This window comes from Ochotona curzoniae, unplaced genomic scaffold (genome assembly GCF_017591425.1).
Source record: "Ochotona curzoniae isolate NIBS_2020 unplaced genomic scaffold, NIBS_Ocur_1.0 contig_1014, whole genome shotgun sequence".
NCBI lineage: Eukaryota > Metazoa > Chordata > Mammalia > Lagomorpha > Ochotonidae > Ochotona > Ochotona curzoniae.
This window is the reverse complement of record NW_024464920.1, coordinates 50,008,581-50,281,300: the sequence shown is the minus strand read 5'-3', so window position 1 is coordinate 50,281,300 and position 272,720 is coordinate 50,008,581. Positions and strand designations below refer to the sequence as shown.

General features: G+C 57.0%; 3 protein-coding genes across 5 annotated transcripts; 2 read left to right on the top strand and 1 right to left on the bottom strand.

Annotated features, from left to right (window-relative positions):
• The first annotated feature begins 27,814 nt into the window (after window positions 1–27,814).
• SULT4A1 (sulfotransferase family 4A member 1) lies at window positions 27,815–45,922 on the top strand. The gene is made up of 7 exons (XM_040991504.1): window positions 27,815–28,003; window positions 36,736–36,866; window positions 37,497–37,577; window positions 37,960–38,086; window positions 39,773–39,867; window positions 42,819–42,957; window positions 45,222–45,922. The coding sequence occupies exons 1-7, from the start codon at window positions 27,835–27,837 to the stop codon at window positions 45,332–45,334; spliced, it is 855 nt and encodes a 284-aa protein (XP_040847438.1). The 5' UTR covers window positions 27,815–27,834; the 3' UTR covers window positions 45,335–45,922.
• Window positions 45,923–65,944: 20,022 nt separating this feature from the next.
• EFCAB6 (EF-hand calcium binding domain 6) lies at window positions 65,945–189,960 on the top strand. The gene is made up of 30 exons (XM_040987251.1): window positions 65,945–66,086; window positions 70,417–70,628; window positions 72,248–72,336; window positions 81,613–81,682; window positions 93,928–94,064; window positions 97,603–97,715; window positions 104,683–104,804; window positions 110,722–110,870; window positions 121,077–121,187; window positions 122,223–122,331; window positions 130,354–130,521; window positions 131,483–131,542; window positions 131,635–131,795; window positions 135,110–135,286; window positions 136,693–136,861; window positions 141,631–141,745; window positions 141,914–142,047; window positions 143,256–143,488; window positions 149,172–149,268; window positions 154,083–154,201; window positions 157,634–157,834; window positions 161,294–161,449; window positions 166,758–166,956; window positions 168,234–168,425; window positions 179,585–179,812; window positions 184,207–184,437; window positions 186,392–186,560; window positions 187,965–188,149; window positions 188,581–188,730; window positions 189,779–189,960. Exons 1-30 carry the CDS (start codon window positions 65,945–65,947, stop codon window positions 189,899–189,901), a joined length of 4,521 nt encoding a protein of 1,506 aa, XP_040843185.1. The 3' UTR covers window positions 189,902–189,960.
• A 3,546-nt stretch (window positions 189,961–193,506) lies between these two features.
• MPPED1 (metallophosphoesterase domain containing 1) lies at window positions 193,507–242,755 on the bottom strand. 3 transcript variants are annotated; one of them, XM_040991474.1, is made up of 7 exons: window positions 242,606–242,755; window positions 231,655–231,965; window positions 226,853–227,034; window positions 203,901–204,126; window positions 195,588–195,703; window positions 194,484–194,597; window positions 193,507–193,772 (listed from the first exon to the last, which is right to left on the bottom strand). In XM_040991474.1, exons 2-7 carry the CDS (start codon window positions 231,876–231,878, stop codon window positions 193,654–193,656), a joined length of 981 nt encoding a protein of 326 aa, XP_040847408.1. In that variant the 5' UTR covers window positions 231,879–231,965; window positions 242,606–242,755; the 3' UTR covers window positions 193,507–193,653. The 3 variants fall into 3 exon arrangements, with proteins under 3 accessions (XP_040847408.1, XP_040847415.1, XP_040847424.1); XM_040991481.1 differs by lacking the exon at window positions 231,655–231,965 and having other exon boundaries at window positions 242,606–242,749; XM_040991490.1 differs by lacking the exons at window positions 226,853–227,034; window positions 231,655–231,965 and having other exon boundaries at window positions 242,606–242,749.
• Window positions 242,756–272,720: the final 29,965 nt, after the last annotated feature.

The window sequence follows — 272,720 nt, the reverse complement described above, 5'->3', positions numbered from 1 at the left end:
TTAGCAGTTCCCCTACAGTCCCTGGGGGCGCATTAAACGTTTTCCCGGAGTTGTGCAGTAGAGGCCCCGGGGCAGCTGGGCCATCCTGCCTTTCTACAAGCCTTTAGCAAACCCCTGGGCTGTCACCTCACCACACAGATGCTTTGTGTGTGGACACCCAGAGCCAGGAGGGCGTGGGCCCAGGTCCCAGGGGTGGTTAGGACAGCTGGAGCCGGACAGTGGCTCTCTTTGGCTTGGCCACGCTGGCCTCGCTGGGGTGGGAGTGAGACATGGTGTGCAGCGCCCCCCTGGCTGCCCCCCACTCCTGCCATCCACTCGGGGCTGGGATGGAACTGAAGTGTTGGGTCAAAGAACTGAGACTGAATAGCGTCACTCTGGCTGCCTCCCCTGGCCCCCATGGGAGCTGAACGCCTTCATCCCGCACTCCCACCCCTCAGGAATGCCAAACTGGACCAGTGGCCCCAGAATCTGCCACAAGCCTCGGGCACTATATCTATCTTCTTCTGCTGGCTGCCGAATGGCGTTCATGGCCAACCACCCGGACATTTGGAACCCAAATGTGGGCTGCCTCTTCATTGCTGGCTGTGGCTGCAGGTGCGTCCCTGCCCCCACAAGCAGAGATAGAGAGCAGCGGGGACTGGGCTGGAGTCTCCCAGTGTGGGTCTTGTGGGATGGGCCTGTGATGGTGCGACCAAGACGGCTCCCTGGGGCCTCAGAGGCGTAGGGCCAGTGCCCGTGTTGCCAGACACCAGCTTGAACCCTGTGCACCTCCGTCACTTCTGAGAGCTTCCATCCCCTGGCCTGTCACCTCTGAGAGCTTCCGTCCCCTGGCCTGTCACCTCTGAGAGCCTCCGTCCCCTGGCCCGACCAGGCCAGAATCTGTGAAAAACCAGCCTGCCTCTTCCCCTGGCAGCCAGAGCGGGAGGAAGCAGGCATGCCAGTGGTTTTTCTAGCAAACATTTAAGAACATGATGATCTCAGCTACATTTCATAGTAGAGATGGAAGATTCGTCAACGTGCAGAGCAACCGTCATCTGTTCTCTCCGGACCCAAGCCCTCCTGGCTCTGGGTGGAGGGCAGTCCTGGGAATAGCTGCTCGATCCCAAATGCCAGAGGGCACCTCTGCCTGTCCCTCTACGTCGGCTGTAAATTCTAGCGGTCATTCATCTTGCTGGGCAGCAGAGGACCACGCCGCTGGCCCGGAGGAGACAGGATTAGCTCAGAGTGGAGACAAGCACGGCTAAGTGACTGTAGCTTCTGGTATTGACATATCTGCCTGCTTGTTTAGATCCCAAAGCAACTGTAAAACCAGTGCTGCCCGCTCTCTGGGGACGTGAGGGAACACTCACGGAGACGGGGGTCAGATTCTGCCCACCTTGCCCATTCCCAGCTGAGGCCAAACAGGGGGATGGTATCTCCCTCACCCGGCTGTCTCACTAACAAGTGTTGGTTTGTTTTATAGTCTATTTAGTGCCATGGATTTTGCACATTTGGGAGAATTTTGTTGGTGATTTTGCTGGGGGCTTTGTTTTGTTATTATTTTCATCCTGTTTCACTTATTTTTTAAAGATCCACTCATTTTTATTTGAAAGGCAGATTTTCCATAGAAGGGGAGACAGAGAGAGAAGGTCTCCCATCCGCTGATTCACTGCCCAAAAATGGCCGCAACAGCCACAATTGAGCCAACTTCGAAGCCAGGCGCCAGGACCTTCTTTCTGGGGGTTCTCACAGGAGTGTAGGGTCCTGAGGCTTTTGGCCGTCCTCTGCTGCTTTCCCAGGCCACAGTGGAGCAGCTGGGACTCGAACCAGTGCCTATATGAGTTGCTGGCACCATAGGTTAGAGGATTAGTTCGACGTACCATTTATTTTAATTTTTTTCCCCAGATACTTAAGAGACATAGAGAGAGAAAGAAACGGGGAGAGAAAGAGAGAGAATCTTCCTTCTGCTGGTTCGCTTCCCAGGTGTCCACAAAAACCCTTGTTGAGCCAAGCGAGAGCCAGGAACCCAGAAGTCTCTGTCCAAATCCGCAGACCCCACGTGGGTGTCAGAGGCCCGAACGCTGCAGCCGTCCTCTGCCCCTTGCCAGGGTGTACCGGCAGGAAGTGGACGGAAGCAGAGGACCTGCCTCTCCGGCATGGGATGTGGGGCTTCACCCTGATGAAAATGGCTAGCCTTGTGGCACAGTGTATTAAGCTTCAGCTTTCAGCATCCTGTGTGAGTGCTGGTTCAAGTCCTGGCTGCTCTACTCTTTTTTTTTTTAGGGGGTTGCTGCTCTGATCCAGTTTCTCGCTGATGTGCCTGGGAGGGCAATAGAGGATGGTCCAGTGCTTGGGCCACTGCTACTCATGTGGGAGACCCAGATGAAGCTCCTAGCTCCCAACTTCAGCCAGGTTGAGCCACTCTCTCTATATATAACTCTGCCGTTCAAATAAATAAATAAATCTTTTTTAAAAAGCGGTGCAAATGTGTGAGGCCAAAGTCTGTCTTGTATTGTTAGGTAGAGCATTCTGACTTTATGAACAAAACCCTTGTGTTCTATCAGCTTTGCCCTTCACAGCACGGTCACTGCTAAAGAACCAACACTACAGGAAGGTACTTCAAAAAGTACACGGAAGGTGCAATTGAAAGACAACTCTATTCTGGTGGAAAAATTTGTAATCCATGCAAGGTTTTGTCACAGCGTGCATTTCCCATAAGCACATTGAAGATTTCTTCATGTGCATGAATTTCAAACTGTCATGCACCGCAGAGGAAGTCTGAGCAGCGACTTGAGTGACTGGATCCCCCAGCCACATCGCTGTAACTGGGGATGTCCGTGCCGGCCCAGGCTTCCTGCTGAGGTGCCTAGCTCGCCGTCCACTGATGCCAGGCCACCTGGCAGCGAGCTCTGGGGTCTTACTGCCTAGGAACATCTACGGATAAGGCCACTGTACATGTAGCTGAGGAATGAATCTTGAGGGACACCTAACGACAAGGCAACTGTACTTGCAGGTAAGTGAGGAGACTGAGACCTGGTGGTCTGGAGGGGAGAGACCTGAAGATCTTTATGGGTCAGACTGGTGCATCAGCCCACCTGGGAGTCCTGGGTTAGGCTTGGTAGCATGGAACATGCCTGACCACCACACGCCGGTGCATATGCAGGCTATGGCTGGGGACCTGTCTGGGCTAGATACGAGTAACTGACAGTGAGTGTCAGATCAGGGCATGAGTCACATTAAACTGGGCCATGACATTAACCAGTACACAAGAGAACAACCAGGTACAGGGTTGAATTTTGTGGGGAACAGGTGGGTCCATCTCTATGAAACTACAAGTCATGCTGGTTAGCTTGAGAGTTGGGATGGTGATGGGCTGAGCTAGGCGTGATCATGGAACTCACCAATGCTCATCAGTGCTGGGGCTGGAAACAAGCGGGGCAGGTCAGGCTGCAGCACCCTCATGAGCACCCTAAAACAGTGTGTGGGGCAGGCCAGGCTGTACCAGCTCAAAGGCCGGGACAGATGGGGCAGGCCATGTCATGTACGGGCAAAGCATCCACTGGCATACATGAGATCCGAGTGTGGGAGTGGCCTGAACCTGGGAAACTCCCCTAGTGGGTCACAGCTTCCGTTGATGAGCACGTGGTTCAGGCCTGGGGTTGGCAGACTGGGCAAGGTAGCTCCATCCATCACCAAGTGTGTGAATTGGTTTTGGAAAGGGACAGACTGGGCAGGGCCAAGCAAACCATAGCCCACTGGCAAGTGCAGAAACCAGGAGGGAGTGCAGGTCATGCTGGGCTAGGCTGCCATAGCTAGTGGTTTGCATGAGCCAGGGATAAGAACAGACTGAGCAGGGCTAGGTTTTAGCACCTGCCAGTGAGAGCTGGGACTGGGGGCTGGCTGGTCTAGGCCAGGCTGCAGCTTCCAAAGGCAAGGGCCAAGATGGGTGAGGGGCTGTGCCAAGCTGAGTCAGAGCAACCACTGTCTGTGCAAGATTTGTGGCTGGGATCAGGCCTGGTTGGGGAGCTAAGGGATGTCCTGATTGGGCTATGGGTTCCACTGGTGAGCATGGGGGTTGGAGTGGGGGCTGCAGTCTGGTCTAGACATGGCTGCAGTCTCCCTTGACACAAGTATGGACTGGGCTGGGATCACCAGACTGGACTAGACTCCAGCACCCATTGGAGCTTGTGAAAACCAGGATGGGCATAGGATAGGCTGGGCTAAGACTCTGTCCCTGCTGAGCCATGCATGAGCTGTGTCTGGGTGTGGACCAGGCTTGGTTGGGCTATAGCACCCAACAGTGAGAATCGGAATGAACGAGGGCCAGTCAGGAAAGGCCATTGTTCCTGCTAGGACAGGAGGTGGACAAGTAGGGCTGGCCATGGACCCACCCATATATGCAAAGTTTGGCCCTTGGAGAGGTTCTGATAGAGGAGCTTGGGAAACTCCTTGGTTGGGACACAGACCCTGAAGGTGAGCACGAGAACCAAGAAACGGAGCAGCCAAGACCAGGCCAGGGTATCGTACCCACAGGCTTACCTTTGGCTCAGGTCAGAGGTTAGCCAGGCTGGGCCAATTCATATCGCCCATTGGCAAATCTGAGAGCCAGAATGGTGGGTGGATCTTGTCAAGTCAGGAAACAATGGCAGCCAGTTCACATTAGGGCAGGGACTGGGGGCTGGCCAGGCTGGGCCAAGCTACAGCACCCACTAACAAATGTTGAGGTGAGGCAGGCCATGCCAAACTGGGTCACAGCACCCAACCAGCACACATGGGGGAGACCTGGGGGAGAGGGAGTGAACCTGGTAGAGGGAATTTGGAGGGCTCCTCTGCTGGCCCACCATTCCCACTGATGACCATTGAAAGCTGGGGTTGGGGACAGACCAGACCAAGCAGGGCTACAATACCTGGTGGCCTGCATGTAAGCTGGATTGGAGACAAGCCAGGCTGGGCAGACTCTACCTACTTACTGGTACATGCATAAGCCAGAGGGGGTGTGGGTTGATGAGGCTTTACCACAGCATCAGCTGGCAGATGCTAGCACAGGGGAGAAACTGTCAAGCTCAACTATAGTACCACCTGGAGAGTGCAAGATCCAGGAGTGGGAGTGAGCCCAGTAGGGAAACTGTGAGCACCTCCCTCTTGGGTTGCCACTCCGACTGGTGAGCATGAGAACCAGGACTGGGGCAGGCAGGGCTAGACAGAGACTGGCACCCGCTGGCACATGTGTGGGCTAGACAGTAAGGTCGATTGGGTTGAACTAGGCTTCAATGCTCATTGACATACCAGAGAGCTGAATGGGATGTGGGACAGACTGGAATAGTCTGCTGTACACACTGGCAAGCACAGGGCAGGAGGCAGGCCTGGTGGGGGTTATTGCAGGTCTCTCTGACTAGGCTACAACTCCCACTTGTTTGCATGGGGCCGAGTGTGTGGTGGGCAGGATCAGACTGGACTGCAACACCCATTAGTTTGCATAGGAGACAGGGCTGGAGACAGAACTGACCCAGCAATTGCAACAGTGTATGTGCCAGACCCTTTATTGCAAGCACACACAAGAACCAGGTCTGGGATCACCTCAGATGAAGTTTCTTTGGGAATCCCCCACCCCTGTGACCTGCTGGACTCAGAACTCCAACCATGGAGAGAATTGCAGTTTCCATGGTCTGACCGTGGGATGCAGGTGTCAGAGCTGGGCCTCCTCAGTGGCTTAGAGCAGTGGACAGCATATTCAGATGCACATGGAGGATATGGCAGTACATCAGAGCCTCAAGAGGACTCCTGGTACCATAACAGAGGACGGAGGACAGGACAAATCGATCAACTACCCCAGCCAAGTGCTGGCAGTGAATCCCTGGAGTCTCCAAGGTGAACTATGTCAGCCAGTGGAGTCTGGAGAGATTTCACTGTGACTGGAGTGGCAAGATCGGCAGCAATATGGAACTGCTGAACTATCAAAACCCCTTGAGCAGGACCCTCGCAGCATGCCCCACGCCGGGGACCCTGGGATGGTTGCGATGCTGGGTGTGGCTTCTCCCCTTCTCTCTCCCCTCCCCTAGACACAGGAAGGAAAAAACACAATGTGAAAACAATGGTCTCACCCCCCCTTCCTCTATCCCTTGACCCTTCACACCCTAATCAAATATGTCACTTCATTTTCCACAAGCTTTTTGAAGTATCCTTGAATTTCCAATATGATGTCTTTAAAAAACACATTGATTTGTTTTCATGCTGTTTGAGGCATAGAGACAGAGATCTTTCATCCACTAGGTTCTTCCCCCAAATCACACCACAGCTGGGCCTAGACCAAACTGAATTCTGGGACCTCCAACTCTGTTCTCTTCCACTTGGGTGGCCGGGCCCAGTATTTGTGCACATTGCCTCCCTGTGTGTGCCTTAGTGAGAGGCTAGACTGGGAAGTGGACTTAAACCAGCACTCCCCTCCAGGGCGCAGGCGTTGCAAGCCTTGCCTTATCTGCTGCAGCAAACGAGGGATCCGAAGCAGAAAGCATGGACACAGTAAGGTGGTATTGGGACCAGATGTGGCAGGAGCCTAACGCATGCCTTCCCCAGACACAGGGACAGAGCGCAGGCCAGTTCTGGGGTGACATGATGCAGCTGATGGGAATCAACACTGTGTTTCTCAATGTCCCAGATGAGTGCTGGGAACTCCAGCATCTGTTTGCTGTGTGCACCATCAATCCAGAGGGCTGACAGCTCTAGCAGGGTGAGTTGGGGACACGGTGGCTCCTCTCCTCCCGGTTCTGCTTGGCCAAGGCAGGCTAACAGCCTTCCCACATCATCAAACCCCAGCACCCGGGGCTGGCCCACTCCGTAGGAGGCCTGGGCTGCTCTGCCAAGCTGCCAGATGTCCATGTCTGGCCATGGTGGGATGTCCAGGGACTCAGGCAGATGGCCCCGAGCAGGCTCCTGGGCTGCAGCGGTACCCTCCTGCTCCACACTTCGCACCCGGTATTTCCCAGCCTCATGACAGGCGCAGATAAAAGACTGGGTGGGTTCTGTTGAGTCAGCCTGAGCTAGCTCCTCAGTCCAGGCCCAGTGCGCTGTCTCAGATGTCACCCGCTTTTCTTTCTCCTTTAAATTGTAGCAAAAATACTTATAGCATTCAATTCATTTTTAAAAGAAATATTTACTAATTTATTTGAAAGAATTACAGAGAGAGGTAAGGACAGAAGGCAGAAGAGCTCTTCCGTTCACTGCCCGAATGGCTGTAACGGCTGCAGCTGGGCCAGTCGTTGGCCATTTTCGGCTGCTTCCTCAGGTGCCTGGGCTCTGAGCTACACTCTGATACAGGATACTTAACCCACTGCAGCACAATGCTGATTCCCCAATATTTTAAAACATTTTAAAATGGGGTCAGTGTTGTGGCACATTTAATTAAACCATCTGAAACACCAGCATTCCAAACGGATGCTGGTTCAAGTCCTGGCTGTTCTCCTTCCCATCCAGCTCCTTGCTAATGTACCTGGGAAAGAACCAGAGAAGGCTTAAGTCCCTGGGCCCGTCACCCACATGGGAAACATGCAGCACTGACCCCAACCTGTCCCCCAGCCCACCCTGTCTGTCCCAGCGGGTCAGCCCCTCTCATGCGGGTATAGGCAGTGCCCACCTTCCCACGGACCCCTCTGCACTCCTCTCAAGGTGGAGTACAAACCCTCGAAGCCGGCTGGTCCTGAGGCCCCAGTGCCCCCTGTTTTGGTGGCTGTCACTTGGCTGTGACCCAGGGGTGCTCACTGCACAGCAGGGTACGGACGGGAATGGGGGGAGGCTCCAGTCTGCTTTGGCCGACTCGCCTGACTGTAGCCCCGCCCATCAATCACCAGCCCTGTGAGTTGGGCTCCTTGTCTGGCTGCCAGCACTCAGTGTGCCCGGCCTGCATTTCTCAACAGGTCTTGAATGCAAACATGCTACAGCGATGCCCTTTGCCCAAGCCTGCCTCAGCCTCCGGCTCCCTGCCGTGGCATTGTTACAGGGTGCGAGCCAGAAAGCCTGTTTTATTAAGGAGCTTGGTGGTAGCAGGGCCCACTAGAAATAGCAAAGCACAGGTCCATATGGTGATCCAGTCAGTCGAAACCCCAAGAGGAACAAATGATCATTACCCTGAAGTCCACCCGTTAAACTGAAGACCTGTGTGCCAGCTTCCCCAGCAATGTAAGTTATCCTAAGAGACATGCAGCGAATAACCTGGGCACACTCACAAAGCTGCAGACATTCACCTTTCCCTGGCTTCTCTGCCCACACTCCACTGCTGCCAGGCCTCACCTCTCCTGGCACTCCCGACTGCACACGCATTAGAAATACAAAGCATCTTAGCATTGCTGTCTTCGCTGTCCCGCCCAAGCAGGGAACGGAGGGTGAGGAATACAGACACACAGGGCCATGCTCAGGGGACACCTGTCCTCAGAGGTGCTGGGGAGGCCAAGAGGTACTCAGTACTCAGTACTTAGAGGTACGGGGAGTGCCAGAGCAACAGAAGCACATGACCAAGAGAGCGAACCCCTCCTTATGGGCCTTTACCGGGGGTGGGAGTTGAGGGGAGTGGTTACACAACAAGGCAATCCCGCCCCCTCCCAGGTGATAGTGAGTCACAGGTGGGCAGGAGGGACCACCTAGGTGGTGGGGAGTGACTTCCAAGGTCATGACCCTGAACTACCTGCCTACCTCACTACACCACGTGGGCAGGGCAGGGAGGGAGCTAAGGACTTTCATGTGGCTGAGGACTTCCGCACACCTGGCCTTGTGGCAGACCCCAGGCGCTGGACACCTTCCTGGAGACCACCAGAACCAACAGCACCATGCCCACTCCTAGCCCGGAGCCTGAGCAGAGCCTCCACCCTCTGAAAACCTGAGTGGGGGCAGTCCTCCGGCTGGAGGCTGCCTGCGGTCACGCCCAAGGGTGCCTGCTTGCTTCTCCCGGCTGTACCGTGACCCACGGGGAGACAGGAACACAGGAGCGTGGACCTAGTCTAGCTGGGGTTCTCTCCAAGCCTGGCCAAGGGCTCTGGATCCCTACAGCGAAATGTGGGAGTCCCACTTCTGCCACAGACCTGTGAGTCTTCTCGACTAACTTGCCTGCCTTGGGCCCAGGACTTCATCCTGAAGATGCAGCCCAGGGGTTGCCTGAGGCTGGCTCCGCAAGATGCCAAGCCTGAGGTGGCTGTGGGTGCCAAGGGGAACCTGGAGGGGAGAACAGTGGGGAACAGTGGGGAACAGTGGGGATGGGGGAGGTGTCTGGGGGAGGAGCAAGTCCCCATAGTGAGGGATGGGGAGCAGGAGGCTCCATCTCCTCATCGAAACTCTTGGGGCGAAAGGACATGGCGGAGTCCGAGGAGGGGACTTGGCCACCCTTCCACTGACCGTTGGAAAGGGGCTGGCCTGGCCACCCCTCCTTGCAGTGTGAAGTCGGCTTGGAGCAAGCCGTGTGGGAAGGGCCCCAGGTGAGGTGGGGCACCCTGGGGTAAGGTGGGGCACCCCAGGGTGAGGTGGGGCACCCCGGGGTAAGGTGGGGCACCCTGGGGTGAGGTGGGGCACCCCGGGGTGAGGTGGGCACTCTGGGGTGAGGTGGGGCACCCCGGGGTAAGGTGGGGCACCCTGGAGTAAGGTGGGGCACCCTGGGGTGAGGTGGGACCCCAGGTACTCTGTGTGTTGAGTTGTGCACGTGGCACTGGCAGTGGTCCCCCCACGGGAGCTCGGAGCCCTGGAAGAGGGGAAGCTTTGGAGTTTGTATGGAAAAGGGATCGCTGCAGGAGAGGTACAGGAGGAGCTGGCCCGAGTGGGACCTGGCTTTCCTGCCTATGGCTCCAGGAAGGCTTGGAGAGTGTGACAGGTGGCCCCACTTCCCAGCTCACTGCCTGTGGCCTGGGAAAGCAGCCGGGTCGGCTCATTATCCTTGAGACCTTGCACCTGCACGAGAAACCCGGAAGAACTCCTGGCTTCCAATCAGCTCAGCCCCATTGTGGCCACTTGGGGAGTGAACCAGTGGATCCTCTCTTAACAAATAATGATGATGATGATAAGATATAACTAAACCAAATACTGTTGTCTCAATAAAAGCTTCTTCCCTTCTGCGGTGAGGACAGGAGATCACACAACAGAGAAGCTGCTGGCAGGTGATTTCAAGTTACCTTAGCTGCAGGAGGATCGAGGCAGGGCAAGGCCGACTGATACCCGAGCCGTCAGGGAGATGTGGCCAGTATCGCTCTGGCCCTGGCTACCCAGAAAGTCAGATCAGCAACCCAGCTTCAGCTCAGTGACCTAGAACTTGCATGTAAGTACTTCTTTTCTGATCTCCAGCCTGGTCTGTTGGGGCAGGTGCACGGGCTTAGTGCAAACCATGGCCTATTGTCATCGTCCCCAGACAATGTGGCCACCAGAAGCAAGACAGCAGCGTGGGGCAGATGCAGACCTGGACAGGCTGCCGCTGCACGGAGGGGCCTGGGGACCCACGTGGTGAGGTCGGGTGGGCAGTCTGGGTGCATGGGCCTGGAGAAGCCAGGGCAGACTCCGGAGGCTGCAGACCCTGTGGTGGATGTGGACAAAGGGAGCTGGAGCTTCAGCAGCCCCCTCCAGGAGGTGTGGAGTGAGCACCAGTGTGACTGTGGCTATGGGTCCCTGCCTGCTGGCTTTGTCACGGACTGGAGAATCACCGGGTGGGCGGAGACTCTGCATGGAACGGGCGTGAGGATGAAGCAGAGGCTGGCAGGAGAGGTGACCTCACAGGCAGAGGGGCAGCAGGCTTGTGTGTCGGGGAGGAGGGCTGTGGCTGGAGGAGGAGCGGGCAGGAAGGCGCTCAGGGTTACCTGCTGGTCTCAGTCAAGCAGACGACGGCCAGGATGTGCTCATCCGCAGCGCCAGAGACAGCCGGGATGGGCAAAGGGCACAGGCAGGTGCTGAGGTTGCCCCTGTCATCAATGATTCCAGAGGAGCTGTGCCACATCCTGGGAACCCATCAGAACCTTGACTGGGTCTCCCACCTGGGGTACCAGTCCCGCAGCTGCCCCTGAATCCACTCCTCCGCCCCCACCGTCCCATCCCTCTAACCCACAGTCCACGGAGGCTCTACTGCCCTTTGTCCCCACTGGCTCCCAACAAGAACTCTCTGGGCCACGGGCTCTGCAGGACTGGTCCAGCTGCAGCCATCTGCCCCCACACCTGGCCCTCCCAAGCTGCAGGTGTGAGGGCCCCACTCACTGCATCCTGGTGTAGGTGGGAGGAGCAGGTCACCGGCTGGGAGTGAAAGGAGCTGTGAAAGCAGGGAGGACGCAGACACGGGGAGGAGGCAGAGGTCCCGGGGAGATGGGTGGTTAGCCGTGCCCAAGGAGCCTGCATTGGGTGATCTCTCACCTGCTGGCACCTGCTCTGCAGGGAGGCATGCCAGAACTGCACTGTTTGTGGGCATCGTGTTGGAGGGTGAAAAATAGGTGTGACGGTGACCCAGGAAGGTGAACTGGGGAGGCCAGGGAGGCTGTGGGCTGTGGAGGGCCAGTGGGCTGGGAGCCGGAGGAACGGTGCAGGTGCAGGGGTCTTGGTTTGGGCGTGATGGTGGTGTGAAGGGAGACTGCCTGAAGTCCCACTCCGTGTCCGTCCTGCGTGCATCCGCCCACGCTGTCCCACGGAAGCTCTGAGCTGCCTCCTCCTCCAAGTTGGCCCCTCCTCATAGTGTGATCACAGTGAGCTCCCCCAGAAGGGGTCCTGCTCTCCTGTCTCTTGAGCAAGAAGAGGATTCCTGGCCAACCCCACAGGGTAGAGTGGCCAGCATGCCAAGGACAAGTGAGAGCTCTGGGGTGGGACTGTGACAGGGCAGCAGCCAGCGGTGGTGCCAAGTGAGGGATGACCTGGAGCAGGTAAAAGTACCTGGGTGGAGGTCAAGGCCGTGGTACTGGCTGACCAGACAGGCTGGGATGTCTGTGGATGGGACAAGAGAGGGGTGGAGGTGGAGGCAGGGATCCAGAGGAGAGGCCACTGGAGGGCAGGGACGGCAGCAGGTGTGGGAAAGAGAGCAGCTGGAGCAGAGGTGAGAAACAGGAGGACACGCCTCCTGGCTAGACTCCGGTGGACTGGGGCATCACAGAGTGGAAGGGCAGCGCAGTGAGCCAGCGGGCCAGGGGCAGGAGGGGCAGGAGGGTCAGCCCTGGTAGGAGCAGAGGGTGGGCAGGGAGGGAGTCTGTGTGGACACTGCAGGGAGTGTGCTGCTCCAGGCTCCATCCAGCTCAGCGAGGACCTGAGACAGGTGCAGCCATGGGTACAGCAGTGCTGCTCCCACCTAGTGTACCTTCCAAAGACCTATGTCCACCTCCATCAACAGGAGCCGGGAGGCTGCGGTTGGGATGTCAGAGCCCTGGGACACACTCCCCCACGCCCTCCTCACACAGGGTAGCTTGCTGTCCTCCTCAGTAGCCCCACCTTTTGCCCAAAAAGGAGGAAAAAACCCTCTGACCTCAGGTGTGTGACAGAGGGAGAAGGTGCAGGGTGGAGCCATGCGGGGAGAGCCACGGGTCCATCTCCCAGGACCCCAGTCATCCCCTCTAGTTTTTGCAAGGCGACGCCTGAGCCAAACAACTTGGCACTTCCTGCAGACCTGTGGTGGCCAGCAGCTGGGTGTCCTTGGACACAGGATCCATCTTCCAGATGCTGGCTCCAGCTGCGTTCAGGGGCACCCCATGCGTTGGTCACACCCAGGCCTCCCTTGCAGTAAAGCAATAAGGGGTCCTGGGAGGAAACCTCTAGGGGTGCCAGAGCCTCTGCCCTGCGGGGTCTGAGTGGCCTGCTTGTGTCCATGCTGGACAAGGAGCCCCTTCACAGGTGGCCGCAGCCCCAGCCCTCACTGGCACTGTGCTGTCACCCGATGCTCCCAGGCTTCTGCCCCTTCCCCAAGCTGGGCAGGGCCACAAGCAGACCCTCCCCTAATTGGGATCAATAGCTTGGACCTCGTCTGGCTTCTGTCTCCTCACAGTGAGGTTATGCTGCACCAAGGTACCAGGCTGCTTGGCATGGTTCTCAAGGCCAAGGGCGGCTGCCCGGGCCCCACCTGAAGCTGACTGACTCAGCAGAGAGTTCCTGAGGTCTGAACCCTTCAAGGCGTGTGACACCTGCTCTGTAGGCACGCAGGGTCCCTGAGGCGGCATTATGGGGCTCGGGGTGGATGGCCCTTGGGAGCCCCAGGGTGGTGAGCCTGGGCAGACACTCCCCTTTCAGCCCGGGCTGAGTGTTCCACTTCTCCAAGCGGTGGACACCACAGGCCTGTGTGGACAGGAGGCTGGCCCGGGGGCAGGAGGTCTCACGGCTCAGCTCTGAGCTCAGGGCCCAGGTGCAGCAGGGGGAGTCTGCACAGCGCAGGAGGGGCTGGTGTCTTTCCTGTCCCCGTGTGCTTTTGCTGTCAGCTGCAGAGCTGCCGGCCGCCCGGCGCAGGGCTGAGGACGGCTAGGGTTGGTGCAGAGTCCTGGCTCCTGGCTCCAGCCATGGCCCAGCCAGGTCACTGCAGGGTTTCACGTGGAGGATGAAATCTATTTTATTTTTCTTAAAGATTTATTTATTTGTATTGGAAATTCAGATTTACAGAAAAAGGAGAGATTTTTCATCCTTTGGTTCACTTTCCAAATGGCTGCAGCTGCAAGAACTGAGCTGATCCGAAGCCAGGAGCCAGCAGATTCTTCTAGGTCTCCCACATTGGTGTTGGGTCCCAAGGCTTAGGGACATCTTCTACTGCTTTCCCAGGACACAAGCAGGGAGCTGGAAGGAAAGTGGAGCAGCTGGGATTTGAACCGGCACTCATATGGGTTGCTGGCGCTTGCAAGGGGAGGATTAGCCAATTGGGCCATCATGCCAACCCCCACTGGGACCTATTTTCATGTCTGTCTGTCTCTGTGCGTGTTTATGTGCCTTTGTGTGTCTGTGTGTGCCCTCACAGCCACACCCACACGTGCCAAGGGGGTTGAGTGAAAAAGGAGTGGTGGCCCAAAAAGCCACTGCCAAGGCTCATCGATCAGTGGGTGGCACCAGGCCTCCCCTCGCACCGCTCCCAGGCCACAAGCAGGGAGCTGGATGGGAAGTGGAGCTTCTGGGATTAGAATCAGCACCCATATGAGATCCCAGCATGTTCAAGGCAAGGACTTTTAGCCACTAGGCCACCATGCTGGGCCCCAAGCATCTTTTGCTGACTACATTTTGTTTCACTTTGGCCAGTCCCACGATGATGGACACTCGGTGTGCCCCTAACCCCAAGCGGCTCTTAGTGTGGCTCCTGGGTCAGCGCAGACCCCAGTCTCCCCAGCAGCCAGCTTCTGTCTCACACCCCACCACGCTGGGCTAGCCACAACTGCCCTCCACATCCACTGCGGGTCAGGCCTCTGACCTACAGAGGCAGTTGCTGGCCTTGGGGACATGCTGGCCTGGAGGAGCTGCAGTCAGACTGGGCAATGCCCCAGAGCTGGCTGCCAGCACACCTGGGCCCATCAGAGGAGGAGACTGACATGGCTGGGCTTCAAAGGGGTCAGGGGTACTTCACACTTGGACACGGAGTGAGTGAGGCTGTGGGCTGTGGCTGAGGCACAAGGGCTATGCCAGCTCTGGTGGTGTCAGCTCACCCAGGCAGGGTGTCAGCTGGAAGGACACCTGCCAAGCCCTCTCCTGTGTTTACAACATCTCGGAATGCTCGCCTACCGTGAACTTGCTCCACTTGGTCCTGGGCCCTGGAGCCTCAGGGCAAACCGTGGAGCAGGCACAGGACAGTCCACCATGCCCTGGGGAAGGCAGGTAGCGGTGAGCCTGTGGGAGGCATAATCGGGTGAGGAGCCAGGCATGGCTCCAGGCTCCGTGCCTCAGGTTCCCCCTCTATTAATAGAGCCCAGGTCTGCTGAGGGAGCCTGGCCCAGCCCTCACTCTGTCCCTGGAGCCTCCAGCTCCCTCTGGGCCAGTGGCCTGCCACACCCTCCCCTCCAAGCCTGGAGCACAGCGACCCTGCCCGCTCCTGCAGGGCTGGGAGGAAGGCGGCTGCAGAGGCTCCGGGCCAGCTGACTCAGGGCAGCGGTCAGACTGGTTCTTAACCCCTTCTCCAGCTTGGATTCAGGCTGGGCCGGAATCCCTGAGGACCCATGACTCCCCGCAGTTTTCTGTATCTCGTGATGGGACTTCAGAAACATGAAGTGGAAAGCTTTGCATGTCAGAGATCCCGAAGGAGGAAGCCACCAAGCTGTGGTGGGGCTGGATTGGGGGCGGGGCTGCAGGCCAAGCTCCTGGCACTCTGTCTCCAGGACAGGAGCTGGGTCCTACTACCATGGCCATCACCATTACCGAGGCAGCTGTCCCCTTGGGCTCCAAGACAGCAAGGAGGATCCAGGAGTGGCTGGAGGCGCACAGGTGCAGGGAGAAGCTGCCTGTTTAAACTCTAAAAATCGTGAATGCCAAGATGCGGTCAAGGGCGCAGGCTCAAAATCTAGCCTGGGGAGCTCTCTGCAGGGGAACACCTCTGCAATGACACCACCCCCCACCTCCCCCTGCAGGGAGCACACAGAGAGCCAGGCTGTGGAGGGACCCGGCATGCAGCAGAGCGAGGAAGAGGCCTGGCCACGGCACTGCTGCTCCTTGCAGACTCCCCACCCCAGGCAGCCTGTGCCCTCCACAGTGCTCTGCGGAAGCCAGCCCACCTCCTCCTGGCCAGCATGTTTGGGCACAGGTTTTAAAGGTGTGTGTGCTTATCAGACTTCTCTGTCCCCCTCCCCGCTCCCCAGCGTGAGAAGCACAGGACGCAGGCAGGACCTGTAGGGAAAGGAGCAGGTGGGCTGGCGCTCACGTTCACACCCGCATGCCCTGTGTGGTCCTGTGGCTGCCCAAGTGAGATGGGACAGAGAAGGTGCTGGGCCTGTGGAGGGTCACACAGCCCACTCTCTGACCCTTCCCTGAACCCGTGGGACGAGCCCAGGAGGAGTCTGGCCTGGTGAAAATATTCCTGCCAGGGCTGACTCTGCTACAGTCACTTCACTCAGGTGATGTCCAACCAGGATTGAATTAATACCTGGAGTTTGCAGTATCCTCACCCCAAGCTCTGTGGGGCTCCCTGTCCCTAGGAGTTCATGGCCAGCTCACCCCAAAATTGCGTAACCTGATTCTGAAGCATGAAGTACACAGGATGTCAGGGTGGCCCTCTCACTCGCTGCCTCCTCCCTACACTCCCTGCCACCTTTGCTCGCCCTCCTCCCGCTGCCTGGTGAGTCCTTCTTGGCCTCCGAAGCCCAGCTGTGCCCAGGCGTCTCTGAACTTGGGCTGGCTGCTTTGCACTCAGCACTGTGGACATGTGTGCCTCTGTGGGCGGTGGGCTCCCGGGGACAAGCCTCTGCTGAATTTTGGGCCCAGTATGGTAGTCTAGCCATTAAAATCTTCACCTTGCGTGCTCTGGGATCCCATATGGACACTGGTTCTAATCCCAGCGGCCCGCTTCCCATCCAGCTCCCTACTTGTGGTCTGGGAAAGCAGTCGAGGATGGCCCAAAGCTTTGGGACCCTGCACCTGTGTGGGAGACCCAGAAGAGGCTCCTGCCTCCTGGCATCAGGTCAGCTCAGCTCCGGCCATTGTAGCCACTTATGGAGTGAATCATTTGATGGAAGATCTTCCTCTCTGTCTCTCCTTCTCTCTGTATATCTGACTTTCCAATAATAAAACACTATTTTTTTAAAAAAAGATACATTGTAGGGGTATATTTGCAGTTTCTGACACATGGGATACACACAGGTGGCAAGGTGGCTCTTGCAATGGGCACATGGCTGTTGTCTCACAGCTGAAGGGGGTGGACAATGAGGGAGAGATTTTCCATGTACAAGTTCTCTCGCCAAATGGTCACAACAGCCAGGGCAGCGTCCGCCCTGCTGACCTCCCAGGCCCCACAGAGGCACCCCAAGAAGCTCCTCCTTGGTCTCTGGGGTGATATTCAAGCCACTCCTCACAACGTGAGTGGCAATAAGCACGTACTGGGACCATTCCCTGCTGCCCCTCTGTGTCCTGGGCTCCTGCCTGCCTATCATTAAAAGACAAATAAGGAAATAAATACAAATCAAACATGGAAATGAAAACCTCCTGGGAAGGTAGGAGTTGGAGGAGGGGCGGGTACAGCCTTTTGACACAGTCCTGGGCACTCAGGTGCCTGATGAGGCTTTCTGCCAGGCTAATGCCATGCCCAATGCCACCACAGAACCTGGGGGCTCACAGTGCATGAGACTGCAGCCTTGGCATGCCTGGCACCTTTTTTTAAAAAAGATTTATTTTTGTTGCAAAGTCAAATATACAGAGAGGAAGCTCCTCTATCCGATGATTCACTCCCCAAGTGACTGCAACAGCTGGTGCTCAGCCAATCTGACTCCAGGAGCCTGGAGTCTCCTCTGGGTCTCTCACATGTGTGCAGGGTCCCAAGGCCTTGGGCCTCCTCGACTGCTTTCATAAGCCACAAGTGGGGAGCTGGATGGGAAGTGAGGCTGCCAAGATGAGAACTGGTGGCCATATGGGATCCCGGTGCACATTCAAGGTGAGGACTTCAGCTGCTAGGCCACTGCACCAGGCCCCCTCCCCTGGTACCTTAGGGTGACACTTGCAGGACACGGAGCTGGCTCAGACGATCCACACAGAGCGAGCTAGAGCATCGAGCTGGGCGGGTCTCCTCGGCTTTTCCAGGTGCAGGGCCCCGGAGGCTGCCAGGAAGCAGTAGTGGCAGGTGCAGAGGAAGGACCTTCTGGCCAGCCACGTTTGACAGGATTGGGTTCTGGGCCAGGGGCAGCATCCCGCTGGTGTTGGGGATGGATCGCCCAGCATTAACTGGCTCCAGGAGGCTGAGTCAGTGTCGGCTGACCATCTGTGGCAAGGAGGTTGCCCTGGGCATGGGACCAGCAGGCCATGTGGAAGACTGGCTTGGCCTGTCCAGCAGGTGCTGCTGCCTCCGCTGCCCGTGTGGACCAGCTGTCCTTGGCTCCCAGTCAGGGTGAAGGGGAATGGCCTTCTCTGCCTCCTCCTTCTGAATGTGGCCCATCGAGGCTGTAAGTGGAGCCTGCAGACAGAGCGGTGGGCCCTCACCACAAAGCGCTCACAGGACCAACTGTTCAATGCCTCGCCCATGACCGACTCATGCACTCCTCTGTGCAGACCCCTGGCCCAGGTGCTGTGAGTGTGCCCATTTGATGGGTGACTAAATCCCCCAAGGCCAGAGGATGGGGCGGGCTGATGCCAGCACTGGAGCCTTGGAGTGGCGGGCAAAGCCATCACTCATGGTGTTGGCATCCCATGTGAGTCCCAGCTATGTCCTGCTAATGGCCCGGTATTCCTCTCTTGAGCTCTCTCTCTCTCTTTTTTAAAGATTTATTTATATTTTATTAGAAAGCCAGATACACAGAGAGCAGGAGAGACAGAGAAGAAGATCTTCCATCCGATGATTCACTTCCCAAGTGGCTGCAACGGCCGGTGCTGCGCTGATCTGAAGCTAGGAGCCAGGAACTTCTTCCAGGTCTCTCACACAGGTGCAGGATCCCAAGGCTTTGGGCCGTCCTCGACTGCCTTCCCAGGCCACAAGCAGGGAACTGGATGGGAAGTGGGGCTGCCGGGACTAGAACTGGCGCCCATATGGGATCCTGGCGCGTTCAAGGTGAGGACTTTGGCCACTAGGCCGCCATGCCGGGCCCTTGATCTAACTCTTGAACCAGCACTTTTCCATCGGTCCCCACCTTTCATTTTAAAAGCAGAGAAAAAACTCAAAAATCAAACCCAGACAGGTGAAGGGTGTGTCTTATGACTACTTTGCTATCAAGCGGCAAAGGAAGGAGGGAGGATTTGGCCTCAGTGTTTCATTGGATTAAGAGGCAAGTGTCTTCCCAGAGCCCCAGCTCAGGTGTCCAAAGCCCCCCAAACCACAGCACTTTGTCCCGTCTTGGGTGGGGGCCTGGGTCAGCAGGCACGAGTCAGTGGGCAGTAGCTGCATCTGCCGCCAGCAGTCATCCCTGGCCCTCCCCAGTCTGCCCAGGTGCCTGGACAGCTCTGGGTCTCCCAGCTACACCCCTGCTGCAAGACCAAAAGGGTGCATGCACTGGACCCTCTTTGGAGCCCCAATGGATCAGGCCAGAACCGTCTGCTGTGGTGAGGCTCAGTTTTCTCCGCCCTTTTCCTTATAATTTCACATTTTCAGACACGTTGCAAAGCTGGCGTCCCCCAAGCCCCACTCACCTTCGCATTACCCCACTTGCCTGTCATCACCCTCTCACACATCTGCCCTCCCTGAAGGCACAAGGTCAGAGGTAGCCAGGTGAGGAGGCACAGATATTTTCGAGAAGCATTGGGGATTCGCATGCTGGCCCTGATGCCTAAATGCTGAATTTAACTGGTTAAAGATGTATTTCTTTTTATTGGGAAGACAGAGCTAGAGAGAGAGAGAAAGAAAGACAAAGATCTTCCATCCACTGGTTCACTCCTCAAACACACACAATGACTGGAGCTGGGCCAGTCCAAAGCCAGGAGCCTCCTCTGGGTCTCCCAAGTGGGTACAGAGGGCCCAAGCATGTGGGCCACTCTCCTCTGCTTTTCCAGGCCATAATCACGGAGTTGGATCGGAAGTGGGAGAGCTGGGACTCAAACCAGCGCCCATATGGGATGCTGGGTCTTCAGGTGGAGGCTTAGCCTTATCCGCTGCCACACTGGCCCTGCTGTGGTGTATTTCCTAAGAATAAAGACTTTGGCATCATCACAGCATTGATGTTTAAAACCAAGAACCCTGACAGTGATGCAGCACTGGGATTTGCCCTCCCGATTCAGGTGTAAATCTGACCGATTGTCCCAACACTGTCCTTGGGGTCAGTTCTGCCTCCCATATCTGCACCAGCGTGGGAGCAGGGGCCCGAGTGGCAGGTCTGCAACGCATCATTTCGATTTGGCAGCGGTGTGAACACTTTCCAGAGAACTTGCGAAAAGGGAGCCTCTCCTGACATGGGCAGCGCGTGGTTCCCAGCCGGCCCTGTGCACACCTGCAGAGCCACCAAGGGAGGCAGAGCCGTAGCCACAGCGTGAGCCGCGGAGCGAGCTATGCTGCCTGCAGCTGCCCTGCTCTCGGGGCTCTCATAACTAGTGTCCTCCATCTTTCCAGATTTTGTCTTCTGTCCTTGGGAGCGTCCGGTGCGTCGGTGATCTGAATGTCCTTCCCCCTGCAGCCCTGCTGTCCATCCTCGGATACCGGCTGGGCATTCGTCAGCATCTGCCGTGCTCCTGCAGCTGCTCTCACTCACTCAACAGCTTGTGTGGGGTGCACAGGAAAGGGGCCCTGATTGGCTGGGGCTTTGGGCGATGCATCCCTGGGGGCAGGACTAGTCTCCCACAGGAGCCTACCTCCAGGCCCTAAAGGCCCACACCTGTGCAGGTCCCTGCCATTGGGCGAAACCCCTACCCCAGTGCCTCGGGGGAGGAGGGCAGCTGGAGAGCGTCCTTCACGTCCTTTGTGGCTGCCGGCTACCTGGCTTTCTTACATGTGGGCCTGAGCCACCTGTGTGAAAGAGGACCGGAAGGCCATTTTCAAACCTTCCAAGAGGCGAGTTTTGGGGTTTTTGGGACGTGGGAAAGTCACGCCTTGCCACCCAACTCCCGGCAGGATGCACCCTGCAGTACTGGCAGTACATACGCGCGTGTGCTCCCGACCGCTAACAGGTGCAGGCCTGGCTGGGCCGGGCTCACATCCTACAGTGTGGAGAACAGAGAAGGCGCCACCCCCAATGTTAGCAGCATCAGGGCCCTGTCCTCACTGGTTGGGCTCCCACCAGACAGGCTGGGCTCCTGGGACCCTGTATGACCCTCCGGCTAGTCCCGGAATCAGAATCCACTTTTCCAGAGGTGGGAACTGAGGTGGGAACTGAGGCCAGAGAGGGGGAGGGCCGCGGCAAGGGCCGGCAGACCCTCCACGTCTTGGAGAGGAAGGGCTGCAGGGAGGGAACCTGCTCCCTCAGCTCTCGCATGCCTGTGGCCCTCTGTGCCCAGGACTGGGGCCCAGCTGGTAGTAGATGCCAGCTGCCGAGGTGGCTGCTGGAAGCCCCGAGGTCCCTGTAGAGATGTGGTGTGTGGCAGTCCCTGGGCTGGCTGGGGCTTGTGCACAGCTGGGCATCGGGTGGACCCAGGGAACTTGGCACCTTGTCTCTCTTCCTCTATGTCTGCTCTCTGCTTTGCCTGAGCTGGGTGCTGGAGATGCAGAGAGCCACCTGCTATGCTCCAGCTGCCCCATGCCCTGTGCAGAGGGAGGGACCAGGGACGTGGAGGCCTTCCCAGAGGTAGTGGTGGATAAGCCGGATTGGACTTGCTACGAAGATGGGGAGGGAGGAAAGGCAGAGGTACAGAGGCTGGTACTCTGGCCCTGGAACTCAACACCCACAGGCAGGAAGTACTCACTCCGTGGCCAGCCCTGGGTGTGACTTTGTACATGGAAGATGGCAGTGGTGGCAGGGGAAGGGCTTGGGTTGTACAGCTTGCTGGGGGTGGAGCCAGGGTGTAAGAGTTCAAGAAAATCTTGTGAAACTCCAAGTCTAGTAAAATGATTTTAATATCCAGTACAGGGACCACCTCTTACCATGAATAAGAAACGCATTGAACAAAGTAAATGTTTTTTTTGTTAAATAGCAATTATTTATGAGAAAATCAATATCTGTATGATATTGGGTAAATACATAATGAAGCATTATTTTGCGATACAGAGCAGAAAGCAGGTAAAAAATGTACAATGCTTAGGATTCAGATCCAATTACTTCAGTAAAGATTTATAGGCACAAGCGCAGGATTCCAATCGTATCACTTCAATCTGGAGAGTAAACAGCACCCCTCCAAGATCATGCCTGTCTCCTGCTGGCTTCCTGGTGTTCCAGAAGGCAGGCCCTTCCTCCACAACAGCAGAGTTCCAGGAATGCATTCACCTTGACAATTCACTCTATCTCCAGAGATACAGAGAGCCACCTGCTTCTTTTGTCTTTGGGGTGTGTGCTCTGGTGAAGCCATCTGCCCACCCAGGCCGGCAGGAAGCAGGGCCTGGGGCAATGCCAGAGGGGCCCGGCGGGGGAGCCACAGGAAGGCATGGAGAGGGAAGGCAGGAAGGGTGGCTGGTGCCAATGCCATTGTCGGCTGCCCTGTGCCCTAGCCTAGAACACGTCAAGGGACTGGTCTGGGGACACTGGTGTCCGAGTCGATGGGCCCCAAACCCTGGCATGAGGCAGGCCTGACCCTCAACCTGGGAGTGCCCAACGTGCTGTGCGGGGATGTGCCCCACTCTGAGCAGCTCTCGCCCACTGGGACTGCCCCTGCCTGCATTCGCTCTCCTCCCAGGGACCACCAACACCCCCCCACCCCCGCACACAGGCCCCACTCTCAGACACCCTGCACAGCGGGGAGGATGCTGCTCCCAGGCCAGAAGCTCCTCACTGAGCGCCTGCTAGGTGCCTGGGTGGTGCCCAAGAAGGCCAGGCCTTTGCCCACTGTCCAGGAAGGGACAGGAGGCGCTGGGGGGCACAGCAGAAGATTCTGGGCTCTCCAGAGGGGGTTGGGCCCATTTTATCCTCCCCCCTCCAGACACACTCTATGGGAGGTGCAGGAATGTTCCCACTGCACAGATGGGGAAGCCGGCCCAGAGATGCTGAGGGACTCACCCAGGTTTATACAGCCTGGACTCCTGCCCTGTGAATCCCTGTCACAATTGCAGGAACAGGTGCATGGCCACGTGTTAGGAGAGTATGATGTCAGCTGGCAAGGAGAGGGGGCGGTGAGAGTCTAGGCAGAGCACAAAGAATGTGCGAGGGTCCTTGGCGGGGGAGGTCCACGTGGCTGCTCGCAGTCTGAACGGGACAGGGGGCAGGCTGTGGCTGAAAGGGCTGGGTGGATGGCCCACAAGAGGAAGTGGGCACCGTGGGCGGGGGACAGGGATGAGAGCAGGGAGGGGGACGGGCTGGAGGCAGGAGGCTTGCAGAGGGTGTGTGCTCAGGGTCAGAGAGGATGGAGAGTGACGGCCCCACTGCTCCCGTGGGAGAGGGGAAAGGCAGGAGCTATGGAGCGGACCCTGAGTGAATGGGCCTGGGCCGCTCTGAACCCTCCAGGTCCAAGCTCAGGGTTCCGGAACCTGGCAGCATCCCCACAGCCACACGGGGGCACCAGGGAGCTGTCCCTGGAATGGCCACCTTCCTGTGGAGCAGGCTGCCCAGGAAGACCATGGTCACAGAGGCCCCTTAGTCCTCGCTGCTGCCCCATTTCACAGAGGAGACAGGCGAGGTCCAGGGCAGGGCCTTTAGACTGTATGAACTGTCAGGGTGGAGGTCACCTGTGGGAATCATGGCGCAAGCTGCGGTCTGGGCAGGATTTTAAAAGGGAGTGGAGGTTGGCCAAGGGCATGAACATGCAGGGCGCTTTCTACCTTCCCACTGCTGTCCAGGACCCTGGGGCCTTCTCCCTGGCTTGCTATCTCTGAGTGGGGACACGGGGACTGCCCCCTGTATCAGCCTCCCTTGCTGTCAGGGGATCCCAGCCCCCAAGTGCCATCTCTGATGCACAAAGTTAGAACACTCTGTGTCCTGTCCCCACACCCACGTGCTCGATTTGAGGTTTCTTCCTCCATGGGACAAGGCTGGCCTGGCCATTTGACTCTGCATGGTGAGGATCTGGAGTTCCAGGGGCCTTGGAAACAATGCTTGGGTCCTTCCTGTCCCTCGACCCTCATCGTGGATAATGGCTCCTGGAAAGGCACACAGCCTCGTGGAAAGGCACACAGCCTTTCCTCACCAGGTCTTCACTCATTAAGGGGGCTTGGCCTGTGACATCTAGGTCTCACTGCCTTAACCTGAGACATGGTAGGTGGCCACTCCCCCGCCCCCTCTCCCCACCCTCGTTGGCTGCAGCATGCCATTAGCTGTTTCTGGCTTGCTTGGTTTAATCACTCAGTGGCCTCTCACACTCTGTATGCGTCCCTTGGATCTTGAGCACTCCCAGCTCTTGGGTTGAGGCCACCTGTCACAACTTAGCCATCACAGAGATGACTCACAAGCACACTGCACAGGGCTTCACAGTTTTTGAGCATTATCCTGGGGGGGTGCAAAGAAAAGACCATTAAAAGTGCTTAGATAGGGCCTAATGCCATAGCCTAACTGGCTAAATCCTCGGCTTGCATGTCCAGGATCCCATATGGGTGCCAGTTTGTATCCCAGCTGCTCCACTTCCCATCCAGCTTCCTGCTTGTAGCCTGGGAAAGCAGTGAGGGATGGCCCAAAGGCTTAAGATCTTATAACCATGTGGGAGACTCAGAGGAGGCTCCTGGCTTCAGATCAGCTCAGCTCTGGCCCATGTGGCCACTTAAGAAGTGAACCAGCAGGTGGAAGACCGTTCTCTTTATAGCTCCTTCTCTCTGTAGATCTGCCTTTCCAATAAAAAAAAAAAACTCTTTGAGAAAAAATGTGATCATATAGAAAGCTTTTCTGGTTTCTGTTATTGAACTCTGATCTCTCCATCCTGTGTCTGAACAAGGGGCCCGTGGCAGTCACGATCTGAGTTCCACAAACGACGTAACTCATCCCTTACAGATGTAAGACGCCGAGCTCAATGTTCCAGCATTAAGTTCTGGCAGCGTCCCAAGCATCTCAACCCTTCTGTGCTTTGTGCTCCAATTCACCAATGGGCTCATGTACACATGTGGTATAGGTGGTGTCAAGCAGCTGTTGTTGCTTTCGAGGGGTGCTCATGTGTTGGGAATACGCTTTCAGACTTCTGACTTAGAGAGCCAAAGTCAAGTATTTATAAATGAAATGTGGAATACCTGGAATAAAGATTTATTAATTTGAAAGCTATAGAGAATGAAACACACACACACAGAGGAAAGAGGGAAAATTCCATCTACAAATTCACACTTTAAGTGTCTGCAACATTCAGGGCTGGGCCGGACCAAAGCCAGGATACAGAAACTGCATCCAGACCTTCCTCGTGGCTGGCCCAAGCACATGCATTTCACCTGTGTTAGCAGGGAGGTGGACTGGAGCTGATGGTATAAGAAGAGGTGTCAGCATTGCAGAGAGGGAGTAACCCACTGTGTTACAGCATGACCCCCAACCTGGAATCGTCTCTAAAGGAGGGAGAGAGTGTGTGTGTGGGGGGGTGTGGATGGGCTCTGATAAAACTGAGTCGTCATCATGGACACTGGGGGATGTGGACTGAGTCATCGTAGTGGACACTGGGGGATGTTGCACTTCACTAAACCAGATCAATTTGGACATTTTCACAGTCAGTAACCACTTAACCTTAAAATGTGGTAGGACAGGGCCCAGCGCCGTGGCGCAAGTGGTTAAGGTCCTCGCCTTGCACGCCCGGGATCCCATATGGGCGCCGGTTCTATCCCGGCAGCTCCGCTTCCCTTCCAGCTCCCTGCCTGTGGCCCGGGAAAGCAGTCGAGGACGGCCCAAAGCTTTGGGACCCTGCACCCGCGTGGGAGACCCGGAAGAGGCTCCTGGCTTCGGATTGGCATAGCATTGGCCATTGTGCTCACTTGGGGAGTGAATCATCGGACGGAAGATCTTCCTCCCTGTCTCTCCTCTCTGTATATCCGCCTTTCCAATAAAAATATTAAAAATAAATAAATGTGGTAGGACAGATGGAAAACTACGCTTCAAGACCAGGGGTATGGAGATCTGTGCCGAGCCAGCGCCAGGGGCAGGGCGCAGGAGCCGATGGTCAGCACCACGGACAGCGACCTGTGCAGCCCGGGAACAGCCACCTCAGTGTAAATACACACGATGCCCTGGACCGAGTGTTACAAATATTTTTTCTTTCTTTTGTGTGTAACCTGTTGAAGATGGCTACAGCCATGACGTGTACTATTCACTCCCAAATACTTCATCACGTATCTCTCCCTTGAGAAAATGAATATACTGTTATCTAGCATAGAGCTTGCCTTCCTATTACTGTACCAGTAATGTCCTTCATTGCTTTTTTAAAAACTCAGATTATTTCACTTGAAAGGCAGAGTTAGAGAGAAAGAGAGGTGGGGTGGATGTTCCATCCACTAGTTCACTCCCCATGTGGTCACAATGGCCAGAGCTGGGTTAATCCAAAGCTGAGAGCCACGGAGCCTCTTGTGAGTCTCCCACGTGAGTGCACCTGGGCCACCCTCTGCCGCCTCTGCAGACACTTTAGCAGGGAGCTGGAAAGGAAGTGGAGCAGTGGGACTCAAGTGGCCCCTATATGGAATGCTGGCACCACCATGTCGCCCCTCCCCCGGCAACCATGGCTTTTAAAAACTCATTCACAACGACAGTGTATTGAGTTATCAGCACTTACCTTTATTCCCTGTCTTAATTCCTAGATCTGGGATGAACTTTCTGCAGTAAAACCACTCGAGGTTGGCATCCCACGGGGAGGCGGATGCTGCCGCCTACCACTGGATTGGAGATGTTGATTCTGATCACGTGGTCGGCGTCGATTCTTAACCAATCAAGTCAAGGTTCTGCAGGGAAGCCCGCCCCTCCTGGGAGACAGCGGGATGGCCACCAAAAAGACTGTTCTGGAAGGCCCTCATTCCTGCCCAGCTCATTGAGTGTTCTACTGGGAAGAGGAGCCTTCTCCACCCTCCTCGGTTATTCATTTCACGATGTAACTTTTGTTCTCTCCTCGCCCTCCGGTGATTTTACAAACATGTTTATTCATGTGCAGATGCCTTCTCTGCCACTACACTGTTCATACGAGTGCCAGGTTCCCGTCCTGAGTCACCCCTGTCACCGAGGGCTTCCTTCGCACACGTGCTGTGGTCCGGATGCTCACAGCTTCTGTCTGTGGTCACCCTTGCTAATCCTGTCCTGTCCCCTCTGACCCACTCCCTTCCCCTCTCCGACTGCTTTGGTGGGGGGATTGTTGGTACACCAAGTTGTATTAGGCTCCCCCGGTACTTCTTGGAGTTGGCCTCTACCGCCAGGAAACCCCAGTTCCTCTGTGTGTGTGTGTGTGTCAAGCGCTTGGAGGCGAAGACTGCATATTGGCTGTGAAGACGGGCTTGTCACTGCCGAACTGCCCTGGCAAAGGACAGAAGACATGGATACTTATTTAAACATCATTAATTCAGGCCAACACTTCCAAAAACACGGGGCTGCTCTTTGCCACCTCCCATTTCCCATTGGGCATCTTCCTACACCCATAACGAGAACCGTGGCCTGGCCACCTTGTGCCACCGTCCTGGCAAGGCCTGTGCGCTTGACCCGCTCTGTTCCGGGGCCAGTCACCGGCCTCCACAGGCTTCGAACCGGCCCCCACAGGCTTCGCACCGGCCTCCACAGGCCTTGCACCCGCCCTGGCTCTGCCTCCTGTTTGCGTCTGAGCGCAGGAGACTCCCGGGAGGCCTGCAAGGCAGCAGGTGCGCGCAGATGCCCGCACAGGTGCTCCGCCCCTTCCCCCAGGCTCCTAGGGGCAGGAGGGAGGAGGATGCTGAGCTCCGGGCAATGCGACCCGGAATGCACCGCCTTCCTCTTCCTGCACTTGGGGGTCCTACCCCGGGATCTGCGAGTCGGCTTCCAGACGTCATAGCTCAGCGCCCCATCTCTTCCCGGGGGAGGACCCGCATCTGCTGAATCGACAGAGCCAGCGGTGCGGCGCGCCTCCGGGGGTCCCTCCGCTGCACCAGAGGCGGCCCCGGCCTTCGTCCCCTGGTCTGGTCCCCCGGCCGGGCGCGGCGGGCGGAGCCGTGACGTCACGCCCGCGGGAGCCGGCGTCGGGCGGCGCCGTGACGTCACGTCTGCGGAGCGGGGCGCCGCGCGCCGGCTGGAGCGGCAGGGCGCGGGCGCGTGCGGGGCGCGTGCGGGGCGCGGGTGGCGAGCGGGCGGCGGCATGGCGGAGAGCGAGGCCGAGACCCCCAGCACCCCGGGGGAGTTTGAGAGCAAGTACTTCGAGTTCCATGGCGTGCGGCTGCCGCCCTTCTGCCGCGGGAAGATGGAGGAGATCGCCAACTTCCCGGTGCGGCCCAGCGACGTGTGGATCGTCACCTACCCCAAGTCCGGTGAGCGCCGCGCCGGGCCTCGCCCCTCGGCCCTCGCCCGCGGCGGTGTGACCTCTCCGGGCCCCTGCGCAGGGGTCAGCCGGGGCGCGGGTGCGGGTGGGGGCGACGGCAGCCGCCCTGGCGCGCGCCCCGCAGCGCCCACCCCGGGCCGCCGCCAGCACCGCGGTCACCCCGCCGGGCCCGGCCTTTGGCTGACGTCATACCCACGGTGGCCGGACACGGTGGAGGTGACTGTCCCCGCCGGGCGCGCGGGGCTCAGAGAGGGAGGTGGCTTGGCCCAAGGTCACACAGCGGGCTGAGCCCGTGCTGGGGCTGTGTGGTGTCCCTTCCAAGGTGTGGGGAGCAGGGGTGGACTCCCCTGCTGTGGGAATAGCCCCAAGAAGGCCCTGGTTGCTGCTGTGTCCTGCGGGGATTCCCAGCATCCCCTCATGCCAGCCTCTGCCAACCCTGGCCTGCGGAGGGGGTCAGGAGGTGACTGGCTTTGGGGTCCCTGGGGCCAGCTTTGGGAAGGAGCTGTTAGCCTGGCCAGACTCCCTCCCTCTCCGAGGGAGGCTGGGGAAGGGGCTGTGGGTGGCAGGCTGGCGGGCTTGGCAAGCGGAAGTGGGGGTGGAGACAGCTGAACTGTGGCCGCAGGTCCCTGGGGAAAGCTGCGGCAGGCCGAGGTCTGCAGGCTGCCTGGGCCCCTCACCCAAGCCAAAGGCCCAAGAGTGAGGGGCTGGGAGGTGGTCAGATTAAACAGCGGGTTGGATGCGGGTCGCCAGCCGGCTTTGGGGTTGCCAAAGGGGTTGGAAGGAGGAAGTTGGGATGCTTTTGCCAGTGGGATGATTAAGAATTAAGAGTCAGCGGGGCACAGGTGTGCTCCCAGGTGAACTGTTAAGTTCTTGTCTTTGGGATGCCCAGTGTCAAGGGCTCCTGGCCTACATTGCACCGGGACTGGAGGGGTACAGGAGGAATTACGTTCTGAGGGGGGTGCTGGGAGGTGGCCAGCCCCAGGAGCAGTAGTAGGGGTGGAGACCTTGGGGTGCTGGGGTGCCTGCAGGAGCCAGGAGCCCCATCCAGGTCTCCTTTGGGGTGGCAAGAGCTTAGGCGCTCATCCACCGCCTCCCAGGCGCACTGACAGGAAGCTGGGTTGGAAGTGAGGAGGGACACAGTCCTGGGCCTCCTGGGATGGCATGTGGGCAGCCCAGGGCAGGGCTGAGCCCTGTATGTCCCCCTGTATGTCCACCATTGACCCTGCAGCGTGCATGCTAAAATGAGGAGAGTACACGGGCCGGCGATGCTTCCAGCCGTGGCCTCAGACTCCTTGTGAGATCCGTGTTCCCAGCAAGCCACAGAGCAGCTGGCATGATGGGCCTTGGGGTCTTGCTTGCAGTCTGCTGCTGCTTGCTCTTTGGGTTTCATGCCCAGGAGCTAGGTGGCCTGAGGACAGCCTTATTGGAATTGTGCGCAAGCCAAGAGCTGATGCGCTGGCAGCGGACAGCTGTCTGCCCGCGGGGCGCGTGCTCTGTGGTTCACAAGTGCACCATCCCAGCACCTGCTGCCAACGCGGGGTGAGGAACAGGCTAGAGGCTGGCCCCTTCCCTGGGTGCCCAAGCCTGTGTGGCCCCTGGAGGCTGGGATGCTTCCCTGCAATGAAGGAGCGGCAGGTGCATGGGCGTTTTGCAGGCTCCTTCTTTCTCTTCCTTAAAAGTGCTATTCGAAAGGCAGAGTTACAGAGAGAGATAGGGTGCACACACACACGCACACACACACACACGCACACACACACACACCTTCCATTCACTGGTTCACTTGCCAGATGGCTACAACCACTGGAGTTGGGCCAGTCTGAAACCATGAACCAGCAGCTTCATCTGGGTCTCCCATGTGGGTGCAGGGGCCCGAACTCTGCTTCTTTCCCAAGTGCATTAGCAGGGAGCTGTATTGGAAATGGAGCAGCTGGAACTTGAACCAACGCCTGTATGAGATGCTGACACTACAGCTGGAGGCTTAGTGGGTTATACCATTGTGCTGCCCCTCCCCCTACTTTTATTTTCTTTCCTGGTTCTCACCACTCCTGAACCTTCCCATGGGGTGGTGGGCGGATGCAGGGAAGATGTTTCTGTTGGAGAGGGGCTCCTGTGTCGGTAGCCTCCCAGCCCATTTGTACAGCCCAGGTTGTGAAATGAGGCAGGGCTGAAGTGCCTGCCAGAAAGATTTCTCTCAGCCGAGAAGCACCTGGGAGTGGCCTCCAAGGCAGCAGGTGGGACTTGGGCTCTGGTTAGCTGGTGGTCTTGGGAACAGACACCTGCTTCTGCCTGATGCCCAGTGAGAACCTGCTGTGGGCACCCACGACTGCTTGTCCAGAGCTGCATGCCGCGTGCTCTCCCGGCGTTGGTCCAGAGGGTGCAGGGAGGTAGGGGTTGGCTGGGGTCACCTGACTGTGGGGCGACAGAGGCCAGGGCTGGTCTCCTGATCCATGGGTGCCCTAGTGCTTCCTGTGCACCGCTGGCTCTGGCCAAGGAGGAGCCGGGTGGCCCTGCGAGTGCGGTCAGCAGTTTCTGTCTGCCGAGTATCTCCAGGAGGGCCCTGCACGGGTCGTGCCCTTTTCTTCTCCCTCCTGCTCTTCTTCATCCCTGCCCCATCAAGGGTGTCTGGGAGGCCCTAGTGCTCAGAGATAAAGAACCTGGCTGTGGGGCCAGCACCGTAGTGTAGCCGTTTAAACCTTTGCCGATGGTGCCGGCATACCACTTGGTTGCTGGTTCTAGTCCTGGCTGCTCCTACCTGACCAGTCAAGTGACCTTCTGAGTCTGTTCCCTGCTGATGTGCCTGGGAAAGCAGCAGAGGATCACCCAAGTGCTTGGGCCCCTGCACCCACATGGGAGACCTGGAAGGTGCTCCTGGCTTCTGATAAGCCCAGTTCTGGCCATTGCAGCCATTTGGGGAGTGAACTAGTGGGTGGAAAACCTCTCTTTGTCTCTTTTCTATAACAAACATCTGAAAAGAAGTGATGACATACAAGGTATTGAAGTATCAGGGCACTCAGCATGTCCCAGGTCTCTGGAGTGCCAGGGCCGGAGGCTGCTGGGACCCACAGCTCATGGTGGGGCCCTGCTGGAAGGCAGCATGTCCCAGGTCTCTGGAGTGCCAGGGCCTGAGGCTGCTGGGACCCACAGCTCATGGTGGGGCCCTGCTGGAAGGCCCGTAGAATAGCATGAGGCTGACCAGGGTGCAGATACAGAGAGCTCAGGCACCACTGGCCCATGGCCCTCCTGTTTGGCCTTGTTCATAGTTATAAATTCTTAAAAACAGTTTTTAAAATGTTTGTTTTCTTTTTTAAAAAGATTATTTATTTTAATTGGAAAGGCACATTTACAGAGAGAAGGAAAGAAATATCTTCCATCCACTGGTTCACTGCCCAAGTGGCTACAATGCTCAGAGCTGAGTTGATCTGAAGCCAGAACCAGGAGCTTCTTCCCTCTCCCAGGTGGGTGCAGGGTCCCAATGCTTTGGGCATCCTCTGCTGCTTTCCCAGGCCACAGGCAGTCAGCTGGATGGGAAGTGGAGCAGCTGGGATACGAACTGGTGTCCCAATGGGATCCCAGTGGTTGCAAGGCAAGGATTTTAAGCACCCGGCCATCACGCTGGGCCCTGATTTCATTTTTATATGAGAGAGAAAATTGATCTTGCAGCCACTGATTCGCTCCCCCACTGCCCTCAGGTTCTGGGGTTGGGCTGAGCTGAAGCCAGGAGCCCAAAGCTGTGTCTGGATCTCCCAGGTGAGTGGCCAGGAGCCAAGTGCTTGGGCTGTCACTGCTGCCCGCCAGGTGGCTCGTTAGCAGGGAGCTGGATGGGGCGTGGAGGAGCCGGCATCGAACCAGCCGCTGTGATGTGGCTTGCAGAGGCCCCAGGCCGGAGGCCCACCACTCTGTCCATCGTTGTCCGGCAGCTCAAGCCCAGGACAGCTGTGGGAAATACAGTTGTGTCGCTGGCTGAAGGTGGCCCTGCCTTCAGTTTTGCTGGCAGGTGGCTGTTAATGGCTTGCTGTTCCCCGGCGAGCCCAGGACCTTGTCCTGGCACTGGCTGTGGGGCCCTCCGCCAGGGCGCCCGCCTTGCCAGTTTTATCTTCCCTGGATTCCAGTCAGTCTGAGGGCAGGTGGTCCTCACCGAGTGTTCCCCGCCTGAGACCGAGTGCCACATGGCCTGTGCTGAGCGCGTGACAGGTGAGAGGAGTGGACACATGGAGCGTGGGCTCCCACAGACCGTGCTGGGGCAGGCAGCCCAGGCAGGAGTGTCGCAGTGCAGGCTGGCGGGTGTCCTGACTTCAGTGTCTGCGTGTCATTGTGTGACGAGACACTGACGTGTGTCACTGTGAGATGACGATGTCTTAGCGTGTGTGTCACCGTGTGAAGTGATGCGGTCTTAGTGTGTGTCACTGTGAGGTGACGCTGACTGGGTAGGTGTCACTTGGTGAGGTGATGCTGTGTTTGCTGTGTTGGGGGAGCGTGTCACCGTGTGAAGCGGTACTGTGTGTCTCTGTGAGTGGCGCTGACTGGATAGGTGTGTCATTGTATGAGGTGACAGTGACTTGGGGTGTTACTATGAGGTGACAGTGTGTGTGTCACTGTGAGGTGACGCTGACTGGATAGGTGTCACTTGGTGTGTGTATGTGTGTCACTAGGGCTTGTGACTGGAGAGGGTACCCCGGTGCCGGGGCGCTGAGCCCCAGGGCCCCCTCGCGGCCCACTCTCCCGGGCCATGTGCAGTTTTGCCGCCTGTTCTGGGAGACCCCTGCTGGGCACTGCGCCCTCCAGCCCTCGCCCGCCCCCATGTGCCTGGGCACCTCCCCTCCCTGTGAGCTGGGGTCTGCCCTAAACCTGCAGCTAATGGGGTCTGTCAGGAGCACAGGTCTGATGTGGGCACTCTCTTTTTGGGGGGTCTCCCTCTAGTCCAGATGTCTTTACCCCCTCTTCAGTTGAGGTTGCTCCAGGGAACCGCCCCCTCCCCTCATTCCTGGCGAGGCTGTCCGCTGCCCAGCTACACGGGCTGTGGGTTCGTGGGTCTCCCTCCGTGTGTCTTCAGTGCTCAGAGCTGGCTGACCAGAGTGCTGTGTTCCATATATACCAACACACACCCAACACAGCATCACCTCACTCACAAAGTGACACCTGTCCAGTCAGCATCACCTCACAGTGACACACACACTAAGACATACTGGTTTAGCTACGTGTATGTTAGGGTCAACGTGTATTTTCCATGTCTCTGCTGAAATACCCCTTTGATTTCTGCCTCTTGTCTGCCTTTTCCATGGCAGCCTTTAGCATATTGACCAGACTTTGAAGCTCTGTCTATTTACGTTATTTTTATTTGTTTGCAAGTCAGAGCAGGGGGTGGGGGTGCAGTGGGCTGGTGGGGAATGGCATCTTTCGTCCATGGTTCACTCCCCACATGCCTGCCATCATAGCCAAGGCAGGCCCAGCCCCAGCCATCATCTGTTGCCTGCCTGGGTGTGTGTGGGCGGGAGGCTGGGTCAGGACCTGTCCCTGCACCCTCGGACATGGGGCGTGAGCACCCCAACCATCATGTGCTGCCTACCCGGGTGTGTGTGGGCAGGAGGCTGGGTCAGGACCTGTCCCCGGGCGCTCGGACATGGGGCATGAGCACCCCAACCATCGTGTGCTGCCTACCCGTGTGTGTGTGGGCGGGGGGCTGGTCAGGACCTGTCCCCGGGCACCCCCAGACCTGCAGTCAGTGTTGGGTCTGAAGGCATTGCACACTTGGTCTCTCAACACTTGGGTTGCCTTGGCTCCCTTTTCTGTGGGTAACACCTGCTCACGCCTGGGGAGTGTGTTCCTGTGGGGAGACTGTGGCTGGAGAGAAGTCTGTCCTCCCTACCTGCCAGCTCACAGGGCTGGGCCGGATGGTCACTGCAGCATCCCGCTGCCCGCGGTGCACACTGCACGCAGCGGAGGGACTGAGTCCCCAGGGTTTTTGCTCAGCGTCCTCAAGCTGTTTGCTCCCACACATCCTGTCCCTCCCTGGGGAGATTCGGTGCTCTGATGTTCGGGCCAGGAGGTGGCCAACGCATCCGTGTGCTACGGGCAGCAGCCCAGTCCCCTGTCCCTGGCCTGCGGAAGGTCACCGTGGTGGGGAGCCCTTCTTGTCCACTTGTGTGGTCAGGCCTCAGGTGAGCCTGGGCCTGGCTTCCCTGGAAGGCTCCCACCGCCTTTCCCAGGTTTTCAGCTGTGGAGATGCCTGGCTTCCATGTTACCATGGCAGCAGCTCGCTGCAGCTGGTCCCTCCGGCCCCCTGAGTCCCGGTGACAGCCATGGGCCTGTTGGCCTGTGGCTCAGTGGCATGTGGGGGGTCCCTGGGGCAGGGACTCCCTGGCCCTGCCCGTGTCCTGGTGCTGGGGCAGCTCCACAGTGGCTCTAACAGCTTGTCTGCAGAGGGACCGTGGCGCTTTGGGGGACCACGTGCAGAGGGGCCGTGGCGCTTTGGGGGACCACGTGCAGAGGGACCGAGGCGCTTTGGGGGACCACGTGCAGAGGAACCGTGGCACTTTGGGGGACCATGTGCAGAGGGGCTGTGGCACTTTGGGGGACCACGTGGCAGAGCTCACTGAGGTGAGCGAGTCGGGCAGTGGGCGCTCAGCCACACCTGCAGGCCTGTGGCCCAGGGCTGAGCATGGCTCCAGAAGTGAGCAGACGCTTTCCCAGTTCTGGGCACAAGGTGGGCTCACCCCAAGAGTCTTCCCTTCCCTCCCAGATGTGGTACTGGAACCCTACACACTCACACACACACACACACACACACACTGTGCTGGGACCCTAGAGACACACACGCACACACACATACACACACACAGTGCTGGGAGGTCTCCAAGGTGGACAGCTCCCAGGAGCACAGGTAAGTGTCGTAGCCCCAAGCTGTGACCTTGGCTGTTGGGCAGGGTTGTCACAGTTCTGCGGGAGCGTCAGCAAGCGGGGATGGAAGGACACTGTTCCACGGGGGCTGTGCCCTCAGCCCACGTCACTCCTCACATGGACCACCGCACAGCACGGGCTTAGACCTCACAGGACTGTGAGAAAGTGGGGTGCAGATGTACAGTATGCTCCCCACCCTCAGCCATGAGCCTGGATGAGAACATGTCTGCAGCGGGATGCATGTCCTCCCAGTGCCAGCCAGCATGTGACCACCTGCGGTGTGTGCCGTGCCTCGGCAGCTGCAGCCGACCCGGGTGGGGCTTGTGCAGCCATAGTGGCCTCTGTGGGTGGTAGTGTCCCGGGCCTGGGGGTGTGCAGGTGGGGGTCACAGCAATGAGAGGCTCAGGAATGTTCCCAGGAGAGGCCCAGCTTGGGGAGCCGGGCAGTCCTGTTTCTGTGGGCGTGGACTGCAGGGAGGTTGCGCCACTTGCTGAGTGGCCGCTGTGCCTGGGGATCCGTAGGCAGCTGCAGCTTGGCTGTGTGTGCTGGCACGTTGTGGCCGTGGGGTCCTGTGTGTAGGCCAGGGTGGCACCTCCCTTCTGTGTGGGCTCATGGACTGAGAGATGCTGTGTGTGTGCTGTCGCCTCCTCCAGGAAGTCTTCCTCTGTCATCGCAGCCCCAATCAGCCCCTTTTGTCGCTCTGCGTATCTGCAGGGCATCCAGGCCTTGTTAGTTCCTTGAGGAAAGCTGGATTGGGTGTGGCCAATAGGGGTGGCTGTCCTGTGAGACAAAGAGCGAAATCAGGCAGGCAGCCCCTGGGCAGGGCTGTGCAGGCTGTTCCTGGGAATGGGCTGGCAGTGCCAGTGTGGACCTGGCCATGGGAGCCCTTACTGATTGGGTGCGGTTGATGTAGATACAGGAAGGAAGGCAGAGTAGGGGCAGGGAGCACAAATGCCCCCAGCCAAGACAGGGAGGTGTGGACAGGGGGCCACTCAGGAGCAGTATGAGGCTGCGCCCAGCCAGCCTGAGTGTGAAATTTCAGCTTATCCCTGTGGGGCAGTCCTGGATCCCAGGAGGGATTCAAGCCACGCTGCTGGCTGGCCAGGAGGGGGATGGGCGCTGCAGGGCCTTGCTTTCGGGGTGGGGGCCTCTCTACTATTAGTGCAGACTTGGGGCGCTGGGCCTCAGTTGGAGGGGGAAGCAGGCCGTGCTAACCAGGCTACACAGGCACATGTGGTTCGTCTTAATCCTGTTTCAGTGTGTAATCACTGCAGACTGAGTTTGTACCCCTTGGCCTAGGATCTCGTGTCTTCCCTGAGCTAGTAGCTTTCTTGTCTGCTGCTGTCCACCTGCCACCCCTGCCCGGTGTGGCCCTCTTTGGAACTGCGCGTGGTGGTAGCAGCGTGGTTGCTGAGAGCTGGCCGTGCCGGGGGTATCTGGGCCGTGACCTTGTCTGCTCCCTTCTTTCACCGTTGGGTGCTGCTGTAGCCAGGTGTTGGCCAAGGCAGTCCTAGAACTTGTCTGAGTCTCTGGGTCTCAGTGTCAGCTTGGGGTGTTGGCTTTCATCCCGGGCCCAGGTCAGTTTAACTCTAGTAGACAAGAAGCAGCCGCGAGCCAGCTCTCCCACTCACCCTGTGTGCTACTCGATTGAGAGAGAGCCACCCTGTGGCCTGCCGGGAACACAGAGCTGATTGCTCCCACGTTTGGGCTTGGACCTCGCCCCTCAGCTGGGGCTTTCCTGTCCACCTCAGCCCCATCCCGCCCCTTCCCTGGCCCCCGCCCTGGGGCCTGCTCTGAGCGTGCACCGCCATGGCTTCTCTCCCCCAGGCACAAGCCTGCTGCAGGAGGTGGTCTACCTGGTGAGTCAGGGGGCTGACCCCGACGAGATCGGCCTCATGAACATCGACGAGCAGCTTCCAGTCCTGGAGTACCCGCAGCCAGGCCTGGACATCATTAAGGTGGGGCCCCTTCAGGGTTCGGTCACCAGGGAGGGCTGCTTCCAAGGTGGAGGTGGGACCGGGTGGGATGGGGGCGGGGCCTGGAGTGCCCCTGTGACCACAGGCAACCTGCAGAAGAGCCAGGGACTGTGACCCCAGAGGCTGACCGGGGAGTGGGTGGGGACAAGCAAGTGCCTGGGCTGCAGGACCCCAGTGGGAGCTGGCCCTGGGCTGTCCTCTGTGTGGGAGCTGGGGGTGCTAGCAACAGATGTGGGGTGTAGGAGCGAGCAGTCTCCTCCTGTTTATTCTGTCTTCCAATGCAGTTCTTTCTCTGCTGCCTCCCTTTGTGGGGCTGGCTAAGCCAGGGTCACTGCTGAGGGGGGGGGCCCAGCTTCTTCCGAGCAGGGACATGGCCGTTCCTGGGGCTGCTGTATGGAGAAAGCCCCCATCTCCTGCCCCTGCACCTGCAAGGGTCCTGCTGGGACCATCCTTGGCCATTCCAGACTTGGGGAGTCTCCACTGAGCAGACCCCTGTGACTGGGGCAGGCTTGGGACAGGGCCTGGTTCTGTGTCCCAAGGTGGGTGTGTCTGCGGAGTCCAGGGAGCGAGGTGGGTTCTGGCTGCTTCCTGAGCCCCTCCCCAACCCTACAGGAGTTGACATCTCCCCGCCTCATCAAGAGCCACCTGCCCTACCGCTTCCTGCCCTCTGACCTCCACAACGGGGACTCCAAGGTAACTGCTGCCTGCCCACCTGTCTGGCCCAGGCCTTTGCCCGTTCACTGCTGGCCCAGGTCCTAGAGGCTGCCGAGGGCCATGTGTCCAGGCACTGCCCGTGTGTGGGGCCAGTTGCAGGGTGGCATGGAGCGCAGGCTGTGGAACACAGGGCCCTGTCCCGACGGCTGTGCCAGCCCGTTTGTCCCTGCCACATCAAGTGTGTGAAGCCACCGTGTCCTCTCTCCTGCTGATCGGAAGGTAGCACTGGAGGATGGAGCTACTGCAGGACACTGGCGTGGTCCTGAGGAAGGGTCTGCTCTGCTGGTGGGGTGGCCGTGCGGACGGTGTGCGGGGTGGGCCGTCCTGGCTGGGGCCACCCCGAGCATCCTGCTGCCCGCAGGTCATCTACATGGCGCGTAACCCCAAGGACCTGGTCGTGTCCTACTATCAGTTCCACCGCTCGCTGCGGACCATGAGCTACCGTGGGACCTTCCAGGAGTTCTGCCGGCGATTCATGAACGACAAACGTGAGTACCCCTGCCCGGGCGTGCTGTGGGCCACCCAACGCTTCCCCCAGGGCCCCCCAGGCCTGCCAGTCCCTTGTCCGTCCCCAGGACCCTGCTCTCCCACTGTGTTCTGGGGCGCCTGCCACGGCCCCCAGCTACATACTCTACCCCTTCCCTCAGAGCAAAACAGCAGTGGACACAGGAGGCCCAGAGGCCTGAGCTGCCACTCTCCCGGCAGCCGGGCTGATGGCTACGGCACAGCGTGTGGGCTGGGAAGCCGCTTCCTGCCAGGGGAGGTTGCCCTGGAGTGGGCGACCTGTGCCCAGAGGCCTGTGGGCCCCTGTGTTGGCTGGCCTGGGCAGAGGCTGTGCAGTTTCCTTTCCTGCGGTTCTGGGCCTGATCCTATGGGGCCTGCTTGCACTCCTGCCATGCGAGCTGGGGGAACGGGGCGAGCGCCACCCCAAGGGCAGGACCCAGCCACGCTCGGAGCACCGAGGTAATGTGGCTTCCGGCTCCCGAGTGAGTGGCTGTGGAGGACGTCCTGAGGGGAGAGGGACGCCCCTGGTAAAGGACCCCAGTAACAAAGGCGTCCTGGGTCACCCTGCCGGGGATGCTCACAGCACAGAGAACACGGTGTAGACAGGTCATGGTGAAAGAGCTCTGTGGGACGCTGTGTAGACAGGTCAGCCCTGTGGGACGCTGTGTGGACAGGTCAGCCCTGTGGGACGCTGTGTGGACAGGTCAGCCCTGTGTGATGCTGTGTAGACAGGTCAGCCCTGTGTGATGCTGTGTAGACAGGTCAGCCCTGTGGAATGCTGTGTGGACGGGGCAGCTCTTCAGGACATTGTGTAGACAGGTCAGCCCTGTGGGATGCTGTGTAGACAGGTCAGCCCTGTGCGATGCTGTGTAGACAGGTCAGCCCTGTGGGATGCTGTGTAGACAGGTCAGCCCTGTGCGATGCTGTGTAGACAGGTCAGCCCTGTGGGACGCTGTGTAGACAGGTCAGCCCTGTGCGATGCTGTGTAGACAGGTCAGCCCTGTGGGACGCTGTGTAGACAGGTCAGCCCTGTGGAATGCTGTGTAGACAGGTCAGCCCTGTGGGACGCTGTGTGGACAGGTCAGCCTTGTGGAATGCTGTGTGGACGGGGCAGCTCTTTGGAATGCTGTGTAGACGGGTCAGCTCTTCAGGACACTGTGTAGATGGGTCATGGAGACACTAGCCTTGTAGAGGACACGGTCTGCTGCTGAGAGCCTGGTGTGGACAGAGGTGCTGTGGTGGCGAGTTGGTGGCTTCTACAGAAAGCAGACCGGGCCCGCTGGGGGCTGCAGGTAGGGTGGTCAAGGGTGGGCAGCAGGCTCCTGGCCCTTCCACCGGCAGGGGCTTTTGTGAGAACTGTGGTTCAGCCACAGCCCTGCCTGTGACCTCTGGCCTGCCGGCCCGTGCACAGGGTCTGTTAGCGTCTCCTGTCGACCCTGGTGCTCTGCTTGCAGCTCTTCTGTCCAGGCCATACCTCGCTGGGAGGTGAGCTGGGCCCCGGGACTGTCTGCCGTGACTCCCTGCTCTCAGGGTCCTCCAAACAGTCATGGCTGTGGTCAGGGCTGAGGACTGAGGGGGTCTCTGGCGGCCTGCCCCTCCGCTTGTGTCCCTGGGCGGGCGCTGGGGGCCTCTCTGCTTCCTCGCTGAGGCCACCTGTGCTGTCTCCACAGTGGGCTATGGCTCCTGGTTCGAGCACGTGCAGGAGTTCTGGGAACATCGGATGGACGGAAACGTGCTGTTCCTCAAATACGAAGACATGCACCGGGTATGTTGCCACTGTCACAGCAGTGCTGCAAGAGCGCCCCCTTGCGGTGTGCAGGCGCTGGCGTCACTGTGACAGACGTGAACCCTGCACGCAGGCGGCCGCTGTGTCCACTGGCTGCTGTCCTCCCTCCTGCTTTTGGACATGTGGGTGGCAGGTGTCGTGCTGCCATCCTGGACAGCCAGGGCCAGCCCCTTTCCGTCCTCCTCTGCTGAGTTTGCTCCCCGTTTCCCCCCGGGGGTCCTTGTGTCACAGAAGCTGCTGTCCCCGGCCCACCTTTTCACTCATGACACTCCACAACTGCAGGAGTGTCAAGTCAGCTGTGGGGCCTCTGGGACACTCATGCCCACTTGGCCTGGAGGCCACTTTGTTCGTGTGGCCCTGCAGGAGCTGGTGGCACCACCCTGTCCTCTGGGACTCGAAGGCTGCAGTTGTCTGTACCTGCGTCACCTCCATTACACAAAGGCCTTGCTGTCCCTCCTCATCCTCCCCGTCCCCATGGGCCCAGCCCTGGGCTCTGGCCTGGGTCGTGGCTCCAGCCCCGAGCTGCCCCTCTGCACAGTGGCTGCTCCCGTGTGCACCAGGTACACTGGCATCCTCACTGCTGTGGCCCACAGCCTGTTCTGGGGTCTGTACCCGGCTCTGCCACATCCACACATTCTTCCCTAGCTGCCCCATGCCCCCATCCGGGGTCCTCACACCCGCAAGCTCTGGAGCCTGATGTTAGGATGTGAATTTTTTTTGTAAGCCTTCAACAGAAGAAGGTTACAGAGCCCTTCGTGGTTTTTCTGTGTTTGGGGACTTCCTGGTGACGAGGAAGAGGAAAATGGGCTGGCAGGGTGGCGGGAGGTACGTGCAGCCCCCACAGGCTCTCTGCTGTGAGGTGTTGCTGCACCTTCAGGTTGACCTAGGTCCAGCGTGCAGGTGCGTGTCCGGCTAGAGGAGGGGGCTGAGGGCCTCCCAGATGGCCCTGGGGTCCAGCTGCTGCGGGCCTCCCAGGTCTCCCAGGGTCCAGCTGCTGCGGGCCTCCCGGGTGGCCCTGGGGTCCAGCTGCTGAGGGCCTCCTGGGGGACCCTGGGGTCCAGCTGCTGAGGGCCTCCCAGGCCGCCCAGGGTCCAGCTGCTGCAGGCCTCCCGGGTGGCCCTGGGGTCCAGCTGCTGCAGGCCTCCCGGGGGACCCTGGGGTCCAGCTGCTGAGGGCCTCCCGGGTGGCCCTGGGGTCCAGCTGCTACGGGCCTCCCGGAGGACCCTGGGGTCCAGCTGCTGAGGGCCTCCCAGGTCGCCCAGGGTCCAGCTGCTGCGGGCCTCCCGGGTGGCCCTGGGGTCCAGCTGCTGAGGGCCTCCTGGGGGACCCTGGGGTCCAGCTGCTGAGGGCCTCCCGGGGGACCCTGGGGTCCAGCTGCTGAGGGCCTCCCAGGGGACCCTGGGGTCCAGCTGCTGAGGGCCTCCCAGGTCGCCCAGGGTCCAGCTGCTGCAGGCCTCCCGGGTGGCCCTGGGGTCCAGCTGCTGAGGCGCCTGGAGGCCAGGCTGTCCAGTCCCTGTTGCTCTGTGTACATGTCTCAGGACACTGTACTTCCGGCATGCAGATCTGTCCCAAGGTCCGGACCTCGTGTCTTCTGCCTCAGAATTCTCCATGGCAGCTGCTCTGGGTGCCGCTTGGAGATGAGTGCCCTGGGGTGCTTCTTTTTTTTTTTTAATATCTATCACAAAATGAGGGGGGTGCAGATCCTTGTGGGTTTCCGGTTAGGATGGAGAAGGTTGGAGGGTGGGGGTGAGGTAAGTTTTCCCTCCTGCGGGGGCGGGGAAAGGAGGAAGGAGAGCGCGCAGCGCGTTGCTGTCACACTGCACCAGCTGCGTCTCCTTAGAGACCCTGGTGAGGCAGGAATGTCCGGGGGTGCCCCTGGAGTGGTTTAGATTGTTCTGGGAGGTCGTCGGCTTTGTTTTGCCAGAGGTGAGGAGTTCCTTCTAAGGCCTGCTGGCTGTCCGTGTCTGCCTCTATGTGTCCACCTGCCTAGGTGCCTGTTGCAGACCCTGGCCTGGAGTGTTGTTCAGCCTGGCCTGCTTTCCAACTCGTGATGAGGTCCTTACAGTCTTCTGTTGGCTGAGATGAGCTGGCTTGTCTTTGGGGTTCTTCTGGGTTTGCTCTCAGTTTTTTTTAAAGGTTTATTTATTTTTATTCCAAAGTCAGATATACAGAGAGGAGGAGAGACAGGAAGGAAGATCTTCCGTCCGATGATTCATTCCCCAAGTGACCACAATGGCCGGTGCTGCACCCATCTGAAGCTGGGAGCCAGGAGATTCTTCCTGGTCTCCCACGTGGATGTGGGGTCCTAGGATTTTGGCCCATCCTCTATTGCTTCCCCAGGCCATGACAAGGAACTGGAAGGGAAGTGGGGCAGCCAGAACACGAACTGGTGCTCATATGGGATACTGGCACTTGGAGGAGGAGGATTAGCCAGTTGAGTCAACGTGCCAGCCCTTTTTCCATTCTTGCTGGGTTAGCAGCTGAGGTGGCCCAGTCCTGCAGCATAGGCCCTGAGGTTGGACCTGTGGTTTTCCCTGAGGTTGGGAATCAAGTGCAGTGGTCTAGTTGGGGAACCCCTTAAAAGGCCACCTTTCAGGTCCTCACACCTTGCTTGTGTATGCTGGCTGACATAGTAGCCTAGCCCCTAGCCCTGGTAGGTACTGGCCTGGTATTCACTGGTAGGTACTGGCCTGGTCAGGCAGAGCCCTAAGAACCCCCACCAGGTCAGCCCCCAGCCCTGTCTCTTATGCTGGTGGTGAGTGCGGCAGCCTAGCCCCACCCAGCCTGTAGGGTGGTTCTTAACCTCTCTGTTTTATTCTCAGATGGGACCAAAGCCAGCTTTGTCCTGAGCGCTGGGGTGGTGTGCCCAGCTGGGTCGTCAACCCATGGAAGGTCCTGGCCCTGACAGCTGCTCTCCCTCTGTCCTCCAGGACCTGGTGACGATGGTGGAGCAACTGGCCAGGTTCCTGGGGGTGGCCTGTGACAAGGCCCAGCTAGAGTCTCTCACGGAGCACTGCCACCAGCTGGTAGACCAGTGCTGCAATGCCGAGGCACTGCCTGTGGGCCGGGGTATGTGTCCCCATTCCTCCTTCCTCCCGGCTCACCTGCCCATGGACCGGGGTACATGTGCCCCCACCCCCTTCTCAACTCACCTGCCCCAGCTGGTCCCCGTCCCCATCCCCTCCCTTTCAATGCCCTGGGGCCCCCTGGCCTTTGCTCTCCACCCCTCCCAGCAGGGCTTGGCTGACCTGTGCACTGTGCTTTGCCAGGATGCGGTGGCAACGTGCAGGCTACTGACACTCGGTGGCCAGTGCCTGGGCAGCAGTGCAGTCCTTGCCCATAAGGGAGACTGCTGGGTGCCTGGCAGGCCTTGCCAGATGGCCTGGAGTCTAGAATAGGTTCTGTGCTGCCAGAGTTTCCTAGTATACTGGGAGTAGGTCCCCTCCAGCCTGTCACTGCCCTGGCACACTCCAGGCAGCTACTGGAAGACAGTTCTATGGGAGATCCTGCCCCCATGCATCTGGACCCGGTGGCCCAGACGAGGACAGCACAGGGGGCAGTGGAAGTAGGGGTGGGCATGAGGCAGTGGAGGTGGGGACATGTTCCAGGCAGGAGTTCTCCTGCTCTACTGGGCTGCTCCCCTCTTCCCTTGGGGTCCCCCACATCAGGCGCTACTTTGATGCTGGGAAGGCTTGACCTTGAAACCACCAGGGCAAGGCTTAGGCTGGTGCACCCTTGCCCCAGTAGTCGTGTATCTCTGTTGTCCAGGGAGACTGCCCCAGCCGGGTAGGCGTGGCAGGAATGCCTGAATGGGAGGAGAGGAGCTAGGGGCCCACGAGGCCCGGGGCTCAGCCTGCTGCTCCTCTGCGGGGGTCCCACAGGCTGGGGCACAGTGTTTACCACGCTGAGGAAAGTTCCCTCAACCCCAGCTTCTCGCCATTTATTTTCCAGCCACATCTTCACCAGTGTTTATGATTTGAAATTCCTTTGCTTGTTTTTTCAGTTTGGTTTTTCCTTGTGTTCCGCCATCCGTGATGTGAGCTCCAGGAGACCCCGCGTGGCTCCCGTGCACGGGTTGCTTTGTCATTGTCGCCTTGGTTTTGCTTTGTTTCAGTTCTTTGGTTTTGTTTCTTCGTAGCCCATTGCCTCTTTGCCCAGAAGACTTCCCCGAGGCGGTGAGCGCAGGGCTCCAGGAGCCAGCCACACCGCTCACACTGGGTTCATGTCACAGCATAAATTGTCTTGCTTGCAAACCCCGAACCAGGTGGGTGACTCCGTCAATGGGCCCTCAGCCGCTGCAGCTGAGGGAAATAACTGGACAAATGTGTGGTTAGCGTGGTCTGTCTGCAAGCTTCTGAGCTCGCCCCTGCGGCATCAGGAGAGAGCAGCTTCCTGTTTCCCCCTAGCCCGGGTGGATCACTGGACATCGCCAGAAGTATGGTGGTCCTGGCTGTGTCGGGCCTCTTAGCTCAGTGCCTGCGTGGGGCACTGCAGTCCTGTTCCCGGGGTCCTGCCAGGCCAAGGATGTCTCTGTCACAACAGGGCTGATGCAGGGAGTCTGGGGACGCTCGGTGCCCTGCCTGGAGCCCTGGGCTGCTCTGACCGTGCACAGAAGTGCAGGCGTGCAACTCAGCCCGCTGGGATTCCGCCCTGACGTCTTCATGCATGCTGCTGCCATGGGCCTGGCCGGCCGCAGCCCCTGTGGTGGGGGAAGACGGGCTCAGAGGCGCATGCTGACATTTCTTGTCTTTTCCCTCCCCAACCTTGGCTCACCAGTCTTCATAAAGTGACACAGTTCTGTGTGCGCATGGGACCTGCAGCCCGCAGTGTGCGTGGCTTTCTGACCAGGCCAGTGACAGCAGGAGGCTAAGGACTTCTGGCTGCAGTGTGCAGGCTACACCTGTGTCTCCGGCCAGCAGCGTCCCATGTGGCCACTGGGTCCTTGCCAGTCAGGCCCCGGGTACTTGCGGGAGGGAGTCCTCACTGAGTGTGGCATGGCTCCTGCCTGCCCTGGCACTGATGCCTGCAGGCCAAGACTGCCCCCGGGGAGCCCGCAGCCCGTGGCCGCTGGCCATATGATGGGGTCTGGGGAGTCGGCCAAAAGCTCGAGGTGACTCCCTCTACCCCTGTGGGCTCGGGGCTGGTTTTGTGGGGGGTCCCACTGAACAGGCAGTGGCATGTGGCTCCAGCCTTGGGGCTGTTGACCCTGGCCATGACTACCTGCTGCAGCTCCAGAAACAGGAGGGGACTGGTGGGTCTGTAGTGCACGTGGCTGAACCAGAAGCCCCTGACCCCATTGCCAAGGCTCCCCGGGGCCTCTGTTTGTGTTCCAGGCCGAGTTGGGCTGTGGAAAGACATCTTCACCGTCTCCATGAACGAGAAATTCGACCTTGTGTACAAACAGAAGATGGGCAAGTGCGACCTGAGCTTTGACTTCTATTTGTAAGCGCAGAACGGCCCGCCTGCATGCTCACAGCCCCCAGCCCCGTGTGTATCCATCTCTCCCTGGCTGGACGGACCCTGGAAGCGGCGTGTGGAAGAGCAGGGGAGGATGCGCGGCCCCCGGCCTGAGTCTCGGGTCTCTGCAGGCCTGGCAGCGCACGGTGTGACATGGCAGTGTGGATATGTTGCGAGCACGGCGTCTTGACGATACGCCCAGGGCAGCCACCTCTTACAGCCCCGTGTGATGCGTTGTATTTTACAAAGCTTTTCACTGGAAATGCAGAATGTCAGCAAACCAAATAAAAGTCTAGTTCTGAGGGAGAGCAAGAGCGAGTCCCGGCCGGACCGTGGAGTGAGCTCAGGGCCCGCACTCTACTTCTGTGGCCTCATTGCTGCAGTGAGGCCTGGCCTGTCCGCCTTTGCAGGGTCCTCAGAGCACGCGTGGTGGTGGTGGGGATTGTGTGTGCAGGGGGCTGCCCTGCTGGAGGTCAGTCCTCTGTTGCCTGAAATGGGGTCCTTTCAGCTGGGAGATCTCCTGTGCCCAGCCAGAGGACACCTTGGGCTGGTGTGTGAGAGCAGCCACCAGGCAGGCCGCGGCGAGGCCAGGGCGGGCTGGGGCGTTTGGATGCGCGTTTGGATGCGCGAGGGGAGCAGAGATGGGGTGTTTTCTCAGCGTGGCCCCAGTTCCATTCTGCATGCTCATTTCCGTGCCCTGGAGCAGTCACGCGCTTCGGCTTCACGTTTAGTTCCTGAAAGTCCTGGGTCTGTGTCATTTGGTTGGTTTCCTGTGTCCCCGATGCTCTGGGCTCTAGGTGAACCACCTTGCAGGTTCAGCATTCTGCTTGGCCCAGACAGGCTGGCACCTGCTCCCATCCCCTCGGCTCTGTGCCTGCGTTGAGGGAGGAGATGTGCTGCAGGCCCAGACCTGGCCAGTGGGTGTGCAGCTGGTGGGCCCTGGGCCTTGCCATCGCTGGGGAAGGGGCTGAGGGTGGCCACTGTCTCCATGTGGGTTCAGGTGTGACGTGTGTGCGTGTCTGTCCTGAGAGGCATAGCTGGGGCAGACGGGGTGGGATGTGGGCCATGTGTGACACCGTGTGTGTGTGTGTGTGTGTGTGTGTGTGTGTGTGTGTGTCTGTGTGTCTGTGTGTCTGTGTGTCTGTGTGTCTGTGTCTAGGAGGGAGGCTGCTCTCTGTGAACCCCATTCCTGATTTCTGGTTTGAGTGCTATATGGACACTGCTGGCCACTGCCTGCTCTGCTGTGCTTGCTCTTTAATAAACACGCATTCCCTGCACTGTCTCCTAAGTGTGTGCGGCCCATGGAGGAGGCCCCTGTTGACCGGCTGCCCTGGGGAACTGTAGAGGGGAGCAGGGACATGTGGGCTCTGCTGCCTGCTTGCTCATGCACATGTCCCAAGGGAAGGCAGGGGCACTGGGAGACGGGGCTGGGAGAGGCAGGCGCCCTGGCATCTCTGCTGGGGGCAGAGTCCAGGTCCTGATTTTCCCTGAAAACTGGTCTCTGCAGAATTGTGTGTCACCCTGGCTCTTGGGAGGAGAAATCCCTGCGGTCCCTGAGCAGCCAGCGCCCTGAAGCTGCCCTGCCCCAAGAACGCCATGGTTGGTCCGTGTGTTCATGCTGCCCTGCCCCCAGAACGCCATGGTTGGTCCGTGTGTTCATGCTGCCCTCCCCCAGAACGCCATGGTTGGTCCATGTGTTCATGCTGCCCTCCCCCAGAATGCCATGGTTGGTCCGTGTGTTCATGCTGCCCTGCCCCCAGAACGCCATGGTTGGTCCGTGTGTTCATGCTGCCCTGTCCCCAGAATGTCATGGTTGGTCCGTGTGTTCATGCTGCCCTCCCCCAGAACGTCATGGTTGGTCCATGTGTTCATGCGGCCCTCCCCTAGAACGTCATGGTTGGTCCATGTGTTCATGTTGACCCCCTGCCCCCCTGCACCCTGGGAGCTGCTTGTCCACTCTTGGTTAAGTGCGTGGACTCAGGGCGGCCAGTCTGAGGGAGCCCCGGCCCCATGGGGAGGAGGCATCGACAAGAGCTGGGTTCAGGTCAGGCCTGTGGTGCTATCCAGACCAGAGCAGGATGTGAGGAAGGGCTGCCAGGGCTGCAGGGGTCCCAGGCATGGAGCCCACAGTGGGGAGCCCCTGCCAGAGGACCCCAAGCCAGGAGAGCTGGAAGGCATGGGAAGGGGAGTTGACCCCGGATGGTGCACCTTGTCGTTCCTGGCCCAGGGGCTGGACAAGGGGCACCTTGTGGTGTCCCTGGTCTTCAGTGTGAGGTGGGGGACCTGGAATAGCGTCCCCGCCCTGATTCCTGAAGTCGTATCTGTAGTTGGTACACCGGGCTGCAGGGCTGAAGGGGGCAGGGAAGTTAGCAAGGTGTGGATGGGGTAGAGAAGCCCCCAGGCCCACCCACCTTGTAATGGCTGAAGGTCAACTTAACAGCACACTCTGGCACTGACAGCACCCCCAGGAGCCTCCCCAAGGCTACCTCCCATTCCAGCTCTGGTCACCTCGCTGCAGGTACCAGCCAACTCCCTACCTAGGGCCACAGCACACAGATATGGGCCCCCATGGGCCGTATGTATCCAGTGTACTACAAGCCCTGCCCTCTGTAGCCCATTGCTTTTGTGCAGTCTGTGTTTAGCCCTGGGCTGGCTCCTGGGCCAGGATGTCTAGCCTTACCTGGCCGAGGCATGACCCCCTGGCAGCCCTGGCTGCTGAGTGAGCCCAGTGAGTTGGGAGATATAGACAGCTCTCTGGCCAGCCTGGACCTGGTGCTGAGCCTCTGGGTCTGCCACCCCAACAGAACGTGGCCCTTGGTGCAGCTGGTCCCTGTGCTACCCTCCAGTGCATGCTCCCCTGCAGTGTGTACTTCCCCACAGTGCATGCTCCCCCGGAGTGCCTGCCCCTCCTGTCCTGCGATGGCTCCCTCTGTGGGCTCTTCCTGGGTTAGGAGTTGTGTGGTCAACACCCAGTGGTGGCTAGGTGCCCCTGCCTCTCCCTCTTGTTCTTGGTGTTCACTGAGCCCTGGGACCCCGGGCCATGAGTGAGGCTCCTGGGCCTCCTGCCACTTGCACGCTTGTCCAGACACCCAGTGGGGAGCAGAGACCTGGCACCCACAGCTTTTCTGGTGTCCCAGGCTAGTCACCTCCCGTGCCAGCCTTGGTCTCCCATCACACGAGTGTGCTGGCCAGGAGCCTCTGGGGTTCCTCTTGTTAGTTTCTATTCTGCAGCTTGGTGAGCCTCCCATGACCTTGCTCCATGACAGATGACAAAGGTATGGTGCAGTCACATGGGGTTTGAGGCAGGTGACTTCAGAGGTGGCAGGAAGACTGCCCAATGTGAGAGCAGGAGGCCAAACACATGCCCTTGGCAGCAGAAAGGAGTAGGAGCCATCAGAATGACTTGTTTGCCCGGAGTCAGGTGCCAGGTCTATTTCTGGCTCTGCCTATATTTGGGGATCCATGAGGGAGGATGCTAAGGTTGGCCATCCCAGAATTCCACCTGCCAAAGCACTTGGTAACTCCATTGTAGTCAGTGGCCACTGGCGCTAGAGAAGAACCAGAGACACGAGGGAGACCAAGCCTATGTCTGAGGGGAAACCTGGCCAGCAGAAGCAGTTGCCAGCCCATGGGGGCCTATGGCACCTGTCCTGCGGGCCCAGTACACACCACAGGAGACACCTGGACACTCATGCTTCCCCAAATGTCTGCTGCTGGGCACTTGGGCCACTGCTCCCTGCAGAGGGAGCTTGTGCCTGTGGAAAGCACTTCTAGAACCTAGAGAACGTTCTGCGTTTGCCCATGAAATACTGTCAAACAGAAATTGTGCTTGTCCTTCCTGAAGCCGTCTTCATGTATGCCCTCGGTGTTGGCCCCAGCTGGGAATGAAATCAGATGCCGCTGTCAGGGCCACCCCGGTAGATGGGGGCAAGGCCATGGGAGCCACAGGCTGCACTTCTCCCATCCTGGTGTCTTTGTGCTCCGCAAGTGGCTGCATCCTATCCCCTTGTGTCCCCCCCCCCAACTGTTCCTTTACATATGGCACTTCCTTGGGGGTAACTGTTCAACACAGGTGGCTGCTTGGGATTCCCACCTCTGGGTACCCACCTTACCCCACAGATATGCTGCCCTCTACCTGGCTTGCCATCCCCTGATACCATTGCCTCATGCTTTGTGTTGACCGAGGCTCTGGGCCTGGGGCTGGATGCTGCACACCAGGAAGCCCTTGCTCCTTCCCCTACACTGTTGGGGAAGCTTGGCCAGGGCTGGGCTGGCTCTGGGTGTCAGGAAGCTGATCACAGAAGCCTTGTCCAGTGGTGCCTTCACCCTGGGGTCCAGCCCTGGATGGTCAGAGCTGCCCGTGGGCTGCACAGGCCCACCCTCTGTTACTTTGCCTCCAGGGACCCTCCTGACCCAGTTTCCCTGATGGCCAGAGGCCATTTGCCCCTTGGGAGAGCCTTCCTGCTCTTTCTGAGCACCCAGGGTCTCTGCCTGCTGCTTGCTTCCCATTAGCATTAAACCAGTCCGTAGGAAGCCCCAGGGAGTGAACCCTGTCTACTGGCACCACCACCCGCCCCCCCGCCAGGCTGCAGCAGCTTCCAACTAGGCCCTTAGGAGGGAAGCCAGGCAAGGCAGGAGGTGGGTGTGCAGTGGTCAGCTCCCTGTCCCCTGGGGGACTATGCAGGAGACAGGGTGTCTCTCACCATCATCCTAGCACAAGAGCAGTGACTCGTGTCCATCTCCGTGTGAGCCTGCAGGCCCCGCAGCCTGGAGCTCTGATGCTAACGCAGTGCCCTGGGCATGTCCAGCTGGCTGCCCACAAGCTTGCTTTCCTAGGATAGCACTCCAGTCCAGAGAGCTGTGCAAGGAGCAGGTGCCACAGCCATGACCTGCCTGTGCCAATCAAGTCGTCAATAAAGACTCATTACCCAACTTGAGGCAGATTAAATGCTAAACAGCTTTAATTACAAGCTGTTGCAGGTTCCTGGCTGTGATGGCCAGAGGAGTGCTTGTCGCCCAGGTGGGTGCACGGTCAAGCTGTTCCTTTCCAGGGAGCAGGGGGTGGGGATGGGCCATTGTCCACTGCCATTGCTGTGCGCTGTGTGTGGTGGGGGGCTCTACATGCCAGCTCCCTGTCGGAACCCGAGCAGTGCCTGTTTTCACAGGAGGAGACAGAGAGCTTCCAGGTTGGTGAGTGCGTCCCTGGGGAATGAAAGCCCAGCCAGGTGTCCCCCAGCTCCCTAAAACAGACCCCGAAATGGCCCCAGGTTTATGAGTGACAGTTCCTGGTAGTGTCTGAGCGTACAGTGTGCTGTCTGGTTTCTGGCTGACGGAGCTAAAACTCCTCTGCAGACACCCGAGTGCAACCTCAGTGGCCTCTCCAGGCGAGCCGACTCCCTCTGTAAACATGACTGTGTCTCCTAAGGACACCAGCGTTGTCTTTCCTTATTAAGACTTACTTATTTTTATTGAAAATGCAAGTTTACAGAGAAGGAGAGATAGAAAGATCTCCCATCCCCTGGATCACTTCCCAAGTGGCTGAAATGGCCAGAGCTGACCTGATGCAAAGCCAGGAGCCATGAGCTGTTTCCGGGTCTCCCATGTGGGTATAGGATCCCAAGGCTTTAGGGCTATCCTTTACTGCTTTCTCAGGCTACAAGCAGGGAGCTGGATAGGAGTGGAGCATGAGGGACATGAACTGGTACCTATATGGGATGCTTGACGGAATATTAGCCAATAGAGCCATTGGACCGGGCCATATCAAAGTGTGTGTCTCTAGTTAGGCCATGAAAAGGACAGCGGGTTTCCACGAGCTGTTCCCGGCCTCTTATGTGATACCCACGCTGGTGCCTGCACCTCCCTGCCCCGTGCTGATAGGATGGGGTGAGCGGGGCTCCACTTTCCAGAGGCCTGCCACTTTGCGCTGTCCAGCTGTTGACACGAGCAGACAGAGAATGTGTAGTTATCCCAGGCTCAAGCAGCCTGCACAGCCCTGGCTCATGGAGCATGGCACTGGGATGCCGCCAGGCGTCCTGGGGACCTGTGAGATGGGCAGGGGCTCTAGCTCCGCCATCCCGGCTGCTTCCCGAGGCTGGTGTGAGCCGCCCCTGCTGGGGGCCTAGGTGTCAAAGGACTTTCCCCTGCTACTTCCTCATCCCGTGTGCAGTTGCTCTCCAGGGCTCTCCCTGCAGGTCCTGGCTGGGTGGCAGAACCCCAAATTTGGACTCAGCATGAAAGGTGGATCCAAGGTTGTCCTTAGACCACCGGCCTGTCACAACTGTCTTCGAGGACCAGGGTTGAGCTGCTGGGTTTTGTGGGCTTATCCAGGGGAAGCACCGTGAGGTGACACAGGAGCTTAGAGCAAACAAATGGGCTCTTCACAGGAAAGTGAAGGTTCCAGAAGTCCCATGGCAAACCCTGGGAACCAATGTGACTGGACAGTCCCATCCAGGGCCCTCTTGCCTGCCTCCCTACCCCCCAATCCCATGGTGTTGGACCCTGCTGAGTTTCCCCCACACCTATGGTGAAGTTCAACTTGTCAGGTGCAGGAGGAGGTGAGTGACTCTGATGCTAAAATGGAACCAGTGTAGAATGCAGTCCCTCTTTGATCTGCCCCTGCCCTGCTTGTCAGAGTGGAAGCTGACGGAGCCCACGTGAAGTGAGGCAACGCATCAGGGTCACTCAGATGCCTGCCCGGCAGCAGCCAAGACTCCCACTCCTCAGGACACTGAGCTGTGTCAATTACACGCTCCTGGGTTCCCAGGGTTTCTTCTTAGTGTGGACACCTTACTGTGGCAGCAGAGGGCCAGTCCTGCAGGGGTGGCATCCTTGGGCTTGTTCCCACTGTATCCCTGGCACCCACAGAAGATGCAAACAGAAAAGCACAGCCTGGCACATTTATAAAGATTGCCTGTGGAAGGAAAGACGTGGCTTCCCAGTGAGCAGATGTCACAAATAGCCTGAAACTAATCTTTGAAAAATGCTGAGCATAAATGGCCTCAGACCGAGCCACACTCAGCATTGCACTCAGTAGAAAGATGTGCCAACAGGGGCGGGAGCTGACAGAATTACAGACCCACAGGAACAGAATTCAGACCTACAGGAATGGGCTTCCTGAACTGCCTACCAGTCCACATGTGGGGGCATCTCTCAGAACTGAAAGAAAACCAAGAAGAAGCTCCACCATGACAAGGGGGAAGGGATGCGGGCAGCAGCTACCCTACACCTCAGCCTCATCGAAACGCTGAAATGCTGCAGCAGTCGGGGCTATACCAGCTGAAGCCAAGAACCTGCAGCTTCCCCGGGGCTCCCATGTGGATGCTTCTGAGTACAGCGGCCATCTGGCAAGGCCCCATCTGAGTCAATGGCGAGGGAAGGAGCCAGGAGCAGGGAACAAGGGGTGCGACTTGCTCCTGAAGACCAGAGATGCTAAGCCTATTTCTAGAGCTCGGGGACAGCACTGTGAAATGCAGTGATGGAGCCCTGCAGGTCCCAGGCCCACCCTCCCCAGGGTACCCTGGATTTTGTAAACAATTTAAACTCCATCTGCCCATATGAGACTCTCAGGGGTTTGCTGTCCAGTGGGCCCTGGGACCACCAAGGGGTGAGGGTATGGCGTTCCTCAGACGCAGAACCAACCACTGGAGACAAACTTGGAAGAAGTTACAAGCTTAGAGTAGGAAAAGGGGCAGTCAAAAGGGTGGAGGCTGGGGAGCAGTCCACTGATCAGGCTGCATGGCCAGTGAACAGGCCAGGTTGAGGTCTTGGTTAGCCAAGACCATTGTCAGGGGGCTTCCCCTGAGGACAGTGTGTGCCTGCCACAAGTGGCCGAGGAAAGGCCCGGGGCACACCGCGGCCGTGTTACTTTGGATCCCGTGGTCTCTCCGGGAGGCGCTCACAGGACACCCAGGAATTCTGAGAGGCAAGCCCTGCGTGGAGGAGGAAGGGCGGGATGGAGGACGCAGCCAGCAGCCCCCGGAGGTGGCTGGGAGCAAAGGGAGGAGGCGACTGGTGGCTCCCAGTCCCGCGGAGTGCGGGCGCTGCCTCCCCTCCGAGAAGCCCTGTCGGCCGGGCATCTCGGGCCCGAGCAGCTGCCGCGCACAGGCCGGGCCAGACCCTGGGCGAGGCGGGCGCGGGCTCCGCAGCTGCCTCACGCGAGGCCGTCATGCCGCCTGCCGAGGCCAGAGCTCCGCGCGAATCCCCATGGGGGGAACTCTGGCTACAACATCCCTTCGGGCCTGCACACGGAGCCCGTGGCGGGAAGCACGTCCCGCAAGGCTCCAGCCTCAGGATGCGCGGCTGGCGGCAGCGCGCGCGTCACACACGCCCAGCCGGGCCGGGACTTCCGCCCCCACGCTCTCGCTGGCCAATCGCAGCTCCGCTTCTTGTCAGGCGCGCACGCTTGGTTTCCAGTCAGCGAGGGCTGTCGTCGCTCGGGCAACAGCGTCCCTGAGACGCCGTCTGGCCTCGGCCTCGGCCGCTCTGCGGCTGGGTTTCCGCGTGCAGGTGTGGGCTCGGCGAGGCGGACCCCGAGAAAGGGCCGGGGCACGGCTCTGGGCGGCCCCTCACGCACGAGCCCCAGGGCCGAGAAGGGCTGGGCGGGCGGGCAGGCGTCTGGGAGGGTCCCCAGCGCCCCGGGACGGCCCTGCCCTCGCAGGTGACTGACGGGCTGTCTCCCCACCTCCATACCCTACTTCCAGGACAGTACAGGGGGAGCTCCCCGCGGGGGTCCGGCAGCTGGTGGGTTCCGGGGCTGTTGTGAATAGTGGGAGGTCCCGGTCCCGAGAAGCTGACAAACACGCAGCATGACGGGATGGAGGCTTGCTGAACCCCCTCCGGTTCACTGGACTTTCTCGCACTCCCTTTCTCACCTCCCAACCTGCTGGAGCCTGTGGGGTGACTGCCTCGCCCGGACCTGGGCTCTCTGCCCATCGGGAATCTGTTTATTAGAAGCACTTGGCAAAATGAGTTATAACCGGGCCCTGGTGTCCTGCCTTCACCTCTCTGCAGGCTTCCTTGCCCACACGGAAAGGACTTGTGACCACTCAGCGTGTGTGCGCGTGCCCAGAAGCCGGTGGGCTTCCCCAGGCAGCCCACAAATCCCATTTTCTTGCCCCGCAAGTCCTCCATTGCCTCCAACGTAGCAGATTCATCCTGGGGAACGGCCCGTGGATCAGGTGTGCCCCCCTTGGCATCCCGTCTTCTCTCCTCAGTAGTCAGCTGCAGGTGGATCTACCAAGTCTTTGATTCTTGCCACCTGCATCTCCCAGGGCTGTTGGTTCAGGCTTGTAGCTCGGGGCCACGACAGGCTTCCCTGAGACATTCTGCTCTCTGTCTTTCTCCCCTGCGCTTTTCCAGGCCTCTGGGGCATCTCCCAGACACAGAGATCCCTGGAGCAGCAGCCATGCCAGGAGCCTCATGGCTGAGTGGCGCCTGCACATAGAGCCGGCTCTTGGAGGATGTTGAGTAGCCAGGTGCCTGCTGGGAGGCTGCTGGCTGTTGGCAAGGCACCTGCCTTAGAGAGCGTCCACAGGTGTGTACTGAGGGAGAGCAGGGATAGAGTGGGAGTCCCCACCAAGGCCCCTAGAGGACAGGGCTCAGCCAGCCCGTGGTGGTTCACGAAGCAGGCGATGGGGGAGCTGCCTGCAAAGCAGCAGCAAAGGGAACAGGATGCATCTGTTGGGCTGGGCAGGGGAGGAGGAGGAGGGGCACGGAAGGCTTTTTTCTTTCCTTTGGGAAAATAGCCCTTTCCTGGCACTGCCAGCATCTAGTAGCTGGGGGATTCTCCCTGCCCAAGGAGCTCCCCAGGGAAGTCACCCTGCAGTTGTTTGGGGCTGTGGAAGCCCCCTCCTAGACTCAAGGCTCCCAGGATGCTCCTGAGCCTGCAGGTTGGCACAGTACGCAGCAGGGCCCTATGCCCCCTGAATGATGCCACCATGCCAGGGGGAGAGGGCTGAGAAGTGGTGAGGTGTGGAGGGACGCGAAGGGCCCCTGAGACTCGGTGTGTGTCCCGGAATACAGCCAAGAGACAAGACAGGAGGACATCCCTAGCATTTGGATTTAACTGCCAAAATCTTGCATGTTGCTTGCAACCCCCCTTCCTCGAATCTTGTGAGACGGGGGGGCCTGCCCCTCCTGCTCTGCCCCCAGCCCCAGATACCAGTCCCAGCAGTCTGGGTGTCTGCTGTCATCTCTGTTTGGCTGCATGCATTTTCCGCTCCTGTGTTGGGGTCTATTTTTGCTGAGTGCCAAGGCAGATGGATGGCACTTTTGTTATGCTTCTGATATAAATAGCATCTGCTAAAAACTGGACACGACACTCCCCTGGTAGATAAACAAAGGCAGCCGGGCGCAGTGCCCTCCCACTGCTGTTTTCCCTGCGTGGGGACATGTGCTCCGTGTCACCCCACTCGCGGTTCACCCAGCTGCATGACCCCTGCCCTGTCCTGCCCTTGCTGGCTCCTCTTTCAGCTGCATAGTTGAGCAGGGGCCTCGGTGTTCTGAAGTCCTGAAGTGTAGCTGGGCCAGGGCTGAGCGGGTGAGCTTGTCCCTGTGTCTGTGGGTCAGCTTTCATGGGTGGCTGGGGTGGAATCCATGTGGGTGTGGTGGTCATGGCTGTCAGACAGTGAAGGGACTGTTCCCTTCCCCCAAGTCACAAAAGGTTAATCAGGGGTGCTGGGGGAGCCCAGACGCGTGGTGTGGGGTGCCTGGAAGAGCCGCTCAGACCTGGCTGTTAACCACTCCCCCTTCAGTCTGTGCCCTGGAGTAGTGCACTTTTTGTTTTTGAACATTTAGGAGTAGTTTTTGATTCAAACAGAAGCTACATGGTTAGTGCAGAGTGTGGCCATGCTCTCACAGCTTCCTGCAGTGGCAGCACCTCACAGAGCTACAGAGCTGCCGCGGCTCGCTTGGGCCATGGAGGATGGAACAACGTGGGTTCCCCAACAGTCAGCACCTCACGGAGCCACTGTGGCTCACTTGTCCCCAGTGGGTCGTGGACAGTGGGACAATGTGGGTTCACCTTCAGTCAGCACCTCACGGAGCCACTGCGGCTCACTCGTCCCCACTGAGCTGTGGACAGCAGGGACTAATGTCCCCTCCAGTGACCGTTAGCTGCACCGAGAGCTGGGCTCCCATTTCTCTGGTTCCTACATGCCCTCGTCTACCGCCAGGTGCAGTGTTGCATGTGTTGTTAATGTGTAATTTAGCAGCATGTGCATTTTAAAATCAGGGAGCAGCATAATTCTGTATCTGCTTCGGAGAGATGAATCCTGGTACTGGAGGAGGATGAGGCTGACTCCTTATTCTGAGAGGTTTAGAGAGAGAGAGAGGCAGGGAGACAGAGAGAGCTTCCATTCATTGAGTTACTCCCCAGATGGTCACAGTGTGCAGCCCTGGGCTGGGCTGAGGTCGGGAGCTTCTTCAGGTCTCCCACATGGACTGTCCTCTGCTGCTTTCTTAGAGGTGTTAGCTGGGAGTCAGATTGGAACAGCCAAGACTCCAAATGACATCTGTATGGGATGCCAGCATTGTTGGTGGCAGCCTTATCCAGTACACCACACCGCTGGTCCCTTTCGGAGGTCACTTTGAACACCCCTGGGCACTGTCCACTCACCTGGGGTCCAGGGATGCATGGAGAGCACAAACAAACGGGGCCCTAGACCTTGCGGATTGTAGAGTTCAGCAGGAGATGAGCCCAATGGACTCCCAGCAGTCTGCACATCTGTGCAGGCTGGACACAAAGGACCGCAGGGTCACTGTGTGGGGTCCGGCCAGGCCACTGGAGGAAGTAACATTTGCACCAAAATATAGGGCCGTGGCCCCTGGGAACTTGTCAGCAATGCGCATGCTTAGGCTACCCCCAGAACTAGACCTGGAGTCTGTTTCTAACAAGGCTACCGGCAGGTGCGGGCTTGAGAACCCCAAGGCTAAAGCATGAGAGAGGGTCTGTTATAAGGCTGAAAAGTGAGTGCGGGATCTACAGTGTAAGACGGACAGATGTCTCTGCATGGGCAGGAGCACCTGCTGGGGCTCCAGAGGCCACTGGGGCGGAGGCTGCAGGCACCGTGGCTGCCTACTGTGTGAGCAGCAGGAAGCAGCTGCAGTGGGTTAAGGTCAGTGTTTGGTGTCTCAAGGGATAGGGGGCAGCAGCTGGTGCTTGCGAGCTGGGAAGGGGAGGGCGCCCCTGTTCACATGGAGCGGGGCATCTCTGGTAAATGTGAGGCTCCTGAAGCTGGCTGAGATCTCCAGTAGTTTGCAAGCCATCAGCTGTTTTTGAAGACCTAGAGGCCTCTGAGTGCTGCTGGGTCCCCCAAATGGGACGGGCCATGTTCCTTGTGGCCAGTATGTGCTAACTCCATTGTCCCCTCCGTGTGTTTCAGAATTCCAGAATTCAGAAATATATATATTTAATCTCAAAGGAAATGAAGCGAAATTGCACCAAGACCAACGGCGCCACGGTCAACAGCACCAAGTCATGCAGTACCAAAGCCAGGTGAGCCACAGGCCGGTCATGTCACCTGCTCGTGCCCATTATTCTCGTGCCCCGCATGTTCCGTTGACCAGTGCCAGCTGGCATGTGTTCGTTTGAAGGCCCAGGTGACTGCTGGTGTTCGGTGCCCAGGATGTTTGTGGAGGGTGCGGCAGGCAGGTTTGTGCCTCCTGCGCTAGGTGGCAGCAGACTCCCGCACTGAGCCTTGAAGCCAGACAGCCACCCAACTTCCTGTGCCTGCTCGGGGAGCCCGCCCAGGCTCCGTTGGAGTAGGACTGCCTGTGGACAGTCCGTGAGAAGAGGGGCCGCAGCCTCACTGTTGCCCACTGTTCTGTAGTATTTAAGATCTGTTCATTGGAAAGGTATTAATTTGAAATGGATTAATTTTCTGTCCTCTGATTTACTCTCCAAGTGGCCTCAATGGCCAGGGCTGGGTTGGTCTGAAACCAAGAGCTTCTTCTGGGTCTCCCATGTGGATGCAGGGGCCCAAGCACTGAAACCATCCTCTGCTACCTTCCCAGGTGCCTTAGCAGGGAGCTGGATTGGAAGTGGAGCATCAGGGTCTTGAACTGGAGCCCACATAGGATGCAGGCGCTGCATGCAGTGGCCCTGCCCACTGTGTGCCAGCTCCAGCCCCTGCTGCTCCACTCTCAAAGCTTGCGGGTGTGGCACCTGCCGGTTGTGCCCATGAGGCTTTTGACACTGCCTAGGAGGTGGTGAGTTTCCAGGTGGTTCTTGAGATTGGTGTGTGATGTCCATGACAGAGAAGACCTATTGGGTTGCTAACCATTACCTGGGTGACTTCAGCACACCGTTCACCTTAGTGGTCATGTGCCCGGGTGGCAGGCAGTCGAGTTCCCTGCTGTGCCCGCGTGATCGGTCCCAAGCGCCTGATGGTGAGCGGGGTCACCGCTTTCCACTGACAGGCAGAGACTGCAGCTTGGGTGGTAGGAGAGCAGTCACTCTTCAGTAAGAAATGGGAGGGGATGGATGTGTGTGTGTGTGAATGTGATGAGTGTGTGTGGATTTGGTGTGTATGTGTCTGGGGAAGGTGTGTGAGGTGTGTTTGGTGTGTGTGTGGTGTGTGAGGCGTGTGATATGTGGGTGGGAGAAGTGTGTGATGTGTGTGATAGGTGGGTGACGTGGGTGGTGTGTGGGTGGGAGATGTGTGGTGTGTGTGTGGTATCCTGTGTGCATATGTGCCAAACGTGTGCTGTGTGAGATGCATGACATGTGCCATGTCTGTCATGTGTGTCATGCATGTGGTGAGTGGCTTGCGAGGCCTGAGTTTTGTCATGTGTAGGTGAGTGGCGTGTGCTACCTGTGCCACGTGTGTCAGGCGTTGGTGTGCACATGTCAGGCGGGTGCCGTGAGGACCAGGTGTGCGGGATCTGCAGTCGGGGCTGGAGCCGCTGTTTGGTTCCTGGTGCTTCTGGGCTCCCAGAGAGCAGTGCAGTGGTTCCCGGGGTGAGTGTGGAGCAGGGGTGTCGCAGCATGCGACGGATGCCCCAGAGTGGGCAGGCGAGGGAGGAGGATGGGGGTGCATGTTGTATGATGTGCTGTGACCCTTAAGTAACGGGATCCGTGTCTTCCCTGGTTGTCATCACATGTGTCGCCATGCCTGCCAGACCCTGCCCCCTACAGTGCTGTGCTCATGGCGGACACCCCTCCTCACGCCGTCCCGGCACGTCTGCGTGTAGCCGCCTGTTGTTTCTGATGGGCACGCGGCGCGCTGCGGCAGCGTCTGCAGAACCGTGTGAGCCGAGTTGTACTCTGGGCATCCTGGAATGTGTGCAAGGGACAGGAAGATAGGCGCTCTGAGATGCATTGGCTGCAGTGAGGGTTGGGAGGAACAGGGTGACCCATGTGGGGCTTTGGGGAGCCCCTGCCTGGTCCCAGACCCAGGGTGCTGTGGCTATGGCAGTGGCATTGCCTAGCTGCAGAGGCAGGTCCCATTGTAAGCACAGATTTTTCTGCTAAATTGAATTCAGATGACTGGCTAAATTGTTTCTTACGATACCCTATCATTTGTTATATATTCGTAAATCAACTCACATTCTTGTAATTCCTGTGTTTAGAGCAGACCACGGGGGCTGCTGGTAGGGTCTGTCTGGGCTGTGAGACAGTGAGAGGATGAGACGGTGAGACGGGCTGCGGAGGCTGGCCTGGGCTTTGGATGTGGCCGGAGCCCCGAGACCCCCCCTGAGCCCCCTGAGCCTCCGAGCCCCCAGAACCCTCTTAGCCCCCAGAGCTCCCAGAGCCCTGAGAGCCCCCTGAGCCCCCTTAGCCCCCAGAGCCCCCAGAGCCCTGAGAGCCCCCTGAGCCCCCGAGCCCCGAGGTTTGATTAGACGTGCTTGCAGATGACCCACTCTGTTGCTGTGCATTTTCGCAGGCAGGGGGCCAGCTCTCGGATGGCTTTACAGCTACAAGGTGTTTGCTTGTGTGGGTCTGTGGACAGGACTCCTCTCATCCCCTCCTCTCTCCTTCCCTCCCCTCCCCTCCCCTCCCCACCCCTCCTCTTTCCTCTCCTGTCCTCCCGTTTCTTCCCCTTCCCTCCCTGTCTTCCTTTCTCCTTTCCTCCGCTTCCCTCCCCTCCTCCCTCTCCTCTCCTCTTCTTTTTATTAAAAGATTCATTTGTTTAACTTGAACGTGAAAGAGGAGTGAATGTGAGCATGAGGGTACTTCCATCCATTAGTTTACTCCCAAAGTGGGAGCTGCAGTCAGAGCTGAACCAATCTGAAGCCAGGAGCCAGGAACTCCTGGGTTTCCCGCATGAGTAGGAGAGTCCGAGGACTTGGGCCGTTCTCTGCTTTGCTTTCCCAACCATAAGCAGAGAGCTATGTGGTGAAGTGGAGTGGTTGGGACTTGAACCAGTGACCATATGGATGCCGGCATTGCAGGTGGAGAATTAGCATGCTATGCCACTGTGCTGGCCCCTGGACAGGTTTTCTTATCACCCTTGGAGTGGGAGCTGCCTTGTGCGTCACGTGTGAGGGTCTGTGACAGCAGCCAGGTCGCTGGGTTGCATCACCGCATCAGGCTTCAGAATGTTGACACCAGCTGGGTCCTGGGCTGAGTGGGGCCCAAGAATGTGCATTTGCAGAAGGGGCCCAGGTGACGATGACAGCAAACCTGGAGAATGACTGTTATTGTGCTACACACTGCTTGGAAATTCTGAGTTGGGTGATGAGCACCTGGCAGGCTGGGCTGGGCAGGGCAGGGCTGGGCAGGGCTGGACAGGGCTGGGCTGGGCAGTGCAGGGCAGGGCAGGGCTAGGCTGGGCAGTGCAGGGCTGGGCAGGGCAGGGCTGGACTGGGCAGTGCAGGGCTGGGCAGGGCTGGGCTGGGCTGGGCAGGGCTGGGCAGGGCTGGGCTGGGCTGGGCAGGGGCAGTCAGGTCAGGTCAGCTTTCATCTGTGTTGCTGGCTGTGGTAGGGAGTTCTCAGTGGTAGGGATAGAGGTTGCTTGGAAAATGCCATGGCGCGGAAGGCTTTGGCTTCGGCTGGACGTCCATCTAGCTGCGGCCTCAAACCTGCCCAGATGTGGCTCTGGAATAGACACGGAGGGACCTGGAGCCTGATCATGCTGACAGGGGACCAGCTCTGTCATGCCCTTGATGGCAGCAATGGGATTTAATTTTCACTTTTTTATGTGTGTATGTGTGGCTTTGTACTCAAGTGCCCAACAGGTGATCCATTGCTGCACTACTGTGTCAGCTCTTGGGCAGCATAACAGTGCTGGAGGCCAAGGCCCTGGCTTCCTGATGGTCAGGCACGGGCTGAGGGGGGATCAAACACGGGGCTGGTGGCTGCATGGGCAAGCAGGGACTGGGCTGTGGGAGAGCGCGGGGAGCACCAAACTGTGTATTCCTCACTGCCCATGCAGCTGCCCTCAGTCCCACAGACATGTGCGATTAACGGGGTACAGAGAAACAGGGGGCCATGGGCAGTGACAGCCATAGATGCCTGGTGTCCTGCAAGAGGGGGGCAAGGCTGGCAGCTGTGGGTGTGTCCCCGGCCTGCACCCAGCCTGTCGTCTCACCAGGCTGGGGGGGGAGGGTTTAACCGCTGGTTGACATCAGTCTCCTTGTTGGCTTCTGCAGAGACTGATTTGAAAGGTGGAGTGACACCTTTCCACTGCCTTCCCAGGAACGCTGGTCAGGAACTGGATTAGAAGCAGAGCAGCCAGGTCTTGGAGCACCCCTGGGTACAGAGGGCGCCGGCACTGCACGTGGCGTCTTTACTCGCCTCGTTGCATGCTGGCCTGGGTTGGCACCAGTCTCCTGCCCGTAGACCTGAATGCAGGCTGATTGGATCCAGGCATTGATTTTCCTTCTGAAAATATTTCATCTGCCGGGTTCCGTTCCTCTCAGTGTCTTGGCTCTCAGCCTCTTGTTTCACCGTCATGCCTGGTGCTCCTTGCCAGGTGAGAGGCCCACAGCGCATGGCTCTCCCGGCACGCCCTGGCACACCCCGGCACACCCCCTGGGCTTGTGGGCTGCTCTTGCCCCGGGAAGTGGCGCCCAGTGCTGCGGCAGAAGGTCAGGCGCGGCAGGTTGCTGCTTGGTGTACTTGCGTGTGACACTGAAGCCATGTAGGAAGTCCCTCCCTCACTGTCTTCGCTGCTCTCTCTTCCCCTCCTCCTCCCTTTCTCCTTCCTTTGAGATGTCAGCTGGAGTTGGGGCCTTCCTTCCGTACCTGGGGCTTGGCCTCTTGGAGTTCAGGGGGAGTTTCCCTTCTCACTCTGGCTGTGGGTGGCCAGAAAGAAACAACTCGGACCAAATTCCCCTTGATTTTCTGGAACACCAGTAGGATGGAGTCCTCTTTGGCACGGATGGGCAGTGCGAGTCAGAGGCCTTGGATGTCTGTGACAATGTGGTGACTGGGGTCGAGGGGGAGGGTACAGCCAGCTTAGCTCCTCCAGGCGGTGTGTGAGCCTGGGAGGGCCAGGGTATCTGAGGACCTTCCCTCTTCCCCCCATGACCCTCACTGGGGGTGTGTCTGGATGCCTTGCTTGGCCCAGTTCCCTCTAATCTAACAGCCGAGCAGACCTGTTAGCTTCCAGGTTGTCGTAAGGACCAGAGCACCTTCACCAAGGTGCCTGGGAAGGACACCCAAAGGCCCCTGCTGCTGTAGGCCCCCTCTCCCCGTCTCTCCCCTTCTCTCCCCTTCTCTCCCCGTCTCTCCCCTTCTCTCCCCGTCTCTCCCCATCTCTCCCCTTCTCTCCCCTTCTCTCCCCTTCTCTCCCCATCTCTCCCCTTCTCTCCCCTTCTCTCCCCGTCTCTCCCCGTCTCTCCCCTTCTCTCCCCTTCTCTCCCCTTCTCTCCCCTTCTCTCCCCGTCTCTCCCCTTCTCTCCCCGTCTCTCCCCGTCTCTCCCCGTCTCTCCCCTTCTCTCCCCGTCTCTCCCCGTCTCTCCCCGTCTCTCCCCTTCTCTCCCCTTCTCTCCCCGTCTCTCCCCGTCTCTCCCCGTCTCTCCCCTTCCCCTTCCTCCTGCTTTTTTTTTTTTTTTGCTGCTGTGTGTTCTTTCTCCTTTTTCAATTTTATTTTTAATATTGTTTACATAACTGAGAGGGAGGCATGCCCACGTGGGCCTCTGATCCGGGTGGGGAGGGTTGAGGGATAGAGGGAGGTGGGCGGGGCAAGGTTTAATTTTGTTCTCTGTCTGTAGGCCTAGGAGGGAAGACAGGGGACCGCTCCTCGCTGTTGAAGTGTATCAGCACCCAGGGGTGGGGGACTGATGACGCCTTAGGGACCCCAGTGCAGGGAAGCGGTTCCGAAGGTGTTACTTGAGTGGATTTGATAGTTCTGAGATGTCATCGGCTTCCTTGCACCAGGGTTAAGAAAATCCAAGATCTGTTGGCTGAAAAAGTCCACCATAGTGCACCCATAGCCCAGACACTTCCTGCAGAGCGTGGCCAGGAGAATGGACCAATCTGCTCTATTTTCCGTCCTCTGATGAGGCCCTCGATGTCCCCTGTTGGCCTAGATGAATCAGCTGGCTGGCATGTCCGTGCACATCTGGGCACGCTGTCCTCTGCATGGGCATCAGCAGCCGAGGAGGCGCAGACCCGATATGTGCACTCCAAGGTCGGACCACATATCCTGGATTGTCCTGGTGGCTGGGGATTGAGCCCAGTCCAAGAACCCCGCCTGTGGTAATGCTGGCCTCAGGCAGGGTTTCCTCTTTTTTTTTTTTTTTTTGTACTTTTTGGAATATAATGACTTGGTGCAGAATTGGCCTTGAGGATTCCTGAAAGTGTTTGTAGAATTCACTACATGCTCTGGAGTCCTGAACTTTGCAGGCAGGTTGTGGGTTCAGCCCCTGTTACTTGTCATAGCTCTGTGTGGATTTTCTGCTATGGCTTTAGTTGGCTTTAATATCTTGTGCCTTCCTTAGAATGTTTCATTTAGCTGACCTAACTGGTTGGCATGCTCTTGTTCACAATATTACCTTGCAATTTCTTTATTCCCATAAAGTGACTAATAATGTCCTCTTTAATTCCTGGCTATTGGAGGAGTGAGCCAGCAGGTGGAAGATCTCCCTCTCTTTCTGTAGCTTTGCCTTTTAAATGAATCTTGGGGTAGGGGAAGAGGGGTTGGAATAAAATATGTATGTGAAGGAGCAACAGAGAGAGGCAGAAATAGATCCATGGGCTGGTTCACCCCTCAAAACATTACATAGCAGATCTGCCTCAAGCTGGAGCTAGGAGCCAGGAGTGCTGTTGCTGCATCCCACGTGGGCGGCAGGTCCCGCCAGGCCATCTCCCACTGCCTGCCGGGTCAGGAGCACAGTGCATGGGCCTGAGAATGCCAGCAGTGTAAGCCACTGTGCCGTAACAGTGATCCAGTGAGAGCTCTGCAGGGGCCGTTGCCTCTGGCCTTTGTCTGCCCCTGGAAGAATCATTGAACCGAATGCAGAGTCCTAGCTCGGCGATTTCTTAGCTTTGTTACTTGTTATTTGTCACATCTAGCCGCTCAGGACCCTGAATGCTCAATTGACTGGTTAGTGAACAGGAGGGGGAAATTTCCTTGGAAAGAAGGTCTCTCGGTTCTAGCCAAAGGGCATGAGCCCCAGTTGGTTCGTTCTTGAACCTAAAGCCAGGTGCAGGCAGTTCACCACACTGCCTTAAGCCTTCACTTCCTGCCACTCAAGAGCCCCGTGGTCAGCGAAAGGTGAGGGCTGAGGGCTTCCTCTGGCCTTCCAGGAATGTGAGATGGGGACAGTTTCTGGTCGTGGGGTCACGTGTGATGGGGCAGCCTGGTGTGAGTGTGACTGAGGCTGCCAGGAGTCAGTGTGACCCAGTGTTGCTGTGTTTTTGGGTTAGCTTGGAGCATAGATTGAGTGCGGATGAATGGGTACTGGGCACCTTAGGTGGTGCCTAGCCTGCCTCGGGCAGAGGTCCGGCTGCCCTTGTTTCGCCTGTGGTCAATTTTCAGAGTTGCGTAGCAGCTGGTGCTGCTGGCAGTGTTCCTGCTGACTGTGGAGGGGTGGGGATCCTCTGGGGTTCCTGTCTCCGGCTCTGCCTGGGACGTGTGTTGGGTTGACAGGGAGCTGCCTGCCTCGCCTCACAGGGCTTCAGGTCCTACCCGCTACTGCCCACACAGGAAAGCAGTCAGCAGCCATCTGGGTGACCCAGGCACTTCCGGGATCTGCTGCAGAGCAGCAGTGAGAAGCGGGCTCCTGCTCCATCCTTGGGCGTTATCTCTGAGCCGCTGGTACATCAAGACCAGCCGTGATCTTGCCTTAGCCTCTCTGGCTGGTCTTTCTGCAAGGACATAGGATGGGGAGCACTTTTGTAATGCGTGCTTTTAGGCTGATTGATTTATTGCATTTGGAAAGGCAGCGTGGCAGACCCTCCATCCCAGGCGGGTCCAGGTTGACCCTGAGGGCCGAAGGCTCCATCCTGGCCTCCCGCATGGCGGGGAGAGAGGGGCAGGTTCCTGAGCACTTGGCTCTGACGCAGAGCAGTTGGGACTGGAACCAGTGCTCCAGTGTGGGGCACCAGCATTGTCCTGCAGTGACGTGGCATGCTTGGCCACCGGGCCAGCCCCCGTACCGCGTGCCTCACGATCGACATGGTGTCTGCTTTCTTCCCCATTACAGGGACTTAATGTGCAAAATGTCTGTTATACCAGACTGGCACCCGGTGCACTTTCACAAGCAGAAGCTGAGGAGTCTCCGGCCTTATTCCTCACCATGTGGTGTGTTCTCGAAGAGCGGTCTGCCAGCTGCCTTCAGGCCCTTTTCTTCAGGTGAGTATTGCGATGCAAGCAGGAAGCCTTGCAGGGACCGGCATTGACGGGCGTGGGGGGTAGGGGCCTCTTGTGATGATGCCTCCTCTTACTAACTGTGCATCATACTCTGTTATTACCCCACACGGGAACATGGGCACATGGTGGCGTAAAGCCCACGTGCCCAGAGCTACGTGATCTGTAAGCAGTAGGGTCAGAATTTGTACCTGGGCACTGTGGTTATAGGACCCATCAGTTGATCAATGGCTTAGTGTTTTAGAAAAGAAGGTGTTATGTTTTAGGTGGGCAGCAAGTGCTGAAGGTGTCTAGTGTCCACATGGCCCTCCTTGCTGCCCCTGTTGCCCCCTGGCATTAGCCCCCTGTGTGGGTGCAGTGCGTCTGTTAGAGTGGATATGTTATCATGGCCACCTGAAATGTGTCCCTGATGCATGTTAGGGGTCACTGTTCTTGCGGAGGCCTGGCATCCTACCGTGACGTCATATGAATAGTCCCAGTGTCCCAGAAAGTCCACTGTGCCCCCTGCCATGTCCACCCCCGTCCACCCCGACACTTGCCCGTTTGGCTCTGGCATTTGATCTTTTCTGTGATGTTATCCTGTTGGAATCATTCACTTATAGATGTGTGTATGTGTGTATATATGTGTGTGTATATGGCCTTTTTAGGTTTTTATTTAATAGTGTAGATACCCCGTGTCCTTTTGTGGCTTAGTGGTATATTCTTGAGTGCCACATGCTACCCCAGTGTCTGGCCCTCCTGTTTAGAACATCTGTCTGCTGGAGGGTTCCGGATGGCCCATTTTCACAGTGAACAGCTCATGTGTGCCTGTGTTTGTGTGTTGGGCTCTTTGGGTGAACGGAGAGAAGCTGCCCCATGCCAGGGTGGGAACTGGGTGTGGTTTGCTGAGAACCACCTCCCATAGCACCTGCCCCGTTGGGCGTTCCTGCTGCTGGTCGACCAGCCCTGCTGGCCTGCGTCCTCACCTGTTTGGGCTGTTGTCGCTGCTCCAGACTTTGTGGCTTCTCTGACAGGTGCATAGTGGGAACTCACTGTGTCATTTGAGTTCCTCCGGTGACCTACACAGCAGAACATGGATTTATGAGGTTATTTGCTGTTCTGCGTGTCTTCTTGATGGGGTGGCTGTTAAAGGATTTCGCCTAATTTTTAAATTGAATGCCCATTTTCTTATTGAATTTGAGTTCTGGCTTTCTTAAAAAAAATATTTGAGAGTCAGCTCTCATCTGCTGGGTTATCTCTGGTGACTTCTTTTTTTGTTTGTGTAAAAATTTATTTTTATTTGAAAGACAGAGTTCCAGAGAGAGAAGGAGAGACACAGAGAGATCTTCCATGTGCTGGTTCACTCCTTAGGTGGTCACAGTGAGTGGAGTTGGGCCAGTCTGAAGCCAGGAAGTTTCATCCTGGTCTCCCGCGTGGGTGCAGGGGTCCGAGGCCTTGGGCCATCCTCTGCTGCTTTGCCAGGTCATTAGCAGGAAGCTGGATGGGAAGTGGAGCAGCTGGGATTTGCTTGAATCGGTGCCCTTGGGATGCTGGCACTGCAGGCAGAGCCTTGGTGTACTGTGTCACAGCACTGTTCCTGGCGCTTTTCGTTACATCAGCTGTTCTTCATTTCTGTAGTTTTGCAAACAAGACAGAGCCAGATGTTTGTGGCCAAGCAGTAGGGGCGGAGGTAGCCGAGCAAGACCATCCTGGCTTCTCACATGCACCCTGGGACGGGTTGGCTCCATGGCTAAGTAAAGCCAAGCAGACTCGCAGAGTTCCTCAGGTGGGCATTAGCTCATGGCTGGCACCCTGAGGTGGCACCCAGGGGTCTGCGGGAGGAGCCCCCACCCTGCTCTGCCTTGCAGTCGCCCTGCCATCCACGAGTCCTCCTTGCTCTCCAGCACAGCTTCCCACCCCGTCTCCTGCTCTCCATCCTTCCATTGGCCCAAGGGCCACCAGTGGTCACTTGACAAGGGTCCCATGTGCTCTCTTGGATCAGCCCCTGGTAAACTGCCTTAGGCCCCAGTAACACCACAAGTACACCCTAAGTACCCCCGGTAACACCCCAGGCAGCTTTCGCTGCTGCCCATCCCCACCCCAGCCCTTGGGATGCTGCCCATGTTGACACAGCATAGGCCAGGGGAGGGGTGCAGCCGCACCCCATGACCGACGCTCCTGGGGCTCCGGCGCTGGGCAGGCCTCCTGTCTGTGTGTGTTTTCTTCTGCTGCTGCTGTGCAGGGCGAAGGAGCTAGGGGGCGCTCTCTCACTTGCTCGCTCTCTCTCGGGAGGGGTTTGTCCATGCCAGAATCTGGATCCTTTGCATCCCCAGGTGCTGGTGGCGTTTACAGCCATGTACATCTCAGCACCTCCTGCTTGTTCTCATTGTCAGGGTGAGATGACAGTCTGTTCGGGCTTTCCTGTATCCAAACAGATGTGGAAGGTTTTTGTCAAATTACCCTCCAGAAAGATTGCATCAGTTTGTGCGCCCAGCAGCCAGTCCTGCACGTGTGAAGCCACATCAGGCGCCTCGGAGAGCAAGCTCATTCCAGGTGGCCTCCAGTCAGTATTCCTGGTGTTGTAAAATTGCGATTCTTGATTGCAGAGACGGAGCCTCTTGGGAAGCAGCCAAAGATGGCATGTGGCGGGTCTGAGATGGACTTCCACAGAGTCCCCAGGAGCAAGGCCCATGCCCCATGGCACTGGGAGCCTGCGACAGGAGAACTGCCCTCCTGGTGGCAATGAGCTGGCGCCCCAAGTCGCTCCGCTGGCCCAGGCGTCCTGGACAGACTTTATTACTCTCCTTGTTCTGGAAGTGCTTGGCTGGGAGCCAGAGTCCCCTGGCTGGCAGCTGCCGCCTCGCGTCCTGTCATAGGTGACCAGGTGACAGCAGAGTCCTGTGTGCACGACTGGATTCCCTGAGAGAGAATGCACTACTACATGAACTGGTCACCAGAATAAACCCAGGAGGGAGGATCTCTGATGAACCACAGTCCCCGGCCCCTTCTCCCGGGTTGGATACGAGATGTCATGTGGTGGTGGCGTGTCTCCTTGTGTGGGATGCTGGTGGCTGCCTCACACTGCTTTGTGGTCACCGTGTTCACCTGAGTGATTTCCCGGCTGCTTCCTGCTGCAGGAACCTGTGTCCTGGGCATGGGGGCCAGGGGGCCCATTGTGTAGCTCATCTTCCTTGGTTGCGCTGGGAATTCTGGGACCTGAAATAAGTTGAGGCACTTGTCTCTGCCCTTCAAGCAAGATAAGGCCCCTGGACACTGATTTGTAACCTTCTGTGGGATGGATATTGGGGCCAGCAGTTAAGGTGCAGCTTGGGACATCACAGCCCAAGTGTGTGTCACAGTGCCTGGGTTGGGGCCACAGCTTCGTTCTCCATCCCAGCTTCATGCCGATGCACACCCCAGGAGGAGCAGGTGACAGCCCTAGTGGGTCCCTGTCACCCTGTGGGAGACTCAGATGGAATTGCAGTTTTCGTGCCAGCCTGGCCCAGCCCTGGCTGCTGTGGGACTTAGGGAGGGAACCAAAGAATGGGAGAGTCTCTTTGATGTGCGAACGAATGATGCATTTCACTGCCCTTTAGTGTCCAGGCTCTTCTCACCTATGGCCTGGGAGATGGTCTGCATTTTTAAAAAATACACTTATTTCGAATCACAGAATTTTCTTTTTAAGATTTATTTGTATTGGAAAGTCAGATATACAGAGAGGAGGAGAGACAGAGAAAAAGATTTTCATTCATCGATTCACTCCCCAAGTGGCTGCAACAGCCGGAGCTGAGCTGATCCAAAGCCAGGAACCAGGACCTGGAGCCTCTTCTGGGTCTCCCATGTGGTTGCAGGGTCCAAGGCTTTGGGCTGTCCTTGACTGCTTCCCAGGCCACTAGCAGGGAGCTGGATGGGAAGTTCGTATCCTGGTGCCGGTATGGGATCATGGTGCATGCAAGGGGAGGACTTGCTGCACTGGGCCCGAGATGGTCTGGATTTAAGTCCCATGTGTTTTGTCCTGAGATGTTGGTAAACGGGGTGAAAGATAAGGATGGCACGTGAAGTATTGATTGCGATGATATTGGCTGCTCTGTGAGTTTTGTTCTGTTAGCTGTGTTTTCCACCCCCAGGGTCTTGCATCTGGGGAAAGGACTTTTGTCTGATTCCCTTCCCTGACGTCACTGTTGTCACTCCCTGCTGACCAGAGGGGGGACATGTCTGGATTTGCCCTGCAAGCTGTCTGCTGATGAGCTGGGTAACTCTGGGTGCAGGAGAGACTGGCTTGCTTGGAGAGGTGTGGGTGAAGCGTGTCTAATTGCCCGTGCCTTGTCTTTTACAGGTACAGCAGTTGCAAACCCGGTACTCTCCACCCTAGACATCAGGCGGATTTTATTTCAAAAAATTACAGATAAGGGTGATGAGCTGAAGAAAGCCTTCCAGCTGCTGGATCCCAGCCAGAACCTGACGGTGTCGCGGAACGAGCTGAGGCGGGTCATCACCGACTTCTTGATGCCCCTCACCAGGGAGCAGTTCCAGGATGTGCTGATGCAGGTACGCTGGGCGGGAGGGGAGTCCACAGGGGCCAGCCTGGCCATCGCAGGCACACAAAGGCTGGGCTGCAGTATCAGGAGCATTGGCGGATGAGTGTGTGCACACACAGCGTGCAGGCAAACACACAATCAGTGTGGAAGAAGTTGTGGTTTTCTTGGAGCCGACTCTTCAGGCCTGGCTGTATTTTCTCCTCAGACACTGAGTCTGCATTGGAAACACTTGGTCTGTATTTAGGTTTCCTAAACCATGCAGTTAAAATCTGAGATTCACGTACTCAGCTGTTCTGGACATGCTTAAAAGTTTTCTAACCACTGAACCGTGTTATCTGTAAATTTAAATGAACACGAATCAGTATTATCTGTGACATGTTAGCTGGCATGAATCAGTATTATCTGTGACATGTTAGCTGGCATGAATCAGCATTATCTGTGACATGTGAGCTGGCATGAATCAGCATTATCTGTGACATGTAAGCTGGCATGAATCAGCGTTACCTAACATATAAGCGGGCATGAGCCAGCGTTATCTAACATGTAGGCGGGCATGGATCAGTTTTCTGTAGGTTTGAATCCATGTGGAAGAAGCACACTGTTCATCTCTTGTTTTGGTGGGCTGTTCTTCACATGCTGCGTAGCACCTGTGGCCTGGCTGCTCCTGGGGTCATCAGGGTTGTTGCTGTGTGTGGAGACAGGCTTCTAGTTCTTGGAAGCACTTTTACCCTTGGGAGCTGGTGCCCTGTTGGCCTGGGGAGCATCTAGCACTTGCTTCTCCCACGGCCTCCCCTCCTGCGTGCAGACAGCACGTGTGGCAGCACGCTATGTGTGCTAAGACCTCACTGAGAGGACCAGCTTCCGCCCACCTCCTGGCCACCGCCATGCCCCTGGGTGTCTCTCGGGCACAGGTGCCGCCCTGGGATCTGGTTATCAGCCCCTCTGTCCTGCACTGTGAGAACGTGTGTCTTTCATGTGCTGTTCCTCTTGACCCAGCAGTGTGCTTTACAGAACTCCAAATTGAGGAAATATTCTTTCTTACCTTCAACTAGTAGGGAACAGGTGCTGGACACAGCGGTTCAGATGCCACTGGGGACACGTCCGTCCCATGCCCGAGTCACAGAGTTTGAGTCCTGGCACTGCTCCTGTTGGGCGGTTGCTGGGCAGTTGGTGAGAGCTTGAGTAGCTGAGGATCTGCATGAAGTTCCCGGCTGCTGGCTTCCGCCTGGCTCAGCTCAGACTGTCGCGGGCATTTGAGGAGTGGACTGCTTTCTGTCAAACAGAGAGTGGAAATAGATGAAGTCTCTCCTGACTGAACCCCTCGAAAGTGAATGTGTAGAAAGCTGACATGATGCTCAGAGCGTGAGCTGTGCTGTGGCCTCAGCTCCTCATGGACGGCAGAAAGGACTTCTGCTTGTTTAGGGTTTTCAGTAGAGTTTTAGCCGGATTTGGGTTTTAGATACTTTTGTGAGCAGCTTGTTGACGTGTCCCCAAGCACACATTGGCATCCTGACATGCAGCTCATTGAGTGATAGCACGCACCGGGTTCGCAGCATCCTGCCCGGGGCCAGCGATGCCGGGCACACCCCTGCCTTCTCTCACCCTGTCACTCTTCTCGCCTGAATGCAGACCCCTCTCACGAGTTCCGGGGCCGTGCCGTACCTCGACTTCCTGGCCAAGTTTGGCGGAAATGACCTCAATATCAACGTCATAAAGAGGTGAGTGTTGTGCCGGTCCTGGGGTCAGCCGGGAGGAGTAGGTGCTGTGTCTGAGGCCGACACAGCTGTCACACCTGCCGGTGACAGGCCTTGTGCCGGTACAGAGAGTCTAAAACCCTGTGCGGCAGATCTCCTCGGGACAGGACAAGTGATGATGTACTGACACAAAAGTAGCACGTTAAAGCCAGATTAGAAAAATAGAGTGGATCTTAATGTTGCAGTGAACACACTTAGATGCTAAATTACAAGTGTGATGGTCTTTATACGTGTTGGATGTGACAAAGTGCTCACTTTTGGTGGGTAGAAACCAAGTGTTACCTGCAAGTGTGTGTGTGTGTTTCCTCAGTCTTACGTAGTTTTAGCATAAGCACAGGCTCATTGGCTTTGCAGAGTAAGGGCGTTGGCATGTGGCTTTTCTTGTTTCTGTCAGCAGGAAAGTTTTTGAATTCCAGTGTGTGATTTAGGAAATACTGCTTTGGTAGAACATGACTCCCTCACCCAACTCGAATGCGCCCCAGCCTGCAGGAATGTGTGCATGCTGGGAAGAAGAGTTCGATCCTGGGCTGTGAGCAAACTTCCAAGAGGCTGTGTGTCAGGGTTGCAGCCCGGAAGAAGTAATGAGGACGGTTAGGGGCAGCAGCCAGACGGGACCCGTGGCCAGTAGGTGTTGGGTTTTATTTGTGCGAAATGAGAAGTTAGAGTGATCTTGGCCCAGCAGTGTGAATGGGCTTAGCATTGCTGAGCCATGTGCTGGAAATGGTCAGGATGCTGAAGGCTGCACGGGGAGCTGAGTTAGAGCGACCCAGAGTTCCCAGAGTGAGAAACTGCTGCACGCTGTGCTCCAGGCACGTGTGTCTGGGAGGGTGTGTATGTGTGAGAAGGTGTGTGTGTTTGGGAGGCCATGTGTGTCTGGGAGGGTGTGAGTGTCTGAGAAGGTGTGTGTGGGAGGCTGTGTATGTGGAAGGGTGTGAGTGTGCAGGAGCTGTGTGCAGGAGGGTGTGCACACGTGTGTAGGAGGTGTGCACACGTGTGTAGGAGGTGTGCACACGTGTGTAGGAGGGTGTGCGCTGGGGTCCCTACCAGCCATGCTGGAAAGAGTGAGCAGGTGTTTTGCAGACTACATGTCTGTGCTTGTGGCCTTTGACCACTCCCTCTCGTGGAGCGGGGTGGGTGAGTGGACAGTAACCCGATGTGAAGATGCTTTGCCGGAAAAGCCAGATAGTTGAGAAGCCGACAGCAGGAGAGTTTCGTCTTGTGCAGCCTCAGGCTAATCATGAGCTCGAGATGAAGAGGTTTGCAGGTGACTCTGCAACAGAAAGGACTAAGCAGTTAAAGTGTGAACAAGCTCCCTGCTCATTCTGTGAGCCCTGCAGATTTTCCTGACAGCCTGGGGAGGACTGTGTGTCCGTGAGCACGGACTGTTCTTGTAACATGGCAGGCTGCGCACCACGGACAGCGCTGCCACGGAAAACAACAGGCTGGGGAAGGGAGAGCGCGTACACACACACACACACACACACACACACACACACACACACACACACATACACACACACACAGCCCGGCCTTCACACACACACACACACACACACACACACACACACACACTACACACACACTACACACTACACACACACACACACACACACACACACACACACACACACAGCCCGGCCTTCACACACACACACACACACACACACACACACACACACACACACACTACACACACACACACACACTACACACACACACTACACACACACACTACACACACATACACACACACACCACACACACACACACACTACACACACACACTACACACACACACACCACACACACACACACACTACACACACACACAGACACATACACACACTACACACACACCACACACACACTACACACACACACACTACACACACATACACACACATACTACACACACACACACCACACACACACACACACACACACATCGCTGTGTCATGCTGGCCGCCATGGGGGAACTCTTCTGAGGCCAAACACAAGTCAGGGATCAGCATCCAATGCTGAGGATCTTGGGGAATTGGTGTGTCTCCTGTGGCCTGAAGGGAACGAGAGGTGGTGCCCAGGGCCCACCCCAAGGTGGAGGAGCCCAGCAGAGGGCCATTGCGTCCTGGGTTGGGAGCCTGCCGTTGCACACCAGTGTGACAGGTGCAGACTGCACTGCAGATAGGCCCCACAAGGATGTGTGTCCATCCCGGAGCTTGCTGGGTGAGCGGGGAGGCCTGTACTGAGCAGCTGACTTCCATGCAGGCCTGTGCCTGTTCTGGTGCTTCCTGTGGGTGTGAAAAGGCTTGTGTGTCCTCCTGTGGGGGACCCTGTTCTCCATCCGGCCTGAAGTAGTGCCACAGGTCCAGTGCCACGTGGCATCTGATCACAGCCGTTGCCCTTGGAGTGGGGGACGCAGACCAGCGGATGCAGCAGCCAGTGGAACCGGATCTCTGAACGCTTGAAGTGTTGGAACTATCAGATCCATAACCTGTAATGAGCATTTTAATAGGTTTAAAGAAATAGTGAACTCAAAGTATGAATATAAAATAAGCAATGAAATGAAGATTCGAAGCTCAAAATGCAGTTTCTGGTAGTAAAAAGATAATGATTATATTTTAAAAAATGCAGTGGATAGGTGAAAATGATTCATTAACCTCACTAAAATATGGTTATGCTTGTGATATGGCTCTCAAGATGCCATAGCCCAGGGCCTGGTGCGATAGCCTCGTGGCTAAATCCTCCCCTTACATCCACCAGGTTCCCATATGAGTACCAGTTTGTGTCTCAGCTGCTCCACTTCCCATCCAGCTCCATGTTTGTGGCTAGGAAATCAGTGATGGGACCCTGCACCTGTGTGGCAGACCCAGAAGAAGCTCCTGGCTCCTGGCTTTGGATTGGCTCAGCTCTGGACATGTAGCCACTTGGGGAGTGAACTAGTGGATGGAAGATCTTTGTCTCTGTATCTCCTTCTTTCTGTAAATCTGCCTTTCCAATTAAAAAAAAAAGTCTTAAAAAAAAAAAGATGCCACAGGCCATGATCAGATTGCGCAGTTTCCTGCTGATGTGCGTTCCATAGGAGAGGCCCACATGGAGTTCCAGGCTTCTTGCTTGAGCCCGTCTCAGCCCTTGGAGTGAGCCAGCGGATAGATGTGTCTCCTGCTCTCCCCTCCTCCCCCCCTTCTACCTCCATTCTCTCTGTCTCTCGTTTTTTTCTGCCTGTCAAGTAAGCCAGCAATAGAGCACTTGTAGAAGAGACACGTAAGGCAGGAAGCGGCCAGTGGGATCCCGCAGTGTGCAGACAGGCGTCCTTGTCTGTGTCCTTCATGAGGACAGACGCTCACTGCCCCCAGGGTTGTCGGGGCGTCGGCAAATGGGCCTCACTGTATCCCCACAGGGTGGAGAAGGGCAACGGGACGGCCCCCTCCTCCCGTCCTGTTCACAAGAGGACCCCCATGATCCAGGCACCCCGTGAAGCCCAGTTCTTCTTCTTCTTCTTTTTTTTTTTTTTAAAGATTTATTTATTTTTATTGGAAAGTCAGATATACAAAGAGGAGGAGAGACAGAGAGGAGGATCTTCCGTCTGATGGTTTACTCCCCAAGTGAGCGCAACGGCCAAAGCTGAGTCGATCTGAAGCCAGGAGCTTCTTCCAGGTTTCTCCCACATGGGTGCAAGGCTTTAGGCCATCCTGGACTGCTTTCCTAGGTCACAAGCATGGAGCTGGATGGGAAGTGGAGCAGCCAGGATATGAACCAGCATCCATATGGGATCCCCGTGTGTACAAGGCGAGGACTTTAACCGCTAGGCTACCGCGCCCGGCCTGGTGGTGGCACTTCTTACTCTGCCTATAATACTTTGCTTCTGCAGATATGGCTCGGGGGTCACACTCTATGCTAATGAGACCTGGTGACACTGATGGCAAAGTAAACAGATGTCCTGGGCGTTGTCTTCTGCCCCGCCACTTCGTGCCTGCCAGAGTTGGTCATGTGTGAAGGTTGAGAAAATCCCCAAACATCTGATGATGGTTGATTACATGAGAAGCAACATGAGTATTTTGAAAGATATTTTGCTTCTAAAGATAGTCATGGCTTGGAATGATGTTTGTAATTTTAAAACATTATGTTTATTTGAAAGGCAGAGAAAGGTGGAGATGGGGAGAAAGAGGCAGGTCTGTCCACGGGATCACTCTGCCAAGGCTTGCAGCAGTGAGGGCCAGCAGGCCGCAGCTGGGCTCCTGGCCCTCAGTCTGGCTCTCAGCCATGGCGGACGCTGCCCCTGGAGCCCCTGTCTACCTTTCCCCAGGGCGCGCGTCAGCAGGAAGCTGGATCAGAAGTGGGGAAACTGACACTGCGCAGAAGCAGCTGGTCGGAGACGCGCACTCTAGGCGCTCAGGGTTTGTTGGCTTTCCACAGACTAGAGGCACAACACACAGAAGAAGCGTTTGAGAAACAAAGGCTGTGGGCCCCTGACGCGTCCCGGCGCCTGCGCCTTGAGCAGGGTGGCTCTCTTGCAGTTCCTGGCTTAGGCAGCAGGGGCCAGAGGAGCATGCCCTCCCATGGCGGGCCGAGGTTTCAGGAGTGACGTGCCAAGACCGTGACGAGATGCGCGTAAGCAGAGGTGGTCATTGGCTGCATGCATGGTCACAGAAGTTCCCGTGTCTGTTAAACAGAAGAGCTGCAGTGAGAGATCAGACAGCAGTGAGCCAAGAATGGATCACGTCTCAGGTCCTGGTTTGTCGCTGGCAGGAGCAGAGACGTCAGTCAGCCTTGCACACTGAAACGTTCTGTATGCACATGGTGATTTTTTTTTTTAGGATAACTCCCAAAGAAACAAAATGTTTAACTTTCAAGCAGAGGGAAAAAGGAGATTTTTTTTTTAAGTGCTCAAGCTGGGGCGGGTGTCGTGGCATGATGGGTAGCAGCTACTTGGCAGCACTAGCATTCCTAGAAGAAGTTGTGATGTGAGTTCTGCTTTCTCCACTTCTGAGCCAGCTTCCTATGGATGCATCTGGGAAGGCAGTGGAGTGACCCAAATGCCTGCTCATGTGGAAGACCTGGGTGGATTGCTCCTGACGGAGGCCTGCTTGGACCAGTGGATGGAAGATCTCTCCCTCCCCCTTCCATCCCTCCCGCCCTCTTTCCCTCTCTCCTCCTCCCCACCACCTTGCCTGTAACTCTTCCAAATCAAATCGGTCAGGAACAGGAAATACAAGTGAGGAATGCAAAATAAATACTTAGTGCCTGGCTTTGTGATGCTGCAGGTGAAGCTGCTGCCTGCCTTTGACACGGGCCTCCCGTGTGAGCACTAGTTGCAGTACCAGATGTTCCACTTAAAAAATTTTTTTTTTTGCAAATTTATTTATTTGAAAGGCAGAGAGACACATCATTGATCTGCTAATTTGCTCTCCAAATGGCTGCAATGGCTGACGTTAGGCCAACCCAGCCAGGAGCTTCCTCAGGTCTCGCCCATGGGGCAGGGGCCCAAGCTCCTGCATCGACTTCCGCTGCTCTCTCAAGCCACACAGACAAGGTCTGAGTCAGAAGCGAGGTGGCCAGGACTGTGATACTCGCGGAGAAATCAATAAGATTGCAGCACGCGATTGTATTTATTTATGTATTTGTTGTATACATTTTCTTTTTGATAATTTTTGTATATTTGATTAGGGTGTGAAGGGTCAAGGGATAGAGGAAAAGGGGTGAGACCATTGTTTTCACATTCTGTTGCTTCGGGAGGGGAGAGATGAGGGGAGAAGCCACACCCAACCTCCAACCATCCCAGGGTCCCCGGCGAGGGGCATGCTGCGAGAGTCCTGCTCAAGGGGTTTTGATAGTTCAGCAGTTCCATATTGCTGCCGATCTTGCCACTCCAGTCTCAGTGAAATCCCTCCAGACTCCACTGGCTGACATAGTTCACCTTGGAGACTCCAGGGATTCACTGCCAGCACTTGGCTGGGGTAGTTGATCGATTTGTCCTGTCCTCCGTCCTCTGTTATGGTACCAGGAGTCCTCTTGAGGCTCTGATGTACTGCCATATCCTCCATGTGCATCTGAATATGCTGTCCACTGCTCTAAGCCACTGAGGAGGCCCAGCTCTGACACCTGCATTCCACGGTCAGACCATGGAAACTGCAATTCTCTCCATGGTTGGAGTTCTGAGTCCAGCGGGTCACAGGGGGGGATTCCCAAAGAAACTTCATCTGAGGTGATCCCAGACCTGGTTCTTGTGTGTGCATGCAATAAAGGGTCTGGCACATACACTGTTGCAATTGCTGGGTCAGTTCTGTCTCCAGCCCTGTCTCCTATGCAAACTAATGGGTGTTGCAGTCCAGTCTGATCCTGCCCTCCACACACTCGGCCCCATGCAAAAGAGTGGGAGTTGTAGCCTAGTCAGAGAGACCTGCAATAACCCCCACCAGGCCTGCCTCCTGCCCTGTGCTTGCCAGTGTGTACAGCAGACTATTCCAGTCTGTCCCATATCCCATTCTCTCATATGTCAATGAGCATTGAAGCCTAGTTCAACCCAATCAACCTTACTGTCTAGCCCACACATGTGCCGGCAGGTGCCAGTCTCTGTCTAGCCCTGCCTGCCCCAGTCCTGGTTCTCATGCTCACCAGTCGGAGTGGCAACCCAAGAGGGAGGTGCTCACAGTTTCCCTACTGGGCTCACTCCCACTCCTGGATCTTGCACTCTCCAGGTGGTACTATAGTTGAGCTTGACAGTTTCTCCCCTGTGCTAGCATCTGCCAGCTGATGCTGTGGTAAAGCCTCATCAACCCACACCCCCTCTGGCTTATGCATGTACCAGTAGGTAGAGTCTGCTCAGCCTGGCTTGTCCCCAATCCAGCTTACATGCAGGCCACCAGGTATTGTAGCCCTGCCTGGTCTGGTCTGTCCCCAACCCCAGCTCTCATGCTTGCCAGTGAGAATAGTGGTCCAGGAGGGGAGCAGATATCCCTACTGGGTTCACTCACTCTCCCCCAGTTCTCATGTGTGCTGGTTAGGCACTATGACCCTGTTTGGCATGGCCCGCCTCACCTCAACATTTGTTAGTGGGTGCTGCAGCCTAGCCAGCCCCCAGTCCCTGCCCTAATGTGAACTGGCTGCCATTGTTTCCTGACTTGACAAGACCCACCCACCATTCTGGCTCTCAGATTTGCCAATGGGCGATATGAATTGGCCCAGCCTGGCTAACCTCTGACCTGAGCCAAAGGTAAGCCTGTGGGTACGATACCCTGGCCTGGTCTTGGCTGTTCTGTTTCTTGGTTCTTGTGCTCACCTTCAGGGTCTGTGTCCCAACCAAGGAGTTTCCCAAGCTCCTCTATCAGAACCTCTCCAAGGGCCAAACTTTGCACATATCGATGGGTCCATGGGCCAGCCCTACTTGTCCATCTCCTGTCCTAGTGTTCTCTGACTGGCCCTCACTCATTCCGATCCTCACTGTTGGGTGCTATAGCCCACCAAGCCTAGTCCACCCCCAGACACAGCTCATGCATGGCTCAGCAGGGACAGAGTCTTAGCCCAGCCCATCCTACACCAACTCTGGTTCTTACAATCACTAGTTGGTGCTGGAGTCTAGCTCAGTCTGGCACACCCCAGCCCCATTCCACTTTGTGCTGAGGGAAACTGCAGCCGTGTCCAGTCCAGACCACAGCCTCCACTCTGGCCCCCACCCTCACCAGGGGGGACCCATAACCCAATCAGGACATCCCAGCCACAAATCTTGCACAGACAGTGGTTGCTCTGACTCAGCTTGGCACAGCCCCTCACCCATCTTGGCCTTTGCCTTTGGAAGCTGCAGCCTGGCCTAGACCAGCCAGCCCCCAGTCCCAGCTCTCGCTGGCAGGTGCTGCAACCTGGCCCTGCTCTTATCCCTGGCTCATGCAAACCAGTAGCTATGGCAGCCTAGCCCAGCATGACCTGCACTCCCTCTTGGTTTTTGCACTTGCCAGTGGGCTATGGTTTGCTTGGCGCTGCCCAGTCTCCCTTTCCAAAACCAATTCACACACTTGGTGATGGATGGAGCTACCTTGTCCAGTCTGCCAACCCCAGGCCTGAACCACGTGCTCATCAACGGAAGCTGTGACCCACTAGGGGAGTTTCCCAGGTTCAGGCCACTCCCACACTCGGATCTCACGTATGCCAGTGGGTGCTTTGCCCGTACATGACGTTGTCTGCCCCATCCGTCCCGGCCTTTGAGCTGGTGCAGCCTGGCCTGCCCCACACACTGTTTTAGGGTGCTCATGAGGGTGCTGCAGCCTGACTTGCCTCATTTGCTCCTAGGCACAGCACTGATGAGCATTGGTGAGTTCCATGATCATGCCTAGCTCAGCCCATCACTATCCCAACTCTCAAGCTAACCGGTGGGACTGGTAGTTCCATGGGGTTGGGCCCACTTGGCCCACAGAATCCACCTACAGACCTGGTTCTTTTGCTTGCTAGTTGGTGGCTTCCTTCGTAGACCTATGAAGCTAACCTCTCTCTGCCCAAGGTATTCCAGGAAGTCTAGTTTCCGTACCATAGCCCCCAGTTTCTGCGAGGCTGGCATCGCCTCTTACTGTGCGCTCAGCCTGGGCACCTCAACCCTGCACTTCCTGCTGCTGACCCCAGAGTGTGCCCAGTTCCTGCTGCTTGACCCCACAACTTAGGGTAGGGGACAGTCTTTCTTCCTGTCACACCCAGTCTCTCTGTATTCCACCTTGTTTCCCATCCTCATGGCCTTTATTTACTCCTTGGCACCTGCTGTCATCTGAGCCATCTCCCTGTCCATTGACGTCATCAGCAGGGACAGTGTCTTGCCACCTGTCTGTTCCAGAGAGGGGTGCTGGGGTCACTTTCAATGCCCAGGTAATAGGAGGAAAACAAAGTGGATGATGTGGACAAGCAGCCGGAGCTGAGGGGATGGCGTATGTTGGTTCTAGGCTCCTCTAGGGAGCTGCTGCAGGTGCTCCCCAGGGTGGAGTTGAGCCCATGGAAGTAGGTTAGAGGCTGGCTCCGAAGCCAGAGGAGGCTTGATGCACAGTAAGTGCTCGGGAGTGATCTATTTCATGTGTCACCATGCTGGTTCCTCAAGCAGTGGCTGAGTGCTGGTCCCGGGTCACCCTGTGCTGGACAACAGCAAGTGAGAAGTCTCTCATAGGGTCAGGTGACCTAGAAACCGTCGTCTGGGCTGCCGAGAGTCCCATGGGAACACAGGTGTGGGTGCAACTCTCTAACAAGGACTTTTCTCTCTTTGCTCCTAAGGGGAGGAGGAGGGACAGAACCGACCTGCTGCCGAACCTTGAAAGAACTTGAGGCCCAAATAGGAGAGAAGGTAACAGAGGTTTAACGACAGTGTCTCCCCCGACCTCCTGCAGTGGAGCTGGCTCTTCGGGCATGAGTCACACCTGTCACCTTGCTTCTTGCGTCTCAGGCATCTGGCTAAGGGGTTGGGGGTCCTATGGTAGGCGTGCACGGGTGCTGCTGCTTGCTGCTGGGGTCGACTTGCCTGCCTTGTGCCAGCGTGCCATCGGTAGAAGGCTGGGGATGACAGTGAGCCTTGTGCATTTGTCACATCGTTGTTAGTAAGGCCAGCTTTTTTGGGTTTTGTCTAAGATGGAGCAGGTCTTTGTCTAGCAAGAGAAAAACAGCGGGAACGCTGCGGGACACATCATGAGACCCGCAGGGCTGGATCCTCCCGCCTGGGTTGCTCAGCAGCAAGAGGCACAGCGTGTGGAAAATGCTCTCGCGTGTGGAAAATGCTCCCACAGCTCTCTTGCGTTCACTGCCTGGGGTTGCGCCTCGTGGCGTCCCACCCTAGTGGGAAGGAGAGACAAGTGCCGCCCAGGGCTTGGAATGGAGCCTCTGTTTAAAATGCGCTCGGGTCTGTCAGTTCCCCAGAGCAGTTTGAGATTTGCAGTTTAATTTACGTGATACAATATGTTAGTTTGAAACATGACAAATTTCTTTTTGATCTCTTCTGAGACTCTTGCTACATGTCAAAATCCAAAATAGCCAGCGAGCCACGAAGTGTGTGTCTCCCTGGCTGAAACCAGGAGAAAACAACAACAACAACAACATTGTCATTTGATAATCCCTTTAGCATTATGCATTCCTAGCGACCTGTTTCAGTGTAGCTGGGATCCAGAGGAACCTGGAGCCAGAGGGGCTCCTTCTGTCAGAGTCTGTCACTTGGTGAGGGACTTGGGACGGGATGGGCGATCGTGCCGCAGTGGTCCTGCTTCTGCCTGCAAGGCTGCTTTCTCTGGTCTACAGGTCCCTGTGCCTGGCTGAACAGTTGAACTTGACCGACAGTGTGTATGCTCAGCAAAGGTGTGCATGCACAGGGACTCCAGAATGAAGTGACGAGGTGGATGTGTTGTGGACCAGTCTCTGAAGCCCACACATGGCCCCTTTCATCATAGGCCATGTGTTGGGGTGCAGGCTGGGCTGCAGGCTCCCCATGAAGACAAGGCCCTGATGAAGAAATCTGCCCAGACCTCTGTCACTGGCCACCCTTCCCTGGAATTCCCTTCCATTCAGCTCCCTCCCCAGAGAAAGCCTCTTACCAAGGCTTGTGTGGACAGGGGCATGCTAGGGTGGAAGGACGTGTGAGGAGCTGGTCATTGGGGTCTGGGGTCTTTCCTGCCAGCATGGGCTGTGGCCCACACCCCACCACATCCTCCATCCCCGATCCCCGACTAAGCACCCACGGTGGGGGCAGGGGAGGAGGGGACTACACCAACTTGCAAACCCTGGGCACCCAAATGTCTATCCATCTTGGGGCTCTGCCATCAGCCAGCAGGTGGTCCCAGACACCTCAGTGTCCTTGGGCTTCTTCAGCTGTCAGTGTGGAGAACAGGACAGGGGACAGCTCCTCTAAGCCCGCCCCACCAATGCCCACTCCCCAGCTGGGCCCCTGCAGTGTAGCAGGTGGCGGAAACCCCGGAGGGGGTGGCAGTCAGGGTCAGGTGCCATGTTCCTTTCAGTTGTCTGCCTGGAAGCATGGCCGGGTGCTCAAACGCAGCTCATGCCGTCCCACCCTCCCGCCACCAAGGCAGAGCAGCCATACCCTGTTGCAGGGTGCAGGAACCTCTAATCTGGCTGGGGGAGGAGGGGATGAGGAGGCGCTAGAACAAGCCCCTCTTTCTGCGATGTCCTTGCTGGACGTGAAGTCCAGAAGCTGCTGTGTTGTGACTGTGAGTCCAGGATGTGTGCAAAGGATGCTGAGATGGGAGGGGACAGACTGCACATGCGTGCAAGGGCCAGCCTTCCTGGACCTCGAGCAGTTGGCGCCCCATTTCCGGTCATCTCCAGTGCATAGTCACAGGTCCAGCGGGAGGCTCTCCAGGTCTCCCATGTCCCTCGTTGGTGACTATGTCCATGGCTTCATGTGCAGAGGTGCGGTGTGCTCTGTGGAGCCTGGTAGCTTTGATGGCCTGGGGGCTCTTGGGGGACCCTCTCCTGGCTCGCCCCAGGTCTGTGTCAGTCTGCACTGCCATTGTACCCCATGGTTGCCTGGGTGATCCTGTGGTGCCTTGTGAGTGTTCACACTCCTGGCCCTGCCTTCCCTTCCAGGCTGCAGATGGCTGCGTGCTCTCCTTGGGTTCCTGTCTGTGCCTTTGGGCACCTCTGGACTCTTCTGCAGGCTTGGGAATTCAGGTTCTATGCCTCATCCTCCTTCGGGAGGCAGGACGTGGCCAGAGCTGGGCACCTCTGGCTGCAGGGCTCCCTCTACGACTTCCTGGCTGTGGTGGAGTTCTTGGGGTAGGTTCCTGCTGTTCCAGTCTTCTTCATTGCTAGACTGGAGGAAGCAAGGCCTTCCATCAGGACTGTTACCCAGTTAGTGCTCCTCATGTCAAGCTGCTGGCGGGCAAGTGGGCCCTCAGTAAGGGCCTCTCCCTTTCCTCACGGGTCCTCTACCTGCCCCAGACACTGCCAGGCCCTATCAGTGGCTGGCTTCACCCGCCATCCCACCCCCAGACAGAAGATCTAACTATAATGAGTCTGAGCATGAGGAACATCTGAGCTGTAAAGTCTGTAGAGAGTGTGGCCCAGGTGCCCAGCCCCACCTCCTAGGTGCCAGGTGCAGCACTCCCATGGCCCACTGTCATTCCTGCTATGCTCCTGGGTGCCAGGTACAGCACTCCCATGGCCCACTGTCATTCCTGCTATGCTCCTGGGTGCCAGGTGCAGCACTCCCATGGCCCACTGTCATTCCTGCTATGCTCCTGGGTGCCAGGTGCAGCACTCCCATGGCCCACTGTCATTCCTGCTATGCTCCTGGGTGCCAGGTGCAGCACTCCCATGGCCCACTGTCAGGCCCTCTGTGCTCCGAGCTTCCTGTCCCATGGGGCCAGCTGTTCCCTGTGTCTGCTGGCCCGGAACTGGGCCCTCCACTCACACCTACTCCTGGCAGTGACACTGGTCCTTAGAAGCAGCCCTGCACCAACCCCATGGCATGGCAGTCTGTGCTTTCCTGCCAGGCTCATGGTGGCCACCCAGGGGACATGGCTCTGAGAGTGAAGTGGAGAGGGAGGGTCTTGTGAGAAAGGAGAAGGGGCAGAGACCAGGGGTCGGGGAAGTTGCTCTGTCAGGCTTGCTGCACCTTTGTGCCTGGGTGCTGATGTGATTACTGGATTGTGCCTGTTGTGGTAACAGCAATGGGTAATGCTGATGGAGTTCCCTCCTGAGGTGGGCACGGCTGTCATCGGGTCACTTGCCAGCTCCCACCTAGAGGAAAGGGAAGGATCCAGGAGCAGACAGGCAGGAGTGATGCTGAGGGTCAGCCGTGCAGGGGGAGTTGAAGGAGAGGGCATGGCCAGGCTGTGGGGGGCCAGCAGGGTGCTGCTCCTCCCCTCGCCACGGCCACACACAGGAAGCCTCTCCCACCAGATGAGAAAGGGCCGAGCACACAGACAATTCCCGAGGAGCAAAGCCCTGAGCTGCCAACTCCCACCCTGTGGCAGGGAGCTCTGGGAGGCAGAGGAGGTGCCGGGATGCCAGGCTGCCTGAGGAGCTCCGACAAGTGTGGCTGTGGGTGCTGAGGGGCCTGCCGTGGGTTTTTGGGGATCCCTGGTGACTCAGCACTGTGCAGACACAGCCTCAGTGGTTGCCGAAGCATCAGCCGAGCAGTCCACCTGCTTGCCAGCTGGCCACCCCGCACCCTCATGGACAAGAGCTCTTGAAAGAGTCAGTCGCAGGAATAAAGGGGTAGCTTGCTCTCGGGGTTGCCTGTGTCTCCTGGTTGTACCTCAGCCCCTCAGCCCCTCAGCCATGGCACCGTGTCAGCATGGAGGGACCTGGCTGAATACAGCCGCTGCCACTCCCACCGCAGCGTCCACCATGCTCCCCGCATCTGCCCCGCAGTCGTGAGCTGCCTGTTGTGCAGGTATCTGCACGCATCTCCTCTCTCACCTGAGGAAAGGATTAGCGTATGGAGGCGCTGTTGGGACAGATTGTCTTGGGGGCCTGTCAGTCACGGCTGGAGGCAGTGATCAGCCTGTGGCAGCTGAGGAGAGGAGTGTGGCGTTGCTGGTGTTGGCATCTGGAGGCCAGAGCAGTCCTGGCCGCTGCGTGACAGCACACCGACCGGAAACACTTCCACACAGAGCCTGTGTGTGGTCAGGGCCCTCTGTGAGTGATCCACGGTTACATCAGAATTTGTAGTTGTTTTACAACATGCTTCTCTTTTTTACAAAATCATCTTGGTACATATGGCAAACTAGTAGGACAAACACAGCATTCTAGGGGGTAAATGTTTTCTTAATCTATTTATTTCAAGATTTATTTGTTTTTATTGGGAAAGCATATTTACAGAGAGAAAGGGAGACAGACCAAGATCTTCCATCCACTGGTTCACTCCCCAAATAGCCACAACAGTGGGAACTGGGCCAATCCAAATCCAGGAGCCAGGAGCCTCTTCCGGGTCTCCCCCGTGGGTGTAGGGTCCCAAGGCTTTGGGCCATCCTCGACTGCGTTTCCAGGCCACAAGCAGGGAGCTGGATGGGAAGTGGAGCTACCGGGATTAGAACCGGCGCCCATATGGGATCCCAGCGCATTCAAGGCAAGGACTTTTAGCTGCTAGGCCATGCCGCCAGGCCCATAGTTATGTTTTTAAAACTGGAAATCAGGGCCTGTGTCGTGTTGTAGTAGGCTGAGCCTCCCTGCAGTGCTCACATCCCAGGTGGGTGCCAGTCCTAGTCCTGGCTGCTCTGCTTGTGATCTGCTCCCGGCTACGGCCTGGGAAAGCAGCAGAGGATCGATCAAGGCTTGGGCTCCTACACCCACGTGGAAGACCCAGAAGAAGCTCCCGGCTTCAGATCAGCCCAGTGCTGGCCATTGCAGATGTCTGGGGAGTGAACCAGAAGAGTGAAGACTTCTCTAACTGCCTTTCAAACAAAAGTACAATAACTTTTCTAAAGGGATCCTGAAAGTGCGATGCAGGGGGTGGGTGTAAATGGCCCAAGACGTGCGTCAGAGCACATTCTGCTCTTCGCCTTGGCCGCAGGGGAACCCACCCCCAGAGTTTTGCACCCTCATGGCGACGGAGCGTTTGGCGATTTTGTTGCTGTAGTTGTGAGCTGTCTTTTCTCCATTCACAGGGGTCTCATTTGGGTGTCTTTTTATGTAAGTCTGTTCGCTTTTTTTCTTCTTTGTAAAGCAGAGTGTGCATATGTTCAATGAATAAATGCATAGTCCTCGGCCTGTGGGGGCGAGTGCCAGAGCTGGCGTTGGCCCCAGGAGGCTGCGGCTCTGTGAGAGAGGTGGTGGTGCCCGATGCCACCCTGTCCCCCGTGTCCCTGACTGGGGGAGTTGATGTTGATGGCTTCCTGAATGCAGGCTAATTTTTCCCTATCTGGTTTGGCGCATCTCTACCAGCTGGTAAATAGGAAATGTTCGCGGTGGGAAGCCAGGACGCCGCAGAGTGTAAACAGATGGAATCAATATAAAGTGACAAGTTAGACTGCGCTGTGGAGAATATGGAGCCAAAAGTGAGAGCATAGCAGTCGGCGACTCGCTCGGTTCCAGTTCATTTAGCCTGAATAGCGCTGCTGATCTGCACAGCTGTGTGGTCTCCCCAACCCCCTCCCTCCTTGCTTCTGGGTTGATAATGAGAATTTCAAAGAAAAACTTTAATTAAAGATTTTATACAAAATAGCCAAAAGTAGAATAATAAGGAAAATGAGCACTGATGTGTTGATTGTAAGAAAAATCCTTCTTCGTGGCTCCGCATAAGGTTTTTCACGTCTTTCCCTTGAAAACCCGCATTGCGTGGTGAGGGATGGAAGGTACCAGGCTGGAGGCGGGCAGCTGAGCCAAGACGCAGAGGCTGTGGGGAGCCCCCTCTCCCCGCCTCCCACTCTGGGTGCCTACTCACTGCTTTCAGGTGCCCAGGGGCGGGAAGATGTGGCTACCCTTAGGAAAGCAGTTGAATGGGCAGGCGGCACCGTGCAGGCTGTACCAAGGCTGGCAGCTCCCCAGCCTCGGGGCAGGGCCAGGAGGAGCCAGGGCTGCCCAGGGCCCCTGGAAGGAGGCATGGGACTTTCTTCGCCTGGAGAGTTGAGGGTCAGGGTGGTTGGTCAGGTGGCTTCCCAGCCTCCCTTGCTGGAGTTCCAAATGCTATCAAAGGGGTTTTGAACAAAGAACAACAGTGGACTGCCAGGAGCTATGCGCCAAGCTTCCCAGGCTTGGTGGGCACAACCTGAGAAACGTGTGGCTTTCCCTTCCTCAACTGCTCCCAGCAGGTACCGGCAAATCTCCTCTCACGGTCCCTTCAGCATAGCCTGTGCAGAGCATGTCGCTACACTGTCCTGCGTGGGTGGCTTCTGGTGAAATCGTGAAATCAGGAGCAAGTGGGTCATCCCCTCTCCCGGTCTCTACCTTCTACCCAGCTCCCAAAGTCCCCCCAGCCCTGCCATATCCCCATCCACCGTCCCATCTGTCATCTCCCATCACTCATCCATCACTCACTTACCACCCATCCATCAGCAGTCACCCATCAAGTAACACATCCATCCCCCGTCAAATCACCCCTCCATCCCGCGTCAAATCTCCCTTCATCACCCATCCATCACTCAGGTATCATCCCATCCATCACTCCATCCATTACCCCTCCATCCATCTAATCCATGTATCCCCCCACCCATCATTCACCCACCTACTTATTCCTCTGTGTTTCATCCATCTGTTTAATGGTTACTCATGGATTTAGGCCCCCTTTGGATCTGGACTCCTGCCTGTTCAAGACCATCTTTTCTCATTAGGCTTCTGTTATCTCATGTTGGGCAGTGTGGGCAGTGGGGGGGGGGGATGAAACAGGGGCTAGGGTTGGAGCGTGTTGTGCCAGTTCATCTACTTCCTGTTTCCTGTCCTGGCTTGTGGTTGCTTGGAGCTCTGTCCTTAGATCTTTCTCACTGCACCCCTGTACACTAGGGTTTGCTACAGGTGGGGAGCACCTCCACTCAGAGGCCCAAGTGGGAGACGCCTGCACTCGGGGGCCCAAGGCATCTTGGCAGGTGTGGAATCAGGTTGGTGTCCCCAGGTTCCTTGAGTGACATGTGCAGGGGAGAATCTGGGATCTGCAGGCTCAGTCTGGAGCTGCCTGAGTGGGGCTCCCAGGCGGGGAGGAAGGAGGAGGCAGCACCCCACCCCTGGAGGCTGTCCAGGTGGCCACACCAGCCTGGGCCGTTTCCTGGGCTCTGCTTGGGGCACGTCACCATGCGTGGGGGAGGCCAGATAGTTGTTGCTTCCTGTGGAAACATTTGACTTTGCCCTGTGTACTTTCATCTAGATCTGTTTTTTGTGTGGGGGGATAGTTTAAGTTTGAGTGAAATGTAAATTACACTCCTATTGCATTTTCAGATGCGTTTACTTTGAGTGCACATGTCCTGCTCTGACCTCACTCCTGCAGGGACACAGCCCAAGTCCCTGTTGGCGGTGGAGCCGTCCCTCAGTCCTCTGTCCCTCCCTGTGCCCACTGCCCCGTGCTTCCCTTCCCTGAGCCCTGGGGCAGCCAAGGCCCCGTGGAGGGGCAGGTACTGCCTTATTGTCAGGCACCATGGATGTCCCTCCGGGAATGGTGAGGTGGTGGGAAATGGGCTGGGGTTTAGACCCAGCTAGGACGGCTTCTTTACAAGGCCTTGACCCATTTCCTGGCTTGTATGCCTTTAGTTTTTGTCCCAAACGCCTGTTGTTCCGCCTGCCATTCTGTGAAAATGTTTGGTGCTGCTGCCTGCTGTGTGCACTCACAACTTTCCCAGAACATCTCCATCCACTGGGATACAGGCGGGCGCTCTCTGCAAAGGGCCCGGTGTTCCTGCCCCGCTGTCCACGTCCAGCCCTGCCTCAAGAGGGGGAAACAGGCCTGCACGGTATGCAGATGAGCGAGTGGGGCTGTGTTCCAGTTAAGGCTATTTATGGCTGCTGAAATTTGAAACTAGCATAGCTTTCACTTGCCAGGCAATACCATTCTTCATTTGATTTTTTTCCCCCGTGCAACCCGTGCTCAGCATGCAGGTGCGCAGAGTTGGGCATCAGGCGGGAGGCTGCACCTGGCAGGAAGGGAGCTGGGTCAGCAGAGGTGAGACCTCGCTCAGAAGCATCACCCTGGGCCCTGGGGAGGGCTCCCCAGGGAGCAAGCAGGCTTCAGAGGGGGCTGTGGGCAGCAGGTCCTTCTCCTTATTTGTCAACAGCACTGCTCTCCCACTTCCCTGAAGAGAACAATGGGCTGGTAGAGGGGCCCAGTGCACCTGTCTGTGGATACTCTGCTGCACCATCACATTCGCTCCCACCGCTTTCAGGAGGAGCCGGGGCCTGCTCCTCAGAGCTCCCGTTTGGGTGGAGACACGCTGGCACGGACGTCTCCCGGGCCGTGGTGCGGGTACCAGTGAATGCTGAGGAGGACAGCTCGGTGGGGACCAGCACGGATGCGTGCACGCCCTGGCCCCGGAAGCAGGTGGCACACAGCCATTCCCACTCTGTTCCTGCCATGGGGTGGGGTGGGGCTGCTTTCTTGTTCTTCCTCACATCCAGTTGGCACACGCCTGGGCACTTAATCTTTGCCAGCTAGGGGACAGGGACCACAGTGGAGAGGAAACTGTGTTGTGCACATGGTTCTAAAATAGGGTGGCTGGAGCCCAGGCCTGTGGTGGCGGCGGGAGCTCGGGCAGGGTCGCAGTTGCTGGGAAGCCTTAGCTGTTAGATTCCTCTCTTCTGCTGTTCTGGATGGGGCAGGCTCTCCTGTGGCTCCTGCCTCATAGCGGGAGTAGGGCCTTGTGTGGTGCCAGCTCTGCTGCTCTCCTCCCTGATACAGTGGCCTTGGGGGTTGTAAACAGCGTGGCCCTGCGTCTCCCGTTGGGAGGGTGTTGAGATGGGACAGCAGACGAGGTGCCGTTTGTCTGGCCATGGGAGCAGACGAAGCACTGGTGCGGGCTGGCTGCAGCTCCTGCTGGACGTTCCTACGTGGGATGTCAATGCCGTGTCGTTGGGAGTGGGAGGTGTGTATGGGGAGTCTACCTGCAGCCAGGTGTGTACCTGGCGTCCCGCTGCCATCTGGTGGTGGGCGGGCGGATGGAGGGATGGGCCACGCTGGGGAAAGCCCCTGAGAGTGGGGTCTGGAGTCTGAGGAGGGATTTGGGCAGAGTGTGACTTTTCCCCAGGGGCATGGGAAGAGGCAGATCTACTTACTCATTTAAACTGGTTGTCCCAGACACTGCATTGGCCGTCGACCAAGCAGTGAGCAGTCCCTGTTCTTGGGTGGGGAGGGTCACACAGCAGGTAGAAACACCAGGAGGAAGGACCTCAGGGGTGGGGGAGGTGCTGGCAGAGAGTCTTTCTGGTTGATGGATGTTGCCTGGCTCAGACAAACATGGCTCCTGGGACCAGGAAGTGCAAATGCCTTACAGCCAGAGGAAAGGAGCCCCTGGGAGCACTAGCAAGGTGAGGGGCTGGCCCGAGAGCAGTCAGGATGGGCACAAGAGGCGGGAGGAGAACTGGGGGGATGCTGCGGCCGGTGGGTGGGGCCTGGTGGGATTGTGGGGGAGGCCCTGTGCGGAGGGGGCGTACCCCGCATCCCCTGCAGGCCAGGAAGCCCTGGCAGTCCAGCTGAGGCCGCTGTGAAGATGGGAAGGCTTGGTGGGGGACGCAGGAGGCTGGCAGGGATTATTTGGTGGGGTACCCTGGCAGATTGGAGATGGCTTGTGAAAGATAGGGACTCTGGGAGAATGGACTTGGGTATTAGCAGGGCAGGGGACAGCCCAGGTAGGAAAACCCAAGATGTCTGTCTGGGGCTCAGTGTGGATGGCCTGCAGCCACTGGAGGCCTGCGTGTGACAGGCTCAGGAGGAGCAGGGCTTGGGGTGGCTTGCAAGAGGCAGTTTGGTGATTGCAGCTGCTGGAGTACACAAAGCAGCAGAGACCTCAACCGAGGCCTCTAGTGCCCCACACTTGGCATAGTGGGCAAGGCTAAGGAACTGGCAGCAGGGATCAGGGCACATAGAGTGGCTGCCTGAGAGGCTGCTATGGGACTGGGAAGGGACCGCTGGGGATGGCAAGGTGGGCATCTTTGGTGCTAGCCTGGAAGGTTTTAAGAGGTGGAGACACCTTGAGTGGGGTGTCTGTCCAAGGATATGGAGTGCTGGGGGCTAGAGGCCAATCCAGGAGGCTACCAGGAGCTCTGAAGTGGCTCATGTGTTGGGGCTGGCCACAGAGCAGGGCGAGGTCCTGCACGCTAACTACCCACAGGTGGGGGACATGGGCTCTCAGAGCAGAGCACTCTGTTGTGTTGTACCTCTGTGGCAGGTGGACTGGGAGGCAGCGTAGAGGTGTGAGAGGGCGTCAGCATCTCTGTGTTTTCTGGAGAACCAGCAGCGAGGTCGCCAGGGGCTGGGGAGGAGGCGGGAGTAGCACCATGGGCTGTGGCTTAGGGCAGGAGTGCTGCAAGGGTGCCTGGGTTCCTGGCCGCAGTGGGGTCCCAGGCTTGTCATTGGCATGGCTGTGGCTCTGGGTCTCCCGTCAGGCCTTTTGGACCAGGGTTTGTAGGAGCCAGAGTCCTGGGAGTGGACATGCGGGAGGAGGATTGTGCATGCCGTGTGCTGGTGTCGGTGGAGGGTGAAGGAACAGGTGGAGTTGGTGAGTGGGGGCCTGCTAGGGTGGGGATCCCTGAGCAAGCTGGGGAGGTGGGGGGAGACAGGTGAAGGGCCTGGCTGTGTAGCTCAGCACAGTCGGGTGGGTGGGTGGGTGGGTGGGTGGGGGAGGGACAGCGCCCTCTGGAGGGGAGCAAGTGAGGGAGTCCCCAGGAGGCTGGCAGAGGACAGGTGCCCGGGCCAGTGCCTCCTGAACTGAGGGGTGTCAGAGTCCCAGAAGACTGCAGCAAGGAGGGGTGCACCTTGCAGAAACAGCAGCTATGAGAGAGGAACTCCACTCTGCCTGCCCAGAGATCTGTCCACTTTCGGGGTAGAGGCCGCCTCCCCTGAGGGACCCACAGTAGGCTTCCTGGAATGAGGCCGGGTCCAAGGCTAAGGCCACTTGGGCAGCACATGGCACCTCCACCAGTGCCACGTGGCCTTCAGTACCTGTATCTGCGTGGCCTCTTTCCTGGGCCCCCAGCAGCTGCACTTCAGGAAAGGGGGCATTTTGATCGACAAGTAGGAGGATAGATTTAGATGTACCTAAAATGAGATCGACTGCTTGCTCAGCAGTGCTAAACTCTGCTCCTGCTCATTGTCCCACCTCCACATGGGCCTGGAGGGCACCCAGCTGCCGCTTCCTGTTGGAAACCTCCCAAATTGTGGGCCCGGGTCCTTCGCACTGTTATGGGTGCCTGGTTCCCAGGGCCCACCTTCAGTGGCTCCATCCCTCCTTGTGGGGCTGGGGCATGGGCAGGGCTGCAGGAGAGCATGGGGGAAGGATCCATGGAATTTACGGGCCAGCACTGTGACCCTCGGCTGTGTACTGGTGGGCGACTCGAGCCCACCTCCTCGTGGAGAAAGGTGGGCATGGACGCCTGTCCGTCCTTTCTCCTGCTGCGTGATTTCGGTCCCTGCGATGGGTCTCGCCTTGAGCACAGCCCAGGGAGGCTCTCACGGAGGCCGTTTGCTGAATCCAGAGCTCCGCACGACTCCCATGCATCTTTTTAGAACCCGAAGGGTTGAAATAGACCGCCCTGCTTCCCAGCTCCCGATAAAGATACTCTGCATATGGCTGTGAAGGGGACTCAGACAAGTCCAGCCCCGCCAGACTGTCGTTTCAAAGCGTCAATTAACCAGAAAGTTTCCTTCTGCCGCCCTGGAAGGGACTGGCTGCGTCTGAGTCGTGTGTTTTACATCAGAAAAAAAAAAGTTTTTTTTTTTAAACTTCTAAGGCCATTTGTGGAGAAAATTGCCTTGCAAACATTCAATCAATGCAAAGTGTTCCTTTTTCCGGAGACGTGTCATTCCGCAATGCCTACCACAGCGAGTCTTCAAAAAACGTTTTATTTCGTGAGAGGCATCGAGAGGCGTCCGAGTTTTGTTTTTAAATCATCCCCCTGGTCTGGTACTCCAGCCCTTTTGACTTTTCCCCAATTGTCTTTTATACATAGGTGTTCAAAAACATTAAGAGCATCATCAAAGCCTTCAAGCTCATTGATGTGAACCACACTGGGCTGGTCCAGCCCCACGAGCTGAGAAGGGTGCTGGAGACCTTCTGCATGAAGATAGCAGACGGGGAGTACACCAAGTAAGTGTGCCAGCCGTGCCTGGACACGAGGTGGCCCAGACGTCCCCCGCCTCTCTCCCGCCTTCCTTCCTGAAGAGGTCCACGGTGGGGCTGGGGGAGCATTCCACTGTGTCCCTGAAGCACCCTCGGGCACGGGGTGTGTGGCCCACAGACCTGGGCCTCTGTCCCGTCACCTCCTGTTGCTTGGTACCGTGCAGCCCCAGTTGTGGTGCCTCCAGCTCACAGCTCATTTTCCCTGCAAGCCTGGGCTGGGAGAGGAGGGAGTGGCCTGGGGGTTCTCCTGGGGCACAGTAGGTGGCACTGGCAGCACCATTGCTGCGGCCTGGGGTCCCCAGGGCCTGTGCCCGCTCCCCCAGTGAGTCCCTTAACCTTTCAGAGGAAGCCACGGGTTTGGCTTCGGGGCCAATTGAGGTTCTGATGAAAAGGCAGGGCGGTGGGTGGCACGGGTTCATGAAGAGCTGACCAGGAGCAGGTTCCCTCTGCCTGGCTCCCCACCACCCCCAAAACCCTTCTACCCCACTCTGGGCCTGAACTCCGGCCCCAGGGTCTCTGGGGGCTTCAGGGCTCTGAGCTGCCATGGCTGTCGCCGTGGCCATGGCTGGCACCCAGGGCAGGGCTAACTCTGGGAGACCCAATGGCATGTAGCCTGCCACACGTTTTGAATCGTTGCTGGTGTTTTTTCCTCTTTACAGCCCACCTCAGCATATAAACGACATAATAGACGCTTTAATTTTTACATCTTTTCCGGCTGGGAACGTGTCCAGAGCAGGATCCAAACAAAACAAATTAAATAATTCCGCGCGTGATTACAGAACTGAGGCAGCGCTCTTATAAAAACAGGCAATCAAAAAACAAGGCAGCACTCTATTTGACAATAAACCCCACGTCTGGCAGTGCGGTCTGCAACCTAGTCTATTAAAAAAAAAAAGTTCCTGGATCCCCGTCTCCTAAGTATTGAATAATAAACTCCACACATTTTTATTGGAGATTCCCCCCGCCCTAAGCTTCAGAAACAATGCTGTTTCCAGGATCAGGGCCTGAGAAAGCAAGCATAATGCAACTGCTCTCTCCTTACCAAGAAACCTGGCAGATGTAAAGCAGCTCACTGCCTTGGACTGCTCTAAGGACCAGCTTGCTGAAGCCCAAGGAAGGACATTCCTTCTTCCAGGAGCCATGTCAGCATTCCTGGGGCCTTATCTGGTTCTGAGCCGGAAGCCCGAGGTGCATTGGGGTCCTGACCTTCACCTAGCAGCACCCCCTTCCACAGCCATGTTGTGTGGCTTGAGGTGGTGGGAACCAGCCTAGGCCTCGAGGTCTGGGTATGCCTGGCCACCTACCTGGCAGAGTAGGGGCAGATACCCCCAGAGCAGTGCATAGCATGCCTACCACCCCAGTCCCTGGTGCTCACTGTACCCTATATTATTACCATGGAAGTTCGTGGGTGCCCTCTGCCCTTATGTACAAGACCATCTAGGCCACATCAGAGGTCCACAGGTGATACAGTTAGTGCCCTGCTTCGTTGAATGAACAAGCAGTCTGCTGAGCCACAGACAGCTTTGTTTGTGCTTCCCTGCCTCACACTAGTCTCCCCTGCCCCACAGGTGGGTGGTTTGAGCACAGGTGAGATAGTGGGCAGCCTTGTGAGACAAGCAGAGCTGCAGGCTGGTCTGCTGCCCGAGAGGATCTGGGAAGCTCAGGGCCACGGGCCATGCTGCCTGGCGGGCTGACAGACTGGATGGGGTGATCACTTTCTGCCTGGAGTTGGTCCTGCCCCCGGGGAACTTGTGTGAGTCCTCTTGCCCAGAGACCAGGCCCTAGGGACGGTGGCTCTGTCGGCGTGAGGCACAGTTCTGTGTCCCGGCCTTTCTTCCCACAAAGAGCCATCTGAGATGCTGCCTTCCTGTGCAAACCCGAGCCTTCACTTTGAAGCCTCATCTGCAGATGGGAGGCTGTCTGACCTTGATGGCTGTGCAGCAGGTGCAGTGGGTGGGGCTGGGTGGGGTGGATGGCAGGCCAGGATGTCCCTGGGAGCAGATGCTAGGACAAGTGTGCTGAGCCCTCACAGGGAAGGCCACAGCTGATGGTGGCCCGTTAAAGCAGCAGGCAAGCTTGCTCTGTGCTTGCAGACTCGCCACCGCCCCCTGGGTCCTGGTTTTCCCAGGATCAAGCCGGTGGATAAAAGATGGAGCCGTGCACGCCTTTTAGTGTTCGCATCTGGCAGTTCTCATATCCCCAGATAATTTTTCCTATTAGAACAATAGGCAAGATTCAGCAAAGTGGAAAAAAAAAAAAAGGTAATGCACCGAGATGAATACACAGCACTACTCTTTGTCAAATTTGGAAAACAGAAAAATAGCAAATACTTTAGGTAATAATTACTCAATTTTTTTAAAGAAAGCAGCGTGAAATTGGATAATTATAGAAGCCAACGCATATGGAAATAATACAACCAAACATTTAAAAACTGTCAATTTTTTAGGAAATGTAATAACAGAAATTATCTAGAAAAACTGTTTATCAAGCAGTGGGTTTAAAGAAAAGTCTTTTATAAAAAAATCAAAATATTCTATTTATTTTAACTTTGAGGACAGACAGAGCCTCCCAGTGTGTACTGGGGGCAGGCAGTGGTAGAGATTCAATAAACACTTGCAGTTACCCGGAGGAAGAGGGGCCCCAGCTTGCCCCCGGAAAGATGCTACATGCTCTCCGCAGCCCAGCCCTAGATTTCTTTACTCCTGGGAATTCTCTGCTAACTGGCTCTTGGCCCAGGTCCACGTCCCTCTTGTGATTGAAGGCAGAAGCCAGGGCTGAGCAGCTTGCACTGGAGTGGAGCCATGGCGGCAGTGCGCTCAGAGCCCCGCTCCTGGCCCCACCCTCTGGCCCCAGAAGAGTGAAGCCTCCTTCCGGTCAGGAAGTGAGCCCAGTCGAGGCACCTGCGCTGTAATTCATCCATCGTTGCAAAGGCAGAGTGGCATAGGAAGAGCTTGCACCTTGGCATCACTCCTCCAATACCTGTAAGGAGAGCTGAGACTGCCCCCACTCCCGGCCCCAGCACCTCAGGGAGGTTTACAGGAGTGGCAGCCGATGCCTGCCCAGCATCTGCGTTCAAACAAACAAACTTTACAAGTCGCCTTTCCAGAAATTAATATAGGGCCAGCGTGGTGGTTCATCAGGCAAATCCTCTGCCTGGGAGTACCAGCATCCCAGCGTGGGCACCAGCTCTGGTCCCAGCTGCTCCACTGCCATCCAGCTCCCTGCTGTGGCCTGGGAAGATAGGAGAAGAGTAGCTCCAGTCCTTGGGCCCCTGCACCTTCGTGGGAGATCCACGCGGGGCTCTAGGCTCTCGGCTTTGCCCTGGCCATTGTGGTCATTTGGGGGAGTGAACCAGTGATAGGTGATATTCTCTCTTTCTCTATTTCCAAGTATTTTAAATGAATTTTACACCCTGTGGTGTAAAAGCTACCCTACTGACAAATCTGCTCTGTTCTAGACTGGCTGGGTCCTGATGGACAGCCTCTAAAGGACAGTGGGGTTTCAGATTTTCCAGGCACTACAACCTTGACCAAGATGCTCCCGTGGATTACAGTGGTTTCTTGAAGAATCTCAGGGTCAACAACGACCTGAACCTCAGATACCTCACGGGGAGCCCGGGTGAGTACCTCCCGGGGAGCCTGGGTGAGTACCTCCCGGGGCAAAGCCAGCCAACTCCCTGGCCTCGGTGTGCTTGTGCCTCTGCCAGGGATCGAGGTGGCTGCGGAGTCATGGGGTCGTGACTCTGGGGAACAGCACAGGTGCCTGACACAGAGCACTAGGTCAACAGCATGACCACATGTCCTGACACCTCGAATCTGAAATGGCAAAGGTCAAGTCAGGTTCACTTAACCACATGAAGGATCTTCAAAAAATTCATTCTAAGTGGGTCAGGTGCAGCTATGAGCGGTGTGGCTCGCTGGGCTCTTGCCTCTGCTGGGTACAGAAATAAGATGTCGGGGAACAATTGCAGATGCACCCCAAGTTTGAGCAGAAGGAGAGCAGTGGCAGGGCCAAGCACCTGCGTGGAGCACTGAGTGGCGCGCCTGTTCCTATGAGGGGCTGCCTGCCCCAGCAGGCCCTTGGTGTCGCTGGCTTGCAGATTGAGAGTTTGACGGGGACCTCCTGTTGGGGGAGCAGCCGTGCAAAGCAGCACTTGGGGAATCCACAGCAGCCAGGTACTCACCACCAGTTCTCGGGACTGTATGTTCCTCTGGAACCTTCCTTGGAGAGGTGGTCAGTGGAGAAACACTGCTATTCAGCTAAGAAGCACGTGGTCTGGCTGGGCAAGCCCTCTCCTCGTGAGGCCCTGCGGTGGGCCTCGGTGATGAAGCCAGTATGGAGTTCAGTTTTGGGGGCGTGAAAATAAAGCCAACATTTGAACTTATGTTTTCCACTAACTTTCTGAAGTGCCCTTGATGGCCTCGCTGTGTGAGATTGGCACTCAAGGCTGTCCACCTGCTGTGTTGGGGCAGAGGAAGGCTCCGGTTCCTTGAGGGTGAATGTGTGGGTAACACAGCCAGGGGCCAGCTCCCTTGCCCCACCGCAGGCTGTGCTCACAGAGCCGGGGTTTGTCCCTTAGCTGCTCTTCGCCTCCGGCTCTGTGGGCCCTCTGGGAACCTCCCCTGGGCTTTCTACGAGGCCAATGGGCTGGCTCCGGCCATGCAGTCGTAGGCCGGCCTGGTCTTGCGTGCTGCTGGTGCCGGGCTATCTTTGGCTGTCTGTCTGGACACTCCTCCACCCCGACCCCAAGCAGCAGGGCCGATGAGCTGGTCTCTGTGGCGTGCGCTCTCCAGAGCTCGGTGTGATTTCCTTCTGCAAATTCAGAGCTTCATTTTGAGGCTTCCAAAGTGCCACAGTCTTTCTCTCTCTGAGTATTCTTCCATTTCTGATGTTTTTCATATGTACCGTTCTTCCGTTGGGCCATCCCTGTGTCGCTGTGACCCTGTGTTGGTTGTAGGTGCAGTGTGCACAAGGCTAGCCCTGCGCCATCCCTGGCCCCTGGGTCTGTTGAGTCCCAGTGTCTGTGTTGCTTGTTGTGTCTGCCGGGTCGTTTTCATTTCATCTGGTTACCTGCCTCCATCAGCTCTGGGTGCTCGTGAAGGTGCTCCGGGGTCAGCTTTCCCCAGGGGTCTCCTTCCCATGTGGTCCTCGCCTCCCCCTCACTGCCCACACCCCCTGCTCTTCTCACACGGAGCTTGCCTGGCTATAAGACATGTGGGTGGATGGAGCAGATTCTGTTTGTTTTACTTGTTCCTTTGGCAATTTTTTATTATTAAATCTTTTGGTTAAAATTTGTGTGCCTGCTGTAGGGTCTGTGCTGTACATCTTTAATTGCTCAGAATCAGGCTTTAGTTAGTATTACCCTGACTCACACGCGAGTCCTGGGACTTTGCTGAGCGTTTCCGCTTCTCTGCCCCGTCCTTAGCTACTGTCCTGCGGTGTTCACACACGGTGAGGAGCACTGCACATTGCCGTCGCTTCTGCTGTTCGAGATGCCTCATCTGTTTCTGTTTTGTTTTTTATTTTTTTTAAAGATTTATTTATTTTTATTACAAAGTCAGATATGCAGAGAGGAGCAGAGACAGAAAGCAACATCTTCTGTCCGATGATTCACTCCACAAGTGGTCACAACAGCCAGAGCTGAGATGATTTGAAGCCGGGAGCCAGGAGTTTGTTCTGGGTCTCCCACGTGGGTGCAGGGTCTCAAGGCTTTGGGCCGTCCTTGACTGCCTTCCCAGGCCACAAGCAGGGAGCTGGATGGGAAGCGGGGCTGCCGGGATTAGAACCGGTGCCCATATGGGATCCTGGCACATTCAAGGTGAGGACTTTAGCCACTAGGCCACCACACAGGGTCCTATGCCCTATCTGTTCATTTGCCTTTATATTCTCAGAGTGTTTAAATTTTTTAGCACTTTTATTTCAATTTACTGCCACTGCCTCACTCCCTTTTGGGCTCTTGCTCCTCTTCCTCTTCTCTGTCCTCCCCACCCCTGCAGTAGTTCCAAAGGCTGTGTTAGGATTCAGGCGAACTGGCAAGAACCTGAGTTTGGATCCAAAGTGTAGCAGGTTAGCCTGGTTGCTGCTAGTGTCTGCCCTCAGACTGAAGCCAGATCCCCAGCAGCTCGGCAGTGCACTGCTTTGCTTTCTGCTAGCGTTGGCCCCGGGGTGTGCCTGCTCTGGATGCGCCTCCCCCCGCCCCCACAGCAGCCTCAGGTATCTTGGTGGCTGCTGTCTGCAGGCAGGCCGCTGTACACACAGGAACTGGTCCTCCATAACCGGAAGCAGAACTTGCTGACTGGCTGTGTTCTTTCTGATTGGTTTAATTTATGCTGACCAATTTTTTTCCTCTCTTTTACCTTGTTGATCAGGTATTGTAAGAGACTTACGTCCTGTAATGCAGTTCCATTCCACCGTGGAAAGCTGTCTCCCTCTCTCCTTCTCTCTCCATCAGTTACTGGCGGCAGGCTGTTTAAGGGGTGACACGTGAGGGAAATGGTGCCTTTCACACTGAAAGCCATCCTTGGGCTGACCACCATAAGGTGCCAAGCCTCTGGACAGGTGCAAGGGCTGGGAATGGTTGACCGATTTGGTACAGAATGTTTTGAAATTTGTGCACAGCCCCAGCATGGGCACAGCCTGTCTTTCCCGTGGGCACGGGGCCGCTCCCACATGCCCCGTCATGCCCGTGTGGTCCTGTCTTCTGGGCGTCACGTCCTGCTTACCTAGTCGGCAGTCCGAGTTTGTCTTCTGCGGCACAGAGATCTTCCGTTCAGAGATCTGCTGAAAACCCTGGGTTGTCTGCTTGTTTCTGCTAGCCAACCTTCCAGACCACGCCTTCCTCCCCTGTCTTCCCGTTATCCTCCCGCCCCTGCGCCTCGTCCCTGCTTCCTGCACCTCTGCTCTCCTCATCTGTCCCTCTCTCCTCCCCTCCTCTCTGTCCTCCTCTCCTCACCTCCTGCTCTCTGTCCTCCTCTCCTCACCTCCACTCTGTCCTCCTCTCCTCACCTCCTCTCTGTCCCTCTCTCCTCCCCTCCTCTCTGTCCTCCTCTCCTCACCTCCTCTCTGTCCTCCTCTCCTCACCTCCTCTCTGTCCTCCTCTCTGTCCTCCTCTCCTCCCCTCCTCATCTGTCCCTCTCTCCTCCCCTCCTCTCTGTCCTCCTCTCCTCACCTCCTGCTCTCTGTCCTCCTCTCCTCACCTCCTCTCTGTCCTCCTCTCCTCCCCTCCTGCTCTCTGTCCTCCTCTCTGACCTCCTCTCTGTCCTTCTCCTCTCCTCACCTCCTGCTCTCTGTCCTCTCCTCACCTCCTGCTGTCTGTTTTCCTCTCCTCACCTCCCCCTCCCACCCCCTGTCCTCACATGCCGTTCTTGTGCCTCCTCTTACGGTGGGGTCCTTGTTGCTTTTGCATTCCTTTCGTTCTTCCTGTCTGAACCGTGTCTCCTTTCTGAGGTAGGATTTAGTCGATGCACGGTCAGGGCCCAACAGAACGTGATGATTAGATACTTGTGGACACTGTGTGGATGACCACTACCAAGTGACTTCACACCTGTGTGTGCACGCACGTGTGTGCGTGGTAAGAGCGCTCACTCTCCCCATGAGGAAGCTTCCCTCAGCCGGGACAATGTCCCCATCTGCTGCCCTTGTCCCATCTTGTCTCCCAGACTTCATGGCTCGGGAGTGGCGGAGTTGGCAGTCACACCCAGGCAGCCATGTGCCCAGGGCACACTCTCACTTATGCGCCAACCCTGGGGTCCCGGATGCTGTGCCCCGGGAACCCCTTGTGAGCTTGAGCTGTGGATTCCTGGGGCGAGGCTCTGTGGCTGTGCCTCTAGCACCTGGCTTTGAACCCGTCAGGCACTCTTCTCCTGGCTGCTGGGACAGGGCGGGCCCCACGCCCTCCCAGACCTCCTCTGACTGGCACTTCACCTGCCTACCTCACACGTTCATCCCTCATTGCCCACTGGAGCTGTCACCTAGCTGCCCACTTCTTCCTGGGACATTGTCCTGCCGCTGTGTGTCCCCATTGTGGAACATGTGTTAAGCAAAAGCTAAGTGTCCAGTCCTTGTGTTGGCAGCAGCCCGCCATCTCTGGCCCATTGTCCACATGTTCTAGTACTTGCGTGTCGGCCACATGGATGTTCTTTGTGAGCTGTTGCCTCTGTCTGGCTTGCCCAAGTACTATGTCTGGGGGCACACATGTGGAGGAGTGGTGTTGGGAAAGGGGCACCCCCTGTGGAAGCCACCACTGAGAGGATCAAAAAGGGGCAGCAGTGGTTCCGGAGCCCTCAGGGGTAATGATGGGAGAGGAGCTGCAGGGTGTGTCATCACTGCTCCTACCAGCCTGCCTGGGGGCACTTGGGGGCTGCGTGTGAACTGCCATCAGTGCAGCAACCAGGGCCAGGTGTGATGACTGAACAACCCGTGCATGGGCTTCCCTGTGTGTGTGTTTGCACACACGTGTGGGGCAATGGGGCCTGCTGGGGGCCAGGCTGTGGCCCAGGGCAGTGGGAAAAGGACAGACCACCAGGAAGCAGAGTGGGAGGCCCTGGCTGTGCCACTCAAGGCCAACCCTGGCTGTGAAGCCAGGCAGCATCGGAGTCCTGGGGCCAGTGAGGCTGTGGACCGCCGCCTGGGGTGGAAGGCCCAGCTTGGCGATGGCTTCCATTAGCCAGGCGGATCTGCTCAGGGCGCGTGTCCTCCTCGGGTTTTGGAACTGGAAGATGGAATCGCAGATGCCTGGCAGTTTGCTCACTGCCCCTGGATCCAGTGTGTGTAACTGGGCCAAAGCTTATTTGCAGACATTTCAGGCAATAAATCTGGGGAGCCATTTGTGATTCTTGAAGTTGCCTTTGAGAAAGAAAATGATTCTGCTTTATATTTATTTTATTCCCTTTTTATTGTAAGAGGAACACATGCTTGTTTGAAGCCAGCCGGAAACGGCAGGGCTGCCCCTTCTCACCCCGTCACCTGGATCCCACCACTGCACGCTCTTTGGCTGTGATCCGCCCAGACATTTTCCCCCGTAATGCATAGATAGATGGCTGAGCAGCTAGGAAGGTATAAAATTCCGTGTTAAAATGGAAATGAATCAGTCACTAGCAAGGAGTCTCTGCGTCCAGTAACTGAGGCACGCGTTCTGTGCAGTGTCTGCGCCTCGTAGACTCGACAGACCGTTCATTTATAAAACCACTAATGGGCATTTACACTGTTTCTATCTTCTTCTCCGTAAACAGTGCATAAAATGTCCTCATCCACGTTTGTTGAGGATAAGGTTCCATGAGTGTAAAGTTCTAGAAGGAGCTTTTAATATTCCACTGCTGGATTTTTTTTTTAAAAGATCTATATACTTATTTCAAAGTCAGAGACAGACAGAGGGAGACTTTTTTTTTGTTTTTAGATTTAGATTTATTGGAAAGGCAAATACACAGAGAGAAAGAGAGACAGAGAGAGAGAAAGATCTTATGTTCGCTGTTTCATTCCCCAAGTGGCTGCAAAGGCCACAGCTAAGCTGATTCGAAGCCAGAGACTTCCTGCTGTGGGCCATCCTATACTGCTTTCCCAGGCCATGAGCAGGGTGCTGGATGGGAAGTGGAGCAGCTGGGACAAAAACCAGTGCTCACAAACCAGTGGGATCCTGGCGCATGCAAGGTGAGAATTTAGCCACTAGGCCATTGCGCTGGGCCCAAGGGAGATCTTCCATGTGACTGACTTCCAGATGGCTCCGGCTCAGGAGCCAGGGCTCCCACATGTGTGCCAGGGGCCCAGGGACTCTTCTCAGGTCATTTGCAGGGAGCTGATTCAGAAGTGGAACAGGCTGGTCTTGAACCAACGCCCATAATGGCTGAAGGTGTCACTGTTGGCAGCGTTGTCCGCTCTGCCATATAGTGCTGCTGTTGGTGCCAGGTTTTTCAATGCACAGGTGCAGCCAGCTGTGGTCCTGCCCTTTGCTCTTCCTTGCAAGTAGAAAAAAGCATTACCTTTTTTTAAAAAAAAAAATCATTTTAGAAATCACCAACAAGTTTGAGCAAGTTTCCATATTTGTTACACCTTTTTCTAGTCCATTCTGTGTGAACTTTCTGTTTACAGCCGAAATCTGTTGAATATTTTACATGTGTCCTATTGACTCCTGTGAGTATTCCTGTATTACGAAAATGGATCTGTATTTCCTCTGTGTGTGTGGACAATGGTGTGTCTCCATTCTTTTTTCTATTATTTGTATGAGAAATGAAATACTGCCAGCCTCAGACGTGCCATGAGTGGAGTGGTTCTTGGCTCAGATGTTTTAACTGGAAAGGCCTGCTCTATGGAGCCAGCTTAGTTTTCTTCTGCTGCTTTTCTGGTTTTGTTATTCTAGGCTGCATACATTCCACTCACCTGGGATTTATGCTGGAGTAAGGATAGCGTGTGGGGGACGACTGGTTTGGGCGTGTGTTTTGTTTGTTCGCTTTTGCCCATAAAATGTTCATCCAGATATTTGAACATCATTTGTTAGATTGGCAGGCACGTGATTCCCTCCGTTTGCTCAGTTCTTCTTCCCAGACAGGGTTCCTGGGCCGGTGTCGGCTCACTAACGGCCTGTTTTCTGCAGAGATTTTGGGGGAGAAGAAAAGCAGAAACCCCAAGACAGAGCACCCGCTCAGCCCCGTGTCCTCTGAAGCTGACTGGAGCAATTGCTCCTTGGAGGAGATCGAGAAGACATTTTGTCAAGAGGTAAGAGCATCCCCCGACGGCCCCCATGGTCTAAGTGAGCCGGGCCTGGCACAGTGGACGGTGGGAGGCCCCCCCAGCTGCCCCGGCACGTCCCCCTCTCCTCTGAACAGCAGCTCATGGGTGGTGGCAGTGGGGACAGGAAGCCGATGGTTCAGCGTGCTCTTCGTGTCGTCCCCACACTAACCGACAGCTGTGTTGGACTTGCAGAAAGGAGCCGTGCAGTGCCATGACGTGGAGGGAGCTTAGCACCTTCCCCTCTTTGTGAAACCAAGTTCTGTAGGCATCAGCTATCAGATTTTAAAATAACGTAGGATATAAAATCTTCACAGTTAGAAGTTTGTTTAAGAATAAAGTAAAGTTCCCCAAGTCATAAAGAAGCTGAAGAGTTTGACTGAAAATGTAAGATTCTTCACAGCAGAGCTTGATGGACATAAGGCGGACTTGGCAGAACAGGTGCAGCTCAAATGACGTGGAGCAGAGCTGTGCCCGTGGTGAGCGTGTGGTGCCGTTGCTTGGGGTGTTGGTCTCCTGGATGGAGGTGCAAGGGTGACAGACATAACCCCTGCCGGACCACAGGGACAGCTGCACCACGGGGCGGAGCTCCCAGTTTCTGGTCTGGGCCTGGCCCTGCCCCGGCTTCTGTGGGTTTCTGGAGAGTGAAAAAGTGGATAGACGATTTCTCTCTCTTGCTCTCACTGTGCCTTTCAAATACATGAAGTAGTTCCATATACATAGAATTTCTACAAACTACTAAAATATTCAGAAAACTGTGGATAAAAACCTCACAAAGCTGGTGTTGAGAAGGGGGATTAGAGACAGGAGCGCTTCCTATCTGTTGGCAATTGGTTAAAAGTTGCCTTCTTGAGTCCTAACCGTTCATGACTTTATTGTTTTCATAAAAATGCGACCTCCACAAAACCGCATGGCTGTTAAAAAGATGCAAGCAATTCTGAAAAATACAAAGACAAAGGCAATAAATTATTCATACCCCCACCCAATCAGAAGGCCACCCTGGGGAGCAAGATTCGGGGCCTTTCTTCATTCATCTGCAGCAGAATGGCTGTGCCCATGGTTGAGCGCACAGATGGGGGCGGTGTCACCACAGCAAGCAAGAAACCTTTGAAACGGCTACATACTGGGTTCCAATTGCCTTGAACTTGACCCTTTGCCACCCTAGTGCACCTTTGTGGGGGCTCCCAAGCTGCCAGGCAGCATGCCCTGGGGTGAGAACTTGGAGACTCAAATAGGGCCTGGGCTGCTACCTGCCTTGGCTGGGCCAAGCAAGCTCCCTGGGCCTTTGCGGTTACATGGCTGGAGCTGCCCCTCGGCTGGGGCTGAGCGAGCCCAGGCCCAGTGGCTCCCTGGACCTTCACTGTTAGGCCCGTGGTCCTGGGGCTGGAGTCAGAAGGCACCTCTGAAGCTCATGAATGCGTCTTTCCCGCAAGCTTGGGTGGAACCGTCCCCTTCCTCCCCCCACCACCCAGGCACTTTAAGACAGGGTGAGAACCGAGGGGTGCCATCGAGGAGCTGCAGCTTTGGGGTCCTCTCTGAGGATGCCTTGGCCACAGGCTCCCCTGGGTGGTGGCCTCCTCCCCACCCCCCATGGTTGTGCCTCCCAGGACTCCTTCTGGGAGTTGATCATGTTTACATGCTGGCTGTGTCCACAGTCCCCCTGCCCATGTTTGACATTCCTGTGGCTCTAGCTCACATCGCTGCGAAGTTCAGCGCTTCTCCTGGCCGCTCCTGCTCGGGCTCTGGCTCAGGCTGCGGCTTCTGCTCCCTTTGCCTGCCTTCCATCCCTAGTTTTCCCTGCTTCTCTGGCCTTGGGAGTCACTGGGGTAACCTGGCATCCTGCCCGCTGGAGTTGAGGAGTTGAGTCCCTTTTCCACCCAAATCCTGATCAAGATTCTTTTACTGGATCCTTGGAATTCACAATGAGAAACAGAACAGGAAGTGCTTGGGTCAAATTTCCCAGGTAAGTTCTTCTTCCGTCCTGGGAAGTTCTGTGTTGGAATCACTGAAGCTTCCCTGCCCCCACCTGCCTCCAGTTTTCCTCCTGTGGGGTCCTCCTGCCCCTTCCTCTCCCGGTCCCCCACTCAGGAGCTGCCCTCCTCTCTCGCTCCTCTGCCTCCTTGGAGGTTGCAGGAAGCCCGCCCCTTGAATAGGAATTCACGCTTCGTCCTTGCCTGTCGTTCTTGCTGTTTCTGCTTTATTGGTTCCTGCAGCGATGTTATCTTTGCCTTCTGTTTTCTTAGCTCTTAAAATCCCTTCTCATCTCTTTTGTTGCTTTATCAAATTTTTCAAGATCTTCTTTTTAGTGAATTCATATTTTGACTTAGTTATATTTTATCACATGCAATTTTTTTTCGGTAGAAAATGTATTTACATTTTTGTGTGTTTGCTTGCAGGCTGAATTCTTTACCTTTTGTTTCATGTGTTTTTTTTTTTTTTCCTGTGTCTCAAAAAAGATTTATATATTTGTTCATTCAAAAGGCAAAGTGGGAGAGAAAGAGAGAAAGAGAGAAACGCATCTTCCATTTGTTGATTCACTCTCCAAATGCCTTTAACTGCCACGGCTGGGCCAGGCCAGTGCCAGGAGCCGACCTCTCCATCTAGGGGTCGGGGTCTCGTGCACATGGGCCGTCAGCAGCTGCCTTCTCAGGCATGTTAGCAGTTCGCTGGATCAGAAGTGGAGCAGTGGGTACCGGAAAGCAGGCATCGCCAGGGGAGCCTAACCCCCTGCACCACAGCCCCAGGCCCTCTTTGTCCCGTGCCCGGCTTGCCCAGACGCAAAGCCCTTGTTTGCATCCTGTGCAGGCTGCAGAGGAGCCCTGCCCATAGCGTAGCCGCAGCTGTCCTAGCATTTCTGCTCCGATAGCTCTGTGCTTTTCTGCTGGCGGGCGACAGGCGTGCAGGTTACTTTTAGTCTTGAACTACCCCGGGTGATACCACCCTGAGTGGTTGTCCTTGTAGCTTCTGTGCCCAGCTGCCAGGGCTCCTCTAGGAATGAGCCTGACAAGTGGAACTGCCCCCGGCTCAGCCATACCTGGCAGTGCAGGTGGCGTTCCAAGGGGTCAGCTCACACTCCCACTGCAGGTGCGAAAGCGCTAGGCGCATGCTCACGCCAGCCCTGGGCACCACCAAGGTTTGGTGTTTCCCGCTTTCCTGATACAGAGCACGTGGAACTCAGCTGTGGCCGTCATGCTCTTTTCCCCACTGGCTGATGCACAAAGCAGCTTTTTATATTTTTGCAAGTGTTGCTTAAAACATTTTTGATAAAAAATAGATCCATGTTGGGCCTGGCACAGTAGCCTAGTGGCTAAAGTCCTTGTCCTGTTGGGGTCCCATATAGGCACCAGTTCTAATCCCGGCAGCCCCGCTTCCCTTCCAGCTCCCTGCTTGTGGCCTGGGAAAGCAGTCAAGGACAGTCCAAAGCCTTGGGATCCTGCTCCCACATGGGAGACCCAGAAGAGGCTCCTGGCTCCTAGCTTCGGATCAGCTCAGCTCCAGTTGTTGCAGCCACTTGGGGAGTGAACCAGCGGTTGGAAGAGTTTTCTCTCTGTCTCTCCTTCTCTCTATATATCTGATTTTCCAATAAAAATAAATGTTTAAAAAATAGATTCATGTTTAACAAAATTTTAGAAAAATTATTGGAAAGGTAGATTAACAGAGAGAAAGAGGTGGAAAGAATTTCCATGCACTGGTTCACTCCCCGGATGGCCACAATGGCTGGAGCTGTTGGCAATCCTTTGGACTTCACTGGGGCTGGAAATGCCAGCAGTGAGCTTGGCCCTGGATATAACTGATTTTGAGTAGTGTGATGGAAAAGGGCAGGGCACCATGAAAGGAAGTAGCACTAAGGACTCATTGAGCCTGGGGATTTAGAGACTCAGTGTACACAGATGGAAAATGGGTATACGCCTCTCCTGTCCATCAGCAGTATGATTTAACCTTAGAGGTGTGGCGTGGTGATGCAGCAGATGAAACCGCCGCTTGTGCCGCTCGTATCCAATGCCAGCATGCGGGCTGCTTTGCTCCCGGGCCAGCTCCCTGGTAGTGTGCCCGGGAGGCCACAGGTGCTGTCCCTGGTGCGTGGGAGACCCAGATGGGGATCCTGGCTCCTGGCTTTGTCCTGGCCGGGTTTGGCTGTCGCAGCCATTTGGTTGGCGAATCAGAGGACGAAAGACTTTTCCCTCTTTGTTGCTGTTTTTGAAACAAGTAAACTAGTATTTTCAATGTGAAGTAAAATGAAAGCTTTGCATATATACATACTAGTTCTTAGCAGAACGTTTCCAAGGCCTATTTTTAAATGGAGAGAACATTTGTCAAACCTGAAAATACAGCATGATTCAACTGGGATAAAATTGTGTTACATGATCATGTCGGAAGTTTTGGGGACACTAATTACAACACTGGGGTAGTGAGACTGCCTGGTGTCTTTAGCTCCTTGCACTTTGTGAAATTGCTCGCACCTACAAAAAAAGGTTTATAACCACCGGTCACAATGAAAATTCCCGAAAGCAAAAGCTCGCGTACATCACGGAGCCGCCGCTCGCCTGTTCTGTTCCTGCTCTCTTTCTGAAAGCACTCGAGGCTTCACGAATGCTGTCTTGGGGTGGGGTGGGGAGGAAGTAACTAGAGACTTGATGTCACGGAGATATTAACGATGGGACCCGTGAGCACGGTGAGCTTGTCGGACCCCTCTCCACGCCACGGCTTGCGTGCGGCGCACACGCAGCTGGATCCTGGCTTGCATCTGTGCAGCTCTCTAGGAAGCCCACGCCTCCAAAGATTTTTTACAGATTTTTGGAGCCTTTTTAGATTTCCAGTATTGCCGCACATGTTGCAGTGCGTGTCCTCGAAGTAGGAGGGTCTTTTGGGTCACTATAGGTCTTGTATGTTCTAGGGTTTTCCCTGCTTTGCAGGGTCTTATTTGCTTATATTCATCCATTGATTTCTGTTTATTTGAGAGTGGGTGAGTGAGTGCGTTTTCGTGCACTGGCCAGGTCACGTCCCGTGCACCTGCAGTGGCTGGCGAAGCCGCGGTCCGGGAAGCCCACCCGCAGTCCAGGCCTCCCACGTGGCTGGGAGCAGCCCCAGTGCCTGAAAACTGGGGTTCAGGAGCCGGAGCCAAGTGCCCCGACGTGTGGTTGAGTGGGACAGGAGTGTCTTCTGCCTGCTCTCTGGCAGTCGGTTTTTTTAAACGAACATCACCTTTCACATCAAGTGGTTGGTTATTTTATCCTCTCCCCTCCAATTAGTTGGAAAATTGAATTCAAAGTAGGAAGGGTGAAAATATTGGCGCATATCATTATGACTCAATAATAAACAGCAGGGAAGACTTTGGAAATAAAACCAACCTTCACGGTGTCTTCATGACTCGTAAAAATCCACAGTTAGCTTACTCTGCTGCGCTTAACTCCTGCAGGCAAGGCTCGGCCATACGGGGTTTGTTTTGTTTTGTTCTTTAAAGAACAAAAAGGACTGTCCAGTACATAAAATCTCGATGCAAACCTGCTGGTTCTGTCAGCAGCCTCTCTGTTGGATTGGCCTGACTTGGGCAGAAGCCGGGAAGCGTGGGCTCACAGCAGGGCCAGGCTGCGAAGTCGATTAAGAAAGATGGATCAAGCTGTCAGAGCCAGCAAGTGTTTTTAGCTCTGAAATTTGAGGTGGGTCTATTACACGCGCTGTTCGCCGGCTCCCTCCCCTGCCTTGTCAGCCGGTGGCTGGGCCGGGCGCTGTTCCTAGCGAGCTTATCAATTAAACATCTGAGCTTCCCCACATGCCACCGTCACCGTTTTGATCAGTTTTTCGAGCGGGAAATGTGAAGCGATTTGGGGAGAAATGAAACGACGGAGGCTTGGGCCGCGGGAAGGTGGGTTTCCCAGTGCCACACTCTGACTTGAATTCCTTGCAGCTTTCAAACTCCTATGAAAAGATTGAGAAAGCTCTCAGCGCGGGGGACCCCTCCAAAGGCGGCTACGTCTCTCTCAACTACCTCAAGATTGTCCTTGACACCTTCGTACACCAATTACCAAGAAGGATTTTTATCCAGTTAATGAAAAGGTAAGAATGCCATTGCTTCTCTGACGGCTGTTTTTTTCTTCCTGCCCCCCAATCCCAACCAACCCAACGTCAGCTGTGAGAATGTGGAACAGCCTCATTTATTTTTCATTATTGTTTTAGACTTTTTCTTACTGAGCACTTCAAACATGCACAAAGTGAGACTCATGGAGTGGATCCACGTGTGTGTGCCCAACGCACCCCACCCCCCCAGCTTCAACAGCTCCCTGGGACCAGCCCATCCTCTTGTGGCACCCCTGATCACCCTCCCCTGTTGCTGGCTAGCTTGGCACCCACCTGGACGCTGTGCTTCCGTGGTCTCTGGAGGGTCAGAGCTCGTCAGGAAGGCAAGGTGGCAATGCTTCCCCCGCCCCGCCCCCCCAGGCTGCACCGTAGGCAGGGCCCACACGCCCCTGCTCATCCTGTCTCCTGCAATGATTTCCCTGGAATGAGGAGCACTGGTTGGCCTACCATGGTCCCTTCTTTTTCCTTTTTTAAGATTTGTTCACCCTCTCAGAGACTGCAGTGGCCAAAGTTGAGCTGATCCGAAGCCAGGAGCCAGGAGCTTCTTCCAGGTCTCCCACGTATGTGCAGGGTCCCAAGGCGTTGGACCGTCCTTCACTGCTTCCCCAGGCGACAGGGCAGGGAGCTGGAAGAGAAGTGGAGCAGCTGGAATATGAACTGGTGCCCACATGGGATCTCGGTGCATGCAAGGACGATTTAGCCAATTGTTGGTTCTTCACCTGCAAACTTCTCCATTCATGAACCGTGGCGACGTGTCACACGCAGTTGCTGGCATTCTGGTTGTGACTGGCGCGTCCGTAGCCACTTCCTGGGCCTCTGGTCTCCCACCTTCACTTCAGCTCTTTTTGTTCCTTTCTGTTTTTGGTGAGAGTGCTCCAGCGGGGGTGGCGAGCACGGCTCCACATCTTGTCCGTCTGCGTGTCAGTGACCCCCGCAGGTTCCCTGGAGCCCGTCAGGTGCTCAGATTTTACAGTCTGTCGGTTTTTTTATGAATGAGTAACAGAAAACTGGCACATCTTCACGTGGTGTCCAGAGGACTGGCTACACATGGGCACACCAGGCAGTTTCCGCTTCCCCATCTGTCGCCATCATCTCTGCTGTCCATGGGAAAACTTGCAGAACTTGAGCCTCCTTCCCTGACTGTTTGGTGACAGTGAGGCACTGGCTGTGTGAGAGCTGCCTTTCTCCCCACTCCACAGCGAATTGCGTGCCCCGAAGGTGAGCAGTGAGCAGGCATGACCAGCTCACACGTTCAGGAGTGCTTGCTGGGCTTCGTGCCTCCTCGTCCCGCCGTGGCCCATGAAGCCTGTCCATGTCACTCTTCTGTGTCCTAGGAGGCGGCTCGCATAGTCTGTCGCAACTTTCTGGTGTGGCAGCTCATCTTGTCCGTCTCTCGCCTGAGACTTGGACTCAGCCGTTTCTGCAGGGCTCCGTGGTGGCTTTCTGATGGAATAGGTTTCTAGAAGCTGAATTGGGGTGGGGAGCCCTCTCTTGCTCACCTGTTCTCTGTCCTTTCTTGGGGAAGGCAGGTAGAAGCCGACAGACTGCCCCGTCCTCCTCTGGGGCATGCGGACTGAGAGGGAGACATGGGCTCTAGCTGCAGCCGTGGGTCCGTGCCTCCCTTTGCTGGGGTTGAACGTGTCCGTTGCCATGGGTGACTGGGACGGTGGGGCTGCTGTCACTCGCTCTAGCTGGGGGGCCTAGGGATTTGAGTCTCTCTTCTGCAATTACCCAGAATTCCTGCGCGATCCAGAGCCTGTACCTAGGAAGCAGCCGCTCAGCCTGCGTGTCCCTGTGTGCTGGCCCTGTGTCCCCAAGGGAGCTGCTCTTTGTCGTCACCTCACAGTCCCCGGGTCCTCCAGAACACTCTTTATGGTCTGCGCTGAAGCCAGAATCTTGACAGTTTGATTTACTAATGGTCAGGGCTCTGCTTTCCAACCTCTTATTCTTGTGATATTTTAGGTGTCTCTTGTAAAATAGCATTAGATATCTATATTTTAAAACTTGCAAAATGATAATCTTTGTGACCCAAGCTGGGATGCCTCATGTTGTCAGAAGCTAGGAACATTCCAGTGACACTGGCACTGAGCTGACCCTGGGGGATGTCCAGGAGCTTCCGACTTGCACAAGCTGGACAAAGCCCTTCATTTCAGGGGACGCCTTCCTCTGATTGTGTCAGGGGACGCCTTCCTCTGACTGTATTTCTGGAAGGAGTATAAGGCCAAAGCGTCTGTACATTTGTAAACATTATTTTCTATTAAAATGGTTTAATTATAAATCAACACTTTAAATTACATGTTAGAATAAAACCACACCAAAACAGCGAGACAACTGAGACCAGAAAGGTGGTAAAGCCATGCTTTATTGGGCCTGCATCCGGGCGAGGTTCACCGGTCCACAGTGGGGCCAGAGAAGTCGCGCTGGGCCTGAGGCGCACATCACTTAGTGGTGCTGATGGGGCATGAGGTAGAGGTGTATGTTGTCTTCTGATTGGCTCCCTTTGAGTCCTGGATGGTTATTTTCTGTGGGAACTTTTGGCGCCACCTAGGGGCTTTCTGCTGGCCCGGGGTCCTCCTGGGGTAACAAGTGCTGTTACGATTCATGAATAGAATGTAGGAATAATGAAGTCAGTCTGATTAGCAATCTGACATTTCCAAAGGTGCTTGCTCATTTGATTGGGTCATGATTAACGTGAGGGCCTTTGATCTTGTAGCCGAGATGCACCTGTGTCTCCACACGCTCGGTCAGCCGGTCAGTCAGGAATCCCTGAGTACTTAGTGCACACCGGGCACTGAGCTGGACGCTGGAGACACCTCAGGGTGATCCCTCCGAGCACTTCCCCTGTGGCCGGGAAGGCCTGCGGCAGACACGCAGCTGGGGGTGGTGGAAGCTGTGCCCGCTCCGTGCCCTGGAGGGAATCGCATGCAGGGCCACCCTCTTCAGGTGGAACACCCTGTTTCTAAATGCAGGAATGCAAGACGCTGCTCATGCTCTTCTGTGAAATATTTTTCTGTCATTTTTTTAGAAAAAATCTTTTAATTGTAAACAGACAAATTACAGTGTATTTATTTATGGGGTAAGGCATGATATGATTTATGGAAACAATGGGAAATCTACTTGATCTAATTAGCATATTCTTCTTTTCAAACACCTGGTTACTAGAATGTCTGAAGTGCCCCCTTTGTGACTCTGAAACACATGACTAGCCCGTGCGTGCTGTGTTCATGTGCCAGCTGTTAGCCCTCGTGGTTTTTGAAAAGATTTATTTATTTTTATTGGAAAGGCAGATATATAGAGGGAAGGAGAGACAGAGAAAAAGATCTTCCATCTGCCGATTCACTCCCCAAGTGGCTTTAATGGCTGGAATTGAGCTGAACTGAAGCCAGGAGCCAGGAGCCTCTTCTGGGTCTCCCATGTGGGAGCAGGATCCCAAGGCTTTGGGCCGTCCTTGACTGCTTTCCCAGGCCACAGGCAGGGAGCTGGGCGGGGAATGCAGCAGCTGGGATACAAACTAGTGCACATATGCAATCCTGGCACGTGCAAAGCAAGGATTTAGTCACTGAGCCACACACTGGGCTTTAAGTTTTTTTATCCTTTTGGACTTGATTTTGAATTTTTTGTTGTTGTTGCTGTGAGATCAGAGTCAGATCTCGTTTTCCTGCTTCACGGGCGTCTCCAGTCAGCCCAGAGAAGGTCCTCCTCCCGGCGTGTACAGACGGTGGCTTGGTTGAGAAGCAACAGCCTGGCCTGGTGTAAGGGCTCAGTGGCTAAATCCTTACTTTGCATCTACTGGGATCCCATATAGGCTCAGGTTCATGTCCCAGCTGCCCCACTTCCCATCCAGCTCCCTGCTTGTGGCCTGGGAAAGCAGTCAAGGACGGCCCAAAGCCTTTGAACCCTGCACCCGCGTGGGAGACGTGAAAGAAGCTTCTGGCTTCTGACTTTGGACTGGTTCAGATCCGGCTGATGCAGCCACTATGGGAGTGAACCAGTGGGTGGAAGATCTTTCTCTTTCTCCCTCTCTCTGTAAATCTGCCTTTCCAGTCTTTCCAATGAAAAAGCACCAAGCTGTGGTGAGGTATCCCTTATCTTTGCTGTTGGTCAACAGGCCTGTTTTTATGCTGCCTCAGCTTATATTAATATAGTTCAGCTATGCTGCTTTTTGCTTTTTTTTTTTTTTAGTTCTGTGAAAAAAATGACATTGGAATTTTGGCAAAGATTGCACTGCACCCATCAGATCTTGGGAGAGCACAGACATTCTGTCACTACTTATAATTCCAGTCCGTGAACATGGGATATCTTTCTATGTATCCGTCTCTCCTCCAGTTTTTCTCATTAATGTTGTAGAATTTTTAGTTTACAGGTGTTTCTTCTCTTTGGTTAAATTTGTTTGAGTGTTTTAATTGTAGGGTTGCTGTTCCTACATGGGATTATGGCCTTGATTTCTTTTTTGGAGAGTGTAGCATATAGGAATGCCAGTGAGTTTTGTGTGCTGATTTTGTATGCTGAGACTTTACGGTGTTTGTTTATCCTAACAGTTTCCAGTTTAATCTTTACCGCTTTCCACATGATGAAATGAGGGCGCCATGAGCAAAAGATGATCATTTCACAAACTTCCCTCCTCTCAGCTGTAGGTGCTGTTTGTTTCTCTCTTACCCCGTGCTCTGGCCCTGACACCCAGGTCTGTGTTGGATGCAAGTGGTGAGACTGGGCATCTCCGTCTTGTTTTGGGTCTGGGGAAGGAGTTTCCTTCTCTCCTCTGTGAGTAAAAGATTCCCAGTAGGCCTAGCGTACTTGGTCCTCAGGGATGTTCAGGTATGTTCCTTCTATGCCTGCCTTGCTGTGTGCTCTCTATTTAAGATTTACTTGAAAAGCAAAGAGACATAGAGCCAGCTGGACAGACAGAAAGAGCTACCATACACTGGTGTCTGCTGTGTCTGCTGGCTGCTCTCCAAAAGTCAAAAGACAACACATGCTGACAAGAATGCAGAGGACAGGGCACCCTAACTCACTGCTGGCAGAGATGCAATTAGCACAACCCTTATGGGAAACATGGTGGAGACTCCTCAAAAACACACAGTGGACCCACCCTGCAACACAGGTATCCGACTTCTAAGAACCCATCCAAAGGGAATACAGTGCGTGGCAGCACCACCTGCACTCCCATGTGGGCTATAGCCCACTTCACACCAGCAGACGTGGAAGCAGCACGGATGTCCCTCGGCGGACAGCTGGACGAAGGCAGCGTGGGACAGATCACGGTGGGGATCGCAAGGAAATCCTGACACCTGCAAGAGCGGTTGAAATGGAGATCACGCTAAGTGAAATAACGCAGACACAGCAGACACCGCCGAGTCCTAGCGTACTGTGCTATGGCGCCAGCCCCTCCGGGGCACTTTGGATGTGCCATGTTTCCTGGCCCATGGTTTCTGCTGGGAAATCTACAGGTGATCACAGCAGCACCTCTTGGCATGTGGCATTTCCTCTCTCCCTGCTCTCAGTTGGCCTTTGTCTCTGCCTGTTGATGGTTTGGCTCTTCTGTGAGTGGAATGTGGCTGGAGATCTTGGTGCATCCTGTTCCCGGGATGCTGGCCTGTTTCACTGTTCCTTCTTCATGCAGCTCAGCCCTTTCTGCTGCTCTGATTGGATGACTTCCTGTGTCATGCCTGCGCGTGCACTGATGGTTTTAGCTCCAGCAGGCCTGCTGCTGGCGCCTCGGGTGTTTCCACTTCAGTCATTGTATTCTTCATCTCTAGGATTTTATCTTTGTTGTTGTTAGACATCTCCTTTCACTCATGAATTTTTTCCAGATTCCACTTCGCTTTGTGTTCCCGTGTTCCTGGAGTTTGTTCATCTCCTCCGAGTGGATTCTCCCGAATCCTTTGTTGGGCTCTGGATTTCTGCAGGGTCACTGTCACAGCTGTGTTTCTCTTGGCGGTGGTGTGATTTTCTGAGTCTCTGTGGTCCTTGGATCCTATGCTGCTGCCTACGCACTTGTGCCTATGCACCTGTGCCAGTGTCTTGGTGTTTTCTGCCGGGGCTACACCTTCACTCTGCAGACAGGCGCTTGGGGGAGGTGCATGGGGACCTGCTGGTGGCAGGGTGGGCAGGCAGAGCTGGCTTCTGGGTTCTCTGTCTCTGCTCCAAGCTCAGGTGAGGGCAGGTGGCTGGGCTCTGCAAGAAGGCCAAGCAGTCACCCCAGGTGGGGCTGGAGGTGGGGACAAGGCTAACAGTTGCTGGTCAAGAGGACCAGGCCCTGCAGCTTTGTTCTGTAGAAAGTCACAGCTGAGGTTTGGCACGTGGCAGTGCAGTGCCTGGCTGAGCACTGTTTAAATTCCCAGGTGGGACGTGTTCTTTGTCATAATGTGCCACAGTGCTTGTTTATGCCCTCTGGGTAGGACCACACAGAAGGTCGAGGCTAGTCTCTGAGGCTGCCTGGGGACTTGGGGCAGGAAGATCTTCCCTCTGCTGGTGGGAGCAGCCACTGTGGCTGGAGGCATGCCAGCACTGCAGGTGGAGGCTTTGCAGGCTACACCATGGTTCTGTTCTCTCATCCTGCCAGGCCCTGCATGTCTTTTTTGTTTGGATAACAATTGAAGAGGCGACTGAGAAACCCGTCCATGACTAATCACAGAAGCTCTCTTCTTCATCCCTCCAAACTGGAGGCGACTCAGAGGAAACTCAGGAGGTGGGCGAGTGAACAGCCTGGTACGATCTCACACAGGTGCTGGCACACAGGAGAGATCTCTGTGACAGCATGCTGATTGAGGAAGCCGGCCTCCGTGGCAGCTGCTGCAGATCTGGTTTCTGCAGTCGGGGTGTCCTCAGAGGTCGGGGTGTCCTCAGAGGTCGGGGTGTCCTCAGAGGTCGGGGTGTCCTCAGAGGTCGGTGCGAGGGCAGTGGGCGGTTCTCCAGCAACACAGGCAGCTGTGTGGACCTGCACCTGTGCCAGGACTCAAGCTACTGTGTGCCAGGTGGAGCCTGGTTTACTGCCTCTTAGTCTTAAGTGATAAAATTTAAAAACACCTGCTTTGTTTTTCTCTGAAAGCAAACAATACAGAAAAGAATTAAGGAAGTAAAACAAAATTCAAGTTTGTATCTAACAAAATGATTAGAGAAATTATTCTTACCATACTATTTAAGGATAGGTAGTACAGAAAACCCACATGTGGGGAGATGTGTGTATCCCAGGCCTGTCAGGTTTTTCCCGACCAGCTGCTGCTCACCAGCGAGTGGGACTGCCAGGCTCCTGGATCTGAGCCCTCCCAGGCGCGTTGTGGGACGGGCCCTTGGTGTGACGCCTGGCGACCTGTGGGTCTGGTCACTTCTTCATGTGATTGTTGAGCCTTTGTTGTTCCTTCTTGGTGCAGTTTCCGGCGGGCTTTGTTTTCCTATTACCGATTTGCCAGAGTCTCGATACGCTTCTTGACGGGATCCATCGCGTTCTCGGGCATGATTCCCTCATAGTGGCTTGTTTTGTGTTTCTCCACCCTGTCTTGTGAAACGCGGAAGGCTTTAACTTTGAGGAAGCTCATTTATAAAACTGATGGGGACTTCCTTGGGCGGGGGGTTCTGTTTTCAGGCATCTTAGCCTAGGCCGGTTTCCCAAGGGTTTCATCCAGTTTCCCACGAGGAGTCGATAAACGTAGCTCTTCTGCAGAGGTCTATTTTTGGTTAGATTTTGGATGCAATAAGGCCAGGTTGGTTCTGCTTCTGCACAGATACCCAGCTGTGTACACCCCGTTTGTAGAGGGGCTGCCCCTCCGAGCAGTGTCTTCATCACAGATCGCCTGGCTGTGTCAGCGTGGGCATCGTTCTGGACCCTTGGTCCGTCAGCGATCTTCAGGTCCGTTCTGATGTCGGCGTCACACTGAGGAATACAGCTAAGTATTTAGGTCTTCAGATGAAATTGTGTCAGCCTTTCAAACTTACCCTTTTCTTTTGGAATTGACTGCTCTCTTTCTATATATTTTTTACTTTCTATGTATTTTACAATCAATTTGTCAATATATTTTTAAGCCCACTAGCGTTTTGATTATAAATAAACATGGAGGAGAATTGCCACTTAACTGACAGTGGGAAGTCTTTGCCTCCTGAGCACGATCAGGCTTTCTGGTGGTGTGGGTCCTTGGGCTGCCCTAGGCAGAATTCAGTTGTTCACAATGCTCATGTCTCAAGCATAGTAACCTTTAAAATGTTCTTTAAGAGATTTATTTATTTGAAAAAAAAAAAACCCAGAGCAACCAGAGTGGGAGGGGAGGGAGGGAAAGCAGGAAGAGGAGAGGGGAGAGAGAGAGGCAGACAGACAAGGGAGCGAGAGGTCCGGCCACTGGTTGGCTGGTTTACTCTCTAAACATCCTGAGCTGCAGGTCTGAGCCTGGCTGAAGCCGGGAGCCAGGAACGCCGCTCGTGGGTGGTGGTCCTTTCCCTCTGCCTCACCACACACAGTAGCAGACAGCTGGCTCAGAAATGTGCAGTAGCTGGGACTCGAACCAGCACTTTGAAATGGAATTCCAGCCTGGCGAGTGGTGGCTTAATCCGCCGTGCCATGACACATGCTCTGCGTTGTTTGTAGCATTTTGATGAAGTTATGGATGGAATTCTTAAAGATTTTATTTGCTGCTCATTTATGGCTAATGAAGTAGATCTATGGTTACGTTTTACTTACTGGGTTGGACTGTTGTAACCCTACAAAACTTACTGATGAGTCAGTTGTGTGTTCCTGTAGATTTCTGCTGTTTGCCACTCAGCCAGGCAATGGCCTCCTGGGAAGGTAGGCCTGTATTCGTTTTCTCCCACAGCTGGGATGGTTGTGCTGGCCACGGCACAGTACACAGTGCCAAACAGGGACAGTGGCCTTTGGCCCTCCCGCCTGACCCCTGACTCCTGTCTGATGCTGTCCAGTGTGATGCCGTGGGGTTTTAGGACCCAGCAAAATAGCCTAACGGTTAAATCCTTGCCTTTCATGTGCTGGGATCCCAACTGGACACCGGTTCTAATCCCTGCAGCCTGCTTCCCATCCAGCTCCCTGCGTGTGGCCTGGGAAAGCAGCCGAGGACAGCCCAAAGCTTTGGGACCCTGTACTCGTGTGGGAGCCCTGGAGGAAGTTCCTGGCTCTTGGCTTTGCATCGGCTTGGCTGCAGCCATTGCAGCCATTATGGGAGTGATCAAGCAGATGGAAGATCTTCGTCTCTCCTCTCTGTAAATCTGCCTTTCCAATAAAAATAAATAAATCTTAAAAAAAAAAAAAGTCATTCCCGGGCAGGAGCTAAGATGCCTCTGTGTGTCTCTGTGTGTGTTCCTGTGTTTATGTGTGCATGCACCTGTACGTGTGTGTGCCCGTCTGGGTAAGTGCATGCACCTGCCTCACTGCGTCCCCCCTACAGGAATGACTTTCCCTGGCCCAGCAGGCCTGCCTTGCCTCCCACCTGCCCCTGACCTCCCACTGTCTGCTGGGCGCTGGCTCAGCTGACATGGCAGCTTTGCCGGGTGGACGGCAGCCTGTGGTGCACCCTCCGCAGGGCCCTGGGCGCCCTCTTTGCACAGGCCTTTACGGAAGGGTGTAGCGTCTTTTGTGTTGCGATGGGACACATTGTCTTCCCCAGCTTCTCCGTGTTCTGGGTGTCCCTGAGGAGTCCGAGTTTGCCTCACTAGCTCTTGCACAGCTGCTCCTTGGTGGTCATCACCATGGGCCCGTTGGCCTAAGTTTTGCTTTGGACCTTCAACCATGACTGTTTGTGACCGCTTATTTTCATGGTATAAGACATTGAATCTGTGTTTTGGCTGCTTCCCTCGCAGTGTAGCCACACCTCCATGGCCCCACGTAGCACACGCTCACATCTTACTCCTGCCGAGGGTCCGGCCCTGCTCGTGCTGCCGCTGGCAGCTGAGCTCCTGAGGTCGTTTGTTGGACAGGGTTTTCTCAGCGGCCTTGAGGTTGGGCCTCGTCCCTGCCTGCTTCCTGCCTCGCTGCTGCCACTGGCGGAATGCGGACGCCTGACGTCACACACTCTCCTTGGGAGCCCCTGGCTTTTTGTAGTTCTCTTTCACTGGGTAACTTTGTCTGCTTCAGACTTGAAACTTTATACAAGTTCCTTGCTGCTGTTTTCAGTTCAATATTAAGTGTTGGATCCCTGCAGAATTATTGGAAAAACTGCTTAATGTCTTTTTCTGTTTTAAATCCAGGTTTGGACTTAAAACCACCAGTAAAATCAACTGGAAACAGTTTCTGACGTCCTTTAATGAGCCTCGGGGGTTAGAAGGCAACAACGTGGTACCTGTGGCCAAAAAAAATGGGTAAGTAAAAGGCAGAAATCAAGCCCAAACCCGCTATGTGTCAGTCACCCATTTCAGCTCATGCTGAGTCCAAGGTGAATGCCTTGAGTCCAGGGCTTAGACTGCACTGTTGAGGCAGCAAGGAGGGAAGCTCCTTGTGCCTTCAGCACAGACGCTTCCTTTTTTTCCCCAAATATTTTTGACTGGGGTTGGTTGAGCCCATGGGGGCAGAGGACACACTGCGTGTTCTCCTGCTTTCAGCTCTGAGAGCAGGACTCCGATATTCACGTCCATGTGACTGGCAGTGTGGGTTCCCCTAGTGATGGGGGAGGGTGCAGGCTGAGTCACGTGACAGCTTAGAATGTGGACTTTGCTCCGGGAAGTGCCTTGTTGATGGTGTGGACCTGTGGCCAACTGCTTAGCAGGAATGTTTAAAAACATCAGGTCCCGCAGCCCCACACGTGCGTGCCGTTGTGGACGGACTAGTCGGCTCCCGTTTCCAAGCCCTGCCCGCCCCTGGTTTGTGGGCAGTCAGTAAGCTGCCCCGTGGTCTGCCTTCCAGGTCTTCAGGACCCTGGGAGGTGACCATGTCTTCATTTTTTTTTCTCTCCTGAGAGTCTATTTATTTATTTGAAAGGCAGATAGAAAAAGGTCTTCCATCTGGTGGTTCACTCTCTGAATGGCCACCAACAGCCTGGTTAAAACCGGAAGCTTCATCCAGGCCTCCCATGTGGGTGTAGGGTCTTAAGTGTTTGGATCATCCTCTGCTGCCTCCCCAGGCCATTTGTAGGGAGATGATGGAAGTGGGGCAGCCTGGGCTCACCCTCTTGGCCTTTATTTGAGATCTGCATGTGGCTGGCTGGAGTTGGTGATGCCGAGACCTTTGGGAACAGCCTCCAGGCCCCTCTCACCTGAGCCGCCTGGCCTGGTGACCCAGGCACACGGGAAAGCTGTCCACAGAGAACACACCGGAGAGCTAGTGGGAGGGCATGGGTCTCGAGCGCGAGAACAGAGCCCACGAGCCTGATGCTGTTCCTGTTTCCCCGCCCGTGGCAGCGTCTGCCCCAGGAGCCAAGGCCACAAGGAGCCCAACATTGTGAAGCTGCTGAGGCTTGCCGAGGACCGCTGCGGGGTGCTGAGGAAGGTGCTGCAGGCCATTAAGAAGGTCAGGTTTCTGAAGCCCCCACCTGCACAGAACACCCTGTGTCTCGGTGAGCCTAGAGCATCCCTGCTGGGCCCAGGGCTTTCTCACACAGTACCCTGAGCCCTCATCACCCTGACCTCCAGTGGGGCACCGATGATGTCACCACAGTCACAGCTCGGTGGGGTGTGTGCCCACAGCCATGAGAGCACGGAACGTGGTGCCTTTTGTGGTTGCTCTCAGACCTCCTGGACCTTCTCCACCCCGGCCTGGAGTTCAGCAGCCTGTTCCTTATGCCAGGACTGTCTCCTTCATTCCCAAAGTGGTCCCTTTGGTTTTGCAAGCTGTCCTGCCCAGGAAGGCTAACTCACAGGCTTGCAGGCTACCTTCTCTTTCAGGGAACCTGTGCTGCTTGTCACCATGGTATTTGTGTTAGAAAGCAGCTTCACAGCACAGTGTGGAGCCGGAGGTGTCGGGGTCCCTGGGGACAGGTGCCTCTTTCACAACAGTAGCCTCCAGTATCCACTTCCTGTGGATGCCTGAATCCTGTGTGGGCCTCTATCCTCTATATGTGGTTACATGGTGTCACCATTGTGCCCACATCACAGTGTAGCCTCCATAGGCCCAGTGGAATAGTCATGTGGGGAATGCTGTCATGGCCGTGGCCTGGCCTGGGCAGCCTGGGCAGCCTGTCTGAGCTGCTTCTCCACAGGCATCCCGGTGGTGAAGTTTAGCCTAAAAGTTGAGGACAGCAAGAGGGCAGTGATAGGAACCAGGCATGCCACAGAGTGTCAGGATGGTGTGCGAGAGGCTGGGCCACGTGGACGTGGTCTCTCTCAGCCCCTGGCTGTACCAGCATGCTCACAGAGCCACAGATGAGGGACAGGGCATGGATGCTGGCTTCTCAGCTGTCTGCTGAGCACTACCTGTATCTGCCTTCAGTGTCAGGATCTGCACCTGTGTGGTACTCAGGGCCTCCAAATGGGGGACAGAACCCAGATGGGAAAGGGGGCTGCCCAGGGCCCAGCTAAAGGCGCCAGGAACTGGGTTGCCAACCGGGGCCAGCCCTGGGGCAGACACACTGTGACACCAGGTAGAGCTGAGGGCATTTACCAGCTGAGCTGTAAGAAGTAAGCCATGCCAGGTTCTACTAACTTATTAAAGAGGGACTGTAATGAAAAGCAGTGGCGTCTTCCTTGCCACTTGCCAAGGACTGTCGGAACGCCAGCCACTCCGGCATCAGATCTCCACATCCCTCGGTGCTGTTGGAGAAGAAGATTAAGGGCTGGCCCCTGGCCCAACATAGCTGCAGACACTTGGCAATGAAGGCCTGCCAGGGCTGTGCTCACTCCTGCGGTGTCGGGCAGCCATGTTGGGGGCCGTGAGTGCCTCCTGGCTGCCAGGGTGGGACTTCCCCTCTATTGGCCTCTGTGTAGATCTCCTGGGCCAGAGGAGAAACTAGATTGGAAGGACAGCGTAGGGAGGGTAGCAGAGTGGGTTGCCAAGGAGGGTGGCCGGGGCAGGGCAGTTAGGACAGAGGCTGCTTCAGCTGGGCCGCTGCCCGTGAGGGCCGCTCGTTCGCTCGCTGTGCAGGTGGTCCCAGCTCCCCGATGCAGTCAGTACCCTGGCACCCCACCTGCTGGTTCAAAGGAGATCCGGGAGACGCTCACCCCGACACGTCGGATTCAGTGTCAGAATCTAAAAGGCCAGGCGGAGAGGAGACTCACACTGATCCTGCAAAGTGTAGTAAGATTCAACAGTACCAAGCCTAATAACATCTTCTAAACATCTCTAACAAAAATGTGCACATTCTCTCTGTTGAAGACTGCAAAGGTTGTCATAAAGAATTCTACCAGTCCTTCATGAAATATTAGAAGCCACAGGAGGAGGAGATGCCCCCACGCTCACCCTCTGAAGTCGATATTACCCTGATCCCAAACGCAGGTGGAGGCGTCTCAAGAAAGCCAAGATCAGCGCGTTTTATAATTGTAGTCACAAAGCTACTGAACAAATATCAGTAAGCCAAATCCAGTACAATATGGTAAGGACTACATGTGAGAGCAGAAACGATAAAGCTCTTAGAAGAAAAATGCATGGGGCTGGCACTGTGGCAGAGCGAGCTAATCCTTCCCCTGTGGCACCTGCACCCCCTGTGGTTGCTGGTTCTGATCCATCTCCCTGCTGTCGGCTCAATTCCCTGCACCCGTGTGGGAGACCCAGACCAAGCTCCTGCCTCCCAGCTTCAGATCATCCCAGCTCTGGCCATTGTGACCATTTGGGCAGTCAACCAGCAAATGGAAGAGCTTTTTTTCTGTCGAAATATTACAAAGAAAGCGTAAACATTTTGGAACCTTGTGTTAGGCAGACTTCTTAGATATGACACCCAAAGAACCTGATATAAAAAATTGACTATATTGAACTTTATCAAAATAACTAAAAACACCTTTGTGCTTAACACAAGCCACAGACATGGAGAAAATGTTTGCAGATTGCGGAGAACCTGCTTCTACAGTGTTCATAAGCTCTTGGAACTCAGGGGAAGGTGGCTGATGTTAGAAGTGAAGATGGTACTGCAGTTTGTCCTAGGGGAGGAAGATGTGTAAACAGCAAGCTGACACCCGAAGCGATGCCTGCCATCGCGTTCCTCAGGGAGACATCAAGCCACCTCGAGATGCCAGCGCCCACCCAGTCTAGGGTCTAACCAAGAGGACAGATGGTAGCAAGTGCTGGTGGCAGCTGGGGAGGCACGGGCCTGTCAGTAGGAGCAGCTGTGGAACATTGCGTGACCATTTCTTTAAAAACCAACACACAGGGGCTGGTTGCAGTGGCTAACTCTTTACCTCCAAGTGCCAGCATCCCACGCCAGCATGTCCTGCTGCTCCACTTCCATCCAGCTCCCTGCCTGAGGTCTGGGAAAGCAGTCAAGGACGGCCCAAAGCCTTGGGACCCTGCACCCGCGTGGGAGACCCAGAAGAAACCCCTGGCTTCTGACTCTCATCTGTTGTGGCCATTTTGGGGAGTGAACCAACAGATGGAAGATATTTTTCTCTGTCTTTCCTTCTCTCTGTAAATGAGCCTTTCCAATGAAAATAAATAAGATCTTTTTTAAAAATAGAATGGTCTGACATGGTGGCCTAGTAGCTAAAGTCCTCGCCTTGAAAGTTCCGGGATCACATATGGGCATCGGTTCTCATCCCAGCAGCCCTGCTTCCCATCCTGCCTGTGGCCTGGGAAGGCAGTCAAGAATGGCCCAAAACCTTGGGACCCTGCACCCGCATGAGACTTGGTTCCAGATTGGATCAGCTCAGCTCTTGTCATGCGGTCACTTGGGGAATGAATCAGACAGAATATCTTCCTCTCTGTATATCTGACTTTGCAATAACAATAAATAAATCTTAAAAAAAAAAACACAAAACAAACACTGATGCACGGTTTGCCTAGATGATCCTGTGATTCACTCAATGAGAACCTGTGTCCACATGGAGCCTGGCTGCCTGGATGGTCTCAGCAAGCTGGTTTACCGGGTCCATGCCAGAGATGCTGCACTGCACATTCTGATCGGCGGAGCAGAAGGCGGCATGATGATGTAACCCAAGCCAGGGACCAGGAGGAGCAAGACCCTGATGGCGCCTGCCAAGGGGAGGCGCGTCAGACACACTGGCTGAGTGAGGAGCAGACACGGGAACCCACGTGTTAATACCTTCAGCACCGAATGGCCGGGGAAAAGGCAGCGATTGCCTGTGGGCCAAGGAGGGGATGCAAGCGAAACGCAGCTATGTAGGAAGTTGCTTGCAAGGGGGATGGATGCTCCTGGTGAAGTTAGACAGCAGTGAGGGTCATATGGGGCTGCTAACCGATCCACAGGTCAGTCTGAGTGACTCCAATGCCCATGTTAAAAACAGACCATTCTCTCAGAGCCCAGATGTCAGCCTGTGTGTGTCTCCTAGGGTACCCTGTGTCCCTCAGGAGAGAAGTCGGCCTGCCAGATTTGGGACCTGAGAGCGGCTGGCTGTGTGTGGGCTTTGTCACCTGCCACTCCCTCCATCCTGGCCTTTGGATTCCCAGCTAGAGAATCTGTCTAGGAGGTGGGAAGTTTGTCCTTCCATTGAAAACGGCATTGCCTAGCAGCTAAAAGTCCTCGCCTTGAACGCGCCAGGATCCCATATGGGCACCGGTTCTAATCCTGGCAACTCCACTTCCCATCCAGCTCCCTGCTTGTGGCCTAGGAAAGCAGCTGAGGACGGCCCAAAGCCTTAGGACCCTGCACCCGTGTGGGATACCCAGAAAAAGTTCCTGGATCCTGGCTTCGGATCGGCATAGCATCGGCCGTTGCGCTCACTTGAATCATCAAGATGGAAGATCTTCCTCTCTGTCTCTCCACCTCTCTGTATATCTGACTTTTCAATAAATAAATATATCTTTAAAAAAAAAGAAAAAGAAAACTCTGTCCATTTTGATATTTAATTTCCTTATTGATAACTTTTTAAAAATTTTGGAGTGAATTATAGTGGGCAAGTGTTGGTAGGGCTTTACCACATCATCAGATGGCAGAGACTGGCACCGGGGGCAAATTCTATTAAGTTAAATGCCAGAACCACCTGGAGAGTGCGCAACCTAGAAGTTGTAGTGACCTAGTAGGGAGATATTGGGCACCTCCCTCGGGGGTAACTGCTCCCACTGGAGAGCACAAAAACCTGGACAGGGGCAGGGTTGCTAAACAGAAGGGCACCTGCCAATATGTGTGTGGGCTGGATAGTGGGCTAGTTGGGTCGAGCTAAGCTTCGATGCCCACTGACAAGTACCAGAGCTTAATGGGAGGAGGGACAGACTGAACAAGCCTGCGGTACATACTCGTATACATGGGAACTAGGGAAAGGAGCAGGCCTGGAGGGGGTTATGGGGAGTCGCCCCAGCTGGGCTGCAGTTCCCACTGGTTTGCATGAGGACCGAGTATGAAGTGGGTAGGCTCGAGATGGACCACACTACCCATTGGTCCAAGTGGATGACAAGGCTGGAAAGAGAACTGACCCAGTGGGGACTGGTCACATTAAGCAGAGCCATGAGATTAACAAACACACTAGAGAACCATACCCGGGGGAAGATTCTGTAGGGGATGTGTGGGCCAAACCCTGTGGAAATTCTAGCCCCACATGTTACTTCAAAAGATGGAGTCATGGTGGACTAAGCCAGGTGTGACCGGGAGCCTGCCATTGACCACAGATTGGAGAACCAACGGCAGTCTGGACTGGTTGGGGCAGCGATGCTCAAGTGTGCATCCTGAGGGGGGTATAGGGTGGACCAGACTGCAATGTTCACCAGCTCATGCAAAGCCAAGGAGAGGGCTGGACTGTGCTGGGCACTGGCCTAAAGCCCAGTGGCATGTATGAGAACTGGGTCTGGAGGGGGATCAGGGGAAGAAATTTGGGAAGCTCCCCTGGTGAGTTTTAGCTCCCACTGGTGAATAGGTGCTCCGGACCTGGGGGTTGGACAGGTTGGGCAAAGTAGCACCAATGGCTCGTCAGTGTATGAAAAGGCGATGGAACAGGTGCACTGGGCGGTACTGAGCAAACCTTAGCCCACAAGTAAGATTGGAAACCAGAGTGGAGCACAGGACATGCCCAGCTAGGTTTTTGCACCAACTGGTATGCATGAGCCACAGATGCTGAACCACAGTGTTTAAGGCAGGGGTTGCAACAGGTGAGGGGCTGTGCCAAACAGAGAGCAACCACTGGCATGTGTGCAATCTATGGCTGGGAACAGGCCCAGTTGGGGGGCTAAGGGGACACCCTAGCTGGGTGGAGGTTCCCACCAAGGGGCACATGAGCTGGAATGGGGCTGCGTTCTAGTCAGGATACAGTTGTAGTCTCCCTTGGCATGAGTGTGGACTGGGACAAGATGTACCAGGCCGGGCCAGACTGCAACACCTTCTGGTGGTCTGGAGGACCAGGGTAGATGTGGAGCGGACTAGGCTAGGTCTCAACCCCAACTGAGCCATATATGAGCTATATGTGGGTATGAACGAGCTGTGGCTGGACTGAAACATCCTACAGCAAGAACCAGAGTGGGTTGAAGGCCAGTTAGGAAAATGCCACTGCTCCTGCTAGGACAGGAGGTGAGCTGAGTAGGGCTGGCTCATGGACCTACTGGTATGCACGAAAGCTGGCACTTGGAGGGGTTCTGATGGAGGAGCCCGGGCAACTCCTCTGGCAGGATACAGACCCTGCAGGTTAGCACAAGAAACATGGAAGGAAACAGCCAAGAGGTCATGGAAAGTGTCCCACTGGCATACATTTGGCATGGGTCTGGGACAGACCAGGCTGAATCAGTTTATGTCATCCCACTGGCAAATCCGAACTCCAGAACAGAGTGTGGGTCGAGCCAGGTTCGGTTGCGACAAAAGCAGTACACAACACAGAATGCCAAGGTGAGGTTGCCTGAGCCAGATGTGACCGTAGCACCCAACCAGCACACACGAGAACCGGGAAGGGAGGGGGCAGAACCGGCAGGGGAATAAGGGGTGGTTCCCTTGCTGAACAGCTACTCCCACTGGAGAGCGTGAGCTGGGATGGGGGTAGACCAGACTAGGCAGTGCTACAGCACCTGTGTGCTCATGTGGACCAGATCAGGGAAAAACCAGGCTGGGCTGATTATTCCTACTGGTGCAATCTACAATTAGAGTGGGTGAGGGTTGTTGGGGCTTAGCCACAATATCAGCTCGCAGAGGCTGGCACTAGGGGCTAGTTTTGTCAAGTTAAAGCACAGAACCACCTGGAGAGTGCATAATCTGGGAGTGGGAGTGGCCTGGGAGGGAAATAGTGGGCTCCTCCCTCTTGGGTTGCCACCCCCCATGGGAGGGCAGGAAAACTAGGACAGGGGCTGGGGTGGCTAGACAGACACCCAACAACATCCGTGAAGGCTGGACAGTTGAGCTGGTTAGATGGAACAAGGTTTGAATACCCATTGACATGTATGAGAGCAGAAGGGAATGTGGGACAGACTGGACTAGTCTGCCACACATACTGGCAAACCAGGGCAGGGGGCGGGCCTGGTGGGGGTTATTGTGGGTTGCTCCGGCTAGGCTGCAGCTCCCACTGGTCTGTCTGAGGGCCAAATATGCTCTGGGCAGAACCAGGCTGGACGGCAAACACCCATTGGTTCCAGAGGAAGACAGGGATGGAAACAGAACCAACCCAGCAACAGCAACCACCAGCTGATCCGGGGCAATGGACTGTACTGGGCCCTGTGCTTGCTAGCACATACAAGAGTCTGGTCTGAAAACACCTCAGACAAAGTGTCTTTGGGGATCCCCCCAATCGAGCTTTCCGACTCAGAACGCTAACCATCAAATGACAGAGGACAGAAAAAGTCAATCAACCACCTCAGCTATATATTGGCAATGAAAATACTGGGCAAACGGAGACGCTATGATGGACTATGTCGATCAGTGGAATCTCCAACAACTGCATCGTGTTTGGAGTGGTGAGAGTGGCAGCAATTCAGAACTGTTGAATTATCAGAACCACTTGAGCAAGACCCACATCTGGGACCTGGGGTGGGTGGGAGACTGGGTGGGGCTTCTCCCTTAAAATTTCCTTTTATATCAGATATATTAAGGAAACAATACGGAACTAATTGTCTTACCCATCTTCCTGTAGTGCTTGAACCTTTCTACCCTAATTATGTCAAGACTGTCAAAAATAATACTTAAAAAAAAATCTCAGCCTGTTGGCAACTTGTAACTGACCTGTTGGCGCGCCACACAAGGAAGGAGGTCGGGGGGCTGACCCCAGGGAAGGAGGTCGGCTGCAGGGGCTGCCCCCTGTTCCTGTGTCCTGGTAGAGAAGGGGCGGGCATCGCACGTGGACACTTTGGGCATTTTCCATGCTCTCTTGCTTTTGGCACGCGCGCCACGTGAGCATCTTTGCAGCTTCTCGTGTCCCGTCACGATTCCATTTGACCCGAGTTTGCTCTGTTAAATGGTGGTAAACATAATGTTTGTTCTTGCTTCCTTTCTTTTTCACTCCCTGGTTACACTCATGCACTCAGAAATCTGACGAACAGGTAACGAGGGAGGAGCTCCGACACATCCTCAACTGCACGGTGGTGAAGTTAAGTGACTCGGAGTTCAGGGAGCTGATGCAGATGCTCGACCCACGGGGCAGCGGCCTGGTCAGTGTCAGCAGGTTCACTGAACTGCTGGAGGAGAAGCCCACGGTGAGTTGCGGTCTCTCTCTCTCTCCGCTCCCACTCCCTGCCCCCCCGCCCCCGCCCACCCCGTGCCCCACACAGGTCCAAGAGGCTGATGGCGATTAGGTTGAAGGGAATGGTCATCTGTTTCCAACTGAATTGATGATCCTTTTCAGTGTAGAGTCGTAGAATCCCAGTTTCTCAGCCTCGCCAAAGGATGCTGCCTGCCCTCAGGTCCAGCTCACAGCCACGTTGGGACAGAGTGGTCATGGTCATGGCCAGACCTTAGAGACCTACCCATAGCTCTGGGAGCCATCAGCCCATGGCAGCCTTCAGGACCGTGCCTAGGCACATGGCCTTGGATAGGATGTGCAGGGCGCTTCAGGCCACTCTTGTTGAGATACTGTCAGATAGCTACACGTGAGCTTTGAATTCTAGATTTCTGCAGCTGACGTTCCCATAAATCTAAATCAAGCCGGAAACCTCTGGAGGCATGCTGTGTGCTTGCGAGGCAATGCCTCCACTGAAGGCACCTGAGAGACAGTGTCACTATAGCTGGGCCGCAGCCTGCTGTGTCCGTACTAGATGCTCCCTGTGCCAACTGCAGCTGGATTTTCCTCGGGAACCTCTGTGCCGGCTGGGGTTTTGCGCTGTGGGCTCCAGAGTTGCATTGCCTTTTGAAATGGAGCAGTTGGTTGGCACGGAAGCGTCCGATTACAGGGAGGTCATGTGGTCCAGCGGCTGAGACGCTAGTTGGGAGACCTGTGCATGACCATGGTCATCGTATTCTTCTAACGAGTTAGTGTTTTAGATGCTGTGCCGTTTGGGGGTGCGTGTTTGAGGGCCCACCCACTTCCCCTGAAGAGCCCAGAGCTATTGTCCTGTCGGGGCAGAGCTAGGATGCCGGGCGTGTCCGTTGGCCTCCAGAGCTTGCCACTATGAATGACGGTGTTTCTGTGCTTTCTCTCTCTCCCGGATCCCAACTCAGACGAAGAAAGTGTCCCCCCCTCCGGACATGAAGGCGCCTCCCCCGCTGGCCTGGGACTCAGTAAGTGGCAGCCGTCTCCCCGCGTGGCCCGAGGGTTGCCACCATAGCTTCCCAGTGTGCAGTTTGGTAAATCTGTTTGTTTCTCGTGTCAGGTGGAAGAGATTGTTCATGATGCGCTTGCTAGGAATCTGCCAGCTTTTTATAAAATGCTGCAGTCCTACGACCTTGCAGACACAGGGCTCATTGGGCGAAATAATTTCAAGAAAGTCATGCAAATATTCTGCCCATTTTTAACGAATGAACATATAATAAAGTAAGTTTTTTGGGTAACAAAATTAATTCATACCATGTATTTCCCCCAGGCCTGTTCCGTAGTCCCCAGCCTTTCTCCCTGCGTTACTAATAGGTCACATTGGCACTGCCAGCTGCTATTGATGGAACTGAGAAGCACTGGACACTGCCTGCGTGTGTCGCATGTGTGGCAAGACTCTGTCCTCACCACACCCGTGTGAAGCAGCTGGAGGGTATTCCCAGAGGGTCATGGGAAAGTGGAACTAAAAATCAGTGTTTCTTTGAGTACAAAAAAAAATTTTTTTTTTAATACATGGAAAATGTGCCTGAAGAAAGCTGTGCATGCATTTCAAAATATTTTAGTAGCAACTTTATTTTTTTCCCATGAATTTTTGAAGTGCCCTTGTATTCCTATTCCCGTGCCAGGGTAATGAAGCTGAGATCTGTAGGTGGGAGGTACCCAGACCCAGTCCCCGCTGGTGAGGGCTGGGCTGGCATCCATCCTGGCCTCGGGGTCTCCATCTGTCCCACTCTTGGTGGACTAGCATCTGCCTTGCTCTTTAGTGATATCTGATGAGGTGGTTCTCATGTAAACCTTCTGCCTTCGTGGCTGCTGGTTGGAGCTGCAGCGCCACACGTGGCCTGTGGGTATTGAATGGCACACGCTCGGTCATTGGGGCAGGGGGCTGGTGCCTTTCTGGGCCAGCTGCCCACCCTTCAGCATCTGTGAGCATGGTGGGGCGCAGCTGGCACGGGCGGTGCTATTCAGGCCTTCCAGCCAGCAGCAGCCCAAGTCAGGTTCTCACAGTGTCCTGTTTGCCGTCCTGAGCTGAGGGGGTGGACATGGGATGCAGTGTTTGCAAGGCTGTGTGGGAAGCCCACATTCCGTACCCGCATGTCTGGGTCCGCTTTCCATCTCAGACCCCAGGTGGTGATGTCTGGTGCCTGGGTCCCTGCCGGCCACGTGGGAGACTTGACCAGGCTCCAGGCTGCTGACTTCCATCCGTCATTGCCGTCTGGAGAGGGAACCAGCAGAAGGGAATTCTCTGGCTTTCAAATAAATTAAGTAAAAGAACATAACTCAAAAGCAAGAGAAGAAAGCCTCGTCAAGGCCCAGGGTTGGCCCGCTCTGGTCCCTTTCCCTCCGTGCTTCCTCCCTGGGCACATGGGGTCTGGCACGCTTCCTCCCTGGGCACATGGGGCCTGGTGGCTTCCGTTCCCTACAGATGGCTTTGTCTCCCCTGCTGCCTGCCACGTGCATAGACCAGCAGGTCCCATGACTCCCAGACAGCAGTTTGGGAGAGTGCTGCGGGTGAGGGTTCCACCCTGGATTGGGGGCATTACTGAATCCCAGAGAAGACGGGCTGTGGTCTGAACCCTTGTGACTGAAACACATGGAGCTCATTGGTTCCTGTGGGTCCCACGGCCTCGGGTGTGAGTGGTGGGAGACATGCGTGGCTGTGGCAGGCCTGGCCACCCGAGCTGCCCTCCCGGTGACACTGATACTCAGACCTGATCATGCCAGTGGTCGGCTTTGGAGGAGAAGCTGCCTTGAGGAGGAGGAGAGAGGAGAAGGTCTTTCCTGGTAGGCAGGGCTCGGTGTATGCCGGGCCTGGTCCATGGTAGTTCATCTGCATCTTTTGGGATGATTACGGGAAGAGAGTTTGCTCCGGTTGGGGAGCCGAGTGACAGGAGAAGGCCAGGGAACCAGGTGAGAGAAGCAAGGGGTGTGGACGCAGGGCTCTGTGCAGCAAAGGTATGAGGGGCTGCGGGGATAGGGGCTGGCTCTTGGGCCCAGAACTAAGTTCCTCCCTCTCCTATCCCTCTCTTCATGCCGACTACATCCGAACTGTGCTGGGACAGATCCCTGTATTTACAGGGCCAGCCCTGGTGGGGGTCAGAGCTCAGTGCTTGGGGCTGTTTAGGAGGTGGTAGGTGCTGGCATGCGGAAGGGCATGTGGATGGGAGATGTGGGCGCAGGGCTTGAGTCTTGCCAAGGAAGGAGGAATTTCAGGGCTGGGCCACAAAGCATAGCCCAGCGATGGGAGATGCAACTCACACAGGACCTGAGGCAAGCCACGAGGGCTGTTGGACCTGGTGGTGTTGCCTGGGAAGGTGAGTGCCAGAGGGGCCAGCAGGTCTAGCCAGGGGTGCTGTGATAATCATGTTCCTCACGATAGAGGTGGGACCCCCATGGCAGGTGCAGTTTGTCCACCAGCACCCTGGGACCCTCTGGAGAGCTGGGTGCCCAGCTGCACCCAGGCCTGTCCATGTGCAATGTCCCCATGATCCTGATATGCAGCTCCTGTGAGCAGTGCGAGGGGGTGAACCAGAGTGGTGAGCTGGGATCCCGTGGGGCTTGAAGCAGCGGAGCACGCAGGTAGGCTGCTTCCTCCCTGTCCCGCAACAAGGGCCCCCGACACCCACGAGCCTTGGTGGGCACAGCTCTCTCCTGTCTCTGGGTGTTTGCACTGAGTGGGCATAATGCAGGCATCTTCCTGGTGGGGCCGTGCTGGGTCCATCCCTGACCGTGACTGCCGTGCCCCCCAGGGCCGTGTGCGTGGGTGTGCTCGTGAGTCAAGTGCTGCTGTCACTGCAGTCATAGTTACTGAGCCGTACACGTGTGTGCTCACAGTGCCCAGCCCCAGTGTGGAGTCCCCGGGAGTTCTCTTGCACTGCCATGTCAGCATTGTCTCAGGCAGCTGCTGTCTTCGTGCGCGTTTGGTAGGCGAGGAAACTGAGGCACAGACAGAGGAGCCAATGCAGCCAGCCCAGTGGTTCCTCTCTCTCCTACCAGTGACTGCCAACTCCCCCAGGGACCCATCACCTCCCACTCCAGTGTGGGCTCTGAGAAGGAGCTCTTGCGCTGTAGAACAGTGGCTCGAGGAAACAGTCCAGGCAGCAAGTATTTCCATCTCTCCCCCGGAGCTCCTTGCCTCCACACGCTCTCGGATTCCTGAGGAATGGAAGCGTGCAGGGAGACTGTCGCTTGCATCTGGCTGCATTTGCTGAGCGTCATGATACATTTATGTCACACCTGTCGACAGTCGGTTCTCTGTCCTTGCCGAGCGTGGTTCTGGCATAGTTTATGTCGGTTTGTCCGACTGTTAGGAGACCCATGGCCTGTTCCGTGCTCTGAGATGCACTCCCTCATGGTTCTGCGGGGTAGTTGCCGTGCTCAGCGTCACTGGGCCCCGTGGAGTGGGTCTTCCCTGCCCCACTGCCTCTAGCAGCGAGTGTTTGAGCTGCTGTGACCCACAGCCCCCTCCTGGCAGGGCCTGCCTTCTGGCTTCTCACTGTTCTGAAGGGCGGCTTCTGCTTGCTTTGAAAACCCAGGCTCTCCAGTAGGTTCCAGGAGACCGGCTCCGGCAGGATCTTCTACAAGAAGCTGCTGCAAAACCTAGGCCTCCACAGCCCCCCAAGCGGCTCTCCGGCCCTCACGCCCCAGGCGCAGCCACTGAGCAGGGGACCCCCTGATGGAGAGGTGCAGAAGCCGCTGGATGCCCCCAAGAGGTAATGTCAGACAGGGAAGCACGTGCTGGGGTGGGCCTGTGGCCCAGGGGTGCCAGTGCCACTTAGGACACCTCTGTCTGCCCTGAGGGCCTGGGCTTCAGCTTCCTGCCGACACCGACCCTGCGAGGCAGCCGGTGAGCTCAGCCACTGGGGTTCCTGTCACCCACGCGCGAGATCAGGGTTGAGTTCCTGTCCCTGGCTTTCTTTGACTGTGGGTGGCGCGCATTCTCTCTCTGCCTTTTAAAGAAGTAAATAAAACTTTTAAAAAGCCCATCACAGTGCCTAGTGTAATGCAGACATTTAATAAATATTTGTTAGCCAAATGAGTATTTTAATATTTTATGATCAGACAAGGAGATGGCACTCTGTAAATGCAGGGGATGTTAGCAGAGGCTCACTTTGGCATTGGAAGCGCTGAGTCACGGAGCCCTGGGGACCAACCCTGGCTGGCATTGAGGACTCTCAGCACTCACTAGGACCCCGTGCCACTTGCCCACAGAGCACTTCGTTCACGGGTTGTTTGCCGGAAGCTAGACCATGAGCATCAGTCCACATTTATTACAAACTGCACCCTTGGTGTTTCCTGGAAGGAGTGACAGCATTACAAAAGATGACTGCAGTAGTGAGAAAACATGCTTAGTAAATCTTTTTTTTTTTAAGATGTTTTTAAATTGGAAAGTCAGATACACAGAGAGGAGGAGAGACAGAGAAGAGGGTCCTCTATCCATTGATTAACTCCCCAGTGGCCAGAGCTGAGCCGATCTGAAGCCAGGAGCCGAGGGCTTCTTCTGGGTCTCCCACATGGGTGCAGGGTCCCAAGTCTTGGGCCATCCTCCACTGCTTTCCCCGGCCACAAGGAGGGAGCTAAATGGAAATTGGGGCCACCAGGACACAAACAGCGCCATAGAGGATCCCAGTGTGTGCAAGCAGGGGACTTGAGCCACTAAGCTATTATGTTATGCTCACCACATGGAATCTGTGTGTGTGCACGCACTTGTATTCACACATCAGCTAGAATCAGCGTGGCCCTCGCCTTTGTCCCATGGGCCTCGAGTGACTTCCTCCGTGGTCTTCCTGGGTGACTCACACAGCAGCCTGCTTCTCCAACAGACACAAGGCTGCATCGGGGACTTTGACATCAGACATCCCTGCCCCCCAGCATCCCATCCCTCGTGTCCCTCATTCCCCCTCACCCCAATCACGTGGCAGCACTCAGGGGACAAGTGTGGGTGCCAGCCACCCCACCTACAGCCTAGCAGGGAGAGCAACAAGTCGGAACCACACCAGCATTCCTCCCTCTGACCTGGGGGACTGGAGGCTTCCTGGTGCTGGGTTGCATGGGAAGCAGGTGCCCCAGGGACGAGGCAAGTTGGGTTATGAATATCTGCTGGGGGCTGTGATTCCAGAACAAGGCCAGCCGAGGATGAGAGCGCCCGGAGCAGGTGCCTGACCAAGGAGGAGGCCATTGAGAAGCTCAGGCGCTGCATCCAGCAGCAGGACCCCGCCTTCCGGAGACACTTCTTGAACGTGAGCAAGGAACCCCACAGGAAAATCAGCCTGCGTGAGTTCAAGAAGGTAGGAAGGCGAGCTGCCCGCGACCTCCCCTGTGCAGAGAAGGAGCTCCACATACAGGCACGGGGCACAGGGTCCACCCAGGCACTGGCCAGCTGCTGGCACCGGCTCCTTCGACCAGGAGTGCCTTGTGGCACAGTTCTGGACAGAATGCCTCCCATGAGGCCGTGCAGATTCCAGCTTTTGGGATGATGCCTTCGCCTTGGCACTGCCCTGCTGCCTGCTGAGGCATGGGGGCCATGCTGTACTCAGGGAGAGAGAGAGATGAGCTGCTGGGAGAAGGAATGCTGGGCTCTGTTTCGGGCCCACAATCCCTCATTAGGATCCCGCCAGCGCACTGTCTCCTGCTGTCTTTAAGAGAAGCATTTCAGCAGTTTATATATGGGCAGATTCGGCAGACTGCCGTGACAAAAGCTGACGGCATGCATGGCCACGGCTGGTCCCATGCCTATCCCGTGCCAGGTCATGCACCAGGTATCTAAGCTCCTGGGGGCAGTGTTCCATGCTGAGCCTCCCAAGGATGCACTGGGAGGAGGAGTGCGGTTCACACGGGGGTCAGAATGCCTGGATGTGCAAGTCATAGGGTGAGGGAAGGAGCGAGGCTGGTTGCCTTGGGGGCTGGTGACTGCTGACAAGGCACTGGTGACCTGGATGCGAGCAGCGGGATGGGCAGGGGTGGGTGAATGTGGCCATGGGTGCTGATAAGCTGGCCTTCCCCAGCCTCCCTTCCTCCTCACCTGTGGGATTCCAGGTCCTAGATTTGGTGTCACCACAGGCTGCCCAGCCCTAGCCCTTGCCCTGGCCACATGGTGGTATTTTTTTTTTTAAGATTTACTTTATTTTTATTGAAAAGTCAGATATACAGAGAGGAGGAAAGACAGACAGGAAGATCTTCTGTCTGTTGATTCACTCTCCAAGTGGCCACAATGGCCAGAGCTGAGCTGATCTGAAGCCAGGAGCCTAGAGCTTCTTTTGGGTCTCCCATGTGGGTACAGGGTCCCAAGGTTTGGGGCCATGCTTGACTGCTTTCCCAGGCGACAAGCAGGGAGTTGGATGAGAAGCAGGCTGCTGGGATTAGAACTGGCACCCATATGGGATCCTGGTGCATGCAAGGCGAGAACTTCAACCACTAGATTACCACACTGGGCCTACATGGTGGTCTTGTGTGTTCTAGAGTCCCATGGTGGGCAGAGTCACAGGGAATTTGGGCTCACCACTCCGCCTCCAATGCTTCAGCGAGTTACAGCACCTCTGTCGGAGAAGGGGCAGAGTTGGGACTGGCTCCGTGTGTAACTGGCTCATCCCCTGCTCAGCAGAATGTACTGGGTCATTTGCTCAAGTGCAGGTCCCTCTGTCTCATGGCTTTACCCACTTATCCTGAGCCGGCCACCTGCTTGCTGCTGGTCCAGCCACTCTCCCGTTTCCACTGCTGCTGCTTTCCCAGCATTCTCTGCGCCTTTGGTTGGGCAGCCTGTTTTCCAGTTGCTTGGGGCTAAGATCGCACAGTCCTCACTTGATGTCTGTCTCGTCTTCCCACCCAGTGCATCCCCAAAGCCCGTGGGGCCCCTCAAGACTGTCCCAGAACATGATGGCCTCTCACTGGGTGACCACTCACTGGGTGGCCACTCAGCCTCCGCTCTGTCCTGCCCCCACCCAGCCCCGGTGCAGCAGCCAAGCAAACCTTCCACAGGCGTCTCCCATGCTCCCGCTCTGCTCTGACCACAGCTGCCCCGAATCCCCCTACCCTGCCAGCAGCCTTCCAGGCCGCCCTGGTGGAGACCAGAGAGCCTCAGCACAGCCGAGGCAGCCCTTGTCCTCAGCTGGCCCTCTCTTCCCTGAGTCCAGCCCCTTTTCTCTCCACGCCTGCCACACACCCTCACTCTCCCTCACCCTAGCCAACTAGAGGTTCCCTGTCTCCCTTTGGGGCCTCTGATGTCCACCTGCTCCCTGCCCCGAGGCCTTAGCCAGCTGCTCACCTTCCAGGGTGCCCCCATTGCACTTGTAGCCTGCCCTCCCCGCTGATACCCCCTCTGCCAGCCTTTGATTTCCACTGCCCTGCTGCCTTCTGCTGTGCACGGGGAACCCACAGCACTTTGTGTCATTCCTTTATTCCATTGGCTTTGTTGCCTTGCTACATCGCTGTCGTATTCAGTGGGGCATCCCGAGCCATGGCCACGTACCGGGGTTTAGTGGGCATCTGCTGGGGATGAGCTGAACAGGATCTAGAATCCTGAGGCTGCCTCCCAGGGTGCACCATGGCAGGAAGCTGGACTCGCCTGGGCATTGAACCCAAGCACTCCCGTGTGGGAGCTGAGCAGCCCAGGCAGTGTCTCAGCCGCTCTGCCGAATACGGAGCAGCGTCACAGAAAGATCGAGTTTTCGTTGCTAGCTGGTTCCTCAGATGGCCAGAGCTGAAAGCCCAAAGCCTGCAAACTCCGTCTAGTTCTTGACCCGCTCTCCACTACTCTCTCAGGCACATTCACAAGGAGCAAGTTTGGAAGCAGAGCGGCCGGAACTTAAACCAGCACTAGGAAATGGGATGCCAGTGCTGTAGATAGCCGCTTAGTGCACTGCACCACAGCGCTGGCCCCGGATAGCAATCTCTGTATCCATGCGGTGGGCCTGTTTATTCAGTGAAGTAGGTCTTTCTTTGGTTTTTGTCCTTTCTGTATTTTGGCTATCCTCTTTCCTGGTTTATGTGTTCCTGCAGGAACTTTATCTTACACCATCACTCCCTGGATGCAGTGTTAGGATCGCAGTGGGACTTGCATTAAACTCACGGGTTAGAAGCATTCCTGCTTTCAGGATGGAGCCGTGTGCCCTGGAGGGCATGTGGGAGTGGGGCAAGCCCTCCGTCTGCCTCCGTCCCACTCATGGAGGGCATGGCACACTGTGCATGGGGCTGAGCCTGGGCTGCCTGTGAGCTGTGTGGCTGCTGCTTCCAGGACCTGAGGACGACCCCTGCTGAAGGAGACCGTGGCTTCTGCCCCCGGGTTGCTTAGGGAGGGCCTGAGGCACCGGCACCAATTCCCGCAGCCCAAGTGGACGTGCCTAGGTTTGGGTTCCGGCCCCAGCTCCCTGGAGAGGCACCAACGACGGCTCAAGGAGCTGAACCTCTTCCACCTGCCCATGTGCGTGTGCTGGACCACTCGGTGTTCCCACATGTGTAGAGGGAGCCGGGGTGTGGACATGCCACATCTCGAGTTCCCTGGACCTTGAGAAGCTGTCGGATGGTCTCATCTCTCACTGGCAGCCAAGGCTGGCTCATTTTGTGGTTTCAGGTCAGGGTGTGCATCTTGTCATTTGGGGCCATCTAAACAGAGCTTGACTCTTGTCAGGTTCTGTGGGGTCAGTGTGTTTTTAAAAACAAAGCAAATCCGCATCCTCTTCCTCCACCTTCATTGTCCCTGCTGTCATCTTCAGTGTTGTCTTTGCCAGTACTGCCTCACCTTGTGTTTGCTACTGGGGGCCCTGGAGCCCGATCTGAAGGGCCCGAGTCAGGCTTGGGGTGGTCGGAGGAGGGGACGGGCTTTGGAAGTGGGGTACAGTCCCATGTGGTGGGCTAGGGGCGTGAGTCCAGGGGCCACACAGGTCTCAGGCATGAGGGCACCTCAGCACAGCAGGCTGACAGCCTTCCTGGGTTTTTGGCAGTAGTGAGCCCCTCTGCCCTCTTGACCTTGGCTTGACCTTCAGCTGTAGCCAAGCAGCTGGCATTACAACAGGATGAGTCTCCCACACTGTTCCTGCTCCTGGGCACCTGCTCAAGATACCATGCTTTCCCAGTCAGGCTGGCAGTGACAGTGGATAGCATCAGGGTCTCCCAAGTGAGGGTCCCCAGGATAGGAGATATGAGTTTGAACATCCAGGACCTGCCAACTGGGCTCCAAGGGGCTTCCGGAGGCCTCCCAGGAGCCAGCAAAGGCCGTGGCTCTGGCAGGGACACCTCCTAAGGTAGAATCTGTATCTGCTGCAGTTTAGCTTGGGGGCATTGTGGGAGTTGCCCGTGGGGCCGGGATGAAGCTCGTTGATTTGCGGCTACATTCTTCCCAGAGATGAAAGCGGTGCGAGAGGAGCTCGGGAGGCACGTTGGAGGCGGGAGTGTGCGTGGAGCGTCACGCGCCTCTGCCAGGAATGCCACCGCTGCGTCCCGTGTTCCTCATGGAGCTCCGGGCCCGCATGGAGGGGAATTACATGGGAACAGCTGATGAACGGGCCGACAGGCTGCCCACGGCTCGGCGCCTGCCTCTCCCCAGCACATCTCAACCCCCGGGGCTGGGAAACATTTGCCTACAGACATTTTCCTACCAGCCATTACATATGTTTTTATGAAAGGACCGAGCAGGAGGAATTTGCAATGAATAATTCATGGGTAATTGTTTTCAAAATATGAAGTTATTTTCCCAAGCAACCCATCCCTAGGTTTCAGAGGCACATCGCTTCCCTGGCTGTTCATGCGTGGGCCGGGCATGCTCTGAAGGCTGACACCATCCCACCCTGGGGCAGACTCCTCCACAGGGCTGGCAGGGCATCCCTGCAGGTGCCAGAGAATCCCCAGTCTTCACCACCAGCCCCCCAGGCAAGACCCCAAGACCCGCACCAGGCACAGGGGAGATTCCTTTACTGCCAGCCTTCTCTCACGAGCCCAACCCTGCCAGGTCCAGCTGGATGGGCAAGGCTACAAAGCAATTCCGTGTTTGGCATGGGCTGCCATGGGCTGTGGGCAGGGCTGTGTGAGATATCCTTACTCCACATCCTTGTCTCTGCCTCGCCAGGTGCTGGAGGACAGTGGCATGCCCATGACCGAAGAGCAGTATGAGCTGCTGGCTGCCAAAATCGGTTACAGGAAGGAAGGGATGAGCTATGTGGACTTCACAGCAGGGTTCGAAGGTAGTGGTGGGCCATGTGTGTGCCCCAGGGGCTGCTGGGCCATGGGTGGCAGCGGCAAAACTGTCGAATTGGATGTGATTCAGTCTGGCCTGGTCACAGAGATGGGGTCTCCCTGGAAGAAACTGTTTGAGCCCTGACTGTGGCCTTTGCTGCCCATGACCCTCACAGATGCTGCCATACCTGGGCCCGAATCACTTGTGGCTCAGATGCCCACACCTGCTCACATTCCCCTGAGCAACCATTTTGTCACCGCTGAGGAGTGCCTGCAGCTTTTCCCCAAGAGGCTGGCCGAGTCCTTCCAGGTAAGCTGTGACTGCAGGTCAAGCGGCTGCTCCCTGCCCGCTGTGGCATGTGGCCCACTGTGGCATTAGTGGCCCGCTGTGGGCATGTGTCCCAGTCAGCTCAGGGGACACAGACAGCCCTGGGCAGAGGCACGCGCTTGTCCCAGCAGACCCTCTGCCTTCACCAGGCTCCTGGCCATCCTGTACTGGGAGGAGCAGTGAGGGGGACTCCCCACAGGCATGGTTGAAGCCATCTGACCCTGCTATCCTCCGCATTCACTCCCCAAACAAGTGTCACATGCTTAGTGTGTGCTGGGTGATGGCCAGGCACCCCCCAAGAGCTGGGCTAACTGAAGACACTGTCTACTCCCATCTAACTGGCTGTTCAACTGGATCAAGTTCAAGTGGGTGATTAGCACCCAGGAAAAAGGCCCCTTCAGGGAGGATGCCCTGGAGGAGGTGGCCCCTGCATGGAACCTTGAGCCCTAAGCAGGTGCTGTGGCCTGGACACAGTTCTCCACCCACTGGGAGCATCTCCCTCCCACCCTGGCTACCTCATGCCTTCACATGAGCCTGGAAAGCCATGGCTGCCCATAGCACCTGGCCCAGGTACACTGTAACAGGTTCGATTCCTGCATCACCCACTGCCATGACTCCAGGCTGCCGTGGCACTTGCCACAGGGGAGGGACTGTGGGCATCACACACCTAGTCTTGTTTACTCGGCACTTCACCACTGCCCTGTGAAGTGGGCATCCAGGTGGCTTGGCACATATTGGCACATTGACTCACTATCGCACCCCACAGGCAGTATGGGCTCTGTGACTACCTGTCGGACAGGTGAGAAAACAGAAGCATAGCCAGGTGGGGTGTCTGGCTCAAGTTATTCTGTCCATGTGGCCTGGGCTCTGAATGCCAAGTTGTCTGTGAGCCACAGTCTTCATCTTATAAAATGGGAACCCCCGCCTTGCCCCCCAGTAGCAGACCCGTGAGCAAAGGGGTGGGGTCCTGGCCTTGAGTTCCCACCCATGCTGGACACTCCGATGTGGAGTGGTTATCAGCCTGCAGCCTGAGGTGGTCAGAAACGCCCGGACAGCGAAGTGTCCCTTTGCACCTACCTTGTTCAGTCTCTCCCTCAGTTCCAGTGCCAAGAGTGGACAGGAGGAGATGAGTCAGGTCGGTGTGCACAGTGGGCGGGGGTGGGGCCCTGACATGTGCGTCTCCTCTCCAGGACCCCTACTCCGCCTTCTTCAAGATGGACACGGACCGGGATGGCATCATCAGCATGCATGACCTGCAGAGGCTGCTCCTGCACCTGCTGTTCAACTTCGAAGACACCGAGTTCGAGCGCTTCCTGGGCCTCCTGGGCCTGAGGCTCGGCGTCACCTTAAATTTCCGGGAGTTCCGCGGCTTGTTTGAGCCGACCCCGCTCCAGACAGACGAGGCCCCGCAAAGGTTCACTAGGTAAGTGGTACTGCGTGCCAGGCCAGGCTGGGCCAGGGGATGACGGCCCAGGTCACGCACGCCGGCTCTGGGGAGCAGCCAGCTGGTGAAAGCTCCCTCCTGCACTGTCGTCATTTCCCATACATGTGGTGTGTACGTGGGGTCTCCCCACGGTCACGGAAATGCACATTCTGAGAAAACCTTCCCTGAGTTTTTGTTTATAATAATTGCATTGGAGCTGCATATTGAAATTCCGTGAGCTTCTTGAAGTGCCCTCATAGATTACTCTGGGTCCATATAAGGTAGGCTTTTGTCTTAGGCTTAAAAGGAAAAAAAAAAGGGTTCTTTTGTTTGTTTGTTTGTTTGGTTGGTTTTTTAGTGGAAAGGTAGAGTTACAGAGAGAGAAGGAGAGACAGAGAACTTCCATCTGCTGATTCAGTCTTCAAATGGCTGCAATGGCCAGAGCTGAGCCAATTCAAAGCCAGGAGCCAGGAGCTTCTTTCAGGTCTTCCACTTTGGAGTACCCGAGCTGTCTGCTGCATTCCTAGGCCATAGGCAGGAAGCTGGATCACAGACAGAAAAGCAAGGACTTGAACCAGTGCCCACATGGGGTGCCCCAGGTGGAGTCTTAGCTTGCTAGGCTGTGGTGTTAGCCCATTAACCTTAGCTCTTTGTGCTGTGTCCCGTCCAAGGCTTGCCAGGTAGAGACAAGTGACAAGGTTGTTGAAGCCCTGGGCACCAGCATTTGTACACTCTCAAAGGCAAGACTGTAAGGCAACTGTGGGAAGTGGGAGGAGGATGTTGAGGGCAGCCGGGGCCAGGGGAAGGGACCATGAACCCAGGCTCTCAGGTGCAGGATGTGTGCGTACATAGGTGTCCTACCTGCTGTGCCAAGCACTGCCCCTCCCCACTTATTTTCGGCTTTGAGTGTGTGTCGGTTGCCCCAGGGAGTGGCATCAGGCTCAGGCTCAGAGCTGCTGTTCTAGTGGAATCTGGGAGTGCCGGCTGTGTCTGTGCGTCTCTGGCCATCCACACACCCGTCAGCTCTCCTTGCCTGGCCACTTCAGCATCACTGTGGGAATATTGAGTTTCCGTGTTCAGGGACGCCTGTGTCCATGTGTCTCCATGCATCTCCAGGCGTCCAGCCCATCCCCGTGGGCTCTCCTTGCCTGGCCACTCCAGCGTCACAGAGGGAATGCTGAGCTTTAGCCTGGTTCAGAGCCATCTAACAGAGTTCTGCTAACGTGACATCCTGTGGTCTTCCCCCAGGCTAGGGCTCAGTTTCTTGTCTTTTTTTGTTTGTTTTAATACTGTTGACTCAGACTGAAAGAATTTTAACTCCTTAGGAAGGACTACACTATTGTAACGATGTGGGGAACATCAGTCGGGGTGGGATTTGGGGGCCGGGATCCCAGACTATGGAATTGTACCATAAAATTCAAAATTAAAAATAAAAAGATAAGAATGAATACTGTTGACTTTTGTTTTTTAAAGGTTTTATTTAATCATTTGAAAGGCAAAATTACAGAGAGAGAAAGATGGCTCTTCCATCTGCTAGGTTATTCCTCTGATGGCCCATACTGCCAGACCAGAGCCAGTGCTTGGGCCGTGTGCAGCTCCCTGGCTGTGTTGGCTGGGAGCTGGATCGGAAGTGGAGCAGTGGGTGGGCCACCCCTGCAGGATGTCATAGCAGCGCGCCCCTGTTCTCTCACATTCCTGAGAGAGGCTGCAACGAGAAAACTGCAAGGTGGCCCTTAGGCGCTCCTCCTTGGTGGCTCACTTTAGATATTTTGGTTTTTCTTATTTTTTAGCATACTTGGGAGCAGATATAAGTAATGACTAAATACACCATACTATATCAAAATGAATCTAATAAAATGAAAACCAGTATTGATAGAGCCCCATTGGTATCATAGACATTCTCTAACTGTGCCTTTCAAATAAATACCTTTTTTAAAAAGGAGGTTCAACAGACCCATATGTCAATTGCAAGATAGAATGAGCTGTCACTTATAAATAAGTAAAAGATGCCCTATTTTGTTGCTGTTATTTAAGATTTATTTTAATTGGTAAGGTGACAGATTATTACATAGAGAAGGAGATACAGGGAGAAAGATCTTCCATCTGCTGGTTCACTCCCCAAGTGGCCTCAACGGCATGAGCTGAGCCAATCCAAATCCAGGAGCCAGGAGCTTCTTCTGGGGTCTCCCATGCAGGTGGGTGCAGGGTCCCAAGGTTTTGGGCTGTCCTCTACTGCTTTGCCAGGCCAGAAGCGGGAGCTAGATGGGAAGTGGAGCAGCTGGGGCACACATCAGTGCCCATGCAAGATCTTGGTACATGTAAGGCAAGGACTTTAGCCACTAGGCTGCCACACCAGGTCCAGATGCCCAGTTCTTTGGTAGGGTCCTAGCAGAGCATAAGAGCCCTGAATACCAGTTCTGTCTTGGGTGTTGTGGTATTGCTGGTGCTGGCCGTGTGCAGTGAGTCAGAGAGCCGTCCTTTGTCTTCTGTTTGCTGGACAGAGGGCACCTGTTGTAGCCTCTTTCCTCGGTGTCGATGGATGTCACCAACGAGACCAGTCAGTCCCAGGAAGTCTTGCTGCAAGTCTGTCACTGCAAAGCAGCTCCCCGGCCGCTCCAGGGCCGCTCAGCATTTCCATTTCTTCTTGGGTAGGCTGTGGTCACTTGGGTCTTTGGAGACATTGTGCCATTTCATCTCAGTTGTCAGATGGATTGGAATGAGACGGAGTATTCCTTGATGATCCTTTTAATGTCGGCGGGATATTTAGAGATTTCTTCATGTCAACTTAAAGTTTATCAGTTTCACGGATGTTTTTAACAAAACAGATTTTTGTTTGATTTTTCTTGCCTTTATACATTTAATTGCAGTGATTTCTAATCTTTGTTATTTCCTTCTTTCTAGAATGTTTGGAGGTGGGGAAGCTTAGGTTTTTTTTTTTTTAATTTCTGTAGCTGAGAAACTAATATTTTTGTTCATTCGTTTCTCATGTTATAGTACACATTCCCGTGTAGGCACTGGTGTGGCTGCATGCTCACATTTTGGTATGTCACGGTTATTATCTTCTCCCACTTCAAAATGTCCTCCAGTTTCCCCCATGATGTCCCTGTGGACACACGGATTGGCTCAAGCTGCATTGTTGGCTTTCCAACTACTTGCATAGTGTCCAAACATCTTGTTCTTGATTGGTGTTTTTGTTAAGTGGGTCGACCATACCTTGTGTGATTTGAATTCTTTCAGATTTGTGAAGTGTTTTTCTTAAGAACCCTGGGTGTGGTCTGACCCGATCAACACTCTTCATTTACCGACAGCGTGTGCTTTGCTGCTGTGAGTCACGGTGCCCTGTCCATGCCAGCTTGGCCAAGCTGACCACTGGCGTGGCTCAGGGCTCCTGTCTCGCTGCTGCTCTTCTGTCTTCCTGTTTGGTCATTCGGAAAGTAGTCATGACTTCTCCTAGTGGTAGTTGCAGCCTTGCCAGAAGTTTCCTTGTCTTTCGATTTACTGCTTTGTGATTCATGAAGCTCTGAGGACAATGCCACAGCGTAGCCGTGCAAGTAGCTACATGCTTGCTTGCTCCTCCACCGTGTCTGGAAAGTTCAGGCATCCTGTGCCTGAGTCTCCTGTCCCAAGAACTCCCTCCCGGCCTGTTACAGATCACGAGTCCTCTCCTGCCTCGGGTGGTCTCAGGAGACCACAGCACTGGGGAATCCTGCGCTTGCCCCAATCCCCGGGGCCTTGTATGTCCCCAGTGCCACTGAGCTGTTCTGGGTCCATTCCACCAGGTGCAGACCTGAGGGGACCTGGAACTTCTAACACAGGTGTGGGAGGCTGTCTCCCCCCCCCCCCCAAGCCCCAGGTGTGGGTCTTCTGGCTAGAAAATCCTGAATTTCAAAACATTTGTTTGTACTGCTTGTGATGGGGTGTAGGCCCCAAAACCAGAGAATGAGACAAAAAAAAAAAAAAAGATGTGAAAAATAATGCAGATTTCCTCATGTTCCTTGGCTGCCCTTCTTCTATACACCCTGGGAGGACAGAGTTCCTGGGCCCCTTGTGCCTACTTGGCCACCACTGTTGCTGTCACCAGAACAGAGGCACAGCCTCATGGACTGGGGGAGCAAAAGGAGAATCAAATGGGGGTCGGGCTCCTCTCAAGCCGGGGGTCCTCTCCCTGGTGGGTCAGTCACTGGAGCATCTTCCATCAGCATCTGCTCTTGGGCCCAAGCTGGGGTGCAGCAGGAGGAGCCTCCCAGGCAGGTCCTTCCTTGGTCAGACAGCACTGTCCCTGCTCATTGGCTCCCTTAGGCTTCCCTGGTGATCTTGGTGCTCCCCGCGCACACACGCATACACATTGCCCCCTGAGGCTGTGGGCTCTGTCCCTGAGGCAGGTGACCGAGCCTGCAGGACCCACAACAGTGTCCTGTCCATTAACCCTTGGCTGCAGTTGACAGGAGGTGGGGTCTGAACCTCGAAGACGCTGTGAGGCAGATGGTGTCCTAATAGAGAAGAAATAAGTAGTGACTGGAAAAGGCCGTAGGAAATCTCTCTGAGGGACAAGTGTATCAAGCCTGGGGACCAAAACAGTGACCGGGGGGCTGGGCCAGGGGCCGCAGGGGTGGGGAGACCAGTGTCCATGTGATGAGACAGCGTGTGGGGGAACTCCTGGCAGGCCTCTGGTTACAGGTAGGACTTACATCATGCAAGCTTAAATTCCTTTAAGAAAAGAGTCATGACAACACAGTGTAATCCCATTGCCCGCCCCCTTCCTCAAGGTCAGGTTGTGTGAGGGTTGGACTGGCCGGCTGGCCCTGGATCCCTTGCCACTCGGGACATTCCGGGATTCTGTGGAGTCCAGTAGGCAGTTGGAGAGGATGACCCAGAAAAGCAGGTGGGGCAGGGCAGCCTCGAGGCTGTAATGAGGATGCGTGGGGGCCAGCCCGCGGAGGGGAGCCAAGGAGTGTGGACTAATGGCTCTCATTAAAGGCCAGGAGCCGCACATTAGGGGTCAGGCCACATGGAGTGAGGCTGGCACCTGCCTGCCCCTGGGGCAGATATCCCAAGAGCTCCCCTATTTTTTAGGGGTGGGCATATCTTGGGCATCCCCAGTTTCTTCAGATGGTCTTCGGAGGCCGGAGGGCTGCAAGCGCAGGCCCTGATAATGGTGTCTTTGGTGTTTATTGTCTCCTGAACAGATAGGCTGGACTTTGTTTCTGCTTCAAAGCAGATCAATCCCACCAGCCTTCCCTTGGGGAATCGGCTGCGGCTGCGTGATCTCAGCCCGACCCCGGCCCTACTCCCTGTTCCTCTGCCATTTCCTTGCTGCATGTTCACTCCAGCTTGCAAATTCAGAAATAAAAGTTTTTCAGGTTTCTTCCTGAGACATTTGGTGCTATGTTGTGTGTCTTTTTTTTTTTTTTTTCTTTCCTTCCCCACTGAGACTAAATGAACCTTGCTTGTTTCATGTGCTTGAGGAAAAGGTTGAATAGCATTTATCTGGAAATAAACAAGGGCTTACCTGCATGGGAGGATACTGCCTTAACAAGGCAGCCTGGAAGTGTGACCACGTGTTTAAGGAGCTAGCTTGGATTGGATGTGGAGGAGCAGGGAGAGGGTGCAGGAACCCCTGGGGAGATCAATGAGCCCAGGAAATACAAACACCGTGACTGACTTAGTTATTTTTTCTTTTAAGGCTCAAACAAAGGTTGGCTGACTCAGAACTAGCCTGCGAACAGGCGCATCAGTACCTGGTTACCAAAGCCAAGAACAGATGGGCTGACTTGTCCAGGGTAAGAAAGCAGGGAAAACTCGTCTTCCCGTGTTGGGGGCCGCGGGATGGCCCGACTTTACACTGAACTGCTGAGACCGGAAACACCTCGCAGACTCAGCAGGGCCACAGGCTTGGGCTCCTGGAAGGCTTTCCCACACCCGGCTCCAGGCCACATCCAAGGTCGGCTCCAGGCCACATCCAAGGTCAGCAGGTGGCTAGAGAAGAAGCAACAACAGGTGTCACGTAGACAGAAATTTCTGGTGTCCTTGCAGGCACGGTGTGCTTCCAGAATATCTGGGAAAAAATAGAAGCTGCTGTTGTGCTTGGTTTGACACAGTTACACGCACGCCTTGCACTGTCTTGGCAAGCGTTAGGGCGGCACGTCTGGCAGCAGGCCCCGTGCAGTGCCATGGTGCTGACTGCGGTTTCAGGAGGCTTGTAACGTGACTGTGGCAGCTCTCCCTGCCCATGATAGAACCAGTCGGGTCTGGAACCTGGGGTTCAGATCCCATTCTGCAGCATGGAAGACCTCACCCCCCACACACTGTCCCAAGCACATTTCAAAACCATGTTGTAGGTGTGTCCCCGCCCCATTTCCTTCCAGCATGTTGTCTCACTGGCTGCCCCTTCTGGGCCTGTGTGTGCATGCCAGGTGAAGTGCTTGGGCTCTTGCTGTCTGGCTCTCCCTCTCACGGTCCTGACGAGTCCCCAGGGCCACCTGTGCTAGCCCTCTGGTCTTGGTGGAGTGACCATGCTGGCCAGGCTGGGCAGTCTTACAGGCCGGAAGCCTGGCATGACCACCAAGGCCTGCCTGCCTGCCTTTCATGGAGGCTCTTGGATAGGGCAGCCCACTCCAAGCACCCACCCAAGCTGGGGGCCAGAGCAGGACACCTGTGGGCACCATCTTTCCCACCCCCTCTGGCTTTTCTTCCCCCCTCAATCCACTCAGCTTGGACCTTTGGAGGAAAAAGAGGCCCCTCTTTCTCCAGGCAGCCCCTCCTCTTGCCGGCCCTGCCTTTACCCTCTACTTGGGGGTGCCACAGCCCATCTGTCTGCTGCTTGGGTACTGCCTCCTTGCCCTTCCACCCCTATCTGCTGGTGCTGCTGTCTGTGGACTCCAGCAGCTCGCAGGGGTCACTCCCCAGACCTCTCGCCCATCTAGGACACGGCTACTACCCACAAGCTATGTGCTGGGACCCAGTGGTCAACAGGTCAGCCTGAGCCCCACTGTGTGGAGCCCAGCGGTCACAGTGTGGCAGCTGAGGAGCAGCGAACAGACCACTAGCAAAGCAGACCGGGCAATGGGAGAGGGGCTTCGTGCTGCCATGGAGTGAGAAAGAACCGCTGTTGTCCCCCGCTGAGGGACGTGGGCTTCACAGCTGATCAGTTCTTTCTCAAAGGCCCTTGCCCTAAACCTTTGTTTTCTGTGGTGTATTAGATGCTGCAATCACTTTTATGGAAGATCCGTATAGATGATTTCTTTTCTCAGTGGATATCAAATGGTTCTAGCTCCACGGTTAAAGCCGTGACATGTAGCCTTTACTCCTTTGTCCAGAAAAGATGAGTTGATTGTTCTTTTGATGTTTCTTCTAGTCCAGTGATGTGCTTGCCTGTCCTTTGGCCAGTACCACACTGTCATGACCACTCGCCACTTTCTTGTGAATCTCAAGGTCGGGCAGTATCTGTCCTCCTCCTGCTGACCCTGTCCCGTGGAGTTTGGCTGCCAGGGAGCTTCTTTCTGCTGTCCTGTGTCCACCTTAGGGTCACCGTGTTGCTGCCCACAGAACACGACGCTGATGTTCTGACACCTGGTGGTGTTGGGTCTTCCTGTCCATGAACATGGGCCTTCTCTGCTTTGTTGCTTCCTTCAGGGTGCTGTGTCTTCCCTCATCTCTGTGCGTGTAATTGTATTAGATTGGCTGCTAAGCATGTCATCTCTTTTGGTGCCAATGAAAATGGGGTTGTGTTTTTCATCTCAAATTCCACCTGCCCCATTGCTACTGTATAGGAAGTGATATTTAGTTTATTAGCCATGTACCCTGCTGCCTTGGTGTCAGTGCTTATTAACTGTATGAAGGCGTGTGTGTGTGTGTGTGTCTGTGTTAATTCCTTTGTATTTTCTGCAGGAACAAACATATCATCTGTGGGAGGAAAAAAGAGACATTTTGTTTCTTCTTACCAACTTGTCTGCCTCTGATTTGCTTTTTCTGTCTTTTTGCACTGACCAGGATTTCCAGTGTGGTGTCAAGAAGCCGAGGTGAGAGGGACACCCTTGCCATGTTCCCACTCCTAGTGAGAGGCTTCTGGCTTCCCTTCACCAATCTGGGAGTTCCCTGTTGGGGTTCACGGATCCCCCTTGTTAAGTTGAGGGAGTTTTGTCCTACCGCTTGCTTCGAGAGAACTATTGAACTGCCTGGTCTGTTTGCTCCGTTAATGCAGGAACTCATTTCTGACCTTGGAGCCGGCCGGGATAAATGTGCCTGGGACAGGTCCCACAGGGCGGATGTGTATAACTCTTCTTACTTGTCATGAGCTCGAACTTGCTAACATCTGGTTGGGGATCTTTGCATCCATGTTCCTGGGGCATCCTGACCTGCAGCTTCCTTTGCTTGCAGTGTCTTAGCTTCAGGAATTAGGGTGACCCTGGTCCCATGGAACGCCTTCCCTCTCCCTGGCGCTGGTCCCTCTTCGCTCAGGGCCGTGTGCTCCAGGGAACTGGTGTTTACTTGACTGGCTATGGTTTGGGGGGGAACTGGCTTTCCCTGTAACTTTGCTTCCTCTACAGTGTAAGAAGAGAAATTGGTTCTTCCAAGTTGGTTTGGATTTCTGCTTGTTCTTGAGAGAGTCATGACTTCCAAGCTTGTGACAGTTTAGGCCTGAAACACATTTTTAAAGCAACTTGCAAATCCTCCAGACTTCATTTTTTTTTTTTAAATCTTGTCAAGTGGTGCCTCTACTGTGGTCAACAAGGTGACTGCCAGCTGCGTGAAGAGAACATGGCCAGCATGGTTGGGGGTTCTCTTCCAGCGAAGAGGTGAACAGACTACGTTTCTGGCTTTGTGGGATCGCAGGCCACTGTCATCCATGCTAGCAGATGCGAAGTGGCATCTCGCCCTGACCTGATTGCACTCGGTCAGCATTTGGCCCAGTCAAGCTGTGTTTTCTTGTCTGCCTGGAGTGTCCTACAGTTTGCATGCTGGACTGTCCATCTTTTCCTTGGGGGCAGTGGGAATTCGCACTGTTGTGTGGAATCCGAAAGCAGCAGGTGCTACACAGCCTTCTCTGTTGACACTCCATTTCTCCCTTCCGATGCCGTGTCTTCTGAGAGAGAGAGGTCTTTTCTGCGTGGTCAGAGTCAGTCACATCTCTCTGGCCTTCACCTGAGGGGTCTAGCCCCCCTGAGTTCATAAACACTATTTCCCCAATCCCTTTCCCTGAGCTTCCCAGCACTGCTGTCCAGGTCCCGCAGAATGGGCGTCTCTGGTGCTGCCCCCATTGCTGTGTCTCCCATGCAGGCCTCCAGGCCTCTTTGTATGTTTGCCATGAACCCCTCACCTCCATCGCCCGCCCCCCCAGAAGGCCTCTAGCTGGACCCACGTACATCCCTCAGCTCCTGTTCCTCTATGCTGGTCCATGGGTCTGTCCCAGACCTGGACCCCATCTCCATGGCTGTGGAAACACACAGAGATGTCCCGGGTGGCTGGCAGGTGAGGCCTTCCATCTGGCTTACCAGAGTCTTCATCAGCCCTGGGCAAGTGTGTGGGTGAGGAACTGCTGGCCTGACCTCATGAGCTTCCAGCTGCAAACCTCTCGATGGTTTCCGGCCACTTGTCTCCATGCGGCGAGGTGCTCTGCCGGGGAGAGGGCACACCTGTGGCATTGGGCTCCACGGGGCAGAAGACACACCTGTGGCATCGGGCTCCTCTAGGCAGAGGGCGCACCTGCGGCATCGGGCTCCGCCATGAAGAGGGCACACCTGCGGCATCGGGCTCCGTGGGGCAGAGGGCACACCTGTGGCATCGGGCTCCCTGCAGCATTGGGCTACACCAGACAGAGGCCTCCAGTGTCAGCTCCTGCTTCCTTCCCAGGACCTCTCTCGTGGCTGTTGCTGCAGATGTCTTTTAGAATGCGTCATTCTCCAAAATTGGTGCATCAAATGTGATAGGCTTTGCCTACCGAACTAGAATCCAGCCCCCTCGCCATATCCACCTCTTAGTGAGCTGTGCTTGTGGCACCCCTGCTCTCCCAAGCGCCCGACGCTGTCCTCGGTGTGTGCTGCTGGCCATGTTCCCTCTGCCCCACTGGGAAGGCCTGCGTTTCCGGCCGAGACCTGGTGCAGTCGTTGAGTGGCAGTGGCCTGATGTATGCTTGGTCTTCTCCCAGGTTCCCCGACTGCTGCCTTTCAGTTGAGTGCCACCCATGTGACAGCAGTCTGCAGTCCCTCGTGCCTGATGGAAGCTGTCCCAACATCTTGGGGACTTGGCAGTGGCCATACCAACCTTGACATGCCAACTGGCATATGTGTCCTGCATCTGCCCTTTGCCACCCCAGGCCACTGTGCAGCCCAGTCGGGGTGCTCATTCTCATATTCATTTCCCCTGGAGCTAGCAGGCCCTGATGGGATTCTGTGAACCCCAAGTTGGGGTGAGGATGAGACTCCACAGGGCACACAAGGCCTCTCAGTGGCCCAGCTGGCACCTCTGGTGCTCACCTCACTACCACTCTCCCTGCTGTCACCTTTGCATGCACAGGGAGCTCAGCGGCGGCTGGAGGTTGTCCTGAGACCCGCCCGCTGAGAACCTTGGTCACTGAGTTCCGTCCTCTCCTGTGCAGAACTTCATTGAGACCGACAGTGAGGGCAATGGCATCCTCCGGCGGCGGGACATCAAGAACGCGCTGTACGGCTTCGACATTCCCCTGACGCCGCGAGAGTTCGAGAAGCTGTGGCAGAGGTGAGTGGCGGCTGGTGACTGGTGGAGGGCGCCTGGCACCTGACAGCTCCTGGTCAGTAGGGCCTCCAGGTGCGATCCCGACCTGGGTGCTGGGCCTCGTTCCTTGATCCTCGTGGCATGGAGCCGAGGTGGGCAGGCTGGCCCCCAGAAGTGTTGCGACCTCGTGTGAACACCTGTCACCCTTCCTGTACCAGAGGACTTTGCGTGTCTGAGGAGGCAGAGGCCAGGCCCATGCTTCTGCTGTTGGGGAGGGAGAGGCTTGCCTCCCATCTGACCTGCTCAGCAGACAGATGTGCAGTGGGATCTGCCTAAAGATGGCACTCAGTGTTGCCTGTTTTATAGCGAAGTCATTTGCAAGCAGCCAAGCTTTGGGTACCTTGGAGCCATCTCCCAAGGGTCCCTGCAGCCGGAATTGGGGCGAGGATGTTGGCATGATGTTTCACGACCTATCCAGATCGAGCTGCTCTTGTCCCAGGCTTCCGCGGGTGTTGTGTCTGGCAATGCGGCCCTTCCACCCTGTGCCCTTTGGTGAGGCTCCTGGCGGTCCCGGCAGGGTGGTTGGGAAGAACTGGAGGCACACACAGCATTCTCATGGATCACCAGGGCCTACACTGCCTGTGTACAGGGAGTAAGCCTGGCAACCACAAGTCAATCACAGGAACCCTGGGGACCACGGTGGGCTGGAAGCTGCAGGGGCAGCAGTGGTGACAAAATGGGATTCCAGGGGTCCTGGGCACTCAACAGGGAGTGTGTGGGCAGCTGGCAGGGCATCTGGGCCTAGGCACTGGAGGACAATGGGAGTTGAGTTGGCAGGAGGGGTGGGGCTGTGACGTGAACCAACCAGCCAGGCCAGGGGAGGCTCAGTGGATGTGGCTGGGGAGAGCTTCACCTTGGTGATGGAGTTGCTGGAGTCACGTAGCCCACGATGGTCTCTGCGTTGAAGGAGAGGATGGGAAAGGAGGAGGAAGACCCTCGCTTGCTGTGGCAACAAGCATCCGTCCACGTCTGTGGGCGTGGGTCAAATGTGCCTCCTTTTGCCGTGTGTGCTCAGCAACCTACCAGCTATAGTCCCATCAGTCTCAGGTCTCCCGTTGGGTGGGGAGCAGCACTGTGCCAGGGGACAGGGTAGGAGTCCTGCCCCCTTCCAGCCAGCTGTGGGGCCTCTACCACGAGACTCCACGCTCCGCACCTCATTGTCCCTGTCTGTCTGTTGGCGGGTAGTGGGGAGAGGCTGTGCTAAGGGAAAGGCCTCAGGTGGGACCCAGTCCCTGGCCGGCTTGTGTGGGGCTGCTGGCTATGCATCCTGTGTGACAACTGGGGGGGGGGGGTCCTTGCATGCGGAAGCCATGGGTGGCACCCCAAGGGCTCTCTACTGATACAGCCGTGAAGACCCGCTGTGCTTGGCAGTGGGCTGGGAGGCTGTGGGGATGCCCACCCTGTGTGCCTGTCTCTACTGCCCCTCCATGTACTAGTCTTACTCTAACCACAACTTCACCACCTTGGGCTCCTTGTGGGTCCCTCAAGGTCCTCCTGGGACCTCTCAGCAGCATGAAGCAGCTCCCAGCACACCCTGCGCCCCAGAAATCCAACCGTGTGGATGTCATCAGCTCACATGGCCTGCTTCCTGCTCCATCTGCATGCTGAAAACCAAATCAGTATTGATTGGGGATTTTGTTAGTTGCCGTTTGTTTCTCAAGTGTTTAAATGTTTAAATTGTGCTAGAATACACACAGCGTGAAATTCACCACCAACGTGTGTTTAAGCACACCACTCAGCGCTGTGACGTGTAGTCCTGGTGGGTTGTTTTGAAAAAATGGATTTGTTTGTTTGAAAGACAGAATGACCAAGAGAGAGGGAGGAGAGAGATTCCATACGTTGCTTTACTCTCCAAAAATGGCCACTCGGGGACCTGGCCAGGTTCACGTCCACTGTCAGAGCCCCCCACCCAGCGATCTAGTGAGGCAGAGGTGACAACAACTGCAATCTGCTCTAAGGAAAATGCAAATCCAGGAAACAGGACCCAGTGCAGAGGCACCCTGCTCTGGCCTGGGTTCAGTGCATCGCCCCAAGTCCTGGGGCCTCAGCCCCTCCGACTGTGTCTCCTTTTCACCCCGCTCCTTGGCAGCAGTGCTCAGGCACAGTTTGGCTGCACCCAGTGGTTTGAGAACGTGGTGGCTTTATGGTCATCTCAGGGGATTCCAGCAATGAGGCAGGAATCCCCAAAGGAGCCACACAACTGTGGGCCACTGCCGAGGGGCTTACAGGCTTGGGAGCGTGGGGATGCTGAGTAGTCGAGCAGGCATGCGCTAGCTCTGAGAGGGTAAAGGAATAAGGCCCTCCAGCCGACGGCAGAAAGGGGATTTGGGGAGCAGTAAGTTTGATTTTCAGCTGTGGAGCTGCGAGTCCAGGCAGCAGCCCGTGTGGCTTGTCAGCTTCCAGGCCCATTGCTGACATGGCTCACTCACTCCCCCCTCGTCCTCCATGCTCTATGACACAAACATGTGCAGCTTCTGCCCAACCCGAAGACGCCCCCCTCTTGTGCACACCACCCCGGCAGGGACACACGGCTGCCGCCTCCACCCTTCTGTAGCTGTGGCTGCCCGGCAGAGAACAGCCCAGCCTCGCACCTGTCAGACCAGCACCCAGCGTCACCCGGGGGAGGGGTCGCACTGGCCGAGCTGTGCGGACAGTCTCACTGGTGCCCTGGGAGCCGCGGTGGATGCAGCGATGGTTGCGTCCAGAAATGCCATTTTATCAATTCGATGGGGACCGAAATCTTCCTGCAAAGATTATGCTCTTCTTTTTTTTTTCCCCCTTTAGAGAAAATTGGCAATTTGCCTTAAAAATTTTTATTGAAGTAATTCTATTCTATGTGAATAATGTTGGGAGATAAAAATCCCTCCATTATGGCTTTTTAAATGAATTATAATTCAGGAAAAATCTCCATAATAGAAAACGACATAAAAGGCACGGAGCGTAATTCTTATCTTGTTTTTGCTTGCCTGTCTCTCGCTGGCTGGGTGTGATTGGTGGCTCTTCAAAGAGGAAGACGGAGACTCGCAGCGTCCTTGAATCAAGGGGTAGCCTCGTTTCCAGGCTCTCAGACTGAATGTGTCTTTGCGAAGGTTCCCTCCTGGCACATGGGTGCCCAGGTGTGGCCTGTCCTGGAGGGCACGTCTCCGGCGTGTGCGAGTGGCTGCGGGGGAGCTGCCCACGGCCGCTGCCTCCCACGCAGGCTGTCCTCGAGGTGGTCGTTTGGAGATCTGGAGATCGTTTGGTAAAGTGCAGAGGCAGGGCAGCCGTGGGGGAGGCCCGAGACGCTGCATGTCCGCCCCTCCCCTTTAGCACAGGTGCCTTCCAAACCCCTGTGATCCCACGTGCCCCGCTGGTTCCTGGTGCCATTGTTATGTTCTGTCCTGTCTCGTCTGTAAGCTATGACACAGAAGGAAGAGGACACATCACCTACCAGGAATTCCTGCAGAAGTTGGGGGTTGCCTATTCACCCGCCATCCATCGGCCCTTCGCGGAGGATTATTTCAACTTCATGGGCCATTTCACCAAGCCCCAGCAGGTGCAGGAGGAGATGCGGGAGCTGCAGCAGACCCGCGAAGCTGAGAAGCCCAGGGCGGCCAGGTGAGTGGCCGTCCCGTGAGACCGTCCCCTTCTGCATACACCCTGCAGCAAAGGTACCCCGAGATACCTCTGCCATCCCCAACCCCCACAGCAACCTGTGCAAAGTTCCCCTCGCTTACTCACTGCCCTGGAGCCGAGAAATCGGTGCCATGTGAGAGCGTCAGAGTGGCAAGATAGGCGCAAGCTTGTCCTGCCTTGCCCACATCCCACCCTGTCACATGTAACAGGTGACCCTGTACTAACGGGCAGCCATGCCTGGTTCCTCCCTTGGCCCGATTGGAACTCCCCGCTCGGGGTTCAGAGGCCATTCTGCACACAGTGGGAATGTCCACGTGTCAAGCCAGCCAAGAGCTTATGCTGGGACATGATTTGTGGTCTCCACCCTTGGTAGCCCAGCAGTTCATGGCTTGCACGTGATCCTGTCTGCCGTGGCCTGCCATGATCATTCCAAAGAGCCTGTTAGACTGTCCAGCCTGCCCAGCCCTGACTGAAGGAGTGAGTTGTTGCCCAGGACCCAGGCGATGAATCATAATAATCAAATGAGGCTGAAGAGGGAGGCAATGGAACGCCACGTCACAGGTGATGTCCACAGAGCCCGAAGGCCTGGGCTAACAGCGCTGGGGAGACCGTGCGATGCCTGTGCAGGATGCTCAGATACGCCACAGGGCCCAGGGCTGGCCTCGTTACCCACTGCTCTCTCCGCTTCTCTCCTGCTCACGAGTCCTAAAGCTCCCTGTGGGCTTTGCGAGGAGAGCCACGTGCCACGAGGCGCCGCCGGGACCCTGCTCCCGCCCCCTCAGTGCGTGCCACGCCCGGCTCTCCCCTGCGGAGGCGGGGGGCTTGGCCCACGTCTGCTTTCTCAGAAGCCACAGGCTGACGATGCCTGTGGAGGACCTTGGCCCTCGGGACACCCAGATTTGCGGTTCTGCAGTTGCGGGTGTTTCAGGGGGAGCCCCAAAAGAGTCCATGTTTCTAGAATATTCTGTATTCCCTTGTTTATGCTGAAACTTAAAAGTGGAAAGAAAGGAGTCTTGTGCACCTAACGTTTTATTTGCTAAAAAATCATTTCTTAAACTTAGGTTTGTTTTCCATGCCAGGTTCTTCTCCTCCTCCTTTTTTAACATCAGTCTGAAATTTAGATTTAGAGAGAGAACAGCAGAGGTGTGGGAGTCAGTGACCTTGTGGGCCCAGCACAGCCCTGGAGCTCCGTGCTGGAGCCGGGCCTGAGCAGGCAGGCTGGGTGAGGGGCCAAGGGACCCCGCCAGTGCCCTCATGGGATCTGTCTCATGGGGACTAGGCATGGCCCTGGAGCAGCTCTGCGTCGGCTAGCCAGCTTCCCACTGGGCGGCGTGCCGTGCACTGTGCTGCCAGCCCCTCACTTACTCTGCATGCACATGTGCTCTGCAAGGGAAATTATTGTTGCCCAGGAGCCAGTGGGAGCCACAATGAGTGCCTCACATGATTAAAAATCCATCTCTTGGGCCTGGCACCATAGCAAGACCAGGAGCTGCACTGTCCTTAAGCTCCGACTTCCCCACAGAGCATGGGCAGCCCCGCCTGGTGGTGCTAGTTCTAATTCTGGCAGCACCACCTCCCATCCAGCCCCCTGCTTGTGGCCTGGGAAGGAAGCTGAGGACAGCCCAAAGCCTTGGGACCCTGTACCCCCATGGGAGACCTGGAAGAGGCTCCTGGTTCCTGGCTCCTGGCTTCAGATCAGCACAGCTCCAGCCATTGAGGCTACTTGGGAAATGAATCATCGGACGGAAGATCTTCTCTGTCTCTCCTTCTCTCTGTATGTCTGACTTTCCAATTTAAAATAATAATAAAAATAAAATAAATCTAAAAAAATACCACCTCCCCTCAGACTGCTGTGACGTGTCCATGGCCTGTGTAGTGAGGGCGGAGTGGATAGTGACAGGCGACCATGCGGGGACACATGTGTCAGCCAGCAGGGCCTCGCTGCACACACGCATGGGTGGTTCTTGCACTTGTGTGTGCAGCGCTCTGCTGTTGTGTGAGGCATTCCTGATGGGGGGACGGCAAGAGAAGGGGCTGGGACCCTCCCTCTCGCCTCTCCGGGGTTTCTGGCTTTTCTGTTCTGGGAGAGACTTTGCCAGGCACTGCCCAGAGCTGGCTCCTCCGTGAGGGCCTATCTGAGGTGGTAGTGACCACCTTGAAGGATTCCTTCTCAGTCACTGTGGTACGCTCTCTTCCCATGCTGCCAGCTTCAAGCCCTGTGCTGGACAAGCATGCCGCCAGGGGGCTGTGATGGTGCCTGGCTGAGCTGGGGGGTCCCAGGCCACCACAGGTCCCATGCAGGCCAAGGCGAGACAGTTTGTTCTTGAATTGCTGTGCACTCTTTCTGAAGTCAGAATTTTCTAGAAGTGAAAAGCTGATCTGTGGAGACCGTCGAGTGCATCCTGGGAGTAGGAGCCGCGGCAAGGCTAGGGGCTCTGCGGACTGTGCCACACAGCGCCATCCTGACCTGTGGCCACCAGGAGGGGCTGCCCACGCCCCATGGGGAGGCGAGGACAGTGCAGCTCCTGGTCTGCCAGTCACAACAACGGGACAATGGCCTGTTTCCTAACAGGCGCTCCTCCTGCCATGCTGGCGGGATCTCACGGCCATTGCTTGCCGCCTCCCTCAGCCCCGACTCATGGCCTTGGAGCCAGCTGCTCCCGAGGCCTCCGGGTTAGCTCTGCTCACCCTGCGCTGCTGGTGCCCATCTGTACCTCCCACGTGGAATTGAGCCATCGCTGTCACGCTGGGTGTGCCCTGTCCCCCGAGAGCAGGTGCTCAGCAAGTGCTGACACAGAGAGGGTACATTTTCCCTGTGTATTTGTCACTGTGGTTAAATTTCTGCTTTGTTGAAGTGCCAACCCTAGTACAAAGCCAGAGCTGTGGTGATGCTGGTAATAAAATAATAATGAGATATGTTTTTTTTTTCTGGGATCCCTTTTTTTTTTAAGATTTATTTTATTTTTATTGGAAAGGTGGATCTACAGAGAGGAGAGACAGAGAGGAAGATCCTCTGTCTGATGATTCACTCCCCAAGTGAGCGCAATGGCCGACGCTATGACGGTCCAAAGCCAGGAGCCTCTTCCAAGTCTCCCACACGGGTACAGGGTCCCAAAGCCTTGGGCCATCCTCCACTGCTTTCCCAGGCCACAGGCAGGGAGCTGGAAGGGAAGCGGGACTGCCGGGATTAGAACCAGCGCCCATATGGGATCCCGGGCGTGCAAGGCGAGGACCTTAACCACTGCACCACCGCGCCGGGCCCTGGGATCCGTTTTAATGTCAGCGTTACACCAAAGCTGAAAACCATCTTGAGCATTAGTTCTCCTGTCAGCTGCCACTCATTGTGTCATTGTGGTCACCCAGTCTCTTGCTTCAGAGGATCTCTTGTCTCACCTCCCTGACGTGCAGCTGTTGAGCAGCCTGCACTGGTTCTCTCCCCAGGGAGAAGCTCCTGGCTCACTACGAAGACATCAGCAAAGCTCTCGCCCAAGAGCACAAGTCGAAAAGCGGCTCCATCCCCATGTGCAGGCTGCAGAAGCTGCTGCGGGAGTGTGGCTGCCCGCTCAAGGAGGAGGAGCTGGCCGGTCTCCTCGACAGGTGGGCCCCACACACCTCACTGCACACGCACAGGGGGAGGTGAGAGGGCGGGTCAGGTACCTGAGGGTGAGTCCCGGCTCCAGCTCCTGACATCAGCTCCTGCTGGTGCGTACTCTCGGTGTTGGCTCCAGGGGGCATCCCTGCTGCCCGTGGGGGAGACCTGTGCTGCTGTCCTGGCTCCGGGTTCTGACCCAGGCCTGGCTTTTATGGGCATTTAGGGAGACAACCAGATGAAAGATCTGGCTTGCTCTTCCTTTCTCCCTCCCTCTCAAATAACAAAGATGTTTTTTAAAAAATTATTTTTAGTTGAAAAGCAGAGGGACAGAGAAAAGGAGGCCCAAGAGATATCATCCACTCTGCTGGCTCATCCCCCAAACGGCCGCAGTGGAGCTGAGCTGATCCGAAGCCAGGATCCAGGAGCTGCCTCCAGGTCTCCCACGCGGGTGCACTGGAGCCATCTGCTGCTGCTGTCCCAGGCCAGAAGCAGGGAGCTGGTTTCAAAGTGGAGCAGCCAGGACGTGAGCCAGTGTCCACGTGGGCTGCTCGCATTGCAGGCAAGGCTTAGGTTCCTACACTATGGTGTGTTTTCATGTAACATTTTTTTAAGTCCAGTATATATTTTTTTTAAAATAATCTGCACCAGGAGCATTTTGAAGATGCTCTCTGTGTTTCTCGCAGAGCAGGTTACCTGGTTCCAGCGTCTGTCTGCCACCAGCCTTCTGACACTGGCACAGCCTCTCCAGGTCCCCTCCCAGTGGCCTGCCTGGCAGCGGGTTTGTCCGAAGCGGGAGGCAAGCTGAGAAGTGCCTGTGCTTCCACTGTGTGCCTAAGCAGCAGAGTCCTTCTCAAGGCTGGCTTTCTCTCCCACGTTACTCATGCATTTGGGGGGCTGCAATAACAGTGAGGCTTCTTAGAAAAACACAACCAACACCTCCCCTACTCCTTCCACCCTGTTCCCCTTCCAAGGCCCACAACCTCCACCGACTCTCATTGCCTCCAGGGAGCCCCAGGGGACAGGTGCCCAGTTCCTCCCTTAGAGGTAGCGGCGTCTGAGAGGATGTGGGTTTAAGGCGTTTCCTCCCATCCCTGCCCTGTGCCAGCTCAGTGTGCAGCTGTGACCTGCCCTGGGTCCCATGCACGCTCACCCTGGACTCCCCCAAAAACTCACTTCTCCATGTGCTGGCTAGACACAAAGGCCGAAGGCTGGTGAAGTCGCATCTCGCCTCTCCAGTGTCTAGCCAGCAGCTTGTAGGCCCTGCCTTTCCCGCGTGCTCTGATCTCCATCTCCGTGATTTTCTTGACTCTGCACAAAGGTGCTCCCTCCCCACCTGCTCCCTACCCCCAGCTCTTATTTCTGATGGTTGTCACATGTCCTGCCACCTTGGCCTGTGTGTATATTTTAACCTTTGCCGTTTAATCTTGTTTTTCTGCACCTGGAAGTTGCCCTTCGTTTTAGCTGCAGTCCTTTTCTTGTCACACTTAGCACTTTTCTGACAGCCAGTGCTCACTTTGGCTTTCTGAAGGTGCTGTGTGTGTATGTGTATGTGTGTGTTTGACATCTTGTTCTCATTTCAGAGATACACAAGCCCTTGACTCTGAACATATTAGCAGTAGACATTGTAGAAAAGTATTTTTTTTTAAATTCATGTTGCTCTTTAGCAATGCCTCATATGAGATGCTTTCCTTGCAAAGGAACAGATTAGAAGTCCTGCACAGCCAGGCACAACTGGGTGATAACTGGGATGAGCTCTTAGGGCGTTTCCTTGGTCTGGTCAGATGGACCAGGGATGGAGTTACAAACAAAGCACAGGGTTCCCAGTGGAGTTCAAACTTGGGGTAAATAATAACTTCTTGTGTAAGTATGTCCCATGCAGAACTTGAGATATACTTGTATTTTTATTTATTTATTTTATTGGAAAGGCAGAGTTAGAGAGAAGGAGCAAGGGAGAGATCTTCCATCCGTTGGTTGACTCCCCAAATGATTGCAACGACCATAATTGAGCTTATTCAAAGCCAGGATCCAGGAGTTTCTCTTGGGTCTCCCATTTGGGGACATGATCCCCAGCACTTGGGCCATCCTTTGCTGCTTTCCTGGGCCACTGGAGAGTTGGACAGGAAGTGGAGCAGCTAGGACATCAACTCTGGTGCCTATATGCAATGCTGGTGTCACAGGCAGAGGCTTAGCCTGCCAGCCCACAATGCCAGTCCCTGAATATATTTGTAGTTTTTAAAAGCATTAACTTAGGGACTGGCATGGTGGCATCATCTGCCTACTGTGCTGGCATCCCATGTGGGCACTGCTCTTTGACTCCTGGCTGCTCCACTTTGATCCAGTTCCATGTTAATACACCTAGGAAAGTAGCAGAGGATGGCTCAAGTTCTTGGCTCCATGTTCTCACATAGGCAGCCCAGAAGAAGCTCCTGGCTTTTAACCAACCCAGCTCAGGCTGTTGCAGCTCTCTGGGGAGTAAACCAGCAGGTGGAAGATTTCTCTTCCTCCCTCTCTCTCAAATCTTTTTAAAAACCATTACTTACTGAGGTTCTGGTTGTACTGTATATCCCTTGAGTGTTCTGTTCTTGCCTATTTACTGAATCTGGCAACCCGACCAGATAAGCCCGCTTGGTCTCAAGTGCTGGTACGGGCGTTGGGGACGGCTGCCCTGACAGTCGCCACCACATCAGGGTTCCTGCTGCAGGCAGGCAGACACAGGTGCCATCTGGATGTGCCCATCTGTGTGGATTCCGGGGTGACAGTTGGCCCCGGAATGACTTCTGTTTAACGAGCCGTCGGTGTTCAGCTCACGTAGCCTCTTCCTTGCTGTACATCCGGGAGTCACATGTCTGAGTGCCAAGTGTGCCAGGGTCTCCTGCACCCTCTCCCCATTCCCCCTCACGTCCCACTTTCCATAGCCATGTACATTCCTATTTCTACTTCTGAAAAGACACTTGCTCTTTTATAGATGCAACCAGTGGCTGAGAAATCGCTCCATGTCAGTGTCAGACCCCTCGGGCTGCCCTGGCCGAGTGCCATGAACCAGCTCACTCCTCAACAACGGGTTTTGTTTTTGTTTCTGTTTTTGTTTTCCTCACAGTTTCAGATACCAAGACACCCAGCAGCGAGGGGTGTGAGCAGGTTCAGGGCTGGGGAGCGATAACCTCGGGTCCCATCTTTGGTGTGTCACCTCACAGAGCCTCCTTTGTGAAGACATGGACCCCACTCACCAGGGTTCTGCCCTTAGGTCCTAATCACCCTGACCCCATCACAAGGCCCCCCCTTGCCCAGCGTCCGTTAGGGGCTAGGGTCCTAACCGCCGGCGTGCATGACCCTGCCCGTGTCTTGAGGCTGCCCAGCCTTCGTTTGACATTGTGCTTGGTCCATTTCATCCTGGACTTCTGCATTTCTTGCATCGCTTGCTTTACTTTATCCTGTCAAACAAAGAAGCCCATGGTCAGGTGAGGGACGCAAATGGAACAGACCCTGGCAGCTGGGAGCCACAAGCTCTGTGTGCGCCACCAAGGGCTGGCCCAAAAGGGGACTCTCCCTCGCGGACAAGAGTGAATGAAGCCAGGAAGAAGGGAGTCCGGAGGGGCCGGGTGAGCAGGGAGCATGATCCGACAAGCAGAGGGAGCAGTGGCAGTTCCAGCTGTGTCAGTTGATGCTCAGGCAGGCCAGGGAGAAGCCTTAGACCTCTGCCCAGGCTGGCAGGTGCTTCCTTCAGGTTGGTCAGGGAATATAGGTGCTCAGCCCGTTATTGGAGCCTGGCCAGGGAAGGGCTGCTGAGTGCCCCCGAAAGGGGAAGGCAGTCCTTGGTGGTAGCTGTGGCCAGGAGGACAGGCTGAGGTGGGTCTCATGGGCCTTCAGGTGGCCTCAGCTACCAGCCCCATTTCCTGTCATTGCCCTGCCCCCTGCCCCCCTGCCTCCTGGAAGCCCCTGAGCCCACCCTACTCTCCTGGTCTGGCTGCCCTGCCTCCTGCAGCCCACACCACTCTGCCCTGCGGCGCACGGGGGTGCAGGGACAGGAAAGGAGAAGGTGTCTGCTCTGCTCTCCCCGCCCCGCCCCTGGAGCCTGCTCTTGTCACCTCATTCCAGCTGAGTGAGAGTCCCCACACACGGTGAACAAGCCAGGGAGTATGGATGGCGAGTGCTCAGCCGAGTGCTGCTGCCCAGGAGCCATGGCACGCGTCCGTGTGCTCTTGCCGTCCAGCCTTTGTGGGCTGAGCTGCTTTTCACGGCATCCGGACCTCAGAACGGCCCTGCTGCTGGCTGCTTCTCCTCCAAGCCATCTCGCTGGCAAGCGTCGCTGTCAGTTGTAATTATATGTAGATTATTCTTTCTCCAGCTCCAAAATAGACATTTCTAAATACCACCAAGATTAGCATATGCATCTGATTCCGTCACGGTGGGTTAGTGCCACGTTGGCAGCCAGGCAGTGGGGGAAGTGTGTGCACTGTCCCCTTCCCTCCGTGTCCCTTGGTAGGGCCATGCTGATGCCCAACACTAAATTTGGGCTGAGCAGTCCCCGAGTGTTTGAGTCCCAGAAACGTGAGCTTGTGCCATGACCATGGCCTCACCTGTGTTCTGGCCCTGGCTGGTCAAGTTCCCGAAGAAGGGCCTTGTGGCCACCCCTTCCACACCTCTTCTGCTTCACCCTCCCAGGGCCCATGGGACCAGGCACCAGACCAGATTTGTTAGCCAGGCCTCCCCTCCCTGTCTCCTGCACAATCGGAGTTGTGAGTCAGTGGTCTGTCCATACACCCACCGGGCTTCAGGGCAGGGTGGCGGCCTGACGCCCCACCAGCGCACGCTGACCCTGTCACCCCTCGCAGCCCTGGCCTTGACCTCAAGGACTTGCAGTACTTGTATGGGCTCGTCCAGTATCGGAGCTCGTTGGCCCAGACACACCAACAGCACGGGGGATGATTCCTTGACATTATTCATCCTCCTGCACTACTTCTGTGCTCAACAGATCTGTTTGTTGAATGGCTAAGTGATTTTTCAAAATAAGAGTTAATACTGTAGGGGGTGGCGTTACAGCCTAATGGCTCAAGTCAGTGCCTGCAATGCTGGCATCCCACAAAGAGTGCTGGTTCATGCCTGCTCCTGCCAAGGATGCACCTGTCAGAGCAGCAGAAGGTGGCTGAGGTGCTGGGGCCCTACTCCCAACGTGGGAGACCGGGCTGGAGTGGCAGGCTCCTGGCTTCAGCCTGGCCCAGCCCAGCCATCTGGGGACTGAAGCACTGGGTGGGAAGACTTCGTGTGTCTGCCTTTCAAATAAAATGAGATGCTGTTCCTCTCCCCTGGGACAAGCTGGGGAGTGAGCTGGCAGGACCATTCTATCAACCATGCCGACTTCCTGGGAGCGTTGGAGAGCAGCAAGCTGAGGCCAGAGCTGCCACCCATGGAGAAAGGCCACGGTGAGCCACTGGACTTCTCCACAGTGGCCCTCTCGGAGGTGGTGAGGAACATCCAGGAAGTAGTGGGTGCCTCCCAGGCAGCCCTGTCACAGGTAAGGGAAATGTCCCAGCCCTTGTGTCTTCCTCGGGCTCCCGCAGCCGCCAGCTGATACGTGCACAGCGCTCTGCAGGTGTGCGTGTAAGTGACGCCATGCATGTGGGGGTCTGTGGAGGCAGGACTCTCCGTGGGAGAGGGTCGTGGTGTGCCCTGGGGGCCGTGTGCCAGGGGAAGGCTCAGTGTGCCCTGGGCACCATGTGCCAGGGGAAGGGCTCGAGGTGTACTCTGGGGACTGTGTGCGTCTCAGCTCTCCGTGGGAGAGGGTCGTGGTGTGCCCTGGGGGCCAGGTGTGCTGCAGCCTGCCATGCACAGAGGGTTAAGGCACCGCCTGTGCTCAATCTGGGTGTCAGTTCAAGTCCTGCCAGCTCCACTCACGATCCACCTGCCTGCTGATGTACCTGGTAAAGGGGCAGAGGACAGTCCACATGCTTGAGCCACTGCCCTCCGCATGTCCAGCCCCAGCAGCTGCAGCCATCTGTGGAGTGAATCAATTGATGGGAGATCTCTTTGTCTCTCCCTCTCTTGCTCTTTCTCTCTGTAAAATTGCTTTTGCCTTTCAAATAAAATCTTAAAAAAAAAATAGCAGAGCCCCATATTTGAAGAGGCCAGCTTCTGCAGCACCCCTCCACACACACACACTTTTCCTGCAAGCCACCAAGAGCTCAGAGCTGCCCAGGGCCAATGCACGGCCAATGCCACCACCTCAGTGGGCCCAGGGTGGGCCCAATTAACCCTGAATGAAAATTAACCACGAGCTAACTTGGTTTGGAGTCTGCAGGCATGTTAAATTCTTATTTTTTTTTTTAAAAAAAAGATCTTAATCTACCACTTGATACGAATCTAGTGCAATAAAAATGAATGGTTTTGTTCTGACAGATGGGGGGAAATGTGCTTGCTTTTTATAGCACATTTTGCACTTTTTCAGTTTGACTGCAAGCTGCTGGTTCTGCACTGGGTACCCCGGCCCCTCCAGCGTTGAGTTCTGGGGAGGAGGAGTCTTCCAGGGCTGGGAGTGTAGGGTGAGACCAGCAGGGGTCTGTCCCCGAGTCAGGGCAGGACGGCAGCCTGTGGTCTGGCCACTGCCAGGTGCCCAGGCTCTCGGACCCTGCCCGGAGCCAGCTGGGTGGGTCCCTCGGTGACAGTAGCTTTGGTCAGCGACGCGGCCATCCCTACATGGGTCTCATGTGAGCAGAAATACGGTGTATGGAAAATGCGCCAGGTGCATGGGCCAGGCAGCACCTGCTGTCTTGTCATTACTTGTCTGTTGTCTAGGCCTTTGCTGCGCTGGATGCAGAGGACACAGGGTTTGTGAAAGCCATGGAGTTCGGGGACGTCCTCAAGGGGTTCTGCTCCAAGCTGACGGACAGCCAGTACCACTACTTGCTGAGGAAGCTGAGGCTCCACCTGACGCCCCACATCCACTGGAAGTACTTCCTCGAGCACTTTGGCTCCTTCCTGGAGGAGGTAAGGAGTGGTCGTGCAAGGGCGTCGCTCTGGGAGAAATTCAGCTCCTGCCTGGAGGGGGTACGGAGTAACCTGCAGCGGGCATTGCTCTGGTAGAACCAAGCCGAGACCCCGCATTTCCAAATGACCAGTGCGTTGGGACCACATCAGACACCCTGGCAGTCACCTCCCGCCATCTGCTCGCTCTGGAGGAGAGATGGAAGTTCATCTCCACATGGGATGCTGGAAGATGTGCCCTTGACTTTGTTGGAAGGATTTTGTTTTATTGGAGATTATTTTATTTATTTGAAAGAGTCTGAGAGAGATGGAAAGACAGAGAGGTCTTCTACCCGCTGGCTCACTCCCCAAATAGCCACAATGATCAGTAGTGTGCTAGACCAACACCAGGAGCCAGGAGCCTCCTCCAGGTCTCCAACGCAGGTGCAGGGCCCCAAGCACTTGGGCCATCTTCTGCTGCTTTCCCAGACATTAGCACGGATCTGGATGGGAAGTAGAGCAGCTGGAATGCAAACAGGCACTCAACAGGATACCATCATCGCAGGCGGAGGCCTTACCCTCCCTACCACCATGCTAGCCCCTTGCCTCATTTTTCAAAGACATGGGCACTCACTCTTGTCTGGTTGCTATGAGTTGTAAGCAGCCTTGGCTCCCGGAAGAGCATACGGCATCTGGGGACATGAGCCACTTAGTGGGGAGGCCTGGGCTGTGGGTCGGTGGGGCCCGGAGCAGGTGCACCTGTTCCCAGGGTTCTATCAGGAGGCTGTGCAGAGGGAACGGCCGTGAGGGCAGTGAGGGCGGCCTGGAGGAGGCTGGCCTGCAGATGTCCAGCCCAGGGCACCTTCCTCCCAGGATGATCGAGCCACTTGCTCCTGGGCCGTCCCTCGCTGCTGAATGCAAATACCTGGTGTCTTAGCAACAGTGACGGTCACGGTGCAACCATCCCTGGAGCCTCCAGTCGGCACCGTGTACAGGGTGCCGTGCTGAGTGACAAAGTTCCCGCCTGTACAGGAAGGGCCACAGTGTGGGGCTGACACACGAGGATGGGCCGGCATGCGGTCAGCCTCACTGCCGCTGGACCCTCCTGCAGCTCCCGGTGCTCTGACAGAGTGACCGGTGACCAGTGGCCATCACAGTCACAGGGCCTCTGTGACTTGTCGCAGGGATTCTGGGAGGTGAGTGCAGGGCAGGATGTGCAGTGCTCATGGAGGGCCAGCCCCTGCCTGAGGCCCGGGCGTCTGTTCGCCGTGTGATAGGTGAGGACCCCACATGCAGACCCTGTGTAGGTGCACCCTGGGAGTCCAGCGCCCGCGTCAGGGCATCTAGACCCTGTGCCTTTTTGGCCTCTGTCAGATCACCATTCGTGTTCCGGAATGTCGCATCTCTGTGGACTTCATACAAACGGCACCGTCTTGAACACTGCCTTCAGCACTCTGCTGTCCATGTCACTTGCCGTGAGCACTTCAGGCCTGTCCCTCTGCGGGCCTCGCTGCATCTGTCTAAGCCATCGTGAAGCCCGTCTCTTGGGTGGCGATCTGCAGACAGGACCCATGCCAGTGTGGCCAGTGGCGTGACCACTGGCCTCCTGTTCCCGGCAGGCATGCCCTCCTCCCAGGCGCCCACTTGGCTTGCTTTCCACCCAGAGTTTCCGCCAGCTCACTCTTGTCAACAACTGCACTTTGGGATGATTTTTTAAAGAAAACATCTTCATTGCAGTCCAGCTAGAAAATAAGGCGAGGGAGGCGGTCATCTTGAACACACCCGGACGATGGGCACGGCCTCGGCTGCTCTTAGTGCACACCCGCCACGCCCCGGCCCGCACGCAGCTTATCACTGCTAACCTCAGGGAGCGGGTGGGCTAGGAGCCGGGCAACCGGGCCGGGCCGAGGGCCAGGGGCTGTGTGTGCACAGGTGCCACATTGCAAGTCACGCTTTCTGGTCACAGTAAGCAAGCTGGAATGACACCGTGTGTGTGTGTGTGTGTGTACCTTGTCACCTGTCTATTGCTCAGGGTTTCCCAAGCATGAGTTACAACAGCTTCAAGGTCCCGGTGATGCTGGTCATTGAAGTGGCCAGGTTCTGCCCTGCCCGGCTTTTGCCTGTTTGTATGTAAATCTGTACCCACATTTGGGATTTTTTTTTTCTTAAAGAAATAAACCAAGAAATAAAATAACTGGTGGGGGAGACTCCAGAGTAAGGAGTATGTTTTATTAGCTTTGAAAGCTTCCCTTTGGCATGTTTTTTCAGATAATTGCTTTCCTGTTGGGCTGAATGACATGAAGTCACCATTCTTAGTCTTCATGAACTTAGTGGGGCAGGGTTTGAGCTGGTGTTTGCAGAAGTCATCCCTGCCCAGTGTTTGGGAGGCACTGGTCGGAGGGGCGGGAAGGAAAAGCTGACCCCAGCAAAGTGGTGCACATATCCCTGGTCTTGCCCGGGGGTGGCCCCTGGGGATCGGGCCCAGAACACACGAGGGGTGTTTCCAGCCAGGGCTTGCCAGGGCCTCACAGGCCCCTGCGGTCTCTTTCCTAGCAAAGTGAACCACATGTGGGCTGTTGGGCAAGAGTTGGAGACTGCAGCTGTTCAGCCCTCGTGCTGCTTGCCAGCACAGCCTGAGTGACTGTGCGTGGCCCCCGCACCAGGTGCGTCCTCAGTGCTGCTCACTGCCCCGTGGCCGAGGAGGGTTTAGCTGTGTCCTGCAGTAGACCCGGGTACCCCCCTCTCTGGAGCATAGGTCTCATTTGTTGTGCATCACGTGATCCTTCCCTTTCTTCTCTCCATTGTGCCGTGTGGACCCGCTCTGATCAGACCCTGAGTGGATGCCTCCCAGGAGCCTCGTTTCTAGCCAGGAAGATGGAGAGGCCATAGGGAGCTGGAGTGGTGGGGAGCTGGATTGTAGGTTCAAGGCCATTTGATTGTTGTCTTCCTCGCCACTTGGCATTCTTGGCCCAGCCTCCCTGGATTGATTGACTGCAGGCTGAGCCATGGACCAACAAAAGCTTAGGCCCCCAAGTAGCCGTGGAGAGGGCGTGGCCCATCCCCTAAGACTGTGGAGCCGACTCTCAGCCTGGGACAGGTCTCCAGGGCTTCCATGTGGGCTTATTGGCCCCAATTTTTTAATATTTGTTTTTATTGGAAAGGCAGATTTTACAGAGGGAAGGAGAGTCAGAGAGAAAGCTCTTGCATCTGCTAGTTCACTCCCCAAGTGGCCACAATGGCCAGAGCTGAGCCGAGCTAAAGCCGGGAGCCAGGAGCCTCATCTGGCTCTCCACACAGCTACAGGGTCACAAGGACTCAGGGCATCCCCCACTTCTTTCTCAGGCCATAAATTGGGAACTGGATAGGAAGTGGAGCAGTGAGGACACGAATCAGCACCCTTACAGGATGCTGCCACTGCAAGGTGGAGAATTAGCTGGTTGAGACAGCCCCTGAAGGCCTGAACTCTTGAGCCACTTCCACTTCCTTTCCAGTCACATTAGTGGGGAGCTTGGGAACGGAGCAGCTGGGCCTGCGCCCTGTCACAATGTGGCTTCGTCCGCTCATTGTGTCCCAGCACCAGCCCCTCGTGGTGTAGACATCTGCACTCTGTTTTTTGGTGGAGTCTCTCTATTGGAAAAGAAGTGACAAACAACTGGAACATTTGTGCATCACCTTAACACTCAATGGGAAACTACCATGGTGTCATTCAGATGGCCAGGCCTCTCCGGGCACAGGAGGCGTGCCGGGCCCCATCCCTGGCCAAACCGGCTGTGTTCTTGGGCAGGGAGGATTGTGGCCCAGGCCAGGTCCAAGTCCCTGACTGGACTGGAAGGACACAGAGGGCAGAGGACTGTCCCTTCCGAGTCTGTGCTCACCAACGTCTCCTGCTTCTGCGTCCCAGATGGCCACGCCCCATCGTGAGAAAGTGATGGAGCTCAGCTCACAGCAGGTGCTGCAGGCTGGGCACTGCGGGCTGGGCACTGCGTTCTGACTCTCGCTTGCTGTCTTCAGGCATGGGGATTCCTCTCTGTGGGGAGGCTCCAGAGCTTCCCTGAGCCTCAGGAGATCCCTGGGTGCACCACACTGGGGTCTGAGGACTGGTCTTGGGGGCACAGAGAGTTAAGAGCCGTTGGGGAAGTCAGTGTGACCATGGTCTTCTAGGGAGTGGGGCGTTTGCCCACAGCACCTGCAACCCATCACACACCCCTGGTCCCAGGTGAGAAACACCTGTACAGCAGAAAGGGAGGAACGAGACTGAGACAGAAGTGCTGCCTGGCAGATGGAGGAAGGAGAGCACCACTCCCGAGCGGTGGGGTCCCCTGCCCACGGGCAGAGGCAGTGTCCACGCTCGTGTCCTCAGCAAACCGTGCTGCACTTGGAAGCAATGTTGTGCATGCAGGGCACTCTGCTGGTACAGAGAATATCGCCACATGTTGAGACAGTCACTCCCGTTTCCGCGTGTCTGACATCTTGAAGCACAAATCTCCGTGTCCTCCCTGAATGGAAAGAGACCGCTCCGAGCGAGAGGAGGTTTTTGAGAAAACAGAGCAGAAACGGGCCTGGAGAATCCCTGCACTTCATCGCCATAGAGATGATGGTGTTCTGCAAGGAGACATCTTCTTCAAGGCACAGCGATTCCTTTATCGCGCTCTGCAGGCCGAGGACCAGCAAAACATGCGTGTGCTGGGTGTGCGTGATGCACGCGTGGCCCATGGAGCCACTGAGCTCAGCGTTAAGGGACTCGCAGGGGGCTTCTCTGCTGAGAGAACCAAAGAACATCGTTTCTCGGGCACACCTCGTGTCTGTCATCGCTCACCAGCGCCATGTGTATGTTGGTGGCCACCGGCGTTTCCATTTTTCTTCTCTCCTGTGGTGGGTACAACAGCGCGCATGTGTGTGTTCTTAATACCCATGGTGGAGAAAGGGGGAGACCAGGGCTCCAAGATCATGGGCAGTCCACGGGGTACATCACCCCAAGATTGTCGCCACTGCTATTTACTCCCACTCCTAATGGCCACAAAAGCCACATCCGCTCCCTGTGGTTTCCAGGGTCCTAGATCCCGGTCACCCCTTGCCAACCTGCTTATGGCAGTGCTTGCCGCCTGCTGTTCTGTGGGCCTTTGGGACTGGGCGAGGCCTGAGGGACACCTCGAGCTCTGCTGGGCACTCAAGACAGCCCTGGTGACTGTTTAGAGCAAGGGGATTGCACCTCTGCCAGCGCCAAAGCCCAGGTTTGAGTGGTCCAAGCCAATGTGCTAAAAGGAAGGAGCCAGCCGCCTCTGCTTGTCCTTTATGGCCAGGCAGATGTTGGCCGCAGAGAGGCCGCCACAAGCTGCGCCTAGCTCCAGGCACTTTGCAGCTAGGAGGCTGCTGAGCTTCCTAGCAGCCCCTTCAGACGTGGCTGCCACACCTGGAGCCAGGCACGGGGCCTTCCATGGCACATACGGCGTCTGCGCTCCCCGCTCCAGCCCACTGCCCTAGCTGCGAGTCGGGGGCTCAGTAGTGCTGTGATTTGTGGTGTAGTTATCGAAGCAGTCCCTTGGGTCATTTTACAGACGGCATCACCTGGCAGTAAAGGGGTGAAAGGGCGGCTGGGTGCTCTCCTTTTATTTCTCTGCTTCTGGAGGATTTGGGAATCGGATGTTTCCTGGACTCTTGCCCAGAGCCCTGGTGAATGCTGCGATGCGTCTGGAGGAAGGTGGTAGAGTGGCAGCCCAGGCAGGTGCCGGGCAAGGGGCTTCCTGGGGCACTGGGCCTGCACCCTACCTCAGGCAGGACCAGAGCCCATGTCAGGGCGGGGATGGCGTCTGGCAGGCAACTGGGCTTCTCTCTCCTCGCCTCCACCCTGTAGGCGTCCCAGACCAGCAGCTTCTCCAGGGTGGAAGCTGGGGGTGATTGCTGTGCTGTTGCTGCCGCCTGGGACAGCACCTTGAGCACAGGGGGCCGCAGTCAGGAGCCCTCGTGTGGTTGTAAGCAGGTGTCCTCCGCGCTCCCCAGAGAGCTAGCTGCACCTCTGGGGTCTTGGAGCAGCTGCCTCCCCGGGCAAGCCACATGCCAGATTCTCCATACCAACCCAGAGACTGTGCCCACAGCTGGGTGCGTGGCAGCGTGAGCCCTCAGAGCCCGCCATGGAGGCCTGGCACACTTAGCACCCCCTTCCCACACACACACATTCAGGGCCTCCGCTTTAATTTCCTCAGGGTTTTTAGATGTATCTTTTTTGACAGGCAGTTTTACTACTGTTGTTATTTTTAGCATTCATTTATTCACTGTAAATACAAATGGAGATACAGTACAATTAATTTCTTTGCTAATCATAATATTTGATCCAGGGAAGCAGTTTTTCAATTCCTCATGGTAATTGCCCAATGGGTTCACTGAGGGGAGGGCGCTCGGGCGTCCTGCAGGCTGTCCAGGGGGTTCACTGAGGGGAGGGCACTCAGGCATCCTGCAGGCTGCCCAAGGGGTTCGCTGAGGGGAGGGCGTTCCGGCATCCTGCAGGCTGTCCAGGGGGTTCACTGAGGGGAGGGCGTTCGGGCATCCTGCAGGCTGCCCAGGGGGTTCACTGAGGGGAGGGCACTCAGGCATCCTGCAGGCTCTCCAGAGGGTTCACTGAGGGGAGGGCACTCAGGCATCCTGCGGGCTGTCCAGGGGGTTCACTGAGGGGAGGGCGCTCGGACGTTGGGTATCCTGCCACCTGCTCAGCAGCGTCTGTCCTGGTCTCCCAGGGACTATCAACACAGAATTTGGGGGTGACTCACACCATGTGCCCACTGGTTGTGCTGCGTTCACACACAGGTGCGTCTGAGTGATCCGCAGGTGGACAGGACCTCGTCCCCCAAGGAGGAACTCAGTGACTCCTCCCCTTCCGCTGCTCACGGGTCAGAGAAGCAGCTGGTACCCCTCGGCGCAGCACAGCACAGCATGCGGTAGTGACTGCTGCTGTGTAACATGCAAGCCTGGATCCACAGGGGCGAGGACAGAAGCAGGTAGCCAGCTCTCTACCCATGGGACAGCCGGGCAGCTCTGGTGGCCTGGCCGGCACCTCTCCACTCCACACCTCTCTGCTTTCCTCCCCAGACCTGTCTCATGGCCACTGCGGCGGGAGGGCTAGCCCAGATGTGCAGGCATATCCAGCTTCCTGGGCACGTCCTGTAGACAGCTCAGGATGCTTTCACGCAATGGTGTTTGAGCCTGACGCTACCATGGGGGGTCAGGGGCTTTGGAGCCAGGGTTTGGATTTTGAGATTGGCTTTCCTCACAGGCCAGGTCATGTGGTGCAACCTGGCCTCATGACACCCAGCAGTCGCCAGGGCAGCCCCTCAGAAGAGGCCCGACCAACTGAGGTGCTCATTGCATGAGAGTTTTGGGGCACTATGTGTCAGGGCATGTGTGTACTTTGACAGCAGACATTGACCAAATCCAAGGTCAAGGGTAGGGAAAGGCCCTGGGTCTCTCACATATAGGGGACCTCTAGAGCTGAGGGCGTGAGGGCTTGGGTGCCTTCACTGGCAGGGCAGTGTGTGTGTGGTACCCGCCTGCCTGCCTCTCTCCACCACTGCCTCCGCTCACACACGCCCTCCCCTCTCGACTGCAGAAGTTGTCTAGGATGTGATGTGTGACATGGTGGCAAAGCGCTGCTGTCCACCAGCCGGCTGAAAAGAACTGCGTGGGTGCAACCATCCGTGGGCCACTTTCAGTGGGCAGGGACGGACCTCACCCCACCCCAGCCTGGCGTAGCTGGCTTAGCTCTCCCTTTGTGTGCAAGCTGCAGCCTGGGCTTAGGCTAGGCAGGAAAGCCTGTGGTTCTGAGCCTCGTCCCTACATTCCCATCCGTGGAGCCACACACATCCTATACTGCTCGCTCTTCTGCATCTCAGCAGGGGGCTAGGTAACCTCCAAGGGCCACCACGAGGCTGTCTCCAATGCTGCGGGTCCCAGACAGCCTCAGGGGAGCTTCGTCTGCATCTCATCAGAGAGACTGCCTGGGGTGGGAGCTGGGAGAGCTGGGAGAGCTGTAAAGAGGTGGCGGTGAAAGAGAAGGTGAGGACAGAGCCCCCTCCCCAGTATTGGGGGGGTCAGAAAGTGTGGAGCAGGAGGACGGCTCTTGGCATGCAGGCACCACCCAGGTGTGGTGGTGTTTATATCGAACATGGCGCCCCTTTACACCTCCTTGGTGCTGTGGCATGCAGATCCGATGATGTCACAGGGCAGGCCCAATGATGTCGCAGCTTGGCCACAATGGCCCTCATGCTTCCATGACACAGGCCCCATGGCATCATGGCCTGGCCATGGGAGAGGCCACGTAGCCACCTCCCTGGGCTCGTGTCTGCTTCCGACCCCAGCTCCACAACCTCGACCGTGCCACATCTTGGGCTATGTCTCTGGCAAGTTTTAGCATCTGGGGGTGGGGCGGGTCAGAGCCCTTCTCTCACTTGGATTTTCAGTGTCAGTGTTAATATCGCTGCACCTAGCAATCCCCCTGAATATCTACTGAGGTTTTCTTTATTGGAGTTTTATTATAACCGGAGAGAGGTTTAATCTTTTGAAATTAAGTCTTTGTATCCTAGAACATACCCTGTGTCTCCAGTTCATCCCAGCCTTGTTTTAATAACTGTAATAAGATATATATAGATTTCTGTGTATAGATGTACCGTGCGTATGGGCCGTATCCCCTGGCGTCTGGTAGAGTCATCGTTCCTGTGGGTGGGTGTATTTCACAGCATCTGGCTCGGGTGGAAGGTTTGTGCTGCTCTCTTAGATTTTGATGCTGGACCTGGGTGCCGTCTGGAAGCAGCTCCCCAAGATGTGCTGGTTATACAGTCGTACCCTCGAGTGAGAGCAAATGTTTGCTTTCAGCAGTGGGATTGTTCCAATTTCTGGCTTTATTTTTTAAAATCAGATTCTGTAGCAACGTGGCCAACAGGGGTGGCAGCCCATTTTGTACCTGCTTTCAGTATTTTAATAGTTTCCCTGTTTCACTTGAGGTTTTCAGAGTCTCTGGTTGAGACTCAGGCTTAGGGTGTTTTATCTCTATATGGTTTATACGTTCCACACCATTCCGTTCCATTCCGTTCTGTTCTGTTCCGTTCCATTCTGTTCTGTTCTATTGTTCCGTTCCATTCCGTTCTGTTCTGTTCCGTTCTGTTCTGTTCTATTGTCAGTCAAAATGGCTGCATTACTCTGCCCAGTGTCATCCTAAGACCTAATAAACAATCCTCGGATTGTAGTGTGGAATTTTTGCACCAAAGACCATAAATTATTTCAGTTTTTCTTTTTCTTAATGAAAGGTGTATTTATTCCAAAGGCAGAGTTAGAGACAGAAACAGAGATCTTCTGTCTGCAGTTTCACTCCCTAAATGGATATAATGGCTCAGGATGGCCAGACTAGTGCCAGGAGCTTCTTCCAGGTCTCCTGCGTGGGTGCAGAGTTCCAAGCATTTGGGACATAATGCCAGTGCCTTCCCAGACACATTGGCAGGGAGCTGGATCAGAAGTGGAGCAGACTGGACACCAGCTCAAGCCCACATGGGGTGCTGGCATCACTGGCACAAGTTTAGCGTGCTATGACACATCACTGCCCTCTATTTTTCTTCCAGTATATTTTCTTCATCATAATACACAGTGGATTTGGGACCTGATGATTCTCTTTCTGGAATATTCTGCTCTATTCCTCTATCCCTTAAGGACTGCTTGATGGCGGCCCAGGCCCGGGGGCGGGTGGGAGGGACTTGGTCCTGCCAAGCGCATTTCCAGCTGTTTGGATTCTAGAAAAATGCATGACACATCTCAGGAACATCACCTTTCTATCCACCTTGCAGATGGTCCCTTTAAGCTGGGTGTGGCCGCTGCGATGGTGGGCTGATGTCTGGTCTGGGGTCGGTGTATCCCTAGGGTGCTCCCAGCAGCATCCAGTGTCTGCCGCAGACTCATAGAGTACACAGACTGCACTGCCCGTCCATTGTGGTCCAGCGGGAAGTTGAGGGCTGGAGGGAGAGATGTGGCAGAACAGGAAGTGAGGTGACCAGAGCCACCAGCACATTCCAGAAGTTCTGAGAGATACAGGGCATCTCTGGAACACCGTCACTCCTGAATGCCCATGTTGCCTGTCCCCTGAGGCTGTCACAGAGTCCCTCGTCCCTTCTCACGTGCCAGGAGGTGACCTGAAGATGTGGGGACCTCAGACCCGGCTTTAGCTGCAGCCCCACCCTCTCCCCCGGCTTTGCAGGGGTCTCGGGACTCAGCTACCTCCCACCAACTTCATCCCTTGAGCCCCCAGTCTCACAGGCCTGGATTTCAGTCTCCCCTGCACCCCCTGCCTGCCTAGCCCCAGGATAAACTCGGAACCCTTCATTATTTTCAGAACGACTTTTCCTTGCTTTCTGTTCCTGGTGTGCTGGTCTGATCACCAGCAGGCACTGAAGCTGGAGTGTGGTTGCCTTGGGTCCCTCCCAGCTCTGCTTTTCACAAGCATCCCACCTGAAGGACCCCTGTTTATGCAGGCCACTTCCTCCTTACCCCAGGAAGCCCCTAAGCCCCAGCCGAGGTGCTGGTCCCTCACTGGACGTTTCAGCACCATGGACAACACCATAGGGCCTGGAATCAGCTAGTTTGTGTTGGGAGAGGTTAGAGGATACCTGTCTAAACTCGCCAGAATTCAGCCCTGTCGGTCTCAGAAAATGCCAGGCTCAGGACTGCTGAACCAGCAGCAGGACCCCCATCAAAAAACCCCTTCCATACCCCATCTGCTGCAAGCAACCTGGCTTAACTGGTGCTGGAACTCTGTCAGCAGGCCCAGGCACCATGCCATTGGGGGATACACAGAGGAGAGTCCACAGCACGCCCTCCTCAGGACCTGGCTCCTGTTGAGCAGCCCCACCCCTCAGAGGCACTGCCCTGCCCCAGTAAGACCAGCCCTGTGGCCAGGGACAGCTTCTGTCAGCCCTGTTTGACCTGCTGGTGGCTCCTGTAGATTTTATCGTGTGTGTGTGCATCTGCAATTTGGGATCCCGTTGGTTCTGTCAGTGTATGTTACTTGGGATCCTTTAGGTTTGCTGCTGTGTGTCATGGCACGTTTGTCTCCTGGTCTCATCAAGTGGGGCTCTCTGTACAATGGTCCTGGGGCCAAAAGGAATCCATGTTGGTCACGTCTTCGATGGATTGATCCATTGTGTTTCATGCAGACGGCTGATGAGTGGGCAGAGAAGATGCCCAAAGGCCCACCACCACCCGTCCCAAAGGACCCGGCCATCAGAGAGACCCTGGTGCGGCTCCACAAAGCGGTGGCTGCCCACGTCCATGCCATCACCCAGGAGTTTGAGAACTTTGACACCATGAAGACCAGCACCGTCTCCAGGGATGAGTTCCGGGCTGTGTGCACTCGTCACATCCAGATCCTGACGGACGAGCAGGTGAGGTGCACGATGGGTCCCCGGGCCCAGGTGGAACCCACGGGTGAGGCGCACAATGGGCCGGTCCCTGGGTCCAGGCAGGACCTGAGGGCAGCCCCCACCCACTGCTCCCCAAGCAGGAGAGGCTTACGATAGCTCTCTACTGCAAACTGCTGGCAGTTTTATCTGTTTTGTGGTATGGAAATCTTGACTGTTGAGGCAGAAACTTGGAATTGCCTGCCTATCCGAGTACAAATGGTGTCACTTGTACTTTGAAAATCCACTTAAACTCAACTCCAGCTGTCCCTCTGCCTCTGCTTCTCTTGGGCGGGGCTTGTATGACCCAGCCGGGTGGCCAGCCTCTCCCCACCCCCGGGCAGGGAAGGTGACCACTGGAAGGTGCTGGCCGGGCTCCGTCCCCTTCTCCTTGCACTTTCTGGGATTCTCGTGGCACCTTCCTGTGCCCTGGGCCATTGCTCCAAGCCAGGGTCATGCCCTCGCCGAGACCTCTTAACACAGCCCCTCCTGAGACCCTCCCCATTAAAGGTCCTTCTCCCTCCCAAGCTGGAGCTCCCTGAGTCTCCTTCCCCACCCTCCCTCTGCTGAAAAGAACTTGACTCTTTCTTAGCCTGAAAGCCCTGACAACCTGCTGGCCTAGGCCTCTGTGGCCTCAGGGGACCTTCCATGATGGGATTCTGATCATTCCCACCATACCCCACCCCCTCCAACCTCCCACCACTTAGTGACTCATTTCTGGGCAATAGGAGTTCAGAAAAAATAATAGTAGTACTAGTAGTAATTCAAGAAAACATCCGAATCCTACCAAAGTAGCCCCATCTACTTCCTCTAGTCCTGGGCAGGCCTGGTCCCAGGGGCTCCCTGCACATGCCGGGGTGGCTGTGTCGCCCTTTCCCCTCCAAAGCTGGCCTCACTCCGCTGGAGCTGGCCACTGAAGCCCAGCACCGGTGGAGCCGGAGCCAGCTGGCAGGCACAGGCACAGGCGTGCCACTGTCTCGGGAACCTCAGGGTTCCCCTTCCAGAAGCACTGGGCAGTCAGGCCATGGACCTATGGCACCAGCATGTAGCTAATTCCTGCTCTCCACCCCGTCCCTCCTGCCGTGGTTTAAGGTGACCACAGGCGCTTCACTTCAGCTTTTCTTCCTTTTCCATTATGAGCATCCGAAGCAGCGTGATGTGATCATAGTTAAGTCGTGCCAGTTCTTGGGAACATTTGCCATCCGGTGTGTTGTTTTTATATCCATGTCGTCTCTGGCGTGTGGAATGTGCACACCCTGTGGTTGTGGCTGTCAGGTGAGGAGCTCCATGTGCAGTGATTAGAATCAGTGTGACAGGGCCGTCCCCAGAGACTGTCTTCTTGTCTGCCTGGTCTGCCAGTTGCCAAGAGGCTGCAATTTCCCACTCTGATGGTAGATTCCACGTTGTTTGGAAATCTTGTCCATTTTCATTGCCCATTTTTTTCAAGATCTTAAAGTGCATGCATATTTAACCTCTTATATTCTCCTAGTAAATTGAGCCTTTTAAAACTTTGTAATTTCCTTCTTTATGCATGCAATATAGTTTTTGGCTCAATGTCTGTACTTAAGGTTAGTTTAACAATTCCCAGATTTCTAATTTATTCTGTTTACTGCCAACTTAAAAAAAAAATCTTTGGCCTTTCTGTAACATGTTTTTGAATGAATTGTTCTAAACAGCCATGTAATGAGATTTTTACAAATCCAACCTAATGCTACTTGCCTTTGATGTGGATATTTGGCTCATTTATATTTATTGTTATTGCTCATGTGCATTAATTCTGTGAGGCACTATTGTGTTTTCTCCCTAACAACTTTTTGCATTTTAAAATCCCTTTTTTGGATTTCTTGAGCATCCGTCTCAGACCCTGGACTGGTTTGCCATGTATGAGTGGTGTCATTCCTTACCCTTTGGGTTTGTCTCCTAGAATCTCTTTCTCCGTGAAGGATATTCCTCAGCCGCAGTCTATTAGTGATAAACCACCTAAGCTTTTCCCTCTCAGAAAGCCCTGGTTCTTGTTCTGTGATGGTTTAAGAAAGGTATTTTTCTGCATGGGACTGTAAGTTGGCAGCGGTTTCTTCCTGGCACATTAGCAGTGCCATCCTAACATCCTCTGGCTTCCACGGACAGTGCTTGCAGGGCCATGTCTTTCCTTGGCGTCCCATGAGATGCCCCAGGTGCCCCAGGCATGTATGCCCACAGCCTCTCCTGGGAGCAGGGACCATCTTCAGGTTCACCATCTCGCTCAGCTGTGTGTAGGGCTTTGTTTAATCTATATATCGATTGTTTTAGTCTTTTGAGTGTTCAGGTGGGTTTATTTTAATTTCAAGGAATTCTGTTCACCTGCCATTTCAGATCTGCTGATTCTGACCTTTGCTGCATGTTTATTAATATCCACTACTGTATTTTATACATTGCTTTTTGTTCTTTATTTTTAAGATTCATTTATTTGTTTGAAAGGCAGTTACAGAGAGAGAGAGACAAAGGGAGACAGATCTTCCATCATTAGCCCATTCCCCAGATGCTCACAGTGGCTGGTACTGAGAACAAAACCAGGGCCAGGAGCCAGGACCCTCCTACCCCATCCAGTTCTCCCATGTGGGGTGCAGGGCACCAGGTACCTGAGCCAGCACCTGCAGCCTCCCAGGACACGTAAGCAGCAGGGTGGAATCGTTAGCTGGAGTGGGGCAGACACCCGGCCCCAGTGTGCGACACTGGTGTATTTACTGTACCCTCGCTGCCAGGTCCAGTGGCCACCCCCTGGGCGGGCCTCCATGAGTGTGTCCCCCGCCTGCTAAAGTTAATAGCTTGTCTGGCCTGTGATGGTCTCCTGTACTTCTGGTGGACTCTACAAAGCATTTTAAAGGTGTGAGTGTGTGTGTGTACACAAGTGTGCGTTTAAGACTCATTTTAATCGAAAGGATTACATAGGGAAGCAAAGACAGAGAGATCCTCCATCTGCCAGTTCACTTCCCAAGTGGCTGCTCTGGTCAGAGCTGGGTCAGCCTAACACTAGAAACCAGGAGCTTCCTCCAGGTCTGCCCCGCGGGTGCAGGGCCAAGGACTTGGGCCGTCCTCCACTGCTCTCCAGGGCCATAAGCAGGGATCTGGACTGAAAGTACATGCAGCACCCATATGGGTTGCCAGTACCACAGTCAGGTTATTAGCCTATTATACGCTACCACACCAGCCCCTAAAAGTATGTTTTAAAGGGCACTTATTGGGACTGGCATTTGATGCAGGGGAGTGCATGTGTACCAGTCCTGACCCTACTTCCAACCCAGCTTCCAGCTGGGAGTGAGCCGCAGATGGTCCCAGGGTGTGGCTCGCTGCTACTCTTGTGGGAGACTCAGATGCAGTCTCAGCCCCGGTGGCTGAGATGGGGCTGAGGCCCTGAGGAGGAGGAGTTTGGGAGGTCAGTCACCCCGCTTGCCAAGAGTGACCACAGAGATGGTGACAGATGGGTGCACAGGAGCCTGCGGGATGTGGTGTTCCAGGTCAAGGGGTCCCAGCACTCCTTCCCTGAGTTGCCTGGCCTGTGGGTGACCCAGCAGCTTCATGGGGGATCTTCAAGGAACAGCACACTTCACTGAGAGCCCAGAATTTCCAAGGAAGCTTGGCAGATGTGGGGTTTGCCACTCAGGAGGGGTCCCAGAGGGCCCCATGGAAAGATACGGTTGAGGGTAGGTCCTCTGTCTGCCCCACCCCCATCATCCTGGCAGCAGGGCCTGGGACTGGACCCCATTTTGTCAAAGAACTACATGGAGTCAAAGGGGAAGCCAGTCCCCATTCTCCTGGACTTGCGATGGCCCAGAGCAGCCCACCAGGGACACCCCAAGTCCCCAGCCCCATCCATGCCACAGTTCTGGCCTCACAGCCACCATGCCGAGCCCATAGACACCTCCTGGGCTTGCCTTCTCATCTAGCAACATAGATGTGTTTTTGTTTTTTGTTTTGCCTGAGGGTGAAATAAACAATCACATGGCTGTGGGCTGTGTGAGCTGGAGAGCCACTGGCAGGGTGTAGGTGCACCCCAGGGATGAGAGGCGCGGATCTGGGAACCCCCACCCCACCCCACGCAGGGCAAATGTGGGCCAGGGTAGGTTCTCATCTCCTCCTGCAGTGTCCACGTTGCGGCTCCTGAGCCCTCGCTGTGGCTAATGACATGATTTCCTGTCCTGAAACAGCTCACACAGGACCCAATCCAATCAAGAAGTGTCAGGCGGAAGCCATGAATAATCCTCTCGCTTTGCCTTCCCAGTCTTCCAGAGGCTTCTGCCCCATGGGGAGCCCCGCGGGGTGTGTGTGTGTCTGACACCTTGGGCCCCATCCCTGGGTCCCACCTCCCCTCCTGGCCACTCACGTACCTGCTTCCCCTCCAGTTTGACAGGCTCTGGGGCGAGATGCCCGTCAATGCCAAGGGCAGGCTCAAGTACCTGGACTTCCTGAACCGGTTCAGCTCGGAGCTGGTGTCCACCCCAGCCGCCACGGGTGACTCAACCGGGGCCCAGAGAGGCAGCAGCGTCCCCGAGAGCTGGGAAGGAACCAAAGTGGCCGCATCTTCGCCCACGCGGGACCTGAGAACGGGACTGCGGTCACAGTGCCACTCAGGCGTGAGTCCTCACCCCCGCCCAGACCCACAGACCACCTACCTCTAGTTCCCGGGGTACAGATGAGGAGGCTGGGGTGAGATGCAGGCAGGGACCACTGCAGGTCCTGGGTGCCTGTTGCCCCGTGGGGGTAGACAGGAAGGGAGGGGTGTTGGGGAGCGAGAAAGGAGGTAGAGGGAGGGATAAAAGGGGTGGAGGGCTGGAGGGGGTAGAAGGCTTGGTGGGCGGTGCAGTGGGCAGATGCGACATGCAGTGGTAGTGCAGGTAGAATGCAGCAGGCGTGGGCAGTGCCGTGGACAGAAGGCAGCAGGCATGGGTAGTACTGTGGACAGAAGGCAGCAGGCGTGGGCAGTGCCGTGGACAGAAGGCAGCAGGCGTGGGCAGTGCCGTGGACAGAAGGCAGCAGGCGTGGGCAGTGCCGTGGACAGAAGGCAGCAGGCGTGGGCAGTGCCGTGGACAGAAGGCAGCAGGCGTGGGCAGTGCCGTGGACAGAAGGCAGCAGGCGTGGGCAGTACTGTGGACAGAAGGCAGCAGGCGTGGGCAGTACTGTGGCCAGGAGGCAGCAGACGTGGGCTGTGGCATGGGCAGAAATTGGCCACTCTGGGTGGTGCCTTGCGTCTTTGGAAGCCTCGTGCCTGGGACAAACAGCTGTGAGTAATGGCGATGCACCCATTTCACTGTGGAGTGGACGAGGCTCCTGGAGGTGAACCCAAGGCCCCTCTGACCACAAGCGCCCGGGCCTGGAGCTGGCATAGAGGGAGTCAGCCAGGTTTGCTGAAGCCCTGGGCAGTGTCCCCAGGACAGGGTGCCACACGTACACACGGGGCCACTCAGAGCTCAGCATGACCCCTGCCCAGCACGCACAGCCCTTGCCCACCTGCCATGCCCTGGGTGTTTCCTGCTGGGTCCCTGCTCCCGTGCAGTGAATGTCCTGGGGCAATGTGGGCTGGCACCTTGGTTTTCAGTCCAGGGTCTTGCCCCTCACAGAGGTGGTAATTGTAGGCAGGGATACAGCCCTGTGCCCAGGTAGGAAGAGGTTTATTTCATAGACTGGCATGCCCCACATGCGGTGTTCCTTCCTGAGTGGGCCAGCAGGTTGCTCAGCAAGAGAGAGTTGGGGTGACAAAGGGCTCTCCCCTACCCTCAGCCTCTTCTCTAAGACGGGTTGGACCTTAGCATGCACGAAGCTTTAGCGGTACCTCCATGGGTGGTCCCAGAAGAGACGTAGGTGCGAACTGGGAAGGTGGACCTTTTAGACCGACAGGTACTTGACTGGCTCAGCACTGTTAAGACTCCACCTCGCACAGGCCTGCTCCTCCGCCTCCCGGGGCAGGCAAGCCCAGCAAACACAAGGAGGATGCAGCAAGTTGAAAGGTGGGTCGGGGGCACCCCAAGGCAGCTGCAGGCCAGTCCTTGGAAACTGGGTCTTTGTCCCCTGCTGCAGGACGCAGAAGGACCAGTGTCCCTCGACAGGTGGCTAGGAACACCTGGGCAGGCTTGGAGGGGCCCCGAAGTGGGGGAGCCAGAGGCAGAAGGGGCAGTGTCAGTGGAAGCCGTAGAAGCTGCTGCCACAGAGCGCTGAGAGAGAAGTCCGGCCGACTCAATGACCCTCCGTGGCATGCGGGGGGCAAATACAGTCCAGCCGGAACTGGCTTGTCCCTGGTGTCTGTGTCGGCCCCTTTTGATGACAAGACTTTGTCCAGTGAGAATTACATCATTATTCCATATACACAGAGACACAGGCACGCACACATGAACACGTACATGTGTGGACACACATGCAGATAGCCGCAGAGCAGTCACCTGGCTGTTGGCGTTGCTGCCAGGACAGCCACCAGGGGAGACTGGAGCCACCAGCTCTTTCACGTTGGTTCTAAGCTGCCGCCTCAAGGCCTGGCCATCCGTGGAAGGTGCTGGCTTTAGGCAGCTGACGGCCATGCCCTTGTCCTGCCCACAGGCGGCCCCGAGTGCAGCGGCCACGCCGGACTCCCCGCCGCTACAGAACTGCGAGCCCATTGAGAGCAGACTGCGGAAGAAGCTGCGTGGCTGCTGGCGGGAGCTGCTGCGGGAGTGCAAGGAGCGGGACGTGAACAGGCGTGGCGAGATCACCGCAGCTGACTTCCTGGGTGTGTAGGTGCACCCACCCTCCAGCTGCAGCAAGGGCGTTGGAAACGAGGGAGCCAGCTGGGAACTGGGGCTCAGATGGTGGGCAGAGGGCACGGAGTCCCACCCCCACGAGAGAAGTCTCCTGCCTGCACACCCGTCACCAGAAGGCAGAGCTGGTGGTGGTCGCCGAGCAGGGTGGCAAGAGGTGGTAGCAAAGGGCAGCCACCCTCCACGTGACCCCTGCTCTGTGTTGGGGATTCACTTGGCGCCCCCGTGCTGCTCTGATGAGCTTCAGCCGGTTCAGCCCCTGCTCTCTAGCATGTAGCCCCATGCAGACCCCTCTGAAGGGAAGGGGTCTTCCCGAGAGCCCCCCACCAGCATCAGTCACCTGCCGCACAGCCAGGGTTGAACACGCCTAAGGAGAGACCTCAGGGGTACCAGGCAGAGAACACGGGAGCCAGGGTGACCCAAGCATATCGCAGACTGCTGAGCTCCTGGGAGCCGCCAGCCTGGCAGGGTCTGCAGGGCAAAGTTCCGCACAGTGGAGACCACGCACCAGGAAGCCACCCTGTATGTCCACCCGCTGCCTACGGCCCCAGGTCATCCTCAGAGCCCGGGCTGCTCCCAGCTGTGGCTTCCCCTGCAGTTCTCCCTGCCAGTTTGGTTTGCAGGTGCTACCTTGAGCAGTCAGCCTCCCCACTCCCACCCCGGCCCTTGGCCTCGATGGGCAGGGTGGTGCGCCCCCCAAGCCCCACGCTTTGCTGTATGAAATATGCGCTTGGGGTTGTGCACGCACAGGCCATCACTTCAAGGGTTGTGATGGAGAGGAGTCTGCACGAGGCCCGAGCTGGGGTGAGAGTCGGGGGCAGACAGGCTTGGGCCTCATGGCTGCCTGGACACCAGCCCCTACTCAGAGTGGCCAGCCTGTGATCCTCAGTGGACAGCCGGACGGCCCGCAGCTTGCGTGCACACCTCGCAGAGGGATTCCCAGGCCCCCACAGCACGTGCTATGTGTGTGTGTTGCCGTCTCTGCAGATGGCCATGCCTTGGGGCTCAGGACCAGATGGCCACCAGCTGGGCAGAGGGCCCATCAGAGCCCCCTTTGCAGGGTCACCCCTAAGCGTGTGGCCCCTCCCCCTGCTGCCTCACACCAGCCAGTGTCCGCCCTGTCTGTGGGTCTGCCCCGTGTTTGACCAGGGTGGTGCAGGTTGCCCGCGCCAGGGCCTGTCCCAGAGACACTTGATGGGAAGCAGGGACACGGCCAAGGCACAGCAGAGCCAGCGTCTCAGCAAGTGCAAGATGAACAAAGTGAACACGCTAGTGAATGAGTGCAGGGTGGGAGTGACTGAACGAAGTGAGTGAGCGAGTGAGCGAGTGGCCAGCCCTCCGCCCGCCGCCACCCTGAGCTTCCCCTCCCACCGCAGCGCTGGCTGACAGCTTCGGCCTGGACCTCAGCAAGGAGGAGAGCCACCAGCTGCTGCTCAAATACGACCTGCACGGCCACGGCCGCTTCGCCTACTGTGCCTTCCTGCAGAGCTGCGTGCTGCTGCTGCAGGACAAGGAGACCTCGCTGCTGCAGCGCCTCAGGATCCAGAACGCACACAAGATGGTGAGTGTGCCCGCTGCCCACCACTGCACACTCCACTGCATGCCCAGCCCGCTGCACACCTGCTGCCTGCCCTGCCCACTGCGCACCCGGCTGCCTGCCCTGCCCGCTGCGCACCCAGCTGCCTGCCCTGCCTGCTGCACACCTGCTGCCTGCCCTGCCCACTGTGCACCCAGCTGCCTGCCCTGCCCACTGCGCACCCAGCTGCCTGCCCTGCCTGCTGCACACCTGCTGCCTGCCCTGCCCACTGTGCACCCAGCTGCATGCCCTGCCCACTGCGCACCCAGCTGCATGCCCTGCCCACTGCGCACTCTGCTGCCTTGCCTGCCCTGCTCACTGCATACCCACCTTGGCTTGGTGTGCCCTGGTCCCTTGTGGCCAGGGGTTGTAGGGGACAGGGCCAGGCACTCATCCTCCCCCTCGGTGGGTTGCAGAAAGAAGTGGGTGCGGAGACAGCCTCCTTCTACTCAGCCCTGCTGCGCATCCAGCCCCAGATCCTGCACTGCTGGCGGCCGATGAGGCGCACGTTCAAGGCCTACGACGAGGGCGGCTCAGGGCTCCTCAGCGTGGCCGACTTCAGGAAGGTAAGCACTGCTCTGCCGGAGCCCCCTCCTCCCTGGGACCCCTGAGTGGGCAAAGCCTACAGAGCTTCCAGAAGCCCCCTGGCCACTCCCCAGAGCCACAGGGCTCAGCCTGCCAGCAGCCCAGAGGGTACCCGCTCCCGAGCGCTGCACGGTGTGGCTGTGCAGTGGCCTGGGTCCCTGCCACACACAGTGGGCCTGTAGCCTGGGGCCTGGCCGCCATGTCACGTACACACAGCTTTCCTGTCTCCATGGTTTGCCCTGGGTCTTTGGCGTCGGGCATCCCAGCCAAGGTTCTCTACCCTCTAGGTGGCCTCCCCAGAGCTCAGAGGGGTCCAATGGGCATAGCCACAGGCAGCCTCAGCTCTCTCTGATGTTTTTCTCCCACCGGGCTGGCAGCAGGGGTCCTCCTGACCCTCTTAGAAGCCAAGTGTAATACGTAGCCTAGACATGAGACTGTCGTTTTGTCACTAGGCTGAGCTGCAAGTTTGGGCAGAATAACAGCAGCTCGCTCAGGAGGCAGGATGGCCAGAGCTGACCTCACACCTGGACCAAGGCCCCCTCACAGTACAAGGTGGCTGCTGGAACTCCAGCAGCTGTACCGTATCCTGGCACAGCAGAGGGCTTGGAGAGCAGGTGTTCTGGAAAGTGCACGTAGCATTCCCATTTGGAATCCACTGGCCAGGGATCCTGGGGGCGGTCCCGGTAGTAGGGATCCCTGTAGGGATCCCGGGTAGTCAGGCCTGTGGCGGCGCTGGAGGACAGCCAGGGCTGTGTCACAGAGGAGGAAGGGCAGGCCCTACTGGTAAGTGTCCAACGGGCCATGCCACTGCCCTGTCCCAGCAGCTCTGCGTCCCGTCCCAGCTGCCCTGGCGGGTCCACCTCAGGCACCCCACCAGGCCGAGACCCCACAGCTAGGTCTCCCTCGTGGCCCTGTCCATCTGCTCTCAGGTGCACTCGGGGGCTGCGGGGTCCTCCACTCTGGGAGGACAGGGTTGGGGTCCCCTTGCCTGGCAGCAGGCCCAGTGCCCCCAGCCCCTCCCACACACAGGTGCTGCGGCAGTACGGCATCAACCTGTCGGAGGAGGAGTTCTTCCACATCCTGGAGTACTACGACAAGGCGCTCTCCTCCAAGATCTCTTACAACGACTTCCTGCGTGCCTTCCTGCAGTAGCCCACTCCCTCAGCCCTGCTGGGACACCCCTGCGAGGGGTTTCAGAGACCTGTGGCAATGAGCCCAGAGACCAGGAGACCCAGGAGCACCTGCAAGTCCCACCTTGGCAGGCTCCGGCATCGGCTTCCCCCAACTCCTGCAGGTGGCTCTGGGCAGCCCCTGCCTGCCATGCAGGTCCCTCACTCGTTCTGAGCAAATAAAATGGTCTTTGTAGCAGTTGCCCCTGAGGAAGGGGGTTGCTTGTGGCACAGAGCCCCTGGAGTCTGGGGGTGTCTGCCACGGCTGCTGGCTGGGCATGGCCCTGCAAGGCCACAGTGCCCAGGCAGTGCCTCCTTCCCCACCGCCAGTTTGGAAGGCACCTGCTCCCTGCCACACTGCTCCACAAGGCAAGGTTTTGGCTCCTGGGCATCGGCTCTGCCCACGTGGCCCTATCCCTGACCTCCCACATCCAGCCAGGCCCTGAGTAGCAGGCCAGCAACGGGGACCCGTGACAGTGGCCCAAGAGCAGTCTCTTCCTTGGAAACAGCTGGTCTGAAGGCTTCAAGAAGTCAGGGATGGCCATTGTCCCTGCCAGCAGCCATGGGGCAGTGGTTGGTCACGTCCTGGTGAGTCCCCAGAAGGGCTTGGAACCAGCTGGAGGATGCAGGTCTAGAAGGAGGTGATAGCACAGCCTGGTCAAGGCAGGCAGCGTGGCCGTGCAGCAGGTGCATGGCCCAGAGATGGCCCCTTCCCTGGGGCCATCTCCACATGTGTCAGAGTCATAGAGCTCCAGCTGCCCAGCCAGGATGTGAGCTCCAGGTAGGGGTTTGCCCGGCCACCTGCAGGGCAGCAGGGTGCTCATGGATAGACCAGGGTGACCCCAATGAGGCAGGAGCCTGGCCCTGTGAACCCACCCAGGCCCTGCACAACAATCCAGGCTTCATGGGATGAGGAAATGGGGCCCCTGTCCACTCATAGATCAGTTGCGCAGGTCCCAGAGATGTCACCCCGCCACCCCGCAGGAATCTCACTATACGTCCAGCCGCCACCCACCAACCCAGACACCTCGAGCCAGACAGTAGGCCAGGGCACCCACGTGGCTGAGGTGCCTGGCTTCTGGCCGCTGCTGGTGGGGCCGTGAGCCACTGCAACCGTCAGGAAGGGATGGGAGCCAGGGGCTGTACCCCCAGAACGAAGGAGCCCCACCCCCAGTCAGGAGAGCCCTGGGTTGGCTGAGCCTAGGACAGGCCAGGCAGGCAGGTGAGGCGCAGGCCAGCTGCCCTGCCGCACAGGACCCCTGCAGGTTGGGTTCTCCTCAGGAGTTCTGGTGAGCCCAGAGTCACAGCCCTGAGGGCGCAGGACAGCCCTGGGGGCACAGGCCCAGGCAGCTCTAACTGGCCACCTCCTGTGGCAGCGCAAAGGGACCTCACGACTGGGGACAGCCAGTCGGGGAGGGCGACGTGGACCCGCCACATGCACCCACCCCGCGCCCACTCCCTGAACACTGCACGCCCATCCATCATGCACACTGTACTCTCCATTTGGGATCTGCTCCCCAGAGGCGCCCCCCACCTCCCCCGCATCCTTCCTCTCCCCGCAGGGCAATCCTGAGTCCAGCAGTCCACATGCAGCGTGTGGGTGCAGGTGCTTCTCTGCAGGGCATGCACCCTGCTGTGTGGCCAGCCCTCCCTGCACCACCCCCGTGTTGAGTCTTCGAGACAAGCCGGGTGTTTAATGCACGGAAGCAGGTGCCACCATATCACTGCAACTTCAGGCCCGGCCTGTGCCTCTCCGAAGCCCTCCCTGACCACCTCGTATGCTGTACTTGTTCCCCCAGGGACCCCAGGTCCGAGCCGGTCTACCCCCATGGCTGGGTAAGGCCTGCAGGCTCCAGGAACCTTCTAAAGTGCATTATGAGTTTGCAGAAGACAGGGTCTGCACCCCGTGTCCTGAGGAACCACCAAGGCACCTACGGCCCTCGTGTAGCCAGGCCCTAGCTGCCAGGCAGGTGCAGGCAACACTAGGGGAGCTGCCCACTGAGCCTGTCCATCAGGGGCCAGAGGCCTCCCCCGGAGGTCCCAGCCCCTCGAGGTCCCAGCCCCCCGAGGTCCCAGCCCCCGGAGGTCCCAGCCCCCCGAGGTCCCAGCCCCCGGAGGTCCCAGCCCCCCGAGGTCCCAGCCCCCCGAAGGTCCCAGCCCCCTGGAGGTCCCAGCCCCCTGAGGCGGGGGCCTGTGACTGCGAGCATCCAGGGGCTGGAGTCGGGTTGTGGGGAAAAGGTGGCAACGTGCTCACCTCCCCTTTCTTCCCCCCATGGGTGCACAGCATCATTAGGGCCACCCATGCTGTGCTCCTCTGGGGAGACGCCATGGGAGTGACCCCAGGTGCTAACTAAGCCCTCACACACGTCCTGGGGACCATCCCAACCCATCACAGCCTCCCCAAGGCTCCTTCAGGCCTCCTGTGCACCCCCGCTCGCTGGTTCCCCACAGGACTCACAGCCCTGTCTCAAACCCGTTCTTCCTGCCCCATCGCTGTCCCCGTGACGTGCAGCCTGTGTACCCCGTCATCCTCAGCTCACTCCTGCCCTGCTTCCCTCCACACCCCTCCCCTGTCTGCCTCTTAAACCTGTCCTAGCCACCACTTCCCAGTCCAGGGCACACCCATGAGGGTGTCCAGGGACCGTGCAGCAGGAGGATGGATGCGTGGCTGCTGAACAGGTGGGTGGAGAGGTGGTGGGTGAACAGGTGGAGGATGGGTGAATGGAACGATGCCTGCCCCTGCCCAGCGAGAGGCTGCCCAGCCCCACCCACAGCACCCAAGACCCAGGGAGGTGCCTCTGGTTCTTTGTACAAAGACTTTATTGTCTGACATGCTGGACAAAAACCTCACAGCCAAGGCCGGAGCAGGCCGCCGCCGCTGTGATGTGGCCCACGCCTCCCGGGGAGTTTGGCCATTTCTCTTTGCCACATAAAAATACACCGTCTCCTGGAGCTCCCTTAGGAAAACAGTTTGTAAAGTCTGCAGTCTGTGGATTGCGTGGAAACCAACAGAAGGGCCGTGCATCTTCCAGGCCATTACCCCCCCACCCCAGCCCACACCCCGCGTGGTCCCAGCTGGAGTCAGGCACCCCGGAAGCAGCCCATCCTGCACCAGCCCCTGCCTGTGGGGCCAGCACCCTTAGTCAGGCTCCTCCCTCTTCTGGCCTCAAGCAGGGACTGCAGCACCCCCATGGCTGGGGTCCCAGAAATGAGATCATGTTTGCAAAAGCGTGCAGAAGGCTGGGTCCCTAGCAGGTGCACAGTGAGTAGGGGACGTAAACCTGGTGATGGGGGCCCATAACGGGGTTTAGGGGTCCCACTCTTGAAAAGCAAACTCCGGGGTGGGGAGAGGCCACAAGGTCAAGGCTGTAACTATAGAGTGGGTCTCTGCCTCTCCCTGTGCCTCCCTCAGGACACCCTACCAAGGGCACGTGACTGCTCAGTCCTGGGCACCCCCAGCAGGTGTGGCCCCCATTCCTGAGACGCCCCTAAGGGAGATCCCAAGACCCAGCGGTCCAGGCCAGGAAGGCGTCGGGTGCAGAAGTCAGTCACTGCCCAAGTAAGATGGGGCCGCTTTAGCAAGGACACGCAGCATGGAGCAGTGCCGGGGTACACGGGGTCTGGGGGCACTGCCAGACCATCCTGGGGCCTCACCGTGGGGGCCAGCCGGGCAGGTGGTGGTGGGGCTCCGTGCTCATGGCCACGCAGGTGCAGCTGAGGTGGACGGGCAGGCAGTCAGGAGCTACGGGGCGTAGGCAGGTCGATGACGATGGGCGGGTTCACGGGCTGGTAGTTGACGGTGCACACAGACGCGTTCACGTAGGTGGTGCTCCCATCCGCCATGACACCATATCCTGGAGCGGAAGCGTGCACCTGTCAGGCCGGGACCCGCCCAGCACTAGGATGCCACGGGCTGGAACCCTGCAGCTCGGCCTCCTGTGTGGTACCACTGCCAAGCCTGCTGCAGAGACCATGTGCACGGCCTGCCACATGGAAGGCACATGCCCTCAGCATCGTCTTCCTCACTGCCCGTCTTCATCACCACCATCATCCTCTCCACATGCTGCTACATCGCTATCACCCTGGCCATCGCTGCCACCACACTGGTCGTCATTAGCATCGTCGCTCTTAACTGCTGTCCCTGTGTCTCCCTCAGGGAACCATCCCAAAGGAGGAAAAGCAGGCTTGGCTGTGGCCGCATGGGGCCTCGCAGGGAAAGCCTGCAGGGTTGAAGGGCCCGGCAGGACAGGGTGGCCTTCCCCACGACGGCCACTCAGCCCAGGGTGCACATCATCTAATCCACCACCAAAGCATCTCAGGCAGGCCTGCTGTATTTATTAAGCACCTACTGTGTGCCAAGCCCTGGAGATAAAGGCAACGAGATGGGGCCGCCAGCCTCAAGGGCCCAGTGTCGCCGCTGCTCAGAGCTCTTGCCCGTCCCCCATGACTTCCTGGAGCTGCCAAGGTCTCAGAAATGGCCTTCGTCTTGCTCACATTGCAGCCGCAGCTGACGCACAGCCCGGGTGCAGGTCAGAATCAGGCCCCGCCCACCCCTGGACACTGACCTTCGTGGATGTGGCCGAAGACGTGCAGCCGCGGCTGGACGCGCCTCTGCACCGTGTTCAACAGCTCCACACAGCCTACACGCTGCATCTTCTTAGGAACCCAGTCCAGGAAGCCTGTGTGGGAGACGACATGGGCACTGATGGTGCCCAGAGGACCAGGCCAGGGCACAGGTCCCTCCAGCCCTGCCCTGCCTCCCCCCGCAAGTGCCAGGCACCGATGTGCACTGGAACCCAGCCTGCAGCCCAGGAGCTGGACTTGTGCCCAGGTGGCTCAGGATGGACACAGCATCACACCCTTGGCATGCACCTGCACTGGCCATCTGGCAGCCACCCATGAGCACCAACAGGCTCCAGGCACTTGGTCCTGCTCTGCCTGGCTGGGTTGGACAGGGGACCTGGACTTCTGAAGATCAGGGGCTGCGATGCCAACATACAGCTGAGAGGCACGAGGAAGAGGAGCAGGCCCGGGGCCACCTCTGCTGCCCAGCTGGCACTCGACCTGCCTGTGGCCCCTCTGCATCCAGCAGAGAGAGAGGCTAGGCGAGGCCCCTGGCCAGTTTCCAGAGTGTGCTGGGCTGTGAGGAGACCCTGGGGTAATGCGGCACACGGGGCTCCCCACACAGAGCCAGGCTGGGGATGGGCAGTGATGAGAGGTGGGAGTACCAGGACTACAGGGGTAGGAGGCAGGGGAATGAAGGAACAGACATGCAGGGCAGGGAATCCTCTCCCAGCTGGCGGGCACTGGGGGGGACATGGTCCTCCTGAGGTGATGGGGACCCCCTGCTGGCCCCGTGTGCTGCCGGGCCAAGAGCCTGGGTGACACAGGCTTGGGGTGGGCAGCTCCAGCAGGGGTCAAGAGCTACGGCTCACTCCCCAGGTGCCTGCAAAGCTGGGACATGGCCAGGCCACAGCCTGAAACTCAGGACAGATCCCCCACGTGGGCAGCCGCAGGAGCCTGACCATTCGAGCCATCACTGCGGCTCCAGGCTGCTGGCACGGGGAGCCGAGCTGGACTCCTCACAGGGGCTGCCTCCCCACACAGCGTCCCCTCCCTCGGCGGGCAGGGCCCCCAGAATGTGAGAGGCTGGGCCATGCCTTCCTTACCCAGCGGCGGTCCGTGCGTGACCAGGACATCCACGCCTTCGGGGATGAGGTTCCACTTGTCCAGCAGGGCCTGGCCCCGAGGCAGGTTGAAGCCCCAGCCATAAAACCAGGGCTGCCTGTGAAGGGGACAGCAGCTGATTCAGAAGGGGGCGCCCTGGAGACAGCCCTCTGGGGAAGGGGCCAGCCAGGCCAGGGACCCTGCTGCTCCCCATGCCCTCCTCTGCCCAGCTCAGCCCTGAACAGCCACAGCACATGTGTGCCACACATGCCTCTTGTCGGCTCCCTGGCTGGAGAGGAGCTGCTGGGATTCCCTGAGGTCACACCTGTGACCCTGGCATCCCCTGAGCGGGGGTCTCCGTCCCTTGCCACCAGAACCTCAGACTCCTCCATGCATGTGCAACGCCCATAGCAATGGTGCCTTCGGCACCTGCACTGCCCATGTCCACCAGCACGCCCTTCCCTCAGCCCCACGTGGGCATGGAAGCTGCCACCATTGCGCCCATGGCAATGATACCAGGAGCTGGGGCCTTGGGGTGAGGGAGGAAAGTGGTTTTCAGGGAGGAGCTTCGCAGCTTCCTGAAGCAGTCCCTCCTCCATGGGGGCCATGGCGCTGTGTGAGCAGGAAGACCCAGCCAGGCTCCCGACTCATCAACATGTGGGGTCTCAGACGCCATCCCTCCCAGCCTCCCTCCCAGGCTGAGATCAGCACAGCTGCCGCCAGGACCGTGGGAGTCACTGTCCCCGCAAAGCAGCCCCTTTATCCCGAGGACCTGCAACCCTGACCTTACTCCGGAACGGGGTCTTTGTGCTGAGCTCAGGTAAGGCAAGGTCACGGCCCTCCTGGTGTCCACCTGAGCACAGACGCAGACAGGAGCAGGGACCGAACCAGGCGCCCCATGGCCACCGCCAGTGACCCCCAAGGGCTGTGCACTGTGATGGTGCTGCCCAGTGCCTTAACGCAGCCATGGCCTCCCCTTCCAGCCCCCAGGCCCAGGCTGGCCCCTAAGGGTGTCCTCTGTCCTGGGGCTGGGGAAATTGAGGCCAGGGAGGTGCCACCAGCCCATTCTCGTCGCCACTCCCCTGCACTGTCCTTACACGCACCCCTGCACCCTTCTGAGACGTCCCTTGGAGCCCGAGAGTTAAACCTGGGACCCAGGCAGCTTAGTGGGTGCAAGCCCAAGGAGGAAGGGGACCTGTGTGGTTCCCGCCCAAGCCACCTGCGTCAGCTGCTGCTGTGCTTTTCAAACATCTAACCAAGCACTTCACGGCAGGCGAGCCCTCGCGGGTATGGGGAGGAGGCGCGTGCCTGCGAGCGGCCGCAGAGAGAGATGCATTCCCTGTCCCCAGATCCCTAGACCCAGCCCCAGGGGAGGCTTCCTCCAGCGCTGCTGGTCTGCAGACTTCAGGGAAGCACAGCGCTGGATTGCCCAGAGAGGGTGGTTCACTTCTCAGAGTCACACAGCAGTCCCTGGGGGTGGAGGGAGGAAGTGGGGGATGGGGAACTGAGCCCCACCAGGCAGCTGGTGGGAGCAGCTCCCACAGCCCAGCCCCTCCCTGGTCCCCATCACCCGCTGTGTCTAGCTGCCTCCGGGCAGGATGGCAAAGGGCAGTGAAGGTGGCAGCAGATATGGCCCTGGGTGCATCACTTCACATCTCCAATCCTCAGGCCCCTCCCCTGTGACATGGGGTGATGAGGTCGCGGCCCCCAGCACTTGGCCCGTGGGGGTAAGGGGCCTGGCCTGACGTGGGGTGAGAGGACAGCCCCCCAGGAATCCCGGCCACCCCCGGAGGAGCAGATAGGGGCATGTTTCCTAAGCTGCCCCCCAGTGGAGGTTGGGGGCAGCAGTCCCCAGGCTTGGGGTAGCCCAGCAGGTGGCTGCACCCTTTGTTTCCAAAGGGGGAGGAGAGGAGGGTCCTTCCCCAGGGGAGCCCACCACACCCAAGGCTGGTGACCGTGTGAACCCCTCCCATCGGGCGAGATCCAGCACTGTGGGATTGTCCTGGGGTTCAGAGCTCGGCTCTGCAGAGCAGCCTTGGCCCAGCCATCTCCCCGCACGCGGAGGGCTCCCCGGCTGTCCTGAGAGCTGTCCCGTTCCAGCCTGGCCTGCCCGCCTGCCCTGGGAGGCGGCTCTGCAGCCGCGTCCCGTCTTCCCGCTCTGAAGGAACCATCGAAATAATTTCCTTACAGGATGATGGTTACCGTGGCAACCGGAGCAAATTTTCCTTTTCTGAAGCAGATGTCTCATTTAGCTGAAAATTAGAATGTGAACAAACCCCTGGGAAAAATTAATTCAAACTTTAACAGAGCGCTGAATGCAATGCGAGCGCAGCGGTTAACCCCTTAACAGCTTCCCATGCGCCCGGGGCAGCCCTCGGACCCAGCCCATTAAAGCCCTCCCCAAGGCCCACCGGAAGCTCATGCAGGCTCCCCGACAGCACCTGCGGAACACGCCGGAAGCAGGGCCTCCCCCAGGCCAGAGGAATCCGTCTGAGGTACACTCCTCCCCCCACGGCACCTCATTTCAAGGGCTGCTAGGATCTGGGGTGAGGCAGCCTTGAGGGTGCCCCAGGTGGGATGGAGGGTCCAGTGATGTGGCCAGGCCAGAGTGGGGAGAGAAGGCAGAAGGGGCACCCTCAGACAGATGCAGTTCGCCCCCAGCCACACCAGGGGCCAACAGCCAGCACAACCCCATAGTACAGGCATGGAGAGTGAGGGGCACATGGGCCACAGCTGCCTCAGGATACCCTGCTGGTCTCCCCAAACCCACTGCAACATTGGGGTCCCATCTCAGGGGGCAGGGCTCAGCAGCAGAGAGGCCAGAGGCCAGCAGTGTGTCCAAGGACATTCATGGGCGGTCCAGCCAGCGGCCGTCAAACAACCACTCGGGTGCCATGCTCCCCCACCTCCCATCCTTCGGAGTCTGACTAGACAGAGCTGGCATCTCTCACGAGCCCGACTCCGCCATCATCCATGGTGCGGAACCGGCTCAGTGGGGCTCGTTCAAGGTGTTCAGGAATGAATGGAAAAAAGCCGCAGACGCCCCGCCCCGCCCCGCCCCCACAGCAGGCAGGGGAAGAAGATACGTGTCAGCCCCTCCCCTCCTCACCCTCTTGGCACAACCCTCACCCCAAAAGCCCTGACGGTCCCTTGTTCCCAGACAACGACACCAACCCTGACCATCGGCTGAGCCTCCCACCAGCATGCCAGCCAGGGTTCACATGCCCATTTCACAGATGTGACCTCAGAGCCAAACCTCCATCTTGGATTGGGCCTGGGACAGGGAGCAGGGGAGTGGGGCTCAGTGGTGCCACCTCCAATACCCACTTGCTCACAGCCTTGCGGGAGCCCCTGGCGAGACCTGCCTGGGCCAGGAGCTCTCACACCACCGCTCAGCACAGCACTGGGACCTCCACCTTGTACACCGCAGGTTGGGGCAGAGACACCGTCCAGCCTGGGCTGTCAGGTGGTCTGGCCTGGGGCCCCCAGTGCTGGTCAGATGCTCTCAACCCCAACCCCACAGAGCCGGGGTTTCCAGGAAGCACTGCCAGGGTTTTGGGTAAGGACCCACTGCAGGCCCCAGGCCCAGCAGCAGGGGAAACTCAAGCGTTACTCAAGCAGGCACCCGGCCGTGCCAAGACCAGGCCCTGCCTCCAGGGCCACCCCAGCCTCCGCTGCTACCTGTCCGCTCTGCCTGCACCCTCCTAGCGGCTGGGAACGGGCATGGGGCAGGGCGCAGGGGTGTACGGGGGAGGGCAGGTCCACCTGCAGCCACAAGGCACAAGGTTGCCCGCTGTCCGCCGTCAGCACAGGCCACACTGCAGCAGCAGCAAGGAGTGGAGCCACGGAGCAGGGTCCCCGTCGCTCCCGTGTAATCCCCCAGACACGCAGAACAGCTCATCTTTTGTTTGCTGGGATCGTGCGGCGGGGCGGGGCAGGGGAGGCCGCTGACGCTCTCAGACATCCATCCCATGTAGCATGTGTGTGTGCCAGGGCCCTCCATATGGAATGTCCCCGAGACCGGGGGACAGAAGGCCAGGCTGGGAGAGGGCAGAAGTGCGTGCAGTGTGTACATGTGTGGGGCGTGCTGTGTGAATGTGCACATGAGCAGCTGTACTTATGTGCAAACGCATGGATCCGTGTGCTGTGAGGATGTGTGTGTGCTCTGAGTGTGCTGGGCACTGCACGCTGGTGTATACTGTGTGTGTGCTGGAGTACACACCGTGTGTGCTGGACAATGTGAAGGTGTGCCACAGCGGTGCCCAGGGCTAGGAGCCCAGTGGCCCGAGTCTGTCCCCTTCCGGGGTCTGCAGCCCAACTGGGGCCACCAGGCGCCAGGCCCAGGATGCCAGCCAGGACACCCCAGCTGCAGAATACCACCGCCTCTCCCTGGGCACATGATGCCCAGGTCTTGCCATCTGTCCTGGACAGGTGATATGGAACAGTCCCTCTGGGCACCAGGCCGTGATCCCTGGGAACCTGTAAGGAACAGGGAGCCTCTGCCACCGGGGACAGAACCCAGCGGCTGTGACACAAGAGGAGGCTGCGAGAAGAACCTAGATGCTAATCACAGGGCCAGGCTCCTCCACCAGGGGGCACAAGACCCTGAGTGCCAGCCTCGAGTCACAGGCGTCCTCCTATCTGACCCTGGACTGGCCAAGAGCTACCAAGCCAGGGACCCCACCTCCGCAGCCTGAAGCACACGCCAAAGGGCACCCCTCAAAACTGGCCTAGCCCTAACACCCCAGAAACGCCAAGGAAGCCGGGGTGGCTTAACTGAGGCAAAGCCAGGCCCTGGGGACCAGGTCGGGAAGGACAGGCAGGAATCCCCCGAGCCAGGGGCCACTCTAGGGACCTCGCCCATAGCTGGGGAGTCTCCCATTTCCAGAGCAGGAGTTCAGCCTGCCTCCCACCACTCGCCAGGTCCGCTGGGGGCAGCCAAAGCCCGGAGGCAGCCATCAGGACAGAGCCCACACGCCCGGCCCCAGGCCCGGCCCCAAGCCCGGCCGCCCTGTATCCAAGTTCACTGTCTCAGCAGGTTTCAATTCCTCCTTTCAAAATACCAGGAGCGATGGGGCCAGATGGACTAGCTGCATGCCAATTTCACCCTCTCCCTCACTTTTTTTTTCCTCCAAATCAAGGCCGTTCTCAGTTAAATGAGAACAAAAAATGCATCCAGAACCCATAAATGCACGCGGTATGGATGTGGGTTTGTTAACTCTTGGGATGCTGCCACAGCTCCGCTCTCCCTCTCTCCCACGGCGGCCTCGGGGCTGCTTGCAGCGAAGGCCCCACGCTGCGGCTGCACCACGAGGGAGCAGCAAGGGCTGACCGAGCTCTTCACAGCCCACAGTGCCCTGCGAGTGGGGGCAGACAGGAGGGCTGATAGCACCAGCCTTGCTGAGGGTTTCTGCCCTCCTGGCATGCCAGGACCGGGCTGGGGCCAGCAGACCATACAGGGAGCCCGGTACGGAGGAGCAGCGGGAGCCGGGATCAACGGCCTGCTGGCAGCCCAGGACAAGGCCACAGGAAGAACAGCAGCTTCAGGGCCTTCCCACTGCCCAGCACACAGCGGATCACTTATTCATTCAACAAACATCTGTGCTGAACCAGACACTGGTGCTAGGTACCGGAGTGAAGGGCCCTAGCCTCGGGGACCTCCAATGTCCTGGAGGGACAAAGGGAAGAAGCAGATTTCTGGCTGGCTGGGGACACAGGTGGCAGTGCAGAGCCACGAGGTAGCATCTACACACCGTGCCGTGCAGAAGAATAAGCCCACAGTGGGACCCCTGCCTCACACCATAACTCAGCCACTGGACCCAACACGGTGACAATGAAGGCGCGACACAGAAGCCCCGTCCCCCTGCCCCGGCCTCAGGAGGGCAGTGGACACTGGACAGACCCACAGCCAGGCCAGAGAGTGCGGTATGCTCACCCAGGGGCCAGGCCAGTGCATGGGACTGCTGCAGGGACACGAGTTGGAAAAGGGCTTACGGTGTGTAATGCCGTGTGACCTAACACACGGCACACCACTGCTGGCGTGTGCGCGTACCAGTGTGACGTGTGTGGACATGCAGGTACACACACTCTGTGTGTGCAGGGAAGCATGTATGTGGTATGAACACGAATGTGAGTGTGCATGCGAGTATCTGACAGCGTGTGTAGACTTGTATGCATGGTATGAACACGTATGTGGGCTGTGGGGGGGGGGCAGCAGTACGCACCTCAGTGCTCCATGCCAGAACGTTTGTGGCCCTGGTGGTTAGCTCAGCCAGCTGCGTGCCCAGCTCCGCCCCACCCCAGCAGAGCTGACCAGGGCCGCATTCCTGCATTTGGAGAGGCCCAGCCAGGGGGGAGCTCTCTCATCCCTTTCTCTCTGCCTCTCGCCAGCTCCTACAGTCCGTGGTGGATAACACACACTGCTCTCGGGAGCCGCTGCGGGGACTGAACGACAGCACACACCAAAACCTCACACTGGCACTGACCTCGTGGTCCGGGGCGTCCTGGACAGTGGAGCCAGACCCTCCCCCTGGGGTGCAGGTACGTGACCTCCACTGCAGCCTCGGGGCATGGAGGCTGAGGGACAGGCCTCTAGGGCATGGCAACACTCAGCAAAGCCAGGCTCCTGTCACTTGCCCACCACGGCCTACAGGGTGCTGTGCACGGGCAGCCCCCGGGACTGTGCCCATGTGTCCCCATGCACAGGTGAGCTCCAGCTGTGGGCAGAGGCACCATGCCTGCTGACATGGGGGGGAGGGGAGCGAGAAGACACCAGCCCAGCAAGCCTGTGCCTGCTCAGTGCTCCTGCCTGGCAGACCCACCATGGCTAAGGTCACCCATGGGCTCCCGCTGCCCTTGTCACAGCCTGGCTTGTCACATCTAAAGCCACAAGGACCAGACCTGTGCTCGGCCAGGTACCCTGAGCTTGCCCGGAGCTGCAGCTCCTGCTGTCCCTGACCTCGGCCCGCAGGTGCAGCTTTGCCCGAACCCCACAGATGGCACCGCAGCACCCCACGTGCCAGCCAATATGCCGGGGGCAGGGGGCAGGAAGAGGGAAATCCCATCCATCTGAGCTTCAGCACGATCCTCGTCAGCTGTGCCACCTGCACCCTGCCACACACGCCACATGCCAGGGCAGCTGGTGCCGCGGAGCTGCGTGCCTCGTCCGGACTTGGCAGACGGTTGGGGGGCACAGCCCCTAAACCCTTCTCCTCTCCCCCGGCTCAGCCCTCACCCCGTGTCAGAACCGGCAGCCACGTTGGGAAGGCCTGTGACCGCGAGTGGCTTCCTGTAGCAGCTCCTGGGGGAAGACCGCCACCGAGGCGCCCTGTCCACCAAGGGGATCCCCACGGGGCAGCGTCCCCCTGCTCCAAACACAAACTCAGCTGCCCACCCCTCGGCTTGTCGAGGGTCCGCAGCCTCTCGCTGAGGATGCGGGCCTGACAGCCGTTCAGGCTGAGCTCCACAGCACTGCTCAGGTCCATTTCCTGGCCCCGTGGAAGCAGGCCATCAGCTTGCACAGTAGGAAGCTCAGTGAAAGCCATGCAGCCCACAGCCCGGCTCCCCGAGGCGCCCGAGGCACTCCACAGCCTGCATGGAGGAGGGAACGCGGCTGCTGGTGAGCAGTGGGCACTGGGGCGGCTGACCGGCCCAGGCATAAGTCGCTGGGTCCTCTCCTGCTCCTCTCCTCCTCCTGTGGAGACCACGCCCCCTCCAACAGGGAGCCCTCCTGGATCTCCCCAAGCCCTCTGGGCTCAGCTCTCCGTCCTGCAGCCACTCACTCTAATGCGCATGCCCCTTGTGGCCCAGCCCACCCACCTGCTGGCTGTCCAGGCCCACCAGAGCCGGCTGCTCGGGGGGAGGCCCCTGTCAGCCTCGTCCCCGCACCCACGATCCTCTGTTCCACATCCTGGGCTCCTAGCCAGGCCACATGGGAAGGACAGACGGGAAACTGAGAGAGCTGACACCTCAGCCTGGGGCCGCCTCCCCACCCCACGGACGCCCACTGGCACGGACCTGACCCCTTCCCTACACCCAGTGCCCTGTGGTCCTGCAAGGGCCAGTCAACATGTCCACCTGTATAATGGGATGAAACCAACCCTGAGCAAGGATTAGCAGTGACATTGTTGGAGCCTTTAGTTCATGGGGAATTGTCCAGAAATAATTCGCTGCCGTGGCCGCTATCACAACGAGCATCAATCATCGTCGCGGTATCCACCACTGTCACCATCAGGCCAACGCCACTCCCACCGACCCCATCCATCCTCACCACTGCCCTCCGAGGGCCCCCGCCATGCAGACCCCCGGACACTCACCAGGGAGCGCCGTAGACCCGGAAGCCGCGCACCGTGACCTCTGAGTCCTGCAGGTAGACGCAGTTGGTGAGCAGCGACTGCACGTTCTCGTAGTTCTCCGGCTTCAGCTTGGACACGGACGGGAAGTAGTAGAAGTCCTGCTTGATGAGGTCGGCCATGAACTCCTGGTCGAAGGTCAGCTCGTGGTTGCCCGCGATCACGATCTTGTACTCGTAGGGCAGGCTGCCTGCAGGGACAACACACGCACACACGCGCACACGCACACACACACGCACACACACACACACACACACGTTGGCACGGGGCTCCATCGCACCTGCCTCAGAGCCCTCTGTGGGGACAGAATTCCAGAAGCCCCACAGCTCCCCACCCCGAGGCGGGCCTGTCTCCTGGACACTGAGGCTCCCACACGGGAGCAGGCCAGGGCAAGGCAATGACGCCGCTGGCCGCATGGCACATGCCCTTCAGCGTCGGCCACTCACCCCCACTTTCCAATTTAATCACAATCAAGAACCCGTCCAGGCACTCCTGCTCACACCCCTTCCGGCTATGACCTGCACAAGCCACCCAGCCACGTGTCCAGCAGCCCACCCACACAACATCCTGGGATCTCACAACACCGGCGGGCTGCAGGTGTGAGAGGACGTACTGGCCAGGGGCTCTCGGCCCCGATGGGAAACGAAGCACAAGCACCTGCCCTGCCAGCGTCTCCCACGTGACAGAGGACACAACGCGGGGACACACAGCGACTTTTACGTTAGCACGGAGGTTACCCCACCGCTGCAGTTCCAGCATCCACACAAGCACCGTGCCAGTCTGGCTGCTCTGACAGTTCCCTGCAAATGCCCCTGGCAAAGCAGGGGCTGCCTGCGTGTGGAGCCCCTGTGCCCACACGGGAGGGCCAGAGCAAGCTCCAGGCTCCTGGCTTTGTCCTGGCCCGGCCAGCTTTTGTGGCCATCTGGGAGTGAGCAGACACTGCCGCTCTGAAACTCTTGCCTTTCAAATAAATGTTTTTTGAAAAGTCAGCTTCTCTGGGCCAACCTGCCCACAGTCATACTGTGTTTGGCACATTTTTATTTATTTATTGTTGCTAGTGTTAAAAATTTGAGAGATGCCCAATCAAACTTCATCCTTTCTGCTTCTAAACGCAGCATTTGGCCATCCTGGCCCGGGCAGGAAAAGCTGAGTGATGTGTCATCTGTGGGCGGGATAAGCAGGTCCTCTTTGCCACAAGCTCCGCTGGCCTCTGCTGCCTCACACCTGTCCACTTCACTGCCTGCGGTACTGCCCACCCCTGGGCAGTGTCAGCAGTGAGTCTCACACTTGTGCCAGCGACAGAAAGAAAGGGCCAAGTTCCTGGCACGTGGTGCTCCCTGCTGGTCCGGGGGGATGGGATCGCCGTGCCCATCCCCGGCACTCCCCCTCACCACAGCCATCCTACTGGGCCAGACTCAGGGGTTCCTACTCTCTGCTTGGGGTGTGTGAGCTGGCACAACTGGGAGACCCACTGGGCCTAAGCCGCCTCCGTGACCCACAGAGTCCACGCGCGGGCCTGAGCCGCTTCTGCGACCCGCAAGGACTGCTATCCTTGTTTCATGCCTGGCAATGGGTCGCCCTGGTTACACAGGTCAACAACACAGCCATCAACAGCCTTAGTGCCCGAGGGATGCCAGGCAGGTGGGTAGGGCACAAGCATACCCAGACAGAGCATGCCAGCAGGGGTGGGGAGGGGGGCTGCATAGGGGTGGAGGGACAGACAGGTGCACATGTATGCGTACCCACCGATGCAGTGAAATATCCCAGTGCCCAGCAGGAAGCAGGCTCACCCTCTCCTCGGAAGCTGGTCCCTGTTCTAACTCGCCTGCTCAGGTCAGCTCTCCAAGGCCTGGCTGGGCCTGCGCTGTGACCCAGCCCCTGGCTGAGGCTCTGTGGGGCATCCAAAGGTCGAGTGCCAAGTCAGTCAGAGACAGAGAGGGGACGGACTTGCCCAAGGCCACACAGCCAACAGGGGATACCAGGCCTGGAACCCCAGACTCCCACCAGGCTCTGGCAACAGGCTGATCTACAGCCATGGTGTGGCCGGGTAAGAGCAGTCCGGATGGCTGGGCCAGGGATCCACGCTCCCAACCTCAGACGGGGTACCAGCTCTTCAACCACAGACCCCTGCCTTGCAGGACCGGTCGGCAGACACTACTTCGTGTGGGATTCTGTGTGAGAAGGCCTGGCTGCCTTCCCGGCTGGGATCCTCGCAGATTCTCAGTGACTCAGAGCTCAGGGAGGGGGAGGATGGGGGTCTGCTCTGTGCTTTGATCCCTCGCTTGCCCAGGCAACCCAAGCTGCAGGAAGCCCGTGCAAACCTGGCAGAGCAAGATGGACCCAGCTGGGGCCAGCTGCTGCACGCACCTCACTGCCCAGCCCCAGCAGGTGCCTCCCAAGCATGTCCCTCCCGCACATACCCCAAGCCTGCACGCTCCCTCCGCACAGCGCCATCCATTAAACCCAACCAGCTCTGCGCCTGTGCAGTCCGGCAGGGCACCCACACTCTCCAAACACAGGAGCTGCAATCAGACAAATGCCCACTTAACGGCTCCTTCCGCCCAGAACGCAGCCAAGCGGGAGGGAATAAGAAGCCGGTGGAAACGCGTCTGATGGCGTGTCTAGAACATCCTTGATCGGTCTGTGTTCCGAGCCGTGGAAGATCTCTCTCCTACTGACCCAAAGGGGTGCAGGTGGCATCTGGGGTGGGGGTGCAGGGTGGCCAGCCACCTCTGGGAAGTGCCTGGCATCTTCCAGGGACCACATAGAAGGGGCAGGGGAAGAGTCAGCCTGCTGCCCACTTGGCGAGTCCCATCAGGACACAGGTTTCGCCCAAGGGAGCCAGGCATCCTCCCTGCGGAGGGACAGGGAAACAGCGGGAGACAGTCAGCAGGAGGCCCACTCGGCGGACGCTGGCCACTCGCGCTGCACATCGGAGCTGTTGCAGGGATGAATCCCACAAGCACGGCTCAGCCAGAGGCTGGGGAGGGAGCTGAGGCCCAAGGGGACAGGGTCGCCTGCCTGGGAACACATGGTGCCTCCCGGGAGTTGGACTCTGCCCACCCAGTGCCCAGGGACCACACCACGCAGGCCCAGGCTAGCAGACCCTGCCCCCGTCATGGCAGCTCTGCGCGTCCGATGTGGGAGGCTTCTGGATGCTGGCCACCCACATCTAAAAGGCAAATGCGATTCCTCTTCTGCTCAGTCCTAATAGCCCAAATGTTTAACTCGGGAACATTTGCTTTTCCTGGGCAATGTTTGAGCAACAGGCACACCCAGTCCCGACCGTCTGCAACTGCTGGTCTCTGCCACCTCCGCAGGGCACACGGGCCTAGGACTGGACATGCCAAGATCTTCCCCCTCTAAGAAACAAGGCTGCCGGGAGTCACAAGCGATTGGGGACCTACTACCTGGGAAGCCACCGCAGGCCCCTTAGTATCCCTCGGAGAGACCCCAGCTGGCAGCCATCCCCTGGGAAACCCGCACGGAGTTCCAGGCTTCTGTGCTGGCTCAGCCCAGCCCAAGCCCGGCACCCGCTGTGGCCATTTGGGGAGAGAACAAGGAAACGGAAGATCTCCCTCCAACTTTTTACTCTGCCTTTCAAATACATTTTAAAAATCAATCTTAAAAAAAAAAAAGAGGCCAGGTGAGGCTCAGGTCACTCCCAGCTCACTGTGCATTGGGGCCAGACCCCTCAGGCCTCCTTGTACCCCTCTTCAACACAAGGAGGTGAGGACCACACCCAGCACCCCTGGCAGGTGTGTGCGAGGCTGTGAACAGGACTCCCTGGCAGGACCCACAAGCACTGCTTGCTGGAATCGGCCCAGGCAAGCAAGGGGAGGGGAATGGGCAGGACAGGCCCACAACCCAAGGGTTGGAAGCTGGGGAGAGGCCCAGCTTGAGGCTGCAGGGAATGGCAGGCCCAGGAGCCAGTCGGGGGCAGGAAGGACCCAGGCCTCCCCTTGTACCTGCCCCATTCTCCCAAGAGGGAGGGGCTCTCCACAAAGCCTCAGCAGGAGGGGAGGCGAGAGGCAGACCACTGGAGCCACGGAACAGCAGCACAGCCCCGGTCCCCCACCCGGCAGTCAGCTCCGTGGGCCAGGCTGGGACAGACAGCAGGGAAGTGGGTGAAGATGGGTCTCGGAGGAGAGCCAAGAGGCCAGCATCAGAGCTCACCACCTAAATGGGCGGCTCCCGGGACTGCGGCCAAACCCACACGGCACACTGATACCATATACACACACTACACAGGTGTCCCACACACCATACACTACACACATGTGCCACATACCACACACTACACACTGTGTATAGTACACACATACAGTGCACAGGTGTCCCAGGCACTGCACACATGTCCTACACACCACATCCTGCACACACAGTACTCACAGAGAGGGCTCAGAAACACCCAGATGCCTGGGTCCTCCACACACAGACACACACACACACACACACACACACGTGTCTCAGAGAAAAAACAACGCAAACTGGAAGAGGTAGAGGCCAAAGAGGAAAAGAATGGAACCAGAGAAAGGGGGGCTGAGGCAGGAAAAAGAAATCGGGCCCTCAGTGAGATGAGAGACCACTGCCCCCATGTTTCCCAGAGCACCACTACCTAACACTACCTAACACTAACAGGCGCTCTGGGAACAGGCAAGCACGGAGCAGGCTTTAAGGCCAGAGCTATGAAGCCACCCCAGGGGACACACGGGAGAAACCAAGAGGACCCAAGGAAGTCCAACCTCTCGCTTGCTCTGCCAACTGGGTCACGGTCAAGGCAGATGTCAAGGCAGGAAACCCAGCTGGGCCACTCCTCCGCGGTTGCAAGAGCTGTGGTCACTCACTCAAGCACTGGCCTGGGCAGCCATGGAGGCCATCCCAGCTGCCAGGAGTCCCGGAGACACCTCTTGTGTCACTGGCAGGTGAAGACAGGCAAGTGCCTGCCAAGACAGGTGGGAATTTGCACAGAGAGGTGGGGATTCGAACTCAGGTCCACCAAGGCCTGTGGCTTCTCCCTCTCTGCCTCTAACCCAATACTCCATAATGGTCCAAATTCGAAACTTTCTGAGAACTGACACAAAGCTACAAATGGAAAGATCCGCATCACGACACACTGATGCGTGGAATCGCTGAGAACAGGAGGACGTTTGGAGAAACTTGTGAGATAATAGTATCAAAAAATAATCTGGATATAGAAAAATTGGAAGCCATACACAGCTTTTCGCCATGCACAATTTTTACAAATTCCTGAAGCACCCTTGTTCGTGTGGCATTTCCAAAAGGGTTTGCCCCAGGATCAATATATGTTTGAGCCTCATTTTTGAAAGGAAAATGTTTAGCTGTGCGAGGTACCCTCCAGTCCTAAAATCTCTTCAGGCTACATGCGCAAGATACACACGAACAAACATGAATTCGTGTTTGGATTTGGGTCTCCTTTCCTGTATAGCTCACATATGTTCAAATGCTCCAAGACGATGTTACAACTGCTTCCAGTCCCAAGCATCGCGAGTCGCTGGGAGCGCCAGCACGTCGGGAGAGTCACAGGTTTGAGACACACAGGAAATCTCTTCCCAAGCAGCAGCAGACAGCCAAGCTGATGCAACAGAAACATGAGTGACCACACAGGACCAAGAGCACAGACTTCCAACCTGGCCTGGAAATGTCACCAAGAGCAAGAGCTAGGGGGAAGGAGCTGATTTCCTTAGCTGGAAAATTGCTTTAAAATATCTAATTCCAGGCCTGGCATGATGGCTCAGTGACTAAATCCTGGCTTTGCAATCACCAGGATCCCATATGGGTGCCAGTCGATGTCCTGGGTGTTCCATTTCCCATCCAGCTCCTGGCTTGTGGCCTGGGAGAGCAGCGGAGGACGGCCCAGAACCTTGGGACCCTGCACGCATCTGCAAGATGTCGGGAAGCTCCTGGCTTTGGATCAGTTCAGCTCTGTCCATTGCAGCTTGGGGAGTGAACCAGTACATGGAAGGTTTTTCTCTCTGTCTCTTCTTCTGTATATAAATCTATACACATCCAATAAAAATAAATAAATCTCTCTTCAAAAATCCAGTCTCAGGGACAGCATTGTGGGATGGAAGGTGAAGCCTCCCCTAGGAGCACCCGTGTGAGTCCCAGCCCTCCACTTCTGATCCATCTCCCTGTCAATGCACCGGGAAGGGAGAGGAAGGTGGCCCATGTGCTCAGGCCCCAGTCACTTCTGTAGGGAACCTAGAAGAAGCTCCTGGCTTTGGCCTGGACCCAGTCCCAGCCATCGCAGTCATTAGAGCAATGAACGAGTGGAAGATCTCTCTCTTACTTACTCACCCTCTCTGTAACTCTTTCAAATAATCTTTTTAAAAGCTCAGTTTCAGGGGCCAGCACTATGACATGGTAGGCTAAGCCTTCACCTGTGACACTGGCATCCCAGTTGAGCAGCAGTTCAAGTCCCGGCTGCACCACTTCTCGTCTAGCTCGCTGCTCATGGCCCGGGAAAGAAGCAGAGGATGGCCCAGGTTCTTGGGCACTTACACCCTCAGGGGAGACCCAGAAGCTGCTCCTGGGTCCTAGATTCAGGCTGGCCCACCTCCGGCCATTGCAGTCATTTGGGGAAGTAAACCAGTAGATGAAAGACTCCTCTGACTCTGCTTCTCTCTGTAACCCTTCTTCTCAAATAAACATGTAAAGACTTGGCTTTATTTGATAAAATGACAATTTGGAACAAGGAGGCATGGTTGATTAAGGGGAAAAAAAAGTTGCTATGTACTCTTCCCGAGGAAACTCATATAGTGAACTCACTAAGCTACGTCTTTAGATCACTAGAAATACATTCAAAGGACTGAAGGAAGCTACATATAAAGAAGTCAGGGAGATTATGACGATGCTCTGATAGTCTCACAAACAGACTATAAGGAGACTGTTGTAAAAAAAAAAAAAGAAGCAAGTTCTTCCATTTGTATCATGCAAAGTGTAACCAACTGACAATTCCATCACAGTCTCAACAGCGGCAGGTACCTTGCAGGAGGAATAAGTTCAGAATATCCAGTCTCAAAGGAATGAGAGAGAGAGACCAGCTTCAGACCAGCTTCAGGGATCCAAGGAAACCACAAAGTCAACCCCACGCACAACAGGCATCCCAGAAGGAGAAGAGCAGAGGGGTGCAAATAATACAAATGAAATCCACACATCCACGAAACTGGACTAACTCGAAGCAGGATCAATCCAAGAAGACCCACAGTTACACTAATCCTAACCCAACTGCTAAGAAGCAGGAAGAAACAATTTACTCATCACACGCTACAAATCCTCAGGGTAGACTGATGGTTGACTTCTCCCCAGCCACCATGGAAGCCAGCAAGCAGTGGCACAGCGATGGGAACCTTCCGGTAAGACACATGTAGGCATTCTACGTCTAGCCAGACTGTCACTCAAGCAAAGGAGAAAGCAAGCCTTTCTCGGCCCCAGACCAACAAGATCCATTGCCAGCAGGCACTCATTCTGAGAAATATGAGGGGCATTTCGAGCTGAAATGAGTGGGCACCAGATGGACCCTCAAATCCACAGGAAGCAGCAAGCAGAACTCTCCAGAGAAATGTAAAAGGCTGCATGAATGTATGACTGCCTTACTCGGAGAGAAAATCCCAGACACACTCGTGGAAACAGAACTATGTGACTTTCAGGATGACAGTGTGAGCGAGAGGAGAGACCATGCAATCCGTTACAGCACAATTCCCTGTGATAATAAACTAAACTGCTATTAATGCAAAATAGATCATTACAAAGTAAAAGGTACATTACAACCCATAGTTAGGGAAATGGCTAAGGAAACAAAAGTGTGAAAGAATTCTCTTCTATTACTATATAAACAGAAAGGAGATTTGTTCCCAGACTGAGAGTGAAGCCTAGGACAGTACCCAGCTCTGTATAAATCAGGCTACTCCCACACCTATTCCCGGTACAGTCGAATCTCTAAATCAGGCAATACTAAGACATGAACAGTAACAACAAGTAGTGAAATAGAACCGTTTTAATAATACCCCATAATAGAAGTCACACGTACAGAATCTCTCTCTAGTTCGCTCTCCTTGTGATGTCCATGGGATAAGATTCGGGATGGTGGTGAGCCCCGTGATAAGGCTGTTACAGTGTCACTGACTGAGACGGCGAGCCACGGCGGTGCTAGCTACCCACAGGTCACCCTTCTCGCTGACACCATAAGAAGGTGCCAGAGAGGACCACAGTGAAACTAAGCTGCAGGAACTCGCTAGGAGGCAACAAGAGAAGCCTGGAGGAACAAAAAGACAAAACCACCCATTCAGGCCTTATGGGAAACATCTAGTCTTGCCATGGAAAGGCAGAAATGAGAGTCCAACTGCAGGCTGCTTATAGGAGATATACGAGACAGCCAAAGACAGAAAAGTAAGCGGAGAGGTGACATGCCCCAGGCCACCACCCAAGACAGCTAGGTGATGGTGCCAGCATCCAGCAGGATTGCGACTAAAGAAGAGGCAGTGTATTCTATCAAGGCAAAAATCCAAGTCCCCGGATGGCTGCCCTGGTCGTTGATACCAAAGAGCTTGAGAAATGAACACCAGCCTTGTCAAACCCTTGTCCAAATACCAGAGGTGGCAGGACTTCCCAACTTGCTCCATCAGACCCTGACACCAGATGCCTCCCCAGAAACCGGAAACCCAACAGTCACATTCCTCTTGAGTACAAGCGCAGAACCCTGAGCCTGAGACCAGAGACCCGAACACAGCCACCTGCACGGCCACACTGCGGTGTGAGCCTGAGACCAGCGACCCAAGCGTGGCACCTGCACGGCCACACTGTGGTGCAGCAGGGACAAAGCCCTCTTCCTGCAACCTGCAGAAAAGGACCCCTCCCTCCCTACCCCACCATCAGCTTCCACGCACTGAGGAGGCAGCCTCAGAAGTAACATCCCTGCAACACCCACATGGTGGGCTCCAGGCCTACAGCACTCCGGGACAAACTGCTTTTTCTTGAGTCACCCCCCACCCCGTGGTAATCCCAGCAACAAATACAATCTCCACATGGAAGACAGTGCACTCCAGGAACCTGAACACAGATTTCCTGGAAGGAACCAGTGCTATGCTGGAGCCAACGTGCTGCTGTCTGCAATGGTGGCATCCCATGTGGACACGGATTCAAGTCCCTGCTGCTCCACTTTCAATCCAGCTCCCTAAGGAGCCTGGGGAAGCAGTGGAGGATGGCCCAAGGACTTGAACCCTACACCCACGTGACTGCCTGGATGGGTCCCTGGCTTCTGGCTTCGGATCAACACAGCTCTGGCAGCCACTTAGGGGAGTGAACCTGAGGACAGAAAACCTCTCTGTCTCATGCCCCCTTCTCTGTAATTTCACATAAGTAAGAAAATCTCCAAAAAGTTTTTTTCATAAAATGTGGAAATAGAAGACTTTATAAACGATTTTAAAATACATGAATACAGTTAGATTTAATATTATAATCATCTTGATTATGAAAAGCAGAGTTTACAGAGAGAAATCTTCTGTCTACTGGTTCACTCTACAAAGAGTCCCAACAGCAGGGGCTAGTCCTGAACTCCATCCAGGTCTCTCATTGGCTGGTCCTGAACTCCATCCAGGTCTCTCACTGGCTGGCCCTGAACTCCATCCAGGTCTCTCACTGGCTGGCCCTGAACTCCATCCAGGTCTCTCACTGGCTGGTCCTGAACTCCATCCAGGTCTCTCACTGGCTGGCCCTGAACTCCATCCAGGTCTCTCACTGGCTGGCCCTGAACTCCATCCAGGTCTCTCATTGGCTGGCCCTGAACTCCATCCAGGTCTCTCACTGGCTGGCCCTGAACTCCATCCAGGTCTCTCATTGGCTGGTCCTGAACTCCATCCAGGTCCCTCACTGGGTGGCCCATGCACTTGGGTCATCTTGTACTGCCTTCACGGGTGCTCAGCGGACAGCTAGATTGGAAGTGGGGCAGTGAGGACTTGGACTGGTGCTCCTAAGGTGCCAGCACTGCAGGTGGCAACCTATCCTTCTCTACCACCGTGCCAGCCCCTGACATCATTATTTTAATCCTGAACAGTTCCATGGTCAAGTTCGGTCTGACATGGTATTGTTTCTCAGTCACATCACCTTAAAGCAGAAGTGGGAATGTCCCCCCCACTGCCCACGTGAGGCCCATGAAATCACACAGTCTGGCCCTGCCAAGGCCACTGCAGGTAGGACTACAAGTTCAATACATGCACAGCAGACTGGTTTTTGAGCCAATCATTCCGCGTGGCTATGAATAATGCTCTAAAGACCCAAATGGCCCCTGGCAGAAAAAAAAAAAAAAAAGAAAAGAAAATCTCCCAGGCCTGCCGCAGGCAAGGTCCGTGTCCAACATGTCTTAGATGTGAGCAGATGTGTGTGCACACAGGCCAGCACTCCTCCAGCAGTCCCGCTGACAAAGGAACAGGTGGACACACAGCAGCTGGGGTCGGGGCTATCCTGGCCTGCATGAGGAAATCCTGGCACCTGCTATGGCACAGGTGACCCTGGAGGGCACACTCAGGGAAGCTTGGCACAGGACAAATGTTGTATGACTCTACTTCCAGGAGGAAATTGGGATGATCCAAGGAGCAGCCAGTGCCCAGTGGGGTCGCAACCCCGGCCTGGGAAGACAAGAAGCTCTGGAGGTGGACGGCAGCGGCAGCTGCACAGCTTGAGTGTACTCAGTGCCACAGCACCCTTCACACAGGTGAAAACGGCGTGGGTATTGTGGGGCAGGGGGAGCCACCACCTGCCAAGCTGACATTGCCATGTCATGTGCCCACCGTGCTTCTGACCCAGCTCCATGTTAATCATCCCGGTGACGGCCCAAGTGCTTGGGCCCCTGCCACCCAGGATCGAGTTCCTGGCTTCTGGCTTCAGCCCAGGTTGGCTGTTACATGCATCTGGGGAGTGAGCCAGCTGATGGAAGAACTCTCTCACTGCCATTCTGCCTTTAGGTGCATAATAAATAGGTTAAAATGGTAATAGCATGGCTGGTACTGTGGCCGGCTGGTTAAGCAGCATCTACAACACTGGCCTCCCATGTGGGCACCAGTTCAAGTCCCAGCTGCTGCACTTTTGAGCCTGCTCCTTGCTAATGCATCTGGGAGAGCAGCAGAAGACGGCCTGAGCATCTGGACCCCTGCCACCTTGTGGGAGACCTGGATGAGGCTCCTGGCTCCTGGCTTCAGCCTGGCCCAGCCATGGCTATTACAGCCATCTGGGAAATGAACCAGCAGATGGAAAATTTCTCTCTCTCTCTCTAATTCTATCAAATAAATAAATATTTTATTAAACAAAAAAAATGGTGGTGGTGTGTGATGTAGCTAATTTAAATGTGTGATTTGAGCTGACCCAGTGGGGCCTGAGACCCTGAGAGCCATGCCCAGCACTGAGACCCCTGACAGTTCCCGGGGCAGCCTCCGGAGCTGATGCCGCCCAGCACGTGCAGATGGCGAACGGAATCGAGTCCTTCGCAAATACCTGCAGTGCTTCCTCCTTCCACCCCCACCCTGGCCCAGGGAGTGGTGATGGGGCTGGGGTCCCAGTGGACAGCCTTTCAACAGTGGTGCAGGTCAGGGAAAGCACACCCAGCCCCTGCCCACCCTGGGCAGACAAAGGAGAGGAGGAGAGACGGATGGGGCAGCGGAGCAGAGGCCCTGTCCGGCACGTGGGAGGGTCTGGGCCACACAGGATGTAGCAGGGACCCTTGGACAGCTCCCCAAGAGGTGGGGGGAGGGGATGGCAGTGACAGCTGCGTCAATGAACAGACCAGCCCTCACGAACACCCATGTGACAAACGTTCGTTTGCAAAGCGACTATTTTGAGAGGCTGGGATGTTCCCAAAGAAAGCCCGGCTTTGTCAGCTTCCCCTTCGTGTCGGCGCTGTCAAACCAGCCGGAATTAGCGGCAAGGCCTCTGCCAGCTCAGATCTTCATTTGCATGGAGCACCCTGGGAAAGGTGTGAAATTCCTCTTCTTAAGAAAAATCAAAGTAACAAACCTATACGCTTTAGAAAAGCTGCCTTTCTTTGAAAACACATCTCAAAGAACTACATCCTAACTTTTAAATGTGCAATTAAAAAAATAGTAAAAACTAAAGAGACAGGCATCCTTGGGCAACATTAATAACGGTAATTAAAGCTACATGCACTGAGCCAACGTGAGCACCTGCCTTGTGCGGGGCCTTGGGTGGGCTCAGGACATCAGCAGCCCAGCAACAGCCATGATGACGACGGCTCCATCTCCGGGCCGTGCACTGAGTCCAAACAGCCTGTTTTCTCGCACAGCTCACTTGCTCGGGGTCAGCTCCCTTTACTTAAGAACCAAGACTTGGTGAGGGAGCCACGAGCATGAAGCCAGGGTCCCACCTGCACCATCTCTGACCTCACAGGAGCCCCAGCAACCAAGGGCATTGCCCCCAGCTTGCAGAAGACAAGAACAAGGGTGCTGCAGGACTGCGAGGGGTCTGACCTCTCCTTCCCACTGGCCCAGCACCACAGTCATGGCCACCTCACAGCTCCCTCAGAAACCCAGACAAGCCCTGTGATGACACAGACACTGAAGGGACCACAGGGCCCATGGCACACAGAACGGAAGAGAGGGCTCCGTCTTCCCAGGACCTGTCTTCAGACCAGCTCTGTCTTTGTAAACTGCAGCCGCCTGGCCAGCCCTTCCTGACCAGCAGCTTCGTGCCTCCTGCCTCCTTCCCTCCTCTCAACCCATAGAGCTCACGGTAATCCCTGCTACACTAAGACCCCCTACCCAAGGTCACACATGGAGAAAGCAAAGGGACCCGGGTCAAGTGCAGTACCAAGTCCAAGCTATCTGTGTGCCCCTCGCCTGTTCACTCCCTCACCTGCTAACAGGTGGCTGCAGGAGGTCCAGGGTCAGGATTAAGACAGGCAGAGGCACAGCACACCCACAAGGACACCCACAGGTGATCACCTTCAACCGACCAGTAATAGCTGGCACAGGATGAAGTGGATGCTCTCCGTGGTGCTGAATTTCTCATCTCTGCCAAGTCACTCAAGATCCCTGCGCTCCAGACCTGGGCAGCCTAGGGAAGCTGTGTCTGCCACTCTGGACCTGGCATGCTCCCCTGTAAAGTGGGGGCCACATTACACAGGACATAGCCATTTGCCACAAAGAAGGAATGAGAAGACAACGTGGTTGAGAAGTGTGACATGCTAAATGTCCCGTCAACTTGCTAACCCCCATGTGATCTCTGTACAAGGCTTGGAGCAAAATGTATTTTCCAAAAATGGAGTTCAGGATGTTGGGAACTCTCATATCTGATCAGCCATGGAGCATGACTTGGGTTTTGCTCCTTCATGCCAAGTAGTGTACCTTGGACCATGGATTTCAGAACTGTCTGGGAGAGAAATGGGCAGGGCTTTCCAGACATACAAAGGGGCAGTTCCACGTGGAGAAGGTGGCTTTGGGCTTTAAGCCAAATCCTAACAGCTTCAAAGACAACATAGACCATGAGTTAGAATCCAATTCCCCTTGGCTGCAAGAACTCCCATCAGCTGGCTCACTCCCAAACACTTACAATGAATGGCCAGGGTGGGCAAGGACAAAAGCTGGGAGTCGAGACCCCAACCCCGGTCCCCCACCTGGGTGACAGGGACCCAGTGACTCGAGTCATTACTGCTGCGTCCCAGGGTCTGGCAGGGAGAAATCAACCCAGGCACTCCAATTTGGGCTTCTAGCACCTTCCCCACCAGGCCAAATGCCTGCTCCCCTCTGGCTATTTAATTTCAAATGGGTTACAATGATCTCAAGCACAGAGGCCAGCTTCTGAGCGACACTCCTACACTCAACAGGAGGGGCAGACGTGTCAGCCACAGGGCTGGGTAGCCATGGCCACAGCGTAGCCAGTCTGTGCCATGGCCGCCTCTGCCACCACCCTGGAGCTGCATAAAATCTTGCACGGACTCCAAGAAAACCTGCAAGGTATGCCTGGGAGGCTGCTGGGGACAGGGCCAAGGAGAAGTCGGCCAAAGACTTTGATGAAAAGCCACCAGAAGTGAATGAAACACAGGCAGAGATGGGCAGGAGCTACACTGTGCTTCCTTCAAAACCAACACAAGGACCTTGCCAGACGCCATCAGGACGTGGGAAACATACCTCTGACAGAGGCTTGGCACGCACGCCACGGAGAAGCAGCAAGTGAGCCAACTGCAGTGTCAGTGTGGGCATCACTCCAGCCAGGCACCACAGGGCTGAACTGGGCCACCCTGAGCACTGAGCGTTCTCATTGGATGACCAGAGACTGACCAGAATGGCTCAGAAATCACACGTAAGAGACTGGCACTGTGGCAGAGCATGTGAAACCTCTATCTGCAGCACTGGCATCCCATAATGGACCAATCACATCCTGGCTGCCCCACTTCCGATCCAGCTCCCTGCTCATGAGCTGAGAAAGCAGCAGAGGACGGGCCAAGTGCTTGGGTCCCTGCACCCACATGGGCAGCTAGAGAGAAGGCCTAGCACCTGGCTTCATCCCGACGCGGCTCCAGCCACTGCAGCCATCTGGGGAGTGAGCCAATGCATGGAAGACCTCCACCTCTCCTTCTAGTGCTTTCTCTAACTCTGCCTTTCAAATCAAAGAAGCAGCAGAAAAGCTAGGGTAGCCATGAGACCAGCTGGAATGTCCCCAGGGCAGCCTGGCACACCCAAGTGAAAACTTGAGCAGAAGTTGAAAGCTTCTCTATTCAATGCCCGGAAAAGTGACAGCTCACAGGCTGCCGCTCTTCAGCGTCATCCTGCTGAAGCTGGCGTCCCGGGAGGCCCGGTCTATTATAAATTCTTGTACACGCATCCGGCTTCCCAGGGGGCAAGAGCTCTGACCCAGAGATAAAAGCTGACCGTGCAGCCACAGTGTGGGACAGAGGGGGAGACGCAGGGCCACAAGACCACTGACACACCAAGGTCCAGGTGTCATCCAGGACTGCTTGAAACAGTGGACAGCATTCAGCCATCAGCATGTCGGACAAGAGGGCCATGCCCCAGGAGCCTGGCAGAAGTGCAGTCTTAGTCCCTGGACAATGGCCCAAGGTTCTCCCTCCCTCCCCAGTGGTCTCAGCAGGACTGGCGGTGAGGACCTCTAGGCGGGAGATGCCCCGGGGAAGGGACAGCCTGTAGGGACAGTGGTGACGCCGACCGACTCTGCCCCCTACATGGCCACCACAGAACTCCTGATGAAACCCAGGAGCGGGAGGCTGGCAGGGGAAGCGGGCACGGGCAGGGAGAGGCTGGGGAAGATAACGTGCATAGAGGGACAGAATATTTTAGCTCCGTGCTGGCCAGGATTTCCTGGCTGGCTGAGTGTTCCTATGCCGGAAGAAAATCCAGGATGAGGATGACATTTTACAAGCCCACAGGCTCCTCACACACGCAACTCCATCTCTCGGTGTTTGCGAAGAAAGGGAAGAATGGCGCCAGCCAGATCTCGCTATCCTCCTTGCCTCTTGAACAGCCAGCCAGCTACTTCTCCAACGGCCCCACAGCCTTGAACTTGAAGGAACACAGGCACCCTTGAGCTCCAGACTCCCCAGGGAAGCCCAGACGATCCTCAGACCACCCATGTGGCACTCCCAACCACCTGCCTGGGAGAAGGCGCCTTCTGAACCCTACCACAAGAGAAAGATACCTGCACTCAGTCCCACACTTGTGGGGGCCGGGCAATGAGGCACAAGATAATTGGATGCTCGGGTGGCCCTCGGCAGCCATGTCCCCCTGCTCCGTCTCCATCACAGCTTCGTGTCCATCTCTCAAGGCAAGTCCTGGAGATCACACTCCCACCCGCTGCATCCGGGTACCTGGCTCGGGACATTGAATCAAGGAGGAGTCCCTCCCTCACAATTTACTGCGGAAAGGGTCCATTACAGGCAACAGAAAGGGGCCCCTATCCCTGAGCCCTGGCTGGCCGGTGCTGCCGCTGCCCCTGCCCTGGCCAAGCTTCGCTACATGCTCTGGCCACTTCAAGAGCTACTTCCTGCAGGAGGCAGACCGTCTTCACATTCAGCCCCAGACCCCACCAGGCCTCATTTAGTCCACTCGCTCCTGCAGACACTGCACACGACTCCAGCTCCTGTCCTCACACCTGCCTCCACCTGGCCCCACCCGCACCCCAGTCACAGAGCCCTTCTTGGGGAGCAATGGAAACACTGATTAACTTTAGACTGTGTGAAGTCTGCATTAAAAATTCATGAGTAACCAGTAAACAAATCAAGAACAAATGCAGAATTTCCAAACCAATAGAGGGGAAACAAAGAAACTTCTATCAATGTACAAGGCGGCAGTGTGGGGGTGGGGAACGGCAGCGGCAGAGGACCAGCAGGAGGGACGCGCTCACCTACCTGGAAACACGGAGCAGCCTCCCACACCGCCATCCGATGCCAGAGCCCCCAGCAAGGGCCTCCTGTGCAGCAGTGAGGCAGCGAAAGCTGGACTTCGGGGGTCCTCGCAGCTGAGTGAGGACGTGGGGGGCGGCTGGGGGTAACAGCGCTCAGCGGGGGACAGCACATTCGTGGCCATCAGAGCCATCAGCCCTGCACTTCTACTCTTTTCACTTTGACTGCCAGGGAGCTCAGACCCCCCACCTCCACCACCAGACCCAAGATGAAATGAAAAACTCCACATGAAGAGCAAGATGCAGAAAAGGAAACCATGCAGGAATTCCCAGAGCCCAGGCTCCCAGAGATGCACCCGACCTGGTTCAAACAGCTTAAAAATTGTCTTTCATTAAATTAAAAGATTTAGAATAACAGATATGTAGAATGATGAAAATGCCCCTGCAGAACATGTGTAAAATAGATACATACACACACTCACATATAAACACATGAACACAGGCACAAATGTGTACATGACACGTGTGTATGTCTGTGTGTGCACACATGCTTACACGCACGGGCACATGAAAACATTGCACAATACACTCACGCGTGTGTGCACATGAACGCGGAAACACGTTACACACGCTTTACATCCATGCACATGACCTGTACACGACCATGTGGGCTCACTCATGTGCACACGGCTCACAACCGTGTGCACACACATGTGAACACACACCAACCATGTGCACACACACGTGAACACACACCAACCGTGTGCACACACACGAGGACATACACACACCACCAGTGCACAGGTCCAAGCCAGAGGTCTCATTTCATTTCCCAACCTCTTCCGTCGTAAACAGATAATTAGCACTTAAGCACACCTTTCAAGGGGCTTTACATTAACATGAAAATGCTGTAATTACAGCTGGCCAAAACCACTTGACTACCACTTAGAATTGGATTCTTCATCTTTATTAGAAGTTAATTTTCTCCCTTTTAGCCCCTAAAACATGGCCTGGGCTTGTGGGGGATTTGTTCGAGGAAGGATGTGGAAAATTAGTTTCTTGCACGGCCTGCAGCTCTCAGCAGCCCGTTCATTGCCCTGGATCCAAGCCCCACCTCACGCGCTCTTGGCGACCACTCTGCTGCTCAGCACCCAGCCCTCTGGCCATTGTGAGACTTCATGTCACCCAAGTCCCGCCACACTGGCCAATCCCATGGGTGCCAGAAAGAACACAAGTGCTCACAACCAGCGTGGGTAAATGGCTCATCCTGCGTCCACTCCAGCACAGTGACAGGACCACCCAGACTGAATGTGGCTGTTGGGTCTGCTGGTGAGCAAGCAAGCCAGCCCTTCCAGGCCCATCACACCCACCCATGGGGCCTCAAACAGGGGTGCTATGATGGTTTGGATCAAGCGGTCATGCCCCAAAGTGCATGTTTTCTTAACCAGCACCCAGCCTGTGCCAGGCTGGGGGACACGGGGGATATGGCGGCAGCAAGCCCCTCCCCTCTGCAAACCTTGGGAGCTTCTCCAGCCCTGCAGTTCCCCACCCCCACCTTGGCCACCTCCAGTTCAATCACAGCTTCTCAGCCCTTGTGACACCCACTCCAGACCCAGGTCGGGCTCCAGCTCTGCCCGGCCCTGGCCCCGGCTCTGCCAGCCCAGACTGCAAGCCGCGCTCAGCTGTGAACCCTTGGCTCAACCCCTCTCCAAGGTGCCTGCCCAGCCACATTTCATCAACAAGTGCCCCACCCCACCTCTGCATTCACTATCATTGCCCCCTGCACAAAGCTGACTCAGTGACCCCAGCCCTAACACAACCCTGCCAGAGCCCCAGGCCCACTGGGTATCCCTCTGTGCTCACCTACAAGCCACCCCAGCAAGCTACAGCCCCGTCTCACCCCCACCCCCCGGCCTCAGAGGCACAGCTTGCCACAGGCGGCAGACAAGGTCCTGATGGCCGAGGCCAGGGGTCAAGAAAATGACACAGCGCTGGGCAGGGAGAAGGAGGCTTGTCAGAGGAGAGGAAGGCCACAGGTGGCTGCTATGCTAAGTGCCAGAACCAGAAGTAGCCTCAGGGCCCAGTCTGGTGGACCAAGCTGTAAGGCGCCCCAGTGCAGTGTGGAGGTGGGAGGCTCAGAGATTAAACTGTAAGTAAAGAAATGAGAGCCAAGCAGGGCCCTGTACCCGTCGGGGTCACCGAGAGCCAGGGATTGCAGCACCTGAGCTGGAATTGCCATGTCAGAGGGCAGCAGCCGAAGGCAGCAGCCAGAGCCAGGGCTGCATGGGGGCGGAGGATCCCAGCTGTATCTGAAATCATTTCCCCCACAAACCCTCATGGTTTCTGTGCCTGCTGCCGCCACCAGGGAAAAGCGAGGCCCTTGCCCGCTGCTCACTTCCCCGTGGCATACTCCAGGCCCCCTACCAGGACCACCCCCAGTGGCTCCCAGTCCTTCGAGAAGCCCAGAGGCAGAGAACCTGTGGGGATTGCATCCTCCCTCCCCTCCTCCCCTCCTTCCTCACAGACTTTAATTAAGGGTTTCCTTGCAAAAGATCTCGCTCTACTTAACGAAATCCTTGGCCCCCTTTTACATTGTCTCTTACACCGTTTTGCGCTACGGCGCCAGCAAAAAGTTAATTATAACTTCAGAACACTCCACTGCAGGCCCTCGGCTTCCTCTCTGCCGGATTCTGCCAGGGGAGGTGCCGCAGAGGTAACTGGTTCACCTGCGGCTTCCTGCACCATGACACACGTTCTGCTACACCCGCCTGGCACCTCCGGGCCGGCTGAGGACTGGGTTCATGGAACCCCGGCAGGTTGGCCAGCCTGGGTACCCACAGGCCTCGGCAGGTGCAGAAAAGGGGAGTGTAGCAGACAGCAGGCAGGATGACAGAGCCACGGGGGCAGTCAATACCAGCCTTGGGGGTTACAAAGCAGGCACAGGAGCTTGGCAGGGAGAGTCCCAAACACCACCACGCAGGCTGGCGTCAAGGCCTCACAGTCAGAGGCTGCCCTGTAGCCAGCAGCATCCTGGGCAGTGGGTTGCTAGTGGGAGCCCAGCCTCTCCCCTGGCCCCTCGTGTCCTCCTCCAGGAATGCCCCCACAGCCACTGGCACATCTGGCCTCTCTGACAGCAGCCAGATCACCTGCTCCACTCAGCTCTGGCCTGCAGCTCAGGACTCCTCCTGTACCCCCCCGAAGGTCCCTGGCGGCCATAGCGAGGGCTCACAGCAGCCTGCCTCACAGCCTTCCCCTCCGCAAGTCCCCAGGCCCTGCCCTGCACCACTGAGGTGGGCAACGCCAATGCCTGGAGGAAGAACTGTGGGTGCCCATGGGGAAAAGGCATCATAGGGCTGGACAGGATGCTGCTTGGGACAGAATTCCCTATGACGTGGATGACAAGTGTGGCCACCAGTGTGGCAGGGACAGTATGGCGGGGACCGAGCAACCTTGGTAACCAATCAGCCGGCTGTCGCCAGTGGCACACCCAGCCAACCCTTGCCAATGGCACGTCCAGCCTGCTCTCACCAGGAAGGCAGACCCAAGTGGGCCCAAGTGAGCAAAACAGCGGTAGTGCACACAGCCCTTGGGGGGTGGGCAGCAAACGGCATGGGGCCGAGCCCCCAGTCACCTGCCCATTCCTGTGGAATTGCCATGCCCTTATACATGTGTTCCATCTCCTCCTCCCTGTCTAGAATGGTCTTAAAGGATTTTCCACGAGATGAATAACCTGGAAGCAGATGCTGCCAATTTCCAATCTGCCAATTGAGGGGAGAAGGCTAGGCCCAGGGAGCTCTGGGTGGATGGGGCCCCTCAGGCTGGGGAGAGGCTCCCAGGCACCCTCGGCTCAGAGCTGGATGGCACTGGGGTGGCCCTGAGGTCAGTGCTGCTCCGAGTCCACTCCTGCAGGCCACACCTACTGCAGACACCCCTGAGCCCAACTTCCCTTTAAAAATGCTACCGTGGTGTTTACCAGGACATAAACTTGCCCTTTAAAAACCAGGCTCTCGGGCCCAGCACGGTGGCGCAAGTGGTTAAGGTCCTCGCCTTGCACGCCCAGGATCCCATATGGGCGCCGGTTCTATCCCGGCAGCCCCGCTTCCCTTCCAGCTCCCTGCCTGTGGCCTGGGAAAGCAGTCAAGGACAGCCCAAACCTTTGGGACCCTGCACCCGTGTGGGAGACCCGGAAGAGGCTCCTGGCTTTGGATCGGCATAGTATTGGCCCGTTGCGCTCACTTGGGGAGTGAATCATCGGACAGAAGATCTTCCTCTCTGTCTCTCCTCTCTGTATATCCGCCTTTCCAATAAAACATAATAAAAAAATAAATCTTCAAAAAAAAAAAAAAAAAACCAGGCTCTCTCTGGCTGTATGCCTAATTCATTTGTTTTAAAAAAAAAAAACATATGTGGTGGGCATCCTGCCTCATGGTTCCAAAGGCTGCGATCCATATGCAAGGGCTGGGGTTCCATCCCCGGCTCCAGCTCCAGCAATAGTCCAGGCTCTGGGCTTCAGCCTGGCCCCGGCCCCAGGCATCAGAGGCAGCTGGAGGGTGAACCAGCAGAGGGTAGATGTCTGTCTGCCTCTTAGCTAAAATTCTTTAAAAGTCAGAGAGAGCCATACACTAGAAAGTAAGCGTCCATGATCCAGATGACAGCTCTGGAGCAAGGCGGATCACGTGTGCCTGCTGCCCTCTGACGAGCTTTCTAAGAACTCCCTGAGACCCCGTCCCGGAGCCTCCTTCCTGGTCCACGAGGCCGCGGGCACTGCTCCGCCCCATCCAACACCTGGGCTCCTCGCTCCCAATCTGGGCTTTGCAGTCGCTTCAGGACAAACCGCCTGCTCCTTCTCAGCCTCAGCCCTACCCAAGGACACCTCCTCAAGGAGGCCCTCCGAGTGGCCTCTGCCACTCCACCTGGTAGGCCCCTGTGAACGCCTCCTGCTCCTCCAGTGTCCACATGGCCTCATGTGTACCTGCGCACCCCCACTCTCACTTTGGGCTTGCTTCCTGTTGTGCTGCGAGTAGACTGCAGGTGGTCATCCCTCAGCATGTTGCTTTCCAGCAGACTCAACCTCAAGGCCTTGGGTCCCCTCCTGCGGGAGCAGCCATCACCCTGTCCCCTCCTGCGGGAACAGCCATCACCCTCTCCCCTCCTGCAAGATCAGCCATCACCCCGTCCCCTCCTGGAGGACCAGCCATCACCCCGTCCCCTCCTGTGGGACCAGCCATCACCCCGTCCCCTCCTGCGGGAACAGCCATCACCCCGTCCTCTCCTGTGGGACCAGTCATCACCCCGTCCCCTCCTGCAGGAACAGCCATCACCCCGTCCCCTCCCTGGAAGCCCCGATCTGCCTCATGGGAGCAGTGATGATGATTGACACAGCACTCTACAAAACTCTCCCAGAACAACTGCTGGGGCAGGCAGGGCCTGTGGGAGCTCCTGCACAGTCCCTCGAATGCCCAGCTCCCCACTGATTTGCAGGAAAGCAGCAGAGGATGGCCCGAGGGCTTCAACCCCTGTACCCACATGGGAGACTCGATGGAGCTCCAGGCACCTGCCACTGGCTTGGCCCAGCCTTGGCTGCTCAGCGGCTACTTGGGGACTGAACCAGTGGGTGATATTTCTCCTGACCCTCTTTCTGTGTCACTTTGCCTTCTGAATACACAAAAAAGTCTTCTTTAAGATTTATGTATTTTTATGGCAAAGTCAGATATACAGAGAGGAGGAGAGACAGAGAGCAAGATCTTCCATCCATACCGTCCACACACAGCATCACGTGGTCAGTCAGTCAGAAACCCGAATTCTCCTCCATCCAATGGGACAGCCCCAAGACTCAATGGACAAGCCACACTGCACCCCCAGAGCTTATCCTGGCGATGCTGCTGCCTGCCTCGGGAACGCACCACGCAGAGCCCCACAGCTCACATCCGGGGCCCCGCAGAGCAAGGACAGGAAGGCACCTCCTCCTGCCCCAGCCTCCACGTGAGGCAACCAAGCCCAGCACTGCCTCGTCTGAAAACTCCATGTTTGAAGTTCTGAGCCTGTTGAGCTCTGCCCCCACGGGCAACGCCAGCCTCCACCAGCCCTCTGCTTGCACAGGGAGAGCAGCCACACGGGCACCCACGCACCCCAGCATGACAGCTGGCCTGCCCCCTCCTTGGCAAAGCCAGCTCGGCAGCGGCGGTGGGTAGCCAAGCTCGCTCATGCAGCAGAGCACCCACCCTGACTCTGCCATCTGCAGAGTCATTCATTCTATCATGTCACTCATTCATTCATCAGCTGTCATGCGCAGACAGGACAGCCCCCAGCTGAGTCCCTCTGAGAGGGTCTCCCAGGTTCCCCAGCTCCCACAAACAAGAAGTCACAGCTTCAGCAGGCGTAGAGGGGAGTATAAGGAGGTGGGGCGGGGAGGGCCCAGGGAAGGCTCCCCTCTGGAACTGCGGAGAAACGCCCGAGGGGGGATGTGGCAAGGAGAGGGGAAGGACCACTGGGCCAAGGCACACCATTGAGGCCCCGGGTGGGCGGGGACCTACCGAGCCACTCGTTGAACTTCTTCACCTCGCTCGGCAGCCCCAGCTCCGTGAAGTCTCCCGCGTGGATGAGCACGTCTCCGTAGGGCATCTGGATGGGGTCCGTCCTCGAGTGGGTGTCAGACACGCAGACAAAGCGGGTGTAGCCAGGCGGCTTTGGAGCATCATGAGGCACGGGGTCCACCCTGTAGGGAGTGAGGCCCCTGTGGGTCACGGGGTCATAGAGCCAGGGGAAGCAGCCACCATGTGAGCCCCAATTGGATCCAACCACGGGGACAGCTCCCTGCCTCACCAGCCTCTGGGAGGCTCCCCCTCCGTCACACAGGAGCCTTGGTGGGTTGCTGTGAAAGCAGCCCTCCAGGAGATAGTGAGGGAAGGGGCAGGTGCAGGATCCAGGCAGCATGTGCTGGGAACATGGGGTACAGGGCATCCCTGGGGCACAACCACTCACAGCACCCCGGGTATTTGCAACCACTTGCTAAGCACAAGGATTCAGAGACTTCTGGGGGCACTGATGCAGGTCCTGGCGCACAGGAGCCCTTCACAGCCCACAGGGGCCCCCGCCCCACTCCTGCTGGGACCCCCCTGGTGACATTTCCCCAAGACGCCCCTCCAGACAAGCGTGTGCTGGAGGAGTTTTCATGTTTAAATCTAATTATGCGGCAAACCGAGAACCGTGGCGCATTGGTTACATAAATACTTTTAAAGACATCTTTCTAATTATCCCTTTTTTTTTTCAGACAATATACTTCGAAGAAATTTAATTAACACCTTCTGAGAGCCATGGGTTCGGCATGCTAATGTTCAGGAAGTATTAGGGCACAGCGTCCGCCTGCCTCACCCCAGGCCACGAGAAGAGGGGCACCTGAGCCCTTGCTCGGGGTGGCTAAGCCGGTGGAGCCCACCAGGTGGATCCTGGGCGCAGCGGAGGCAAGGACCACCCAGGCAGGTGCCCAGAGCACCTCCCCATCTCAGGGATTCCTCACAACTGAATCCCCACCGGGCCCCAACTCTGAGCTCAGACCTGCCCTGCCCTAGGCCTGCAGAAAGCCTCGGACAGGGTGGAAGCTGGACTCTTCCTCCCAGCCATTCTCCTCTTCCCTGGACCCCCAGACCCCTTCTCCCCGACACTCTCACAGGCAGCGGGCTGGGGCTCCACCCACACACCTTGCTCACTCCCATACAACGGACTGGACCAAGGGCCGCTAGTCGAGCCCGGGCTATTGGCTGGCACAGGCCCCAGAGAGCCAATCACATTCATTCATTAACTCCCTCCCCCCCTACACACACACACACACACACACACTTGTTTTGAAGATGGCACCAGGTAGCAAAGACCCAGGCAGAGACAGAAGGAGGGACGGAGGGACGGGGCCAGCAGACCAGCCCTGGAGCCCAAAGGCCCCAGCCTCTCTACTGAGCTGGCCACAGGTGCCCCTGCAGCCGCCACCCACCAGCTCCCAACAGCACACCTGGTGAGGGTGTTGGGCCAACTGGGCCAACCTGCTGCTGGAGCCAGGGCTCTTGAATTAAGTGTTCTCTGGTTACCTGCAGTCTGAGGCTTTGGAGCCTGCAGAAGATGCAAACCCAGCAATCCCGGAGGAAGAATCAACTCGCCTCTCCAGGCAGGGCCCTCTGGCTGCGTGGATTCTGACAAACGCTCAACCTTGAAATCCCACGGGGCGGCCATGAGGCCTCCCGGGAGCAGGAGCTCGGCATGTGTGAGGTTCCTCCAGGCACCTGCTCACGACACCCATGCAGGCTAGGGACCCGCCCTTTTGTACAGGCGGGCACACCAAGATGCAGAGATGACCCAACTGCTGTGGAGGAGTGTGGCTCAAGTTTGTAGCCAGGCTTAGGTTCTGGAATCCACACCGGCTGGCCTCTTGGCAGGCCCCACTTGGTGCCCATCCAAGGGCTGTACCCCATGCTGGGCATCTGCCTGGTGTGAGGGGCTCACCTGGGGTGGCAACACCCACTGGGGTATGGCTCCCGGAAACCCCACCTGCACTTGGAAGCCAGAAAACCAGTACCAGGAGGCCTGATCTGGAGGCTTCCAACCCCTCAGGCAGCAACAACTGAAGCCACACCCACACCTCCGGGGCCAGCCACACAGGCACCATTGAACCATCTCAAAGATACTTGAAGCCATGCTTCTAACATCCGTGGCGACCACACCACAGCTCTGTGCCCCAAATCACTCAAGTGGGGAGCCCCATGTTGGGACACAGTCAGTAAAGCCACCTGCAGCACCAGCACTCCAGGGTTCAAGTCCTGGCTGCTTCCAGTTCAGCTCCCAGCTGATGGCCCGGGAACCGCAAAGGAGGCCTAGGTGTCTGGGTCCCTATTTCCCACTTTCTGTATGTGGGAAAACCTGGGGAGGTCCTTGGTTCCTGGTTTCACCTTGACCAGCACTGGACATTGTGCTCATCTGGGGAGTGAGCCAGCAATTGAAATATGTCTAGCTGTATGTAACTCTTTCAAATAAGTAAAAGGCGGCTAAAGTCCTCGCCTTGCACACCCGGGGTTCCCAGATGGATGCTGGTTCTAATCCCAGCACCCCACTTCCCATCCAGCTCCCTGCTTGTGGCCTGGGAGAGCAGCCAAGGACGGTCCAAAGCCTTGGGACCCTGCACCCGCATGGGAGACCTGAAGAGCCTCCTGGCTTCGGATCGACTCAGCTCCAGCCATTGTGTCCACTTGGGGAGTGAACCAGCAGACAGAAAATCTTCCTCTCTGTCTTTCTGTCTCTGTCTCTCTCTCTCTCTCTCTCTCTCTCTATATATATATATGTATATGTATATATATATATGACTTTGCAATAAAAATAAATACATCTTTAAAAAGTAAAATAAAATTAGTCCCCTGGCTCAAGGACCTGGCTGAAGAGTGAACTTGAACCCAAGTCTTCATAAACTTGGGCACGTGACCTCAGTATCTTAGGTTGAGCAGTGTGGCTGTTTCCCAGAGAGTCTGCAAGGACCAGAGATGGGGCACAGACACCAAAACTCCCTGTTTCCTGGAGGAAGATCTCATCCACCTGAAGCCTCCACCTGCTAAGGTGGCTTGGCCTGAACCCCATCAGCAGCCCTCCCAGGCCAGCCTATCACTGGGTCCCCTGACAGGCAGCGCGGTGGCAGGAATGGTGCAGGATTGAGGACATAGCCCCCAGGTCCCAGACCCTGACTGGCATCTGGGCTGGCACCTGGGCTGGGTGACCTCCCTCTCCTCCTGTTCCTTGACCCTCCCAGGCTCCAGGTCAGCTGTGCAGTGAGGGATGGGGCAGGGTAGTCCCTCTTTGCGGATGTGACAGGAACCTAACCAATCTTCATAGCTCCAAGACCCTACAGTGTCCCCCCATCTCTGCTCACTTCTCTCTACCCTTCTGCCCCTTCACCTCCATCCTGACAAGCCTCAACTTCCTGCAAGTATACACAGGCATCGCAGGCAAACCGCGCGACCCAGTTCACAATGACTCGGGTACCTGGGAGTCACCTCTTCCATTCGCTGGGAGATGAGGGCCAGGCAGGGAGAGCATCCTCCCTGTAGACTCCCTACTGCACTCCTGCACCCCTGACCCTGCCGCTCCTTTTGCTGGTCCCCTCATTTAGCTCGAGGCATTGCTGGTTCCCTGAATGTAAGACGACACCCCCAGGAAGCCCTCCCTGATCTTCTGCAACCTTCCTGACCTCTGTCCTTACCACATCCTTGACCCCGGTCTTCCCTTCTTCCCATTCGCTGGGCTAGGCCCCAGAGACAAAGCCCTGTGCTGGTGAAGGGCAGGGACTCCCAGGGCACCACTGAGGCGGCAAGCCACAAGCGCGATAGTGCGGAGCGGCCTGAGAAAGGCAAGGGGCCGACTGGGTACAGAGTCAGCTACCCAGCTGGATGAGAGAGCTGCTAGGCAGACACCTTCCACCCCCACCCCCGGCACTGCCGTAGGCCCCATGCGCTAGCTGAGTGCCCACAGGCCAGCAGGCAGGTGGACAGGCGGCCCTGCTCGCACCAGCCTTGGCCGCGGCCTGGCACAAGTTCACAACACAGACTGCCCACTGCCCAGCCGGCCTGTAGTACACCAGCCCAGGCCCGAAGCAGCTGGTCGACAGCCTGGACTCAAAGCACGTGCTGGTCGTGTACACCTGACGGGGTCCTGGGACCCGCCCGGGGCCTTGCCCTTCCTCTGGTAAGGCTGAAGGGGGCACCGGGAGAGCGAGGAGGTGGGGTCCTCCCACAGCGCAGGTCCAGCACTCTGCTCTCCTCCACCCTGTACCTGGGGGCCAGAGCAGAGCCAGGGAGGAGCAGGAGTAGGGGCCTGCTCTTGGCGCTGCTCCAAGAGGGTGCCCAGCCCATGTATGTGCCCCTCCCAGTTGCTGCCAGTACAGCCCCAAGGGGCACGTGATCTCCGAAGGCTCTGGGAAAGCATGCTTCCCCACTGGCTGGCACACAGAGCCTGGCACGCCCAGAGAGAAGGCGAGACCATCAGACCCAGACTGTGGTCCCAGCCAGGCAAGGACAGAGGGGCCTGCAGTATCTCCTTTCCTCTCTCTGGGACTCTCCCTCCACCCTCCAACCCTGAGTTAAGGCCATCATGCTGGGGTCACCACCCCAAACAGCCCAGGGTCAGGGGGAGGGGCAACTGAACCCCACCCCACAAAGTTACAACATGGCAGAGCAGACCCAGGGCCTCCACATCTGGCCTTCCCCTAGCCAGTCAGCACCCAGTCCTCGGGTTGCCCACCCGGCTGTCCCGGCCCCCACCCCAGCTGTCCCAGCAACCGCCCCCCGGCTGTCCCGCCCCCACTTACATCTGCACGTGCGGCGGCTGGAAGCGGCCCTGGTTGATGTTGTAGAAGGTGAAGGCCTGGGTGGGGTTGGAGCTGTACTCGTCCACCTCGACCAGGAGCCGGCTGTGCTGGTGTCTCCGGGCGCTCATCACGTGCGACTGCGAGAAGGCCATGCCCAGGCCGCAGGGCAGGAGGGCCAGGGCCTCGGCCTTCAGGACGCCGGCATCCCACCTAGGGTGCCACATGGGCCTGGGCGGGCTTCCCGGGCATCGCCCACCGCCGCCTTCTCCACCACTGCTGCCGCCCGGCCCCCCGCCAGACCTGCAAACAGCCTGGGGAGACGGAGCAGAACTGTGCGACAGTTAATCTGTTTGGGATTTGCTTTATTTAATGTCAGATGAAGATTTAGAAAGAGGGAGAGGGCTGGGAGGGGTGGGGGCGGGGGGGGCGGAACGGGGGGGGGGGTGGGGAAGGAAAAGAAAAAAAAACATAGTCGTACAGCTCAAAAACTCATTACAAATCTTTCCAACTCAGCAGTTTGATGAATATACTTCGATGAAAGAAAAGGGAAGGGAGAGAGGGGGCAGGGAGCAGAAATAAATAAATAAATAAGAACCCATCCACCCCAGTGCAGTTGGTCGGTGGCAGTGGTGGCACGCAGCAACCAGCATGCCAAAAGATTTCAAACTTTCTTTTTCCTTTTTTTTTTTTTCCCTTCAACGAGATCCTCCTGCCCTATGGCGGAGGGGGGTGGGGGGAGGGGGGTTGGCAGACAATGATGGGTGTTGTGTAAACAGGCTGAGTTAGGCTTCTCAGCAATGGAGAGGAGACCCAGTCCCCTCTCCATGCCCACCCTTCCCCGGGCACACCCACCGGGCCCCAGGCCCACACTCCAGCAAGCCCAAGCAGGTGCCGGTGAAAATTCATTCCTCAGCATCAGATTTTGCCTAAAGAGAAGGGACTTCCCCATGCGCCTTGCCGGCCTCCTCTACCACCCAGAGCTTCACAGAGAAGCAGCAAAGCCCCGTGCAAGAGGCCTCCCCACCCCTAAGCGGGACCCTGAGCTTCGCCTTCCCCTCGGCCCGGCTCTGGGAACGGAGTGCTCCCTGCTTGGCTGCCAGCTAAGTCCCACAGCACCTTGCAAATGCAGGTGGTGGGTCAGACCCCACACTGCCCCTCACAAGGCCACCAGGCCCACGGGGTCCCCGGTTCCTTCCCATAGAAATCGCAGCTTAAACGGCATGATTCCACACAATTTTGCGTGTGTGTGTTTTCAGTTTGTGGCCCTCCAGAGCCCCCCGATGATTCCATTTGCATTGTATTTAACCAAGGAGAAAATAATGTCATTTGAACTAGCCCTGGACAGTCACATCCCAATCATGTTAAGGGAAGAAAAAAAAAATCCCCTCTGCTTTGCGCATGGAAGAAGAATTGACACAGTCAGAAAACAAATTAGATTAGGAAAATGACAAAAAATTAGAGACTGGAGAACATTTTAATTATGTGCAAAGGAGAAATGGATTATTAATTTTTTCAAGAATCTCCAGCATCCCCCACAGAAGCTAAAATCAGAGAGGTGCCCTCCTCCCAAAATCATGTCTGAAGCCCCAGCATGAGGGCCTCGCCCTGGTCCTTTTACACACAGGAGGCCTCTGGGGCAGGGGAATCCCCGGGTCGGCCATGCAGCCAGCCTGCTCCGCACGTCCACGTGGCTGCTCCTGGAAGCCCCCGAGGGAGGCTCCAACATGCCAGATGCCCACAGCTCTACCAGCCAGGGAGGCAGCACCGTGTGGGCCCAGGTCATCTCCCAAGCTCCCACTTGCAGAAACGGCTTTGACCAGATCAGTGCCACCCACCAAGGCTTGTGTTGGCCTTCACTGAGAAGCCCATAGGATGCCAGGAGGCCTCTGCTGGGGGAATTCCCATCTCTCCCATGCAACAAATGCCAAGGTGCCTCAGACACGGAGACTTTCAGCAAGGCACAGTGAGGACAGAGCTGAGCCCTGCCCAGCGCCTGAGTCCCGCCTCCTCCACCCAGAGCCCCCTGCCTCCTCCTGGCTGGCTGGTGCCAACTCCCTTCTCTGCCAAGCTGCAGCCTCCAGGGCCCTCAGGCCACGATTCCGTATCCCTTGCTCAGTCTGCCAACCCAGGACCCTTGAGCAAGTGGCTTCACCTCCCGGAGGCCCTGTTTTCTGGTTGACACGTGTCAGAGAGTGGAGAAGGTGTAGCGAGGTGACAGGTGCAGACACTGTTTTCGGAGCCCAGCACCCATAGCTGCTGGCTCTGAACAGCCTCGCATTACTATCCACTCAAGATGTGTCCCTGATACTTCTCAAACACTGAATTGGTGAGCCATGGATGGATGAAGGGAGACAAGGAAGATGGAGAGAGAGCGAGGATGGATGATAGAGGATGGAGGGAGGGATGCAGGGACAGCTAAACCAAGGATGTCTCTTTCTGGCCGGCTTGAACTAGTGGACGGTGGGTACCAAGAGAACTCAGCTGTGGACCGAAAAGTCGCCACCCTCTGCCCTTCCTTACTCAGGAGGCAGCCAGGTTGGGCACAGCCCTTGTGAAAGGTGAGTCCCAGGAGCCTGTGCCCACCCCAGCCCAGAAAGCACCGAAGGACTCAGGAGGCAGAGGCAAGGCAGAGGCAAGGCAAGCAACACAGTGTCCCGGAGGCGTTCGGCAGCGCAATGCCGCATTTCACATAAAGGGGGATCCAACGGGGCCTGCTCGGAGAAACCAGGCACACTGGGAACGCAGAGGCTTCTTTTAATACCCATTTAATATTTATAGAGCCGCAGCAACACGGCAGCCACCATGCGGAAACGCGGCAGCTTCAGCAGTACAGACATCTGCTGGGGGGTGAGGTGGGGGGCGGAGAGCTTCCCAAACAGACGGCTTTCCCAGGAAGCACGGGTGCCCTCTTCCCATACTGCCCACAGGCCAGCGCACCGGGACCTGTGGCCAACTGGCCAGCCAGTCAGCCAGACGCCTGGGCTTCCAGCCTGGCTCTCTGTGCCATCCTGGTGGGGAGCTGCAGGTGCATGTCTGTGAGTGAAGAACAGAGCAGCAGCACGAAGGGGGGCTGGGACGAATGCAATGCAACACTGCTTATTCCACAGAGACCGCCAGGAGGAAGCAACCAAGCCCCGCCCCTCGAGGAATAAGGGACGGGGTGGGAGGATCACAGTAAACAGAAAAGGCCCCCTCTGAGCAGACCCCCCAGCACCACAACATGTTGATGGGAAACTGAAATTACGCTGTGTGCATATGCACCTGCAGGAAGACCTTGCAGGGTGATGTGGCAAGAGGGAGATGGATGGGGCAGAGGAAGCAGCAGGTGCAAAGGCCAGAAGGCGGCACCGACATGGCGCATCTGCTTGCCGTCCCTGCTGCTCGCTCGGGGCTGTGGGCCCGACCGCAGGAGGGAGCAAGTCTGCGATTCAGCCTAGAGGCTGCCCGGCTGTGGACTGCTCGGGCAAGTGGCTTGACCTCTGTCGGCTTTCTCCTTGGCGACTGTTACACACAGGATGGAGAGAACCTCACGCCTGCCCTTCCAGACAGCCCAGCCTGGGGAAGCCCCAGGTCTCCCTGGCCCAGCACCAGCTCAGAAATTGCCGCCAGGGGCCCGGCGCGATGGTGCAGTGGTTAAGGTCCTCGCCTTGCACGCCCGGGATCCCATATGGGCACCGGTTCTAATCCCGGTGGCCCGAGGACGGCCCAAGGCTTTGGGACCCTGCACCCGCATGGGAGATCCAGAAGAGGCTCCTGGCTCTGGATCGGCATAGCACCAGCCGTTGTGGCTCACTTGGGGAGTGAATCATCGGATAGAAGATCTTCCTCTCTGTCTCTCCTCTCTGTATATCCACCTTTCCAATAAAAATAAAATAAATCTTCAAAAAAAAAAAAGAAATTGCCCCCATTTGTTCCTGAAGTATTATTATCATTATCATTATTAAAGGCAGAAAAAAAAAAAAAAACAGAAAACTTCCACCTGCTAGTTCCTTCCTCTGAGGAAGCTGGAATCAGGAGGAAAGTACAACCAGGACTCGAACCCAGGCACCCAGTGTTGGGGGCAGGTGATGCAGTGGGAGCCTTAACGGCTGCACCAGGTGGACCCCACCCTCCCAACGCTAACTGGGATCCGGTGTGATGGCTCAACTCGCTAATCCTCCACCTGCAAGTGCCAGGATCCCACATGGGCCCCGGTTCCTGTCCCGGCTGCTCCACTTCCCGCTCAGCTCCCTGCCTGTGGCCTGAGAAAACAGTAAAGGATAGACCAGACTTGGAACCCAGAAGAAGTTCCTGGTTCTTGGTTTCAGATGGACTCAGTTCTAACCATTGTGGCTTTAAGGGCGTAACATAGCGAATGAAAGATCTTTGTCTCTCCTCTCTGTCAATCTGCCTTCATAATAAAAATAAATAAACCTTAAAAAAAGATTCTCTGTGTCCCTCTTGAAGGTCCTCACCGGATAGTCGCTGCGTGCAGGGAGTCCTGTCAGGCTGTGCTCAGGAGGACCCGGATGTCGCTGTGGGACCCCATGGTGGAGGTGGTGAGGGGGAAGGCCGATGTCTCAGCAAGGAGTATGCTGGGAGGGAACGGCCCCACCTTGTCCTGCCTTCTGCTGTGGCGGCCTCTGTCACCAGGCCACACTGCACCTCCTCGGGCACGTCTACCACCATCGGGGGAGGCCCTGCTCCTGGAGTGGGCTCGAGGGGCAGCCAGGCTGGACCCCCCAGCTCCCCTCTCACTTCCCAGGCCCAGCTGCAGCACGGGGTCAGCAGGGAACCTCCCTGGTACAAGGGGAGCCCTGTGCCCTGCCCCGCTCCTCTCCCCACTCACAGTCGCATCTGTTCGCTCTGTCCAGGGCCTGGGAGACATCTTCCTGGACCTCCCAGGAACCTGCACCTGACCCAAACCACATGCACAGCCAAAGAACAAATGGCCTGTAAATTCACCTAAGGTGAGCAAATGAATGAAGCTGCACTGCTTCTGAGTCTGATAACCAGGGTCTCAGAGACCTGTTAACTTCCCACAAGAAGCATGCAGAGGCAGAAGCCCCGCCACCCGCCACCCGCTACCCGCCCCCCAGGCTGCCCAGGAACAAGGCCCAGCACACAGCAGATGCTTCTCTGCTGAGTGGCAGTAGCTCCCCAAGGAACATTCTAGACCTCGGCAGGTTCTCAAGTGATCAAGCCCTGCTGTGCCCCCACCCTGGGATTCCTGTCTCCTCTTCCCTGGCCCTGTTTGGTGATGGTTTTGCTCCTGGAACACAGCTGCTAAACATGTCTGTTCCTCCGTGGCTAGGTACCCAGGGCACATGTCACCCTGCCCCACCATCAGAGGTCTGAGGGCACTGGGCAGTCCCAGACATCACCACTCTTCCACTGGACAAGCCCTCACTCCAGACTAACTACACAGACACAAAATAATACCTCAAAGGACTTGGGACCCATGGGAGCTACCAGCCAGACTGGAGGCATCCTCAGACCTCTGTCACATCTGACAGCGAACAGCCGACAGCTGTCAGTGGACAGCCGAAGCAGACAACCAACAGTGGACAGCCGACAGCTCACAATGAACAGCTGAAGCAGACAGCCACCAGTGGACAGCCCACAGCAGACAGCCCACAGCAGAGCAGTCTGTAGGCCCCCACTCCGGAAGGAGACACTGGGAAAGGGCTTGTCAGACAAGTGTCTTGGCAGCAGGTGCATTTTTGCAGAGACAATATCTGGGTCACTAAAGCAGCCCAGGCCTGTCCCAAGGACACTTAGGAATGTCTGTGCCACCCAAACCAAGGGCTGCTACATCCAAGGTTTGAGGCACCCACCTTCATCCCACCCAGGACCCCAGTGTTGCCTCCAGCTCTCAAAACCAGCAGGCCAAAGCCACAGTCAGTGCCAAAGCCACCGTCGCTTCTCCTCTGTTTGCTGAGAGGCCAGAACAAAACCGTGGTGTCCCCAAACTCCGTGACAACCAGGAAGGCACAGGCACAGCTGCTCGATCAAGCCCCAGGACGGACATCACGCGCGACAGCCTTCCAGGCTCCCAGCCTCTCCCCCAGCTCAGCCGGATGCGGGGCTCAGAGCCTCTCACACAGGAAGGCCTTCGTGGCTGTGTGGGGACATTGTCCCACCCGGCACTCTGGGTCCCCGAGCACAACACAATGACAAGAGACTAAAAAGGGGTGTGGACCGAGGGGGTTCTTTTTACAAGTCACGCATCCCGCATGAACTCAAAACATCCCTGCCAGATTATGTCCGCTCTCCTCGTCTAGCCTGCACCTGAAAACACGCGGCTGACTGAGTCGGTAGTTTGAAATGTCATACAGGATGAAATAAATACAAATAAATAGCAAAAGAATGCAGAGCGAAGGGCCAGGAGGGGCAAAGGACCCAGACGTGGGCCCATGGAGGAGGAGGGAGAGAGGACACAGCCAAGGCCAGGCCTCCTGCTTGAGCACCCCGAGTTTGCAGGGAGAACGCTGGCCTGCAGCTGGGATGAGCGGCACAGCTGAACAAGCGGATGAGCTGGGAGGGATGAAGGAATCCACCAAGACGGGGAAAAGGAGACATATTCCCTGAAAAAAGGGATCACCCACAAGTGACTTTAAAGCATTTACCACTTAAAAACCTTTTAGCGGGGCCCCATTTGAATGATGACTACAGGATTTTAAATTACATTTTCTAATTCCTCACCACGGCAGCCCCCAGCCCGGCACTCGCTGCCACCTCATTTTCCAATTATGTACTTTTTGATTTCAGAACGACAAAGAGTGCTACTCCCCGGATCATGTCCCGTCTGCCGCAAATAGCTGCTCACTTATTTCTTGCATCTGAAGATAGGCGGGCAGACGGCTCATCCGGCCTCTCTGGACCTTCGGTCTCCCATGTTCCCATTACACAGGAGGAGGCGCGGGTCCCCAGGAAAGCCCCAGAGCCTGGACGAATGAGGGCTCCTTGCCCTCAATGCCCGTAACCACTGAGCAGGGCAATGATGGCACAGGGGGGCTGGATTTCATATTCAAGCACTCGAGGTACCCATGCTTAGTAGGGTCGGAAAGCTGCCCAGATTGGCTGCCAATGAGTGCCCAGGCCACCCATGCCCAGAAGCGAGTACAGGGTCCCCGTCGGCGCTCACCAGCCCCTATCACGGACACCTTGGGGTCACACCCTCCAGAGTTCCCTGGGCCTCGGGGAGCGAGGAAGAGGCGGAGGGCCATCGTGGCTCAGTCTTCCAGTGCAATGTGCCCAGAAAGTAAATGCAGATTTACAGTTCTGGTAGAAATCTATTAAGCAGATGTCGCTGAAGCATCATCAAGTCGGCTCTATGGTAATGCTACACTTACGTCTGAGACTGGGGCTTTGCCATTTTTATGATCAGCTCAAGAATGTCTTTCCTGATCTTGCAGAAATCTGCAATTAAGGATTAACACCCCCCCCAACACACAAAAGTATGATCAATTAAATAACGCATCTGAATGACAAACTCACAAAAGCCCATGTTCTGCTCCCTGCCTGCTGGCATGCAGGCAGCACTCAGAGTGCGTGAGGGGTACAGGCGACGAGCATTTTGCTTTTTCCATAAATATAGCAAGCCCCCCCCCCCCCCCCCCCCCCCGGCCAAAAAAAAAAAAAAAGACCAGGTTGATATGCAGGGGGACAAGGCTAGGTGCGGGGAAGGGCTCCCGTGGCTGGTCGGGCAGCCACAGCCTTGCAAGCTGCAGTATTGTCTCAGAAATGCAAGAAAAATGAAATGGAGGGAAACCATAAGTGTGTTGGAAATTGGAAGCAGGCATCATTTTCTCCTTCAAGTGATGAAATACGCATGGGCGATGCCAAAAGTCTTTTCATGTGGAGCAGCGCCGAGCCTCTGATCCTTCGTGCGAAGCGGGATGCAGCTGCGAAGCCGAGCCAGACCAGTTACCTCCTCGCTGATGCCAACTTTGCCAGGGCAGGCCAGGGCAGCAGAGCCACAGGATGGTGGTCAGGTGTCTCTGGCTCTGAATAAGGTGCAGGTGGCAAGGCAAAAGAGGGGAAAAAATTTTTCTCCTTCCTCGTCTTGTGTTTTGACAGTCGCTGCTTCAATGTCCAGGCTGTGGCTCGGAGCTGGCCAACCCAGCTCGCACAAAACCCCGTGTCCCCACCTCCACCCCAAGCCGAATTCACAAAAAGACCAGAAAGATCTGGATTCAAAGTGTGAGCTCAAAACGACTGCAGGGACCCTGCACGGATTTGAATGCTTTAAAATGAGACCGGGCAGCCATAAGTACTTCAAACAAAACCAGAGTATAAGCAAGTCTCGTCTCATTAGGGGAAGAAGGGGAAAAAAAAGTCAAAATAAAAGCAAACATTTGTATTAGCAGCAGCCAGGACAGGGGAAGGCCATCCTCCCTGCCTTCTCCTCCCCGGACTGCCCCCTGTGCCCCAAGCCTCGGGCACATCCGACCCACAAGGAAGACCCCCTTGGCAAGTCTGCCTCTTGTGGGTGGTGGTCGTTGCAGGGACCACCACCTTTGCTCTGAGGGGCACCTCCCCACCCCGTCCCACCAGGGCCCCTTGCTCCAGAGGCACAGGCAGACAAAGCTACTTATTGCCGAACCAGCAGGCAAGAGCGCAAGGAGAGGAAGGATGGAGAAAACATTAAAAGACCCCCGCTCCTTGTTTTTGTTCCAGCAAGGGAGGGGCAATGGGAGAGACATGTCATGCTGTTGTCACTTTAAAGATTTTGACAGACAATCCAGAGACCAGGCAGAAATCCCGCACAGAACTGCTGCAGCTTGCGAGGCAGTAACTGCCCTCTGTCCATCACTGAGTGCCTGGGCCTCCTCCAGACCAGCTCAGAGTCTCTGCAGGCCCCACCAGCCTTGGCCAGTGCCAAAGCCTGCGACTGGGAAAACGAAGTCACTTCTACCAAAGCAGAGTCCAGGAGCGTGAACCTGCTTCCGGAACACTGCAGTGAAATCAAATGCTATCCTTAAACTCTTCCAGCCAGTGGAGACAGAGAGAGGAGGGGCGAGAGCTGCGTCCTAGGTGAGGCCGCTGCCTACCTGCGAGTGTCAAGTTCAAGGCAGAACCAATGTACTCCCATCGCTTTCACTGGATGAAGACTGCAAAGTCTCCCGGGTACACTAGGCACAATTTTAAAGGAGGCATCTCTGAAATGTTCCTGGCAGAGTCGGGGCCACAGCAGAAACTCCCTGAGACTCCTGGCCTGTACCAACACCTGCTCCTGCTCCACCTGTCCACGTACACGTGGGCCATGGGCTGGGATCCTGAGCATGCCACACAGTAGACAGCCGAGAGCAGGTGACACAGCAGCATGCCAGGGCTCCAGTCTGAGGCAGGCCTTCCTGAATTCCTGGGGCTGAAGGAATATGTGGGAAGGCAGCCACAGAATGGAGCCCTTTCCCAAGGGTGAGGTCGGGAAGCCGGGAGCCGGTCACTGTGGGCAGCCCACGTTGGCAGCACTGGAAGTGATACAGCCAGCTCACCCCTAAATCTATCTTAAGAAGAAAGATTTTAAAAGGGCTACAAAGCCTTTTGCAGGGAGGTGGGCACCAGAGGTTCTGTGCAGCGTGTACCGCTCCCCCTGTTCGAGAATGCCAAGGCCTGGGGTGTCCCCGGCCTCAGCCCACCCAAACACAGGAACCGTGTCGCTGGGCTCCTGTCACCCAAGTTGGCGGCCTCTCCTGTTCTCCCCAAAGCATTTTCAGCCATGCCACAGATCACCCGTGAAGTTGGTTTAATTTTTTTTATCTCTTCCCTTTAAGGCTGGTCGGGTATGGACCACCAAGGGGGGGGGGGTCTGCCTGCCCCTTCCTCAGCACGGCCGCTCCTTGCTGACAAGTCTCCCAGCACCATTCAATGCCCACCTGCACAGCCAGCTCAGACATTCAGCGGTGGCTCGCTGTTGTCCTCCCAATTTAACAAGCTCTCGGTGGGCTGGTCAAGGGAGTGAGGACCACAGAGAGGGTAGAGATAGCCCAACTCCCAGAGGAGGGTGAAGGGGAGAGGGGCCAGCCCCACACTAGCAAATGGGTCAGCCGGACACTACCGGGGTGAGGGCAGCAATTCCAGAATGCATGCTCCTGACCCCAACTGGGCCACCAGCCTGACCCTGGGAGGGCTGGGGGTGGGGACAGGAGGAGGTGGGTCCAGGCCCTTCATCCCCTCCCAGTTCCCCGCGCCCTCTCCAAGCTGTGGCTGAGAACACCTCCGTTCTCAGACTGTCACCTGTCCCTAGCCAGGGGGATGCTGGGCCAAAATTCACTCCCCTCTGACACATAGGTCTTGGGGTAGTGCACCAGAGTAAGGAGTACTCCACAGGACCGGCCGTCCTGAGAATATTGCCTTTCAGGGTCGGTTCTGTCTGGGTCGCCCCTGAATCCCCGAGCTGGACAGGCAGTGGGTAGCGCTCAGCAATGGGTGGACGCACGAGTGGACGGACGCAATGCATGAAGTTTCCACCGATACCCAGCGGAAGTGGACAGCCCTGCTCCTCCCCTGAGGACAAGAAGGGGCTTCGCCGCGCACAGTAGGAGCTCCAGCGCCAGCAAGCACCATTGTTAGCAAAAGCCCCCACCGCCCCACCCCCGGCTTCGCCGCTGAGCTCCGCGCCCTCAGCCCGCTTCCCTCACCAGCCGCTCGGAGCCGCCGGCCGCGACTGCGAGCCAGGGAAAAGTTTCGCTGACCCCACGGCCCCGGCCGGAGTCCCGCGCCCAGGCCGAGGCCCCTCCCACCCGCACCCGCTCCGCCAGCCCGGCAGCCCGGGTGTCCGGCCCGGGCGCGGACACCGGGCAAAGGCGGTCAAAGTAACTTTGCGGGTGTCCCTGCGCAGCGCCGCGGGCGTCACCCCGCGCCTGGAGAGGGGGCCCGGCCGCGCCCCCTCCCGGCTGCGCCCCCTCCCGGCTCGCCCCCCGCGCCCCCGCCGCCCGCAGACGCGCCCCGCGCGCCCCGGTCCTACCTGGCCCCGGGCTCCTCTTCGGCGGCAGCGGCGGCCGCGAGCAGTAGCGCGCACGGAGGGAGGCAGGGGCCCGGCTCCCGGGAGGGCGGCGCGCAGGGGCGGGGGCTCCTTCGGCGGCGGCCGCCTCGCCGCGCGTCCGAGGCTGCAAGTGGGAGCCAGACTCCTCCTTCGGGGGGCGGGGGGCTCCCCGCGCCCCCTCCCGCCCCGCCCGCCGCCGGGCTCCGAGCCGCCCCGGCTCCCCCGCCCGCCGCCGCCGCCCCCCACCCGCGCGCCCGCCGGCCCCGCCTCCCCCGAGCCCGGGCGCCGGGAGGGGCGCGCTCGCGTCCTCGGTCCGGGCCCCTGCACCGCGATCGTCCGCGGGGCCCCCCGCCAGGCCGGCCAGGCCTCGGCCCTCGGCCCCCGCCGGGGCCCGGCGCCCGCATCCCGCCGCGGTGGGGCCGGGAGAGGGGAGGCAGCGCGGAGCTCCGCGCTGCGGAAAGGGAAGGCGGTCGCCCGCCGCGCCCGCCCCCAGCCCCAGGGACCGAGCTGGGCCGCGCGCGGGCGGGGCGGGGGCGCTCTCACCTCGGGATCTGCGGCCGCTGCGCAGGGCCCCGCGAGCAGGGGTGCGCGCAGCTCCTTCCGGGGCGCTTCGGCCCCCGCCTGCGGCCCGGACCCCTCCCAAGGCCTCCAGGACACCCTGCTCGGCCCCCTCCGGGCCTGGGTCTAGGAGCTCCCTGGCTGCCCCGCTTCTGCGGACCCCAGCTCCGATTCTGGAGGGGCCGGGGTCTTCCCCCTGGACACCCATCTCCTCCCCTCTCCCCTCAAAGGCCAGCACTGTGGGTGACCGCAGAGGGGGTAGGGAAGCGGCTCAGAACTATGGAGAACCCAGTGACTGCGGCCATGCCCGAGTGGTCAGTGTCCTGGAGTCTTTAGCCAGCGTCTCCTAGACAGCCAGATGAGAAGCGGGTGTGGCCCCTCAGGGGCCCCTGGAGGAAGGCTTGTGGGTCCCCTCCCCCACCCGGTCACATGCTGCTCCCCACTTCTCCCACCGTCAGACTAGGGGTGGGTGGCACTGCAGGCCTGGGCTGCTCTGGGGAGGCAGCAGGGAAACAGGTGCAGGCCGGACGTGGGTACAGTTACCAGGTGTGACTCCCTGGAGGTGAGACACCCTGGCTGGGCAATCGGTCCATGCAGAAGGAAAGGTGACTGCTGGCACCAGGCAGGAGGGAGTGAGCTCAGAGGGGCAGAGCAGGGCAGGAGCAGGCAACCTTCCTCCCCTGGGGGTGGGCTTCCAGGGGCTGGGGGCGGGGCAGGTTTTGGAGTAGGGTGTGGCCTTGACAGAGGAGGAAGGGCTGGGGTGCAGCCCGGCCCCCAGGACTGTGGATGGGCCAGGGTCAGACCAGGGCACGCCAGGCTGTCACCTCTCTCCTGCTTCCATGTCTTGGGACCCCATCTCTCCAGGGTTAGCGTCTGGAGCTTCCCTCCTCCTAGGGCTGCGGACTTGCCCAGGTCCCACGATGACAGGAGACCGGGGAAACGGGGCCCAGCATTCCGCAGACTCCACCTGCTGTCTGCGGAGGACAAGGTCCTAGCTTGCCAGAACCTCAAGACTCTAGATGGGGTAACTGCAAAGAATTGCCCTCTCTGAGTCACAGGTGAGTGTGAGAAAATTATGTGACTCTGATCTTCCAAAACCAGCTTCCCACCACCCCCATCTTACCTCCATGACCAGGCATCTGTGAAACACAGGACTGCATGCCTTGGGGCGGGGGGGAAGCTGGGGTCCTGTAGGAGCCCTGTGAGTGGGCTCTGGAGATGGGCAGCATAGGCCCACTCTTAAAAGAGCAATCTGGCAAACACGACAGACATTCTGCTTCTGGAAAAAAAAATCTCATAACACAGTAGCACTTGTTCCTGGACTAACAGAAACCCCACACAGTCCGCCCTGCTGCACCAACCAGGGGACGGCTTGAGTGGCTGAGAGACATTTCCCATGCACCTAACTGTGTGCAGGAGGCCAGGGGAGAGGAGGGAGGGAAGGCAAGCTGTCTGCCCAGAAGGAGCAGCTGGGGACAGGGAGGGGCAGGGCCGGCCAGGATGCCCCAGAGGAGCTGCAAGGACCAAGGGGAGCCAACAGCCTGGCAGGAGACCATCCTGTAGCATGCTCACTGTGCTAACAGCACCGGTGATTAACACACACCCACACACACACACACACACACACCCGACCCCATCCAGGAAGGGGTCCTGCCCGAGGCAGTCACCCCAAGCTGCTTGCAGCAGCCCCCAGTTCAAAGCAGACCTAAATGTGCAGCTGGAGGGAGTTGGTGTGCAAGGGGAACTTAGGAAGCTAGAGCTTGTCGCCAGAACTCAGCCCTTATCCCATGCAGTACAGAGAGCACCTGGCCCAGGGTCCTGAAGAAAGATGCATCTGTTTGAAAGGGAGAATGGCAAAGAGGGGGAGGGAGAGAGGAACAAGGCATCTTCTCAGATGTCCATCACAGCCAGGCTGAAGCCAGGAGCCTGGAATTCCATCTGGGTCTCCCACGTAAGTGGCAGGGGCCTGAGCACTTTGGCCCCCATTCGCAGCCTTCCCGCCATTGGCTGCAGGGAGCTGGATGGGAAGCAGAGCAGCGGGGACTCCTCTGGAATGACTGTCACAGGTGGCAGCTTAACATACTACACTGCCAGGCCAGGTTCTTTGTAGGATTGTTCTTTGTTCTACCTTTTCTGCAGTCACCAGACTAGGACGAGGGATGAAGATCCCGGGATCCGGGTGCTGGTGTGAGAGCAGGTGTGGGGCAGGCCCAGACACCCAAAAACACACTGACAGAGTGGCATAAACTTCTGTGACCTCCCAGGGTGCTCCATGGGGACGCTGTCACCAGCACACCAGCATTCACACACGTTTGAAGCCCTGGGAATGGCTGTGGCTGAGGCAGAGAAACCAGAAGAGGCCAGAGGCTGAGGTCAGCATGGGTGGGTGCATATCCAGAAGCAAGCTGTCCTTGCTTCTGTCCCCTGGGATCTGGCCAAGGTGTGGACCAGCCAGCCCAGGTCTGTCTGCATCCTGAGCCACAGCAAGAAAGCCACACTCGGTTAGGGACCCAGTGTGCCCGCAGGAGGGTCAAGTGCAGACAGGACTACCCAGCTCCTGAGCCATGCCCCAAGTGGAGGTCCTGCCTCCCTGCTTCCAGCTCAGGACTCGTCCCCTGTCAGACAGGAAGTCAAGGATGGTACACGCGGAGCACCTGCGCTCCGGTCGCTGTCCAGTACGTCTGAGCTCAGGAATCTTGTTCTGTTTAATTGTATTTGACAATGATTTTCTATCTGCTGGGTCACTCCCCTATTGCTGGCAACAGAAAGGCTAGGCCAGGTCAACACCAGAAGCCTACTCCTCAATCTGGGTCTCCTGCCAGGATGCCCGGGGGAGTGGGAGTCACATCCAGGCATCAACTTCGCCACTGCACCAAATGCTCGCCAAATGACAAGATTTATATATTTATCTGAAGGTTAGAATTACAGAGCAGGAGGGCAGGAGGGAGAGAGGAAAATAGGGAAGAGATACAGACCTTCTACCTGCTGTGCGCTCCCCAGCCAGGATGGCAGGCCAAAGCCAGGAGCTTCTTTCAGGCCTCCCACACGGACAGTGGGAGTCCAAATGCTCGGGCCGTCGTCTTCTGCCGCTTTTCCAACTGCATAAACAGTGAGCTGGATTGCAAGTGAAGCAGCCAGGACATGAGCCGATACCCACATGGGCAGCCAGTGTCCTAGGTCTCGGATTCTAACCCTTGCAACATTCTCTGAACCTTGGTTTTCTCAGCCAGAAGGGGAAGGAAGTGCCGGCTCCCTGCTGGGCTTGAGGTATGCAAAGACCCCAGGCCCTTTCTCCTGCTCCTTGTTACAACTCAAGTCATGGCCCTCCTCCCATGTGGGCACTGGCTGGAAGAGACCATCATGCCCCACTCTGTGGTTCTGCAGAGAGGAGCTCACTGTGTCCAAGGCCCCGCCCCTAACAGGTGCCTCTAAGTCCTCTCCCAGTGCCTTGGCCAACCTTACTGGCAAAGGAAGACTAGAGGACCCATTTTACAGATGAGAAAATTGAGGCTTCCAGAAATTTCCAGAGCTGTCCAGCCCATGTGTAGTAAAACTTGGGCTCTAGGACACCTGCCTCCCACTTCACTCAGCCGTCAGGGCACCAGACTTGTTCCATTCCAGTTACCCATCCCCCACATCCATCCCCCGCCCCAACACACCCCTCCCCCAACAAGGATGAACTGCTGTCCAGGACCCCAGCACCTTCTTCTGCACTCTGCCTGGTTGCCCTAGAGGGCAGCAGAGGCCTACGACATGGAGCCTGCCACCCCTGCCTCGGGCACCCACAGGCCCGCAGACACCCTGCTGCAACTCTCCAGGTCTCAGATTGCTTTCCTGGAAAGTGGAGGCGGGCAGGGACGTGGCGCACACTCAGTAAACTCCTGTCAGTCTCTGCTCCCTCGTACTGACCAGGCCCAGCCAGACACAGCGACCAGGGCTCAGGGGTCCAAGCAGGGTGCATCTTAGAACCTGCTGAACAGTAGCACCTCCTAAACCTCCTGGAGGGGTTGGGCAAATCCCTGCGGAGAAGGCAAAAGGGGCCAAAAGCCAAGACCTGGTGGTGGGATCCCTGAGTGGTTCAGTGCCCTATGCGACACTAGCGAGGGCACCTGTGGCCCTGGCCAGGCCTGGGCAGGTCCCTCAGGGTGTGGGTGGAGGCTGAAGACCAAAACCTCAACACAGTGGGAGTGAAGACAAGGAGGCTGGGCAGAGACGCAGTTCCCTGACAGCAGCTTGGTGCCAATGCCCAAGAGCCAACAGGTGCTGGGTGTCGCTCGGCCCAGGCACCCACGTCTCTTCGTTCACTCCTGTGATGGCCCCTTCTGCTCCGGGGTGCCGGGCAGCAGGAACTGCGGTGCTATGGGGTCCTCAAGCTGCCTGCAATTAACAGAGAGTAGAGGGCACAGCCTGCTGGGGACAAGGGCAGAGAGTACCAGTCAGGTGACACACACACTGCACAGCGCCAACAGACCCAGGAATGCTGGGCCCCATCTCCCCAGGGGTCTCTGTGCTGCTGTGCCTGTGTGAGCCTCCCGACCTATCCCTGCTCGGGCCAGAGAATAGCAGCAGGAAATGGTCCAGGTCTTACATCCGCCTTCGTGTGCCCGCCGCAGATGGCACTAATTGACCCCTGCAATCCTCACACAAGACTCCAAAGCCTCCGGGAGGGCCTGGCACTGGCACAGTGTCCGCCTGATGCTCTGGGCCAAGCCGAGTCTCTCTGGGACCAGCTGTCCCATGCCCTTCTTCGGCAGCACCCCAGAGCATCAGGCCTTCACTTCCTGGTAGTCCTGGAGGCAAAGCTGCCCTCCAGCAGGCTGGCTGGACACCCATGCCTCCTCCTCACCCCTGTCTTGAAGACGATCCTGCATTGGACCCTGCTGCACCTGAACCCCTCTGCCCTGAACCCTAAAGCCTGAGCCCCGTGCTCCTCTTCCTCCAGTCTGCCTCCCTTGGGTAGTCCTCTGACCAGACCTGCCCCCTCAGGGCACCAGCCCCTCTCGGTGTGCACTCAGCCATGCTCCCGTTTCCCCAGCTGCTGCCCCAGCTCCTCCACCAGTTTGCTGAACAAAATAACATCCCCATATACCTGTCCCCAGGCCAGGGCGGGGTCTCCAACAGCTCCCCCCCACCTCTCCCCCTACCCTCAGCGTCTACGCAGGCTTGCCAGGATCCCATCCCTCACATTTCGGGCTGGAGAGTCCAGCTCATGGGCACGACCCCCCTCAAGTCTCTATGTTGTGGTCCTGGGATCGAGCCTCAGGCCACGACCCCTCCCCCCAAAACTTCCTTCTTCTTCTTGACCTGGGATTCCCTGCCAGCTTAACAACTACAGCCAGGAGGCGAACCTCAAATCCTCCAGCCACACTCGCCCCCTGTTACCACCTCCTGGTGGGCCACTCACCCCACAGCCTCAGCCCCTCGGCTGCCCCTGCAGCCCACCACCAGTACCGCTTTGTTCTTCTCCCCCGACGCCTGGGAGCCACCCCCGCCCATCGTCCCCAGCACCCTGTAGCCAGGAGCTGCTGCCAAGCCGTCAACTCCCATCATCACCTCAGGCAGGCAGCACTCTTAGCGTCCCTCCCCACCCGCAGGAGTGGGCACCCAGCCCCAGGCCCCCTCGTTGTGGCCAGGGGAGGGGAGGGCTGCTGCTGGCAGAACCAGGAGGAGGCTCCTGGGTCAGATTTGAGTCTGCAGAAGGCAGATCATCCGTGGAGCTTGAACTCCCAAGCCCCGGGGGCCGCCAAGCCATCAGCCCAGGCTGGACGCTTCACAGAGCAGCCAGCAGTGGGTGTGGGGGCTGCCAGGGTCCCCACCCCCCGTTCTCCACCTGTGGGGCTGCAGGCTTTGCCCCTGCAGGGCCTGGAACTGGGTTTCCCTCCGTCAGGTCCCTGCCTGTGTCTGCGGCCTGTCTTCCCCCCCCTTGGACAAGATAACTCCAGCTGGCAACAGGTGAGAGGATGCATGCAGCCCTGCTCCTCCCCCACCCGTGCCCCTCTCCCAGGGAAAAGGCTGCCAGGAGCAGGAGGGCCCGGGGAAGCAGCTGCCTGCCCTGTCTGGGGCCCCACAGGCATTTGGCAAGACCCCTCGCCGTCTGCCACCTCAGGGCGCCAAGAAGGAAGGCGGACAGGCGGCGCCAGGGCCCTGAGGAGGGGCTGCCATGGGAGCCTCAGCTGAGGTGCGTCAGCAAAGACCGCTGGCACCCGGGAGGGCGACCGAGGGGCGGTAAGGCCGAGAAAGAAGCCGTAAAAAGGAAGCCCCTCGGCCCCTCGGCCCCTCGGCCCCTCGGCCCCTCGGCCCCTCGGCCCCTCGGCCCCTCGGCCCCTCGGCCCCTCGGCCCCTCGGCCCCTCGGCCCCTCGGCCCCTCGCCCGTCCCTCACCCCGCAGCTGTCAGCAATCACGCCTCCAGGCCCCTTCCGCATTCAGAATAGAGGGAGAGAATCCCATTGGAGGGCGCTGTGACCAGGTGTCCAATTTGGACCAATCAGCCACAGCCTGGGCGGAGCCCCAGAGCAGGAACATCATTGGGTAGGCGGGGCAGCAGCTGAAGAAGGCTGCCCATTGGCTGTGCCCTGTGGTGGGAGTGGCCCAGCTGTATTCTGAGAAGAGGCCAGGTGGGAGACTGGCACGCCCGGACCCCTGAGAGGCCTGGGTGTCTCCTCCAGGGTCCGTTCTGGGATGTGGCCCACAGTGACCCCGGCATCGTCCACAGGCAGACCGTTCTCCGGCTTGACAGGCCCAGCGCGTGAAATCTGTTGGAAAATGGCCGCCTGGCAGAGTGGCGGTCAGCACGTCTCCATCCCAGAGCCGAGCTGGGCCAGGCCAGGACACCTCTGCGGGGTTGCACCCTGGGCTGCGGGGTTGCACCCTGGGCTCCGGGCTGCTGTGTGTCCCCTCCTTGATGGCAGTGCCACCCACACTGAAGCTCATGTTCTTACTGCCAGCCCCTGGTGGGCGCCCGTGGTCCCTGCACCAGGCGCCGGGAAGGCCTGGCGGGCCCAGGGAGGCAATGTTTACACTGCAAACACGGGCTGAGCCGGGTATTGCGCTGTGGATTCAGCTCCAAGGCGGGCGCAGACAGCCAGGTGCCGGGCTCAGAGCTGGCCTGGCCCCGGGCCCCGGGCAGGCAACTCCTGCTGCCGCTGCCACCCACAGCCACAGAACCCATCATCACTCAACACAGGCGGCCATGCTGTGTGTGGGTGGCAAGGAACATGCTTCTTCGCCAGGTACGTGGGACTTGGCAGGGTCCGGAGGCTGTCGCTGAGTGCTCAAGCCCTTCCTGGGCCCCCCCGGAGCCCATGCTGCTCCCTGCTGCGGCCAAGGGCCCTGCTGGGCCATCGCCTCCCTGGCCGCAGCCTCACCTCACCCGTTAGGCAAATGCCACACTTCTGTCAGTGAAGGAGGGTGAAGGAGCTAGGCCCTGCCGTGGTGGCAGGGGATTGCCAGCAGCACCCACGTGCAGGAGGCCTGGCCTCCCCACTGCCCCGGCCTTGCAGCTTCCCTAGTAGCACTGGGAGATGGCCACAGCGGCCAGCTCCCAGGGCTATGCTGGGACATGGGGCATCAGGCACTGTGGGCTCAGGGATGGCATCACCCATGTGGAGACAAGGGGTGACACACGCCTTGTCCACCCTCACAGAGCCCAGCTCCCCCTTCCTGGGCCCACCTGTGCCAGCCCAACTCCCCTTGCCCAGCAAGGACACCCACCCCTCCTCAGCCTTCTGAGGCTGCTGCCCCCTTGGGACTCCTGGCTGGGTAGGGCCTGTGCCTGGCAGGGTGGGGGACGGGGTAGCAAGTAACAGCTCTGGCCACCTTCATGCGTCTTGGAGCCCTCCACCCCACCCCACCCCTATGGTCCCCAGAATTCCCCCTGAGGCCCTTCATCTCCATGACTTGCCTGTGACCCAGCAGACAAGTTGGGGTGTGCTGGCAGGAAGCCCAGGTGCCTGCCTGCCTGCTGCCCGGGACCCAGGAGCCATTGCTGGGCCCAGTCTCCCTCCTTGATCTGCGCAGCTAGAGCCATGCTGGTAGGGGCGGGAGGGGCACTGGGGGACCGGAGCCTCAGTTTGCTCATCTGCGGAACGGAGCCTGTGATGTCATACCCCAAGGCACTGGCCTGCGGGAGTCCACACCAGTTGGGGAGCCCACCACGCACCGAGCAGGGGTCAGCCCAGCCTGCTCGCCCTTCCCAGGTCCTGTGCAGGGACCAGGTGGATACCAGAGACGCCTGCACACAGCAAGAGCCCCATCGATGCCCAGCCGGCATCCTCGAATCTGCCAATCAGAAAGAAAAGATGTCAGTGGTACCTTGTGTAATCTCCCCCTTCCCCTCCTCTCTCTCAGCCACGCGCCTGCCGATTGCCAGGGCGTAAGTATCGTGGCTTTTGCCACACCACGCCCTCTCCTCTGCTGCCCGTCCCCTGCCCCTGCCACCGCTGGCCTTGTATAGCTCCTCAGGGTCAGCTCAGACACTGCCTCTTCCAGGAAGCCTGTTATTAAAACAGCTTCCCCTCCCACCCCCCGCTTACACTGCCACTCCTGGTCTGCAAACAGTGATACACATGGGCTGTGGCCTTGCCCCTTTGGTCTAGGCGCACGGCAGGTGCTCGAACAGCCTCCACGGTGGAGACCAGTGTCTTCCCAGGCCGGGCCTGACCCACACCCTTCCCCCTCCCCAGCAGCCCCCACCCAACAGCCCTAATTGGCACAGGTCGCATTGTGGAACCTGTAATTGCAATCTCCCCACCCCCATCTCCTCTTGAGCAGAGCGCAGGCCAGCCCTATTGTGCGGGCCCGACCGAAACAGGGATGACCTCACCGGGGCCCCCCAAGAGGGGGTCCAGGAGGGGCTGGGGGCCCCTGGGCCCAGGTTGGGAAAGGCCTGGAGGCCTCGGCCTGGGACAAAGCGGGTGCGGTAAGACAAGGGCGCTTTCATCGGAGGGAGTCGCTGGCTAATCCTTAGGCAAGCCCCCTCCCCCATCCTGCTCCCCAGGGAGACTGGACAGGGGCCATGTACATGAGGGGCGTTTGGGGGCCTGGGACCCGCTACACCCCTGCCTTCCCCAGGTGGGATCCTGGCCAGCACATGCTGCGCACACAGTAAATACTCAATAAAGACCCACTCCCCTCCCCTGCACTTGCTGCTTCCTTCCCAGGCCCTGTTCCCCCTCCTCTTCCCGCCTTCCAGCTCGGCGCCCTCAGCACTGCTTCAGGCTGCCCAGAGCAGAGCTGGCACCTCTCCATGAGCCCAGGTCCAAGAGGGCGGGCGCCCCTCTGCAGCCAGGCCTCTGCCTGGATCTCCCGTCCCACCCCGCACAGCACCCCAGGCCCCCTGGGCAGTGCTGGCTTGCTTCCAGGCCATCAGCTGCCCCTCTCCGGGCTCAGGACCGACTGCCGTCAGCAGGAACACGGCAGAGTGGAGAGCCAGAGTGGAGCGTGTCCACACGAGGAGCCCCGTGGCTGTGGGGCCGGCCAGCTCCTGGACTGTGCAAACATCCCCCCAGGTGTTTTTCATGTCGCAGCACCTCGGCGGATTCCTCCAGTAGGTGGCCTGCAATTGCCTCTCCTTTCTAAAGATTTACCTATTGGTTTGAAAGGCAGAGTGACAGAAAGTGAGAACAAATGATCTGTCCACTTGCACACTCCCCATATGGCCACGACAATCAAAGCTGGGCAGGCTGAAGCCAGGAGCCTGGAGCTCCGTCCAGGTGCAGGTGCCCAAGCACGTGGGCTGTCCTCAGCTGCTGTGCCAGGCGCATCAGCAGAGAGCTGGACAGGACGTGGAGCAGCCCGGACAGGAGTCAGGCTGGAGATGGCTTAGCCCACTGTGCCTGGCCGCTGGCCCCTGACCCATTCTCACATCCACGCTCCCGGAGTTTGCTCCCTCGAGCCCCATGCTTGGCTGTGGAGGGGGCGGCTCCCACTGTAGTTCATGCTCTCCCCCAGTCTCCAGCCCAGGCTCCAGCCACATCCTGTCCTCCACGGCTCTGCCAGTAGGGGTTCCTTTGGTGGCCATTCACATCCACCCCTTGGCCAAGGGCATGGGCCGTGCGGAGCCCCGGAAGCTGGGAGCCTGGAGTCCTAAAGAGGCCATTTCCTGCCGGCGGAACCCAGCAGGGAGACAAGTAGAGCGCTCCTGGGGGAGGGTGGTGGGGACCCAGAGGACAGAACCTGTCATGGCCATCCCGCAGGACCTGGGTCTCAAGCCCACCAGGGACACGGCTGCTTGCCTGGGTGCTGCCCGCCTGAGTTGCAGGTTTGTCTCATGACTGTTACCATTGCTGTTGTGAGGTCAACCCATGTGGGTGTATGACCAGGAGCAGGGGGTCACAGGGCTCCCCCTTGGGAGACCCGGAAGAAGCTCCTGGCCCGGCCTTAGCACGGCAGTCATTTGGGGAGTGAACCAACAGATGGAAGAATTCTGTCTCTCCCTCTCTTTCTCTGTAACTCTGCCTTTCAAGTAATAAATCTTCATAAAAGAAAAAGGAAGTGAACGGAGCCTGCTCCAAGCTAGAGACGGGCGGGGGTGCCCCAGACAAGGGCAGCCACCCAGCTCCCTCTGCCATGCGGGCGTGCCTCTGTCACACCACTCAGGTGACCGCACAGACAGAAGCACCCGTGCAGCATCTTGTGCAGCGGAGTCCCTGCACGCATCGTGTCAATTTCACCTGCCACGTTAATAAGTGTTTAATTCCCTCAGTTGTCTGGTGGTCCACTTGCCCGAGACACCGAACCACCTGACCACGTCTCACTTCGCCTGCCGCCACAGAAGGAGATTCGATTAGGACAATCTAGCGCTAATTTGAAAGCTCTGATTCTATAATTTCCTACCAGGAAGACATGTAAATTGCATGTTATTTAACACCCTTTTCTGGCAGGTGAGTTCCATAGGGGGCAATTAGATTCCTCTCTCCATTCATTTTATAGACTGACATGGGGGCGGGGAGGAGGGGAGGGGAGCAGGAGAATGAAGCATAGCTCCAAGAGGTAGAGGGGCCAGGGGCTGCCCGCCTGCCCAGGCGCTAGGCCAGGCTCCCGTGGCCTCTGGCTTTCCCCTGACCTCCTGGCAAATGGCCACAGTGGGGAGAGACAGTGAGAATACCCCGAGTCCATGCCAGCTCCTGTGTCCTTGCCCACCCAGTCCTGGGCCCCACCTGGGCAGCCCCACAGTCGAACCACCATGAGGACTGGCCCCAGCAGCGTGAGCCCCATGGCAAGAGGCTGGGGGACTCTATCTCCAGATCTGCTGCCCGCACCTCACTAGGCGGGGCTGGCCCCCACTCTCTCCTGGACCGCCTTTCTCTAGCGGGACCCAGTCTTTCTGGCTTGAGGAGGGGCAATTCAAGATAGCACCGTTTCCTCCCCCACAACAGGCCCTGTTGTACCCGTGCTCATGACGCACAGACCTGGGGAGGTGTCTCTGGAAGAATGTTCTAGAAACCGAGAATGCAGGGAGCTAGAGTGGGAGTAGAGACCTCTTGTGGGCTTGGGGGCTTGCATCCTTTTTCTCCCTCCCTTCCCCCTGGCGCCCTCCTCCCCTCTCTCTCAGAGCCCAGCACCCGATGCGTACTCCGATGCATTCACACATTCTTTCAATTGTAACAAATGAATCTCGTGTCCCCAGGCCCACTCCCAGGCCCACCTTCCGCCTGGACCCAGTGGCCACCACGGACACCCACAGGTATGCGGGCGCCACCTGCTGGACGCAGGTGGGAAGTGCGCGCAGGCGCCTGCCCAGCCCCTTGCAGCAGGTGCATCTGCTAAAGTCAGAGGCGGGCGGGACGCTGCCCTCCCCGGAGCGCTCCGAGGGCCTGTTCTATGCTGGACATCGTGACGCGGCGATCCAAAGGGACTCCTGGTCCCTGAGGGCTCGTAGATGTGAAAGCCGAGATCACAGGGGAGCCGCTGCCCACCAGCCGGGCAGGTCGGGGGTGGGAGCATCATGGTTTCAGGGGTTTCCCTGTCCGTCCTGCTGGCCAGAACTGATGCTCTCTCACAGGCAGGGTTTGTAGTGTGGGAGGAGGCCGGAAGGGGGTGGATCCCGGCTTAGGGAAAAAAAAGCAGCCCTCAGTTTCCCCGAAGGTGACCCAGTGTAGTCAGTATAACCCCTCTGGCTGCATGGTGGTCAGTACAGGTGCGGGGGACGGGGCTCTCTCCCACCCTCAGGGACGCTCCTCCCTCCCAGGCTGTACCCGTAGAGCTCTTTAGGGAGAGGCGTGCACTTGCGGAGAGCAGGACCGGATCACCCCACACCCACCACGACTCCTGACCCCGCAGGCCACGTGACCCCACTGACCACCAGCAGGTGAGGTCCAGGGCTGCCCTGCGGAAGCAGTATCCACCTCACGCTGGCATTCGCCTCCTCAGCCACAAGGGGGCAGCAGCAGCCCGGCCATCCAGACTCCCTCCCTGCTATGGTGGCCCTGCCCGGCCAGTACTGCACAGGGCCCAGGCCCTCCAGGAGCCTCCCTGTCGCAGTGCAGCCATCACAGGCGAAGGCTGGGCAGAGCAGGTGGGAGGCCCCGCTCCGGGTAGCAGCAGGTTACTTGTGTCTGTGTCTTGCCTCACTATGCCGCCTCTGTGCAAGTGAGTACAAACACACAGTAGTGGCACCGTGTATTAGAACCTGCAGGAAAGAAACGATTTTTTAAAACGAGCTCTTGTTTCCATTTGAAAGCTTTCTAGAGAGAGGAGAGACACACAGAGATCTCCGTTCTACTGGTTCACTCCCCAGATGGCTACAGTGCCTGGAGCTGAAGTGGTTCAAAGCTAGGACTTCTTCCAGGTCTCCAACACGGGTGTAGGCAGCTTAAGCCCTTGGCCGTCCACCTCGGCTTTCCCAGGCCGTGAGCAGGGAGCTGAATCAGAATATCAGAATCCAAATGCAACAGCAGCACCGCAGGCAGACACTCCAACCTATTGTGCCATGGTGCCAGCCAGGAAATGAAGATTTCTGATCAGCTGGCATTTGAACGAATTGTTATTTGTTTGAGAGGCAGAGAGAATTCCCAGGGGTTGTCTCCCAGGTACCCCTAACAGCCAGGTGAGGCTGCACCGTGGCCCAGTGTCCATGGCTGAGTTTTGATGCTGTCAGTCACTCCACCAGTCCCACCCAGAGCCAAGGAACGGGTCCGGGAGCACCAGGACATCACCCCCCCACACACACACACACACACACACTCGTCTCCTGAGTCCCCTAAATGAGCTGTGGGTCCATCAGGGAAGCCATGGGAGGGGCAGCCGGGAGACCAACAACGGAGACCCTTGACTCACTGAACTCAAAGAAGTGATGTGAGATGAAAAGGAGACGCCGAAGCCAGCTACCCTCCGACGTGGGCACAGAGGCGGAATCGCAGACAGGACAGCCAAGCCTCAAGCAGGAGCTTTGCTATAGGGTGTCCCCATCGCAGGCGACATTTTCAATCCAGCCCCCCGCTAATGTGCCTGGGAAAGCAGCAGAGGACGGCCCAAGTGCTTGGCCGCTGCCCCCACGTGGGAGACCCGGAAGATGCTCCTGGCTTCGGATCAGCCCAGTCCCAGCCATTGCAACCATTCGGGAAGTTCATCAGTGGACGGAAGACCTCTCTCTGTCTCCTCCTTTCTCTGTTACTATGTCAAGAAAATACATCTTTTTAAAATAAATAAATTCATTTATTTCAGTGAGTAAATGAAATCATTTTTCAAAATATCATCTTAAACAAATTCACTTCTTTAAATAAGCTGACATCCCACGTGGGATGTGGTGGCCCACGGGTTAGAGTTAGGGTTAGGGTTTTAGCTCCCTGCACCCCATATCTTCTCTAGCTTCCCCCCGCCCCAATGTTTCTATTGTAGCAAAGTGGGCTTTTCCTGTTGCTTATTTCTAATTTGTGCTGAAATTTTGTTCGACGTCATAAAGAGACAGAGATGGTCCCTCCTCTGATTGGTTCACCAGCTGCCTGCCGCAGCCTCCGGGCAAGGCCTAGCGCGGGGCTCTCTGGGTCTCCCCGGGGTGATAGGGACCACCTGCCTCAGCTATCGGTGCTGCCTACCCAGGCCACAGGCAGGGAGCTGGATGGGAAGTAGGGCTGCCAGGGTACGAACCAGCGCCCATATGGGATCCCAGTGCGTGCAAGGCTAGGACTTCAGCTGCTAGGCTATTGTGCAGGGCCCTTGGCTTCTTACTGCTATTTTAATATTGCATGATTCTGCTTGATACCATCTGGACCTATGCCAGCTGTCTGTACATATTTCATTCCCTCTTTTTATTAAATGTTATATGTGTCTGTTTCTCTTGAGAGACCTTGCCGTCACGGTTCACTTTCCAAGAATCTAACAGGCAGGCACAGCCAGGCCAAGTCTGTTTCCACACCACACGCCTTGAATTGCCTTTGCATTGGAGAACTGTCTCTTGCAACCGGAATGCTAACCGGGCTGTTTTTGAGTTTCAGGCTAACGTTTGTCCTTTAGCTACTGCTGTGCTGTAAACTCGCGTGTGTAACTCGGCCGCCTTAGGCTTTCCCACTCATTCCTTTCCCTTCCTCTTTTCTTTCCTGTATTCGACTCCTATGTTATTTTTGTATTTTTTTTTTCTAATTTTACTTTCTGCTTGTTTTGAAGTTGTACGCCCTCTCGCTAGTCTTTAGTCCTTTCAGGGGACTCTCAGCTCTCTGAACCAATGAAACCTAAACTGAGTTGAGACTTTTGTCCTCCTCCCAAGCAATTGTGAGCATTTTAAAACTTTATGATACCAAATTGTCCAATATGTTAGTAAAAGCCTGGCCTTTCCCCCACACACTGTACATTAAACGTTAGCAATGGAAAGTCGTCCAGTCCAGGTTTATTTAATTCTCCCAAAGACTTGCCAAAACCTTGGCTCCTTTGGTGCCCGCTTCCTCTCTGCAATGATTTTATTCTGTTTAAAGCACTCTATGTTCAGAATTTTCTTTAGCAACAATCTTTGTTTGATAAAATTCCATAACCCTCTCCATCTGAATATGCCTTGTTGCCTTCTCCAAGGATGGCACGTGATTGATTCTGAACTGACAGAGTGTTTATTCTGTTTTTGTTTGTTTGTTTTTCCCCTTGGCTTGGGGAAGATACTGTTCCACTGTCTCCTGGCTGCCATTGGCAACCGTGAAAAGTCAGCTGTGGCTCTAAGCCCAGCTCCTCCTCAGGAGGCCACTGGCTGTTAGCATCTCCTGCTCTTTGATGTGTCCACATGGGACTGTCTGCTGCTTGGGACTGGCGGGGCTTCCTGGAGCTGTAGTTTGGTGCCTGTATGAGTGCTACATTGCTGCCATGCTTCCTGCACACCCACCCAACCCCTGTTGCAGGGTCTTGGAGGCCCCCCGAGTCCTCTCTCTGCTCCCTCCCAACGTCCCTGTGACTCTGCCACGCACCCATCCTCTCTCCAGCTGTGCCTCATCTACCATCCTGTCTGTCCGTTGAGCCGCCATCTCAGCAAGTGCATCTCTCCTTCCTGTGAGTTTTATTGGGTTATGTGTTTTTCAGTTTCTTATTTCCCACTCACATTCCTGAACAGTTCTTCAAACCTTCAAAAACACTGCCGTGGTTATTTCAAGTGTGTGAGCGTCCAGAGCTCAGGTCTCCGCTCCGCCTCCTCCCACATCCCCAGCAGCTCTCTCTTTGTTTCTTCTTTGCTGCACCCCCCCTTTGCCATGGAACCTCCTGGGTGTGCGGCTGTCCCTGGAGGCTGCCTCTGTGTCTCCCAGCAGAGGGCTGCCGTCCACGCTGACTGGGGACACTCAAAAGTCTCCACTTGAGTTCTTTGGAGCCACGCACACAGCAGTTCAGGCCGATGTGGGGAAGGCTGGTCCACTTGGGGGTGACTTTCTGTCTCTCCCCCACTCTGGGGGAACCCTGCAGGGGGTCTCCTCTCCCACCCTCCAGGATGGAGCCCAGATGTTGTCTGCTGGGTCTTGCGTCTCCTGTGGCTTTGGAAGTGGTCAGTCAGCGTCTGCAAGGCTGCTACCTTCCCTGGCTATGGAGAAGCCCTAAGTTCCTTCCTTTCATGCCAGTTCGGCGATGTGTTAAAGAAAAGGGGGGTATTTTTTTTTCCAGCATTTTAGTTACAATCTGGGGAGTTATTAAAGGTGCTTGCCTGGCAGAGTGCCCGAAACAGGAGTTCTCTGAGAACTTTCCATGGCTTGCTTTGGCCCCCAGCCCACTCTTTCCTTTTAGCACACATTTTGGAGAAGCTGTTTATCATGGGCCGTCGTGGTTGTCACCGTGTTGCCCTCATGTGGGGCTTCTCTGGGGCCAGGAGGGGGAAGTGGAAGTGAAGCGTTCTCCAGGATGGCAGGCAGTGAGAGCTGCACGGAGCAAACCAGGGGACATTGGGGTCACCCGTCAGGATACCTGACTGGCTCTATCCTCACCAGCTGAGGCCCCGAGGCTGTCCCGAGGCTGGGCGACCTCTCCCCGTGCACTGTGGCCAACGCACGCATCTCTGTTGGATATCTGCATGTCACGCACTGCTGCCTGCCCTGGCTTCCCCCGTGCACAAAGTGCCCTGTCTCAGCAGCAGGCAGTCAAGGGAAGCTTCCAGAACAAACCCATCAAAGAAACACCCCGGTACAACAGAGTGAAAATCCTGTACCAGCACATCTGAGTCCTGCGGATCACAGCAGCCCAGGGCAGAGGGCTCAGCTGGCCGGGGTCAGGAGTCTGGGAACTGCACATCGCAGCAGCCCAGGGCAGAGGGCCCTGCACATCTGAGCCGGGGCGTGGAGTAGACAGCGCTGCCCAGAGAGAGGGTGGGAGCTAGGAGGGGGGAATGTGAGATACCTCCATCCCGCCCCCCTTAAAAGGGGGTCAACCCAGCTCCCTCACCTCCCCAAACCTGCTCTGTCCCCCACCTCTCTTCACGTGTGTGAAACCAGCAGCAGTTCCCTCCTCCAATGGTTGTTAGCAGCTCCTGGCTCCTTTTTGTAGCTGTTACTTCTGATCTCCATTCTGGTGAACAGAAACTCGGAGCCACAGGACGGGGCGGGGCGCACTGTGGGGCTGGACCAAGCCCAATGTTCTGTGCAACGCTCTGTCTGGGTTGCCAGGTCCAGCTGCCAGGTACAGTGAAGTGCGTTTTCACTTTACAAGGAACGCCTTCTTCTGGTCATGGAAGAGCAGCGACAGATGGGGGCTGGGAGGGTCTCCTTACGCCCCCAGTGAGTGTGGCGGGAGACGGCCCCTGGTACCCTAGGAGGTCACTTGCCATGTGTGCTCCTGGCAAGGGGTGGGCAAGGCCATGCTTGGGCTGTGGACTGGCATCCTCCCACGGGTATGTTCCTCCACTGGTACCTCCGTGGCTGGTTTGGCTGTCTGGAGGGTGGCCCAACAGTAAGTGGTGGCCTGTCTTGCATTGCCCAGGGAACTTGGCCAAGGGAACGGGCCAAGCTTGGCGGAACTATCACGGGTTTCAGAGAAACTTCCAGGAGCAATAGGGCTGTCGGCCATGAACAATGCAAGAATGAGCCAATCACAGTGATGTCACCTAGCGAAACCACTGGGAGCGATGGGGAGAGGACCCCAAGCCTGGGCCTTCCCCGGAGCAGTGGCTCCATTCCAGCCACTTGCCACTTAGTTCTCAATGACTCCCGGGCCCAAGAGTGGCAGCCTGGCCTGAGGCGAGGTCCAGAGCAGATGCCCTCCGGAATAGAGAAGAGGGCCAGGTTCAGGAGTCAGGAAGAAGTGAGGGGAGGCTCCAGGCTGCTGGAGCTCAGGGACCCCACCCACATCTCCTCCTAGGTGCAGGGTCCCAAGCACTTGGGACAGCCTCATCTGTTTCCCCAGACGCGTTAGCAGAGAGCTGGATCGGAAGTGGAGCAGCTGGGACTCTAAAAGGCATTCATACGGGATGCCAGAACGGCAGGTGGTTAACCCTGGGTATTGTGACTACAGCCCCACAAGAGCCTGCATGGGCCTCGTCCATTCCTCCCTGGCTCTGCCCCATGGCCCAGAGGCACTGCAGGGCAGGGGCAACATTTGCCCTAAGTGGGGACCCACATTGGTTGAAGATAGCAGCAGGGATGCCCCCACCACATCCTGCCCCTCAGACTATGAACGCAGCGAGGCAGGACCTGGGTGCTGCCTGCAGTGGGGAGCCAGGGTGCACGCTGAGGGCAGGCAGGACCGGGGAACTGCCAGCAGTGACCGGTCAAACAACAGCCCCCTCCAGACCCAGGCCAGGGTTGCGACGGTTGTGGCTTTGCAAGCTAGGACAAGAGTGCTACCACTTGGGTTCCCCCACCAACACCCCCAGCTCCTGGAGTCAGGCAGGGGGACCTCAGGCACACATCTTGTCTCCATTCCTGACCTTGTGCCCACCCCAACCGGATGGAACCCCACCCCCTCCTCTCTCCAAGCCCCACCATGCTCCTGCTTTTACAACAATGTGACAATTCCCAGAGTGTGGAAGAGTGGACCCCCTGACCCTGAGTCCTTGCACTTCCCGCCTCCCTCCCCCCCAGCACTCCCCCCACCCTTTTCACACCAAATTCAACCGCTACCCTGAAAACTATGATCTGAAAATGCACCTCTTGGGGCGTGGACTTGGGAAGCCTGCCTCAGAGTCCCAGCCCCACCTTTTGTCCTGCTGATGGGCACCCCAGGAGGCGGCAGGTGGTGGCTGACGGATGGAGCTCTGGGGACCGACTACAGCCTGGTTCAAGTCCAGAAGTGCAGCCGAGGGAAGTGAACCAGCAGATGGGAACTCTCAATCCTCTCTCTCTTTCAAATAAATAAATCCAACGCATGAGTGAGACGCCCAGCTCTCCCCCTGCAGCTGTGGCCACCGCGCCTGTCGGTGCCCCTGTCTGACCCTCTCTGTGTTCACATTGGCCAGTCACTCCCTGCCTGCCTCACGGGGCTGGGAGGCAAAGGGGCACATGCTCCCCTCCTCCCGGGGCATCCTGGGACTTGGAGAGGTGAGGAATCCGGGGAAACACGAGCCAGCAGCCCTGTCCGTGCTGGAGCAAGTGATGAAGGCGGGAGGTGGTGGCAGAGCAGGCCTGAATGGAAGCGAACGTTTGACGAAGCAAGCAGGGGGCGGGGTGCAAATTTGGAAAGTGCGAGTTGGATTCATACCTCTTCCCCCACCGCCACATACTCTGCAGAAAGATCATTTGTTTGAAAGCAAAGTAAACCCAAGGGAGTCGGCCAAGAACGCCGAGGCCCGGGCGGGACCGTGCAGACCCGCAAGGAACTAGAAAAAAATGATCTCAACTTTCATCTGGAAAAACAAACACGTGGAACCTGGCAGGCAAATTCAGAGGGGAAACGAAAGGAAGGGAGGAGGGGTGGCTTTCCCACAGGCTTCAGACGCCCAGAGCACCGGTCCTGGGAGCTCCCGGCTGGCAAGCAGAGAAGCCAGCAGCCCAGCCTCTTCAGGGCGAGGGAAGCCAGGGCACGCCTGGCAGGCCGTGGGACCAGCCATCTGGAAGACATAAACTCAACCTCATCCCAACCTCATCCCCTTATGCCCCAAGAAATTCCAGATGGATCCAAAACCTACACATACAAAACTGAAATGTAAAAAAAAAAAGGTTTAAAGAAAACATAAATGCATTTATAACCTTGCACGCAGGGTCCAAGCTGCAGAAGCCATACTGAAACTCATTCAGGGGAACAAACTGACGAATCCAAGGACGGGTCAGGAGAGGGAGTCAGTCTTGAGGTTACAGATCGTAAGTGCAGAGTCCTTCTGCACGTGAAAGCAGTGTTTGTCCAAACATGGACTTGGGACATTAAGAAAAATCCAAGTTCCCACAGGTACCAAAGTCTGCGTTATTTTAAAGCAAGTCAAATTTTGACCAGGCTGGCTGGCCCAATTGCAAAGGCCTATTGTGTGGATCTCCGGAGAGGTGAGATGGGCCGGAGGTTAAAGCGACTGAGGAACCACAAAGGCGAAAGCGGTGCCAATCCAAATGGAAGTGATCTCTTTGAGGGCAGGTGTCTGGTGTCACGGTTAAGCAGCTGCTGGGACACCCACAGCCCACGCCAGGCTGCCTGGGTTCAAGTCGGGCTCCGCTCCCATCCAGCTCCCTGCGAATGGGCACCCTGCGAGGCAGCCCGTGAGGCTCAAGCTGCTAGATTCCTGCCACTGGAAGGGAGACCAGGACCGGGTCGGCTGTGGCCTGGCCTCATCTGGCTGTGAACGGGGAACAAAACAGCAGATGGAATCAATGTCTCCTGCTTCTCAAATCAGCAGAAATTAAATCAACCCATCTTCTAGACTAAAAAGTCAAAATAGTTTTGACAACATGAAAAGTCTGAATTTCTAAGTAAAGAAGCAAGCATGAACAAAATCAAGACAAAAGCCAAACCGGGGCTGGCATTCACGGGGTAAATTGGTTTAATTTAGAAAATGCTCAACGAGGCGAGAAGAGAAGGCCAACAGAGGCCAGCGTCGTGGTGCGACAGCTGCTTGCGTTGCGGACACATCTCGTGTGAGCTTCAAGTCCTGGCTGCCCCACTTCCCATCCGACTCCTCACGAATATGCTTAGGAGGGCAGAGGAAGGTGCTGGTCCGAGTGCCTGGGCTGTTCCCGCTCCCTGGGACGTGGATGCAGTGTCAGGTGCCTGGCTTCTGCCCAGGGCGGCCTCGGCCACTGCAATCTCTCTCTCTCTCTCTCTCTCTCTCTCTCTCTCTCTCCCTTTCTCTCCATCCTTCTCCTACCTGTAACTCTACCTTCCAAACAAATAAATACACCATTTAAAAAAAAAGAAAAACCTAACAGAAAAGTTGCAAAGAAAAAAGGAAATTCACACGCGTTTTACATGGAAAAACTCAGCACGATTCATAACCACAGGAGGAAATCCTCACACTCATCTCAAGAAAGAGCGTGTGCCCTCTGTGACCTGACCAAACTGACCAACCTCACCAGCTTGAAAATGCCCTAAGTGTGTGGAGAAATGGCCAGTCTCCAATAGAGCGCACACACATACACATACACACACACACACACACACACACACACACACACACACACACACACACCTCTTACTGACTGTATAGTACTCCGTGTGTACCGGCCACCATGTCACAGACAGTCACTCTTGGTCACTCTGCAATCATGTGCAAGGAGCTTGGAAGCGGAGATTCCTGGCAGCCAAAGTGCCCCACGCAACGATTTTGGAAACACATTTTCCTGTGGGTTCTGTGCTCCGTCCTGCTGTGTGTGACACTGCTGGGGTCTCAGGTCTTCCCCAGCACACAGAGTCCCAAAGGCCCCAAGCATCTTTAAAAAAAAAAAAAAAAAGTTGAGCTGAAGGGCTGGAAACTGCTACAGTGGGACCCAGGTGAACAGCTCTCTTGGTCCTGCTTGGCCCCTTCACCCGCCCTGAGGATCCGCCTCCCCCACCCCACCCTATCCCGACAGGGGAGGGAGACCAGAAAGTGTGAGCAGATCTCACCTATGGGTGTCCGGGGTGCTGGGGTTCTCTCTTCCCACACTCCAGGGGCTCGAGCCTGGCCCATTCCAAGAAAACAAGGCTTCTAACTCATTTCTGAAAAGGGGGTGGTGGGTCAGGAAGGCGACATCCTCTGAGGGAGAGATGGCTGCTCCCCAAACCGCGCCAGCGCCCCAGAATCTCCCACAGCCCTGCCTGGCTCAGACCCGCGGCCCCAGGTGCCGGCTCTGGACTGTGGCCTCCCAGGCCCCGGCTCACCTGCGCCATCCGCCTCCCGCCCCTCACTCGCGGCCTCTTTGGCTGCCCCTTGCACGTAATTTGTCATGCGCCCCCGCACGTGGGGATGAGAGGGTGCGGGCCTCGCGGCTGGGGAAAGTCCGCCGCCCGCATCAAAGCTTTCTTCTCACAGAACTGAAGATCCTTGGGGGAGGGGAGGCATGCAGGTTCCAAATAGCGCACCTGTAATCATTATTCAGTTTGGGTGGGAATTGTGGGGGTTGGAGGTGGGGCAAGACTGGGAAGAAACACAGGGCCCTCACGTGTTCCTGGGTTCAGGCCTCATCAAGCATCAGAATGGATGGTGACCGCCTGCAGGCTACCCACCTTCCAGATGAGGCTCCAGGCCCCCCTTTTCTCCTGCTTTCTTTCCCACCTCCCACCCCTGGGCCCCTAGCTGCCTCCAAGGGCTCACCCCACAGGCGCAAGGCTCAAACTCAGGTGTCCCTCCCCACTCACTGCCAGCAAGGTCGGGGGCCCGAACTCTGGCAGATCAGCTCTGCTGCTGCCGTGTGTGTGTGTGTGTGTGTGTGTGTGTGTACAGCCCTGTGTGAACCTGGCTGAGTGACCCTTCACCCACGCCTGGGGTCCCCCCATCTGTGACCCGGCTGTGAGGTGTGCCCCCTTCCTCCTATGCAGGCCAGGGTAAGAATGAAGTGAAGTGTGCTGACTCAGGCATGTAGGACCTGGGCCCTGCCTGCAGCGGGGAGTAGGGGTGCTTGCTGGCTGCAGGGCCAGCAGCCCCTCAGAGTATGCACGTGAGGACAGCCTCTGGACGCAGGCCCAGAAAGCAGAAGGCGGGAGGAGGCAGGCTCTGAGTGCCTGACCACGCAACGCAGTCTGGGAAGATGCTGGGGTGTGGGGGAGGGGGCTAGGCCCTGGACGATGGGCACCCCTGGGCATCCCCGAGGTAAGCTATAAAGCCTTAAAGAGCTGTTATGTTGGACATGTCGCTGATGAAACAGCTAGAAAACTAAGCATCCGTTTAAGCAGCCACAGCCCTTCCACCTGGACAGGGTGGAGTGAGAACCACTGGCGGGGGCAGGGGAGCCCACGCTGTCAGGTTAGATTGAGTGGAGACCCTTCTGCAGGCTCTGAGTGCGGGCCAGTGGCTTCAGTTAGCAAATCCACAGATTCTGCCCCACCCCCTCCTAGCAACCCAACTCTTGAATTTCCCCCAGTTCTCTCCGCCACCCCACCCCCAGCTCCCTCCGCCCCCCCACCCCCAGCTCCCTGAATCGCCCATTCTTTCATTATGTGGAACTAATGAAGGCCTGCGCGGGAATAGAGCCCTTAAATAAAACATGTTTCATTGATCAACTTCAAAAAGTCTTCAGCGGAGTTGGAGGTGGGAGAGGGGCTGGGGTGGGGGGAGGGGCTGCCTGGAGGGAGAGGGGCCTTGTGGGGGCTGTGCCTGGCTGGGGAAGGGCCGAGCGTGTGCGGAATGTCTGCTCCAGGCTCTGGTCCGTTTGTTTGTCAATGGTGCGGATGCCGGGCCAGGCTGCTGGAGCAGCCCCACTCACCCACACAGTCCGTGGCAAAGGAGGGCTGCATCGTTTTACATTTTGTGTTTGATTTTTCTCTTAATCTCCCACAGATACAAATGTTGGCCAACCACGCGGAGCTCTGGCCTTGGAGGAGTCCCCAGGGATGTGCAGCTGCCAGCCCCAGGCCTCACTGATGGTCAGTTCCCCAAGTCACACAGTGGGGTGTTGGGATGGGGGCTGGGAGGCTGCACAGAGCAGGGACGGGGAGCCCTGCCTGCTGCTGAGCATTTAGTAAGCGCCTATTGTGTGCCAGGCACCTCTCTGGATGAATTTTATTCTTGTGCATTTTTTTTTTTTTCGAATTACTTCAATTGCAAAAGCAGCGACTGCTGCTGGCAAAAACATTTCCAGGATGCGTTAGGTGCGCAGCGAGCCGTCCTGGGGAAGGTCGCAATCCCGTTTCCGACATGCTCTTCATGCAGATGCGCACAGCTGCAGGAAGGGCTTTTCAACTGGCTGCATGTGTGCAAGCAGGAGATCCCCGACAAATCCTCTTTCAAGACGTGGGGTGGCCACCGTGACACAGGGACCTTTTTTCCTAGATCTGGCTGCTGGCTGCGTGTGTCCTTGCCCTCCTGGGCCAGTGTGTTGCACCCTCAGCTTGCTCAGCCTCTCCCCTTGGGGTACACATGTGGGTTCCCCAGTCCTCCTCGCTCCCCATCACTGTGTCCCAATGCCACTGGATGCTGACTATCCCTGCCCCCGCCTCCGCAGTTGTGTGGGGACTTCAAAATTTCACAGGAAAACAGAGCTCAAAGGTCACGTGAATTTTTCATGAATGTTTCTCTCACCTTTCCTTGGCCTATAGCAAGGCACAGAATATTACAACGCCCTCGGAGCCTCCCTACCTGTCAGAAAGGAAGGAACATTTTAAAAAAATAGTCATAATAAATGAGATTTACTTATGTATGTATTTGAAAGGCTAGCCATAGTGCAAGTGAGAGAGAGACCAAGAAAGAAAAATCTTCCATCTGCTGGTTCACTCCCCCGACACGGCTACACCGACTGCGGCCGGGCCAGGCCGGGGCTCCCGTGTGGGTGGCAGGGCCCCAAGCACTGAGTTCGGGGCTGCTTTCCCAGCTGGCAGGATGTGGGGCAGCAGCGGTGCAGCTGGCACTGGACAGGAATTTCATGGGATGCCGGCACCTCGGGCAATGCACCGCAACGTGGATCCCAAACACTGCAGGCTAAGCTGGGACAGACAGCCCTTTGGCGGACAGTCTTGCGTCCAGCCAAGCCCAAGGCTGCTCGGCTCCCAGAAACTTCCCCCAGCGCTGCGTGAACTGAACTGATCTTCAGTGCCAGCCCCTCAGGGCATGTGTCTCCTTGTTGGTTTTGCTGGCCAATCGGATGGGAGTGAAGTTGCAAGCCTGCCGCTCCACTTCCCATCCAGCTCCGGGCTCACACACCTGGGAAGGCAGCAGAGCATGGCCCAGGTGTGTGAGCCCCCTAACCCTGTGGCAGACCGGAACGGAGCTCCCAGCTCCTGCCTGGCCCATTCCTGACCATCGTGGCCATTTGGGAAGTGCGCTAGCAGACGGAAGATCTTTCTTTCTCTCTATTTCTCTCTGTAATTCTGACTTTCAGAATGAAGAGGAGGTGGAGGGTGTGACACTAAACTTTCCCTTCACCTCCGCAAACTGCCAGCTCACACACCCGGCTCATTCCCTCCGAGCTCCTCCCCCTGGCTCCTGCTGGGCAGAGCCCCTTTGTCCCTTCTGGATTGTAAGCAATGACCTCACCCCACACCTTCAGCGCTGTCTCAGGAGCTCGGCCTGAGCTAGAGAACCCCTCCCCTGTGTGGCCACGTGCTCTCAGCCCTCGCCGGCCATGGTCACTCTTGGGTTTAAGCCTCTTCCGGCTGTCGGACCCATGGACAGCCCCCTCTTTGTCCCCCTCCGAGTCCCCCGTGTCTCAGTCCATACTCTTCCTCCTCTTCTTCCACACTTCCTCACTAATGACAGAAGACCACCCCTGTTCTCCCTACACACCCACCTTCCTCGGCTCTTTCCCTGAGGACACTTTGCCTCCGGGGGTCCCCCACTCTGCCTCCTGAGTACGGGAGCCAGTCCCATGCTGGGGGAGGCAAGGAGAGGGTGACCAAGTTGGCCCTTGAACTAAGAGCGTGTTCTTGCAGCCTTAGCTCAAAACAGGGAGCCCCCTGGGATTGAATCCCCGTGGCTCCCAGGTCAGACCAGGGTCTCGGCAGCTCACCACGCTAGATCCCCCACCCTCCCCTCCGGGGTTTACATTAAAGTAGTTTTGCCTGAATCTGAGATCAAACAGGTGCTAGACGGTTCCTCAAACAGACTGGGTAGACACTGCCTGAGAAAAATGAGGGGGTGGGGAAATATGCTCGGGCCCTGCAGGTGCACAGGGCCAGGCTGAGGGCACGCATCGCCACAGGTGGCGGCAGCGGGAGCCGCACCCCACAAGGGCAGGGCAGGGGGGACTCCCCCAGAGCGGGGTTTCCCCAAGGATTAGACCCTGGACACCCAGCAGGAGGAACCCCCGGGGAGCTGGCTGTGCGAGAGCTAGGTCACAGGCTCAGGGCTGGGGTTTCCCGCTGGTGCCTTCCCTGTGGGCAGCGTGCACTCCCAGTTCCAAGGGCTCTTTCCAGCAAACAAGCCTGCCCCTGTAGTCTCCCAGCTCCGAACCTGCCTGTGCCTCCCACCACTGCCAGCTCCACGTGCACAGCTCTGCCTGCAGCCCACCCTACCGTGCCCCTTGTGGTCCAGAATGTTCTAGGCCTCCTCTTCACGTGGACTGCTCCTTGTCCCCAAGTCTCCTCTTGACTTCCTTCTCATCCTACAAACATCCCACTTGTCTCCTCCGTGAACCTTCACCCTCACATCTTCCCCCACACCCCCGCCAGCCCTCCTGCTATCACAACAATGCGCAGGCCTCAGAGCCAGCCCCTAGCTCTCCGAGAACGGATGATGCTGTCTGGAGCATTCCTTTCCTCATCCCCCAGCCTTGGCAGGGGGGACGGCTGACATTCCTTCTGCCCTTCAAGGCCCAGGGCCAGCGCCAGCCCCTCCAGCGCTGGAGGTGCATGGCTGGTTCTCAGGGGAGGCTCTCCTTCCTGCCTCCTCGCGCTAGGCTGATGCGCCCGCAGCCTGGCCTCCAGCGCCCCTGCTAGTTTGCAGAAGCAGCTTTGGAAACTCCCCAGGGCTTGCCCAGCTCTGCACTGTGGCCAAGGTGGGCCTACTCTTCCAGCTGGAACCCCTAGGGGCGACTCATTCCAAGAGGAACTGAATGTGAGCTCCAGGGGTCTGGAGCACAGGACCCCTCATTCCTGCCGCCTGACCCCTGGGCCACCTCAGTCCCATCTTCCTGAGGCCAGATCCTAGGCTATCTGTTGCTCAGTGTGTACCCCCTTCACCTGGGGCCGGCCAGAGCCTGGGCTGCCTCACAGCTGTGGCCTGTAAGCCAGGGAGCATGGGGGGGGGGAGCTGAGCAGAGCCCCCAGCAAGGCCATGGGCATGATGGTGACTGTCTACTAATGCCTGCTGTCGCTGTCACTGTGAGCGGCTCCGGGGACATCACCACCAAGAGTGTAGAGCTGTCCTTGGGGAGTGAGGAGGGCCAGGGCCTGGGCCAGGCTCTCCCTCAACGGCCCTGACTCCCCGCAGCATTCCTGGAAGATAAAAGCTGTCAGCAAGAGGCCCCAGAGGCTCAGAGCACAGAGGGCTGCCTCTGCCCATCTCAGGGTGCCCCTCCCCTCTACCCTCCTTCGTGGACAGCCCTGGAGTTAAGCCAGACCAGAGAATGGCTGGTCTTTTCCAGATGTGTTCCCACCCCCACCTAGAAGTGACCCATGGCCGCCAGGTCCACGGACAGAGCCTCGGGAAAGGCCAGCAGAGAAGCCTAGAAGTGGATGGGGGAGATGAGGCCCAGTTCCCAGATCCTCTGATCCTTGGATACTCGCCTGGGCCCACCCCGACTGGGGCCCTCAGCTTCTCCTGCCTCAGCCTGCTGCTCTTAGGTGCCCCTGGCCCTGGATGAGGTGCTACCCTCATCCCCATGCCCACCACCCCTTCAATCCTGCCCCTTTCATCTCTGCACCAACCCCTTGTGGAGTCCATGCCAGCTCTTGCTCTGGGACTTTTAAGAATTCTAACTCAAGCCTGCCTCAGCAAGGTCCGTGCCGGCGCCCTGTGGGTCTGTCCATCTCTGCCCTCTGCGTGGCACGCCCCACACCGCCTCATGCCTGGCAGTCCAGTTCACATCCCACCTGTGACCCCCAACAGGTGGCCTTGGTCCCTGTCTGCTCACAAGATGAGGGCAGTGGCCCAAGATGTGGTGCCCAGGGCTGGCCCCGGCAGGGATACCTGACATGGGACAGGGGCAGTGACCACAAGTATCACACCCAGGTGTGCAGCCTGAGACGCCGCACGCCTGTGTGGCCCAGAGTCACTTAGGGGCTGCCGGGGAAGACCCTACTGGGTCCCCAAGCAAGCCCTGGGGTGTTAAGGAGCAAATCCAAGCTTAGTGTGAAAGGAGATGATCACCTCTCAGGTGGTTCCTTCAGCAAGGAGCCTCCTTTCTTGGGAAGCTAAACAGCAGGACATTTGGCTCACCAGCGTCTATGGCCACAAGCAGAGGGTCCCGGTAGCTACCCACACCCCAGCAGTGTGTCCCGAGGTCTGTGGGCAGCAGGCACGCTCAGGGGACAACATCTGATGTAGCCAGCACAAGCATGTCTCACGTGACTGAGGAGCAAACCCACACCATGCTGACCCTGAGATCTCCAGAGGCCCCAGGAGCATGACTGAGTCCAGCCGCCTCGCGAGCAGGTAAGGTCGAGCAGGTAAGGTCCAGCTCAACGCCAAGTCCAGGTTCAGCAGCTGCAGTCCTCCCTCACAGTGTCACCAGGGGGCGCCAAAGGGCCAGGTGTCTTGGCCAGTGGCCTGTCTTGGCCAGTGGCTTGCATGGACCTGGACTCCTATGGAGGAGCGCAGTGTGCCACGAGAGGTCATTAGGGAGGCGGTGGGGATCAGCGAGTACCCCTCAAAGGACCCCCGTTCTCCCGAGCTGCAGTCCTGGCATTAGGGTGCTCACCGGCCCAGCCAACAGACCTGTCATGATGCTGCCACCCACACACAGGGCTTGCACAGAGCTTCCAGAACGTTCTCTAATTCCTTCACTTCCTCCTTGCCCGCTCTGGCAGATCTCAGTCCAGCTATCCTTCCTTGACTGTCAAGTTCTCTTCTTCATGCTTGATTTTAAGCCACCTGTCCTGGGAGTCCTGACCACACCTCCCAGCTGGACACAGCCCACAAGCCTCGTCCTGCACATCTCTGGGAAGCCGGCGTCCTCCCGCCCCGTCCCTTCTCCCTGCACCAGGGCAAGGTGGGAAGCCCTCTGTGCGCGTCATGGGGAGTGGCCATGCCTAGCACACGTGGCCGTCATGGTTCCTCTGCTGGGGCAAGGCCTCGTGGTGAGAACAGCCTGACAGGCCACCCCGCACCGGGGTCTGCCCCCCGCGTATACATGCACAGCTCCCCTCCGCCGACAGCAGCCGCGCACGTGTGTGGAAGGCCGAGGGAGCGTGGCCTTGCTTGGTCACCCGCACACGGCCCCAGAGCCCAGGCTGGTGCCTTAAGCTCACATGAAGTGGGCTTTCAGGGAGGCGCAATGTCTGGGGCTGAGGAGGTGGGCTGTGGAGCTGTGCGCGTGCAGGGGCGAGTGTGTGAGTGTGTGTGTGCGTTAGTGTGCGCATGTGTGTGGTACGTGCAGTGTGACTGTGTTGGGGAAGGCAGGAGCTGCCGTGCGGGGAATGGCTGGACACGCACTGCTGCAGGCCGAGTGGACAAAAAGAGGAAAGTCTGGTCTTTGAGTGGGGCCCTGCGAGCGGAGAAAAAAGGCGCTCTTACTGCCGGTTGTCAAGGAGATGGGCCTCGGCCGCACCGAACTTCCTTCCCTCCCCGCGTCCAGCCTGCAGCTCAGAAGGGCCATTTATGTCCGGCGGGGCCTCCGCGGCGGCGCCCACCGCACTTGGGCGACAGGCCCGGTCAGGGTTCGGTGCACCCACGGCGATGCTCCCCCTGCCCCCGTGGCCACCACCCCACGTCGCGGCGGAGACTGGCCCTAGAGAGACCCAGGCCCCACACCGCACCCGCGGGCGGCGGAGGCTGCCGGCCAGCCGAGGTCAGCCCACCCAGGGGCTGCGCCCGCCGGGAAGGGCCGCCTGGGCAGCAGTGCGTCCGGGGGTGTTCCAGACGTGTGTCTTGCACCCGCCCCGGGACGGCCACGCGCGCGGGCCATTGTCCTCTGGGCCTGCTGGAAAGTTCCCCTGCGTG

What these genes read in the sequence shown, in the direction of transcription:
- SULT4A1 (XM_040991504.1), top strand. Translation starts at nt 27,835, where the DNA reads ATGGCGGAGAGCGAGGCCGAGACCCCCAGCACCCCGGGGGAGTTTGAG. An exon ending in CAGGCCTGGACATCATTAAG is followed by an intron (nt 36,867 to 37,496) that starts GTGGGGCCCCTT and finishes CCAACCCTACAG; the next exon opens with GAGTTGACATCTCCCCGCCT. An exon ending in TCCACAACGGGGACTCCAAG is followed by an intron (nt 37,578 to 37,959) that starts GTAACTGCTGCC and finishes TGCTGCCCGCAG; the next exon opens with GTCATCTACATGGCGCGTAA.
- EFCAB6 (XM_040987251.1), top strand. Translation starts at nt 65,945, where the DNA reads ATGTGCAAAATGTCTGTTATACCAGACTGGCACCCGGTGCACTTTCAC. An exon ending in GCAGACGGGGAGTACACCAA is followed by an intron (nt 94,065 to 97,602) that starts GTAAGTGTGCCA and finishes GTGGGGTTTCAG; the next exon opens with ATTTTCCAGGCACTACAACC. An exon ending in GAGAAGCCCAGGGCGGCCAG is followed by an intron (nt 157,835 to 161,293) that starts GTGAGTGGCCGT and finishes TTCTCTCCCCAG; the next exon opens with GGAGAAGCTCCTGGCTCACT.
- MPPED1 (XM_040991474.1), bottom strand. Translation starts at nt 231,878, where the DNA reads ATGTGGCACCCTAGGTGGGATGCCGGCGTCCTGAAGGCCGAGGCCCTG. An exon ending in GAAGTTCAACGAGTGGCTCG is followed by an intron (nt 204,127 to 226,852) that starts GTAGGTCCCCGC and finishes TTGTCCCTGCAG; the next exon opens with GCAGCCTGCCCTACGAGTAC. An exon ending in CGGGTCTACGGCGCTCCCTG is followed by an intron (nt 195,704 to 203,900) that starts GTGAGTGTCCGG and finishes TCCCCTTCACAG; the next exon opens with GCAGCCCTGGTTTTATGGCT.